The sequence below is a fragment of the Falco rusticolus genome, chromosome 7 (assembly GCF_015220075.1).
Source record: "Falco rusticolus isolate bFalRus1 chromosome 7, bFalRus1.pri, whole genome shotgun sequence".
Taxonomy (NCBI): Eukaryota; Metazoa; Chordata; class Aves; order Falconiformes; family Falconidae; genus Falco; species Falco rusticolus.
This window is the reverse complement of record NC_051193.1, coordinates 55079584-55348057: the sequence shown is the minus strand read 5'-3', so window position 1 is coordinate 55348057 and position 268474 is coordinate 55079584. Positions and strand designations below refer to the sequence as shown.

At 37.6% G+C, this 268474-nt stretch overlaps 3 protein-coding genes across 3 annotated transcripts; 2 read left to right on the top strand and 1 right to left on the bottom strand.

Annotated features, from left to right (window-relative positions):
* The first annotated feature begins 32361 nt into the window (after positions 1 to 32361).
* LOC119150895 (rho GTPase-activating protein 11A) lies at positions 32362 to 80155 on the top strand. Its single transcript, XM_037394006.1, is given in 17 exon segments — positions 32362 to 32634; positions 35103 to 35173; positions 35498 to 35594; positions 36163 to 36417; positions 36953 to 37043; positions 37046 to 37111; positions 37211 to 37237; positions 37240 to 37361; positions 39082 to 39126; positions 39128 to 39158; positions 39818 to 39990; positions 41228 to 41364; positions 49577 to 49809; positions 64655 to 64804; positions 67735 to 67847; positions 73368 to 73421; positions 77137 to 80155. Coding segments are annotated over 17 exon segments (1893 nt in total). The 5' UTR covers positions 32362 to 32502; the 3' UTR covers positions 77233 to 80155.
* A 14306-nt stretch (positions 80156 to 94461) lies between these two features.
* GREM1 (gremlin 1, DAN family BMP antagonist) lies at positions 94462 to 102056 on the top strand. The gene is made up of 2 exons (XM_037395585.1): positions 94462 to 94634; positions 101361 to 102056. Exon 2 carries the CDS (start codon positions 101362 to 101364, stop codon positions 101914 to 101916), a length of 555 nt encoding a protein of 184 aa, XP_037251482.1. The 5' UTR covers positions 94462 to 94634; position 101361; the 3' UTR covers positions 101917 to 102056.
* Positions 102057 to 118014: 15958 nt separating this feature from the next.
* Positions 118015 to 266320, bottom strand: LOC119151193 (formin-like). Its single transcript, XM_037394815.1, has 17 exons — positions 264134 to 266320; positions 262010 to 262127; positions 239963 to 240024; positions 217283 to 218043; positions 213004 to 213154; positions 202051 to 202138; positions 192151 to 192212; positions 191308 to 191396; positions 186476 to 186605; positions 184871 to 185017; positions 181280 to 181339; positions 178995 to 179115; positions 164899 to 164991; positions 145206 to 145257; positions 141885 to 142034; positions 128789 to 128873; positions 118015 to 127707 (listed from the first exon to the last, which is right to left on the bottom strand). The coding sequence occupies exons 1-17, from the start codon at positions 265523 to 265525 to the stop codon at positions 127663 to 127665; spliced, it is 3606 nt and encodes a 1201-aa protein (XP_037250712.1). The 5' UTR covers positions 265526 to 266320; the 3' UTR covers positions 118015 to 127662.
* Between the last annotated feature and the right edge of the window lie 2154 nt (positions 266321 to 268474).

The following is a 268474-nucleotide window of genomic DNA, read 5'->3' as shown; positions in this document are numbered from 1 at the left end:
CAATGCACTGGTCAGTCTTCATAGTTCTTAGAGTTATTAAGAATGAATGCAGAAAATACCTTCAAAAGATGGGTGACCAAAGCACCAGCAAAACTACGCTCAGACTCTATAGGAGAATACGTAATACTCCTGTGTTGATACCATCGGGCTTCTACTTAGATGAAGGGAATGTAAAACCCGCTCCTCAGTCTGGTGGATTTGATAGACACTATGCAATAAATTGTGTTGGGAACAGGATCAGGCAGATGAATGCAATCAAGAAAATTTTAAGTGAGACAATGGGCCATCTTCATCTGTGGTTCATTGTGACTAGGTGTCAGATGAATACAGGGAAGTGTCAATTACTCAGACCTAAAATGACGCAAGTTTTCCTGAACTTCTAAGATCTTTTCCTTCTCCTAGTTTTATACCTCCTTATCTTCCCAGCTTTAAAACAATGTCTATTGTTTCCTGTTTTAAACGACCACTCAGAATAGCAATATTGTCAAGCATTACCATCCCTTTTCTGGATTAGAAGCATTATCTAATGCCAGCTTCAGTTTTAATCAGGGACAGTAGCTATAGCAGTACTGAACAGAATGTAATTGCTAATATATACATACCAAAACCAATATTCAGTACCATATCAGCCATGACATCATTTGAAGGTATTTACGCACCAATTCAGCATCATTTAAACCCACTCTTATTTTAAAATGCCAAACAGGGACAGGCTGAAGATTGATGTGCTGAAAATTAATATGGTTTAAATTAGGAGCTCCTCAAGGGGCAATGTTAAAGGGTTCTTGCAAAGCCCTAGCCCAAGTTCATTCAGTTAGGTTCAGTTACTTATTATAGGTGTCTCTGTGAACATCTAATTTAGAAAACAATGCACAGTTGTCAAGATATGCCGAGAGCCTTTAGTGCTAAGATTTCTTGTAGTCAGGCTACAAGAGGGTTAGGTAAAGTATCCAGACTTTTTGTAGCCTCAATGGGAAGGTTCTTTTTCAATATTTTTAGTTTGCAGCTTTTTATTTTGCCCCTTCAATCATCTGTAAAAAAAAAAAAGAGTTACAGTACTTTTCTTTAACACTTCTAAAAGCCTCTAAAATCCTGTGGTATAAACATGAACAGTGAAGTCTTATGGCAACCTGAAAATAATGCAGTAGTGAAAGTCAGAAATTCTATTTCTGTCTGAAAAGTGGTTGTTTAGGTGTGTTTTCTCTCTCCTATCTACCTGTCCTATTTTATCACACCCATGGAATTTTGAAAGGAAGGGTAGTCAATGTTTGTTCAGGGTGACTCACAGGTTAAAAACCCCCAAACTGTTGAGTGCTATTTTTTTGTCAAATACAAACACATTTTAAAATTTGGGTTTAATCTTAGTGGATCTATCTTGAAAAGGTCAGAAAGCGAAGAGGAGGAGGGAAAAATATTGTCAATGAATTGTGTGATTAATGAGTCAGAGTAACGTAACTAGTATTCTTAATGCAGATTGTTTTACATCACTTTTAATAACATGCCAAATGCTATTATTCTCACCATCAGTTACAGAATATTATTTAATATCTGTTTTATTATTGTTTTATTATGTATTAATCTGTTGTATTATGACAAAAAAGTTTAATGCTTGTTTCCATAGTAGAGAGAAATGACAATAAAGAAGGAAAACTGTGCTTAAATGGACATGTCAGATTCCACCAATATTCAATCACTATTTTAACAAGGTGCGAACTGTTTGTGTTCAAACAGGCAAGTTGTTAAAAGTGCTTTTGTCCAGTCTGTAGTTGCAGCAATGAAAAAATAATTCAAACTCTTACACAAAATAGGTTTGTAGATCCCTCAGCTTTTTGGCAGGATAGATGGCAAAAAACAGACAGTAGCACCCTGTAGAAGTAATTGCTGGTTGAGATTCAGAACCTTAAACCTCTTTTACTTAGCTTTTATGATTTCTCCAACAGCCAGTGTATTTATGCACTAGTTACTGAAGATTCAGTTTAACCCACCAGTGGGAAGCATTCCTGTGCTATGCTGACTACAACATTGTTCATTATCATTAGAAGCTGGGCAAGCATGTAGATGTGCTACGCTAATAGTTGTGGTGACAATGCTGTGATAAACAGATACAATTTTAATGTTTAACATGCCTCTGTAGGAAGTTGTTCCCTTGGAGCTGTGTATATTACAAAACATGCTTAGGTATACTGCACAGGACTGAAAGAGTTATTTCATTTATTTTTAATTCTGTTTTTCTCTGTTATTTTCACTGCCTGTATTTACATAGATACAGTTCAAGTTAATAGGTAACCACCTTTTCAAGCATTGTTTGCCTCCCTCATCACTACTTCCATCATTTACCTCATTCTCCTGTTCCTTGAACTGTAATCTCAGTGGTTTTGGAAACATCAGGCGTAAGAGGAAATTCAGTAGGTCACCCCAGCTATTTAACAAGCCTCTCTCAATCACATGCCTTCTCTGTTTCTTTTTTCTGCCATTTATGTATAGACCAAAACATGCCGGTTTTGTAAAAAACTTCATTCTATCTGTTGTGTAGGTATCTACTTTTCCTTCTTTATTTCTTTGTATCTCATCTGTCTCTTTACTCCCACAAGACAAATTATTTAACAAGACAATTATTTAAAGTGTTCTGCAATTAGTTTATGGAAAATGTTTTGAAAAGCAACAAAACTTTCCCACTATAAGAAGTCTTTGTGCTCTCTTTTAAAGGCTTAAATACTATGCTTTTGAAAGCTTAATTCTTTTAATCTTTTTGATACTTTGAAAAATTGCTTAAAGGAATCTTTTAATTTGAAGCTGTTTAACTTTGTTAAATATTTGTCTGTTGTATTTTTTTCTTCTATAACCATATGGTGGTTATTTCTGATTTTCTCACAGTTTTGATGTAGTTAATCACACAGAACCTGGGGCACGTAGGGAACTACCAACATTGACGTTTCACTAATGGACAGCTGTTCAGCAAGACTGATATCTCAGTCCATAGAGTATTTCGTATTCCAAATTCTTTAGATACAAGTTAAAATTCTTAATACCTCAACACAGCTGCTTCCTCAATCTGGTGGCATCTAAAGCTCTTTTTCAGGACAGGCTAGTAAGCCCCCAGCAATCAAAATCCGTAGGCTGTTTGCTCCTCTGTCTGTGTTGCTTGAAAAGCTTGATCCAAGGACTACTTAGTATTAAATATAACAGAAACTGAACCTGATTTCTTCCCTTCCCAAGAAAGTGTTCTGGTAGTTGGCTGTGTTATTGTTTCTTGTGTGCATTCCCTGTATACATAAGGTTCTTTCATTATTGAATGGGAGAGAGTGAGAGCACCCTTCCCTTTTAAATGTCCTACAGCCTGGCATTTAAGACATTTTTCCACTGAGATGTGGGGGGTAAGATGTTAATTTCCAGACAGTGGAAGGAATTGAACCGAGGTGTCTCATATAATGATATAACGAGTGAGAGCATGTCTATGAGGGCTCCTAGCATCTGAGCCATTGAATTTAAATACAATACAAAACCAGAGTGTTGACTTCCTTGCCCTTTGAAGGGAATATATCTTGAGGAGAGATTCCAGAACCTCAAGTAGAATAAGTGCCTCCTCTCAGCAAAGACCACTTATGCACCTCAGATGATGTAATATAAGATATGATCTCTCAGAAGCAATTACTGTTAACTGTGTTCAGCTACTCACAGTTCAGAATGCAGCCTGTTGTCAGTCCGAGTAACTTAAGGTTCTGGATTCTGCTCCATGGCCAAGAACCTAAAATTGCTTGTTACTGCTCGTAACTTTTAGTTAACACTGTGTTTCACTGGATCTGAACTGCATGACATGGTCAAGGTCACAAAAGCAAGCTGTGGAAGAGCAAAATACTGAATTGAAATGTCAAAGATCTGATGCTAGCATCTTAACCAAGAGTCAACCTTCCTCTCTCAAATAGGTCATCATAATCCAATAAACATGTCATAAGCATGCTGTTGACTTATGCTTCCTTCTTTCCTTGATAGCATCACTTTCTCGCATTGCAGTTGTATAGCTACCATTTGAAAGTACCAACCTCTTTATATGTGTGATTGCAGCGATTGCGCAATCAGCTGTATTCATTACTATAGCAACCAGAATAAAAACATTCTGTAGCACATCCCATGTAAAAAGATCTTAGAGTTTCAGCTGCTTTCCTTCCATTTTATGCTTACGCTGAGTAAGGTGTATGACGCAGTGGAAATTGTGTGCTTTGGTTTGGTTGAAGGCTGCTCACACTAGTGAGGGTGGAAAATTGAATGATACTGGAACCCTTGTTTTAAAAAGGGAAATAAAATTTCTGACCTGCTCAGCAGTACTCAAATGAAACATATATACCCTTTCTCCAGCTTCCTTTGCACACTCTTGGCAGGGCGTCTCACCAGCTAGGAAGAAGAAGAACAGTTCTTGTAAAGGAGTAAATAACTTCCAACATGAGGCAGATACTCAAACTGCATATCCTAATGTTCGAAGTTGAATCATTGCCTTCTCTGAGCCTCGATGAGGCCTTGCCAACACTGATATTTTTTAATAGACCTTGCCTAATTATAATGTCTGAAATCAATAACATAAATAGTCTCAATCTTGAACATAACTTCACCCCACTTTTCATCTCTGTTTCCTACTTCTTCCTTTAAATCCAGCAGCAGGGCTTTCTGCTACTACCAGTTTTACCCTCTGAAGCACAGAGGAAATCTGGATGTGGCTCAAAAAGACATGATACCCGCAGGCTGAAATGAGAGATCCACGCGCCATCCATGCTTGAGCAGTTGTTCTAGTTCATTATTTTATTATGAATAGTACAGTATTTGGCTTTCACCCTTTAAGCTCCAGTTCCTAATATTGCATTGTTTCAGGAAATTGCATTTGTTGTTGGGTTTTTAATTAATAAATTTCCTAATATGGAGGGAAACTCTGAAACCTAAGTAAAGAGGTCAGTGAGTGGTTCTGTTAACACCAAAACTAAAGTAGTATGATTTCTATCACATTAGTTTTCTTGCCGCCAGGCTACAGTCTGGTATCTACAGTTGTCCCCCTATTTTCACAACATCTGTGTTACGTTACCTTTGGGACCAATACCTTTGAATTACATTACCAGTACTTTGTGTCCAAGTTTGCTACAATTTGCCAGGAGGTTCAAAAGTGGCATGTGAACACGCGGGCCAGGCGCCCCTACACACCCACCATGATTGCACAAGTTTCATTTCCTTAGGAAACCAGGCTGAAAATGAGAGGCAAACCCAGGGAACTCAAAACTTTGTCTCCTAATCCAATACGGTATCCACATTCTAGCAAGAGAAAAAGTGCAGTGTTTAGTTTTCCCTGTAAGTTTTACAGGGCAAAAAGCAGCCTGATCCACTGCTTACTGGGCTTAAATGCAGGAAATCTTGTTTCTTTTGTTTGCTATTAGTCAGTTGCATAATTTTGGTCAAATTCTCTCTCATTTCCCTTTTTGCCTGTTTAGACACAGTTCAGTCAGGCAGGAGCAAGCACTTTGTCCCTGTCTTTACAGTGCTTAGCATGCTGATGCCCATGAAAGACTCTAAAAATCAATTAATACATAATGCAGCATTCCTCTTGTTGATTACGGTATAATTAATCAGAATAGGAACAACATCTGAGGACTTCAGTCACCAATACACCAGAAATAGAGCTGTTCACAGATAACTTTTTGAAAACTTCCTGCAGATTAGAGGGGATTTGTTTATTGACTCTAAACAATTTTAATCTGGTACATCTTTTTTCTGAATCCTTTAAAAGCATAAAAAAAATAAAATCAATTACTCATTATGAAGAATTAATCCAACTTACTAGTTTCTTTTCTCTTAAGCAATCTTCTGAAGGATTCTTCTCTAAAGTACTTGTTTCTTTGGCTATTCAGAAAATGCAAGGATCCCGAGAGTGAATAATGGTCTTTCTTACTGTCTCCTTTTTCTAAATTGACAATGAAAGCTACATTGAGAAATTCTGTCTAGTTTTGATGTTGCTGGTGGTGCAAGTGCTGATAACTGTAGCAGATTTTTTTAAGTGAGTTCAAAAGGCTATGAAAGCCTGGCTTGCTCAGTACCTTACTGTAAACAGACCAAGGGATGGGTTCTATGATAAGATAGTAAGTGTGCACCACACCCTAGATTCAGTTACATCAGAAAAAGTGCCAGATTTTCATTCACATCACCTCTCTTGCTGTTAACTTCTGCTTTTCCTTCAGCACAGACTAAAATAATGGATTTGTGCCTCAAGTTTAATATTATAAATAAGGGTTCTGAACTATAAAAAAGCTATCCTTGGCTTAATTGTAACTGACATAAGTCTCATTTTGAATGAACAAATGAGTGCTGTGCTTTGGGCTAATGCAAGTGATCCCACAAAGCCTGTGCAAATCATATGAAACACTGAGTGAAACTTGAGTTTAGTTTGGATTAGATGTCCATCATTATCAGTTTATGTTAAATCAGTAACAAGTTTTATATTGACAAAGCCACCTCCTTCCTCCAATTACTTTCAGGTTTCCTTCTTATGTACAGTGTGTTTACAAAGGCCTATTTCTCTTTCATGAACTTACAATGTTTAGAAACTTTGGATTAATTTTCCTACCTGATTGATAACTAGCCAGAATGTGTTCCTGATTCATCAAAGGAATTTGAACATAAAAAACTTTGACAAGATATGACTAGTATACACATCATCAATTAACGGCCGATTACTAAAAAAAACCTCTAAGCTGCCATTAACTGATGCTCTATGCAAATTAGCATGAAACAGTAGCAATGAGTACAGTTAAGCTGATGAGTAGAGGTCAGAATAGTAAGGAGAAGCAAATATATTGTCTGTGGTAGGAATGTAAGAATTATCATTCTAAAATACATCAATGCTCTTTCCTTTCAGCCTCAAACCTTGCATTTATATAATACATCGGGTACTTCAAGCAAGACTTAAAAAAAAAAAAAGTGTGGTTTTACTTTTTACTTAAGCAAACATTTCCATCATGTGTTGCTGAAGACTATAATAGATTATTTTGTACTTAGACTGCTGCTTAGGAAAGAATCCCAAGTAGCTGGGATTCAACCTTGTAATGAATGCAACAGTACTGTCATGAAATAGGACCTTTTCTGATCCCCCTAGGTGGAAAGAAATTTTACTTTCGGGCTTAATTCTATTTCCAGGGGGGGGGTCCCCAAATGCCTTGTGATGATCTTTGAAGCAGCACGTTGTGCAAACTGTGCTACAGAACACATCTTTTAAAAAAACGGTAATGCCTCTGTATATGGAAGGCCAGAGCTGAAGCATCAGGAAACTAGTGTCAGGGAAGGTGTATAAAATATACTGCCTGGATCTTTTCTGTGACTTAGACGTGACACTTGAACCCACACAGCTGTATGTGGAGCAGAGAAGACTCTTTTTGTTTTGGGCAGGGTGAGAGAGATAGAATGTATGCTTTTAGAACAAATCCTTACAACTGAGGTAAGTGAATTTCCCGTGTAAAAAGCTTCAGATTATAAATATGGGAAATAACTTGAGAACAAAGAAAATGTTAATGTTGTTTAAAAAAAAATTGCACCGATATTCATCCTTTCAGCATCTTTATGAACAAAATTAACTTACCAATCTTTGCACATCTATAAAACGTAGCTCATAGCTTACTGATTCTACCATTCATTAAACATCCATTATTAGACTTACTACATCTCTTAAAATGACTCATGCACTTGTATGTAGAATTTCAATAACATCCTGGTTGCTAGGGTACATGGGATCACTCTGACATATAAAGTATCTGTTAGAAACAGATTTTTTTTAAGTATATAATGAACAAATCTGTATGGTTTTTTGTTCAATAGATGTTTCTGCCAGCAGTTAATCATGCAAAACAACATGACATCTTATGCCTTCAAATAAATATTGATCTATATTGTACACAATCCGTAACTGATACATACAACATTTATTTTTCCATTTCATTGAACAACTTTTTATTCCTGACATATGTATGTGTTAGAATAGTTTCTGGGGTAATTTTCCTTGACTTATTTTTTTCCCCACTGGCCCACTCTGTCAGCATTGTTCCTTGCCTATAATTGGGTTTTATCTTTGTTTCAAGCTTCTCCCAGCTTTCTCTGGGGGTCAGTACAAAAGCATTAGCCATGGTATGGCTTTTGACATATGCTTCTGTGTCCTCATCTTAGAACTACAGGCTTGTTTATGCACATGGGACTGTGTTTGTTTCTACATCAAATGCATTCTTGCAGAGACTGGGGACATTTTAGGCATTATCACTCCTCCATTAGTCCAAGCTTTTCCAGAATTTATGCTTGTGCATAGTGTGACACAATCTGAACTTTAAGACCAGAGTTTTCTCTGCCACACCGGTATTTAATTTTAAATTGTGTCCCGAAAAAACTGTGTTAAGAGAACAATAAACCTGCAAAGTGATGGGGCTGGCATATGAGGAGACCAGAATTCATGCTGCCTAAAAACTAGAGGTGGATTAAATAAATTATTTTTTTCAGTTCCATTGCAAAATCAAAACAATCAGAAAGTACATTAATTTTATGTCAATCCAAAAGACCTTTTCTTTTTTTTTTTTTTTTTTTTTTTACTCAAGATATGTTTTTCTTGGTTTGGATTCACCAAAAATCATTCATTGTGAGTCACTAAGAATTTTATTCATTATTCTAGGTAACATTTGGGTCTTTTCAATTGTTTTTAATTTAGCTCAGTAACGAAACAGGGTATGATTTTTCAAAATGAAACATCAAAAATATTCCACCATGTATGAAACAAAACCTTTTGCCTTAATAATAGCAAAAATCTTGATTTTAATACTCCATACCTCTTAGTATTATGTATCAGATTCAACTAGTGTTTGCAAATAGTGTCAGTACAGCAGAAAAGGACATTTTTGATTATTAAAAAAAATCCCTAGATTTATATAAATCCTCACTTTAGTCTGTAGGTAAATATGCATCATTAGACAGTCCTTACCTAAATATGAACATATTATTTCTGCAGGACTCCTGCCTAATGACTGTGCATTCAGTGCACATGATAATCAATGCTTACTAATTACTGAAAGCACTATTTTGCAAGAGAGGAAGATAACAAGTGTCATTGAAAGGGAAAGTGCTGTTGTAAGAGTATGAATAGTGGAGCTTATCAAGGGTCAGTCTTTAAACAGTTCTTACTTAATAACTTCATTAATAAGCTTATATGGAGATACGAGAGTGTGATGATTGAGTTTGCCAACATCAAAAAATACATCTACCATTAACGCAGAAGGCGGCTGCAATATCCAGGAAGACCCAGATGACTGTAAGGACTAGAATAATATACAAGGGATGAAATTTAATAGTATGAAGTACAAGACCTCTTTGGGACTAATACTGAGAGTTTCTGTTAATTTGTGAGCTCACTGACTGGAAACGGCTGTGGTGGGGACAACTGCAGTGAGTGGCTGATCACAGAATGATTTATGAGTCACCAGTGTGATATGGCTGTGAAAGAGGCAAGCGCACTAGATGACATCGGTTACAATAGTGTTGGAAAGCTGTTGTGTTAATCTGATGTGCAGGAGCTATTTCATCTATGAAAGTTCTTGGCATCCAAGCTCAAGAAAGATTAATTCAGCATGAAACAAATGTTACGGAAGGAGATGCTCCATTTCTCTGCTGTGTTTCAATCCGTCATAAAATCTCTGTTCATTTAGCTGACTATATGAAACTTCATTCTAAAGGAAAACATAAGCACAAGTACAGATAGAAACTTTGATGAATAAATTCAGATTGAGCATTAGAAGTTTCTGGCAAAATGGTCAGTAAAATCCAGAGGTGGCTGGGTTATGGCTTCTCCTATTATGGGCAAGTAATTCAATAATCCTTGAAACCAGTTTGGAACATTCAGGAAAAGGATTAGATTATGTGGTTGCCTGCAATTGCAGGAAATTAGATTTAGTGATCCGTAGCATATAGTTGTATAGTCCTATGAAAAGTTTGCTATTTTCTGCAGTATACCTCTCCATGAATAAGTTTATTGCAGTCTGCACTGAATACAGAATATTTAGCTTCCATTTTACAATTTCTGTTGCTATTACTTCATTAATTTTTCTAGATTGAAAGAAAAACTGTTCATGTTGTATATATGGAATACCAAAGTACTAAGAGTAAAATCCAAACAATTACATCAAGTAATGTTTGGTGTCCCATCTAAGATACCTATAATCTGGTTTTCCAAGTATTTAGAAATTCGTATTGAAATCATACTTAGCACTCTAACTTCTGCTGAGGAGACTCAGCTCTGCTGCGAGTCAGACCACCAGACCACAGGTGCCTTTTTTTTTTTTAGTCCTGAGTGATACTTAGATTGAGGAACTGTATGGAAAAGACAATTCAATATAAAATCCTCCATCATGTTCTATAACACTAAGTTAAGATGTAGCAAAAGACTATTTCTTTTCACCTGATCTGTCCCTAACAAGTAGAGATGTTCATCCAAGCAATGTTTTATCTGAAGGTGACTTAACGTTTCAAACTGAAATGGTGCCAATACGCAACTTTGGCAAAGGACTTAACTAGACAACTTGGTTGAATTAGTATCATTTGTTAGCTGGTCCACCAGTCACTGTTATTAACCCCCTGAGTTTTGGTTTAGAGGATAGCCCCCACAGGCTCTAATTCCACTATACAGTGGTAATGCCAGCCTAAGGCATTGCCATCTTTCCCATGCCTGGACGTTCGTTACCCCAGCGCTGCAGTTCATGTCCCCTGCCTACCTTGTACCTGTGCAGCTGACTGTGGGACTATGTTGTGAACTGTCAGCCAACTGATCTGCCTTATGTGTGCGTGTTTTCTTTCTCACTTAAATCAGTTAAGCCCTCCAGTTCACAGGATGACTCACAAGCTGTTGCTCTGGCTTAACCTAGAAGGAGGACATGTACTACCACATGAGCCCAGGAACAATCAGCCTGAACAGCTCCTCAAGCCACAGTATCATAGAACAATGACTCTGGGTATGTCTGTGCTGGACACTAGGTGTGTGACCATTGCTTGGATAGACAAAAGAGTTCACCTGTGAATTGCTGTTTGCTAGAAGTGGCTGTAGTCATTACACAATTATCGGACGCAACAATTTTTAATCAGGGCAGGCAAATCCACATCATCATCTTGGTGAATTTAACAAAGCATGAAAAGATTTATTATATCCAGTGGTACTGTGCATAGGTTGATCCTATTACTTGATCTCTTGTCTACTGAAATCTAGAAGGTAATTTAACACAGACAATACAATGTTTTTTCTCTTGATTTTACTCTCAGAGCTGGTTCCATTGTGGTAGCTGAAACTTACAGAAATACCCAGCTAGTGGCAGTGGCATGAAGAATTTCAGCCCACATAGTTACAGTTTGCTAGTTAGAAACAAGAAAAACTAAGTTCTTATTATGGAAAATTATAGGCCTTATAACACTTAAAAAATGCTAATCCTGTAAGCCTTGCACTTTATTGCCCTACTTAAAAATGAAAGGCAGGAACATTGTTTTTAAGCTGTGGTTTTACTCCGTCCTTACGTGCTCTGCTTTGATTTTGACACTGCCTGTATAAGCGCTTCTAAAAACTGTGATATGATAGGTGTTTAATTTAAAGTGTGCTTCTGGGAAATCTTTGTGCCTGTCAGGCAGTGATTTTTTAAAATCTGACAAAAAAAGAGAGCATTAATCTCATGACCAGATACCAGTTTCTTCTTTAACTTTCTTTCTCAGTCTTAATGCGAGTACTTTCTCTTTAGTCAGAATTCCTGAACAGTCAGACCTAAACTTTTCTCACACTATAAGGTGCTGCAGGTTGCACAGGTGCATTTGAGAAGTGTTTTCTCTCAGATGGTTATTGAAGTCTCAGATTTAAGATAGAATCTGTATGTTCATGAACTTCCTATTACAGTGTTCTATCAAGCTCACCTGCCATAATGCTTTAACCAAGGGGGTCATTCTGCTTTTGGTACCATTTATTTCAAAGAGAAGCTAAACCCTGGAAATTTTAACAGATGAGTTAATTATAGTAAAGCAGTTATCTTCTTTTTTGCATATGCTTCTCATAGGTATCATGTAAGGCAAGTGTCCATGTTTTCATTTTACCTAGTGTTGAGCTGTGAGTGGTAAGTTGAAGGATAGCCCTTCAAGTTACTTTAATTATGGAAACTAGGAAAGACAGCTTAACAATGAATCTGTGTTGCAAAATTTTTGTATTTTGTCTATTCAAATTTTGCTTACCGACTAACTTGCTACCTCAGCTGTGGTGTTACACTGAGTCTGAGAAAGGCACATGACAGATTTCAAATGAGTTAATTAACTAAACTAACATAATTTGAATTTTGATCTCCTAACTTTGAACTTTGATCTACTTTCAGCCTCACAAGAAAAATGTAATGTATACATATGTCACAGAAAAAAATCATTTTAGTGAGAGCCTAAGTTGCCTTGCATTCCATATGTAATTACATATTCAAGAGATAATCTCCATTACATACCTTTCAGCAGCAGTGCAAAGGAGCAATGACTTGGAAGAAACAGTTTTCAGAGATTACTGTAGATACGTATGTCAAGTTTCAGAGGTTATCAGCAGTTTTTCTGAGTTTTGTAATTGTTGATTAAAGAAGCTGCTATGTCAGTCAGCACTGACCCAAAGAAGAATACATATCCTAATACATACCCTTAGGCTCTGAAGAGATCTTATATACATGTTCCCTTTACAGCCTGAGTATGTGTTGGAACTAGAATGGAAAAAGAGGAAAAGAACAAAAGCTCTGTAAGGAAATATCAAAGGCCATTAGAGAAAGAGCTTTTAAAAGGAGACAACGTAGCAAAATTATCAGGCACTGCTATATAGAGAAGAAGAATATTCAGCTGTTAAATGGAACTGACTGGCTATATTGTGAAAGCAAATACAACATTCAAAATATGTAAAACTTGCCTGTGAGGGGTTCTTTCCCTAGTTAAAAGTTGGTTTTAATTTTTTTAAAAGGTTTACCAACGGTTAAACATTTATTACTTCTCTGAATTAATTTATTATTTTTAATGGAAATTAATATTTATTGTTTATATATTTCATATAGGTAATGTCTGGTTGTCCTAGGCTGAAAAAATATATAGATAAAAAGAGTTTAGCAGGTCTACCATTTTAATGCATTTGAATAAAGCCACCAGAAACTCTACATGGCTTAGAACATTTTAATTAAATGAAAACACTGGTCGACAAAAGAATGACCACTTCTAGTCATATCACTTTAATATGGTCATTTTACATTTCATAACTCAGACCATTTGACACTGAGATTGATAATTTTTTTTGTAAAGTTATTGCTAAACAATATTCTTCTCCATTGAACCTACTTAAATCTTTCAATACATATTATTGTAGCTCTATGCTAAAAATGGCCTCTCTGCGAACATACTGACTATGTGGCAAATTTTTAAGTATTGAAAACTTAAAACTGGCCTAAAATGCAAAGTGTGATTCTGAACCTAGATTCAAACTCTTTAAAATTGTAACGTTATTTGAAATCTGGACTCACTTTGAGATGCACATCCATTTTAGAAATGCTTTCTCTAGTAAGCAGGCAAGAGCACAATGTTATCCCGTCATCCAGTATTGCAATACAGTAAGAGAGAATTTGGCGTGCCAGTTCCTCTTAACTGAAATAATCTTAGCACTGCAAAAGGTAAACAGTGGGGCACATTTCAAAAGGAAGTAAAGGGCCCATTAGGCTGTTCATTCCTGTAGGGTGTTCAGAAAATTTAGTAACAAAGAATATCTAATTAGGCATATGATGTTTTATATATAACATACCATAATTTGTTGGGTTTTGATCTAGTTCTTAATTTCCTATATCATGAGCCTGATGTGTTAAAATTAGGCTAACGTATAGCTACAATTAATTGCATTAGTAATTAAGGAATAAACTCAAATGTTGGACTTGGGAAGTGTGTAATCCAGAGTAGGCCTGGTTGTAAATCAGGAGATTAATAACTCAAATGTTGGTAGATACATTATCAATTAACTGCTAGGAAAACAAAAACAAAAAACCACCCACAACCCAGCCTAAATGTCTAAGGAATACATTTGGGGAAATGAAAGGAAAATCAATTGAGGAAAAAAATCAAGAAAAGAGATCTTTCCTAGCCTAGCTCAAAAGCCCAAGTACAGCTACATGAGTTAGGAAATAATGGTAATGCCAACACTGAAGCTTTGTAGAAGCAACCCACCCTTTATCCTTAGTGCAATGCACGAGGGGTGAAGAAATGCTTAAAAACTTTCCAAGCTTTTGCCTGTGAGGAGTGACACACCCACAGCAGAATGATCCCTTGGCTAGAACAGAGGTTGCACTGTGCCGACACAGAATGATTAACTTTCAACTCAAAAAACAGGTAAGCTTTCTGGGTTAAGAGTTTGCAGAACAAGAACTCTCATACTGTAAATTTCTCAGATGTGACCTGAAATGAACATATTTCTGAGAGTAGGCTGGTTTACTTTGACAATGCTGGGTGGCATTGTGCAATATGTAACAATATAAAGTAATAGAATATGTATGCAGAGTTTTTTTAAAGTTTATCATCTTCTACCCTTCCAGCCCTCAGACTGTAAAAATACTAGCAGGAACTCACAGCTACCTTGGATACACATACTTGTGCTGCAGTTTTAGCTCCTGAACACACAGAGGGACATGATGTCTTTATTGCTGCCTCTCCAAGGAAGTATTCATGCCTTTGTATAATAGTTACACTGTGAAGTCCTGAGAAGAAAGAGGCTTGGTTATCTTGTTAGACATGTGGTCTAACTAGACAGTGGGAGGGGGTGGGGGAGGCGGTGAGGTAGAGGAGAGGGTTTCACGCTTAGTCATGAGCGGTGCTGGAGGCAACTCAAATCATTAGTATAGACTGGCTGTGTGTGGGATTCCATTACCAGCACAGAAAGAGAGATTCACAACCCGAGAGTGGTTTCAGAAAAATGCTGCAGAGTGGAAATTCCATTCCCTCCTGAGCTCCAGACCTAGGGGCTCATTTCCCATTAGGGAACAGGAAAGAAGAAGAAAAATAAAATTCCTGCTCAGAGAAAAACCACCCATGCATCAGGCGACACAACTAGACACAGATGTGAATGACATTTCTGGTGATGAGTGAAATTTGTTTTCATTTCAGTTATTTGGTATTTTGTAGTACCTAGCATGTAAACTTTGGCATGAAATGCTACTGAAGAGGCACATAAGCAAATTCAGCATAAACACTTACCTATATTTAAAGAAATAGTTGAGTTAGTATCTAGATAGATTGAAAAACAAATTAGAAACAAAATTAGATTACTTACCTATCTTTTACTGTTATCTCTGTGGGTTTACCTCATGTATTTTTAAAGTTTGTTTCTCCTTTGTTGTCATGTAAAGTACAACATAATTTGTAAGACCCATGTGACTAAATTGAATCCAATCAGACTAGATACATCTGAATTTTCAGCAAGTAATAAACAGCAAAACAAAGAAAACCTTTTCACCTTACTGTTTCAGTGGTAGCTGGCTAAAAATAAAGACAAGCAGCTATTTTTAATAGCATGCTATTTCTTAGGAAATGGAGCTTAAAAATCTTTTTTGAGTAAAGAATATTAATAAACTAGAGTTCTGGCCCTGTAACAGTAATGTGCATTAGTTGCTTTATTTGCATTATTTGACTACACACAGAATCGGCAATTGTAAGAGCACATAAAACTACATCTCCACCTCAAAAATAGATGAGACTACATCTTCACTCCATCACAAGTATGCATGTAATGATGATACAAAGATACTTGCACAAAAGTATTTTATTTTAATACTGTACAGGTTTAATTGATTTGAAAAGGTGTAATGTGAGCCATGCTGGAAATGGCTAACTTCCCATAAAGTAGCAAAATGTTTGAAATGCTCTGCCTTGTCATAAGATCCTCAGGGCAGGGGCTTTCCTTATTCTTTCTTGTTTGTACTTATTTTATTTAGGAAAATGAAGCAGAATTATTTCCACTCTCAATTTTAAGCCCCCAGTTTGAAGACTAAACTAGTGTCCTACAGCCAATGACAGAAGGAAGGCACTTCTATGACCATCTGTGTCAGAAGTCAAACTGCAGCCCCATTTTCTGTGGTCTGAATCACCTTACAGAAAATTACTATCTTTGCCCATTAATACACAAAATTTAGGAAGCCTGCTCACCGGTACAGAAACTTAATGTGGCTGTATATATATTGGACAGTACTATCAAAATTTCTTTTTACAAGACCAGTATAGGTATTGCTGTGGTTTAACCCCAGCCGGCAACTAAGCCCCATGCAGCCACTCGCTCACTCCCACTGGGGGATGGGGGGAGAATAGGCAGCTTAAAAGTGAGAAAACTTGTGGGTTGAGATAAAGACAGTTCAATAGGTAAAGAAAAAGCCGCATATGTGAGCAAAGCAAAACAAGGAATTCATTCCCCACTTCCCATCAGCAGGCTCAGCCATCTCCAGGAAGGCCGGGCTCCAGCACATGTAACGGTTACTTGGCCAGACAAACACCATCACTCCGAATGTCACCCACTTCTTCCCCCAGTTTATATACTCAGCATGATGTTCTGTGGTATGGAGCATCCCTTTGGCTAGTTTGAGTCAGCTGTCCTGGCTGTGTCCCATCCCAATTTCTTGTGCCCCTCCAGCCTTCTTGCTGGCAGGGCCCAAGAAACTGAGAAGTCCTTGACTTGGTATAAACATCACTCAGCAACAACTAACATCATCAGTGTGTTATCAACATGATTCTCACACGAAATCCAAAACAGAGCACTGCACCAGCTACTAAGAAGAAAATTAACTCCACCTCAGCTGAAACCAGGACAAGTATGCACTTCACAGGCATGAAATAATAAAGGCCACTGTATCATTTTTACTCTACTATATTTATTTGCAATTTAAACTAGTCTTGTACATTCTCTTACTGTTCTCCTCTGTATTTATGTTTAGATGGATGAGAATATAGACACATCACCTTATTTCTCCTTTTAACAACTGACATGACATTAATGATGCACTTTTTCACATAAACCCTTCTCTGTCCCAACCCCCACCCAAACAAAGAAGTGGAATTTGGAACCATAGGATTAGAAGTTACTTTTTGAGTCACTCAGTCTAGTTCCCTTTTATAGGAAACCATGAAATCTCTTTTGTAAAGTAACAAGGTACCATCCTAAAGCCAGTGAGTTACTTACCCCATTACTCCTATTGTAGGGCTATTTTGGAACCTTACATTCATGATGGGTGGAAATTTTTGTATAATTTACAATCTAAATGTGTTCACACTACATATACCTACTTGTGTCTTTACTATCATTAGCCTTTATCTAAATAATATCTTACTTTACCTCTGAAGGGTTTCTCTAGCTAATGACTTTCCAGACAATTGAATTTGTTGGTTTTTTCCACACAAGCCTCTGTGCGTCTTTCAGCCTCCCCTTGCATACATGCTCTTTATTCCTTTCATCATCCTAGGAGCTCTTTGGATTGTCCTGTCAGCAAAGTATAAATAATTGCCAATGGTAGCAAGATTCAAAGGGTAAGAAGGGAAGCCAGGCTTTTTTAATGTCTAAAAAAAACCCAACAAAATATTTACAGCAGTCAGGCTGCCAACCCTTAGTTTTGTAGAAGGATGGATTTTCACGAGAGTGGCACATGTCATCTGTGTGTTATTTTAAACTTTTAGAAGAAAAGCTGCTATGCAAACAGTATATTAAGGGATTTACTTATTATAGTGAAACGTCCATGATGAGAAAACATTTGCAATAGAACGGATTGAAGAACCTAATTTATCTCTGCTTATTTACAATGTCCAGATTGTACATCACTTGACAGAGAACTTCATCCAAAAGCTCTATTTTTCCAGGCCAATAAGGACTATAGTGAAGTTTTGCTCCTAGCTGGTTAATATAAACCAGCTTCCTTGATTTTACTGATAACAGGTGTCTGTTGCAGATGCATGTGAACAAGCACATTAGTTCCATAGCAGAAGCTGTATAGGTATCAATAGTTATGTTAAAACTCCTATAAAATTATGGTTGTACAATATTAATGTCTACAGTTATTTCATGAAGATTTTATGAGTTCTGTTCAGCTTAAATTGAAATGCTTATATGTGTGTATGCATATAAATATATATTTATATAAAATTAAAGAAATACATTTATACAGTATTTTGTTTTATCTTAGACCACTTAGAATGCTACAAAGCCAGAAGGATTTTAATGGAGTTGCTGTTGATTTAAAATTAGGCTCATAATCAATAAGAACCAGGAAAAACGAGAGTGCTGATAATAAGGGATGAGAAGCGGTTTCATATCCATACCCACCAGTCCCGAAAATCTTTAAATGGATGAAATCAGAGCATTTAAAACCTTAACTCTACATCTGGAATTTGTTTTCAAAAGTGCAGTCACTCTGGATATTTCAGTTTTCTCTGCACTTGATTGGCAAATCCAGGTCTTTGGGGTGACTACCCCAGTTATTCTTAGTGCTGACTATTGCTGTGCATCAGGTCCTAGATATTTTAAGATAATCAGTCAAAATTGCATTTAAATTCAAACAGCTCCTAAAACTCTATGGCCCTTTAATTATTATTTACTATTCCAGCCAACTTTATGAAATCCATTTAACTCAGGGGCCCAGATCTTGGTGGTAGAGGTTAAACTGTAACATGCTGACGACGCTAACTGTTGGTGAGATGATTTTCAGCCCCTGAAGCCCCTGTAAACCCTTTTCTTCTCTCCTGCGTGCACCTTGTCTTTCTACCCTGCCCCTCGCCTGGCCGTGTAATACTGATACAGCTGCCCCATGAAGCAGTCATGTCCCTCCATCACGGAACTGTATTTCAGAGGTGCAGCCAGCGAAGCACAGATGGATGGGAAGCCAGGACAGCAAGCCACGGAGTTGCTTCTACTTGGCTTCCTGTGCTCAAGCCCTTCACAGAGACAGGATTCAAACACCTCATGGGGAGGAGAGAGGGGCAGCTTGGCAGAGCCACATGACTGCCTTCAGGCCCTGGAATGAAGCAAAATTCCTGGGGATTAGATTAAGAGATCTTTAATGTGGATGGTTAGAAGGTCTGGGTTTAAGTGCATCCTATCGTATTTCAGAAATTAAACTCATCAATGTCACACAGGCCTAGCAGCACTCATTGTAGTATTGCCTGAATAGTTTTAGAAGCTGAATACCTGAGACAATGAAACTGTTTTCTGAAAATGTAGTTTTTAAGATGTTAAAATCTAGAGCTATTTTCATTAATTAATCATAATAGTTTTAATTATGGTAAAACTTGAGTTTAAATTGGACATTAAATGCACCAAACATTTGGCTTTGAAAAATGAGTAGAAAAGTAGGTGCCATCATCACCAGGCAATAAATAAATAATAAATATTGATGAATATATTTTAATTAAAAAACCCACCACCTCACACAAAACCAGTCTTCTAAGTACCACAGGTGACCTGTTGCTCTCTTCCTGTTGTTCTTTTTATTGTCAGTCATGTAACAGACATTATCCTGGCACCATGGGTTTGAATCTTGGTAACTGACTTGAAGAGAGTGGGAAGGATTTTAATTTTTCAAAAAAGCAGCAGGTGGAAAGTGACTTGGTAAAGATGACAGTTGACTGAAAAAAACACAGCTGCCTACTCTTTACCCAAATACATGCTCTTTGGAGCAGCTGAAACTGAAAATTTTGAGACTAAAGGATGCAGCTTGCTTGGCTTCATGCTATAGCATCACATCCAGCAGTATTAACAGTGTACATCAACAAGAATGTCTTCTTCATAGAACATGGAAAACATCTACAAGCTATTCCACATCAGACACACTTTAACACAGTAACTGCTGAAAGTGGAGAAGCTCTCAAAATGTACCTTTTGTTCTGCAATTAGCTTATGGTTTCTTAAGCAGGAAATCGGCTTCAGCGGTGGTGGTTTTTCTGCAGCTAACATAACCAGCATAGGAATTGTTTGATCTTTGCAGGTTTTTAAATAGATAGTTTTGTGCAGAGTCAATAGAGAGAATTAAGTATCTCTGTAGCTACCTGAAAATATCTCATAAAGCTATAAATAAATGGATGCAGAAATTACTGAAATGAGAATTTCTTCACATTAAGATTTTTTTTAGTTCTACATTTAGCTGTCTTGAGAGCTTGTATATTTATGAAAAATTGAAACCAAATGGAAGAAATAATAATGCTTATGCAGTAGTATACTAATTACTTTGTTTCCTCTAAAACATGAACAAAGGAAGTTTTGCTTGTTTGAGGATTACATGATGCAGATCTGACTGGTGAAAGGAAAACTAACTGATTTGGAAAGGGGAAGAGCAGTCCTGCAGCTCTGACACTGGAACCGGTGGATACCACCAGTCTTCCACTCCTAGCAAAATTTCCTCCAAGAGCATGTGCAATTCATAGTCTGTTTCTGTTGGAAATGTCTCATTTTCACTTTTCCTTCTGCCAAAACCAGTTACAAATACCACAATCTGAAAAGTGCAGTATTTCTTTATTTTGCTGTATTTCTGTATTTTTTTTAGTTTTGAAAGAAACATGGATTATAAACATTCACTTGTTAGAATACAGTACTCACAAGACACTGTGGCAATTTAAGAGTAAATTAAAATTGGATGTAGCGTGGGAAGCTAGGATGACATGTAGCGTTTTCACCTTGACAGCCTTTCACTGGAAGTGGCACAGCAAAAGATCTTGACAGATCTTGATGCCAGTGTAAATGCCTTCAGCTGGAAGGCAGGTAATTTTTTTCAGATGCAATAAGAATCTAAACTTAAAGGTAGTCACAAGACAAAAAAAAAAAAAGACGAACTTCTGCATTTCCTAGATGAGTGCTGATCTTACATCTATTTTTGGGAGCAAAAGTAACTAAAAACAAAATAAATTTTTAAATAACATACAAATAACATACATGTAAAAAACAGCTATATATGCATAGTTAGAACTAGTTTGCCTAGTAGAGTAAAGCTATAGGAAAAGTCCAATATGGCAATTTAGAAAGTGGAGATGTTTGGAAATGTCATGTTAAAAACAATGCAAAATTCCAGAGATCACAAAGAACGGAGGAAATTTAAGTATACAGCGGTAGGTTCTTATTTGCCTCTTTTGTTTGCTGTCTCAAGAAACCTTCCTGTTTTTTCTTCCTAGTTGCTGCCTTCTTTAAGTTCTCATTCTTGATGTATTTAGTGTCTTTCTATCATCTTTTTTCTTCTAAAATAATTGAAAATAATAGATGAGCAGACATTTAATTCTAATCCTGTAAAATAAACAGTTGTACTACATGAAATTGAAGTTTGTTTTAATAGGATTGCTGATTATGTTAGCATTAAATAAGGTCAGTTTTTGTTTATCTAAGGTGATGAGGAATGAGATAACACAGTAAAACCACACATAATACAACACTTAGGTAATAAGGCTAGAAAAATACACAATGAGATGTAATAAAGACATTAACCATTGAACAACGGTTCAAAAGCTGCAAAAAAAAACTGGTTCGAAAGCTTGCAAGCTCACACAATGAGGCAAGCCACACACATGTGTATCAGTGAGGGAAGCTGCGGCGCTCTGATCATGTGGTGCCACTCCCAAGTGACAAACCCCATCCCTCGAGGCTGGGTCACTGCACCAGATATACCTACACTGCAGAGATCCAGTTCCCAGTCATACACAGAAAGCTGACCTGAGCTTCTCTGCACTCACAACATGCCGAGTCTCTGAAATGGGTTAAGATCCACCCACAAATAATAGAAAGGTATCTATATGTGTAAGAGGTTTCAGGATTGTGGCTTTGTAGGTAACAAGGCTGTTTCTAACTACATTCACATATAAACCTTATAGCAGTGAGATGTCAGTGCTGTTTGTATAAGTAACTGTAATGAAAATAGTAATAAATTTGACCTTACTACTGCCACCTACAATAACGCTGCATGTTTGCATGTTTGTGTCTGGATTTCTCTATAATTTGTCAGTAGACTATTCAGATCTGAAAAAGGGTAATAAAGAAGTTATACTGTGGGCTCTTGAAACAGTCATCATTGTCTAAATCAAGGTCTGTTTGATTTTCCTCCATCATATTTACTAACCAGTCCCAACTTGTGAAAATGTAGTCAGTGCATTGGCTGAACTGTTTGCATAAGCCTATTTGAAGGCATGTTCCGTTCACTGAGTTGCTCTTCAATATGAGCTGGACTCAATAGCCATTAGAAGTATTTATATTTAATACAAACAGCAGCAGGCTGTATAGGAGAAGTGTATAAGTCACACAGTACCACTGTTTCTACCCAGTTAGAATTATGCTTTATGAAAGAAGTTGAGTAGGTCAGTTGGTGGTTACTTGGACTGAACTTCAAGAGACCTGGACTCTGTATTTGGCTTAGCCATTGACCTTCCTAGACTAGCTGTATCATCGATCTGTTCCTCTCCTACCTAATAATACGTGCTGCCATGTTTATTTTTATTCCAAGCTTTTCCTAATAGGTCCTGTCTCTTACTGGACTTACGCAGCATCTAGCATAGGGAGACTAAAATGCTAGCTAAGTCCAGCAAGCACATCTGTAATATAAATGTGTAAAAAGAAAGGGAAGGGGGGGAAAAGAAGTAATAAAAGTAACAGTGAATATTCTTGTTCATATACAATTATCTTTTCTACCGGAGGAAAAAAAAAGTGAATTTGTATAAAGAAATTAGATTAAAGCAACTTCAAAGATTAAAAGAATGGAAGAAGAATTGAGGGAATATATTAAACAAACCCACAAAATAATTATCTACTCTCCTTTAAACGTTCAGTAGACAGAGAGCCTTTTACAGATGGAGGTTCAAGAGGAGTCTGGGACTGCACAGCAGGAGAAAGACGGAGTTAGAAACAGGGGCGAGATTTCCCATCCCACGCACTGGGGTATCATAACAACTTCTCAACCTACAACTGTGTAACTGATGAGTATAGAGTGACTAGTGGGAAAACTGAGGAAAGAAAGCCTGTGTGTGCTCTTCAAAATAAGTTTGCTTAAAACCACACATCAGGTTGTTGTTCCTAGGCCAAAGTGTGCTTTGATTACAGATATGCACAGCAGAGCCCTCCAGTGACGTGTACGTCCCTATGTAGTCTATGAAACTAAACAACACCACCATCATGAATATTATCTACAGATTATATTTCTTCAAACACTCTCACTGTTCATGTGTTAAAACATCTTTTTTTTTTTTTTTTTTTTTTTTTTTTTGCCTCACTACACACAGGAAAAGCCCATTCTATAAAAGAAACAGAGAATGGAGTTAAAAAGGGGAATCTGTGGCTTCTGTTCTCTACTGAATTCCAGTAAAGTTCTCCTTTGAATTGGCAGATGAAATTGAGTTACTGCTTGTTTTTGTCCAGCCCCAACTCTAGCCCTAGAGCTAGACAACTCTCTACAGCAGCACAACTCTCAAGCCTGCACTGAGCTCCTAAAAGTACATACATTCCATTGCAAAATGATCTAGTGATCATCGTATCTAACAATACATCACATTCATAAATTGTTTAAATTATAAGGCTATTGTGAAAGTAGTTTGAGACAGCTTATCTGTAGAAACGAAAATTACTTCTATAACATTCAAATCCTTTAGCACGCTTCAAACATTCCAAAAACCAAAGGACACTAATTGTGTTGGCATAGCTTTAAGCCTAAAAGCCTTTTTATGCAAGAAATTAAGTCTTCATCAAGAAAATAACTCTTGAAATCTTAATATCTTTCAATGACAGCCACATTTGAAGAGCAATTTTTATATCATAATGATCCTTGTTGCATAATTTGGACAGGCTTTTATTCTCATTTTGATTTCCCAAACACAGCTTGCTTTTCCAGCTCTCCTTCCCACACTGATTGAAAAGGAGAGATCAAAAGTCAAGAGAGAAAACATCAAGATTTGGGTCTGGGGTTAAACTTCTAAAGATTTCAGAACAGCTCCTACTTCAGACATGCTATGGCATATCTGACTAAAGCCTTGGATGCCTCATATAAGACTTGGACAGGTGCATTCCACCCGAGATCCCACTGTAGGCACAAGTCCAAAACAGCAACTTTAAAACCCCCACTCTTGTGACCACTTGTGATATACAAGAGGTCAGACTAGACAACCTAAGAGTAATTACTGGCTTTAAATTCTATTATAATCTCTGAAAATTAATGTGCTGCCATAAATAAATAAGGCATTTTGCCTTTGAGTCATTACTTTCACAACATGGGAACAATATGCTAAAGCAACAAAGAAAAATTAAAACCCAGAATATTTGTGACAAGTTCTGTGCCGCAAGACATGATGCTTAGTGTCCCATCTAACTTTTGCCTTGGGGTCTGCCCAGCCTTTGCACTTCCAACGGACTGAGAGTTTCAGCCCGTGAGCTGAGTCCTATATATAGTTTGTGAAACTATTCTGTAAATGAGGAATAATATAAGAGGAATCTTAATTTCCTTTCCATGTGCAGAATTATACCAGTCTGAAGCTTCTACTTCCTTCCAAGGAAGTTTTATTAACCCTTACATCCTAGAAACACAGGTCTTCAGAATGAAGGCATTGTCTCAGTAATGGGTTCTCAGCATGATTTCTTCAGTGGATCAAAACTGTATCTCTTCAGAGAAGAAACCTGTACTGGGCTGGTGTGGCAAAGTTTTGGTAGCGGGGGGGAGAAGGGGTGGCTTCTGTGAGAAGCTTCCCCTGTGTCTGATGGAGCTGATGCCAGCCGGCCCCAAGATGGACCTGCTGATGGCCAAGGCCGAGCCCGTCTGCAACGGTGGTGGTGCTGCTGTCATAAGGGGGAAAAAAGTGCTGCAGAGCAGCAGCTGGGGGGAGGGTGAGACTGTGCGAGAGCAGCAGCCCTGGCGGCACCCAGGGCAGGAGGAGGCCGGGGGGCTCCAGGCGCCGGAGCAGAGACCCCCCCGGCAGCCCGAGGTGCAGCCCCCGGTGCGGCAGGCTGTGCCCCCAGCCCACGGAGCCCCCGGGGGAGCAGACACCCCCCCGCAGCCCGCGGAGGGCCCCACGCCGGGGCAGGGGGTGCCCGAGGGAGGCTGTGACCCGTGGGCAGCCCACGCTGGGGCAGCTCCTGGCAGGGCCCGTGGCCCCGCGGGGAGAGGAGCCCGGGCTGGGGCCGGGCTGCGGGCAGGGCTGGGGACCCCGCGGGGACCCCCGGGGAGCAGCCTGGGCCTGAGGGGCTGCAAGCCGTGGGAGGGAGCCATGCTGACGCAGTATGTGAAGAAGTGTAGCCCGTGGGAAGGACTCACCCTGGAGAAGTTCATGGAGGACTTTCTCCTGTGGGGGGGACCCCACGCTGGAGCAGGGGAAGCGTGTGAGGAGGAAGGAGCGGCAGAGACAACGTGATGAACTGACCACAACCCCCATTGCCTGTCTGCCTGCACCGCTCAGGGGGAGGAGATAGACAAAATCAGGCCTGACTTTGAGCCTGCGAAGAAGGGAGAGTGGGGGAAGGTGTTATAAGATTTGGTTTCATTTCTCATTACCCTACTCTTATTTGATTGGTAATAATTTAAATTAATTTTCCTGAGTTGAGCCTGTTTTGCCCATGACAGTGATCACAGAGTGATCTCCCTGTCCTTATCTCAACCCACGAGCCTTTTGTTATATTTTCTCTCCCCTGTCTGGTTGAGGAGGGGAGTGACAGAGTGGCTTTCGTGGGCACCCGGCATCCAGCCAGGGTCACCCACCGCAAAACTGTACTGCCCTTTCAAGCTAACTAGGCAACGCGTCCATATCTTTCCAACTGAAGTAGGAACCGGGAAGATAAATCTCTTGTATTATGGTTACATACAAAAGAGATGTGAGACACTTGAAAGTCTTAGACAAGAGCAGAAAAATACACAACCCATCACTCGTTCCTGAGAGTGGTTGGGAAATCATTTCTCCACATAGCAGATACCAACAATATTGTTCAGTGTCTTGACTCCATTGATAACCTCACAAAGCCTAGCATCTTCCTCCCTTACACCTTGGGTCAGTGTCACACAATTGTATTCTAAAATAGTGGTTGCCCAAATAAACTGTATCCTTGACACAGAGAATTTTTAAAAACTTAGATTTTGCCTTGGATATAAAATTTCCAATCCTTTAATGAATTTAACTATTTATTATTTCAAAATTAAAATGTCCTACCAGAAACATTTAATAATCCTCTAAATGCAGTCTCTACTTACATGGAGTTGAGAAAAGGAAATTGAAATTCCTATTACCTGAGTATTATCTCTAAGCTGTAGGATACGCAAGATATTCAGAGGAGCCAGTTGATGAAAAAAATCAGTTTCTCCTTTACCCATCAGGGAGTTTATGAAAGGGATGTGCTGAAAAAAGAGCTCATATTAAGTAGAATTTTAAAAGAATATAGAGGGTGAGAAGTGAGAGGAAGAGATTTTTTTTGCTTCTAAGTGCCACTATAGATCCTTGATTCAAACTTGGTTAGAGGAAACTGTTACGGTTTGAGGGAGTTGTCTGATAGCAGCATCAAATCTATGGTACTGCAACTTTCTTCCACTTTTTCTTTTTTATTATTTTTTCTCTCTGAAAGAGAAATAATTATCATTTTGCTCTGCCCTGAAGACCTTGCTTGAGACTGAATAAGCTATTGCTGTCCCTGAATTCAGAGAACAAGCAGATTTGCAAGAGATGCCTTCAGAACTTGCTGGGGAAGTCTGCAATCTTTGCTGATGCGGGAAGAGGTGCAGCAGCAGCTAAGACCCAGATTTCCAAATAAGCTTGTATCTCTGCAATATATGAACAAACAAAAGCATTTTTCTACACTAGTGGCAGGGTAACTGTCATTATTCTATCTATATTCTTAGGTCAGGTTTGTAAATAATAGCTCTTTTAACACCAACTGGTATAGGTGGCAAAAAAACAGATAAGCCTTTAGGTATGCAGGATCTTTTTCAAGCCTAAAATAAAAATACTGGGTATAAAATCTACACCACCCCCACCTCCAAAAAATAAAACAAAACAACAAAGAAACAAAAAAACCCAACCCAACAAACCACAATCAAACCCAAATCAAAACCCCAATTCAAAACAAAAGTTAGAAACTACCTTAAGTTATTATTAATCTATCACACCAGAATTTTAAACTGCTTTTGCTTTGTATATCTTGAAAGTAAAAATCTAAACATAGACTTGCTATCCTGAATAGAAATGAAAGACTGCTTTGAGTATCTTCTCCGAGAAATGAAGCGCTCTAGGAAAACTGAATGGGTGTAAAAGATTATTCACCCAGAGGCTACTTATCCTGAATTATCAATATTGCCTAGGACATCAACAAAGCACTGACTGTTTTTTCCATCTACTGTAGGCTACTATTCATGGAACTACTAAAACTTTTAAGTTTCTTTTCTAGTATTGTTAAACAAAAGCATGCTTTCCGGGATAGTGGCTTGAATTCTGGGAAGTCTTTCCTGGGTTTTTAGATGTACTTAGCTACTTGGGTTCTCCTCCAGATTCCCAGTTGTCACACACGTATGTTAAGGTGGAAATATAAATCAACTAATGTGTTAGCTTTAGCCTCCTTTTACCTTTCAGGTTTATTGAATAAACCTTATTTAAACTGAAGAATGCAACTTTCCATTTTTACTCTTTTCTTTCTGGGTACCTCTGTTCTTTTTCATGTTACTACTAAGGTAGGATGCAAACCAATTGCTTCTTGTATCTTTAACTTCTAATGCAATATTTGCAAGCTGCTGAGGTGAATGTTAGTCTTCATTTATTATTTCCATCTTGAGCAGACCATCAGTTGCTTAAGACCATCAGCCTTGCTTACATGTTGCTTAAACTGTCCCAGTCTATGATGTCAATAAAATATAAGTCTATAACTATGCTAAGTATGATATGGTTATATCAATCTGTATTTTAACTATGAAGTCAGCTGTGGTTTAAGCAGCAGATGTGAAAGTCTGTGTCTGTTAGATGGCTTGTTCAGCTCTGCTTTCATTTTAAAGGTACATCCTGCAGCACGATGCACAGATCGATGTGTTGATTTTACCAGAGAGCATTCTGCATTGAGGAACATCTTAAAACATTTTCCTTGTTAGAAGTATCTTAACACCTTTTATTTTAAATTCTGTGCTTTAGGGTTAAAACATTGGGTGAAGATTGCACATCTAGCTGTTAAATCATTCTTTCTCAGGTAAATTGCCAGACCATTTCAGACCATTTAACCACTCAAGCACAAGAACTAAAAGTGAGAGAAAAACAGACAAGAGAGAACTGTCTTCCTACCAGTGTTGATAAAATGAAGTGTATTATAAGTGCAAAATGTCATGCACAGTGTCAAGTATAAACTCTTAGCTTCAGCCATGCTTGCAAGCATCAAGCACTTACAACAGAAAGTGTCTGCAAACTCAAACATTGAGTTGAGTTGACCAGTGTGGTATTATCAGTAGCTACACTGCTTTAAGTCAGAATCACTCTAAATTTCACAGGCTGATTTCCAAGATAGTATGTGGCATCAAAAAAATTGACATTCTTAGTGCGGTAAAAGGAATTTTTCACATTTCTCAATGTACTCAACAAATCCTGTTACTTTCAGTCATTTCCTGATTCTTTATTTTCTAGCAGAGTTCCAGATGGTATGGTGAACTTGAAGCCGGCTCAGTCGATTGATTTATTCTAATTAGTATTTGAAGGTATCAGAAGTACATTATCCAGCCCAAACAACAATCGGTAAAATGCTTCCTCAGTGCAATAAGTATGGCAGTTTAGTCACTGATTGAAGATCCTAGCATTACATTTGTTAGAATGTGCCTATGAAATCTTTAGGCCTTTCCAAAGTTTCACCTACATAAATTAGAGATGCAGGTATCTTTTCCCTCACATGGTGATTCCTTTGTTCCTTCAAACGTGGTCTTGCAGAGTAAATGAAGGAAGGTACATTGTATACTGCTGTTCTCTGAGAGCTATCCTAAAACTTCATTAGACAAATTTATTTGACTACAGCACTAGTGAATGTAAAAAACAAATTCAATTTCTACTTTTCACAAAATCACGTTTTAGAATATTTCATACAAAATACTGATGGTGTTTAGTGTGGAACATTCAGACTTGAATGAGTTAGCTTTGATAATCTGTCCTCAAGAAATCTGTATGGGGAGGAAGCTCAGACACAGAGTTAACAATTTATACAACTGATACTAAGGTTTTAAGATTGTTGTATCTAATTTTCTGCAATAGTGTCCTCAAAAACCTGAAGTGATAAGATGGTAAATTGAAACCAAACTCATAATCCAAATGAAAATTATTCTGTCCTCAAACCATGGTTCAGAGGAAATTAATGTTGAATGTCAGTTTGGAAGACACTTTCTAACCTTATTTTCTTACTTCAAATACACTTTAAATCCTCTTGCATATCATTTTCTTGATCTGGAGTTAGTTTTCATCAAGCTTATCACAGAGGTAGGGGATATATTTAACCTTAAATGTTGAAGGTATTCAGAGTATCCAGATTGTTTTGCTTCTGACATAATTCTGAATGGTTGCAAGTAGGAATAACATTGCATGAGACTGATCCTCCACATCACTTTCAGCCCTGGGCAAAATTGTTTATTGAAGACAAGACAAAGCAGCAGAGGGAGTGGGAGATGGAAAAGGGGCATAACTAACATAAATGCAGGCTGAACAGCACAGAGAGATGACAACTGGCAACTGGAGTAAATAATTCCTTGCTGAGAGAAAGCCAGAAACAGACATGAATGAGTAAGGATGTTCAAAATAAACTGCACTACTAGTCAGACTTTAAGGACATCAATGGGTAAACATCCCTCATGCAGCTGCTTTTCCCAGTGGTCTGGCTTTGTGCCCTCATGATCTTTCTTTTTTATGATCTATTCTTATGGTCTTTCTGTCTCCAGCTTGTTTGGTTGAAGAAGTAAGGCAAAACCAGCCCTTGCATTGCTAGAACGAGGAATGCTTACACTCTTTCCCAACAACTTCTGAGTTTGTTCAGGGAGGGGTACTTTGGAGTAAGGTCTGTTTTCCATATTCCTCGTGATGTTACTCTGCTTGTTGAAGTAGCTTGTTTCTTCCTCTGGCTGAGTTTCTGGTGGGTTTGACCACTGACTGTTCTGAGTGGTTACTGAAATGAGACTGTTGGTAAACATTTGACTTGTTTTTTAAAGCTCTCATTTCTGTAATAGCTTCCAAAATTCACAAAATGCCATGGTAGATGGAGGTGCTCATGGTTGGTTTTTTCTCCCTAAATGTCATACCTATATAGGGATAGTGCAAAAGAGCATCTGTGTGTGTGTGTGTACAAATAAATACATTTGTGTATTACATGCTGGATGCAAAAGGAGTGTAAGCCTGGCCTTCCTGATGACAAAAGTTATGCCCTTTACTTCATTCAGGACAGGATAGCTCTCTGAAACTTAGAATTATTTAAAATGCCAGAAGCTTGGGATGTCAATTCTTAAGACTATTCTGTGGGGGAAAAAAAGGTAGCCAAATAGCTGTTTATTTTTTCTAACTCAGTTTTGAAAGAGCGTAATAGATTTGAGATGTGATGCTACAACTGTTTCCAAAATTAGATGCCTAGTTCTTATTTGCCAAGTAATTTTCCTGCTCCAGTCTCTACTATAAATAAAACAAAAAAATGTTAAAATAGTCACCTAAAGGATATTAAAGTATTTGACAAATGGTTTTGACAAAATTACAAGACACTACTGTGGCTTTAAATATCTTTTGTAAAATGTAAAGATTACTTCCATCACTTTTTTTGGAAAAAAACACAGCACATACTACATCGTCTGTTTTTTCTTATGTGACTACTGAAGGGAAAATCCTAGACACGAAAAGTTGCAATACATTTATCAGATCACAGCTCCCTCTTCTGTAATTCATCATTACTACAGAAAACCAAGTTGGACAGAGATTGCTTAAACTAAATTCTATGATACCTATTCATTTTATTCCTTTATTTTCTCATCAGTGATACTTCAGGGTTTGAAATTTCACATTTTTCCTGCAATTTTCAATGCCAGGACAGATAATAAAACCTACAGTACAGCTGCATTAAAGCTACTTTTAGAGGAATATTACTTTTGCTCAGTGACATGATTTTGATGTCCATAATCGAAATCCTGGGGTTTTACTGAAGAAAATTCATGTCTAATCTGCTATTTATTATTGCTGCTAGGTCTTCCTTCCACACAACTTTCTAGGGTTGGTTTTTTTTCTGTTTTTATTTTGGTGACTTTTGAAAAAACTTCAGCTGTTCTCCTTTTGTTTTATTCTCTAATTTTTGTGTTCATGGGTGTTCAGAGCACCGCAACATGGTTATCACCATTCTGTGTCTAAACTTTGTGGCCTTCTCTTTCTCTCAGTGAAGTAAGACTCACTTTAGAACTAGTACCAGCGTATGTACAGGGGAAAGGCTGGAAAGTTCATTTTTTCTACAGCACTTGTTTCCTGTGTTTCATTAATGTGGTGGTTAACACTTGAAGAGTTACCTTTGGAACAGAAATTTTGGAAGAATAAAAAAATTACAGTTTTTCCTGTAACAGCATAGTGCAAAGCCCCGAAGGAGCCTCCTGGAGGTCTGGAGCACAGCACGGGGCAGGTAAGCAAACCCAGAGTACACCCAACGCGGTGCTGATGGATTAACGGCCACTAAAACTGGGAAATTTGGTCCACAGAAAACGATGTATCATCTTGGACGGACCCGCACAGCCCAAAGCTAAGGCAGGTGAAGGCAGCATCACTGACTGAGGTAGATGCGAAGGGCCTTAACTTTTTCCCCACCCCAGCACACACCGCCATTACCACCAGGTAAGGCTGACGGCCTGTGCCCCATTCCTCTGTTTAGTTCACAAAACCGCGGCGGGTTACTTCTTTAAATCGAAACTTCTTTCCAAAGAAACAAGCAAGCATTTATTCTCAGGTAAACAACCAACCAAACCAACCCCAAGCTTGGCAGCACTGCCCTGAAACTTGCTGGTGCGGGGAAGGAGAGGTGGCGGCTCACAGCGGGCGAGAACCCCCCCTGCCGGCTGCCCCGGCGCTACGCCGGCCCCGGGCCGCGGACAGCCCCGGCGACTCGCGGTGCACCCCAGCCCTTGGCGCTGCCGGGGCCGCTGCCGGGGCCGCTGCCGGGGCCGCTGCCGGGGCCGCTGCCGGGGCCGCTGCCGGGGCCGCTGCCCGCCCCGCGGCGAGGCCGGCGAGGCCCCCGAGGCACCCAGCGTGCTGCCCGCAGGCGGCGCGGCGAGCAGGCGGCGCCGGGCAGCCCCGGCCGGCCGTTGGGCGGCGGGGGCCTCATTTCGAACGGCGAGCGGGCCAATCAGCGGCGCGGGCGGGGTAGGGCGCTGGGTTTGAGCCAGGCGGTAACTGGCGGCGTGGGAGCAGGGGTCTGGCCAGGTGGCAGCAGCAATGGTGCAGAGCAGGGTCTGAGGGGCGGCGGGGGAGGCGGCGGGCGCTGGGATGGCGGAGCAGAGGCGAAGGCTGGTGCGGCTGGCCGTGCTGGAGGAGCTCCGGGCTTCTTACGGGATTAAGGTGAAGAGTGGGAGCTGTCTGGCAGCGGCCAAGCAGCCGGGAGCGGCGGCCGTGGCGGAGGTAAGCGGGGCGGTGACGCTGCGGCGCTCAGGGAGGGTGCCCGGCGCTCCGCCGCGGCGGGTGGGCGAGCGCGGCGGCTGCTGTTGCTGCCGGACCGCAACTCGCGCAGGCCTGGGGGCTGCTCTGTCCCCGCTGCGGCCGCCGGGCCTGGCAGCAGCGATGCTGTTGCTCCTGCTGGCCCCTGGCCGGGCATAACCTCCTCCCGTGGGGAAACGGCTTCATCCCTGCAGGGGGAAAGTCTTCCTCGTTTTCCTTCCCTCTCCCCTTTCCTCAGCAAGTGCCCCCGGCCATCGTCAGGTGTGGTAGGGTAATGGTCTGGCGATGCCGAGCTCTCCCTGCCCGGTTAGGACGCGGACTGCGGGGCAGACCGGGCGGTGAGCGAGCCGTGGCCCTCTCGGCAACGCCGCTGATGGTCTCAAGCACACACGCGCGCCTCTCGTCTGTGCTACATCTTTTTACGCTTTACTGTGCTTAATGTCGCTCACTATGGATCCTAAGTCTTAGTCACTGTATTATTTCTTGGAATACGTAGCTACTGTGTAGCTTCTGGAAGCTTTATATCTTCTTATTTTGTTTGAATACTTAGACTTTTTGTTTGAACGGCTTTATTTGCTTGGTTTCTTAGTATAACACGTGACTATAGGTGTTTTGGTACAGACAGATCTGGCCTTGATTTGCCTGTGTTCTGCGGAATGAAATCCGCCCTCTTGCCGTAAAATACCTACTTTGAATCTGCTGAAGGAAAAAAAGTGTTTTCTGTCTCGGGACTCCTACTTTAGTTTTAAATATCAGAACAGATGCCAGTTTAGACAGCACTGAAGTCCATTTAAGAATACCGATCTTCTGGTAGATTGTAATTTATAAAGCATGGACCACTCTCATGTCCTAAATAAGACTGCCACACAACTGATACAGGGCAGACCTGATAGTTCTCAGAATGAGCTTTCTGTAAGGCTGAGAGGGTATTACAAAATGCAGCATCATTAACCCTTGCTCAACATAAGGCCAAAGAAGTTGTGAAAACACATGCTTGAGTTGGGTTGTTTGGAAAGGGAGAGGGCAACAGTAAAATTTCAATTAGTTTCCTTCCCCCTTGTTGATATCAATGTTATGGTTGTACTTTTTTTCCCTGTTTGAAGGGAGAGTAATGGAAACCGTGAATAACATGTATGTTGTAATAAAAGCTGTCTATGTAGCTGTCTGTAGTGCTTAAATTTTATATGAGGAAGAAAATGTGTATTTAAATAACAACTGGGCAATGTAGGAAAAGGAAAAATAGAAGAACGTTTGTTTTGCCAGAGGCATTCTATTTCTATTATATGGGAACCGACATAACTTTAAGAACTTTAATCACAACTTGTGATATTTCAAACAAGATCTAATAAAGTGGAGGATATCAGTTATTAATTTTAAATGTTGAATTACAAGCCACTGGAATTCTCTACTACATGATCTTGTAAACACAGAAAAACATCGTCTATTGGAGTTGGTTTTCTTTATGTACCTTTTGGAACCTGGAATACAATGACAAATGCTTCTTTCCTTATCATGTTATGCTTGTTTTCTGTAGTACAGATAGGCCCAGGGTGGCCTAATGGGTTAGTTATTGATTAACTATTTTCTCAACATAGTCAGCACTTTGAATTTCGGGTGTAAACGACCAAGAGTTTGCATTCATCCCTGATAGTAGGTTGGGCATGATCCCGCTCTTCTGATTGAGGGAGGGGCTGGCTTGCATGCTCTGTAAATATAAATAGCACAGGTGGAGCAAAGCAATAAAAGTACAATTGTTACATTGAAATGCAGGTTTTCTATACCTGGAACAACTGTGTAGTGACCTTGGATAAACAATTTAAAAAAATGCTGTAGGTGAGCATCAGTAGTAATGGCTGAGGAAATTGCTTGTTTTCTGAAATGCAACAGGTACTCTGATGCCTTGCTATAAGGCAGTAGAGTTGTAAGAGGTTTTTAAATACAAATACTAAACAAAGGAGTTCAGAACAGTTTTCTAGACTATTCTGTTGAGTTTAATCCTTCCTAGGACAGCAATCTTGAGTACCTCAAATGCAGAAAAAATTACTTGAAAGTTTCTTAAAAATCAACAAAACACATTTGAAATAAAATAGGATTTAGTCAATTTGAGATTGTCAAGGTGAGACTCCAGAACAGTCTGTTTAATATCCTTACTGATTTGGAGGCCTTATAGAAAAACTGACTCCTTGTAAAATAAAAAGTGCAAAACATAGTGTGGAAAACCTTTCTATTCTTTCACAGTAATCTAGGGCGTTACCTGTAACTAGAGTCAGCATAGGCTCAGATATCAGGAGATGATAGTGTTTTTTCCTGACAATCCCTCTTATCTGAAAACCTCGGGGTTTTGTTTTAACTGCCCTTCTGTTTGTACCCTGTGGAATACGTAGTTAATCCCATCAACTTTTGAATAACGTTAATTTAATTTTGTATTTTAGGGTAAAATCTTTGGAGTATCTTTTCATGCGTTACCGCAATCACTTGTGCCAGAATATGGTTATATTCCAAGGTAAATTAATACTATATTTAGATTTATGCTTACTTTGCTCTCTTATAGTATTGAACTTTTGTCAGAGGGAACAAATGTTTATTCCAGACCTGCTAAGCTTATGGGGAATATGAGAATAGTTTCAGTTTGGGAAGGGGAAGGATGCAGGAGTTAGATGGGTAATTCTGAGCCACAGCTATCATCAAGTTTTATTTCTTTATGCTGCTTTTCATTGAGAAAAACTAGCTTATGTATTAAGTTTTATCTATTTATCTTTAAATGTTTTTTTCTGGGAAAAAAACAAGCTTTATTCTGAGTGACAGAAGTATGTTACTTTTTCCTCAGCTTTCTTGTTGATACTTGTGAATATTTGGAAGAACACGTTCACACTGAGGGACTCTTCAGAAAGTCTGGCTCTCTTGTTCGTTTAAAAGCTTTAAAGGTATTCTCTAAAGCCTTGGTTGGTTTGAGTTTTTTTGTTTGAAGTGTTTGGGTTTTTTTTTTTTAAATAAGCTGCATTTCACTTGATCATCCTCATGTTTCAGGTTTTGGACTCTTTCAGTAGTATTCAAGTTTTAACATTTGAAGTAGACTGGTAACACTACTCACTTTAGGAATGAGAGGCAATCTAGTCCAGAAACTGACAAACCTCATTTCCCACCCACCCCCTGCACCCCCTGGAATTTTCTGGCTTTCCAGATGGCAAGAATACAGTCATGACTGAACAAACTTGTTAGTAGTTATGCACACTGGATGCTGTGAGGATATTTCTTTAGCAGTGTTTTCCCAGAAGGATGCATACATGGTGTAAAGCTATGAATTAACGCACGTGGTCTGACAATATCATCAGTGCCTTTGTAGATAATGTAGTTGGGTAAAATGTGACAAAGCTGAAACTAAAAATGGGGAAGATGTAACTTTTCTGATATGGGCTAGAGCATAATGCCTAAACTTAGAAATCTGACAGTATGTTGAAGACTTCAAACTGTGTTTCTGATGAACAATTTCAGAGTAAACTGGATCAAGGTGAAAACTGCCTCTCAGCTGCACTGCCATGTGATGTTGCAGGGCTTCTTAAACAGTTCTTTAGAGAGTTGCCAGAACCCATCCTTCCACCTCACCTGCAGGAAGGGCTTTTCAAAGCTCAGCAGCTAGGAAATGAGAAGAAAACTGCGACTGTGTTGCTGTCATGTTTGATGGCTGATGGAACAATTGAAGCTTTGAGATACTTTTTCAACTTTCTGAGAACTGTGTCCCTAAGGTCAGTGTAAAGTCAGTGCTTTTAAACAGCTCCCAGTTCCTTTAAGGAATTCCCTTTCCAGCAACGGCTGTAACTTTCTGCGAGTGGTTTGTGACTTTAAACTTTCTTACCTGCAGTCATTCACTAGAATTCAGTCATGGTCTCTTCTCTCATAAATCCAAAGTGTTTTCTTTATGAAACTTTATTTTGCTGGAGACTTGACTTTATTCCATTCTTTCATAGTTGTATTCCTTATTCTTTGGAAAGCAAAGGAGAGACTGATAAAGTTAACTAATCTAACTGATACCTTGCATTCCTCAAAACTAGCTGGGGTCTAACACCTCTTGATTTCAGTAGCATAGTCCACACAGCCTGAGGTGCATAAGTCTATGCATTAATCTTAGTATGTAAGGACTCAGGTGAATGACTGTGTATTTATTTTTTTTCATCTATGTTTGTGTTATTTGTCTTTTCTCTCTCTGCTGTTTATGTCCTGATAATGGTGCAAAACAAACAAACAAAGCAAAAACAAAAAACCAAAAACCCTTTTTCTTTTTAAGATCCAATGAAACAGAATGGATAGCAGTAATCTGGCAGTGATTTTTGCTCCCAATCTCTTGCACTCAAATGAAAATGAGGAAGAGTCTGCCAGTACAGAAAAAAAATTCGCTTGCAAGCAGCTGTTGTGCAAACATTTATTGACCATGCAGCAGAAATTGGTAAGATGATAAATGTTTATTGAAATGTACATACTGGTATACAGTTTTTCTCTTAATTTTTTAAATAACTAAAATATATATATTTGTCAACTATTTCAGGACAAGTACCAGATTTTATCTTGGAAAAATTCCTGCAATGTTAGGTGTTGATGCCTTTCAGTCTACTCCCTCACTGTGGGGCCACGAAGACAGTGAGAATGAATCTCTCGGTGAATCTAAGAAGAGGAGGCACCGCAAGTGTTGGGGGTAGGTATATTGTGTGAAAGTTTTCGCAACTAAAATAGAATACTTTGAGACTTCAAGTATGTTGACCCTAAGCACTTCCTTCTTCCACAAGCAGAATAGATGCGGTGAAATTTGTTGGATTTGACTTGCAAAATCTGTATAAGACTTCAGTAATCACATCACTTTATTGTATATTTACTCTGAGTTTATTCTAGTGTCTGTTGACTATACCATATATGTGTTTGGATTTGTGAAGCCAGATTAATGTTCCACTTTTTGTTGAGTTAACTTCAGATCCTGTTGCAGAAGCTGATAAAGATTTTTTTTTTGTTTGGTTGGTTTTTGTTTGCTAGTTTTGAAGTTATACTTCAACACTCAAAGGTAGTACATAATTTAAATCGGGTCATCAGAAAGCAAGGATATAAATAGCATGTGTGTTTTGAATTATTCACTAATACTTGTTTTGAAGTGTAACTCTGAATTGGACTGTGTGCTCTGATATCGTGGTTTGTTTTCTCTTTTTTTTTTTTTCTTTCTGCATTTTAGCTATTCAGTAGGGTTTGGTTTTTCTTGTTTGTGGTGTTTTGTTTTGCAAGTATAGATAATCAATGGTATCTTCTCTGTTCTGCATTCTCTTGAGGAAATACCGTGGAATACATATGCTTGACTTGAGTCAAATCCACTATAACACTGATTGCTATAAAACTATCGTATGTCTTTAGCATATGTACCTGGAATATTAAACCAGACAGCAATTAAATTAAGGTTTTATTGTTGTGTATCTTCAGCCAAGGCATGGGTTTTTTGGGTTTTTTTGTTGGGTTTTTTTTTTGAGTAATATGCTTTTTCCACTCTGAAGGATAGAGCTCATCCTGTGCTTGTAAAGTGATAAAGTTTTGGAATGTTAAATTTTGAGAAGTAGTTAGCTAGAATTTGTTAATTCTGAGGAATAGGTTCTGGTAGTAGGCAGCTCCTACTCTTTCTCCAGATGTAGTAAAACATAGTATTACTAAACTTCATCTATTTTCAAGATTTATATTTTTTAAAAAACTGCTGATCTACCAAACACCATAAAAGTATTACCACAGGTGTGTAGTTTGCTCTAAACTTTGCTGTGAGCACATGGACATACAACTGTAGGTTGCAACAGCATTTAAACACACTTCCATTTTACACATTTTAAAAGCAGGAAACCAGTAAAATTTCATGCATATATTCTTCTGGGTTTAATTTTGTATTTAAGAAAAACAGTACACAGTACCCCAAAACAAACAAACAAAAAAACATAGCTCACAGAAAAGTTGTACATTATTTCTTTGCAAGACCAAAAATTTCATGTTTCTGTTCGGGCCTGACTTCAAAGCTCTAAGAGCTTTCTCAGCTTTGCGATGACTTCCAGTAAGTGAGAAAATCTGTGAGAAAGACTTCAATGGATGCCTTCTAGGTTTGCTACAAGAAATTAGAAGGCATATGATTTTACAATGACCAGTAGAATTTTCTACAAGAAACTTCTGTTGTCTGTGCATGATTTTTATTTTTTATTTTCCCTCAAGGAAAGTAGAACTTTTCACCTGTTGTGGAAGCAACAAAAACTATGTTGGACGGTAGTTTTCTTTACATAAAGCAAATCAGTTTAAACAATTGTTTTATTTCTGTGTGAAAGAATCCAAGTTAAACTTGAGTTGAAAATAGAGCAAGACAAACTTCATATTTAAATTTGATTGCTCGGTGTGTCTTGCATTCAGATATTTGTTAGTGGAGCATTGAATAAATTTAAATCTAACAGAACACCCCTCCACTACACCTCAGCAAGACAGAAGCGGTAGGTATTGGTGTATTTGTACCTACATAAAGCCCATGCAGTATCTTCTGGATTTGTCAACTATATCCACAAACTTTTTTAACTGAAGAACTAAACTTAGTTGAAGATAACGTGACTATGTTTAAATTGTTTAAAACTTTGAATATAGCTACATATTTACTGAAGATACTGCATTTACATTAGTTCTTTGAGCAGCTACGATCACTGCAGCAGTGGGCTGTGTGGTTCTAGGATTACACAACTGAACTTGTGCTTTTTTATCTAATGCACACTAAGGCTTCAGTGCAGTAGGTGCAGCATTTTATCATCTTGGGAATGAATTTCCAGGACTGAAATTCTTTTAATCTCATTCTGTCTCTTAAACCTCCAGAATATGACTATAGCTCTTTTGTTTTCTCTTCTAATACCTATATTTTATTAATGTGTGGTTTTGGATTTTCCTTTCTGGTACTCAAAATAAAGAAAACAAACCTTAAGCTGTACAAATTGCTTTGCCTGTTCAAAATGCATGCACTTTAGCTAAACTTTTACAACAATTTTCTTTTGGAGTTTAAAAAACCAAACTACTGTTTATATTCCAATAAACTCTTGATCTTTTAGGCTGTTTATTTCAAATTTGTGTTTGGTTGTTTTTTTTTTGTTTTTTTTTTAAATTTCAGTCCTTTCATCGATGACTCCAATTGTTCTTACTCCAAGTACCAAGCGTAAACTTCCAACTGATTGCTCTCAGGGCTTGTCCAGCAAGAAAAGACGATCTTTTAAGCATAGTTTTGCTTTTGAGTTGTTACCAAGCGCCATTTTTAACAGCAGCTCAACGCCAGCTTCAGGTACAGTGCCTTCATTTTTTTCCTTGCTGCTTGAAGTCGTTGTTTATGGCTTTTCATTTATATGTGCAGTCTTCTGTTCTTGTTAGACAGTCATTGATAATCTTCACTTTAACAGTGTGTCTTGCACTACTTGCCCATCTTAGTAAATAGTCTATGGTCATCAGTGACGATAATGTTACATGGATTGAGCAAAGGCAAAATTGGCAAAATTTTCTTGTTTTCTGTTATATTAATCTCTCAAATCTGCAGTCCTGATGTCCTTTTATCTTTTCAGACCCTCTATATCACCTAGGTATACTCACATTCGTCTTAGCACACAAATCCATGAAAACTACCTGTGCTTCCAATGTTTTGAAAGTTGTAGCCTCCTTCAGTCTCCTAAATACTTGAATGACTGGTCTTAACTCTGTGAAATGTAATTGTTGCTATTATAAAGGCTCTTTCTTGAGAAAACAAGAGGTGATTGGATTCTAGATGCTAAATAATCTCAAAATTCTATAGAAAAAGTTCTACTGTAGTTTGACAATACTTTAATACCACTTCATTCTGTTAGTGCTTCCAACTGTCAGGCTCATCTGGAAATCCTGCTTGAGTTTTGTTTGGTTCCTTAATGTGCTGTCAACTGAAGTTAGAGTAAAAAGAAATTTCTAGATTGGCTATGTTTGTTTTGCCTGAAGATCAATTTTTTTTTTTTCCCCCTCAAAACTGAGTGGTGTAAAACTTCATGGATTTTTTTCTTAAATCATTTCATGCACACCATGAAATTCTTGTTCTACAGATAAGCAAACCAAAGCAATGGCATTTTCTGAAGACGGTAGTAATGCATCTATTTTATAAAAAAATTTAGTAGAGTAGCAGCTCTTCATTTATTGTTTTTAACTGTTCTGGCTAGGTATGTAAAAAAGCACACTGCTAAAAATACTAAGATTGAATCTAATTTTTCTTGTTCTGAAATCTGAAGAACTGATCTGATGATAGCAGTGTGGAAACTTAATTGAGGTAGTGATACTGGTAGCATGCAATTAATTGCAATCCAGCCACTTCAATGTGTGCTACAAGCAATAGCTTCATATACTATTAAATAAAAGTGGAAGTCAAAGTGATTTCAAGCCAGCACTCCACAAAAAGAGCAAACAAACCTGTGCTGTTTAAAAAACTATTTTTATTGAATTAACTGTGAACTCTTCATCTGAAAAAATGTGACTGTTTTAAGGTCATGTAAATGTTACGTTGTTCCTGTAGTTCAGTTTGAAGCAAGTCCTTGTGCGGTCTCTCGAGTCATCACAGACTTCACTGTCTCCTTCAACTGGTGGTGAAAATCTTCTGTCTAGTACAGGGAACAGAAGAAGTAAAAGACATACAAGGAAAAAATTACACAGGTAATTTGCCTTAACTCTCAGAAACTACCTTTCCAATTTATCTTTAGGTCTCGACCCCTTGACTAACGATGTGTAAAATCTCAGTCTGTCTTTTAAAATCACCTTTTTTGGTGTTCAAAACATACCGTATTTTTATAGTAATCTTCCAATGTGGAAAAAATGGAGCTCAAAATAAAATAAGATCTGGTATAGTAGCCTCCTGTGCCTATTAAAAAAGCTTGGCAAGAAGGCAATAGAAGAAGTAACCATGAATATCAGTATGTTCTCATTTCCCTCCTAAATAGTTTTTTGTGTGGCACTTCTTCCCCTCTTTTCTCCCAGGGCTGAATCAGGAAAGACAGGTTGTTTTTCTCCAAAGATTAGCCGAAAAGAAATGGTTCGTAGATCATTACGCTTGAAGTTTGGTTTGGGGAAAAGCAACAGAGAAATGGTAAGTATTCTGCTTCCAGTCTCCTTGTTACTGTGCAAAGTTTTGGGCACCACTTTTCAGTCGCAGGAGGGACTTCCTTGGTTATAGAGGGATCACAGCATAACTGGACCTGCTATCAAGTACAAGAAGCCCTAGGTTTATTTTCATAACAGTAACTGATCAGCTTGTACTGGGTTCAGCTGAGATTGGGCCAAGAGGCTGGAGGAGGGGACAGCTGACTGAATTGACCAAGGAATTATTCCATGCCATTATATGGCATGCTCACCAGTAAAACTGTGTTGGGAGGACTTTTTATAAAGTAGACACTGTTCAGGGGCTGGCTGGGCCTCTGCCCACTTGTCATGAGTGATTGCTTTGGCTTGCAGGTGATTCTTATGTCATCAGTCCTCATCCCCTCCCTGTTCCTTTTGCCTTTCCCATTTTCTCCTTCATCCTGCTGGGGACTTGGGGGGAGTGAGCAAGCAGCTGGAGGGGAGCTTACCTGCCAGCTGGGGTCAACCCATGACACTTGTGATCTGTAGGTCTCTCAGCTCCTGAAATTTTGATATTACCAAGTCTATGCACAGAAGCCTTATGTTCAGTGTGGTTAAACTACCTTATTGCAGGTGGGTTGTTCCCTACCTAGATCTACAGAGAATCAAGGGAAAATAATGTATGGTCAAGAAAAGGCTGCTATGGCTGATTTGCATAGCCTTTTCTGGAGGTTCCTTTGTAAATGAGATTCCATATCACAGGTCTAAATGAAAGTAACCTCTTTTGTTTGTTCAAGAATGTTGTATCAGGATGTACGGTTGGTAATAGATCTGAAAATATTGGAAGGCGTCTTGCAAGTCAACAAGGTTTGGAAAGCAGAACTGAATGTGCAAATAGAGATGTATCTTCAGCCAATTTGTCAATGAAAAACTCAGCAAGAAAGGTAGGTATCTAACAGAATATATTAGATGGGGAAAAACTTGCTTTTGTAAAGCAAAAGTAACTTTACGGATAAAGGTATAAAAGCAATCGGATTAAAAGTGCTCCTAGCTAGTAGGACAAAAGTTACTTGGACGTTGTGACTTCTGGGGAAAAAAAATTTAGGACAGGCTTGTGTTTCTAGTGTATTTAGTCATTCTGTTAGTTACACATGATGAGATACGTGAATTCAGTTCTTAATATTACAACCTTTCCTCACATCTCTGAAACTTAAGGGAATAATGGCATCTTTAAATTCAGTGCTGCTTTGATAATTAGGGTTTTTTTAGCAAGAATTTGCCTAAATGATCATGAAAATTGCAAGACATTATTTCTAAACACTGTGTGGTATTTATTTTAAGGTTCAAAAAAAGTGAGCAAGTCAGAAGAAAACTTGCTAACACCAAAGTATCACAATAAAGTAGTTCACCGAATGTCATGGAATAGTCCTACTGTTAGAGATTCTCAGGTGATCAGCGGGAACGAGGGAATTCTGCCAGGACATCCTGAAACAGGAATAGCTTCTTCAGAGTCTGTTCTGGTATTTGGAAAGCCACCGAATTACAGATGAATTCAAATCCACAACTGTAAGCAAACAAGACAACAGCTTAGAACTTTTGCTTTGTGAAGAGGAAAATAATTCAACTGCAGAAACATTACTGAAAGTTAAGCAAGCCTTCTCTGCATCTGGAAGTAATCTTCACAATTTGATAGGTGATACGGTATCTTCCTTCTCAGGCATAGCAGGTAGAACATTAAATGAAACTCTGTGTCTCACAGGGCTTAGTCCAGAGAAAGAATTGTTAGCTGAAGAAGTTTCTGAAGATCTAGCAAATACAAAATCCAGAGAGCTGCTGTACCAATGTAATCAATCTTACGCTATTGATAAACAGCAATCAAAAAAAGATGAAATTAAAGTTTTAGAGAAAAACTTCAAAACTTCTATTGAGATTGAACTTCAGGTCTCAAAACCAGATATAAAAAATGTAACTGAACTTCATGTGCCTGAAGTACTGGCCAGGGAAGACAAGCTGACTGTTCAGAATGGTTCATCAACAGATGACTTCAACAAATTAGATTCCTTTGGAAGAAAAGAGGAAGTAGAATTAACACACTCACAAACAGCTGAAAACTGTATGGTAAAATGCTGTAATTTGGAAGAAGATGCGGCTAAACTTTCTGTGGCAGGACAGCTTTCTATTTTGCAGTTGCCTAAATCACAAAACGAAGGTGGCAACCAATACTTGCAAAGTGAAAATTCTCATGAAACTTTAACTAAAACATCAACTGTTTCAGACCATGGAAAGGTTTCTGACCACATACAGTGGTTCAACAAGCTTTCATTAAATGATCCAAGTTGTTCTGCAAGCAAAACTAAACCACCTCTTAAGTTTCAACGTACTCCTGTTAGACAGTCTGTAAAAAGAATGAATTCCTTACTGGAGGCTAACAGACGGTGTGTAAAATCTCAGCTGCTTAAAGCAAGTGATGGTTCATCACTTGTTAAATCTTTGAGCTATGATTCTGCACTATTCTCCTGCACAGAAAAGCCCTCGAATAATTCTGTGGCTTTACTGCTAAGGAGTGAAAGTATGTATGACCAAGTTTCTGTATCTCATAAGCAGCTAGACATAACATCCAAATCATGCTGCAGGCCGTTAAGTCCATCAGACAAGCCTGATGCTTCTGTCGGAACCGCTGGAATTCATGAGCAGAAAGTGACTGTTCATCCATCAAAATCTGTTCTAGAAGATCTAACCAATCATGAAATGGTGAAATCCAGTTTAAAAGTTAATGCAAACATAAATATTTTAGGGGCTGGCCTAGAAAAATCTACAATCACAAGAAATGCTCTGGGAAAGAAAGATTCGTTATAGAGGCTCTCCAAAGAATCCAATATCTAAAGTGAAACTGCTACCAGCTGCAAAAACCAGTAGACTTGTAAGATTAATATGATTGCTAAATGGGCTTATTGTAACTTGGTTAATATTTGGAAAATCTAAATTTGTATGATTATTTTTTTAGCTCTAATTTGGTATTTTTGATTTATTTTTGTAACTGAGTCATGGACTTGTACGAATAACACTTTGTTTTATGTCGGTTTTCTTCATTTACTCTGAAACTCTTATAAACGATAGTCAGTTCACCCAAATTAATTTGACTTCTAAAACAAAAAAAACCCCTGTCTTTACAAATGTTTGTGTTAGAGCTCATATTTAGTTATCTCAGCTTCTAAAAACATGCTGAATCGCCCAAATTTTTGCAGTATTGGACTAAGTACCAAGTTTTTTAAAAAAAATTCTCAGACGCTTAAAACAATTGTGAAAGAAATTTGTTTGGTTTTTTTCTTTCACATTTGTGAAAGAAATGTGTGATGTGGAGTACTGGTAGTTAAATTTATTTACTTGTTAGTTTTAAGTGTATTGTAGCACTACTTTGATATTTAAATTGGACCTTACACCAGCTCTACTTCTGAGACAATTTTTTTTTATTTCTGTTGAAGTAAGTTGGGAGCATATTTTTCTTGTTGAATAGGTAAATTTTGACATATGTACACTGGAGAATTATTGGAACACATGGAAAATAAAATACGCAGTTCATTCAAGAAGTGAAAAGTCTTAAAAATTCATCCAGCAATGTGTTCTGCAATAGGTACCAAGTAATTTGTTGTAAGCAGTAAATTGTTTTATCTTAATATGTAAGGAAGGTTTTAACTTATTTTAAAGCAATAGCATAGTGTTAACTAGGTGGTGCAGAAGCAGGTTTTAGATGTTGATAGTGTTGCAAGAGACAAATGTAAGAAGCCATAGTATGTTTAAAAGTTGATTTGCACAAGCAAATGTTTACATCTCTCGGAATTAAAACTGTCTGTCATCAGTTGTAAATTTATTTAAGAGTAAACACTTGAAACTGTTCATTAGCTTTCTGTATGTGCAAATTGCTTGTTGGCAAAATGTAAAAGCTGAAAGCACTGGATACTTTTGGTTTTAATAAAACCATTGGTTTTCTTCTTTTTCTGAGCCTGTTCTTAGAAATTTAGATTATGTTGTTATGTGCAGACTATGCACATCAAAATGAGTAAGTGTGAAAATACTTAAGTCAGAAGAGATTCTATTCTGGCTCTCTTTTTTGTTCATCTTAGGTAAGTGTTGGTGATGCTCATAACTAGCAAAAGGCAAGGTGCAACCTAATTTAGCAGAAGTAGGCTTCTGATTTTCTTGAATGATATGTTAACAAAAGAAGTAGTTCTGCTTGCTTTCTGTTCCCTGCCTCCTTCTCCACCTATAGAACAGTTTGGCTTGGAAAAGACCTTTAAAGACCTGGTCCAGTGCCTCACCACTCTCATAGTGAAGAATTTCTCCCTAATACCAAATCTACCCTCTTTCAGTTTAAAGCCATTCGCCCTTGTCCTGTCACTACATGCCCTTGTAAAAAGTCCCTCTCCAGCTTTCTTGTAGGCCCCTATAGGTACAGGAAGGCTGCTCTAAGGTCTTCCCAGAGCCTTCTCTTCTTCAGGCTGAACAATCCCAACTCTCAGCCTGTCTTCATAGGAGAGATCCTCCAGCCCTCTGATCATCCTTCCCTTTCATGGTCCTCCTCTGGAGTTGGTCTAACATGTCCATGTCCTTCTTGGGTTGGGGGCTCTGGAAATGAACACAGTGCTGCAGGTGGTGTCTTGCAAAAGCAGCGTAGATGGGAGAGTTGCCTCCCTTGGCCTGCTGGCCATGCTTCTTTTGATGCAGCCCAGGATTTGGTTGGCCTTCTGGGCTACAAATGCACATCGCCGGGTCCTGTTGAGCTTCTCATCAACCAACACCCTCAAGTCTTTCTTGTCAGGGTTGCTCTCAACCCATTCTCTGTCCAGCCTTTATTTGTGCTTGGGATTGCCCAAACTCATGTGCAGGGCCTTGCACTTGGCGTTGTTGAACTTCATGAGGTTTGCGCAGGCCTGCCTCCTAAGGTTGTCCAGGTTCCTAGTCCAGGACCACTGAACTAGTTCCACTCAGTGATTTGGCGGAAACCTCCCACCTGGGTCAGCCCAGCTGAGCTGCTTCACTGTTGCTACGTTATTAAGATCTAGCACTAGGGACACAGCCAGGAGAGGGTCTTAACAGGATTGTTTGGTGTTGTGGTTAAATATGGGAAGCCTTGGTTCCATGAAATAAGGGAGCCAATGTGATGGTTCACTTCCATCTGAAGAGGAAGCTGCTTCTCCCTGCTCAGCAACATGTTCCTACCCTCTGCCTTCAGCTGGTGCTGGCAGATGGCTGGATGTGGGCACCACAGCACCACGATTTGCATCATTTCACTGAGGTAAACAAGGCTCAGCAAAGTGCCAGCTGCTGCAGCTGGTACAAGGAGGTGGGAGATGGAAATAGGGCAGAAGACAATAAAGGCAACGTCATGAGGAAGAAAAAGGGATCTGACTCCGTCTGTAATAGTGAGCTGTCACATCAGTTCCTCCTTGAAAGAGCAAGACTTGAGATTTTTTCTGTTAATGTGTACCTAGGTTTTGAACTCTAATGTAGCTTTGGTGATGTGTCACGGATATTTTTGATCGTCATTGTAAATTGCTCTTGAACCAGTGGGCTTCATCATCAGAAAGGGAGATTTTGGTAGAGGCCAGACAAACCAACCCTTAAACACTAGGAAAGGTGGTCAAAGAAAGCTGTAGGCTGTTGGTGGAGGTTTTACAGAACATTTAGGCACACATCTGTTTACATAAAGTCGATCGTATTTTGGAGAAAGATTAGAAGCACCAGATTCTCGATGGAGATCCCAACTGCTTAATCCTGCAAGGTACAGATGTGTAAAATGTACTAGAGGCCAGAAACATGAGGGACTACTCTAGACGTGAGAGCGTAGCTCAGGGATCTGTTGTAGTTTATGGGGTATAATCTCAAGAGCTTTTCTGGTGGTAGTTCTCCTAAAATGGAACATGTCACGTTCACCTCAGTAGCAGTGAAGATGTGTTACATAAAACAGCCTTTAGAAATTAGCGTTTTGCCAAGCACTATTAAATGACAGGCTTCATTTGGCAAGATCCTTTTATGGTTGTCTTTTTGTTAACCTCTGCTACGGGTGATGTAGATAGATCTGCTTAACCTGCAGACCTTTACCTCCGAGCACTTGGAGATGGTTGCCATGTTGTTACCCTGTAAACCTGCAGTTAGGTAACACAATCATACCGTAAGTAAATCATTGATGATGTTATTCTGGGGAGAGAAACTGCAGTGGGAAGCCGGACACAATCCTAGGGATACCTAATATTTCTGTAACCGTTAATCCATCAACGACGTTCCGTTTGTTTTTCAGCTGTTGTGTTCAGCTGAAAAGGGAGATCCTGACTATCCCCCCCCTCCCCGCACCACGCCACACACACCCCCCGCGCCCCCCACCTCCCCCCCGGCACCCAGCGCAGGGAGCCGTGGCAGGTGCCCGGGCAGCGGGCGGGGCGCGGGGCCGTGGCTGCGCACGGCGGATGCGCACGGAGGATGCGCGGGCGCGGAGGGCCGCACCCGCAGAGCCGCGCCGGGAGCGGGAGGTGAGTGCGGCGCGGCGCGGGGGAGGCCCGGCCCGGCCCGGCCCGGCCCGGCGCTGGGGGGCTCCGTGCCGCCGCTGGGCTGCCCCGGGGGGAGGCGAGGGGTTACGGTCCGGCTTCCCACGGGCGCGGTGCAGGGGCAGCCCTGCGCGCCTGCACGTTAAGGGGGACTATTCTGTGGGAAGCGGGCTTGCGTGCCCCGCAGGCAGCGGGAGGCGGCTGCCCCCCCTGCAGCCCCCCTGCAGGCGGCCGGCGGCGGGACCGGGGTGATTGCGGCGCGGAGGCAAAAATGGCTGAAGAACGCGGAGGGGCACGCACGTGCCTTGCGGGGGGCGGCCGGAGCTGGGGGGGGGCGGCCTTGAACGTCTGGCGTGGAGAAACCGGGCGGCTGCGTGTGCAAGGGCGACAACAGGGACTCGAGGGCTTTGTGTTTGGTTTTTTGTTTTGTTTTGTTTTGTGGTTTTTTTTTGTTTGTTTTTGTTTTCCCAAGGGATTGGAAGCATTGTAATTATTCTCGGATGTGAGGGGAGAAGGAGCTTTAAGGCACAAGCATTCTGATTAACATTCATCCTCTCAAAGAGGGCAGTAAGTGGTGCTTGGTTGGTTTGATACCGGTTGGGTGGCTTTTTTATTTGTTGGTTTGGGGTGGTTGTTTTGTGTGTGTGTGTGTGTATGTGTGTGCCCCTAAACCATACTGTGCAGCCATTTAGTGAAAAAGATTTAAGGAAACACATTAAACTTACTTGCTTCAGGTGGGGAAGATGGTGCATGTGAAGTGGGGAGCCTCTTGTCTTAATGTACAAATAAAATATAGTCCAGGACGTTCAGCAATTTCTGGTGATTCATTTTTCAGGCAATATAAGAACAGGGCTTGGAAAACATGTTTCCTGGCTTAAGACTTCTTTGCCTTGAGCCCAGAGGTCTATAAAACAGCATAATAAATGGCGGCGGGGGGGTGGGGGGGCGGGATATTGCCGTTAAGTGAAACAGCAGACCCATTTTGTTTGCAGTGACCGTTAATGAATGTTATGGGCAAATGCAAATCGGAGAATTGACTTCTGCAGTTTGCTACTTAATGTTATGTTATAGGAGAAGAACCTATCCACACTCTTTGCCCCACTCCTTCCTCCCGCCCCCTAGTTTCCAGCTGGCTAGATTCCTAGCTGCCCCTAGAAGCCGTAGTAGTAACCTGTGGTGTGCAGGAGTAAGATAGGAGTTACTTCCAGCATGTGTTAACTGGACTTTTTTCCTCACTGTCATTTATAATCAAATTCCTTTCTTTTTCACAGGATAAAAGTGGCTTCCACCATGACAACTGCTTTGCTTTGTAACATGATGTTTCTGCTGGTGTTTGGGTTGGCTTCACCTTTTAGCCATAGCCCCAGGACCCCGGACAGGGTGTCTGAAGCAGATATACAGAGACTCCTCCATGGGGTTATGGAGCAACTGGGCATTGCCAGACCGCGGGTAGAATATCCAGCACACCAGGCTATGAATCTAGTTGGTCCACAGAGCATTGAAGGTAGCTAGTTTCTACTTTGAATTATGATTAATTTATTTATTAGTATCCTTTGGTAATAATCATTGTTTTGCGTGTAGATGCAGAATATTCTGAGTTTAAAATCATGGATGACTTCACCATGTTGTTTCCTGATCTTTGTTTTAATATCATCATTCATCTTTTTACCTTCATTAATGTAATGATTTTGGCAGAAGAAGTAGTGGGTTTTTTTAATGTACAGGCTTTGTGGAAAAAGTCATGTTGTTTTAGAAGTCCCTGGTCTGTAGTACCTCAGAACAATGGGTTTACTAAATTCTTCCTCAATAGTGCATATAAATACATCGCATACATGTTTCATGTGAAACAAATGTGAGCTGTAGAGCCCAAATCTCATGGATTTTTAGAAACATTTGCAGACCAGAAGAGATCAAATGTTTGTGGTGTCATGTGAGGTAAAGGGAGAAACCTTATACAGGGGGTTCTTCCTACATGCTGCAGAATGTTGTGCAGCCCTCTGCGGGACAGGACCCGTGCTGGAGCGCGCAGGGCTGCAGCTGCAAGAGGTGCAAGGACACAGGTGCTCCTCTCCCTGTGTCCACAAGTAGCACCTCCATACTGTGTCGCTGTGATGAATACTCTGGGCTCAGGTTCGTGGTTTTTTGGCCAGTGCTTCTGGTCGTTGGAATCAATCTCGGAACTATGCAAACAATCTGAAATATCTGGCTCAAATGTTAGGGGATTAGGATAATGCTGCAAGAATTGTAATAAACTGGCTTTTGTTTTGGGATTACAGCAAAAGGTTGAAGGTGTGCAACTTCAAATACTATAGTTTGTGTGCGCATAAAACAAAGCGGAAACTCTCAACCCTTCTCTCAGAATTAAACTGATTTGACACAGCATAGAACGTCTCCACAGCTGTTAAGTCTGTGCCCTTTATTTTGTCTCCATTCAGATCAAGACTGTCCTAGCTAAAGAGACACAATTGCCTTAATGGAGGCTAAGGAGAGGATTAAAGCTGAATAGGCATTTCTATGAAATAAGTGCAGGCCTAAGTTTATGTATTTTCTAAAGAAACTTCGATGGACATATGCTTTTCTGCAAACTTAGATGGCAGAGATTAGTTTTAAGGAGTAAAACTTGGTCTGTGCCCTTTTCTTCTCCTTCATGAGTGTCTGTGTGTAACGAAGTTGGGACAGACTGGCAGAAGCGAGTAATTTTACTCTCCACCTCCTCCCTTTTTCCCCCCAGACTTTTTTTTTTTTAACTATAGAAAAGATAAGCAAATCTGGATCTCTGACAAATAGTTTTTCAGCTGTTTGCCATTACTTTCCAATTACAGCGTTAGCAAAACCAGATTAAGGATCTGTTCTTTTAAGTGTCAAAACTTTCTGGTGCTTGTGAGACTTGAAGAATACTCGTTTTCTAGTCATCCATGCAGTCTTCCACAAAAAGCAGGTTGGACGAACCTCTTTTTAATTATTTTATTCTGCCCCCCTTCCCCTTCTTTTTTTTTTCTCCCTTTTTAAAAATAAAAATACCTTCTGTGTATGTAAGAGAGTAAAACTGAAAGGTGATAAATCTAGTTTATTTATCATATTTAACATTCTCTTCTTGATCAGATGAGGACTTTTCTGTATTTTCAAGTCTATCTAGATTTTTAACAGCCTACTGAGAAATTTCTTCAAAAGCAAAAAAGCCTTGTGAGGTGAATGCTGTCAATCAGTGTAGAAATAGACATGCAAATCACAGCTTTACGTCAAACATTTAAGAAAGTGTTTGGAAAGTGTTGGTTCCAGTTACAAGATGAATATGGTGTGACATCATTCTACACAATATTTTCCTCATACTGCTTTTTAAAAAAGTACAGATAATTCAGTAAATTTTCACCATGAGTTCATCTTTAAGTATAGACCATGAATTACAGGATAGCTAATCCAAAAAATTTTGCATTTCACACTGTACCAATGATTTTAGTTATTACATTCTGAAAGACTTCAGAATTTAAAATATGAATTACTAATCAGTTAACAATGCTCTGTTTTATCCTCTTTGGATATCTATTTGTGTGTGATTTGGGGAAAAAAACCTGCATAATGGGTTTGATTTTCTATTAGATGTCTACTTTGGAAACCGAACTGCTAAAATGGCATAGTAAGATATTTATTAAAAACCATCTAATTCTGTAAGAGGTTTCCATACATAATGCTTCCACAGATGGCATCCGCCTGAAAAACTGCAGGTTTTACCATTTTCCCCACAGTCTGCCCACTACTCGCTTATTGCCAGGGGACTGACACACTGACACTCCTGACCTCCCAGTGGCTCTAGTCAAACTGTTTTCTGAACAAAACATAGTAGAAACTGGATTCAGGCAAGGACCATGTCCTCTGGTGAGGAATGAGGACAGGAGGCATTTGCACGAGGCCCGTGAGGCTTTGACCCATTACAGGCAGATGAAGTGTCATGCTCAGTGTAGTAAAAACACTGTGACCTTTCCATACTGGTGTTTTTTTGGTTTTTTTTGTGGTTTGGGGGAGGGGGCAGGCTGGCTCTTACACACATATTTTGTGAAATTCTGTCACGTGATGTAGAAAGAGAATTTCCTCAGAGGAGAAAGCTCCAGTCTCTGCTCTGCTAAACAGACCTGCAGGACTTTCTGGAAGAATGTTTCTGGTGGTGGTGAGCTCTTACAGCTTGCTGGTGTCTCGGATACTTCTTGGCCAATGCTCAAGGAGGTGAACCGAGCAGCACAAGAAATGGTGTTGTGGGTTGTGATGTTTAAGCAAAAAACCCAGTGCCTGTAGTACAGATGGCTGACAGGACTGTTGAGAGGGATTGAGAGAGGACTTGTGACTGGTGTTCCCAGTGGTATCCATGTGGATTGTAAGTAATTTATGGTTGAGCTATAGAAAAACCAACTGCATGTGTTTTTAGAGTACATCAGTACAAGGTTTCAGATTCTGAAGGATTCAGCAATAGGTTTTCCATCACACAGCTACACTGTTATCACTGGCTAACAATTTTGTGTGCCAGTGCTTAAAAAGAATCTACAAGATAACAGAAGGGAAAACTAAGGGGGAAAGGAAGAAAGAGGTTTAATGATAATTAGAATATGTCACAGCAAAATAGGGTTTTCATCCTAAATACCATCACAGCAAAGTGGTAATTCACTAAGTACTCTCCTGAGGAGCTGTTTTTGCTGGGAAATTTCACCTGACAATAGCACAGGGTAGAATTGGGTATGGAACTTTTATTATTTATGAGAAGTTCTGAGCAGCCAGAGTGTTGACTTCCAGCCATTTTTCAGACTGTAGGTTGCAGTGACCAGTGCAGACAGTTGAAAGCCTGGTTCATCCCATGCCACCATCTTCATCATCAACCCCCTGACGGTTCTGGAGTGCGTCTGTTTCTCATTCTGACCAGATACTGCATCTCAGCAGAAAAAGCTTTATCAATTGGAGCTTAGTAACTTTAATATTTTCCTGCAGAAAATTGTCTGTCTTAACGAAATGTTTTTGTCAGAACTGCCCTAGCGGTGCAGACCTGCAGCAGTGTTGATAGCTGTGGATGCCATCAGCTTCAGCTGAGCCAGGATTGCAGAAGTACCCATGATTTTCAAAAGGCCAAGTGTTCACCCATTATATGTGTACACTTGCAAATGAGGTGTTGTCAGGAAAAATTAATTTCTGTGGTTTTGGAATTTGGAAAAAAAATTAGGCTGCCATAATATAGACAAGTTTATACTAGCAGTGTGATTGTAATGAAGTGTTTGCGAATTTGAGTGATTATTATAATAAACTTTTCCAGCTGAATTAAGATCTCAATAATGTTATGTGTAACTGAAAGACTATTGAGGCTAGTTCATAAGTAGATTTCCTAATTATGCCCATTTTCCATCTCTGCTATCTACATTTTTTCTGGTGTTAATTGTCATATTTTGACTTAAAAATGCTAAAAACCAGAAGGTGGATGTGTCGCAAGGAACTATACGTGGTCTCTCCCCACCTGCTCCCCACCCCCCCCCCCCCGGCCAAAAAAAGCAGCATGAAGCTGCCTTGGCTGTAGTACATGAACTCATAAACTTGCTCTGTACCAAAGACAACTAAAAGGTGGACACTTCAGAAAATACATTTAGCAACATGTTTTCTCTCTCCTAAGTGACCCAATGGTTTTCTTGTTGGTGGACAGAAAAAAAAGTATAGTTTGTTAATTCGAAGAAGTTAATGCCTTTTCTTATGTTGAAATCTATAAATGCATGGGTTGATTTTTTTGCTTTTCTTTCCCTTTGCATTTGTCAATTTACCTGTTACCTCAGATCAAGCTGCTAAAATAGGAGGGGTCTGGAAAATGCCTGATAAAGAATTTAGTCTACCAAGAAATTACAATGATGTTCATGCTGTGTGTAATCCAAGGACAGCTCAGGGATCCAGAGGACTGTGGGAGCTGTGGCTTTTCTCTCTCAGTGGCAGAGCTGCCTGGAGGGATGGCTTCCCTGCCCCAAGCCCGCAGGGAGGTGCAGAGGCAGCGTGAGTATGCTAGGGTTCTGTTAGCGGGGTGGAAGCAGTTCACAGGATAAATACGTCACAAAAATGGGAATTTGCTGGCTGATTCCCTGTACTTGTGTACCGCAGCTGGCAGATGGTGCATGGCGTGTCACCAAGGCAGAAGCCAAACATCCTACGTGATGAGTGTCAAGCAAAGATGTTTTTAACACCCAAGGTAGTATCTTAGGAGCAGCTGGTTTTTGCTGACCACTTAATAGATTTTCTTTCTGCACCCCCCACCCCGATTCCTAAAAGTAATAAACCCATATTAACTACTTTAATTCCTCTAATAATATTCACACTCCTTGTTAATTTATCATTTTGGAAAACTATATTGGAGTCACTTAGCAGTAGCTACAAAAAGAGGGGAAAAAACATATAAAAGCAAAAGGAATTTTTAATGAGTGGCTGTGTCTCAGTAGTTACTATTTAGGTTTATCACTAAAATACTGTACAAACACAACTGGGTTTTGTTCAGGTTTTCTTCAGACAAGAAGGAGGCTGTAGCTATGTTAATATAAAACAAAAGAATAAAATAAATAAATACCTTTAACATTTCAAAAACATAGAAGTTATTTTTCCTGCCTGGCAGGGAATTTACAAAGTAAGAGACCACATGTGGGATTTGGGTTGGTTTTTTTTTTCTTTCCTTGCATGTTTATAGGTTTGTTCCAGTATTTAAGTTTTTTTGGGGGGGAGGGGAAGGCAATATGTGTATAATGCAGATTTCAGGACTATTGTACCATGCATCAGAGAACAGTAAAATCTTACTTAAACACACGGGGGCACCAGTAGCTCAGCTCGGGCCGTTTATAGCAATTCGTAATGGGAAGTGTGAAGTCCTTTTTTCGTTTTGCAAATACAATCTCCTTACATTTTCATTGCCTCCTGTGCAATTCAATATGAAAGAAAGCCTCGAGTGGTTGGTTTGTTTGTGTTTGATTTGGTTGGGATTTTTTAATTTCTTAAAAACACTTCAGAAAAGATGATGGTTGATAAAGGTGCTGGCATGACAGCCCAGAGTCTGAAGTTTTCAAATTGCAAAAAAGCTGTAATGCTGTCAGCCTCAGTGACAGCATTAAATGATGTCTCTTAAATCCTGATCGTTTGTAGGAATAAGAAAATACAATGCCTCTTTGGGAGGCTTTTGACTCTCCTGCAAGAGACTGCTTATAGCTACTGAGAAAAGGCTGGGTTTTTTTTTATTATTTTGAAAGGAAATAAATACCTAGTTATTGTTTTGGAAAAAGGTATTTACTGTTTTCCTGATTGAGATGATGAAAGTCAGAAGTCTTGAACATTATGCTAATATTTCTATCAACAACTGGTAGTTAATAACTTGTCAGACCAGACTGTACAAATAGCATTTTGCATGAAACCTGCTGTCTGTAAAATTATGCAGGTTACTCATGCATATTAATGATGTCTATTTTGTTCAAATTTTCCTGATAAGAAAACCAAGACAGGCAGTGCTGGATTACCTTGCTGTCTGGCTTGTAACATACCTGCAAGACTACTACTTGTTTCCTACAAGGACAGTGAGATCTTCTTATTAGAAAGTTGCCAAAACTTTTGCTTCTGAACGCACTCAGTGAAACCAGGAATGACCTTTGCACTCGTTTGCTTTTGGGCTGGTGTGTGCTATGCTTATAGCTGAATATATTTGGACTTCCTTGGGTGATTAGAAGTAATAACCATTGACACGTTGGGGTATGGTATCTGGGGGTCAGCAAATGTGGCGATGTGATGGCTGTGTCTCTGCTCTAGTTTCCATCCTCTGTGGCTGCATCCCGGGGGGCAGCAGTGCAGGAGTCCCTGGGCTGGCAGTGTGATGCTGGGCGGGGGCAGACCTCCCGCGGCCAATTCTGGCGCTCTGTGGTGTCAATTTACTGTAAAGAGACCCCACAGTCACCTGGGATTATTGTACCTGTTCCATTGAGAAAGTCCCGCTGCAGTTAAGGCATGAAGTTGTATTCACATTAGGACTGCCTTTGCTGAAGCACACGTGACTTTAATCAAACACTGTGTTATGGGCCTGACATTTAACAAACCAAATCAAACCCCAGCATCACTGTACTAGTTTCTGCTTTCAGGGTGGGTTTTTTTTGCAAATTACTGAAATAGCCCAGGAATTAAGATTTCAAAATTTAATATAGACATCTCAAATTTGTAACATAAAATGAAAATGGTAAAGCTACGGGGTTTTTATGTATTAATATGGTAGGTATCTGGATTTGTAGGGATCGGACTAAAAATACCTGTCATTTTCTTTGTATTTTATTCCCCAAATTTTAATGCCAAACGTAACTAGAACTTGAGTATCAGGCAGTGGTGCATGTCATAAGAGAGGCAATTTAGGATGTTAATTTCTGAACTTAAAAGGTAATGACACTGCCAAATGACAGCAGTGGTTTACAGCAGATTTTCTGTATCTAAGTGATACGGCATAGTTCTGTGAAGAAATGTCATGTAAAATGACTATAATGAGGTGGTATGACTTTATTTGTTCTTTAATGAAGACAAGTGTTTGAAAATTTGGCCCATACTATCCTTGCTTCCACATGAATTCATAGGCCATGACAAGCAGTGAATAATAAGAAAGCAAAGTTGTTGTTTGCATTGCGATGTGGAGGTACTACCGTATTACCTCAATGTGTTTGACAACTTTCCCTCTTGAGAAGGAACAGCAGGATCCAGCGAGGCTGTGGGTGTTGTCACTGTAGGCTCTGCGACTTTGGAATTTCGGGAGCTGCCCTTCCTGGATGCCCCAGTGCAGCGGGAGGTGTGCAGGCACCATCCCTGTCTCCTCAGCGTGTCTGGGGAGAGGGGGGGAAAGTTCTCAAGAGTGTGCTCCTCAAGAGAAGTCAGTCATTGGGGAACACAAGAAGAAAAGTGTATTAATCACTGTTTCTCTCTAAGATCTGTGTTATTTGCATGTTGGTCTGACTATGGGACCTATTTAGATTTGCGGCTTTGAACCTTTTCTTGAAACAGCGGGCATATAGCAGTTGTCTTGTGGCTGTGGGAGGGAGTGCAGGTGGCACTTCTGTCTTCTGAGGAACCAAGAAGATAAAGTGACTGGTTCTTAAGACCTCCCAGTCACCACTGTTACATGGTATAGACTACTACCGCTGTTCACAAAGTCATCTTTAAAAGATGCCACCAAAGGAGAAAGCAGTTAGAGATGGGACTCTTCCAGGGAAGAAGGGTGGCAGGCCTGTGGAGATCAAGAATTAAGTTGATTCTTACGTACCTAAAGGTAGGTAATTAATTAGAATAGGACTGATAACTACAACTATTTTTTTTTTACATGTTATTAGAAGGGAGTAATTCAATAAGAGAAGTAAGAAACCTGAGGAGGAGAGGGAATATGATAGCTTCTGTATTTCTGGTGCTTTGTAGTACTTCTGTTTTATAGTGTTGGCAGATGGTATATAGTAATTTAATATGAAACTGTAGAATTTTATCTAGCAATGGAATATGGTCCATAAGTATTTAAAAATCTGTCAGTGAAGATCAGCCAAATTATGATGAGCTCTTGTTTTCAAAGATTTTTTTTCCCCTGCTTATCTTTCACATGCATAAAATAAATCCTTGGCCACATTAGTTAGGTTTTATACCTTTTTGTAATTGTTCTCAAAATCACGTGCATTTCTCCTGCTCCCATCTGAATTTTAAATTAACTGCAGTAAGAAAAGCTTTTTTAATTTATTTGGTTCTATGAAAAGATATTTTTGAAGTCTAGACAAAGAGATTCTTGCTTCTCTTGATTGTGGTGTTGCGTGCAGGAGATGGGATCTCTGGCATGCTCCAGAGGTTTCCAGAGCTATGCTCTTCGTGCTTTCCTTTGTGCATGCTCTCAACAGTGCCCTCACAACTGCTGCAGGGACGAATGAGAAGAGCAATGTTCTCAGCTGCTGAACATGAGGGAAGAAGCGGCTGGTTTCTCCCCTGGAGATGCTTTAGTACATCAGGTTAGCTGGCCCGAGTCCCTCTTGCAGTGCCAGAGAGCAGCACCAGGCCTGGTCTTACCTGGTAGGCTCTTCATCTCACTGCTGTCTTGCATCTTCATTATGTGCCAGCACTTTCATTCAAGTGTAGAAGAAACCTTGTCTTGAATTGGGCCATGGCTGGCAAAAGTTTTGAATAGGAAGACCTCTGCTGTTGGACTTGTGAGGTTTTACCAGCTCACCAAAGCAGAGACTTGGGAGCCTTGTGGCCCCACGCTGGGATTGTTCACCAGGTCATTTGCGGAGTTAGAAAATCTGCCCTGGTGGCAGCTGTCAGACGGGCATGCATCTGTTGAAGGACCAGATGGGACTTTGAGCCATCTGAGGGGGAAAATGGAGTTGAATGAATACAAACGGGGAAAGGAACATCAAAACTTTGTGAAGTTCAGTGAAGCAGTAGGCAGAAAACATGGTCCCATTCTGCACAATTCTGGTGCCTCCATGGTTTGCATTACAGGAGTATTTTACTATGAGTGTGTTGACACTGGTGGAGCACCTTGGCTCCTCATGCAGCTGGTGTCGCTGCCAGTAAATAAAGTGCTCCAGTCTTTCATTGGCACGTTTACATTTATAGGATTTATATAATGTCCCATCCCTTGTGGGATGAAGTAGGTCACTGTCAAAGGAGAAGACAAGTTGACTCTGGAATATAGGATGCTTGAGTATGTATTGATGTAGTTTTCTTGGGTTTCCTGAGGTATGCTCTTGAATGGTTAAGGACGCTGGCTAGGTTTCAGGTTTTCTGTTTGTGGTTCTCCTATGCTCCTTCTCCTTCTCTGTTCTCTTATTTAGCAGCTTCTGTGGAATAGAAGCTCTTCTCCTGGTACTAGCCAGTCTCAGCAACCAGGATAAGACTCTCTAGGATGAAGCTAGCTGTAGATGCATGGGGGGAAATGGCATTGGGACTATGAAGCTTTTAGTGATCTGGGAGAAGGGGCAAGCAAAATGAAAATGCATTGTTTGCATTCTGGATTTTTCAGACAGTTTGAATTAATTGGATTACATGGTGAGGAGTCTTGCAGATAATAAAGGAAAGTAAAAAGGAAGTTAGTGGATGGTGTCCCATTTTAAGATACAAGAACACCAGAAAGCATTCTGCCAAACTTGCCTTTGATTAGTGATGAGACATCACTTTTGATTATGACAATGACACAGCAAAGGTAGGTACGGCGAGATGACTGGGGATGGAAGTGCAGCATAGTGTGGAGAGCTGTCATGGTGAAAGGAAAAAGAGCTATGTCTGTATCAGAGAGGGCACACTGGAAATGATTTTGAGGATTTTTCCCAGTGATAAAAACTAATAGTCTAGATTAACGAAAGATTTTACAAAAAAGCAAAGATGGTGTTGCTTCTCTGCATAATATCTAATTACTCCCTTGGGAATCTTTCCACAAATGGGATAAGGTGTACCAGGCTTCTCTTGCAACTGATATTTGCTTGGAGTTTGTACAGATCCAAGATGGTAAGTAGTGCAATTCTTACCTAGGTGGAGTATTCCTCTGTGTGTCTGGGAAGGGCTGGGACACTTTAAGAATCTGCTTCCTGATGTTAAGAATCTGCTTCATGTTGTTTAAGAGTAAAAATATGAAAGCTAGGGCATCTGGCATGACTCTCAAATAAAGGACTTTAATTTGGGATCTGGGATTTATTTACTCACAGCAGATACTCATGTTCAGTTCTATTTTGTATCTCCTTGCTAAGATTGGCCAAACCACCTCTTTTTCTGGAAGTGGGGTAACCCTACCTGCACTGTGATGTGGGAAACTGTTCCAATGAGACTGAAAAGCAAATTTGTCCCTTTTTTTGTCTTTAAATGATCTGCAATCATTTTATACCTTTGAAAATCCATTCTCGCTGACTTTTCTTGAAATGAATCTTCCATGGGGTAGCGTTGCCTCTTTGTAGTTGATGTGGAAGATTGCTTCTGAGAGCAGATTTGTTTCAGTTGTGCGTTACACTGCCAATAGCTGGGTAGCAGTGACTAGAACTTCAGTGGGCTAATAGCATTTCCATTGGATGTGTTTGACCAGGGGAATATTCAATACTGGCAAGAAACTAGTTGCTCTTTGTGTTGTCCTTTCCTTTTTTTTTTTTGTTTTCCCTTCTCCAAGAATGGAGTCATCGTGTTGTTCCCCCTCCCGCAGAGATATTATTACTCGTACAAAGAAATGAGCTAAAATGTGTGTACTTAAAATTTTTAGTCATTCCAGGTGTCTCTAATTGAGATGATTAAAGGACAGGCTGGACCCATGGGCTGAGGGCTGGTTGTACCAGGTTCAACAAGGCTCAGTGCTGGGTCCTGCACGTGGGTCACACCAGCCCCACACAGCGCTACGGGCTGGGGGCAGAGCGGCTGGAAAGTGCCTGGGGGAAAAGGGCCTGGGGGTGCTGGCTGACAGCTGGATGAACATGGGCCAGCAGTGTGCCCAGGTGGCCCAGAAGGCCCAGAACATCCTGGCTTGTGTCCAAAACAGTGTGGCCAGCAGGACCAGGGCAGTGATCGTCCCCCTGTACTGGGCACTGGTGAGGCCGCGCCTCGAATCCTGGGTTCAGCTTTGGGCCCCTCACTTCAGGAGGGACATTGAGGGGCTGGAGCTTGTCTGGAGGTAAGCAACGGAGCTGGTGAAGAGTCTGGAGTACAAGTCTGATGAGGAGCAACTAAGGGTTGTTTAGCCTGGAGAGGAGGGTCAGGGGGGACCTTACTGCTCTCTACAACTGCCTGACAGGAGGCCATAGGCAGCTGGGTGTCAGTCTCTTCTCCCAGATAACAAGCAACAGGACAAGAGGAAATGGCCTCAAGTTTAGTTTGGATAATAGGAAAAAATTCTTCGCTGAAAAGGTGGTCAGGCAATGGAACAGGCTGCCCAGGGAGGTGGTGGAATCACCATCCCTGGAGGTGTTTAAAAAAGGCGTAGATGTAGTGCTTAGGGACATGGTTTAGTGATGGACTTGGCAGTGCTGGGTTCATGGTTAGATCTGGTGTTCTTAAAGGTCTTTTCCAACCTAAATGATTCAGTGACTTTTCCAGAATTATAGGAAGGGTGAAAGGCATTGTTCCATTTTTGTTTTCCATCATGCAACAGTTCAAGACCAGTGCCAGAAGATGGTTACATATATGCGTACTTTTAAAATGAAATCCAAAGCTTACTTATGACAATACTGACCTCAGTCCAAAAGACCTAAATTTCTGTTTATCCTGTAGGGATGTAAAATAACTATATGCTTACACAGAAATTATGCATGTGAAAAGGAGGTGATTGTTCTAGAGGTGGGTTTTTTTGCTAGTATGTGGCCCACAAACACCAGTTTATACAACAAATAAGGAGAGATGGGAAAAACATAGATTTGTGTAGTCCATCCTTTCTCAGTAAAAAGGTGTTCTCTGTACTATTCTTCTGGATTTTTGCTAGTCCAGTTGCAAATACTTTTAACAGTGTTTCTCATGCTTCCCTTGGCTAGGAAATTACAAAAAATTTCTTGATATTTAGTAGTCTCATCTTTTTTTTTTTCTTTCCATCTCTACCTCAAGGTTCAGGAGACCCATATTGTGCTATTTTTGTAGCTGACTGTATATGTTTGTATCAATATCCTGACTTGGTAGCTGCAGTTTATTTAATCCTAATAAGTTTCTTCAAATCAGTAACGTTACAATAACAAAACTAACACAGCTTGTGAGTTACTGTACATAATACCTCTATCTGGTATATTCATAGCATTTCATTTTTATTATTGCAGTCTTTACTGAGTGCACTATTTATCAGAGTTTATAAGGAATGAGCTTTGCTGACATTATTAAATCACTCAAGTGTGCTAAATTATGGCACCAGAGCAGGTGCTATTGTCTCCAGCTATTTTGGAAAGACAGGAAAAACCCTTAAATGATCCTGGACATTTATAGTTAAAGGAAACAACCCTTTATATTAATATAAAAAGATGGTACTCAGTCAAGCAAATTCTTGGCAGTCAGTTTAAACTTACATGTATATATAGCACACTGGAGCCTGCTAAGTACCTCTGTTTTCTTTATGGATGGAGCTTTGGTGCCAAGTGGTCTGCACCACGTACAGGCGTAGATATGCTTCTATCTGATGGATTGTTCCATAGTGAACCACACTGTATACAGGATGTTCAAACACGTATTGATTATATGGTTCTGTAGTTTACAGCAGCATCATAACCTGATGCTTTATAATACATATATGCAATCAATCTTCATGTGATGGAGATCAGTACAAAAGTATTTTATGCTATACATTAGATGTTAGATTAAGTGACATTAGATTAAATGTATGTTACATGTTTTTTAACCTCATCACCATAGCATTGTTGTGAATCTGTACAGTTCTTACAAGCATTGTCCTTGCATTGGCTATGGACTGTAAACGTATAATAGTGTATATAACACTATTCTGGTTTTAGTACCAGGTTTCGTGCTCAGCTGCAAGGGAAAACCTCATATAGCCCAGATGCAAATTTTGTTATAGGGCTACTTTTATGTTTGTTACATATCTGTAAAATTTTCCTTCAACATTGTATTACAGGATAAGAAACTTGTACTTAAGAGAGGAAATTGTCATGTTGATTAGATTTTAGTCCATTGTGCAAATAAAATTGAAATATTTGTGCTTATAGACTACTTGTTTCTGGTACTATAATGCCAGCTTCCAACTGATTATTTGCAAAATATAGACATTTGACTCAACTACCACTTCTAAATGTAGAAATGTATACAAAATTTGTCAAGACTGTCTTATGTTAGTAATTTTTGAAAGTGATTGTGTTAGCTTACAATGCCTAGCTGTATAAAAGATTATTTAGGCTGGTAGTATTTATTGTAAGGTGGGACAGGAGTACTTGAATGATTCTTCTGGAGCAACATTCATGTTCAGAAGCTTTATTCCAATCTTTCGGATCTATGAAAATGATAGAAATGGAAAATAAGACCATTTGGTGATAATATGGTGCTATTTACCTGAACAGTCATATCTGCATTCGCTTTTTAACCGGCATTTTCCAATCATTCAAATTCCTTTTCCTCTCATTCATTGTAAGTGGAATTCATACACTGACTATATGTTGTTATCCCTTATTATATAGTTTTTTTAAAAAATATTGCTCTGCTGTTGCACAACCATCTTGGTACTCAATAACTACATAAGCTGCTGCTGCAGTGTGTGTGGTGGCTGTCTTATGGCAGTGAAAAAGAGCATGCTTGAAATTAGGATTTTAGTTGTCTGAAATTCAGAAGTGTGCTGTACAATAGTATTTACAAAACTCCACAAGCAGCAGGATTTTATCCTGTAGATGCATTTGGCCAGTAACAGATGCAGAAAAGATCAGGAGCAGATAAATATTTGTAGAGAGGCATACAGAGAATGGCCTGAGCTTCATTCCCAAACCTTTAGCAGAAGACCCGACTTGTCAAAGGCAAGGCACACAAGCTGAGATGCTGTGGCACACCACTTCTCTGTGCGTTTGCCCAAGAAGAGGAAGCCCATCATGGTGTCCTCCGCCACTGAGTTATAAAACCTGCTGCACACTGCTGTTGTAACCCTGTGGTGGTGGTGCTGCAGCCCACAGGGCAATATGAAAGCCTGCATCTAGAACTGATCTATTAAGTAAAAAGTCACTGAATGTGATGTTTCATACTCTGATGACTGCTGTGTAGGTGTACACGCACAGGAATCCCCATCAACAATATGGACTCGTCATCACTTTTCACCATTACCGCAGGAAACTCAAATTTGCATTTAATAAATGGTTTGATTTTAAAATAATTTTCCTAGCTGTATACAACAAAATTTTCTATATCTTGGGTCCCCTCACATGATTTGATTTATTAATGTATTTCTGGGCTGTGCAGATAGTATTATTTCTTTCTATAGTGTCATTAACTTTGTCTTATTGCCATGATGCTGTCTTGGCATATCTTCTTCAATTATTAGTTGCTACAATGAACAGTAATAGTATCAGTGACTGAAGGCGATTGTGCAGTAAATGTGTTAAGTTCCATTACTGTATCATGTTTCTTTTTCTTTGCATTTTCTTACCTATAATGTACATAGTTAAGGAAAAAAACAACCCTGAGATTAATAATAAGTGGCTGATTTTGTTTCCTTTTTCGTTACCCAAGTTACCTGATTTAGGTCACAGGGTTATGTTCCTAAAGGAAATGTTTGGAATCTAAACTTGGATCTGTCTCTATAGCAATTATATATTTTTTTAAATCTGAGTCTGGATTACTTGAAGCAACAAAAGGACTTACACTTTTAGTCTTGTAAATAGACAGTGTGTGTAAATCGTCTTTGCTAGGTGGTGCGCATGAGGGTCTCCAGCACTTGGGTCCTTATGGCAATATCCCAAACATCGTGGCTGAGCTGACAGGAGATAACGTGCCAAAGGATTTCAGTGAAGATCAAGGATATCCTGACCCTCCAAATCCCTGCCCGATTGGAAAAACAGGTAATTCTGCTGTAGCCTTTGCACCTCTGTCTTCACTGTACGTCTTTCAGTGCTGCAACGGGTGTGTTCTTCCATTCTGTACTCCAAGAGCAGAACTGTTGAGCGATCAGGTGGTTTAGATGAGCTTTTTTATTTTTAATATGTGTACCTTCTGTATTGCTGTATGACTGCTAGAGAAGGTCAGGTGGAAGAAATCATCCTGACCTCGGAGTAGAAGACAGTGAGATTTATGATAGCCTCTTGTTCCTGAGGGAGTTCATTTTTAGGCTGGCCCCTGAAAAAAGTTATCATTCTGTGCAGATGAGATTTACCCTTATTTTAGAGACTTTCATTGTGCCAAGAGGAATGAAACTGTCTGCCCTGATCTCCAACCCAGACCATGAGTCAATATTTAAGATACCTTGGCTCCAATCCATGTGGCTTTATAGCTCACTGAGGGTGCATCTGTGCCAAGAAATGGAGAGCGATGTGGACGTACCCCAGCGCGCTGCATGCAGGCTCACGCCGGCTGAGGCACGGAGCAGCCGGAGTGGTGCAGCCCCCAGACAGCGGGTGCCCCCTCGGCTCGTGGCTGCCCGTGTACCAAGCTGGGGGGGGACGGACGGGGACATGACTGGTGCTGAGGGATCTCTAAAGCAGCGCTGCGTGCGGATGATGTATACGTATCCCAAGAGAATTGATCTTTTTCCTGTTACTTGAGCCAAGGAATGGCTTCCAGTACTGAAAGTAGTAGTAAAACCCCCATTGGCTGCCTTGGGAGCTGGAACTAGGAATGAGCACTCTATTTTTCTCTCATTTTTCATTTGTGAGCTAAGAGATCTTTTCAAAAATCTTTTCTGTTTAGTCTTCTTTTATGTTATTTGGATAATGCAAAACAGTTGTCTGTATTCTTATTAAAAAATGTTCTAACTAGCTTAGAATTGATCAAAAAATAAATATTTGTCATGAGAAGTTTTGCAAACAGTGTTTTTACATTTCATTCAAGAATATGACAAAATTTCAAATAGTCCTCCCTTACTGTTTTCTATTATAGCTCATTTGGTGTTGATGCCTGCATCTCTTCTGAAATAATTTCTAATTTTCCATTTTGTTCAATATAGCTGTTGCCTGACAGGTTGCAAATCATGGATTTAGGTTTTCTCACACACACAGACTTCCTATCTTCTGTGCTTCCCCATTAGACTTCTGTTAGTGATTAGATTAATACATTCAAAACCTGGCATCCAGAGAAATGCCTTTGAAAATCTCTTCAATTTTTCTTTCTCAGGTGAAATAGAAGTTGTTAGCTAAGCTAATACAGTCAGATCTGAACACAGGGGGAATTCTTTGGGAAGCGCTGCCCGCTCAGATAAATGGCTCTTGTCGTAGGTACGCTGTGAGTGAAGATAGTATCTACTAGGATTAAAGTAAAATGTTTTTCAGAGCCTTAAATGGAAATTCAAGTGGTGACTGTATTATGCATACAAATTACCAGAGGCCTTCCTCAATCAGGTCTCTGGATTTGCTTAATGGAAAACAATTTTTCCAGTCACTGTCTACATATGCACATTCCACAGCAGGAATACATAAGCCTGGAGCACTTGAGCTTGAAGACTTCTGGATTAGCGGTTGCAGAGGGTACTCCTGTGTCCCAGCTGCCTTTTGTGTTTTCTGCCAAAAGCAGAGACATTTGGAGATGGTCTACCCCATTTCTGTTGTCACCTGCTTCTCTCTTGAGATGACCCGGTCCCTGCTGAGACTAAAATAATTTTTAAGTGCTTGTAGTTAACTTCAGTGGTTTCTGAGTTAGCCAGTATGGTTAGTTTTCCCCTGTTCCTTATTGGTAACTTTATTTTTTCCCTCGTTTGAAGGAGAAAAGCGAGAAAGCAGCATCTTTTCAACTTAGAATAACCTCTTCAGGTCACTGAATCTACTCATTTAAAGTCAAGTCTTTACTGTTTCCTGCATGTTAGGGAAAAATATAATCCATCTGCAAATCTTTTTACATGATGATCAAACAAGGACAGGAGGGAGGGTCTACAGGTGTGTCCTCTGGAGTTGCCTGTGTTGTGGCTGTTTGGATGCCCAGCATCACGTCCAGGGTGGTAGGGTCTCCTTGGGTATGTCTGAGAAGAACTTGCAAGCTCCCCATGCTGACAGAGCAGAGGGAGCTCCAGGAGCAGACTATCGAAAGAGCTACTCTGGCCTCAAGCTGCTGAATCTTTGTTTAATGTAAAGATGTCTTATTTTGGTAAAAAATCCATAACCTGATTTTTTAAAAGGGTATTATCCTTGATAACGACGCTGTCTGCAAAACCATCCATTGTGATTAGATGATGTTTCGGGACCTATCAGGACCCATCAGATTAGTTACCAATCTGCAGAAATGTCTTCAGCATAAAACTTCCGCCACATTGCATTTTTATGAGATCTGATGTGTAAATGATTTTTAGCCATTTTGAACAAAGTAGCAAACCAGAAATGGAGTTCCATGAATAGCTACTCAGTGAAGGAAATCCTGTCCTTGCTCACAGCATCATTTTACCATGAGCTTCAAAAGTATTGCCTAAACAACTTCTGCACTTTCCTGGGGGCATTTAAAAATGAAAGAGGATCCTTCTGAAACAGAATAACATGCAGTTCTATGTAAACCCAAGCTCAATCACTAATCTAAAAGGAAAACGAAAAAGAGGGGGAGAGCTTGGAAAATAATTCTGTTTTGAAGTTTCATTAAGTTGTGTTTTGTTTTTTTTTTTAAATTTAAATATATCCTGACACACTCCTTTCAAACAAAAAAATACCTGATATTTTCCAGTCAGCCAGTTCTTTAAATGTCTTTTGGTTTTTTTTAAATGGCATAATTGCATTTAAGAAGTTTGCTGATTAATGTGGCACTGACTGTGTGTTTAAAAGCTACTAAGCACTCAGGACTTTCTGACATACTTTTGCAGTTGATGATGGGTGTCTAGAAAACACCCCAGACACAGCAGAATTCAGCAGGGAATACCAGCTGCACCAACACCTTTTTGATCCAGAGCATGACTATCCCAACACAGGCAAGTGGGTGAGTACATGCTTCTTGCTTATTTTTGTTGCACGTGAAACTGGCTATTTGCTGTGTGGGGTACTGTGAAACCACAAGGAGAATGTTGTGCTTGTTGCCAGAATAATTATCACCCTAAGGAAGCTTCTCAAAAAGGTGAAATTGCTCTTGAAAACATGGAAATAATGCCTGTGATTGATAAAAAGCACATAAAAACAGAAATTAGAAATCCTTGTCTTATTATCTGTCCCAAAGCATGACGACTGTGTGCGCACTTGATAAATGCACACACCACATTTCAAACCACAATGAACATGTAACCACATATTAGTGCAGATCTTAGCACGACAGTTCAAAACGTAACAAGGCCCTAATCTGAAAGTTTATCCAGGTTCAGTGACTACTCATCTATATAGATGTTGAAAAAAAAAAAAAAATAATGGAGTGCAGCAGTGCCTAAATACCTTAAAAATCTGGGTACAGATAGCTTGCTCGAAGGAATTTTCTCTGGTTTAAGGATTTTGGAGGACTTGATGCTACTTCTTCCTCTGTTCAGGTTGTGCACTATATTACGTTGAAAACCTGTTTCAGACGTTGCATATAATAAACACAGTGAGCTACATTACGGGCAAAAATCTTGCTCTGAGTGTACAAGGACTTTAGTAACTCCAGCTAGACTATTTCTGCAAGTTAGAGGCTCCAAAAAGAGCTCTGCTGCTTAATCTTAGATTACATCAGTTAAATGTCCAATCCCAAATCCATCTTCAGGCGCCAGGAAAACAATAACAATGATCGTAATTTATGCTTCTAGAGCAAATCATGAAATCTCCTTTTACATTGTTTTAACACTACTTAAGATTGCCCTAAGCCAGTGATCTGTAAGTATATATCGATAAATGGACATGTCTGGCAGCCTCTTCTCCTGCTGTAATTGTGAGACAATGATTCATCGTTCATAATCAAACCAGTGTAAGATTTATAGTCTTAATTACTTATGTGAGTGCTAAATTTCTAGAGAGCGTCATGCCAAAAATCCAAATTTTGGGAACTCTTGTTGCATTCTAAGTAATTACCATCAAAGGTTTTAATTTTAAAACCACCAGATGGTGAACTTTCTTATTTATGCCAGATAATGCTGTTAGTTTTCTTATTATTCATAAGTAATTTAGTCCCATAATACCATTCTGAAGTCTATAAAAGCACTTCTGTAAATCTTTGGCCTATAGCAATATTTCAGAATCAAGCGTACATACTGCATTGTCATCAGCAACATACGTACTTAACAAATGGTAGGTAATCATTAGTGAATACTGGCCTTTTTTCATTTCTCCATCCATCACCACTAATTCAGGGGAAAAAACTGCTCACACATGGATTAAAACAGACTGTTAGGTACTAAACAGTAATCATATCTAGCTGCAGCATAGCCAACTCCTGATCTTTTTAATGAGAGATGAAACAGCTGGTAATGTGCATGAGCAAATGTTCTGCCGAGATCCAGGAGAAATGCCCCGATTGCCTCCTCATTGTCTATTACTACACATTAAAAAGATAAATACAATAGTATCTGATTTTATGGCTGGTTTTGTTATTTTTATCTCTCTGGAAAAATAAAGGCAGGAAAGCGCTCTAAAAATTAGCTATTTGAGATCTTGTAAAGCAGAGATAAAAGTAGAGCAGCTCTTTTAGGTCACTTGCTGTCATCTGGATTAGGTTGTAAATGACCAACGCAGCCAACTGTGGACTGCCCAGTGGGTGACTGTGCATCCTTATCCTGCCACTGCCCCCAGCTGCCAAAATCCCCGTTGCCCGCCAGCAGCCCATTCCTGCTTCTCCCGTGGAAGAGCCTAGGACCAAATGCCCCAGGAGCTGTAACGGCTGTCTATTTACAGACGGCGTTTCCACAGGCTCCTGCGTGCTGTGAAGACGCTAGGCTGTCACCACCGTCTGAAGCCCTCGGAGCCAGTGTGTCTCCTGGACCCGCGCAAGCTGGCGTGTGCTTGCAGCTCTCGGGGGAGCTTCTCCCCTGCCTTTTCCTGCCATGGAGCAGTTGAGGCGGTGTTACAGTTCCCACTGACTTGTCCTTCCAGGGAGCCAGCATGCATTCCTCAGCGTAACCACAGTAAAACCCAAATTGCATTAGCAGGTCAGGAAAAAAAAAAAAAAAGAGACCTGCTTGTTCATGAACAGTGGGAAAGAAACAGGTTGGTTGGTTGGTTTGGTGGCAGATCCTCGTGCTTGCAAAGCTGTGGAGCCTCTGCAGTACCCTGTGAGTATCAGACACATTCTATACGGGTAGAACAAGTCTAGAAGCTGTCTCACACAGCAAAGTGTGTGATTCCATGTAGATGCTCAATATTATGTGTAAATACTGCTAATACATATGAATATACAAATAGATAAATTATGATAAATGTATACTGGGTTACAGGAGAGGGAAGAAAGAGGAAAAATTTTCCTGTCTTTGGGACAGCTCTTCCTTATATCAGTACACTGAGCTGTGGGAGATCTCGGGAACAGACCCTGTTTATAGGGTGAGATGCCAGCAGCTTATACTCCACTCCCCAGCCCCAAAGACTCTCTTTCTCCTCATATGTGTAAAACATAGAGGGGACAGTGGAAGTGTAAGACGAGGGACTTTCGGAAGTTTCTACCCTGGTGTGCAACTGTAGTTTCTAAAATGTCTGGGGGCTTTTTTCCCCTGTCAGTTTGGACTTTTCCTTGCAGGAGACTGGTACTTTCCATTTCAGTCTGCCTTTTCCACATCTTGCAACTTGACTCTAGATGGTCTGAAGAAGTGTTGTTGGCATCCAGAAAGACTTGCAAGAAGATGGTTTACAATACACAATTTTCAATACAAATCTGAAAACCACTTACATAGAAGTTATTTATTGAAACCCAAAGTGTTAACCACTACCATGTGTAGGGGTTAAAAGGAGGAGGGAAGTTCAGCTGTGTTTTCTGACACCAGTATCAATAAAAATAGAAAATTAAAAGCAACTATGTTTTTCAGCAACGCTTACTTTTACTGAGGCAATGGATAACATTTCACTCTAAGGGTAGAAGTAATGCCAGTTTTGCTTATCAGGTAGTGTGTGGATCCAAGACAGTACAAAGAAAGGATAGGAAGCAGGGGTAAAAAAAGTATTTGATGAAATTGAAGTTTGTTAAAGAAGTTGCCATCTCTGCCTTCCTAATTTTAATGGAAATCTGAAACTAGTCACTCTGATTTGATTTTATTCCAACTCTAGTTATAGTGAGCCACATGAAGCGAATCTTTCTTTACCAGCTGATGTTGTTAACTACTGGAATGGCACTGGTGATTATTAGGATGGGTTATGGTAGGTCTGGTCCCCCTCTTCAATTTCAGACAGTGCAGATTGTTTAATTTAGTATAGTATGCTTGGTGTAATAGAAATTGTCATGCTTTGTAGTCCTGATAAGGCTGTAAATTGACTGGGGGAAAAAAGCCCTCCCGTGAAAGGGTGCAGCCTTGCTAATGTATATCCTTTTCAGTTTTGCTTAGTAATTGTGCAGGTCCAGATTACAGAGCTGCTGATTATTACTGACTTAAAGAAGTTTTAGTGAAGACTTGAAAGGTCTAAGGGTAAATCTCTCTGGCATTAGTTAGTTGGTTGTAAGCATTCTAACTTCTGTGTTTTTCCCACCCAAATCCCAACCTGTAGTACCCTAATCCAGGTAGCCGAGAGGGTGCAAAGGAAGCTCCTGGAGTGGGAGGGAAATCGCAATTTATGTGCAGCACACCTCTATATGGGTGTATCTTTAATTGGAGAAACTCTGTGCCTTCATTCCTAACAACTCCTAGGTGAGGGATGAGAATGGTAAGCACTTAACGGGCAAATTTTGGTGGCTGATGAGCTCAGGCCCTTACACAGTAGAACATATTTTCAGGATTGCTGTTACCATGCAAGAACACTCTTGGCTCATGCTCCATAACGTCACTTGCTTTGTACTCCACATAATGCTGAAGTAGTAGTTACAGTCTTAAAACATTCCCAAACAAACTAAATAAAATATGATCTTCCTGAGCAGGAACAGTTCAATTGTGAGGAATTTTCCCGAGTGACAGAAATGTTAGCTTCAGTAGTCGTGAAATTCTTTTTATTTCAGAAATACCATTTTTCCTGTCATGAAAAGTATAAGGTCAAATAGTTCACCAATAGAGGCTTTGGTGATGCTTTGTTTCCTAAAGAGAGTAATTTATGCATCTGTGGGTTTCTTTAAAATGTTAAATTTAAGTTTTCCCAAAGTGAGTTTGCATAAATGACTAGCCAAGAATGTCTCCCCTGGCCAACTTCATCTCTGTTCCTTTTTGGCACAGCTCACACAAAATAACTGAGGTTGGGCAAGAGATAGGCCTTGTGAATTTGGGGTTTAATGAACATGAGAAGTGAAAAACAGACAATTTTGGCAGATTTCAGTGTAACACTTGAAAATGTTTGTTTTTTCTCATATCAAGGCTGCAGAGAGGGTAGAAGTGTTTGGTGAATTTGTCTTGCACTAGGATCACACTTTCTATTTATATAATCAATGTTAGGTCAGTTGTTTATAGCAGAATTAATGGCCTTGTTTATACAGTGTTCTGCTTTTTATACATGTAATTCTTCTCTCCTTCCATTTTCAGGTTAGGGTTTGGTTTTGTTTTTCTTCATAATACACAATTGAAACAAAATGTGTTGAGCATGTGTGTGTTATTCCAGACTTTATTAGAATTCACTACTTGTATGAAATACAACAATATGTGGATGCACTTATGTAAACTATGGTCAGAGGGTTTTTTTTGTGTTGGTTTTTTTTTCTTTTCTCATCATCATAACTTTCTCTTCTGCCAAGATGTTTTTGGCAGTTTTTAAAAGGTTCGCCATTAAAAAAATGTTATAGACCAAATGGTTTTTAGAAACTTTATTGAGGGCACTACTTAAACAAAGGAAGAGTTGGCGCTGAACTCCTTTCAACAGAACTTTGCACTGGGAAGTGTTGATATCTGGAAGGGAATAAGCAAAGACAACAAAACAGCAGGAATGACGCTGATTGCAGTTTTTAAAAGGAATTAGAAAATCCCTCATAAAGCAAGTATATTTTGCTCCTGTTCTTGTGTCACCTCAGACATATAGAAAGATGTACCAGGGGCAGGGTTTCTGTTCCTCTCCCTTCCACTCATTTTTCTTTTTTTCCTTCTCTTTTTTTTTAATATATATTTATTTATACTATGTATCACACGATGGGGAACATCCAGTCTACATCATTACACCAATGTACCTGAAGTGCTTATTGCCTGAACAGGGATGATAACATGGTGCAACATAGTGGAAAATTACTGGCTTTTTAATTGCTGGTAAGACTGTGGCTGCTCATGAAGAACTGCAAAATGTTAGCAGGAATATCCAAATACATGTTTGTGGTTTATCCTTCCCGTAAATCTACACACCCCTTTAAACTTGCTAATATTTAACAGCAAAAATAACATTTTAAAAGAAGAGTATAATTAATTTGATGGCTGCATTTTTTTTCCCCTTCCAGAGCAAGAATTTACTCTTTGAGAAGATTAATGGTGGTCCAAAAAGAAGGAAGAGGGTAACTATCAAAATACTTTATAGCCCGTGTATCATCTAGAGGGCTAAGAAGAATTAAAATCATAGTGTTGAAATGAACAGTTAGTCTAACACATCTGCATTGTACCTTAGATAATGTGTCAAGTCAGGGAACCTCTGTGATAAACTACTACAGCAGGCTTCAGGACTCTCCGCCGAGTACAAGACCTATTTCCCTAAATAGCCTGTTTCTTTCAGAAGATGCACTTCAATGTAGAGCATTAATTAAAAACCCCTTTATATTATCTGCCTTTTAAAATTGATCCTATTTGCATAAACCCATTTAAAATTATTGAAATGTCTTTAAAACACAATTTTAAAGTTTCCTACTAAAATACTGGTTACATTAATTACCACTATCCATGCATGTGAATATGTTTTTGAGTGTAAATGACAGAACTGTTTCTTTAGCTGATGTAATTTGATTCACTTACTTAGATTTACATCAGATTGCACTCCTATCTCTGTGTCCCGCCTGCTTGAAAGGCAAAGATGAACATTTTTCTGCCCCTGAAACAAGGCAGGCAGTCCACATATCACAGAGAACCTCTGCATAGCCCATCTCACTATTGCCTCTCTCTTTTTCAGTCATGTCAGCCTTTCTTTTACCAGAAAATCACTTTCTGGCAGTTCAAAGTCTTTAGCTTTGGTGCTGGTGTATTTTTTTAGAAGAAGAAAAAGTCTAGCTGTCTGTCAGAAAGTAGATTTTCAAAATATGACAGGAGAGTTTATATTGAAAATGTGAAGTACATTTCGTTTAAAGTAACTGACGCGTAAGTGAAGATGATTATTTATTTACTTGACTCTCAAACCAGAAGTCTTTGCTGGAAGCAGAGGAGGTGAGTTAATTTCTTACGGATTCACACATCACTGGTAATAAACACTGTTCAACCATAAGTTAATAATCCGTCTTGAGCTTAGTATCTGCCTCCCCACTTATGTTTGATTTTCGAGTTTGTTAGCAAAAGAGGAAAGAGGTTAGACACTTGATTTTAACTGTAAAATAAGTAGAACTTACTCTGGAAATAGTTATGTGGAATATTTATTAAGAGCTAGAACAGCATGTTAAAATAGGATTAGTGTAATATATACAGGAGGGAAAAAAAAAGAAAAAATAAATTAATTTTCTGTCCACGTGCTGATTGACTTAATTGGATACAAAAGGAGTGATGGCTGGAGAGATGTGACAGCCACGTGGCCAGCAGTAGCTCAGAATTTTGGAGATGAAGCTTCAGTTTTTTGGTTTGCAGCGGATCTATTTTTCTTAGCACAGACATGTCACTTAATGATAAATTCATTATCATTTAAATTATTTTATTGTTTTGAGAGTAAGACTAATGATTACTATTCCTTTAACGAACAATTCAGGATTTTCACTTTATGAGCAGAAGGGTAACCTAGAGCTGTCAACAGCCGAGTGCATTTTTCCAGAAACCGAAAAGCCCGCTGGATTCCCCTCCTGCCTTCTGCGGTCCCTGCCACTCCTCCATGCCCTTCTGCACAGACAGCGTGTTTAGGGAGGACAGCTTCTGGCAACAGATTCATCCTTTGGGTCAGAATGTCCCGATTTGAGTTTAAAGCAAGTCCTGCGTAACTGTGTGCATAGCAACTGTGTGGTGTCTATATGATGTTACAGTCACAGAGGCACTTACTGGAGTCTACCAAACTACATTTTAAGTATGTGTGTATATTAATATATTTTTATATATATATGTATATAAACACACATATAAACATATATGCATATAATCAGTTTACATAGCGAAGGTGTGTATTTGCTATTTACTACTGTATTATTCTTTTGCAGCATTTGCAGTGCAGGACAAGGAAGCCTAATTTAACTAGCAGTTCTCCCCTTTTTAAAATTTCTATGCACGAGCAAAGCCCTGTCCAGAATCTAATAAGCTGAACGTGACAGGAGTGCATCTGTAATCACTGAGTCATGTTGCTGTGGGCTCAGAGCTGTGCACAAAGGTACTCGGGAACCGCATTACTTTGAATTCAGCACAGCTGTATAGGATTAAACATGTTTCAGTCAAATCAGCCAAAAATGTTGCATTATATTTTGTGTTTTCTTTTGTCAGTTGAGAAGGACTCAAATTTTTATGTATTCTCATTCTCTTCTACTTTATTTCAAAAAGTAGCAAGCAAGTACCATTCCAAAAAAAAGACCAATTAATCTTCCTAAGAATCTTCAAATAGTTCCTAGAAGTTTATGCAACAGCTGAATTTCACTAAATTAACATTAAACAGAACTTCTTTAAACAAACACAAACAAATCATTTACATTTGTCTTATTTTTAACAATTTAAAGCATTAAAATAGTTTAGTTTTATTTTCAAATATTTTTCCACATTCATTTCTGGTTCTTAATATTTTTATGGTTTCACTTGCAGCAAGCAAAGCACTCAAAAAACAGAAGTAAGCAAAAGGGCTGCTCTGTACTATGATTAAATATTAATGATAGCCTCTACAAATCTGGGGAAACCCAAGGGCTTAAACTTGAAGACAGACAAACCCCAAATCTTTTCCAGAGATTTGAAAAATACTTGAGTTATGTGAAAATAAGTATTTCAAGTCTGTTTTAAAAGCTGGGGGTTTTTTTGCGTAGCTTTGAATTCCTACATTTTGGTGAAAGAAGGACATAAATATCTCCAGAAAACTAATTTCTGTGATACAGCCAGCCTGACAAGAATCAGGAGATAGCAGCAAATTTGCATTCCTCCAAAGTTTGTTCTTTAGGCAAACAATTTTTATTGGCATAAGAAACTGCCACACTAAAACTTTTGTCTATATCTGTGAAGGAGAAAGTATATATTTGAATTTTGTTTACACTGACACCGTAACAGGTCAGAAAGTGGGTGTAAAAAATATTCAAGTTAATTCCAAAGCTCCACTTAACTGCTTGATACTTGCAAATACAGTAAATAGGGTTTATTCCATTGGTATAGGAAAAATTCAAGCATAGGCTTTCTGCATTACTGTGATCTCTAGTTCTGAGACAGGATCTGTTCATCTTCAGTCTCACTTTGTGCTGCTCGCATGGCGCAAAGTGAAGTTAAACCCTCTCCAGAGATCTCCTCTCCAGCATTCCCTTGTTCTGGCAGTGGTATGAGAACCATTCCCTATGCCAAAACCTTGCTTGGCTCTGCTTCTGTGCCAGCAGTTTTTTATCTCAGCATCAGGAGAGGAAGCAAGGAGGGGTTTCCTGGAGAGGAGCTGGGCTGAAGAAGAGACTTTGGTCAAAAATGGTATTGTGATACCTAACTTGTCTCACAGCATAAGGTCCATCAAAGCCTACTGATTTAAGCTAAAGCTTACCTGTCTGTACTTCTCTGACAAGTTCTGTCCTGCCTCAGAAATTAGGGAGTTAGGTCTGCTGCTGCCTCTTTGTTGAACTGAGGAAAGGAGGAGTGGAGCAAAAAGACAAGTGTTTAATTCAGACTATCCTATATTCTTGATAGCCCTCCTTCACTTGTATTCTTTTTAGTGGATTGGATTAAACTCTTGCACATAAAAAAATACTAGAAAACAAAACGCTGATTGACTTGTAGATTTACTCCCTAGGAGCATTTTCTTTTTTCTTCAGTCTGCAAATATTTGATAAATAAGAAATCATAAATATATATACTTATTCTAGTTACCTTTTATATGTTTCCCTGTTTCTAGTAGGTATAAATAATTTAAAACTTTTTCAGAGTGTGAACCCGTATCTGCAAGGACAGCGACTGGACAACGTTGTAGCAAAGAAGTCTGTTCCACAGTTCTCAGATGAAGACAAGGGTCCTGAATAAGTACAGTAAAAATTAATGATGAAAACTCATGCCATCCTCTGCTAGATCGTAATATTGCTTATGTATGATCATCTATTAAAATCCTTGTGAATGACAGCATGTTTATTATTTATATAATTGTAGATGAAAAACATCTGTATTTATAAACAGTATGTTCTCCTAGATAACAAAAATATGGTTCTGCTTTTTGTTAAGTTATGGTAAAAGGACATTTCTGTTGTTTTTATTTTAGTAATGGAGAAAACTTTAAAAATGTTAGTCATTTTAATAGCTAATATAAAGTAAATGGTCTTAATGAGCAGCTTGTAAATAGGAAGATGTTAAAAAAATGGCCAGTTTGAATCCAACATTTAATCTTAAATGTTACTATGTTTGACACATGAAAATTACAGTTTTATGTTTTGTTCACAAATACCGTTACTTAGCAAAGACAAAGTATTTATTTTACCCAGAGAATTTTGGCTTTTAGTCCATTTTAATAAACATTTAAGCAATCTAAAAGGTTTGCAAAATTATATTTTCCAAAATATTTCAGAGACTTATTTGTCTCTGTTATTGCTGTGCAAATTTTAAAATTAAAGACCTGCTTTTTGACTCTATCCACTGGAATATTTTTTGTTAGTTTTAATCATTCCATGTCCACAGCTTTCCTGAACACTTGCACATCTTTCTTCTTTATCAGCGGTACTGTTGTGTGGAAATTAAATCTCCCCTGCTGCTCTTTGCTTTAGTAACAGCAGCATTTGTGCATTATTATAACGTTCTTCAATTATGTGTCCCTGGGATGTTGTAAGTGAAGATGGAGACATTTGTCTGTGTTAATAAGGTTGTGTCAACATCCTCTGAATCTAAATCCAGGATGTGAAGGTCATTACAGTTGATGATCTGAAAAACTATGATTCTGTAGTAACACTGGTAGCTGTCACTGCTCTTGAAGTTGCTTTGGGAAGCTTAAATTGCCTTTTTGTCCCCTAGGAGACTGAAGAACTTTTTATTCCAGAAAACAGAGTTCTCCCTTTCTGAAAGATGAGAATATGAAATTACATAAAATTTTGTAATTGTCAGGGTGCATCTGAAATATTTCAAGCTATGTGCATGGGCTGTTGGAATTCCAGAAAACAGCATTAGCTTACAGCTCTGAACTTCAAATCTGTGGGAGAAAAATGTTGCTTCCTTCCCCGCCCTATAGAAAGACACAGTAAAATAACGATGACCCCTTAGAAAAAGCAGAAACTAAAGGTTCTAGCTACTAGCTACGTAAGATTAAAGTTAACAGCATGGCACAAATACTGCTGCGTATGGCATTTGCTAGTTCTATCCCAGCACTTAGTGATTTGTAATAAATTACGTATGCAGAGAGTCAGTCCTCTCACGTCATTCATCCGTAGGTTGCAAAACTCGGTAACATTCTAGGCTGAACTATCATGTCTTTCATCCTGTTTCCTCTTTAAAAAAATTCTGGAAGAGAAAACTAAATAGTGTGTAATGCAGTGGGGTTTATACTCACACATGACATGAAATTGAGTTTGTGTGAATTGCAGAGCTTCTTTCACTTCTGGCGCCTGGAATGGGATGGGAGTGATCCAGCTGTTCATGTGAGACAACTCTTATTCTCTGCTTATTAAGCTTACTCTTTTTATCTGCACTCCTGCTTAGCCTTCACACGGGTACTGAGAGTTGGAGAGGTTGTCTCTAAAAGCAGGAAAAACTGCGTATCACAGCATGAATCTGAGATCGGAACCCACTGATGCTCAGCAGCCCAGAGGATGTGAAATGGTTGTTCGTTCCACCTAACCCCACCGCCAGCCGCTGGCGCTGCCACAAGGCTTCCAGTTGGTCAGAGGCTAATTTCCATTCCTCAGAAACTGGTGTTTCTTCAGATTCTCAACTGTCTTATTGATGCTTTTGAAGTCATCTGAGATACATTCTGTCCTTGCTAGCTCCAGTAAAATCCATTTTAATCACAAAAATGAAGCAACCACGAAGGCAATTTATTTCATTTTTTAAGCTCTTAGTAAGAACCAGCACATAATAAAAAGTGGTGTGTACAGTAAATGGGGGGGCTTAAAAAGGGATGGGCAAAGAAGTATTGCTTGCTTAATGGTATCAGAAATGCCACATCTGATTTCTTGAGGCATGTTAGGTTACTACCCCCCCTGAGTGGAGATACAATAATCTGGCACTGCAAACTGACCAGAAGAGGGATCTGGACAGAGCAGGCAAAGGAAAAATTACACAATTTAGAGATGTTTTGTCTTTAAATGCAAGCAAAAAATCCCCTTTACACTGCACAATACCATGATGTGTCTTACAGGAACTGTCTGCTGGAAGGAATCAAACGCGTGGTGGTGAGCAGCCATCTGCTGAGTCCATCAGGCAGCTTGAGTGTTTCACCAGGAAGACTCGAAAGCACTGTTGTGAAATATTAATAAAATATAGTTATTATGCTGTAATAATGACATTAATTATTCTAATTTCAATTCCATAGTAGGGCTGCCTTTCTGTACTGGGACTGGTAGCCCATATAAAAAAAAACCCAAAGGCCAAGCAAGAAAAAGTTGTCCCTCCTACTGCTCCGACAACAGTCCTAACATGGATATCTAGGAAGAGTCATCACAGTGCTGGTCTTTCAGAATCGATGAACAAAGATACCAGCTGCCCCCCTCACTAAGAGCTCATTCCACCAAAACAGTATTTAGAAGAATGTCAATAGCTGCTCAGCTCTTACAGGTGTAGTCACCCTTTTACATTTACAGCGCATGTGAATTAAGGAGCATGTATATTACTATTGTTTAGAATTTTCATTATATTAAAACCTTTTTAGATTATTTTAAAATCTGCAAGTGTGTTAATTGCCTCTAACGTATCTGAGACACAATGTGCTTAAAAGAAGCTATACAGAATAAAGTATATTGCCATGCAACATTGGTTTTGTCTGGTAAAGAAATATTTATGACCCTAGTTCAAAAAAGCCCTGTGTAACCGAACAGATTATAGTATTTCATTTGCGATACAAAACTTCCTCTGGGATTCCATCTGTGTGTGCACGCGCATGCATACACTAACATACACTTTTAAAAAGATGATTCAGTCATATAATAAGCTCGGTAGTAAAGAATATAAAGATGTCAACCCACAGAAAAAAGTAATATAAAAGTGCTTAGTGAATTATTTAGAAGGGGAAATAGTGATACGCTTCTTTTTATTGGCACATTTGCATTCACCTAACAAAACCATGCTGCTAATCTATTCAGCAAGTCACGAGCAAACCAAAGAAACCTGGAACTAGTTCTGGGAACCTGATGTCAAGAGTCCTGAGAGTCACCTACAGGACTGTAAGTAAAGCTGATCTGAAGCTTATTTTATCAAAATACGATGAAGCATATCTTCATCTGTTAAACTGATGAAGGACACAGGCAGAAAGATGACTACCAAGTCAAGTTTTTGGCTTCGTTAAGGGCAAAGTAACACTCAAGGCCCTTTGTTTCCAAATGTAAGGAGTTGGGGATGAAGACAAGTATTTTTTTGATGATGAAGACGAGACTTGAGTCCATGCCCTCAAATCAGGCTTCTAAGCAGTAGCTGTGTGCAAGTGTTGAAAAGTCTTTATTTTCATTTTCATGCTGTACAATAACTATTTTTTGAACACTTAAATTTGTTGGGAGAAGCCTACAAGAACACCAACCCAAAACAAACTTGGAATCTTCTGGCCTTTTTGCTGGTAAGCTCACTAAACCAATTCTAACCTCAGCTATAATGCTGTAATGCTTCTTCTGTGAAATAATTTTTACGCAAGTGCTTCTTTTTTTACATGCAAGTCTGGAATGCTGGATCATTAGGATAGAGAGTTCAAAGATACCTTTTCAGTCAAGGTCGTAAGACTTAGATTTATGGAAAGAGAAGGGGAAGGCAGGCAGATTCAGAAGATGGTACCATGACCGCAGAAAAACTTACAATATACAAGGAAAGTACAGTTTCACATGACCCATGTGGGAGAAGAGTGTGTTCACTGTTTTATTAGCCAAGTACACTATGATTTGACGTACCTGTCCGTGCAAGTCAGAAGCTATCAAGGCTATCAGGGAATCAGAAGACATTATCTTCCAATTTTGAAACACCTGAATCCAAGGTTTCAGGCTACTGGAGCTGACAATTAAGATTGGTTTACATTTCTTCCGTGCTTGATACAAATAGATTGGCAATCTGGTATGCCTTAAAGAAAAGACAGATGCAAAAAAACCAGAACATATCAAATCCATTGCCACATGTACACTTAAAAATTTAGGTTTGTCTGAAGTCATGCAATTACCTTCAATGCTCTTAAATAAGTATAATGTTCAAGAATTAACTCAAATAAGAAGTCTTCTTTTTAAATAAAGAATGACTGTGTCCCTTAAAAGGTTTACTTATTTGTGGTACCTAGAGCCAAAGGCAGACTCCAACCAGGAGCAAAGACTACAAGCTCCCTTAAAGTGGGCAGCCACTGACAATAAGATACTTACATGCAAACTAAATAAAAGCTAAAAGGAAATGTAGAAGAAGAAAGAGGAATTGCCATCATGAAGAGCCCCATGAATCACAAATACGGCTGACTGGCACAGGATAGGGTCCCAAGACAAGATTTTCAAATATGAGACAACAATAGGGTCAAAGGAATCGTTTTCCAAGTACCTGCATGTCCAAGTCTACCACGCTCAAGCCTTTTGCTGTTAGGTGAAGAATGGCATTGAACTCCAGTTCATCATCTTAATTCACCATGAGAAGGAAGTATGTAGTACCAGTTCGTATTTGCTTTATTTATGATGCTAACTGCTTTGCTGTGATTACAGGGATCCTGACGGCTGGAAGAGCTGCTAGCCATGTGTGCAACACATGGGCGCATAACAAACTTTAAATGATGTGAGTGTCATGACAGCAGCATTTCCAATTGGAACTAAAAGAGCTTAAAAAAATTTCCTGTTTGACTAACAAGGTCTCTTTTTCTGTGTGGGGCAGAGGTGGAGAAGGGATCAGAAACGGTAGGAATTGAGAATGTCTTCAGACTTCAAAGATTAGGTAGACCTGAGTCACCTCTTTTTATTTTTTCCTATGGTTCTTGTTACCAAAACACGTGGAATCCAGCTCCTATTGCAATGCATGGGTGTCTTTTACATTTAATCACTGTGTTTCTTCATCCTGCTCTGCTCTCCAAGAAAAACAGTGGTGGGAGTTGGTGGCTAAATTTCATTGTAAACTGAGTGAGGCAAAGGAGAAAGCACAAAGAAAAATAATGTGCTATTTGCCACTAGCCTCAAACTCTCCCTCGTTCCCTAACCGGTGTCACTCATTTACAGACCATTAAACCCTGATTTTAAATGTATAAACACTGACTACTTTTATTGCAGATATTTGTTTTGAACCTAACCACAATATGACAGTTTAACTTTCCTGGGAGCCACCAAAGATCTCCGTTATAGATGATAGGGGGTTTTAGGTCTGGGCATATGACTTTCGTAGACCACAGAATATGCATACAGCTTTGATGCTGAATTGAGTTTTAGCCTCTTTTAATTAATTCTTTATCCTGAGAAACAAAACAATATAACCCTAGCAGTTCTTCAGTGCATTATCTACATATGAATGCCCCAAAGTCCTTTAAAAGTGGCTGAAATTCAAGTGGGATAGCCCCTATGGGGAAATATGGGCCTGACTCCTCATCCTAACATAGAACACCTTTCTACATTGGGAAATAAAATACCACGCTGTGGCATTTTATATTTCAAAATGGAGAAAACAGATTCATGAAAGAACAAGTCAGGTCATCCAGAGAAACAGTCATAATTCACCATGGGTTAATTTTTTTTTAACAATGCTGCAAACACTGACTAACTCAATTGCAAAACTTTAAGTGACTCCGATCGGCAGTGCAATGGCTGTAAGATTTATGGGCTTTAAAGCTGTGTTACTGCAATCCAAGTAAGAAACTTATTTTTAATGCTGCATAAACCATTTATCACTTTAAAAAATAGTCATAACTGATTTAAGTAAGTTTTTAAAAAGATGTTGTTGTAACAGATAAGTTCTGCTGTCATAGTTTATGCGCAGACCTGGCTATTGGTTGAATTCCCAAACAACCCTAGGACTCGGGTGCCTCAGGGGTCTGCGCATGCACAGGTTACATTGTGTGCACACAGTTAAAAAAAGCAAGTTTTTTTATCAGTTATCTTCTGCTTTAGTAGTTTAGTAATTTCTAACTATATCAGCTATTTCCTGCTGTGCTTTCATGTTCCCGGAAGCAACCTATGAGCTGTTAAAAGGACAAGCATCATCCACATATTTGAAGATCAGGCCTTCGTAGTCTGCCCCTAAAATACCGGTTGCTTGTTAAAAATGCTTCGTGTCTGTTTTGTTGTATGTCTGGACCAGGTTTTTAATCTGGCGGTTTACAAAGCTGGGACTTATTTCCAATTAATAGATGGGCGAACAGTTGCAAACAGGTCGAGGACCAGCTCCGCTATGGCTTCAGTGCCCACAGCTGGATTTGTGTGCAATACAAACACCAAAGTCCAAGCACGTGATCCTCAAACCCTGCCTCCCTTGCCTGATCCTTAGGTAGCTCAACTCTATGCACAGCTCCATTTTCTTATCAATGACATACCTCAGGCACCGAAACTTCTACTCCTGTGCACACCTAGGACTGTTTGAAACTTGGTGAATGCACGGCTCTGTATCTATCTCAGTCCTGAACACAACCTGAATCCACAAACTTGCCAATTCCTCCCCTATATTCCCTGGGGGAACGAGCCTGGTAAAGGACCGACCTCACAGATGCCTACAGGACCAGGCATTGCTCAAAATAGCACCACAGGAGTAGACGGTTTAAATAAAAAAAAAAAAAAAAGAAAAAGAAAAAAAAAAAAAAGAGTCTGGATGAGGTATGGCAAAAGAATCAAGGCTCTAATGGCACCAGCGAAGGGGATCGAGAACAAACACAGATTTGTCATCTAGTGCTTAGTAGGGCAGGGTGAACATGAGGAATGTCAGGGTTACACCTGGGCTCTAGCTAGCCCTCAAGGAGTGCCTGGGTAGCTAGCCAGCACTGAATCAAAACACAGAGTAGACTTAGAGCATGGCGAAAACAATCCAAGCACCCTCCCCCATCCTCCCTAGCAGATGGCTTGATTTGGCTGTGTGTGGATGCAATCGGTTCCGAGCTGTCACAGCCTCGGCGGGGAGGTGCAGAGTCCTCTCACACCGTCAGGCTCCTGCCTCGTGGCGGAGTGGCTGCACCTCTGGAGGTGCAGGAGACACAGGTTTGAACATCCCCAGTGAACAGACAGGCACCACAACCTTTTCTTTTATGATTCCTGAAACAATGCAAGCTGCCTTTCACTCATTGTTAATGTATTATTCTTTCAAGAAAATTACATGCATCTGGCTGCTACCGAAATAATCGGAAGTATGTTGCATTTAGCAAGACTCGTAAATGAGCAATTCATTTATGTGACTGTACATTCTTTCTTCTAATAATGTAAAGAATACCTTTAGATCATTTTGCATCAGTTGAAAAAGAAGCATTTAAAGCCCCCGCTTTCTTAGCACTTCGCTATTAGCACTACAGTGACAAATTTGATCTTGCAGTCATTGTCATGTGTAAGTTTGCTGACCAAGAGCTCCAGCGATCCTGAGGGATGCTGTCAGTGTTGCTAACACAGCATCTCCTTATAGCAAGACATGTCTCGTTATAAGCATTTTCAGCACTGAAGCCAAGACAGAGTCTTTGTCTCCACACCAGCAGGAATAATTCTCAAGGTGATTTCAGGTGGAGTTCTCCCTAGTAAAAAATGCAGTGGCAAATACTGAAGGGGTTTTCAAGGCTTTTCGAGAACCTGGTGGTAGTATATGGAAAGCAAGAGGGATCTGGACCCCAGATAAAACAAACAATTTGATTTGAGATACTAAAACCTCAAAGTACTTGGTCTTACAAAGTACTTCTTTACATTAGAGACAAAGAAGTCACATTTGGTTATGGCGGTTTTCCTATATCTAGGAAGGTTTTGGGTTTTTTATATATATATATATATACACACAAACAAATATATATATATTGTTTTTTTTATATATATACACACACACACACAAATATATATATATATATTGTTTTTTATATATATATATATACACACACACAAACAAATATAGTATAACACCTGGTTATAGCAGTCACCTCCCCCTTAATGTGCAGAGGTTTCTAAACAAATTGTCCTGCCTCTGGTGGATAAAAAAGTGCCTTCTGCCTCCAGATAACTCATGCCCTTGTTTGGATTTCTCTCAACTAATTATATCAAGGTAAAACCACTGTAACTTGTCGCTAGTACATTTTTACATCACAATAACTGTCTCAATGTAAAAAATTCAGCCTGAAGGAGAGGCATAGCCAAAAGAAGTCATAAACTCTGAATCCAAGAATTTACTACGTTAATAAGGAGAATTTCTTCTTTGCCTCACATTGCAGGAAAATATCCTGTTAATTTCTTCTTGGTCAGAAATAGCTACAATGATTTTTTTTTTTTTTTAATCTGTCTGATAGCTTTTGGTGATGCCAGCTCCCAAGGATTCTTTGCTCTAAGTGCTCTATGATATTTATCAAGAGGAAAAATAGGTATTTTTTTACTGTGAATTCACTTTGAAACCCTGACAAGAAATAATAATACCTCCTTTACAAGGAGTCTAGTTCCATCTGGTTGAGAACCAAAAAGCCCTGCCACAGCCTGATCTGAAGTGTAATTGACTTGATCACTTGCAATTTAACTTCTTCGCTTATGTCTTTAGTGCATTAAGACTTCCTGGGGAGGGAAAAGAAAACTGTTTACATTTTTAGAGTTTTTAAAAGTGCATCCAAATGCTCCAAGTGTTTGGTGCCTGATTAATTACAAACACCTAGAGGATTGCTCCGGAACCTATTTACAGAACCTCTCCTAACATCAAGTGATTTTACACTTTTCCAGGCACTTTGAATTACATGTTATTTGTGTGGGTGGGTGGGAAATATATATAAAAGATTATTTTATCAAACTGTCAATGAAAGCGGCTAATGGAGAATTGCTGGGCAGTGTGGTTAGTCCCAGAACATACGATGACAGCTCTCCCATGACTCTGAACAGCTCTGCTGAGGGAAAGGGTGATGTCTGTTGTAGCTATGTTTGGAGAATAAAGTAAAAGGACTTGAGAAACACTAATTAGAATTCAAGATACTGTAAGAAAGGGAAAGATCAATGAATAAATATCCAACTACCCTTAGCCAAACAGGCTAAACAGGATACTTTTGACAAGGAAACAGGAGAAGCAAAACAGAGCAGTTGGAAATATCAAGACAAGAGATTTGGCCCTAGGCTTGCCTGTGTAGTTTCCCAGAAGTGATTTTCTTTGGCAATTTTTGAAAGAGTAAATTTTTGGTAACCATACAGATAAAAAAATAGACTATTCTTGTATTTTATTATTATTGTATTGTACTTTTAATTCTTAAGTTCGTAGAGTTTAACATTCTAATATGCACGTCAACTAGAATGCCCTTCAACAGGGGAAAGATGTATATATAAATTATTTTTGGGTCTTTTAGAAAGGGTCGCCTGACTCAAGCCTCTTGGATTGTTGTGCGTGCCTCATTTTATACACTCCAACAGCCCCACTGAAAACAAAGTCAAGCATCTGGCAAGTCCCTGCAGGATTCCGGACCGAATCAAAGTTTAGCAAAAAACTGAAGTATGAGCCCACCTCTCTTACCAAAGTACTTAACTGTCTGTTTGCACTTCTGTATATAGTTAAAATGCTATGCAAATGAACAGACTGCTAAATTGGAGCCTTATTTTAGCAGTTCTTTTAGATAACCACAACTGGTCAAACACGTCTTCGTCTGCCTTTAGATTTTTTTTGTCCACAACAGTGAAAACTTGGCGTATTCACTGGAAACACCTTTTTTTCTTTTTTTATTGGGGAGAATTACAGAAATTGAAAGGCCTTCTTCCCCATTAAAACCATTTAGACATTTCAAAACTGATGCATTCAAGCACACAGACATAAAACAGGTGAAAATTAAAAAAAATATTACTTATTTTCCCAGATTAAGTCAAACTCTCACCTCCTCTTATAAATAACTTACTTTGTGGGAAGTCTGATACCAAGCCAGCTTTAAGGATTTAGGCCAAAATTATTCTGTCTCCTTTGAACAGCCTGTTCCCTATGGCAGTTTTATAGGTGGGGAAATGGCCTCAAGAGAAAATCAGTGGGAATGAAAAGGGTAAAGGATGAAGGAGGGTGTACGGGGTGCACTCATGGCTCTTACACCTCTTCTTCTTGACATGGAGACCACCTAAATAAAAAATGGCAGTGAGGAGGAGTTCTGTTTCTTCCCACCTGCATTAGTATGAACTCTGAGGAGCACTAACCAGTGCTGGAGCAGTACAACTTCACAGAGCAACTTCCTTCCTGTAACACAGCAGCTGCTTTTGGGACACTGGATTTCAGATACAAAACGCAGAAGTTCTGCACAATCTAAATAAGTTGTTGTCTAGGCAAAAAAAAAGGGCTTCAGCTCTTTCATTCCTGCAAAGCTACTTTTTTAATCTGATATTCCATTTTCACCTGGATATTGCCAGGAAAAACAAACAGAACAGATAAGATTTCAATTTTGAAAAAAGGGCAATGGAATAAAAAACCCCCAAACAAACCAAAACAAAAGCCTTGCACATCTCCTTTCATAATAAAATAGTCACCCTGCCTCTCTTACTCCTTTTGCTACAAGCAGTCAGGAAACAAGCCTAGACTTCTTAGCTTCCAGCTACCTACCCGACCTGCTAGGCTGCCATGGTACGCCCTAGAGGTGCTGTGCAGAAGCCCCCACAGTGCAAGGAGGAGAAAGCACTCCTCTTCCAGGGAGCATATCTATACATGCCTTAAAAGTGTATGTAATCTGCCTAAGATGTTGGGAAGCAGTAAGGTGTGGGAAGGGAGTATTTTAGTTTTGCAGCATAACTGGAAACAGTATTTCACAGCTGTCATATCCCTGGAGTGAAATATGTAAGCAAATAACACACTGAGCCCCTAAGATGCCTCCTTTCATAATTCCCGGTTAAGACTTCAGACTGTAAGGGCTTCTTATACTCACACAAACTCAGTTTGCTTAGCTGAGTCACTTCTTGTATCACATTGCTTCAGAGCTGCCCTGAAAGCAAAGCATGTCAGCGAACACCTCCGACAGCTTCACGAGACAGAAGAAAAAGAAAAGCAAATGCATGAGGGCAGCGGAATTTTTCATGGGTATTCTGTGGCTTTCATTTTCTTGGCAAATTCTTCTATAGTCATCAAATGCATAGAATGCATCAAAAAAAATTGTGAAAAGAGTTTTAAAAAGGTTAGCTTGACAAATGATATTTCCTCATTTGGCATGAAAGTTTGTATTTGTCCAGCAAACTTCATCCTATAAAATAAGCTTCTCTAAATCACTTTTGAAAAATAGTCACATATGGATTGTATTATATGTGTAGGTGTTTTGAGGCCAGAAAACATATTTTTTGTTCTATATCTGCAGCACATAGCAGAGTGGAATGCTGGTGGGTGACCACGGCTCCTAGGTGTGGAGATCATTACAAGTCCACAACCTGACTCTGCATGTAATATATGCTAAACAAGAAAGCTTTTCAGACATAGCAGGACCCCATACTTTTCAGAGAGGGATCCCAGTCTTTTAAAGTATTAGATGCTTAAAGCTTTTATCTCAAACACATTTATTCTTTTGATTTCCAATGTCCTGTTTCTGAATGTTCGCAAATTATTCCTAGATGAAGCAATATTTTTAAATTAAAAAAATAAATATATTCAATTTTCCAAAACACCCTGAACCCCCAAATAAACATTTTTCCTTACATAATTTCCTCTCATTCAGCTAATGGAAATCTATATATTAAAATGTTGACATTCTGTCAACTTAAATCTAAAATACTGCTTTTCAATATGTACCACATTATCCAAATCTTCCTTTTCAGTCTGTGGGGTGGACCCTCCACCACGTGGACGTTAATTCTACAATTCAAATAAAAGAAATATTTATATTCTTTAATTAAACCAAATTTTGGTAAAGTGAAGCACAGTCTTAAGCTTGATTTTCTAGTAGATTTTATGAGAAATTTAACTCAATTCAGACTAACCTCAGCCTTTTCTGGTATTACTTTATACAGCTTGATATGAAGTACAGTGCTATTTAAATGAGGGTGGGTTTTTTTTCCATACAATCATCTGTAATAGAATAAGCTGTGGAGTACCTGAACAAGAACCTTAGGACTGGTGTATTAATAGAGTATCTCGAAACTAAAGCCCATAGTATCTCTTTCCCTCATCTTATCACATTTATTACTGTGTACTTACTTAGGTTTGAAATAAAAAGTGAAAAATCCTTTTCCTTGTTCATTTATCATAAGGCTTTTTGTCCATTAGTTTTGGATATATCTAAAACCCACAGGGAACTGGATTCTTTGAGTATCACTTCTTCTCTGTGAGAAAACATGGGGTTTTTTTCCCTGTAAAGCAAAGAAGCTCCCACATCTGGGCAAGAATGTAGCAATGGATCATTTCCACGCACAGCCCATCCAACACACACTACATATGATCTTGCTTATGCTCCAAGTCGTGGATTACTTCTGTGACACTGCCCATCTTGCCCATCAAGTCAGGACGATCACCAGTGTGCACCACCTGAAGCTCAACAATCCCCGTAGCATGAAGACAGCCCTCATTTCTAAGAGCATGTCCTACAAAAGTCACTTCTGAGAGCAGACATCTCTGCAACACACACATCTTCTGTCACATCAGATAACAACCGTGCCAAACTTCATCGCCTCACGGCTCCACTGGACAGCTTCAAATCCCCCCTAGGATGGCAGGTGGCAAGCAGCAGACTGCAGTGAAGCCAGCACTTGCTTCCAGCCTTGTTACAAACTCAGTAAGAAAAATTACGGTTGCGTTGGTGAGACAAATTCTTAACACTTCACTCCCTTATTTTCCCAAGTTTTTCATGAGTACCGCTAGAATTTTAAAAGGCAAAAAGCACAACAAAGCATCAGTACCTCTGTATTAACAAGACGTTGAGGCACGCTGGTAGGTAGGTACGTAGGTGTGTACATTCGTATTTTCTGCTTTAAAATACATGAATGAAGTGCTTTGGCATTACGCTTCTTGAATGTTACCAACAGAAAGGCAACATCTCAAGCTGCTGCCATACAAAAAGCACTGAAAACATTAGAGATTTTGTCATCAATGGCTGAATTTTATGTACCCTTTCAGTTTTTCCTCTGTAAATTAGTGCCAGATTCATAGCCCTGTAAACCAAGCTCCTTTCTCTCCTTAGCAGAACAGTTCAAAATACCAAGTAAAGCAGTTCAGATGTGCCCTGTCTCTCCTGGCCAGCTTGCCTTACTTCTGATCTGGAGGAACATGTCCGGGAGTGAGAGATGTGGGGTTTCTAGGTATATCAGGGCCAGATTCTCAGCTGGCATAAATCAGTTACATCTCCCTGAAGTTATTATAAGCTATTTCAATTTACTCAAGAAGAGGATCTGGCCCCTGTGAGTCTTTGGCTTCTCTGCAAAGGCTTTTAACGAGGCGCCAACTGTCCTGGCAGTGAGGATATATTGAGTAGCGCTCAAAGTTAGCAGTAGCAGACAGGAGCTCAGCCCAATAATATTTTTCTCTGCAAGAATTAAGTACAGCACTTCTTTTAAGCTTAAAACAATTCTTACTGTTCCACTAAAACAAAGAACAACTCACACAGTGAATACCCGCAAGAAATGGGAGAGGAAATTTAAAAAAAAAAACAAACCCAAAATAAGAAAGCCGAACAACACAATAGCGAGTGGGTAGTTGAATCCAGCCAGGTTCATAGTACATGCCACTACCGCCCCATGACACTGAAGTTCTTCATCTCAAACCTATATGCCACAAAAACGTGCAGATTGCCATAGGCCTCTTTTATACTAAATTACACAAAATTTCCCCATCAGTATTCCATATACAATTTGCAGCATTAGTGAGCATCAACAGAATTTCAAGTCTGGGTAAGGTGGGAGGAAGGGGAGTATTTTTCAAGTAGTAGGAAGGTTTTTTTTAAGTCAGAAGATAGCACAACCTTGTCTTTGGTTGGAATCTGACCAGCACAGCTGAATCTTTGGAGTAAACTTGGGGAACGTCCTGTTAAAGAATCCAGCAGTAAAAGAAATACAAACTTCCAAGCTAGAAATCATCTGGATACCTAATATTAAAAGAACAAAGAGGGAAAAGACATCTTTTCCCCACCTCCCTCACCCACAAATAAATAAAAATAGACATGTTTCTTCCTTTTTGCCAAGCCTTTTTTATATACCTTTTTTTTTATTTATTTCTACCTTCATTCAGTCCAAGGAAGCAGATACAGCTACAATTATTTACCCTGTTGGTATCTGACTAGTTTATTTTTCTGAATGAACAGGCAAATGCTTGCAGGAATAATTCTACTTTCCAACCATCAGAGAAATCTGAAAAATTGTCTTGCTGCACCCAAGATTCTAGTGCCTACTTGAAACACTCTGTGAATTGAAGTGAGTGAAAGAAAACAGATGGGAAAATATGGTGCAAAACATTCAACTGCAAGAAATGAAGACAGATCTTGAAAGGGGAACATACCTTCCACACCAGGAAATGCTTCCTAAAGGGTTTCTTAGTTTGCTTTAAGTCAGAGTGAGATCTACTCCAGATTAGCCACTCTGGCTAGAGCGCAGCAAGGCATTAAGTGGAGATACCTGCTCTGCAATAGATGCCCAAAAGTATCATCATCTAGGAGAGTCAGTGCCAGAGTGGCATGTAAGCTACATTCTAAAAAAATACAGCAGAGCAGCAGCTTGCCTGCAGCAATGCCTGGAAGAGCATGCGGTGCCAATGCCAGCACCAGGCACCACCAGGAAGGCGCTCAGAGCCACCACAGAAAACGCTTCCCCCAGCACCAGTGAGATGGCTGGCCATGGCCCTGGGGAAGGGGCCGCGTGAGGCAGCGCCCAGCCCCCCAGCCCAGCTCTAGGGCAGGTAATCGGAGAGAGAGACAGAGAGCAGAAGAGAAGTGAACAGACCCCCTCCTCACACATCAGTACAACTATTTAAGAAAAAGGAACATAGAAGTCTGTCAACATACTGATGGGTGGGAATTGTGACTTTTTCTTTGGATTCACAAAGGAAGGACCCCAATTAATGAAAAACTATTGATTTTAATAGCACTTTTAAAAATAAAATAACAAAAAATCCTAAAAATTCCCTAGGCCGCTCCTTCCATCCATCTAGATGTCATTTGCTGTGATTCTTTGCCAGTAATCCTTCCCCTTTTCATTGTATTCGAATTTCAGTGGCCCCTGAGCACCAACACATTTTCTCTCTCATGCTGCCACCTACCACTACAGTACAGTTGCTTGCCCTGTGATTGAAGTGATTATTTTTTAACAAGTTATTGCTAAATGTGTGCTTGAATTACAGCAACCAGCCTAATTTACTACCTTGCTGAGCACTCACCTATGTCACCGGCGCCAAGTGGAGCTGTGCTTTGACCTTAGCAAAGAGCAAGCTGCTGCCAAGTGATTGTGAAAAGTCAGCAGCCTGGCATCCTGCACGGCCCCTGGCATCCCTAATGCAGCAGGGATTTCGTTTTAATTCTTCTTGCCCATCTGCAAAACCAGGGACGATAAAAATCTCTGGTTTTCAGACGAGACGTGGGCCTCCCTGAGGCCCAGAGTGGGTGCTGACTGCCAGGGCTGGGCCACCGAGGTGCAGGGCTGGTTTGGTCCCCAGGCACTAATTCACACCGGACAGTGAGGAGAAAACAAGGCAGTGCTGGCAGCACCACCTGCACGGCCCGGGTCCCGTGCGGGGCGCTTCACTGTGCTTCGTGCTGGGTGATGCCCACTGCAGCTGACAAACACCTCGGTGTAATTAGCAAGCCCAAAGGTCAACGCTTACTGCAGAGCCTGCTCCCGCTCCCTGCGACTGCCGGTAGCGCTGCAGCCCTCCGCGGTGAAGAGCCCGTGGGAGGCGAGCGCCGGGAGGTCGGGGCGGCCGGGTGGCACCGAGGGAGGGGCGGGCTGCGGCCCCTCGATGCCCCCGGCCCCACGCTGGCTGCAGACTCGGGGTAAGCTTCGGGCAGCCCCCGCGCGGAGCGGCGCCCCGCTTACGGCTGCGAAGGGCTCGCTCCACAGAGACGCTCAGCCCCCGCTGGTTTTTGCCTAATTCCGAGCGACTCCTGGGACCCCGCGGGGGCCGCCCCGAGCATCGCGGCCCCCTCGCCGAGGGGCTCCGGCGCGGCAGCCTGCGGGGCGGCCGCGGGTGCGGAGCGGCGCTGCCCCGGCAGCCGCCCCGACGGTCGGGCGGCCCCGGCCGCCCCCGCACTCAGCCCAGCGGGGCGCGCCGCTCCTTCGCCGCCCCAGCCCTTCGCGGGATGCCTGAGGAGCCCGCAGCCCCCTGAGAGCCGCTGTGACAGGAGGGGAGAAGCCACCCGAGGGGTCCCGCCTCTTGAGAGACAAATAAATAAATAAATACTAATTTAAAAAAAATCTCATTCCTAAAGAGCTATGAGCGCAGCTGCGGACCGTAAGCCACGGTTTAATGCCCCCCTGCCCGCCCCCGCACGACTTACACACAGGGTGGGGTTGTTTTTTGCCAAAGCTGCCCAATTCCCGGCGTATTTGCAGAAGGCAAATCTCAGCGAAGGTAATTTGTAACGGGGAGGGCGGGGAAGGTGACTGCCGCCCTCCTGGCCGGGGCCGGCCGGGAAGGGGCTCCCCGCGGCGGCTGCGCTGGCCCGCCGGCCCTCGGGCAGCGGAGCGCCCCGGCAGCCCAGACCGCGGCCCCGGGCAGCGTGCACGGAAGGGCAGGGGGGGCGGGGGGGTTAACTCTTCTTAAATGTCGTACTTTAATGGGGATGGAAAATGTGAATTTTCCGTGCATTCCAGGAACAATTCCTTGGGGTGGTGACCTTTAGCACCGATTCTCTTAAGAGAGGAAAGTAGTCGAGTGTTTATCTGGATGACTGAAAGCTTTCCCTGGTGGAAGTTTATGGAAGTGTTAAAGGGGGCGGATAACACGGGCTTTGGAGGCGCTTGTCCAATGATCTGGAGGGGCTTGGAGAGCAGATCTCAGCTGGCAGACATTTAAATGGGAGACAGCTCGGCGCTGCTGCAATTTGTAGGCAGGATCCGAGACTCACTCTCTATGGCCTCCCGGGCAGCTCCGGGCTCCCACGCCACCCGCTCCGCCGAGTGACCCGCCGGGCAGCACCCCGCCGAGCCCCGCGCCCCGCCGAGGAGCCGCCGCCGCCGAGCCGGGTCCCGCCAGGAGCCGCCGCCGCCGCCGCCGCGCAGGTGAGCCGGGCCGCGCTGCGCGCACTCACGACAGGGGCGCAAACGGGTCCGGCAGGTCCCTGTGGGAGGCAAAATTTTAATCGCTCTATCCTACCTTCGGGGAGGGGGAAGGGGAGGAGTCGTTCATCGGTGTCTAGCAAAACTCCGGGGCGCCTCGGTTTTGCGGAGGGTGACACGCGTCCCTCCCGTCGGCGGGAGCGAGGGGGACACCGACATTTCCGCTGCAGCGCTGCGGCTCAGGGCACCGTTACATCTCTCTCCCCTGACAAGCGCGGAGACTGCAAAACCACCGTTAGCTCTGCCTCTCATCTCCGCCTACAGCATCACTCCCGACAAATTGGATTCGGCGCCCATCCGACACCCGGCAAAATCCCGGCCCGGCCTCTGCGCGGAGCGGGGCGGGGGCAGATCCCCAGGTGCCGGCTCCGTCCCCTCCCGTCCCGCTGAGCTGCCCTTTACGAGACCACTCAGCCCCCGGCTCTGCCCCGGCCCGCCTTTGCGAACCTCTGCTCCCCCGTCGAACATGCGCCTCCTCCGCCCCCCCCCCCCCCGGGGCGGGCACCGTCCTGCCCGGGACACCCGGTGTGTGCCGCCGGGGCCGAGGGTCTGCACCGGCAGCGCGCCCGGGGGCAGCGCCGCGCGTCCTCGGGCTCCCTCGGGGTGACGGGCCGCGGCTCCACCACTGCGCCCGGCGCCCCTCCGCCTTCCCCTGCGCCGCCTCCCCGCTCTGCCCTCCCACCTGATTCGGAGCCAGGGGCGTTTTGCCGGCCCGACGGCTCCGTGCATCCGTCGGCAAGCGCGGCCCCTCCCCGCGCCGCCAGCCCCCAGGCGCCCCGCGGCCCGGCCGGACTCCCCCAACCCCCCCGGTTGCGCGGCGGCGCGGGGCGACCCCGCGGGCGCGGCCTGTCCGCGCTCCTCTCGGCCCCGGGCGCGACCTGGCGCCGGGCTCTTCCCTCCGGGAGGGCGCTTGTTTGCTCGCCCCGTCCGTTTTAATGCTGTCTCCCGGGCGCTCGGGAGTCACTTCTAGGGAGCTCGTCTTCCGCGGGGTAAGCCTAGACGGCGGCCGCCCCCCGCAGGGGAGGCCCGGGCGGTGTCGCCAGTCGCCGCGAGGAGCGTCCGCGCCCACGGGGAGCCGGGCCGGGCCGCGCCGCTCCCGGCCGAGCCAAGCCGGCGGCCTCTCCGCCCCGACGGCCGCCGGCCATCCCCGCGGCGCGCCCAGGCCGCGCTCGGCCGCAGCCCCGTCTTACCTCGGCGGGCTGGGCGGTGCGGCGGCAGCTCCTGGCCCGGGCGGGGCCGGCCTGGCCGGTGCGGGACCCCCGCATACCGCCGGCCTGCGCTGCGCGGCCCGCTGCTCTGAGCCGCAGCTTCCCTCCCCGAGCGCTCCTGGTGTCCCGCCCGTGGCTCCGCTCGGCGGCAGGATCGCGGGTGAAGCCCGTTTCTCTCTTCGGGGCCGAGACCCAGCGCTGGGGAAACCTCTTTTTGCGCAGACGGGGGCTGTGACACACCAGCCCGCCTTTGCCTCGCGCTGCCCGCTGGAACGACGCGGGGTTTGGTCACGCGTTGTGTGAGATGCGCACGGAGCCCTGGGCGCAGCGACAGTCACGTCCGAGCCACCGCCGCCTCTGAGCCAGGCCCGGTGGCTCCGGGCGGGGACAGCCCTGCGCCCCAGCGCCCCAGCCCCCTGCGCCTCCCTGCGCCGGAAGAGCCTGGGGGTAACGCGCCGGCGTGCGGCGGGGCTGTGCGTGACAGCGGGGGCAGTGCCCGCAGCTTTCCGCTCCTCTGTAGGTTTCAGCCCCAATCGGAGCTGCACCATTTATTTTTCCCTCTCGGCGATGTCGCGCAGCAGTGCGCGGCTGCTCCCGCGGACGCTGCTCCCCGCTGTGCGCGGCTGCGCGCCAGAGCCGAGCCGTGCGGGTGGGCTGGGGGCTGCGGGGGCAAACCGGGTGCGGGGCTGCGGAGCTGTCCGGCTGCAGGGGCGGCTCCGGGCAAGGCCAGTTCGGGCTTGGACCAGCCGTGCCCACCATGATGTTCAGCTTCCCTGTCGTCCCGCAGGATGCCCCATGCTTTCTTACAGGGGGAATTCTCCAAGTGTCAAAAGTTCGGGGTTGTTTTTTTTTTCCTGGTTTTTTTTTTTTTTTCCCCCGTCATTATGTGTCTCAAAGCCATCTCCGTGACGTGCAAAAAGAAATTACCTGAAATGTAAACCGTATCCAAATTCTACCACCCAGAGATGTTAGTTTTGCTGTCTTCGTCTCAGAAAAAAAATTAAAAAATAAAAAATTGTGGTTCTCTGGGAGCTGCCATTGCTATGTCTTTTTGTATATTTAAAAATACAGACCTATGGACTATGAAAACATTACATAAGACTGTTTCTGTAATTCATATATAATAAGCCAGGCATAAAATTATTCCGATCCTTTGGGACATAAACCACTTCAGTTTTCTCAGTAGTCAAAGGCTGTGTTTTGCCTCTTCCTTTGGCTGGTATTTGAAGCCCACCAAATGCATGTATTTTTTTGTGTAGGTCTTCATCAGATTATTTTTCATGTTTTCTGTGAAGCACATGAGTTCATGGCTCATCATAATATTTTCCTAGTAAATATGGTTCACAGATGAAATTATGGGCCTGCTGAGGTCTGTGAGGATTCTGCTGTATGTTTCAACAGAATCAGGATCCCATCCAGTTCTTTTAAACAAGTTGCTTTGTGCTGAAAATTTCAGTAATAACTTTCTGACTGCCTGGGAACACATAGGGAAATTCTGTTTATGAACTGACATGTGGAGATCCTTAGTTTATAGCAGAAAATATATACACGAAAAAATTACAGCTTAATTGTATGAAATAATAAACCTGAAAGCATTTACAGTTCTCTGTGAATGGTTGCTAGTGTTAATCCACAAGATTTCTAATCTGTTTTAGATGATGAGATCCCGGGCTCTAGATAAACCACATATGAGGTGATATGAATGTTAGGGCCCAATTCTGCTCCTGTTTGAAGTCAGCAATAAAACTCTTGGCTTTAGGACTAAGAGCTTACAGATGATGAAAAGAAGAACTCAGCAATGAAATATGGAAAGAACAGATTTTTGAAGTATTTTATCACTTTAAAAAAGAAATTATTAATTCCATCAGATCTCTCTAGATCTGAACGAAGTAAGTGGGAGATGACCATTTTTGTTATAGTAATCTGTTCAAAGGATTCTTGAAGGGATCTCAAAAGGATTTCCGGTTATGCCAGTGTAAGAGCCAATATCAACTACTGAAAATTTTTTAGAAATTTGGAATTTAAACTTTTAGACTCTGATTCCTCACAGCTCCTACCCAAGATTTGGAGTTACTACTTCTGCAGAGTTATGCCTGTGACAAAGAAAACCACATTTACTTCAGGAGAGATTTCTGTTTGGTAAAACTTGGGTATGGTAACACTGATTTAGCTACTTGTACTCTTTTGTGTTCTGGGTTTTTTTCAGTAATACCCCCCCCCCCCTCCCCCCACCTGTTAAGGAAACATTCATGAAGAGTAATTCATAGACGGATGAACCACCCTAGTTCCTAAAGTAAGCAAACAGAGGTGTCCTCTGCTCTCATAAGCAGATGTGTTGCATTGAGACCAGAGGTGGTGCAGAGCGCCCGGACTGCGTTTTGGCTGCAGAACTTCTGTACTGAGCCATACCGCTTAATTTTCCTTTGTGTTTTGCATTTTTTAAAGATAATTTATTTTTTTTATAAATGTTTAATGAGTTGCTATTAAAAGAAGGTCCTGCTAGAGCTGTTGCGGGGGTCATGAAGTTCACACAGCCTCTTCTGTGGGTCTGTGTTTAAATTGTATTTATGCCTAAATGATTGGATTGCTTTTACTTTTAGACGTGTGTTTTGGAAGTGACCGTAAAAATGTTTTTGCCGAGTTGCTGATTTTCATTTGAATCACAGTTTCTTTTATGAGCATGTAATATAGCTTCCACTTTCAAGGCTGGAAACAAACTCAGTGAAAAATTACCTTTCCTCCCCCAGTTTAGGATTATATTGAGACACGTGCTTACATTTCCTTAGGGTTAAACACATACTTAACAAAGATGCATGAATCTGGGACACAGACCTTACAATAGTAAACATTACCATCAAATTTTCCCCAAATTCCCATCCCAAAGTACACCTCGTTTTTACATGACTATACCTTACTGTGTCATCAATCGCACATTTCTGGGAGGGGAAAAAAAAAAAGAAAAGGTGAAGTAATGTGGAGGTCATCAATTTTAGAAATAAAAGTAGTCCAGGAATATGGTGGTGGAACTTCAACTCGGTTATGGGACACTAAACAAACACCTGAAGTTTCCTGGCACTGCTTATAAACTATCAATTTATTTTCAATTGCATGCAATGACTTTTTTTTTTCCCCCCCTTTTTTTTTTTTTAATTTCTTTTAAGGCTCTGGCACCATGTTGAGTAAATAAAGTGCATATTAAAGTACTGTCTAAATACAGCATGGGTATACAGTTGCGGGAGAAATAGAAATAGTTTTGGAAGAAGTCATTCTGGTCTCTTGAGGAAATAATCAGTGGTTTGTAACTCTTGTAAAAAAGATATTTTAAAAAAAATTTTAAAAGAAACATGTTTAAATAACATTCAGGTTGGAATAGAAATGGGGAAAAAACAGCAAATGTCCAAGCTGACACCTGAAATTATGCTGCTGTAGTCTCCAATTAGAATTCCCAACTTTTTTTGTTTGTTCTGTGTCAGAGCCTTAAGTGATTAAAATTGCATGTTCTGTACTATGTTTCATTGAGATATTAAAAGCAGCCCTTCCAAGCTGTGCACTGGAGTTGGCAATAGCGTCATTCTTAACACCCCTTGCTTGAAGCCTGAAGCTTCTGCCAAACATAAGACATACTGGTACATAAACATAAATGAATAAAGCGAATGCATATATTTATCATGCATATTATAAACTCTAGGTGTTCTAACTATCTGTAGACAAACCCTTAAAACATTGGATCGGCAAAGCAAATCCCTGAACTTTCCCACTCCAGTAATTTGTTTCCCAGTCTGTTCGGTGAGAAACACTTTTTGAACAGCATAACGTAACTTTTATTTCCTTTGTGTGACTGAAAAGACCTAGTAACTGAGAAATTAACAGTTATCTTTTATAGCAAGTGGTACTTACCCTGAGCCTCTGCTGAGTCTCTAGGTGGCCCTTAAAGTGTTGGTGTTTGGCTGCTTTCCTCCTAGCTGTGTGGTCCCAGGCAGAAGGATTGAGCCGTCCAGGATTGTGCCCTTGGTTTCACATGTTTCTTGGGTAGTAACACAAGCAGGACTCTTCAGTTGAAACACAAATTTGTCCCTTACTGATGAAATGAGTCAAATAAGGGATACAACCGCAACCCTTCAAACAAGCAGAAGATGCTGGCTTCCTCAGGTGTTTAATGCGCGTGCCTCTTCACAGTTCTCTTGTTTCACAGTTTTTTTGCAAGCAGTTGCTCATTTCTGGTGGCTTCTTCCAAGCTGCCACAGGGAGGGTCCCCTGAGAGCCTTGTTGCTGATCTGTCTGTCTTGCTGCCACTGCTACATCACTGGCTTTCCAGAACAGCATGGAGACCACAGTACTTCAGGGAGGGGGGAAAAGTGTAACAGCTGAGTTTCTTCCTGGCTGGTTGGTGTATTGATCTGACTGAGCAGCCAAAAGAACTCAGAGATTTGGGAAGCAGCAGAGATGGTGGAAAAAGGGAGGCAGCAAAGGCTGTTCCTACACTATGAATTAGGTTTGGAGCAGGGATGCAGTTCTGAAGAACCTGATGGTCTCCACTTACTGCACTTCTTGAAGTGGTTATTTTTTTTTGTGTGTGCACAAACTACATGATACTTAATGTCGTATATGAAACTCTGCTGTCCTCATATGTCCTTTCAATATCATGCTGTATATAATGAATAAAATTCAGGGATCTGGAAAGTTCTGACCACTGTGACTGCATTTGTATAACCTCTGTCAAGGATTCAGAGTAATGTGTAAGAAAGTGTAATTTGAAATTACAGACGCATCTCTTTTAATGTATACCTAAATATTCTTTTATGTTAGTTGCCTGTCTTTTGCGTCTCTTACCTTAAGCATCATTACATTGAGATGGGTTGGACCACTTTAGAGGTGCAGTGTGACAGAGCTTGGGATGCTGTAATTCAGACAACAGGTGGATATAGCATGCACATTATATTCTGGATGTATATTATGCAAGAAGCTGTACAGAGCTTCTGAATCTGAATAAGGAACACATAGCTAGACTGCGTCTCCTGAGTCAAAATGTTTAGTGCTCTGGTATTGTAGGTAGCTATATCGTATAAATCCTTGTGCAGCATAAAATCTGTTCTTCCATAAGTGTAAGTCAGTAGCAACCTTCCTAATGTCAGTAAGCTATAAGAAAGGAATAAGAACTCTTAACTAGGGTAATATACATGGGGAAAGGAGCTGGGAAAAGATGTGTGCTACACAAAATAAAATTCTGTTTGGACTTACTTTAGCCTCTGATTTTCAGTCACTGTATGTGAAAGCTTTTATCACCTGCTAATTTGGAAATGGCTTTCCAGCTGGTAAAGGCTAAATGCTTATCTTTTGTAAGTGTGTGCGTGCACACACACACACATTTGTTTCATGGAACTGAATGTTTACTGCATACCTGGCTTCTGTTGAGATTTGAAATCCACAACTGTGCTTTATTCCCTCAACTTTCTCCATATAGGATGGTCCGCACACTGTATGCCATTGGTGCTGTGTGTCTGCTGATGGGATTTCTGCTACCAACAGCAGAAGGGAGAAAGAGGAATCGTGGATCTCAAGGTGCTATCCCTCCTCCTGACAAAGATCAGCCCAATGATTCAGAGCAAATGCAAACACAGCAGCAGTCAGGCTCTAGGCATCGAGAACGGGGAAAAGGCACTTCAATGCCTGCTGAGGAGGTGCTGGAGTCTAGTCAGGAGGCATTGCACATCACTGAGCGCAAATACCTAAAGCGGGATTGGTGTAAAACTCAACCGCTCAAACAAACTATCCACGAAGAAGGCTGCAACAGTCGTACCATTATCAACAGGTTCTGCTATGGCCAGTGCAATTCCTTCTACATCCCCAGGCATGTCCGTAAAGAAGAAGGCTCCTTCCAGTCTTGTTCCTTCTGCAAGCCCAAGAAGTTCACCACCATGACTGTTACACTCAATTGCCCTGAGCTTCAGCCCCCAAGAAAGAAGAAAAGGATCACCCGGGTTAAGGAATGCCGGTGTATATCTATTGACTTGGACTAAACGGAGACAAACATAGTGATTGCACTCTGACTGTATGCAGCCATTGCCAGCATGAGAGTGAGTGGCATGAACTAGCATACCTTGGGGGCTGGACAGAACTGAAAGGAACCTAGTGAATTACCTAAAACAAGCACCACCCCCCCCCACCCCCCCAACACCCCCCCACCCCCCCCCCCCGGCCACCCAAGAAAAAAATCGATGTAAGGGAAGGGAGAAAACAGAAGTGTACAAGCAAATATATGAATGTTCACTACGACAAAAAAATTTAACAGGTATGAAATAAGAAAAAACTCTATTTACCTGCAGTCATGAATTAGGTTTCCTAGTGCATATTCACATTTTTGCTGCTTGCTGGGAAACTGGAGCTGTGGCTTTTGCTAATGTTCACCTGCTATGCTATTAGCTTTTACTGTATTAAGAGGAACATCAAAGTGAGAGGACAATATATTTGGAAGCATGAATGTATTCTTAAATATGAAGTAGGCAAAAAGCAGTTTAAAGCATAGCAAAACCATCACTGAAATAGCAGCTGTATCAAGAGTTTGTAACATGCTTCGTCAAAAAAACCCAACCATAACTGCAATCCAAAAGCCATGTCTGGAGAACAATGCGGGGACATGGGAGTGCTGAAAAGCCACTATAGGTGGATGGAAAGCAGAGCTACAGCGAGTTAGAAAGCAAAAGGCTAAAGTACGTAGATGGAGAGTACAAAAGGAAGTAGAAAAAGGAAAGATACATAAATAGGAAGACACAGAGGAAGAGATACTGTCTTCTGTTTACGTTTTGCTTTAATTTATATACCTAGTCATATATTACATAAATTAAAGAGAAACTATATACAAGGCTATAAATATACTTCTGAATTCTAATGGCTCTCTCAGTCAGTCAAAACCCATACTTGTGCCACTAGAACATTTCATGTCTTGTATTTCTGCTATCAGTTATTCTTCATATCCACATATATATGTATATGCAGTACCTTATAGTCATTGGTATCTATATGTACATACAATGAGTATGCATACTTCATTGTGTGTATCTGAACTCTTTCCTCTTTTTCACACACATACATAAAAACCATACATAACCACAGCACAAAAATCTTGCTAACCAAGATCAAGTACAGAATGGCAGTAATTTAGTACATAAAGAGCAAAGCAAAAATTAAAACAAGCATCATGTGACTGCAAATGCAATAACCACACAAGAGACAAAAGACACGACATTCATGACTAGTAAACATTGCATTGTTATTGTTATTTTAGCTTTGCCACAGGCATGCAGTTTGTTGAAAAAGAGATGCAGAACTTTGCCAGCAATAATCCTCTTTTTATATCTTTTACCACAGACTTGCATTTAAAATGGATTTGGACTAAGTAAAGAGAATTTCCTGAAAATTAAGGGCTAACTGCCCCTCTCATCTGGGGGGAAAAAACATAAAAGGGGACATGCTACTTCCAACAGGTCGATGAATCTCACCTGTGAGGTTATCCTGCCTTCAGGATTAGGAGCTTAAACTTGGTCAGGGCTGTAGGGTTTGGCAGGAGCACGAGAGGTCCTGCCAAGGATTTGGTCTGTGGAGGGGGACCCTGGGCTGTGGGAGGCAGCCCTTCCATGCGTGTTGCCCGTGCTTTCCTGGGTTCTGGATGTTGTCTGGCTGGCAGCACCTTGTACCACATGGTGTGCAGCCTGCTCGTGCCGGTGCTGAAGAGCTCACCAGGTGCTGCCGGACCTTCCCGCCTGTGCCTGCGGGACCCCAGCCCGCCCTGTTTGGGGGGTGTGTGTGCCAAAGGAAAGGCGTGTTCCTGTGCCAGAGTCAGTACCGGGCCTGAAAGCAACCCTGACATCACTGGTGTGAGTGAAATGGGAGTTAGGTCTGCATTAATTGTATGATGAGGCTTGGATAGTCCAGGACTCAGTTTCCCCATTCAGCAGCAATACCCTCTAGTACCCGCTCTCGGTGTAACTGTTCTCTCTCACACCAGATGCCTCTCTCAGCCACAAAGTGATTATCTTGACAGCACTTCTGCCCACTGAACGCCGAGAAAGACAATTGTGCTCTTACTAACACATCCAAAGAGAAAAATATACAGTGAGTGGCATGTCACAGATGCATCCTGCATGTCTTCATTATAGGAGATGCCCCAGCTGTTGCACAATGCACCACATAGTTATTGGTGATATCCTGCATCTCTGCAATTAATATATTTTTGCTGTAAAATCCACTGCTGTGAGGTCTGCATTTGTAAGATTAAGAGATTGCAACTCGTTGGTTGATATTATTAAAATGCGTTTCATCTGGTGTAGTCTGACTCAGCAGGTTTGACACATTTCTTCATGGATTTTAAAATCCAGTTTTAAAATCTGGAATTACAGGAGGTAGATTTCCACTGTGTGGAACATGAATAGTTAAACAGAAAGATAAGGATATTTAATGTTATTATTAATACAAATACACTTTCACTGGTCATAGGCAGGGGTTGTTTTCCTTTAAATTACTTTTTTGAGTTGGTTTGCAGGGGAAAGGGCCAATCTCAGCCATTGCTGAAAGTTTTGTACTAGCTAGGGTTTCTGCTCAAGAAATGGGAACACCTTAAGAATGATTTTTTTTTTTCTTCATGTGAAGTTGACAGCAAAACTCCCTTTGTTTTTTACAGCGACTGCTATGTCCCTGAACCCTTAGCCATTAAGCAAAGCTTCAGACATTACTGACTGCTTTATTTGAGATTAGGCTAGCATTCTGAAGGAAAATTGATAAAAGTTTTACAAATCTTTATGTTCCAAACCAGCCTGTGCACAGATCATGATGGAACTCCCCTTGAGGCAGATTCCCCCCCAATATGTAAATTTTATACAAAGAACTTTTATGAATTGCTAGTTATTGCCTGAGAGTAAGAAAGTTCTGCTAACTTACAATTATACGAGATATTTAATATCAACCACAATATGTATTTAAATGTCTGCTTTATTCTAAAAACAATAGACTATATAACCTAAGGCTGCAGTATTTTCATGCTCGGTCTCACAAAGCAAAACTTGGTTTAAAATGAAGTTTTAATTATTTTGTAGCTGAATAGAATTGGAGTTTCTTCTTCCCAGCATTTTGTACGTCATTTTAACTACTAGTAACAAATAAATAAAATATTTTCTCCAGCCCATGTCTATTGTTGGATTTTTTTTTAATTTCTTCCTTAAGTTTCCAGCTCTTTCTGGATCTGTTGTACTTTACTCTGACTTCTGTGGTTTCTTCTAATTATAAAAGGGCTTACATTATGACAGTGAGACACAGAGACAAGCAATGGCACCATCATTCAACACGGCTACTTCAATAAGGTTTTTAAATGAGATCTGTCACTTCCCCCTCACCCTTCCACAATTTATAGAAAGAAAAATCTCAATCTTTACTCACACTTTTCCCCTTGTAAACCATATAGTGACAGTTCAAAATATAAATCAGCCTTGAATTGTTGTACAGTTAAAGCTGGAGCCAGCGTGCCTGCCTTACACCTTCTCTCAGTTTTGTGTCTAGTCGGCAGTTCGCTCCCACTTTTAGGAAAAAAGAGTAAGGAACACCTTTACAATACAGCATGTCACAAGCTGTAAATAGGGGCAGAGGAGGTGACAAATAATTAGAAAAGAGGACAGGAGGATTTGACCCTGCTGGCAGCACTTGGGCATGGCCAGGGTTGAGGAAGGATGGCAACCACGTTGAGAACGGGTTCCCTCAGACTTCCCTCCCTGCCAGTGGGAGATAGGCAAGGGGTGATGTAAATTTTACCTTTCCAACCTGCCACCTTGTCCCATGTGTGAGGGAGTGGGTCAGTCATTACAGACCCCTGTACAGCCCTGCTGTCCGCAGCAGCGGTGGCATTGCCGGCCTTGGTGCAGAAAGCTGCTAGGCCAGGGACCGCCACCTCACTGAGCCGCTCCGAGAACAGCCTCTGATCCACGTAAACCTCTCGGCAATGGCAGAAGCCCAGCAATTTCCAGATGTACACCTCTTAGTTCCAAGGACTGAATGACACACGTCAGATATACAGTCGTATGAGGGACCACCATGTGGTGTTTTCCTCTGGCACACACAGATAACCAGAGAAAAGGGTCAGGTGTCCCGCTTCCAGCCCTGAGAAGCTGGGTGCAGGTTAGATCTGGTGTGTTTTTCCTTCACAGAATCATAGAACAGTTTAGGATGGAAAAGATCTCTAAGGTCATCAAGTCCAGCACAGTAATGGAGCTGAACAGTCTAGTAGCCCTGGTTGTTTGAGGTCTTTTAAAGCTGTTTTGGTTTAGTTTTCTTTCTCTTCTAGCTTTTTTGTGCTTCTAAAACCTACTGAAAGGCTAACAACATTAAAATCACTGTCTTTAGAAGGCAGTTGACTTTTTCTGGTCTGAGATATGGGCACAGCTGGATGGAATAAATTTCCTTGAAAAGATGTGCATATATATCTTCATTTGAATATTTAAAACAGAAAGAAAAAACTCCTGGGCTTACCTTTCTAGTACTCTGTAGTACCATGGTCTTACTATTTATATGCTAAGAAGCTCAGACATTCATTATAATTTGCATTTGGCCTACATACCAGCTTTGAACTGGAGATACGTTCACTGCAAAGTCCTGTGTACTTTATAGAGAATTACACTGATCAAAAGAAGATAACAGGGAGGGAATTCACACACCTTAATCAGCTTTTGGTCGGGGCCACAGAGATAAGACTTCTTTTTTCTCTCTCCCCAGTGATGCAGGCTAGATTTCTGTTTGGGGTTTCTCTGTGTGCTCTGCCACCCATGTGCTGCGCAGTTGATTCACACACACGTTATAGGACCGAGGCATCAAGAGCATGTCAGATTTGCCGAGCATGTGCTAAGACATCTGAGCAACACATGCGCACAGTAGGTACGGTGCGCCTTGGATGGGTCAGTGGAACAGACAGTGCCATGGCTCCGCTCCAGCTGCCTGTCAGCGGCGGTGCCTGGCTGGGAAAGGGGACCCACCAAAAGGGTCCCAAAGGGACTGCGTCAAAAATGAGGCGGTGGTTTAACCTTGTAGTTTACCTTCTCCTGAGGGGGGGGGGGGGGGGGGGGGGGGCCGGGACAGGACAAAAAAAACCAAACCAAAACAAAAAAAAAAAGGAGCAGTAGACAACTGTACTGTAGGGGACTGGTGTTTCTTTGTGCTATCCAGTGTACAGGAATAAACCTAAAACTGTTAGTTCCAAAAGGTTTCTTAAAGGAGAAGCACTGAGACACTAGTAGAAGACTGAGACAAGAATGCTGATTTGCTTAACCCAATGATCCCCTTACACACTCTGCCTTTGCTTTTTAAAAAGCATGCATCTTATTTGCTCCAAATAACTCAAACCTGCCTTAGAAACCACTTTCTTAATTAGTGAAATACAACAGTCAATATCAGCAGAAGAAGGTCCAAAATTTTTTTCTGAGTCATTCTGCTTGGTTGGATGATTGCACTAAACAGCAGCTTCTGAAGGGAAGAGCTGCATAATTTAAAATTTCAGGGAGAAAAAAAATCTGTATTTGGATTTAGTCAAAACACTGGAGGTATCACTGGTACATATTTTTAATAATCATCAGATCTTGGCCTTAAGGTATCAAAAAGATTAACTGTAATAAGATTCAGACACCTTGCTTTATTTTTTTCTTTTTTTTATCAGCTGAGACTGAAACCAGAAATACACAGCAATGCACAGGTATCATAACGAATCCCAGTGCAGATTTTTGGTGCTACCTTGTAATGCAGCTTCGTAAAAACATCTGAAGCCTGTCTGCACTGCCTGCCTGGGAATGTAGCTGATGACTTTAAGGTGCCCTTTGACAATGTGTGGCTTCTGGCTGCCTGAATTTCTCCTCTAGCTTTTATGGGTCTGGGGGAAGAAATTTTAACTGTCACTTTCTCCCTTTCTTATTATTTTCTAAAAATATTGAAAATAAAATTCACGATCTGCCTTTTTTGAATGATCAAGGAGCAAGATATGAGGATCAAATTATATACTGACATAAAAGAAGAACGTTTGGGTTTGCATTAAAAAAACCCCCAACTTCTAAGTTGTGATAAGCAATAACTCCTACTTGCTGTGATACAGATGTAAATCACATAGCTTGGGCATGAATCAAATGGAGGAGTTACATTGACTCCCAGTAAAAGTTCTGCAAATAAAATTTGAAATCGCCATGTTTGCCTTTCTTTTTTAAAGAATGCCTTACGGAAACAGCCATATTCCAATTCATATTACAAGAGATCAAAAGAAAAAAGGTTAAAATAACATCTCCATCTCTCTCTAGAATAATTGAGAGCTATATCTTATCCTTCTGTCTAGTATATCAGTATGGATTCCGGCAAGAAAGCAATTGGAAAGAATTAATGTGTGTCAGTTACAGCTCATCTGGGACAGCAACACTCAAATTCATTCATCATAATTTTATAGTTATTGCATGGCACCACTACAGAGCACTGTTAAGTTTGTTTGATTTATTTAATGATGAATTTGCAGACCTTAATATTGTTTTTCCTTTAAATTAAACTTTACTGTTTCTCTATGTTTTGTAATTAGTTTCTTGAGATATAAAGGCACAGTCTTTTCTGTAGGTAAGAAAAGAGACTTATTGTCAATCCCAGTTCTGTATTAGGGTATTCTTTTATTCCGATAATTAAAAAATTATGCTCTATAGATGTAACATACATGTATTTATTTCTCTAAACAAAGGTACCAAAAGCCTAGGAATGCATCAGTATATTTAGACATCTGAAAAATGTACATTTGATATGTTTACCCATAAAAGTTTAGGCCAGTGTGCCAAGCTTCTTAACAACACACTTTATGAGTGATTAGTATAGAATAAAGCCAACAATGACAATAATTGCAACAGTAGGCATGAAGAACTTATTTTTTGGGGACACACACACACCCGGTTGTGTGTACTCAGTAAAGTTTGTTTCTAGACAATTACACTTCATGGCAAAGTTGAAGGCTAGCTGAACCTCTCTCCTTAGGATCTGAAGGACCTTGAATGCTCCTTAGGAAACAGATGTTCATGAGGAACATAGATTTGTATTTTTGTTGTTAATTTATTTCAACTCCAAATGAGTGAAGAGGCTAGCATTTGGGCGTTAAGTTAGATCTAGCAAATAAAAAGGAGAAGAAAACTATGTGTACAATGGAAAGAACTTACTGAATGGATCTAAATCCTATGGTAGGTAATTTGATCTAATTTTTGCAGAAAGGCAAATGCCAGATGTTTGCTCCACTTTGATCTTAATAACACTTTAGGCTGCAGACAATAAGATTGGTTTAAAATTTATTGTCTCTTTGATTTCTCCATTCTAATGCTTTTTAAATTCTTTACACAAGACAGATCTATATATAGGCAACCGGGGTGGCATCAGAAGCGTTGTATACTTAAGACATTCTTGAAAACCTCAGTGTGGAACAGTGTTTGCTGTTTTATGCATCAAAACAAAGCCAGATTTTATACAAGCAACATTCAATTTTCTTTTTATTATAATGTCTCTTTTTATTTTGCATATGAAGTTCTGACTGTCGCATCTGTGGCACAGCTCCTTATATGCTTTTATCTTTCAATAACCTTATTAAAAGTCAAGACAATATATTAAATCAAAATTAAGCAGCAGGAGTTGAAAGTTAAGTTAATCCATTCCCTTGCATTGAGAGTGTAATATACGTAGATCTTCGATTTCACCATTAAGTTGCTTTTAGGATACTTTTTGTGCAGAATATGCCTTAAAAGGAGAGCTGCCACTGAACGGACACCAGTGATAGCCTCTGAGAAACCGTAACATCCAAGAGGCATCCAGCTTGCCTGCAGTTTCAGTCTTCACATTCAAGGAGGCTATTGCTCTGCAAATGTGTGTTGAACTCAGCTTATGGCTGCTTATTAAGCGGCCTCAGGTTTTTAGCAGAATATCTCATATATTCACTGTTACTGAGAAACAATGAAAAGCAAGTGAAACTGAGAACAGTAGAGCAAGATCAACGATTAAAAAGAAACAAACAGAAAAAAATCCTGGTATGCAGCCTGAATGTCTTATCATAATTCTTTGGCATAGTTCACAGCCATCTGTCCCTTAGATCCATGCATGATGTCTCTCAACAATTGTTTTCACTCTGCTCAGCCCAGTAGTCTGAAAGTTAAAAAAGTCGGAGTCAGCTTTCCTTGGAAAGACATTTGCAACTTTGCTGATGAAACTGCCACTGCTCAGCCAGCTGAGACAACTGCCACCCTGCCAGGTCTTCTTAAACTGGCAGTGTCCATGGGCTATCAGGAGTCGGCCGCCTCCCTACTCCCCTACCACCCAGTTTAATCCTTGCAAGAAACTCCTTTGTAAAGCAAAACAAAAATTCTTCCTTCAGAACCAAATATTTCGGTTCATTACGGAGAACAAAATGTTATACACAGATACATGGTAACAAATACTCTTCCTGCCACATAACCATGACTAGTGAGAAGAATTCCCATGACCTCACCCCAAGACAGGAGCTGGGTAAAGCAAAAAACTCTTCCAATGAGAATTGCCTTAAGTTCAAATGCATCTTTGTGTCTTTTCTTCCTTATCTTTGCTACATTTCCAGAGCTAAAACATCTTTAATGTAGTCTACTATATTTATCACATTGACATTGAAATACTGTTTGCATCATTCCAGGGCATGTTTTGCCAGTCCTCTCCTTGACATAATATACCACCTGTACCATTAGAGAAAGGTCTGATTGAAAAGACAGGACAACCAAGTCACAAAACATAGGGAGGTTTAAATGCCATTTGATTTCAATTAAAAGGTGTGCAGAAGCACTGGTTTCCTAAAAAGGCATGGTGTTATGAGACTCCAAAAACCTTTTGCAACACTAGCCCTTGTGCATCGTGGTTAAAAGGTGTGCAAATGCTACCCAATGAAATTTAATGGAAGCCACACAAGGAAAGATTTTAGCCTCGACATTTATCTTTACCAACACATGGAACCACCTTGATCTGTTTTACTGTTGGTGAAAAAAGAAGGTAGTGTCTATTTCACAGGAGAGGATAGGAAGTAAGAGTCAGTGTGATGGATGGTGGAAAGAAACAGAGGGCAAGAGGGAAGAAATACGAGCGTCAGGTACTGCTCTCAAAGATGAGGTCTAGGCTGCTGTCAGAAAGTGTATAAATAGCTTATTAATAACAGGAGAGATGTATTGGCGTTAGTGTGAAAGGAGGAGCATACTCAGTTTGTATTGTGTTGTCAGAAATAAGCCGTCTAGGTAGAGTACAGTTATATTTGTTAGGTATGAATAGACTACGCCAGTACAAGTCAAGTACTGATCAATTTCTGTGAAAATATTCACTCACCTCAAGGCATTTATCCAGCAGATTACACTGCAGTAACCTCTGCCACCTCTATCAAATCTGTCACATTCACTTGCTGGGGGCATAGCTGCACTTCAGGGTAGCACAGAAATCCCAGGTAAGTTTTAACCTCATGAACATGGTTACCAGCAATAATTTAATTGCAAAAGCATGAGGTTTATTTAATTAGCATCATTCAATGGGCGAGACAAACCCTGCTTTCTGTCCCAGCATAGGGAAAAAAAAAAGGGTTATCAGGGAAATGTTCTTTTAATCTTCTATAACGATTACATCAGATCGTTGCTGAGCACACTGACATTTAAGAATGACACCCTGGTTCTCTTCCCACTTAACCCGCCTGTCCCAAACGCAGCTCGGCTTCCACCTGGGGCTGACACATGGGGAAAAGAAAGACCAGAATCACCTGGTGAGGTGACGCTGAGGAGGGGGTTCATGCTGAGGGGAACCCCTGCAAAGTGGGGTTTGGTGCTATTTCCATCTTGTCCTTGCTGGTAAAGGAATGAATTCAGGGAGGAGTGCACTATACACCTGCAGGGCACCCTTGACACAAGCTCAGCAGCTTGCTGCTGCAGTTTCACTGGCAGTGCTGGTACAACTAACATCTCCTGGGAAGCAATCTGGTTTATTGCTCTACGCCCAGATTTTTTTGAGATATTTAGGAAATGCTCCATTTGGTGTTGTTGCAGGTCTTGCTTGATTTAGGCACCTAAGTCTCATTTCCAGTGACCTGCAATACGGTAAGTTGTTCTTTGATCTATTATTTCTTTTCCAAATAAAATTACTATTGGGCAATATGTTTTGGTTCTGGATTTTTAAGATTTCAGAGGCTTAATTAATTCAGTTTGCTGCTGAACAATGTACTGCCTGATAGCTGTGGAAATAGGTTCTCCAGACTCTGGATTGTGCCTCTAAGCATAAACTAAGCGTAGAGGCTATTCACGTGAAACATTACAAAGGAGCTACAGACTGTAGCCTTTCCTCAGGGCTCATTGTTGGTACAACAACGTGAAATATATACATAGTTTTCATTCGGGTCAAAAGAAGCTGGAAGCTGGGGTGGCAGCTCCGTTTTTTCCAGCTTCAGCCTCAGTCTGTTTGGCTTTGCATAAAAACCTAACCTTACACACAGCCTTGGACAGGACTTGTTTTAGGCAGATGGTGCAAGCTGCCAAAGCTTCTATGTAGGGCTGTGTTTGGGGAAGGACCTCGGCAATGTAAGGCCTGGAGTGCTTATTACCCTCTGAGCTGGAATCGGATGTTGCTCCCTGAGGCACAGGTCAGCACGGCTGTCATGCATAGATGAGACCGTCTGCTCCTCTCAGTCGGAGAGGGATGTTATTTTCTTAAGGAGCAGGATGTTATTCCTAGAGGTCTGCCCCTTGGTAGGGTCAAGAGTAATATTTTATGGTTAATGTTTATGATTAATTTTGGCTGTGGCCTTTCCTTTCAGAATTTGTATGGTGTCGGTTCAAGCTGGTAAGGGGGAAGCTTGACAAGGTTGAGGCGTGAACCGTATGCTCACTTTTCCTTCCTAAGTAAATACTACAACAACAATGCACATGGGAACCAAGCAGCACATTCCTAAATCAAACCAGAAGATTCACACAAGGAACTTAAACAGTAGGGTCCAAGAGGGTGGGTTTTGCCTTTTTTTTTTTCCCCTCTTCCAAAGGATATATTTTCAGAAGGATGCCTTGGGAATAGGCTCAACACAATCCCAGGAGCAAAAAAGGGCAGTTGGGCATCAGATTTCTTGTGCTCACATCGCTTAAAAATTAGTATCGCCTTTGCCCCTTTTCTCTCAGAAAATGTCTGTTTAAAGTAAGGTGAATGATTCTCAGCTGTTCAGTGCTGCTCAAAGGATAGGACATGCTAACATCACAGTGTGCAGTGAGTTTATATTGAATCTCGCTTTTGGAACATATCCAGATTTTTTGCCTGGCTTTGAATAGGATCTTTAGATTCATATGCAAGTTATTCTCTTTGTAAGAATCTTAACTCTTCTCTCAGCTTCTGGAAACTGTGATTTCCCTTCACATTTTTTATTAATGTAATAGTTTCACAATAGGCTTGCAGATGGATTTGGTTTGATATTCTAGAAGACACTTAAGACTGAAAGAGGTGAGAAACTTATTTTAAAATCACAAGGCATTCTTTTTGTTGTCAGGACATGGTGTACGGTCCTGTAACTTGCTTTCTGTGGCAGTATCACCAGAGAGCAACAAGTAGAAAGAAGACATATTCTTGTGGTATTGTGAAAATTTCAAAAATATGCTATTGTCTGCAAGCAATAAAGATGGCAGCTTCAGAAGTGGGTGCATGAAGCAGTCTCAGAAACCCATCTTGGATCTACATTGTCATTTTGGAGTTTTGGAATGCATCATCCGATGGGGGTGGGGGAGACCATTATATAAGGGCTTCTGATGATTTTAAATCAGGAAAAAAAGAGAGCAAAATTCACATGGTGAAACACCTTCTCTCTCTCTTTCTTTCGACTCTTGTCTCTCATTCATCCTCTAAGAACTAATTTCTGTAGTCAGAGAATACACCTCACATTGTGCTTTCCTTTCGAATTCTCAGATCTTTAAAAATCTTTCAAATCTTTAAAATTGCTGAACTTCAGACCCTAAGGGTAACAAAGTTTTGGTAATGCATACACCTCAAACATCTGAAAGCATTTTGTGATCTATAATTAAATCCCTATTATCCCACATCATGAAGGCACAGCCTCCTCGGGACATTTGCATCGTACCTTACGCGTCTCAAAGACAGGGTCATTACGACTGCTCTGAATCACATATAAAACTAGCACAGTCAGTCCTCATCAATACTTCAGTCGAAATCAAAGTTGCTCAAGGTTAAAAAAAAATAAAATGGGCACAGCACACTTCTGTCTGATTCATAACCAGTCACCAGCCCAACATACTGCTACAGATGCTGCAAGTGAGATTGGCAAAGAGCACTTTCAAACATCATTGTTGCCATTTTTTGAGGTTAGTAAGAGAAGGGAAAGATAAAAAATATAGACTTCAAAACTTAAAAATGTTTCCCTGAACTATCATATGTGGTCCTTTGGAGATCACTTTATGTGGCCATTTGTGGGGTCAAGCTTTTCATAACAAGTTGATTTAAAATTTTACTGCTCAGCTAATTACATAATTGTAAAATTCTCAATGGTTGATTGGCACTATCTTGATTAGCTATGAATTGTGTGATAGGTTTTTATGCCTGGCTGCAACTAATAGAGTCTGAAATAAAAATTTTGTAAGTATTAGTACAAATACTTACAAGTATGACCAATAATCTGGCTGAGAAATTTGGAGATCAATTAATGGAGCCATTTCAAACGGCTTAATCATTGCAGTCCTGGAATTTACAGTTTGAATAAATTTCATTATTAGCAATGAACAAATGTTGGAGCTGGATAAATGCACATGAAACTAGCAATGGTTTCTTAAATGGAGGGAGAAAGAGGAGGACAGAAAAATTTACAAAGAGGAAACAATGCAGAAGAAAAAAAAAGCAAGAAGTCTTATAACACACTGTGACTGAAAAAATTATTCCTCACTCACCCCTCACATTCTTTTTCAGAAGCTGCAGAGGGTTTTCATGAAGGCCCAGCATGCCTAAACAAGTTTCACTCAGAAAGAATAAGTTGTAAAAGTTAAATCACCACTCATTTCTTTTGAGTCTGTCTTCAGCTGTGATCTGTGGAGCTTCGGTTTCTCTTGTCAAGGATAGATAAAACAGTACTGTAAGCCCCAATTAAAAAAACCCCAACTTTTCTTAAGTGTCTGGGAATTACCTGTATAAGAGCAGTACTTCTTCCAGCAGTAGCCAATACAGTAGATTGCCTATATGGAAGCCAGAAACTTCTGAAGCCCATACACCTGTTCATCTACCATCTTACAGAAGGTATTTGGTACATACATGAATGTGTCAATGTCAAAGATTGTAAGATGCCAAACCCCTACAGCAAATAGACACAACGAAATGCAATGATTATGTAGAAGGCAAAACCAAGGCTTGCAAACTCTTTTGAACATTTTTTCATCCTTCCTAAAAAGACAGCACGGAATGAAAGGCAGATACTCTATTTGGCTGGCTTTGTGGCTTATGCTATTTTTTGCACCTGGAATCCCTTGGTTTGTTGACTTATGGTAGTGGCACTCTCAAGACCAAGGACTGCTTTGTTTGACCTAGTGTGTTCATCAATATATGCATTGTTAATTTAATTATTTTGCAAGGCACCTTGGGATGTGCCTTTATGAAAGAGGTTACACATAGAAATCCCCTGTCTGCTTTGATTAAAGTTTTGTGACAAGCACATCTCAAATGCTAGTCATAAGCTCATTAGCTTTTAAATTATTTTAATAACTACAGTATTCCAGCTTTTAATATTGATTTTGTGCTAACTATATTTTCCTGAACTAATGGATGTATGAAAATTTAATTATATAATACTGAAATATAGATATTAGATCTATGAATGGATCAATTTCTTTTGCCTTATAAGTAGCATAGCCTGTATTAGAGATGTGTGTATAATATAATATAAATATATATATTAAACCCATTATACATATGCATATAAATGTATCTGCATATTAACTGGTATTTCCTGCTTTTATCTCCAACTTTAACCCTTGTAATATTTACAGATATGAAACAATGCATCTCTGAAATTATTGAATTGTATGAATCTAATCTATTAATTAGAAGCAATTTGTATTCTAGTACTTAACAGCAATCTATCATAGATCAACTTTGTGCTTATGAAGTAACACTTTTAAATAACCCTAGAGCTGAAATACACTAACAATTAAATAATGAATTCTACAGCATAGAAAACATGGTTTATGTCTGATGAGAGCTTTGTACTTTCAGAAAAGTAGCATTTATTTTAGAACTTTAGGATTGGTCTCACTAATTTGGATTTCTGTTCATCTTTGGTTCAACTTTTATTATGTAGGTTTATTCTTGAAAATAAATTCACTTTATCTGATGTATTTGCTTCCCTGCATGTGGCATTTCTCCCCCGGAATAACTGGCACAGCACTATGGCAAATACTGCGCCTTGGCTAGAGCTTGGGAGTTGCTGAAAAAATCCTGTGTTCCAAGAAGCACAAAGACAGCTCAAGAACTTCAGGACTCCAACACTTCTTTCCGACCCAAGGGTCAAATTTAGGTTTTTAATGAACACTAAATCAGTTGTTCATGTGGATAAAGAAAAAAATGTCATCTGACATCTTGGCATGTCAGCAGGATTCCAAGCAAAAAAGCTTATAACATCCATCTCTTCAGCAGTACACCATCTTATTGTCTTAAAGGATCAAGAAACTAGGCAAGACATAGTAAGAGGAGGAAAAGACAGCAACTGTCTCTAACTTGGATTGCTTTGGCTTAGCTAATTGTAATTAGGATGACCTAACCCGTCACATACTTAACTGTTCAGTACCTATATTGATATTTCTTACATGCTCATCATGTGGTATGTAAGCATCTAGCATGGTCTTCCCAGTACCTGTGTCCCCCCTTCTCTTCTATAGAAAATCGATTGCAAACAGTTCTTCATATTTGGTTAATGTCTACACCTTGGTGATTATTTCTAATCTGGCTTCTCAAATTCATTTATGCAGCTGAAATCCTTGCTCAGGTTCTTGTCTTCTCCAGTCTCAGTGTGGTAGTCTCTTCTGTGATGAGAAATGCAACTTTTCAAACCAAAACCCATTGGTTTGACCCTGCTGCTGTAGATCTGCTGAGTATCTCCACTGGCTCTGTCTTTTAACCCGAGTAGTTTGATAGGATTTTCAAGGTCCTTCGTAGCATATCTCTGCTCTTACTCTCTGTTGACACGATCACTCCAACCTCTGATAGGCTAAGGATAATGATTTTCAAACAAACACAGTAAGCTATTCTCAGAAACATCCAAAACCAAATCACATTTTTTCTATTTTAAACTTGTGTGATGTGTGCTGCGAAAAAAAAAACCCTCAACACTGGCTAAAATAACCAGTCTTTGGAGAATTGCTGAGCATCCTGGTGAAGATGCTTCCAATTTCTGTAATCCCTCAATGGTCAGCTGCTGGATGAAATTACTGCATCATTTTATACTTAAATTGTAATTGTTTTCTATTCTGTCTGTTGAGAAACTGGAAAACATATCTCTGATGATCTATAGTAAGGTTTCCTATGCTAACAGTCTAGAGAAATACAAGTAACAGTAAAATATAGATAAAACTGTAATTTATACTTTTTTCCCTTTAGATAATGGATCTCAAATATTAGTGTCTGGAGACATGAATGATACATACCTTTGAGACACTATTTTAATATAATTTTGTGAGCAGTGTGCTCTGAGTTACTGAAAAGCATTAAAGAGCTTTTCAATATTATATATTTGGAAATGTGACAAGTTGTCAGAAGTGGCATGAGAACTAAAGGAAATCCACATCCCCAGACGTGTGTGCAACCCTTCCCAACATTTATTAAAATACCTTCACGAAATTTATATCAGTAAGCTACATATTTGAATTCTTTGGAGATCCCCAAAATATTGTGTATCTTTTTAACAAGCACACTGATCCTGGAATATTAACTGGATCAGTAAAGCAGTGTAAACAATAGCAAGTTATTTAGACTTAGAATTATTCAAACAGAGAAACCTACAGTATCTCAACAATATATTTTGCATACAAAAATACAATTGATAAAATGAACAAAAATACTGAGAAGGAAAATACAGTCTTTTATTTACAGTCAAGGGTTCCTTAAGAATTTAGTTTAAAAATAAATACTCCATTCCACTACAATAACTTTTACAAAGTTAATCATGTGCACATCTTTTTTTTTGAGAAAATTAAACTTTCAGATACATAGTAGAAACACACACACACATATAATCGCAATGCAAAGGAGAAGCACCTGAATCTATTTAGCTTTTTTTTAAAAGATGTTTATAACATATTTAGTTAAGAACTACCCAAAAGAGTTTGATTCCTGAAAAATAAAAAAACCCTAAACTGTACTAATATTCCATTATTTTTGCTGTATATTTTGTGGGATGAAAAATACAAAGTTGAGATCAACTCAAATGACAACAAATATATGACTGCTGAGTTTATGTGTGAACATGCAAGCAAAACTATGATTTTACTAAAGAAAATCCCATATGGACATGAGAGACTTAAACCCTGTTACATCTGTGAAGCTTGCTAGGTACACAGAGAACATTAATAACATTGCGAGAGAACTTGCCCTTTTGCTACATCTTCAGAGAGAAGTTAACCTGCCAAAGAGACCTGTATTTTGATGGCTTTGAGTCATATGGAGAGAAGAGGGGGAAGAGTACCAACAACAACATTCAGAAGTGCAAGTATTCAACTCAAAATCATTGCAAAAGAAACCAAAAAAATTTTCAAAATAATTAAAGTTGAAAATCATACTATAATCCTACTAAAAACAGTTTCCAGAAGCCAGCTCTGATTCTTCCCCAGATTTTGCCTCCTATAACTTCTGAATATGGCAAAGCTTTCAGCTTGTACAGAGAGTTTAGCTTGTACAGCTGAGTGCAATGACAGGGGCAGCTTTTCTTTTTGAGGGTGATATACCCAAAAAATTAAAGTGTCATTAAAATAAATACATTTTTTTTTTTTTTTTAAATCTGTTTCTCCTGGGCAACCTATTGTCAGTCATCAGATGGGGATTCAGAACTTTGCTGAGAGCTCCTACAAGTATATTTACCAACTCTCCATAATGTCTTTATGCAATCCCATCTGACATGGAACATGAGTTTTCTCTTCCTTTGCAACAGGTATCATTGATATTTCAAAACCAGTGCAATATGACAAGAACGCGTTTCATTTGATGTAGCTTTTCTGAACTTGGCACCTAAAAATCCATTAAATTTCCCTCTCAGGTCTCTCCCTTTTCTGAGCTATATGCAGGTGAAACAGTGTTGTTCAGGCTACAGTAGTGGTAAGTGGAGCTGTTTGTGCATGCACAGATTATTTGACTAATGCTCCAGCCCCCACAGAAGGTTGCCCAAAACAAGCTGAATTGATCATCTAATATAATATAATATTTTAATTAAAACCAACAAACAAACCCAAACACATTGATAGAAAGTTACATGAGGATGGACTTAATCAAATGAAAATCCACTAGAAAGAAACAGTGAACTTTGTATTTCAATGGCACTTTTAACCAACATCTTCATTTTAGGTACATTACTGAGTCTTTTTACTTGGCCTCTGGATAAGTGATGGAAAAGATGTATAAAACATAATGCCAGAACACTCGGATACATCTCCCATATCACACATAATTCTGGTCTGGAATAGAGCAGAAGTTGATTATGGAACTAAATGCTCAAGTTCTGCCTCCTACTCAGAGACACAGGTTTTCTTGACATAAAATAAGAGAAATGCATGAAAGCACTGTATTGATTGTCTAACTCTTTGAAAGGGAGTTGTGTTCAGCTTAGGTGAATTGTGAAGGTTCAACTCGCGTGCAGTAAAGCCATGTAAGTCTCTATTGTGGTTTAGAAGTTAATTGACCTCTCCGCACCTGATAGTTGAGTTTTCCTTGGATCTTTAGCAGCCAGTTTGGTAACTACATGACCACTTTTAATAAAAGAAGGAGAGTGGGGAATTATATGAATTGCTGAGGAAAACCGGTGATAGAGAAGTTCCCCATGCCAGTTTGCTAAATTTGAACACTACAGGGAAACTTTAAGGAGTGAGATTCATATGTCTGAACCTTCTAATTTCTTCACAGCCCTTCTGAAACACACTGGACTGTAACACAAAATGAATAACTGAATGAAAAAGAATCAGAAAAAAAGTATCATTTTTATGTGAAATTTAAAGACATCAGTTTTATTCCTTCAACTTTCTGTCAGATATGAAAGAAGTCTAGACTAGAACTGTGACCTTGTTTCATTTTGATTCGTTACAGAATGGTATCTTCCCCCCTAAAATCTAGAAGATACCCACACCACAAAAACCCATTCTAATAAAGGAAAGAAACAAGAATTATAAGACGATGACCATGGCTTTTATCCAGGTTATAGTCATTAGCTGCTAATGGCAATATATTCCTTAAACTACTTTACAACTAAGAAATCAGCACCAGGTGCTATACTATATATATATATATATATATATGTTAATTTCCTGACTATTGATGCTCCAAGCAGTAGGAAATAGTGCTGTATTCTTTAATCTCTACACAGTTTCTGCAGTTTCTGTAACATACTGTCTGTGGATAGCTGCTCAGGATGAGCATTTGCCCAGCTACAATGGGATGTATTTACAGCATGCCACATGAGAAAGTAAAAATACTGAACTACAAGCTCGGTCCCTCTGGGAGAAGCCAGAGAGAAAATGTACCATTTAAAGTTTTTGAATGCATAATTCACAGACTGACAAAAATCAGGTTGTTGAAGATTCAGAAAAAGATTAACCAGTGAACAGATAGTACAGCTCCCCTTTCTAAAGCCACTTGAGCGTAACCTATGAGGATGCTGTGTGTTAGAGTCAATATAGTGCATGTATCTCAGACTGTGTCAGTACTCTTTAGAACCTGGAGCTTATCAGATGCATTACAGTTGAATAAGTATCACAAGAACATCCCACCTGCCATCTTGAGGATTATTTTATGCCCCAGTTAACTTCTAATTGTGGTGAAGACAATAGTTATCAGTGATGACAGAATTTGGCCCCATTATTTGGCCCCAGGCTACAACTGCTAGTTTCTGATTAGGAAAGCCTGAGAACTCGGATGGCACGGCAGCTAAACTCTTCTTACCTCTGGGAAAACATGAAGGTTCCTGGCAGGACAGCACCAGGAAGCCTGGAATTCAACTGCCTGTTGGGACTCTCTTAATGGATCTCTCGTTCAACAGTGTTTGTAGTCAACATTTTAGTAGTTGCAGCACAATAAAAGAGTAAGAATATATAAGTGATTCTGTTCATATTAAATAAATACAAGAACACAGGCGCAGAATGAAGTTCACATATGAATGCAGAATCTCTGAAATCTGTAGAACCTAATTAAAGAATACATAAAACTATATAAATTTTCTGCTATTTTGGAAGAGTCTACCAGCTTTTACTTTAATCTGGAAATATAAAGATGATCTCTTTCCCTTTTGAAAATGTATGGCCGTTGCCAGTATTTTCCAGTCTCCCTTCCAGGAGTCCCTGGGGCAATGGTGGCTCAGGCAACTCAACTGCAGTGTAACTCCAGAGAATCCGTACTTTTAGGAATTGATGGCTAAAGCAAAGGTGCTGTGCCAACAGCCTCATTCTCCATTCTCCAAAAGCTCCCAGAGTTCCAAAACCTTTTGAGGCTGCTCCTACCACAGAAAAGAAATCTATGTCCCATACTGGGATATTTCAGGAGAATTTTCATAACAGGATTCTAAAAGAGATTTTATTCAGTCCCATGACCTCATAATGTCCTCTACAGGTATTTTTTACTGTGTGATCCAGAGGAATACTTATCTAAATAAAACTACTTGCATATATAAGCACTATTAGCCTCTATAAAAAAGCTTTGTATTACCTCAAGACTGTTGAAGACAAAATTGAGGTGACAAAGTATGAAATGAAATTAACAAGAAATGTCTAACGAAAATAAAATAAAATTGGTGCCTTTAATTTACTCTAAGATGACAACTGGCAAAAACAAACCACAGGAAACACAATGCTGTTCTACATTATGGGAAAACTTAACGCTACTTGATAACGTACTACCAGGAAGGTGGTGCATTCTGGGTTTAAGTTATCGGTTCAGCTTTTTCACTTCATTGCTTCTTAAAACAAATGTTCTCTTTTACCCAGTGCTTACAGTTTACACAGAGGCCCTAATTTAAAGCTTGAATTCTATGAGGTATCGCATTAAGGTCATTTAAAGCCAGTTGAAGCTTGCCAAATTTACTGAAAACATAGAGTTTAGGTGTACATTTTCAAGTGGAAAAAAACTAACATCCATTTTAGTAATGTTTCTAAGAATATTTTTTGAATTGAAAATAATTGTAAAAAAACCCAAACCAACAAACCAAGAAAGGAAAGTTCTTGCAGGCATTTTGAAAAAAAAAATTTGCAAACCCAACTATTATTGAAAAGTTACACCAATTTTGCTTGCACAACTTTTGAACTTTAGATCTCTAAAAAAATTGCATAAAATTGTTATGGTTCAAACACCAAAACATCAAAAGCAGTGGAAATATTTGGTAATAATATTAACAGGTCATATCTAATATTTCACTAAAAGGAGAGACCATTATTTAAATTTTGCATCACATCACCTGGACCCAAGAGAAATTCCCTTGCATATGCTCAAACCTTTGACAAATACTAAGGAACTTGGATTTCTGTGATTCTGTGACTTCACATTGTGCAATCTAAAATGCCAATTTTCTCAGACCTAGCTTGGGAATCTCTAAAACAATGTTGAATTTCACAGCATATAAATTTGCTACCTTTTAAATACCACAAGATGCATCAGACAGATACTAATTACTTAATCATTTGTAATACAAGCGTTTATAATTTGACAATGGTTTCCTGCATTATGTTGTTCTACACCACACTGTTTGTGATATTTTAAATTTAAAACCACAACAAAGAGCTCTTTTAGCTTGGATAAGAATATTCCAATAGAGCTGAGAAAAAAATACTTTATTAGGTCTTTTGACATTCTTACATTTTTCTGTCTAGAGGAACTATTTGAACTGGTGAGCCAATGGATACAGGACACCACTTAGGTACATCTGAACTGAATCCAATAAGCTGTATTAGACTACACAAACCTTCCAGAAAGATGTTCCATCCTGACTTGAATGTGTCAGAAAATGAAGAAACCACAACTATCTTTGCTAACATCTTCCAGTGGTTAACTAACCTCATTACTAACAGTTTGGAATTTATTGCTAATTTTAATTTATCTGGTTCTAATTTTTATACTGTATTTATTATATTTTCTTATGCTGGCTCAAGGAATCATTTAGTTCCTAGTATTTTCTCTCTTTGGAAGAACTTACTGAATATAATCAAGTTACCTCTTAACTTTCTTTTTTATTTTCTTTACATTTATATGCAAACACATAGGCTTATCTTCAAAAGAAGAATGCCAAAGAGAACTCTCCAGACTGCAAATCCTGAAATTCACTAACTGGCATTGATAAATTCTAAAGGTGTTGAAAAAGGAAAAGGGAAAAGGGAAAGGAGTGAGATCCATAACAATATTGAACAAGATTAGACAAGGCCAAGAATGAGCAAAACCTGGGTGGATATGATTTTCTGAAGTGATAAACTTAGACTGGTGCCTAAACACATATTAAGGAGGTAGATTTTCAAATCTATGTCAATGCTGTAATGAGATGAATATTTCTAACTTGTCTGGGTCTTTCTGAAATTCCACATCCACACAAGATTAAGGCATCCATTCTTAAGATATTGACCTGAAGCAATGAAGAAATAGTATTACTAAATAAATAAAGACAGTCTTCCACTGTGCCATATTCATATGCTAAGAAAGAAATTGTTAACAATTAACAGGAAAATAAGGGCAATAAGTACCCTGTACATCATATGGAAAATGAAATATTTTATCATGTGTCATGTAGTAAAAAATTAGACTGGTCAGAGATAACCTGGCTGTTTGTATCTGGTTGGAGGAAATATCCTCAGTAATTCAGAAAGGTTGAAATCCTGTGTAAACTTTATCCTTCCTAGAACCGCTTAAGATATTAAATTATTTTTTTCTTTGCTTTCTGAATATTCCATCCATTCTACTTTGATTTTCTATATGTACAGAAACTGAATATCATACAGTTTCTATTTTGCTACAAAAAAATTCCTAAGTTAAATATGAAAGAATAATATTAAATCATACATTTACAATCCTATAATAAAACACATAATAAAACATTTACATGGGTTAGTCATGGCAAAACACCTGGGTAGTTTTCATAGATTAATAAAAACACAATGAAAATATAATTTATATTGTCAAAATATCTCAAAGACACTAAAAGGTCTTCCATTTTAAAATCATTAAGTGGTAACATAAATAAGGTAAAGAGCACTTCACAAATTATTGATATTTACTAATCTAAACTGAATTTTTCCTAATAATTTGATTTATAAATCAGTAATGTATATTATTTTCCTGGGTAATAAGCACCTACTGAGTAATACACATTTTAATAGTGCTTTACTTTACAGACTTTGAGAAGCTTGGCAATAAAATTGTTGAAAACAAAATGAAAGCCATGAAAAAAACCTCTTACGCCACATCTACTTTGTGGTCACAGAAGTGATTTCTGTGTGGTGTAGAAGCATTTTAAATTATATAGCCCAGAAAGTTTTAACTGTCTAGCTATTGCTGCTTGGCTTAATTTAGTCCAATCTTTACTTTTACTTCCTTGACAGCAATATAGACATGTACCAGAGACTTCTCTCCATTTCATCTTTTTATTTTTTTTCTTTTCTCTTCTCCTATTTTTCCCCCCAAACTAGAAAGCTCAGGGTAAAGTCAGGCACCAAAGTTAACGCAAGCTTAAAAGATAATTTTTGTTGACACTTGGTGACCCCAAGATGAATGCTGGTTGATGCCCACTTGTTAGGTCTGTAGTGTCTAAACACTTCATAACTGAACAGCTTACATAGATATGTTGTATCTGTTAATGTAACATTTTAGTGAAGGTCAGCAGGTGCACAACTGCCACTTCAATTACTGTCTGAAGACACTTCCGGGTATTACTATGGGTGTAAGTGTGATATTTAGCTGGTGAAATCCATCTAAGAGTCTTAAAGTCTTGATTAAGAGAGTGAATCAAATAGTCTGGGTGAATTTTTTTTTTTTTTAAACTTAAAAATAGTTTAACTAGTAGTAGAGGATTTAAGTCACGGGTGAAGCTGGAATCAGAATCTCTGTCTTGAGAGGAAGATCACTACAACTGAAAGTGAGGAAGAAACAATGTCTTTGTGCTATATAAGTTTTTGAATCTTCTGAAAAAATAGCCCAAATTCTTAAAACTTTGGCAAATTGATAATCTGAAAAAAGAATTACAAATCTGATGAAGGAATGGTTTACATTATTAATTTTAATTTTAATCCCTTTTTATATACATTTTTCATCATGTGAAAATGAAAAGTGAACTTGAACTGAAAACTCAAAACTTCACATTTAGAAAATTTGAAACAGGGTATTTCAATAATGGAAAAACTTTTTTCCATAATAGGTTTCTAATGAGAATTTTCAAGACTAATCCTTTTTCACAAACAGTGCTACTCTTGTTGACTAATATTTCAAGTAAAACATTTCATTGAAAAACTCCTGATCAAGTCAAATGGCAATATACACTATCTTCATGAAAATCATATCAAAACTCAACACTTGTTTGCTTAAACACTCATCAGAATTGCCCTGCTTGCTGTTGTTCTTTGGCTTTTATAAACATTATTGCTCCTTTTGTTCATCACTAATAATATTGGAAACAAATGTACTTTACCTATTTGGTGGAAGACAGAAAACTTACATCTTTGGAATTTACTTCTCTGCAATGGGAATAGCCAAACAACAAATCAGATTATTTTTGCTGGTATATTACTGACTGTTTTCATAAGAATTATGCTTACACATCTTCAGTGAATCTGCAGCAGCTAGAAACTAAAACATACAAGGGAGTCTTGATTCCCTTGTTTTTATCTATGAGAGAATGAGAGAGAGATTCATTTAAGAAACCTGCAATATATGAAATCTTCAAGTAAATTCATGAATGGGGGTCTCCACAACCACTGTTTTCCTTAATAAGTGTACATTTCTAGGGGTGACCTTGCCTGAGGTTTCATCGCAATTTCTCTATCTAAGTTGCTGTATGGATGTCTGTCTCACATATTCTTTCCAGCTTCTAAGCAAAGCACTAATACCTTGCCCCTATTACCTTTTCCTACTTTTTTGCTTCACCTAATTTCTATTATTTCTAAATTTCCTGCACCTAATTTCTCTTTTTAACCAACTTCAGACACCGTTGGCAGAAAGAAGGGGATTTCTCTCTTACAGACAGCAAGCAGAAGCGTATTTTCTTGTTTGTTGTTCCTATTTATAGGCTGTTACCTACTTGTATTTAAAAATCACTTTTCTGTTTTACCTTATATTAACTTTTGCTTCAAGATCTCTTCTTCTCAGAATCTAAATCCCTAAAATGCAGCAAGAATCTTCAAGTAACGGTGGGTATTCTGTAGTTTTTTTTCAAGCTCTGCTACTTTACGGGCAATGGTTATAATGTTACAGGAGGACAGTGAGACTCTCTTATTTCTTCCTCAAGTTTTACTTATTAGATTTTATATCTACCTATACCTATATCGATACTGATATAGATATGTAAGTTAGACATTCTTCATACAAATATAGGGGGACAAGAGCAGATTGCATAATGTATTTTAGAGTGAGATATTCACTCTTAAAAGAAAGCTTTCAATAGAATTGAAAGCCAGAGATTTAATGGCAAATGTTTAAGTTCATGGGAACGTATTGTATTTCAGTTCAATGAATAATGACTAATAATACCATCATTTCATGGAATTGATATTTTCAATATATACTGAAATAAAAATATACATTTTTATAATTTTTCTTTTGAAGCTCAAAATTTAGGAAATGTTAGGTTAAAACCATAAAAATAATGAATCAGTTATGCCATCAATCACAAAACTAAAGAATTAGAAGCTATTCATTTTCATGTGCAAAATACTGTTTCCATTTCAATGTATGGCATAAGCTGAAGCTTCTATAAAAATATTTATAGTAAAATACAGCATAAATCTATACTTACATTTAATCAGTTTTAGAAAGATGCATCCAATAGTTAGACACTGTAAAATTATGTAGAATCAGTCAATTTTGCCTCAGTTACTGCTGGAGTAACAAAAATTACGATGTAGTAAGTCTTTTGTGAGCTGAATAGCATATTTGCTCTCATCTACACAAAGCCCTGTAAATAACCTACAGGTTGTTAGTCATTACTTAACTCAGCATCCTAAATGCTCATTTTAGCTCTTCCATATTAATGCATTATGCACAGAGTACTTTGAAGAACCATTAACAACCAGATGCATTTTAAGCAATGTAAGGAAGAGTTACAGAAAATAACTTTGACTTCCCATGTAAAAACCTTCTTAGAATTCCCTCCAATAAATGTACAAACCCCTCTGAAGGAACTCAGAAGTCTTTAGTGGATTGTCTTGGAACAGATCAGCAAAGCAGAATTCAGTATCTAACATAAGGTGCTCCCTGGGCCATGTCTGTAGTAAAGCATCATGCAAGGTACAAAGTCACACTATCATTTTCGGTTTTTTCTTCTTTCAGTTGGTAGTCACATTGGCTTCCTTCTGACGCAGTCGTTCTTTCTGTTAAGGAAAAAGAAAGAGTTTCACTATCATTCTTGTGTATAATTTTCCATCTCCTCTCAAGTTGCTCTAAGCATTTGGTCTAGAAGACTGAGAAGTACTAAACAAGTCACAGTAGAGTTTTCTTTAATTAAAAAAAAAAAAAAATCATGTCTGGAGCCCTCAAGGAAGGCTCAAAACCAGTTCATTACTTACTGTGTAAAAACTGAGCTTGCTTTAGCTATGCACTTGCCAGATACTGTGTATCTTTAAAAATACGCAGCTCTGTGAAGACCAGTACAGCTAGAGAAAACCAGATACATTTCAAATTCATGTGAATCTGATACCTTCTCTTGCCTGGAATGGTTTCTGCTGACTTAAAGGCTCTAATTTAGCATTAGCTAAACTATGTTGTTTAAAGACCTCTTCCCAAGCAAGTGTAGTCATTCATACCTCTGCCGCCTGTCCTGCAACTGATATGCTCTGCTGGGAATGGAAATAATATACTGATTCCTTCATGTACACTTCCTTCCTTAGTCTCTTGCTTCCTGCAGTTTGAGAAATGCTGATCTAACCTACGTGCCTTGCACACAGACAAAAAAGGTTTTATCTATAGTGTAAATTATTAGTCCTCTTTTTGTGTTGTTATCACAATACCTGGGAAACAGCAAGGAACAAAATGGGGATTTAATCCCTTTTACCATTATTCCACAGAGCAAAAAAGATTTTGCAAGGTTTTGAAAAAAACGACACTCAGCCGTTGGACAAATATATATGCAGTAAGCCTCAATGCACTATGGAGCATGGAAGAAAATACAAGAAACTTCAGTGGAAGGGGGAAGAAACCAGAAAAGCAGCTCTTATCACATTTTGTTATCTAAAATAGTGCTTAGGTACAAGTAAACAAAGTTTTAAACTTAACTGTTGGACTACCATAGGGCACAAGATTAAAGATTTCTCCTTGGGAAGAAAATCGCTCCACTACATTCAAACAAGGCATATACTATGTCACCCTTCAACAGCAGCACAAACCCACCATCATTCTGAGCAAAAACTGTGTCACAGAAACTCTTCTGAATGTCACACTGAGAAATACTCATACCAGGCTAGCTGTAGGATTGATTTTCTTTGTTTCAACTTTCTTCTCTGCTGTTAACTTGCTTACTGATTGCTGAGCCACTTTAATTCTGAAACAAAATACACAGAAAATACATTGTTAAATTCAAAGAAATTAAACATGTTCTGATCCTGCTTGGTATATACTCTATCTTTGAGAACCATCACCACTAACTCTTTAGGCATATTAGCCCAACAAACTGCTATTACTATTCAAAGACACTTAATAAAATATCAAAAGCAGATCAAAGTACATTTTATATAGAGAAAATCAAAAGCAAAAGGACAGACTGCTTGTATTGTTCACTGAAATTGTCACCAGGCAAACAATTTCTCTGCTCTTGCAGGATCTGGGTTTTATGGAGTATCAGGGTTTTAGGGTGTCTTCTTCCCACCAAAAAAGCTGCAGTATCAAGGCAAGAAGATACTCCTCTGAAAAAAACAAAAGCTAGCTGGCTCACTCTGTTGTATATACAGAACGTGCTATTTTATTAGGCCATCTGCCAGTCTACACTTGATATTTCCTCAGAAAACCTTGAGATGAAAGCACCTGCCAGTTATTCCTTAATGTTTTCCCTGTTGCTTTACATGGAATTGACTGACCAACCTGACTGATGTGGTAATAGCTGGAGAGGCAAACTAGAAGGGGTTCTTGTCTAGGGGTAGTTAAACCTGTCTTGTCTGCAGCTACAGACCAGTCTACTGAAAGCACTATTGAGATAAGGAGAAAGAAGAACACAGATCTGATTCCCCTGTTTCTTGCCTTTTGCTCTTAGGATTGTGCATAGGGAACCCCAGTTTCTGAGGGAGGAGTTCAACACAAAGAACCCAATCAAGAAGTTTAATCAGGAGAAAAATCAGAAACAGAATTTAATGAAAAGGACTTGACTCTCCTCTTCCAGAGAGAGGAAAGGGCAGGGGAAATTATGTGCTAAACAGCGATGAAAAGGAAAGAATTTTTTTGGCACTCCTAAGAAAGGATCTGCCCAGCTATCAGTGCCTTTAAAATGCTGATGCTATAAACACCTACTTTACAATACTATATGAAAAATGCAGAGGGAAAGAAGTTGCGAGTGAATTTTTACAAGCAAGGAGAACTCAGCAAACCAATTTTCACTAATGCACACCAAATCAGTCTTTTACTAGAAACAACACATTTCTTGGCACTCTTGAACTGAAAAATTCTATTTTGTTCTCTTATTTAATTTTTTCAGCTGCCAGATATAAGTGCTATGGCTAGTCAAGAAGTATTTAAAATACTATGTCCAGTTCAAACCACTTTAGACACACTCAATTTTTGAGGAATTTTGGAAGAAAAGCAAAAAGGAAAGTGGATTATAGCTGCACTTACTGATGTGTACTTCCTTACTCAACACTATCAGCAAAATAGATTCTTTTAAAAATATAGAACACGTTATTGTGTTTATCAACGCTCAGTGTTGGAAACTAAAATTCCTTCTGTGAGCTATGTATTTTAGAAGCATCTACTGGGTAGTTATTGGCGGTGTCTCACTTTCCAGTGCTTAAGAACAGGAGGAAACTGTTACAGTACTTTCAACTGAACTTATTTTCAACACAGTTTAGCTACAACATTGATGGAAAGTGTAAGTACACCCTCAAATACATAAATATAGAATTATTATTCTGTACATTTTAAAATATATCTGAAGTCTTTTAAAAACTTAATTAGTATTCTACATTTCTGCAGGTAAACTAAGAGGCAACGTACTATTCTATCTTTTTACAATTTTGTTAATCAGTACTTTAATACTTAATGATGGATGATAGCATGCACTGGACAGCAAGCTATTCCTCACAGCTACAAAGTTCATGCAAAGATGATGATATATTTCAACTGATGGTATTCAGGTTCAGCAGAAACACACCAAGGTATCAGCTTCTAAATTCTTCCCTATTTTGAGCACATTTTCATCCCACTCACATTCTCTTTGGCCTTAGGAGTATTTCCCAAACACTTGAAAAATGTTTTTATTATTAAAAATCATGGCATGTAAATATATATATATATATATAAATAGTTATAAATATAAATAATTGTAAATTATGGGATTATAAATGTTTAGACTTAAAAAGAAAATTATGCCTATAACTGGTTTAGGCCTAGTTCTGTGTATTTTATTCTATATTTGCACAATTTCCAGGAAACCTGGATTTTTAAAAATAGAATGCATAATTTGGAATACAAAATAAAAATAAACCAGCTCACTAACATTATTTGAATTGTGATATCTGGCTCATAAAAATGACAGACTAATTACATGTCACACTTTGGTCTCCTAGGGAAAAAAAATCATCACTCTGCTAACGTATGAGTGGTGAGATTAGCAGACATTACCAGAAAATCAAGTGCATAATTTAAAAGGAATGTAATTCTTGGGGATTTTTAAAAATCAGATGGCTCAATTTTAAGAAAGCAGTTAGCTCAATAATTACATCAGTAAAGCACCCATGCTGTAAAGGTGCCTTACAAACAAAAATAATTAGTTGTTAAACATGGTCAGGATACGAGAACTGGCTATTGCGTTTGGAAGCACTATCCTTGAAATTGAGAAAAATGGAAGAGTATGAAAGCTATCATATTCAAAATAATAAAATTGGCTAACAGCAGAAGTCTAATCCTCATATTTCCATTATTTTACTCTCACTAAAAAAACCCTAGATATGAACACATAACTTTAACTGTCCATTAAAAGCTATAACAACCTTCCATCAAAAGCTGCAAACACACACAATATTCTTTATTCATGTCCAGCTCTGGAGTCATCAGCACAGGAAAGCCATGGACCTGTTGGAGCAAGTCCAGAGGAAACCACAAAAATGATCAGAGGGCTGCAGCACCTCTCCTGTGGGGACAGGCTGATAGAGTTGGGGTTGTCCAGCCTGGAGAAGACTCCAGGGAAGACCTTATTGCGGTCCTCCAATACTTAGGGGAGGCTTATAAGAAAGAAGGGGACAACATTTTAGTAGGGCCTGTTGTGATAGGACAAAGGGTAATGGTTTTAAACTAAAAGAAGATAGATTCAGACTAGATATAAGGAAGAAATTTTTTACAATGACTGGAACAGGCTGCCCAGAGAGGTGGTAGATGCCCCATTCCTGGAAACATTCAAGGTCAGGCTGGATGGGGTTCTGAGCAACCTGATCTAGTGAAGATGTCCCTGCTCACTGCAAGGTTGGAACAGATGACCTTTAAAGGTCCATTCCAACCCAAACTATTCTATGATTGTATGTTCTAAAGTTGAATGTATGCACAACATTTGACCAAGTCTGTAATTGAAATGGTAAGTAAAAACAAACACAATACATACTCAAAGAATGATTAGCTAGTGACTAGACAAACTCAGTTAACTCAACTTAGTTGAGTTCTCTGTTCACTCTATTTTTTTCTACCACCCTTCCTTAGCACAAATAGAAATAATTTCTCATTTGTATAAACCACATAATAGCATAACTTCATTTGAAAAGGTTTTCATTAAAATACCAAATATTAGAAGTAAAATTAGACATGAATAAGGTACAGAAAGAACAAAATTACGAAGTATATTCAAAAGGACAGAACTAAACGAATAATTTTCTGATCTTTTCTTAGACCCATATGCTACGTTATTAATCAATTTGCAGATATACCACACAACATCCTATTATTTTTAGTTAACTTAAACTATCAAACATATTATAAAGTTGTTTAAGGCATTACTTGTAGTTTATGATAATTTATATAGATATAAATTGTTTAACTTTTTGTAAAAGTATAAACTTGCTTAACTATCAATTGTTCGGCAATTATGTGTTCAAAATCTATTTGAAGTAAAACAAAAGCTATGTCAAAATGCACGGGAAATAAATATTCTCTTAAATCTCCCTTCTTCCTTGTGAGTAACAGCACTCTATTAAATGGTAACAAAGGTGGCCAATTTTAACATTTATACCTTACAGAAACCAGGTGGAATAGAAAATAAGTTGAGGGAATATGGGAAATCCACTGAAGTCTTGTGTGGGTCAACAAAACTCTGAAGAGGACTTTGAAATACATTGCTAAAACATATACTGTAGATGTGCTAGAGTAAGTAGTGTCTTAGTGACACTGATTAGGGGGCAAGATTTAAAAAGTAGGAGCTTAAAATACTTACTCACTTCATCTTGTTATGTAAACTTGTTCATTCCTTAAGTGTTACACGAGACACCAAACAGAAGTCTACGTGTCTTTTAAACACCTCCAGGGATGGTGACAACCACTTCCCTGGGCAGCCTGTTCCAATGCTTGACCACCCTTGCAGTGAACAATTTTTCTCAATATCTAACCTAAACCTCCCCTGGGACAACTTGATGCCATTTCCTCTCATCCTAACACTGGTTCCTTTGGAAAAGAGACTAACACCCACGTGCCTACAACCCCCTTTCAGGCAGCTGTAGAGTGATAAGGTCTCCCCTCAGCCTCCTTTTCTCCAGGCTAAACAACGCCAGTTCCCAGCTGGAAAGATAATAGGGACTGATAAGTTCAGTTTCGGGAAGTTCAATTAATATGTATTCTGAAAAGAATCTCCTCAGGACCCTTATCCCGGAGAAACAGTGGCAGAAATCCAGCCCTGACGTAGAGCTCCACAATTGCAACTCACAGGCGCAGGCTTAACAACATGAACGAAGCATCCCATCAACCACTCTATACCCCTTCTGAGGTTTTGTCACGTGAATTAATGTACAGGGAAGCAGCTCACATGAACTGGACATTAGAGAGGCATGACCATGAAGGGGAGTTTGGAGATGTGCAAAGGAATGGACTCAGTTAAAAGATTTGGTTTTTTCTTCCTGTATCAGTATAAAATAGCATGGATGGGCACATTAGTCTAGCTATGTTTTAGAGATTTAATGGAAGAGAAATTGGGACTGAATCTAATAGATGTGAAATCAAGGAGAAAGAAAGGGGAATAGAAAAGTCAGCAGAGGTATATCTAAAAAAGAAAAGCAAGAGGGGATAGAAGTGTGTGGTAAAACACGCTAGAAAAATAGTGACAAGAACACTTTTGAACAGAGAGCACTGCAGAGGACAAAGAGATCATAAAGGACGGTGGAACAGGTGGATCAAAACACAGAGACAAAAGGCGTGCAGGTGCTAATTTAGCAAGCAATAACATGAGGCCAAAAAATTAAGGAATGGGATTGCAGGTTGGTTACACCTTGAAACCTGACCAGCTGCAACATAGGTGTGTTCAAAGGAAAAGTTACTCTCCTTCAACAGCGCGAGCAAAAGAGGGTTTTAGTTTTAGTGAATTATTTAGTGAATAAAAGTGTGGTGTCAGCTGTAATAGTGAGCAGTATTGCACATTACCACACAACATGGAAAACAAAATTGAATGAAATTATCAGAACAATGTGTTTTTAAATAGGAGACTCATGACTCTCACATTGCATATGGATCTTTACTATAAGCAACAGGAATACAGCTGGCTTTTTCCTGCCTTTATGTGGCAGGTGTTGTCTTCCCCTGTAAATTGGATGTAAGCCACAACTCTTACATTCGAAGTTATTAGTGAAAAATAAAGACATTATTTTTATTCAAAATTATTATTTTTATTTTGTAACTAGGGGAACTAAATCTAAACATAAGCCTGTATTTATTAAAAGGTTCCTTCATAAGCTTGGGAAAATACTTTTTCTCCTTACAGGAAAAGATACTATCTAGCCAGGGACTAACCAGATAAACTCATAATTTTCACCCCTGCTTCCCATTCAAGTCAGACAAAAGAGGGTGTGAGTTTAGAATCCCTTCTAAACAAGTCAGTTGCTACTCATATATGTTCAGGCTCTGCTACTGTGCAAATACAGAGACCAAATTATCTGGTTCTCTCAACCTCTTGATATTCTGGAATAATCCATTCTCTTTGCTTCTGCAGCTCCTTCTGTGCAGCTGATGGGTTGTGTGGATAGTTGTGGGTTATGAAAATAGCTTGGAACGACAATTCTGTGCCACCTGAGCTTTCCATGACTTGAAGTTCAAACTTCTCCCATAAGACTGTGCTGGCATAGGAATTGTGCAACCCAAATTTTCAGATGTGAGTGGAGATGAACAAGCAGAGGTAGTTACAGTCAGTATCAACTGTTTAACCTAGAGCTATGCTACATACCCAGCCTAGATCCTTAATGACTCCCTTTGAGAGATTAAGAAATATCCCCATAGCTCAAATTCCTTTCATCTGTTACATGCCTTACTGCTCTCAGTCATATGATAATTTCTGTATGCAGCCCATACAGAAATTACTTAATCCTTAAGTAACAGCACCATTTCCTGAAAACACTGTTAGACCACGTAATACAACAGGCTACATTTCAATCTCAAAATTTTAGAAAACAGATGCCTATGTACTACCTGGACTGGCAGATGATTTTACAGAGTTCTTGGTTAGCCTCACAGTTAGAAGCCATATCCATCTGAATAGGAGAATAACTTTACTTTGAGGATGACAGAGCCCTGGGACAAGCTGCTCAGAGAGGCTGTGGGGTCTCCTGCTCTGGGGACATTTAAAACCCGCCTGAATGTGATTCTGTGCAACCTGCTGTAGGTGACCCTGCTTTAGCAGGGGCTTGGACTAGATGCTCTCCAGAGGCCCCTACCACCCCCGACCAGTCTGTGAGTCTGATTCTGTGATAACAAATTACGAAGTTTGAACATTGTCCACTTCTACTACCGTGTTGTACAATACAATAGCCTAACCAAACCTTCAGGCTTAAATCTTCTGGAAATTGCATTTAGAATAAATGTCTGCTAACTAAAGTGGTACAAATACAGTAAAAGTTTTTGTCAGCGGAATTTGTCTCCAAACCTCAAATTGCTAATATGCTTGATATGTTTGTATTTTTTCTGGATCTACTGACAGTGTTTTGATTATAAAGTGGGTGAGAAATTTTAACTCTGTAGTCACAAGAAAAAAACCCCTATTTTTATGTCTTTAGGAACGCTGGTGTTTAAGAAAAAATAGGAAGAAAAAGGCTACACAAATTCAGATTAAAAATATGCTTCAGTATGCCTGAAATGGCTGCTAGCAGATACCTAGGAGCGTATAAGGACGGCCAAAGCATACAGTGATAATCCCCAGAATACTTTCGCAGCTGGAAGCTGTCTTCATGTATCACAGGCCTTCATGTATTTTGCTAATATGAATTTGTACTGTCACCATTTGGAAGCAATGGAAGCTTTTGGCACCTGTGACATCTTGTGGCAGAGCGTTCAACAGATTAAGTATGGCTACTGTAAAGAGGCATTGCTGTGTTTGGCTTGTACCAGCCACTTGCTGACTTCATTTGATGCTCTTCAGCTGCTGTATTAGATGAGGTATGTAATGACTATTTCCCATTTACTCTTCAGGCTTGTAGAGATTCCTACCGTATCCTTTTCAGTAGGGTCCTTTCCAAGCCAAAGAATTCCCCTTTATTTAAATGGTTCCTTATGCAGAAGCTGTTCTGTACCCAATTGTTCTCATTCTTACCTCTCCTAGCTCTACCAGACCCTGCTGGAGAGAAAGGGAGAACCACCGAATCTGGATAACTGTAGATTCATATAATGATTCAGTGATGTTTTCTGTTCTGCTGTATAGTACTTTCCTAATAACACCTAAAAATAAACACTTTTTTTCTTTCCAAGAGCAAGAGCCTTGATGCAGCACTTTGCCAGATCTGTTGTATGCTCTATGGAAAATGCCCATTTCTGATTTGCAGCACAGGCCTGTTATTTATAATTATCTCCTCAATTTGTCCCATAGCTACATCTTAACCTCAGAAACTTATAAAAACCCTCCCCTTTTTCTCTGTCTGCATTGCTCAACAATCTGATACAATTCTTCATTAATTCATGTACCAGCTACTTCAAACCTTTCTGGTATAGATAAAGGCTACACTGGCCATCTAAAATCTACTCAAAATGCATGTGGAGTGTAGAAATGTAGAATGTCACCTTATTCTCTTTCTTCACTCAAGCACAATTAACTTCAACTCACTCCAAAAGCTTTTATATGACAACAAGCCATTAGCCTCCAGCCTGGCAATGCTGTAGGACCCTTTGATCAAATTTCCTCACAAATATGTTGTCTTTTCCTGATGCTGCAACTATGTGTACAAGGAACTTCCAGCATAAATCAATAAAGTTACCTAATGATCCTAATGATCATATCTGAAATATTTTCTTGTTCTTTCCTTATTTCTCTTCCATGAAAACTCATTTACGTTATGATGTCAATTTGCCTTAACAGACCATTAGTTTAATACTAAGTGAAACAAACAACATCTGGGGTTTTTTTCATACAGACAGATTATCTGATACCTGGATGATGTCCTATTTTGGAGTGTTGACTAATGCTCAGGACAGAGTGTTCTACCATAGTACAAATTGATTAAAATGGCTGTGAATCTAGACCCTCACGGACTCTCCTTGTCTTAAGTTACATATACATGACATACATTAGATGAAAGATAAATGAATTTTTAAAATCAAACTATAAAATTAATCTGGTCTTCTAAAATAGATACAATGTCTTGAACCAAAGCATATTTATCTTCATTGCTCACTGTGATATTGCAAATGAAAGTATAATCCACTAGTTCCTCTGTGGCAAGTGTTTCTGTCAAATGTCAGTCATTTGTTAGGTATAAGATAGTGTCATAATTAGCTTAATCAATGGTTAAAAATATTATATATTGTATTGGCCAGCACTGCTGAGAGATTTTGCAATTTACGTGTTATCTCTTACGACCATGTGGTCTTACAAAGACTCCCCAGACTTACTTTTCCTGTGCAGAAATAGAGGGCAATGAATATAATTTATTCTGTATTTAATAAATAGAAGAATTGGGTAGAAAGCTATAGCCAACTCTAATTTACTATAATAAACAAAAATTACATGGGCACTGCTGAGTGCTTTTTATTTTGTTAGGACATTTTCATCTTTACTATTAGCTATTTACACTGGTACATTCAAAGCTTCTGCTTTTGAAAGCTGTTACAGCCTTTGTGGCAAAAAAACCACTGTGGTTTTTTTCACAAGATGAAGCTGAAACCATCAACATGCTTTGGGCTAGAGATGAAATTCAAGAACAAAGAAAGCATTATAAAAGGTACCATTAAAAATAGGACTTTCCCCCCTATTTTTAAGATGAAGTACACAGTTCTGTTCACTAAATAATGATTATCTTCTCCAGCTATTGAAACACACTTAGATTCTCTTTTTCTTTTCTACATTTTGACCTATACAATTTGTATGTAAGCTCAATCTGAAAGAGATGGCTTCATCCAGTATAGTAACAGCTGTAGCAATCTTAACTTTGCAGTTTAAGCAGTGGGTCGAATTAACAGCAATAATTCCTTTCATATCTAATTATTTCATATTTAAAGTGTAACACCCATAATTACATAATGATAATCCTTGTCATATTTCTTTTGCAAAACATACAATCACAGTTTGTGATGAAAACACTCACTAAAAACTATTAGTATTTTTTCTATTTTTACTTTTTCCCCATATTCAGACTTGGCTAGGATATCCTCTTGAAATATACTTTACAGATCCTAAATGCTTTAGTAGACTTAGAGGTAGGCATTCATATATATGTATAATGTATTTCAGTTGTTATAAACCAATATTTGTTTCGATTCTGAATTCATAGACATGCCCATTACAAATAAAATTAGTAGTCTAAGAAAAGGAAGTGAGAGTGGAATTATATGCAATCTACCATGGTGTAAGTGCCTTGTTGCCAAAACCCCCTCACCTTTGTTTTAGTCTTCAATTCAGTTATCATTACAAATTTTATAAACAGAAGAAAGCATAAAAGCATTTGATGTACCTGGATGCACAGACACAGCAAATTAGAAAGCTGTCAGCAACAAAACTAGGTTTTGATGCAAAACAAAACAAAAACAAGTCTCCAACATTTGGTGAGTATTATGGTGCATTCAAATTAAACTGTCAGAGATGAAAAGGTGATCGTCAAAGCAATTTTTATTGTAATTGCATTCTGGTATTGACCCTACTGTCTGAAAGAAAACTGCCATCATATTCCTATCAGAAATATGGTTTTGAAAATTTTCTTCATTTTGTCATTTATTTAACATATCATATCACATCACATCATACTAAATCATAATCTATCTAGGCTCGTTATCTATCTGTAACTCTGTCTTGCATTCCTAAATGCTGTGCAAATTTTGCCCAGGAAAGAGACAATGATTCAACTATATTTTGCAGGCAGCTAATTTGTTTTCACGGTAGGTTAAATGCAGGGCAGCTCAGTCAAAGTGTTTCCTTTACTTTAAGAAAAAGTCTCATAGAAATCTAATTAGATTTCTACAGTTGTGTTACATTTGGGAGCCAAGTAGTTTTTAGACAAAACAGGCTCTTGCAGCTGAGGCTGTCATTTAGTTCAAGGCAGTATTCTTTTTTTTCCTGAAATTCTGAGCTTTTAAGGTTGTCTTGTTATACAACACAAATTAGTTCTGAGTATAAACTTTAATTTTGGAATCTTAGATCTTTTGACCTATTTTTACTACTGTTAATTTTAACCTAATATGTTTTTTGTTATACCTTTGCATAATGATATTTCTGCATATTATAATTAAATTTTGACTTTTCTGAGCTATAGTAATTGAGAGAAAAACTATAATTCAATATTAACATTCCTATATAAATGTAAACAATGAAATCCATTTTTAGGTATCTGTGTGACTACCTAATTCAGACACATTTTACACTGAGTTTTTGCAGCTCCTCCTGAACATTGAAGGGTAATCCAATTGTAAATGTTTTCACATAAAGATATCAATGCCTCAGTTTAAGAACCCAGGTTTGAAAAAATTGACTTACACTGCCAATTCTTCCTCTTTAAAATTTTCTTCAAAACAAAATAATTGGTTTGCGATAAACAGATTTTTTTAAATTAAATTACAATCTCTAAAAATGCAAAACAAATAGTGCATCCAATTAATTAGGCAGTTAAGGAAGACAGCTGTCCATTCCTGTCATACTCAGGATTTTAGTTACCGATATGCACAATGACCCTTAGCTTGCTTGCAAACTTTTTTGGACAGCAGCTCATCAACTGTTAGTCTCATACTTTGTAAAACAGAAACCTTAAATGGTCATGACTTTATGGGACATTTTCAGGTGATGAAAATAGCTTTTCCATCATTCTAATCTACCAATTTCATGACTTCTTCTCAATAGCACATTACAAAACAATTTAGGATGATGAAAAAAGTTCTTCTGTCATTCTAGTTTACTTATTACACAAGGATCATCATTTCATCAACTCATTGTCTTGAAGAATCATCTAAATTTTGAATGTAAAGAACAATGTATTGTCCTTTTTAGATTAATGAAACTGTAAAAACAACTTGAAGTGAACCCTGAAAAACAGTCTGTATAATCCAGAAAGTGTCAGCACTTTTAAGTATTGTAGCAACTGGTGGTCTCCATCCTGCTAGCATTAGTTTACATTTACGAATAGGAATAAAGGTATCCATCAAAGAAGCTGATGACATATTTGCACTGTGGTTCTATTTTTAGATTTTATTTATATAATTATTAAACCCTAACAAATTCTTATCTCATCCCAGTAGGAAAGCACAGAATTTAGCAGTTTACTTACAAACAAAGATTTCTTGAATATTGTGTTAAGAAAGTTAAGAAGTTATGTAGTGTTAAAACATTTACAAGGCATTTTAAATCAATTTCTTTGAAGGGATCATTGTATGCCATCAGCAAGGTGCTAATTACATAAAATGGAATGGATGTATGGTCTGGTGGTTGGTTTTTTTTTTGGTAGTTAATGCCTATTCCTCTGCCTGCTTTTGGAACAAAAACAAGTAATGATTCAGCAGAAAATATATTCCTGAGAAAAGCCTTATCATGATTATAGCAATCTGCTAGCGACTGTTTATTTTACACAGTTTTTAACATGTAAAACAAATTTGCATATTGATTTGGACACAAGGAAATAAAAGATTATTTGTAAATGTTTGCAGTTGTCAGCTTCCAAAATCCACCTAATCATTACGTAGACAATACAAAAAACAACTTTCAAGTGTGTAAAACGTATAGTATCTGTAAAACAATGCTGATAAGGTTGATAACCAGGAACTTATAATTTCTACATCTCGTCCTTTAAAAATCTACGTGAACTGAACCTAAAAGCCCCACTGATTTTGAGCAAATTGGGAAATGTAACTGTAAATGAGTTTACTACTTTTGCTGATACTTTTAAAGACATTTTTCTCTAAATCTGTGTCAGTTTGGAATAAGCACCTGGGTTTATATTTCATGCTGAAAGTGATTAATCCATTCTTTTCCAAAGCATGACCGCATTATCACTTTGTGGGTCTATGTAAATGAATTGAGATATGGTAAGCATGGTGCGCTTGTAGTGGAACTGTTTTTTCTTTGTAAAAGATTATAAGCTTCTTTAAGAAAATCAAGAAAATAATTGAAGGTTTTCTCCTTTTTTTTTTTTTTTTTTTTTTTACTCTAACTAATAAAATCAGGAGACTGCGGTGAGATCTAGCGGCAAGTAGTTTGATGTCCTCAGCAGGACACCAAAAGTCAGAAGTAGTGCTGTAAATTCAGTGTGGGGCTTCGACACTGTGCTAAGTGTGGCCTGAATCTCTGGGGCTTCCCTTTGATGCAAGTGCAGTATATTAACTGGAAAAGCATTCACTTTTATTTGTCTGTACTGTCTGCGACAGCAATATCGCCTCATTTAGGCTAGTTCAACATGAAAATGCACAGAGAAGCAATCTGTTACAAATTAGCACAGCTCCCCTTTCATTTTACTAGCTAGTAATTGGAAGGGGTTACAAAAGTGTAATTTATCAGATTATATGTGTTTATCTTTTTGTGGGGACAGCATGCCTTTGGTGAATTTTCCTACGCACCCTGAGGGAATAATCTTTCCTTGATGTCCATTAGATCTGAAAGAAAACAATGACGCCTGTGAAATATAGGAGTATAATTTGTTGGGTTTGAGAAGGAACAGTTTCCCAGACATCTAAAATGGTATTAATGACTTTATTAGAACCTTACCGTTCCTTGGAAATGCTTTTGCTCTCTCGTTTCCAAATGGTCTTGAAGTCACTGCAGAATTCATACCACACCGTGAAAACGTAGTTTGGTGTAATCTCCTTCTCGCCAGGCTTTGGCTTTATCCCAAAGTATCCCACTGTTTCTTCAAAGCTATGAGGGAGGGGGGAAAATAACTGTCAACACATAAGCCCACTGGGGAAACAGTTTCTCTGAGGGCTAGTTCCAGATTCAGTAGTCAAGGCTGGTAATTACCATAACTTCTCCTTGGAAATCATAGCAGCAATTCATGCCAAGTATATCTAACCTTCCAACACCTACCTCATTCCCAGGAGGATAACTTAGATGCACAAGCCATCATAGAGACATGTCACACAAGCAAATCATGGGCATTCAATTTTAATAAGAAAAACTTAACTTCTTGCTTTTCAGGAAATCTATATTATATCTATTTATTTTATTTTTTTTTCTGCAACACTCCATGAAGATATTTTTTATCTTTATTGAAGGACTGTGGAAGAGTAGTCATCAAAAATCTCCAGGCTTGTTTAAAAATAATCTCAAGTACTCAGTGAGAATTGGGAGTAGCAACAAAAAAGCCACACAAAGTGCCAATAGTCAGTTTGCAAAGTTTTTACTGAAAATAAATAATCTTCCAGATGTGTCAATAAGCCGATAATTTATTTTATGAAAATACATTGCCAATATTTTTTCATTTTATAATGTGGCTACTGAATTCCTGTAGAGCTGATTATTTTCAATGCAGTCTTTTATTACGGATGATATTTGTGATTGCATTTTAACTGATTGTGCATTTTAAACCTTTGTAATATTGCTTTGTATAGATAAAATGGAATGATTCACATGACTAGGTACTTATCTAAACAAAATAAAATAAAACTATATTCACTTTTCTAAAGGTTGAATCAGTTTTCTCTGCAAAGCAGATGTAACAATTCTGAAAGATTTGGTGATACTTACTAAAAAGAATGCTATAATTTAAAAAGAAAGGTAACAACTTATTTCAAAATAACTCATTTTTCTTGGAATACTGGTCTTATTTAAGCAAAAGTTAAATTCTTCTTTACAGTTGCCAATAGGTCCTAAATCTAGAAGACAGGAAGTATAAATCCAGAAAATAACATAAATAAGAGGTATGTTAAAGACTTGCAAGGACTCCCCAACTATTCAACAGATGTTACTTGAGCAACAGATGCAGCTTCAGCAAATATTTCTGTCTTAATTTATACTTGCACTTGTATAGTTTACATTGCAAGTCTTCACATGGAATTGCCAAGGTTAGGGTCTGGGTTTTTTGCCTTATGTTGAGATTCAAGCTTCTAGCTAGGCTTGAAGAATATAAAGTAACCATCAAAAAATACAGAGGTTACCCCCCAAAATAAAGGAACATTGTACTCCAGCTGATTCACAAAGTAAAGAAGTTTGGATTTTAGCCACACAAACCAATATGCGCTGGGTTTTTTTGATACTTTAAAGATGGATACAGCTTTCAGGACATGCTGAAGAGTATCACATATTGCTCAAGGTGAGTTATTAAAGATTTTTAAATCCTTATATATGATAACTGTAAGCTTTTAAATTTCTTACATAGGTTTTGTATGAAACGTAACTATTTCAAGTTAATTGGTGATCCATGGTAAAGGAATCACAATGAAGTAAATATGAATAAGCACATAATACTCAGAGTTGAAGGGTCCTACAGGGACACTACAAGGAGAAAATATTAAATAAAAAAATTAAAAACTAATACAGCTTTAAATATTCGTGTAAAACATTCTGGGATTTAACCCCCTAAAAATACCAATATACCTTAGTCATAATCACGTGGTTAAAACAGTTTACATTTATTGGGCAATGTCATTTCCATTACGTTTGCTTGGGCTGAATCTTCCTCAGCTGCTCATACCCCTTGACGAGGACAGCCAGGCTAAGCCAGGAACAGTAGGACCAGAAACTCTCTGCTCAGATTTGCTTCGTGTAACAGCAGCCCTGGTAAAATCGTGTTCTCTTCCTAACAGGAGCCTTCTCCATCCCAGCTGTAGCTGATAACAGTTGTCTCTGCACACCTCAGGATTCTGAATTCCCGCAAACTCACTCTGCCTCCATCCTGACACTTACTCCTCATCCCCTCTTTGTGCTTCAGCCTCAGCCCTTCCCCCAGCAGCACTGTTTTGCTTTCACCCAGCTTGATCTACCTTCCTGGGCTGCTTTCTGACTTTCAAAAGTAACAGATCTTTTTAGCAGTAATTTAAAATACTGAATGTTTAGTTAGCAATTGAAAAACCCAAATTCTGCATCACACAACTAATTCCTTAAGTCAACTGCAAGGGTACCCCCGTACCCCAGAGAGTCTACCCTGCTCCAGAAAGGCTACAAAACAGGTAGAATATGAAAGAGCCCTGGCCACACGAGGTAGGATTGTAGCCAGGTGGAGAGGAAACAAGCCAGCCAGCCACCCTTGACAAATGAAATGGAGAGGTGAAGCCCCAGCTGATGTCAGCCAACAGTTCAGCTAATTCAGGCACCTTCTGCAAGCGAATGGGAACAGCTCACCTAAGACATGAACCGCATTTGGAAGGTGGCCCTCTCTCTTTTCCTGTCTAGGAAGACTAACCTAGGTGCCTCAGTCAGGTGGAGTGACTCGGGGCTCAGAAAAGTAACATAAAAATGCAAATTACCACAGATCTGCCTTTAGTGACCGCAAAGAAAAAATATTGAAAAAAATGTTAAAGATTAATTCACCCCAGCTGATTTATAGCAGTTCCACAGTTAAACCAAACAAGGTTAAATGCAGATCCTTCACTCTCACCAAACTGTAATTTGCTAAACAAAGTTTATCAGAAATACCCACTTATTAAATGTTTTACTAGCTATAAATCAATTTATCTCCCTTTTCTCCCTGTTTTGCCTTCTTTGGCCTAAGTAAGGCACAGATACTCAGGCAATAAAAACATTAGGATATCACTGGTTTCGTAGCAAACTGCATTCAATAGCCTAAGTGCTGAAAATGTTCAGTGACGATGAAACACATTTTAACTACACTAAGTAGTTAATCAGTTATTACAATATTCTGTACAACTCTTGATTCAGTTCAATGTTGACAGTAGTTAAAACCTCAAACACAGTACACTGTTTGGCTAAAAAAATCAACTGAACTTTTTCCTGGAAGACTACATAAGAATTTTTCAGAAAGCATATTACTACTTTGAAGTACAGATCTTTTTTCCTTTTTAATGTAATTCCTAAGATCAATAACATCTTTGACCAAAGTAAACTGTTAGAAAACACTAGCAAAACCCTTACCATTTTTGTGCATTTTCCAAACTGCTCTCTTCTTTTTTACGTTCTTCTTTAGCTGCCAATTAAAAACATTTCAAAGATATAAATTACTGCCTTACTGTTTTAGGGATCCCACAGATGAAACATCTCTTACATTCAAAATTCGATAGGTTGCATGCTAAAGATAATAAAAGTGATAAACATTTGCTAACTTTCAATTTTTATTTATGTCTGGTACCTAAATGAATGATTCTAATGTACCAATAAAGTGTACTGGGTTTAAAAAGTCATTTAAAATCCTTACTATAAGATAGAGGGGTAGACATTAAGCTGAATAAAAAGCAAATAATTAAACCTGACTTTCAGATTATAAAAAAGAACATTAAGTTGTGTACATTTCTTTATTGTTGCAGACCAGAACTTACAAATTTAAACCTGTTTTTGCAGTAGAAATAATTGGAAGTTCAATTGGATTTGAACAGGTACCAAACATAGTTAACACCAACTGTTCCATATAGCTATCACATTTTGTTCAGGAAGCTGGAAAGTGAAAACATATGTACTAAGTTTTAAATGTATGGTATGTACATGATTTTTTTGAAAAAGCAGCCAAGAGTTTGAAATATGGTTAGTGAATCTGAGCCCCTCTGTTACAGAATGCTCACATGAACTACTTAAAAGGATTTGATTTTCAAAGGATGGGCATTTGCTACTTTTGAAAGTGTTTCCTGAGCTGGATACTCAAGCAAAAGCACTAGCTTTTTCCACAAAATTTTGACCTATGCTTCTTAATACAGTGGAGCAACTTTAGCTGTGCAGAATACCACATATGTAAAACAATATTTATGTGGAAAAGTTATTCCTACTCCACCCTAGAGTAATCGTGTAAGTGCAAATGTTATTATAGACAGAATTCAGGCACTTTATACAAAGATAAAGAACTGTATCTTTTTGCTGCTTGGTCTATAGGAGTGCATTGGATGCCTGAAACACTGTTCCAAACTTGAGTTCACAGACCAGCCCACTGAGAAATTGATCCTAAATGATTCCATTTTATTATAAGCCTAATGAAACACATGTTTGTACTAAGACAGTTAAAACAATTTAACAACCTGATTACTTCAGAACATTTAATGTTAACATAACAAATCAATTTTAACTCATATGTTTACCTATATTGGCCAAGTGTGTGGGAGATACCTACTCAGATTATTTCAGTATGGCAAAAGCCAGAAACAATGTTGTGTGCCCTTTGCAAGGAAAAAATTAATTCTGTACCATCAAATACTCCACCTCAAACCTTGGTGGCAAGACAGCTGCAATTGACAGAGGTAGGGCATCTCTGATTTATTGTGTTCTTCTCAAGCTCCTGAGAAATTCAGCTAAAGTTAACCTACTATACTTAATTCATTATTTCCACAGCTTTTCTGTTTTATATTATTAAAAGCAGAAAACATAGGCTGGAATTCTGATGGCTCATCATGATACAAAATTAACTACATATAGAGAACCAAAGATGGTTAAAAGCTGAACTGTGTATAAAATTGTATGCTTTATGATTACATTAATAATTTTTTTTCTGGTTGTTATAGAGATGAAAAATTGTGAAGTAAGGAAAATTTCCCAACATTGCTACATTCACAGCTACCACAGAAACTGAATGTCCTCAGGTCCGTCCCTGCAGGTGAACAAGAACACGATAATTTAACAAGGACAACACACTTAGATGTTTATAGTTCGGTGGTAAGACTTGATGTAGTGATTTCTAACCTTGTAAGAACATAATAAGGGAAGACAGAGGAAAGAATTTTTAATTTGTTATAGAAAGTAGAAAAAGAGGTGTGACATCTAGGAGGGAACGCACAAAGTTTACATTAATAGAACATTGTGTGTGTTTGTGTACCAATGTAAGGGAAAAGAGGAAGGAAGAAAATAATTGTATTATATGACAAACAGTATTTGTCATATTTTAAACTATAAGCATGTCTATCAAGAAACTATTTAAAAGCATTTATTTGAAATTTAGACGTTTAGGCTTGTTAAGAAAACAAATGAACAATTCCATGCAACAAATTCTAAGTAAACAGGAGTCACAAATACTACATAATGTTAAGACAAGACACCAGATCAATTTGCTAATTTTCCATACAATTTCTAAGTAATCTTCTACTCAGAGTTTGTAATATCCTACTCTTTCACCCCCTCCACAGCCTGCAATAACTAACACTATCAATGCTGTCAGTAAAGGTTTTCACAAAACATTGTATTTTACTCAGCAGGGTCCTCAGAGCCCCATAAGTCAAGATATCAATCCTCATCTTAATTCATGGAATTACTGAAGGCAATGAAAATGAATTATATAAATGAAAGAACTTCTTTCTTTTTATTTATCTGGCAACACCACATTTGCTTGCATGGAATGTCCTTTTTGCTGAAGTGGTATCATGTGATTCTTTCACCCTCAGACCACACGCTTGATTTCAGTTTCCTCAGTTTGCTTCAGTTAAGAATGTAGTAAAAGCCACATCAAACTGGCACAGAGATTCATCCAGCTTAACAGCCTGCCTCTGGCAGGCACTGAAACAGGTGCTCAGAGTTAAGGATCAGGACAAAGACACGATCCTTCCCCTGAGTGCTCTCTGCCTCTGAGGTTCTGTAGCTCCTGCACTGGATGTAATTTCAATGTATTTTCAGATTTCTCAGTGGATTCTCTCCCAAGAACTCGCCCATTCTCTGCTTAAACTTTTAGAAACTTTTTAGCTTCCACAAACTGCTGTGGCAAGTGTTCTACAGTCTAACTACATGTAGCACATTTTGTTTTGAAACGGACTCCTGATGTCACACTCTATTTCTTGTATTGGAGAAAAGCATGGCTGCAGTGAACACTGAAATACAGTGACTATTGGCATTAGCATTTTGATTAGGATGCTTTTGAAGTGAATTTCCTCGCTGTCCCCATTTATTGAGCATGGATTTGGTTTGCAGATAACTTTAGGTGCTTGTGAAGTAATTTCCATTAGGAGGAAACTAATAGGAAGCTCCCCAGCAAATATGCTCCAACATTTAATAGGGACAAAAGGACAAAAATAATGCTTGAGCCTTCAGACACCTTTGAAAAACATGAGGTAGAGATGTTCACCCCAGATGAAATCTAACTCAGAGCTTAAATCTCTGCTGTAAACACACTGGTATTAGCCACTGCTGCTTCAATCTGCTGTTTTCAATCCTACTGCACCAAATTGATCCATAATGTGGCCATAGATGGTTCTACATTACATGTATACAGACTACATAGACGTCCTTCAGAAAGATTTCCCATAAGCTGCATTTGGTATGGAGACATGCTTCTGACTGGTCTTGGAGTCATTACGCTTGACCAGCTTTGAAAATGACAGAGCACTGTCAAATGTAAAGTTTGCTGTCTGGTCTCATATCTAAATGCAAGTTCTTAATATGCTGTACTGTTTGGATTACTCCATATCTTGAATAAAGTATCAGATCCTGTCTTATGACAAGCAGACAAATGTATCTTCTTTGAATATAGATATGAAAGCTAGGATCAATTAAGAATTTCTGTGTTTTTCTACAGACAAGTTATCTTGGAAAGGGAAGCAGGTATTTACAAAACATGCAGTTCCAGTTTGCTGTAAGAACAGTCTTCTGTAACACAGACAGCTACAGACTCTGAAGACCAGCCATCAGTCTTATTCATCTTGCTATCTGTATCTAGCTCAAAAAATGAGAGAATAAATGGACTATGATCTTATTAATTTGCCTTATGAACCTGAGGTATCTCTGGGGACTTCCTTTTACTGAAATGCAGAAGGAAGCAAGCATGAACCTTTAACAGTCCTAAGTTCACTGTAAGAGTCAAACAGTAATAGAGTGAAATGGTACACAACAACATACACAGCTTATTGCTTCTATATATTCTACTTGCTGAGGATGAAACAGCATGCCAAAGACTACTCTGAGAATGAGAAATTACCAGAAAATACATATTTTTTAGATGAGTCTAATACACGCATAGCAGCTTCCAGTTACAACAGAACCAAGAGCTCTTCATGGATCAGGCCACTATGAAATAGTTCCCCAAGGAACAAAGGACAGAAAATATTGCATAATGGCACAGACTGGAAGTTGCTCAGTAACTAACAGAAGCAAGCACAGAATGATGAAACTACTTACTCCAAGAAGGGAGGACAAAGAAAAACGGGCAGACAACTGCACAAAAATCTCAAAGTTACTTCTTCCCCTCTAGTGAAAATTTTTAAGTTACTGAGTCTGACTGGATGAATTTTCTGGTATTTCTCTCTGACCTTAAATATATGAATGCATGTAAGAAAGATAATTCACACAAGTCTACTGATCTAGTTGTACCCATTACAGCTTTTTTATTTTTCAGTATCTTACTATTTTCAGAAATGAAAGGTTTGATGCATAATTTTTAATAACTTTTTTAAGCATTCTGGAGCAATGACAATCTTCAAAATTATGCAAATTCTCAGACAACTAACAGTTAGGATGGTCACATCAGAACTCTTAGTTTTATATTCCAAGGCTGAGTTCATGTGGTTCAAAAATGTATGCTTCATGAACTTTTAGGGACCAGTAAATTATAAGTTTTTCTGCAGAGGAAAAAAACCCCACCCTAAAAAAAGGTATTTGATTTTTTTTCCCTAAGGAAAAAAATATGTCTTTTCTGACTCGTATCTTCCAACCAACCAGTTAAGATTAAGACAGACTCGAGGATAAGACACACACACACACAAACAAACCCTAAAACCAAACCACAAAGCCAACGAACAAACCAAAAACCTAAACTGAAATAAAACATGCAAAACCAGAACAAAACCCCTAATGACATTACTCTGAACTTTTTAGAGCCTGGGCAGAGGCAGTTGACCCCGGCCAGTAGCTGTGCACCACAGAGCCACTCGCTCACTTGTCCCCCTTCCCCCGCAGTGTGATGGGGGAGAGAACAGGAAGAGCATCCTGTAAGTAAGACAATCCTATAGATCAAGATAAAGACAGTTCAGTAAGTGAAGAAAAGAGGAAGCAAATTACGACGTTTCAGAAATTCTAGAGGAGGTGTGTATTGTATCCCGTTCTAGGAAGAGACATACTGAGGAAAAATCTGTCTCTCTAGAGCTGTACATAAACCCTGAATTCTGTGCTATTTTTACAAAATTATATTGAGTTATTTGTAATACAAGTCTATCTTTTGAGAAATACAACTTTTAAGTTAGTTCTATACAAAATGGTTCTTACTACTTAAGAACTGACTTCATAGCAGAGGAGAAGACATAGAGTGTACAATATCTTCCATTTTATTTTGGTTTTTACTGTATTGTATTTAATTTCAAATGTGAAAAATACGTATTTAATATGACTGCAAATTATTTCATGTGGCTACAGTCCACCATTCTCATGCAAGAGATTTTTTTTATCTTATAAAAATGTTATATTTCAGAAATAATAAAAAATCGTGTGTTCTATGCACAGATTCCTAGCAACTAACCCTTCTAATATGTATTACTTGATTACCTTTCTTTAGCTAGTTACTAACTTCTAATTGGTAGGCTTTATGAGCTCATGGAATTCAAGAGAGCCTGGAAATTACATGTAAATATTTCATTATATGCCTAATGTAGTTTTCTATTCCAGTATATTAGAATGCAAAAAGTCCCCAAAACAAATGATCCTGTGCCCACCAAGAGATCTTTCTTCTACGGTATCAGTTAAGCAAGGAGGTCTGGGAGCAATGGAATCAATGAAACCTGGCCTGCTGCGGATAGGTATTTTAGGGGTAGTTCCCAGATGGATTCGTTAATGTTCAATTAAGGGCTGAGTTCATGATACAGCCTTTCTCTCCCTGGAAGGCTAATAAGGTCACTCTTGTCTATTTAGCCACATATTTTTATTGAGATTTTAGGAGCTTATATCTTAGGATCTCTAACTGTCACATTTAGTCAAAATTGGCCAATGCATTAAAAATTATTGGCAGGGGAACAATCAGCAGGCAGTATGATCACATAAGCCTTGTTTCCTTTACCTCTTCTCTAAATTAGAAAATACCACATTTTTAACATGGGATTTGGCTATGCAATTTTTTTTAGATGGTTTAAATACTGGTATAGACATCTTAACTCTTTTCAAAACAATCTTCAGAACACTTGCTGCCATGAGGCCTTAATCATGCTTCCCTGAAACAGTCCTTACAAGTTTATTTTCCTTTGCAGTGGTACAAAAATTGTTTTTAACTAAGAAACCCACATCCAATGATGAGAATGTACAAATGTTTCCATCATACAAAGAGTCTCTGTGAGTCTTGGAAAGCTGCTTAACAAACAAATTTCCCCACAAGTAATCTGGAACATTAGTTACCAACTTGTATGTTAGGTGCTGGGCAAGGACTACTTAATCAACATTTCCCATCCAGAAATAGTTAAAACATTGTAAAAGACTCAGGATTTTTTAATGTTACCAAATCATAACAATTTGTAGACATTTCTACACACACAGAGGCACGCAACACCAGCAGAACACACTCAAACAACACATTCAAGAAAGTGTTTATTATCATAGGTAATAAAAAACCTAGGAAATTATGTTTTCCTTTAAAAGTGATAATGCTGTCTATAAACGTGCCACAAAGTGTTGAAGGTAATTATACCAGAACGTTAGAACTAACTAGGAAGAAAAAAAAATATTTATTTTCACAAAGTCTTGGATGTCTTAAAATGTATGTTTCTTAGTATGATGCTTCTATTGTATTTTCTATTGTATTGTATATTCTTAAATTAAAGCTTCTTTTTCAGTTAGCTTCTACACAAAAAAGTAATTGTTTCATTAAAATTAGCACTAACATTGGTCTTACTTGCCTGTGTTCTTGAATTATTAATTAAAAAACAAGAATGAGAATTACTTTTTTCAGTTTATTCCAATGAAATTATTTGAAACTGCATTCTGTTAAAATGCAATCAAGCCATTAATGTCTCATTCTCCCACACTTGTGGTTCCAGAGAATAAATATTTTTTAAAGCCTATTAGTACTTAAACCCTATAGAAATATATTCTAATCCTAATTTTTTTTTCAATAAACTCTTATAATGTCGTGGTCTAATTCCAAGGTTAATCTTTGAGATGCTAAATGTATCTAAACAGTTTATGGAAATGAGAAATTAGTTCTAATCCTTTCAAACAGAACAAGGTTAAAGCTAATCTGTTCTGTGTTTGGGAAAACTAACTAGCCAGATTATCTGTAACTACAATCTCCTCTTGTAAGCAGAAGTAAAAATTTTAAGGATCAGCACATTTTTATACCAAGGACAATACTTTTAAATAGTTGAATGATTATTAAAACCAGTAAGAAGCAGGAGGTCTTCTCAAAAGCATTAAGATATATTAAAAAAAAAGTCAATTCAATGGTGAACCAACAGCTAATCTGGTGGGTAAAGAATGAATAATTATAAAAATACAATTAAATTCCACTAATTTCAGAAAAGCTTGTGAAATTTGTGGCCTGAAAACTTTTAGGAGGCAAAAGCCATAGTATTGCCTCCTCCTGTGGAATGATAACAATGATTTATGAAGCTACAGTCATTTCTGCTGATTGAGCTCACTCAAGATTGGTTTCACATGATCAGCCCAAGTACAGCAATACGTGACATGTAGTGGCCCCACATGTCTGAACACACTAGGACATGCTCTTCTAGGTGATCCAAAGGATGGGGGTGGGGGCTTAAAAGCTGCTGCTTTGTTTTCCATACGTTTTCCCCTCATTAGGATACACTCCTCCTGCAAAGTAAGCCACTTCTGGTGGTCGGGAGCAAAGTCTCATTGTAAATGCACAGCAGGATAGTGGCAAAGCTGAGATTAATTCTCCATAGATTTATATAGACCTTTCTCACTGTTGATTGCTTGTACTGTTTCAAAGGTGTGTATGTTGCCTTTTTTTATTGCTGGTTACTGACTTTATTCCAGCATATGGTGGTTGGCGCCATGACACAAAGTGAACATTTTATACTAGAATTAAAGTGGATATTTGACAGTTTCTGTCAGAAAGTTCAGAGCAAAGAATTTGTGAGACAAGATTTATTGCATATTTTATATGGGACACATCTGTTTCTTTGCTACGTTTCTGTTTAAATAAAAAAAGCAATGAAGGTTCTTTAAGAAACAAAGACTGTCAATAAAAAGCATGAACAGAAGAACTACATTATTGAGAATGAATTTAATCATTCTGACCTTCTAAAAATGTGCTGCTTGGAAGTATGACAGTCACCTTCCCCTTATTGTTCGCCTGTATAGACAGGATGGGGGAGGAGAATTTCAAGCCCAAACTGATTCTCAAATACACAGCTAACCATATTTAAGTGTAAATCAAATAAAAATAAAATTAAATATAAGTATTGATATAAGATTTTCACATTTAAAAGTAAGGTGAAATATTAAGGTAGCTTTTGCCTACTTTGTTTTTTTAGTATCCATAACTGCATTTTAGTGATGTGAAATGTGCCAGAGGAACAGTCCTTGATCTGAAATTTTCTTATAAAATTACAGTTGAAGTATATCAAGGCATACAGCAAACTTCTCCACATTTATCTATTAACATCACTGAACCTGAATGATCTATTAACATCACTGAACTGAATATAGTTTGGCCTCTAAAGTTCAATGTTTTAGTCTTCATCATAACAGAATCAAACTCAATTTGGAGAACACCTAGCATGGTCTTGTTTAAGAAAAAAAAAAGTATGCCCTATACAAGAGAGAAAAATTCTTTCAATAAAACTCTGAATTTTTAACCACAACCTTCCTGTTTACATAAAGATTCATTTTTAATATGAAAACCTAAGATTCAGCTTGAGAAAAATAGACAGAATTAAACAAGGAACAAGTACAAAATAAAATTATATTGCTCAAAAATCACATATTTACGAAAAAGCCAGTGTGTTATATTTAACTTCTAATTAAAGAACACATCAATAGAAAAATCACCTCTGTTGGACTACATACATTCTACACAAACAGTTACAAAAGGTTGTTAAAAAAAATAAATATGACAATTTCCCAAACAAAAATGCAGCAATTTCCTCTACAAAACCACAAATATTTCTCAAATGATTTCATACTACCAATGTATTTAATTCTCGTTTTTAACTTAAAAGTTCTTCTACAACTTGGCTTTATGCAGGAAAAATCATCTAGCTACTAGTTTGAGAGGTCTGTAATTTGAAACAAAATGTAAACAAGAGGCAAACTTGGACCTGCAATATTTATCCTTCTTGCCACAAATAAAATACAGGACGTTATCTTTAAAAAGGATTTTATTAGGATTCTTTTAATCAATGGTTTTATAAGAAACACCAAACTGCATTCAATTACAAGGCATACATTTTTTTCTAAGCTTGTCATCTTTGTGATAAACTCAGAGAAAAATGTATTTTTAAAAAGCATCTCTCAATTTCTAAATTAAAAACCTACTATTCTTATGGGGAAAGGATGATGCGAAAAGTAAAGCATGTGTGACGCATTAGTCAGGCCATTTAATTCACTCCTAGAAAGCACTCTGTTACTACCATGATGAGAGAAATGAGTGTATTAAAAAAAAAAAAAAAAAGTCTCATCTTAGCTTAATTTAAGACAGGCAAAATAACAAAAATTATTACTGTATCTACCTAATCTATTGTTTTTTACAGCTTGCTTATTTTCTGTTGAACTCTGTGCTGGGAGTATCCAGATAATTTTTTTCCCCCACAGTGAATAGAAACATTTTTACATGTTTATATTTATCCTCATGTAAGAGTATGATTGTTACATAACAGGACCAGGGAAGGTGAGTGCAGCAGCCAAGGCCATGACTGCAGACTTTCTGCTCACTGTACCTCTGTGCCTTAATTATTACTTTTTTTTTTTTTATGAGGTTTATTTATGTTTATGAGGTAACTCCTATCTTTTGGAAATGGTTTTTACTCAGTAGCAACAGCAGGTCCATGCCAAAGGCAGAGAGAAGAATAGAAATACACGATAATGATAATTTAAATGAAATCCTAAAAAACGGAGGCAATTCCAACTGACCTATTTGTAGAAGATTTAAATATAATTATAGTCATAGTGAAAGTTTTGACTACCATTTTGATTTTATCTTATGTATTAAAAACCACAAAACCTATTTCTGACAACGATAATTAACCCAAACCATAGCAATACCATTTGTATCTAAATTCATTCTGCTCTAATGACCCAGTCATAATGAGCTTAATTCCTCTCCATTTTTTTCTCCATTAGAACAAGTAAATCTTGAATAGTCTTAAAAAATCCTATGCAGAGTAAAAGTAGTAATATGCTTCAGAATGTGATGCGCCTGCATCTACAATGGTAGAATATTCTTTAAATAAAATATTTAATAGGACAACTTGCTTTACAGCATTTTTGGAAATGTTATAAAATATTTGGCATTATTTTTTAAAATTTGAAAGGAAATTTTAAATCTTGAGGCAATTTACTTTATTCAGATCAAAACGAAACCACTATCAAATTACACTGAAATGAAAAAAGACTGTCATTTAAAACGCAGGAAAGCCAAAGTTCCCCTACCATTATTTAAAACAGAAATGCAGAGTCATTGCTCCTAATTAAGCTTGGGGATTCTCTGTCCTAGAAACTGCCCAACTACATGGAAGGAAAGAGTCCCTGATGTGGAAACCTTAAATAATCTTAAACATAAATATGCCTTATCCAACTCCCATTCAATTCTAAGTCAATGCTGGGTCATCATGTGCAAAACTTTGTGCAAACTTTTGTCCGTTGTGCAAAACTCAACGTAAGGAAACACATTACAAACATCTACTGACAAAAATGTACCAATAACTCTACAGAGAATCAAACAAAATACATTTTATAGAGCAGCTTTTCTTTTTAGCATTATATTCTTTAATATTCAAAGTTTTCTGCTTGGCCACAGATGCTACACTGTTGTGCCTAGTGAGGTATCCCTGCCTGTTCTAGGGCACCAGGACCCTTTCTGATACCACATGCCATTCCCAAGATGGCAACAGTTTGTGGAGGGAATTTTCAGATTGTAAGACGTTCTCAAGATGCAAGACTTCGTACACATGCTTTGTACAAATAATTACATCCTAAAATACGCTATACAGTAGCTGAAAAGAAGTAGTTTAAGAAATATTTTTATACACTTTGAAAATAGCTGAATTGGGACAAAGTTTTGATGGCTGAAAAATCCTGACACTAAGAAGTTGAATTGATTTACATGCCATGAAAGAAATATTGTTCCAATCAATTCTGTACATAAATCTCTAAAGAGAAATAAACCTACTGATTTCTCCACCTCTGTCAAGGTGCTCACTAAGCAGGACTATAAGGACTCTTCGCAGCCCAAAGGTGCATTTTTAAATATCTTGCTCTGGCATCTGACATATTTAGGGGCAAAGATATCACAGAAGTTGCAGGAGGGGTTGACTGATGACCAGAAATCAGACTTTCCTTACGTTTACAAGTCTGTCCTTTATCACAGCTGTAATCTTACAACACTGTATCATCCATATATTTTTACTCTGTCATTCTCCAATTTTGAGAGCTTAGTAGCAAGCTGGTGATTTGTCTTTTAACTAGCTTCAAATTTCTGAGAATCGCTATATGAACATTGTGATTGTTCTTTTTGTTCTCAGAACAAATGATCCTGCTACGTCCTCTTTGACAAGTCTGGGTGTCAAACTTTTTTTTTTCTTAGAAAGAAGCTTCCTTCTGATGGCTGTTTCCTGCCTGGCCTACAGGTTTTACCTGTTATCATTGCTTAAGGAAAACAATAGCAGAACCCAACCCAGACTGCTCCAATTTCATGCTGAAATTTTCAGCATCTAGTATTTTAATCAATCATGCTCAAAAGCATTAGAAGAGGATATTCATCTGTTTGCACGGGTACAAAATATAATTAAAAATTATGAACATACCAAAATTATGGAAGCCTGCAGAGAAACTCTACATAAATGCCTATCAGATTAAGCATGTTATTGTCATAATCAGTTTGTATTATGGTAGCAGTGAAGAATATTTCCAAGATTAATCTGAAGAGCGTGGTGTGAAATTACAGAGTACAGGGGACAAACATAAGGTCAGAGTGACCACTGTAATGGTAGGTATAAAGTCTTTTGATAAAAAATGCATTTGGGCCTTTCATTATTTATGAAGTGCATTAATCTCTTCTACCCAATCCTTTCCAATCCTTGACTCTGTTCTTTCCTTGCAGTAGTATCTTCCATGTAATGTAACCACTTGCACACAGGATATATCATTTAAAGTAATCAAACAGTGAGCATCCTGATTTCTTGCCAAGGAAAGCTTTGACAGGGATTTAAATTGTATTAGTTCACTGACCCCGAAATATCAGCACAAATAGGGTAAGACAAGGATGCCAACAGCAGAGCAGATCCAGATAAACTGCCCGCTAGTGCAGTTGACTGCAGTACACAGAATAATGACACAAGAAGATAAGTAGGCAAATAGGAAATCATGCAGGAAATTCATGAGGATACAGTAAAGAAGAAAGCAGCTGGACTGAAAGAATAGCCTAACAGGATCCCTGTGAAAAACCAAAACATATAATCTATGGTTCTGCTTACCTATAAGGCTATGATATAGGCACTGGAAGAAATCTAGTGGAATGGAACAGAAAATAAATGTTTCAATGAGAATTTAGAGACTGTTAGACTCCAGACAGCAGATAGTGGTTATACTAAAGGTATCAGTAATTCTATGTATAGATTTTATAACTATTATATATATCAGATGTTTACTTAGTTGTTATTAATAGGAAACCCTTCTCAATCATGCATTGCCAGTGACTTTGCAGCAGCAAATTCAGTATAACACAAATTGAAAAGAAGCTGGAAGGAACTGGTGTCTCTAATAAGATTCTACCCTTGTCTTCTAAGAGAGAACATTGTATTTTTAATTACAAGCCCTTCTAAATTACATTCATATTACACATTCTAATGGAGTGTAACCCTCCAATTTTTTATATTAAGTCACAATACAGTGGAACTGATTACAGTAATTTGATGTATATATGTTTCAAAAATAATAAATGGAAAGTTTCCCAAAAAGTCATAGTTCTAATCAGTATCAATTTTCAGGACTTTGATGCTGGTAATTCTTTTGGTAGTGTAGGAGGAAACATTCATTTCAGAGCAAATTCTTGTTCTTGGAATCAGATCACTGTCAATATTGCATTAGTTAGAGGCATATGGATGCAATCACATTCTAGGACACCTTATTTGGTGTCTTATGGACTTAGGCTATTGTCTAACTACAGAATCTCAGAGTACCACAGCAACAAGGTTCTGTGCTTTGCAGACTCATGCCAATTTATGTAAATCACTCCTTCATCTGTTTAAATACAACAATCTTTGAGTGATGAAAACAGTTATGACTGTCACAAACAGTTTGAAAGATTAAAGTAATTCTGCTGCTGGCATATAAAACAGCGTTCCAGATCTAAACACAAACTTTCCCTGGTCTGTAATGTCATTGCTGGGAAGGATAAAAAGTTTTAAGCAAACATTATCACTGCAAGGAAGTATGACATATTTTTCATGTTTGACACTGGACATAAATATCCTCCCACACTGTTTAATGTGAGAACTGCATATGTGTGGCAGAGATAATAAAACATTTCAGTAGAAACAAATGAAGGGAGGAAAAAAAAAAAATGAGTTATAATAAGTAGACCAGAAAATAAAGCTTTGAAGTTAAAAGTCTTCATATTTGTACAGTTTATTCAGAAAAAGAAGAATCGGTATTTGTTAAGCAGACTGGATAGTCACAGAATCTGTAAGAAAGTCTGGTGCTTTGTAGAACCAGTTATCTTTACAGAGAGATGTTTTTTGGTCGACAGAAGCAGCTTCATAATTGCAGGTAACAAAATCAGGACAACTGCAAGATCCTTGTAAGTGCTATTGCTCTCCTGCTGTTGTTTACACACCATTTTTTAAAGGGCAGCTGGTAGTGAAATTTGATGCACTTAAAAATTATTCTTGATTTTCTTGCTTTACTTATTCAGCAATAAAATGTTCAAGAGCTTTACAAATAAAATGGAATACAAGTACCATAATCTGACATGTAGATTAAGGTAGAGAAGTACTTACTGGGAAGACAAGTATGGGACTTAGTTTCACATACAGTTTTAGAATATTTTTCTTTTTCCTCTTAATATCTTCTTGTGGAGAAAAGCTATATTTTTATTGTAGAGAAGCAAGAATTTTAAATATTTCTCAGGGGTTTCTGGTATTTTGGGAAGTCATTACAGGCAAGCTCTACTGAACTGCTATGAATAAAGACTTAAAACATATTCTCTGTATCTGTTTCAAAAAACCCCAATAGAATATTCTCCAAGTATTAAAGGCAATAAGTGCTGGTGTAAATTTCTTCCTGATCTGTGACTGTATTAAAATTTATAAAGGTATGTCCTGTTGACAGTAAGAGAGAAGTATTGTTGTATTGTGAAAATGGTGCTGATAATAGTGTCTTGGGAGTATGCTTGACATCTGATTCACTACTACTAAATGACATTAGCATTCTGCTTTATACTTCATAGACTGCTTTGACTGAAAAGCAGTACAGTTTTGAGTGGAAAGACTCTTTTTGCTGTAATGTAAGATATACTGTCAGCCTCCTATACTCAAAATGTCTACAGGGCTATAAATTAAGAAAGGAAGGTTATTTTCCCTGGGTTAATACAACAGGTGCTACTAGATGAGGAGAAGAAATCACCAAGTATGAGCACATAGCACAAGAACAACATTTAAGATGGAATACTTATATACCCAGGAACAAGTAGAAAATAACAGGAAATGGAAAGTCTGCCAGCTGAAGTATACTACAGTGGAGTTAAAGAAAAGTTTGTGGCATAAATTTCTTACATGAAAGCTATTATGGTATTTTATGTACTGTCAATGAAGAAAATAGAAACAAAGTTAGGTGCATATAAATTTAAGATAGTAACAAGTAATGTGCTAATAACATTATTTGAATAGGTATATTAGGAATGAAAACCAACAGTAATAAAAATATCTTCCTGGATGCTAGCATGGAATCAAGACCTAAATGATTTATGGTTTCAATTATTTGGTTAAAAGAAGTCAAATAAAATTCAACAAGGTTTCATTTTAAGCTCTGTGACCTAAAAAACAGTGATTCCCAATAAAGAATCAGTATTTAATTTTCTTACTGCTGAACAAATTTGTAAGAAAATACAGAATCGCAGTATTCAATGAGAATTTGTTAAACAGAAGAAAACATTTTTCTGGAAATCAAAGGTGGAACTGATAGAGAAGCATGAAGGCATGCAGACATGCATGAGAAAGGAAGCAATAATTCTCTATGTAGTTACAGTAATCCAGATCAAACAATTCATGTGAAATTGCTTCACACATTTGAAAAGGCCAGGAGCTTGCTCTCTGCTTTTTTAGGCATCCAGGTATGTTACAGAATCACACAAGTCTCCTTGTTTATCCCCTCCGTTCTCATGTTAGAGAGTGCAGCAGTTTGATCACAGTTTCTGGCCAGTACACCTGGATGTTATTTTATCCTGACATTTCTTAGTTTCTTGGTATAGTGTCCCCCCCCCCGAATAATATAATACAGAAAGTAGTTAATTACCAAGTGAAGGGGCCCAGCCTTAATAGAATTTTTTTCTTATTTTCATTCCCACTGGGCTACCTCAATAATCCTCCATGGTGCATTCCAACAGGCAAATGAAGAAATGTGGATCAAAGCTCCTGTTCTGCACCAGAAATACATTAGAAAGGGCAACAGACTGGACACATGCCCAGGTAGCTACTGCAGCTCAGCAAAAATGATTAATCACTCAGCAGTAAAAATCAGATTTACTGACATTTTCCATGTGGTTGCCAACCTTGTCTGAAAAATGCACTACCTCCTGACATAATGCTGTGCTTAGTAGCTTGGTCTAGGACTTTTTCTCTATTGTACAGTCCCATGACTGCACAGTGTTAATCTTTTATGTAGTATAAGACATACAGCAGTTATATCAAGGCAATGACTTAACCAAGTGCTAGGTGAGAATTCTAAACACAGGACAATTTCTTTTACTATGGGATTAATCTGGATTATTCTCAACATATCTACTCTATTTGACAAATCCCTCCCTCTACATTTTGCTTTGTTACCTTGGACACCTCACTGTATCATGGGCTTTTCCCAAATAACGTTGCTTTCCACTATTAATGATTTTCAAAAACCGTTGTGTCTTGACATCAGACTACTTGCTTCCCAGACTCTGCTGTAAACTGAATGAATTTCTTTAATAGCACAATCTTTATCATCAAGATGATTTATTCTTAGAGATGAAAAGGCAGCTATGCTCTTACTATGCTATCTGCTATGGAGCATACAGACTTTTTGATTTGCACATTCCAGTATATGAGGGAGGAAACTGGGCTCAGATTTAAAGTTTTTACATACTTTCTGACCTGGAAGCAATGAAGGGGAATTTGGGACCAGATTTTGCAAGATCCTGCATGAATCTGTGTCATGCATTTCCGTATTTATTAAAATGGACAAACAATAAGAAATAGTCAAGTGGCAAAATAAGAAATGAATTTTAGTAGGCTAGTTGCATACTCTGTCATTTACTATCTGGTTTGTATTATTCTTGAAAGAATGCACAAGGAGAATAAAAAATGTTATGAAAAACTAACACCAATGGCCACTGGCCAGCACCCCTTCCAGTGAGCTTCACAGCTGCAGCAAAAAACTACTTTCTTTTCTCCTTTTCAAAATAGAGTATTTTGCATCTTTCTCATATTCATCTAAGTATTTTGATTTTTTTGTGTGAGATAGTTTCATACTAAAAGAGGAGTTTTCTTCAAAGCAATTCTAAGCGAGAATTTCATAAATTAAGGAGCATTCCAAACCAACCAATAATTTCATGATTTCAAAGTATTTTTTAATATCATGGAAATTTAAATGGAAAATGTTATGAACATATTTCTGAAAAAAACCCCATACAGTAATTCCACTGGAAATACAGTAGGTATATATTAATTTATAGTAATTCTTAGGTCTCCATATTACAATAAAACTACTATAGTTTGTGGCATATAATGTAATTAAATCTACCAAAGATTATTTCCACCTTGAGATTGATCTAAACCCTTTTAAAAAAGCATGGACATATCAAATACAGTGAATGAAGTATTAACACAGTTTATACGTGATGTCTTTCATGTGGCAATCGCAAAGTACTTGACAAAGATTATCTTTCACTACAAAAATAGCAAGAATCATTATTTAACATTCTGTGTATCAGAAAAGTGAAGTGCTCTCTTCGAAAGAGAAAAAGAATAAAAATAAGAAAAAGAGCTTAAGCAACTATTCTAGCATCACATGTCAAGTAGCTAAACTGGGAATAGAAGCTAAAGGTTTTGGCACCTAATTCCCTGTTGAAGGCACTAGGATACATTACATTCAGCTACACAAAACAGCACTGACATCAGCAGAAGTACAGTTTATCCCCTCTAGCATTTTAGAATGTCAGTCTCCACAACACTCTCAGTGTTTTTTGCTACAACAGAGCAAGTATTAGATTTTAATTGGAATTAATTGTAATTAGGAAATGTAAACAGTTCAGTTTAAGCAAATCAGTATGGTTTTTTTCTTACAGTATTTCCAATTTAGCATTGACTAGAAATGATGGGAAATTGTGTGTGTGAGAAAAACCTGAATTTCTATGAGTTCCAGCCCTATTTTCAAGCCAGAAGTTTCAGAAAAGCCTCTCAGCTTTGGATACTTGCTGTGAGCTGGCAGAAAGATAACAGACAAATTTTTCTTACATTTGCTTAAACCAGCCACAACTCTTCTTTCAAACAAACAAAACTGAAAGCACATGCTTAACGGGTGCTCAGTATTATCAGTTAACTCTTAATTTCAGAGAAGCAGCTGAGTTTGCAGACACTTATCTAAAGTGAACCTCTGAGTTTGACATTTGTTCAATGCTTATTCTAGCACCATAAATCAAAATGGGTTTCTGCGTTATTTTTACCAATCTTTGATCTTCAGTGTAGAATTTTGTAAGATTTCCGTTCTAACGCCACAGAAAGTATCACCCACCAATTATAAAGATTCAAATAAATCAGGTGACTGAAAGAGAAATATGGTTAATAATTGTAGGCTCTGACAACCTACTGACATCTCAAAAAAAGGTAGAGGACAGAAGTGTCAAAAGATGAGAAGTTAAATTAGTAAAAATTAAATGTGTATAACTAGATACCATCAAACATAATATTATAAAGCAAAAGGAGCAAAAGCGGACAAGTAATCCATGTGTTTTTTCTCCTTCTAGAATACAAAAAGCCTGAAACACTAAAAAATGTCCAATAAATTTAATAATTTATATGAAGAACTCATTGTCCCAGGACACTGTGCAAAAATGTATTCTCTTTTTTTTTTTTTTTTAAATATATACATTATTTACAGACATAAGGGCAAAATTTTCTGTTAGGCTGACAGATATCTCAATTTCAACATCAATAGGCATAAACAGGTCAAAAATATGGAAGAATATGTTTTTCTATTTGAAATGATAACATGCAATTAAATTGCAATTTCTCTAAAGCAGAACTGATCTTCTTCCAAGATCAACTGGGTATTTTTATCGTATTCTACTCATCAGAAATTAGGTAGCTCAGCTCTGCAGGAGAAACTAGGGTACTGTGTTGCCTTTATTTTTTGGGACTGTGGTGGTACGCATTTGCTACTCCTGCTGCTGCTTTTAGTTGGGGTGGAGTTTTTTCATAGCAGCTTGTATGGTACTGTGTATTGGATTTGTGACCAAAACAGTAAATTGTTAAACTGTTCACAGTTTCTGTGACAAATACTAGTTCTTTGGTAATATTTAATTCTTAACAGTTCTTAATATAGTCATCAGAAATGCAACACTCTACTCTGATTACCCGAGTAGTCTGTACTCCTACAATTTGGCAGAGGGCGGGGAAATAATCTATTCCCTCATTTATTTTTGCACAGCTCCAGAGATACGCTTCTGGCAGAAGCAGGTAACAGGGAACACATAATCTGGGAAACAGGAGGGAGCAGAACTGTCTTTTCAACAGAAACCTGCGTTTACATTGTCTTGAACTGATGATCAAATGGGACCTTGGATCTCACCCCTGTTGTCTCTGTACTCTGTCCTGGTAAATCACTTCCTTATGCCTATTTCTGTTGCACACAAGACAAAAATCTTTAAATCTGAATTAGTTACTTCATAAGACCACACTATGACAAAAGATACCATTACTTCATGTATATATGTGGGCTTTCTCTAGAAGGGTATTTTTCGTTCTAGTCTTTTATAAACCTGTGGGTTTATATTCTCTCTGATAAATTTGGTCTATGATGAATATCTTTTCCATTTTGATTATAAAAAATGATAAAGAAAAAAGCAGAAAATAACAAATAGGAATTGAGTGAGATTAATTATATTTGACAAGTGATGTCCAAGATCTACATAAATATTATTCATATTCTTAGTATATATTAGGCACATCAGGAACATAATCCATAACAGATGATAGATATTTTCAGTGGCAACAGATATTTAATGCAGCTTATGTTATGCACAACCTTCAAACCACTACATTATTTAGCAATATTTTTTTCTTTCAACTGTGATTACCTTTCTGGAAGAATTCCTCTAATTTCTCCTTGAAGGGCTGGAGATGCTCTTCAGAAGACTCTTTGCAAACTAACTTCATCTGCTTTTCAGAGGCTACAAAAAGAAGTTGAAAGAAAGTTTGTGACATAATTTGCCTACCAGAAGTAGATATCAACACTGTAGAAGGCTACACCTAAATTAGTCACCAAGACTTTAAAGGAAATGGAAATAAATAAGCATTAAGGAATCCAGCAATTATGTTAAAATAAAAAATACCACACTAGTCTAGCATACCAAATAGAAAATTCTATACGTGTTTAAAGAGTGGAATTCGTCTTTAGTAATGACTTTGTCCTAAAAGTCCAGGTATTTGCTGAGACTTGCCACTAACACAGACTGCCTCACACACAAACTCTAGCTCAGGGGTCCTCAAACTATGGCCCGCGGGCCGGATACGGCCCCCCAGGGTCCTCAATCCGGCCCCCGGTATTTACAGACCCCCCCCCGCCGGGGGGTGGGGGGGGAAACCAAGCAGCCACAGATGGCTGCCTGCCACTTCATCTGCGTGCCAGCCCCCTGGTTAAAATGTTTGAGGACCCCCTGCTCTAGATGGTATTTAAAAGACTAAACTTTGTTTCTGTGGTGAGTGGAGGATGCCTTCTATCTGGACTGATTTCAGTCAGTCAGTGCCAGGCATCCTATCCTCAACCATGTTTCCTAACACAGATGCAGGAATTCAGCTTTACTTAGGTATTCAAATTCCAGGCCGTGATATGAATAGTAGAAGTCTGTAAAAAAGTTAACTTACATCTAACTGCAATTTGTTTACTATTTAATCTACCTGTTGTTTTAAGACCTGATGCCATGTCACTTTCTAAAACCTCCTGGTTAGTTACCAATGAATTTTGACATTCCTAGAACTTCTAGTAAACTTTGCAGATTCCAGCATTCCACATTAAAGATGAACTGAGACTGTTAGAAATCAAAATGCAATTGCCTTCCATTTAGCAACTGAATTTATGAACTACTGTAAGATTTTTATTTTTCCCATAACTCTTCATTCCCAAGAAGCTAAATTTAGATGGAAATTTAATTTGGAGTTAAACCTGAGAGTTACAGTTTGGCTGCATGAACCATATTTTACATAATATTGCTACCACCACTATATAATTCAATTTATTGCAGCAAAAATTAATGCACAACCATGAAAACAGAAGTTGAGGATTTGTAATTAAAATGTCATGTTAGTTTGCAGCACCATGAAAAAAGTCAATGGGATGCATACAATTTATTGTACGACTAGTAGTGTACCTAAAATATCCTTGGACCACCAGGACTTACTAAAAAAGACAGCTTTTCAATTAATTGAGACCAGAAATATTTTTGGGCAGTTGTTACAGAAAAATGCTGAAAAGATACTTGTTCCCATCTAAGTGTTTATTTTAATTTAGCATCCCTCCACAACTCATGTAGGTTGTGGACCATGACATTATTGTGGAGCTCCAGAGCTCAAGTAAAATGACCCAGGCTACGCTATAAAGTTTATCTTTAATCTCTAGTCTTTCAACCTGTAGCATAAGATGGACCTTTGAAACTGTTCAGAGAAAAGTTAATGGATATTTATTTGTATGCCAGACAGTAGGCAGAATGGAGCATTGACTTGAACGTACCAGATGGGGAAAAGAAGTCTTTTACAAGCTGCTCAGTTCTGTGTCATTAATAAATTAAATAAAGCAAAACAAATCAGCAATCAGGGAGTTCATGCAACTTTTAAAGATTATTTTTTCATGATACATGCCTCTTCACCAGTAAAAATTTGAACTTTCCATGACTGTTATGATACACTGAATGAAATGAATGTATACTTAACATTTATGTTTGTAGAGTTAGAAGATTTCTACAGATATTCAAGCAAATTGTAACACTTTATTTTCGAAGAAGACAGACATATTACAATTGTATAGGGGAAAAAATCTAACAAAATAACCGAGACAGTATTGTCAAGTTTCTGACTGGAAGTTTTAACAAAGCAGAAGCTACAGATTTGTGCATTTTCATTGTGTTTAAACAAATCTACAGAAAATCATATAAGGCAATACCTAGAAATTATTTTAGATAAGTATAAAATGACTAAAGCGCAAAAGTGTTAGTACACATAATGTTCAGGCAATTGGCACACAGTGACTATAGAATGCACATGATTATTACAATCATTTAAGGTTGCAGCAATTGCAAGCCAATAATTATTTTATAATGATTTTATATAACTAGATTTTTATAAATCCATACAAATGTAGATTTCTATGAATATGTATCATAATATGATGAGTTGTAGCTACAGTAGTATCTAAACATACTCTTAACATATTCTAGAAAGGCATTTTCCCAAACATATAGTGTTGCTAATACACTGTCTGGAGTATTGAAATCTTCCTAGATGCTTCCTACAAGCTTTAATAACGCAAGATTTGGAAAGGTTACTCACGTAAGTCCCATGTAAATGTTTAAATGACCAAGATTAAAATGAATTGCTTCTAAATTAAAAAGAAATTTAATAGACTTTTTTATTAATAAAGATGACTAACATTAACCTTAATCAGAAGACAAAAGCTACAGGAAAATATGGACAAGAAGTACCAGTGTATAGAGAAAAAGCTGTTTTGGATAGTGAATTCTTAAGAAGAATCCTAACATCCTTAACAAGAAGATCAACATTTGGCATGAGAGAAGAGGAAGAGCAAGAAGGCAGGTACAGAAGAGCAAATGAGGTAGAAGGAACAGAATAAGTGAATCAAGGGTCCTGATTAAAACTCTAGAAGTTTGAAATGAGATGAGGTAAAATGTGACAGCAGTTTGCATTGCTTAAGTCATCTTGAAACAATGAAACTGAAAGAGACAAAAGAAGTCAAATAAATGCTGGCAGACTCTGGAAAGCCTTAAAAAGAGACCTTTGTACGATTCTGTCTGCTGATGATGTTTATCCAGATGATATTTATCTAAAACTAAAATCTATCCCCTTACTTCCTGAAGTTCTTTCAGGTAAGTGTCAAACTAGACTGAAGAGCTCCGAGAAAGTTTTAGCTTTGAGCTAAAGGAATCAAGGACAAGGGTTATGATGTGAAAATCTGTTAATCACAAAAGCAACATGTTTGCCCTACAGCGCTTAATCCTTTAACTTGTTATACTTCACTCAATAACCTTTACTTTTGGTCTACAAACAAACAAAAAATTATCTGGGCAACTGGAGGTTAACTAATTCCATTTAAAGTTAACTGCAGTGAAATATCTGAATAAAACTTGAATTTATTTACTTGCTAATGTTAAAAATAAGACACATCACATAGGTATGGAGTCACTGGCAGAAGGCAGTCATGAACTTCAGCTTGAACTGCAGTGTCAAAAATTTTGCATTCCTGCTGAAATCTCGCCAGTCTCAGTATTCCCTTCAATAATGAAAAGTCCTATGCAGAATAATGATTCCTTGTCCAATACCTATAAGAAAATGAAGGCTAGGACCACCAACTAAATGTAGCTTTTAGGCTGAAGAACTCTGGAACATCACCACATTTGCCTGGGGATAGATATAGCAAAGAATGCTGGAAGTCTGTTCAAAGGAATCACAAATCAGATACAAATAAAGACACACATGACAGAAGAGAAAGATTTTCATGACAGGGCTAAATCAAAGGTTTTGATTAAAATGGCAGTTGTAATTTGTAATACTGGTGAAAGGCTATCATACAACTGTATGACCTGACTCAGCTCTGCACAACATAATATAGAGGTTTCTGATAACAAACATTCACTGAATTTCCTGTTATGTAAGTTCTTTTTTGTTTGTTTGTTTACTCAGAAATTTACCTGAAAAATTTTCCTTTAAAAAACCATAAAGTTATCAAGTCATGCCAAAAATTACATAAAAAATTACAACTGAGAAGTCCTGTTCCATCAGTTGCCCTGATCATCTTTGCTAAAAATGCTATATAACATGTGTGAGGGACCATTGCATGATTTTCTTATATTTTGTTCTCATATTCACTACAATATAAACCCTTTCTTTTTTAAAAAAGAAAATTATTTTAGCAAGGCTTTTATTAGAAAGATTCTGTGGTAAAGCATCCTATTATGCATTCCTTCTTCGAAATAAATTCTGAAAAACTTTCTGAAAAAAATTCTTTCTGAAGTTCTGAGGAATCTGAAGGAATTCTGAGGAATCTGACAGCACATGCACACTTCTTCTCTCACCATCTCATTCCAAATTAATAATTTGAGAAAACAAACAACCTGAATGTAATAAACTTTTGGTTCATTTTCTTGGTATGCATTTTATATTAGTGAAATTAAATGTAATAAGCTACTTCAAACATTGTTTATTTCTAAATGAGCTATTGCAAAAAAAAAAAAAAAAAGAAAAAAGAAAAAGCAAGTGTGCAATAGTACTTGAAAAGCCCTTAGAAATTGTTGGATGTACATCATGCTTCACCGACGGCAAATCTTGGCCACAGAAATGGAAACCATTAGCAAAACATTAAAACAAAGCTGGAAACTGCTGATTATCAGTTTGCCACTGTCTTCAGATTTAATGCAGTACTTGGCTCAAAAGTTCTTTAAAAATCCCCAATATAAGTGAAAATATTTACAAAATAGAATGTCTCTCACTTAATGCCTATTGGGCAATAGTCTTTTAAAACTCCACAGACACTTGTAAATCTGTCAAAAGAATCACTGCCCATAAACAAACTTCCACGTAAAGGGTATTTCAGTGTCAATCAGACAGGACTTGGAATTTTTTAAGCACCATTTTTAAAGCAAGTGCAAAACCAGAAATAGTTTAACGTTGATAACAGTAAATTACTAACTATTTACTCACCAGAACACACCAGTAGCATTTAAAGGAATCATCCTGACAGTGAAACCAAGTATCAACACCATGAATTCCTATAAACCTGTCACTGACACTATCCCCCATGAGTTATGCCACTGTGCAAGCTGCTGAGCATGCCCCCACCCCTCGCCTGCTCCCAGCCTGGCAGGTTATACTGCCAAACTTGCTATTTCATTTTCTTGTTATAATGCAGGCTTTGACAGGAGGGTTACTATTCGAGCAGGTTTTTTTAGAACCCTTATCTTTTCTGTTTCAAAGAGGATTTGAACCCATACCACAAATGAATTCAATGTAGCATTAAATAACCACAAATTTCTGTACGAGAGGATCCATTTTTTTTACAGTGCAGAAGTCTGCTACACTCCTTGGGCCTATATACCGCAATAAAATCTAATAAACTTCAGATAAAAAGCATAAATTTAAATCACTCAGCAAGTGCTACATAAGTTCCTCATTATTTAGTTTGGTTTTGCTTTATTACATTTTCTTACTCACAAACAACTTGGCAAGTTAAGAAGTTAGAGGAGATGCTTCTGTGTCCCCGTTAGACACTGTTGCAGGACTTGGTTATACTCTCTTGTTATTACATGCAACTTAGTTACGTATTTACTGCAGGTACCTTTACCACCTTCATTATATCAGTGCCATCTACAGCTATTGTGCTTATTACAACCTTGCAAGTAAATGGATCTTTTCAATGACAGCAACACAATAAAGGTTCAAGCCCTAAAACCCTAGACAAAGCTGGGTTGACTCATACAAAAGCCTTTGCATCAAGTAGAGAGGGAAATGCCACGAAATGGGGTGGGAGGCTTTTTGAGACAAAAGTATCTCAGAAAAATGTAGAAGAGGATCAAATTGTGGTGGTACTCTATTCTCCAGCTTTGTTTTTATTGTCTTAAATAAAGGTCAAGAATTTAATGCAAAAGAAGCGCTAGCACATATAAAACTAACTGCAACATTCTAACCTACTAATCACTTGCATAGTTACTGTTCTGTAACGTTTTCAGCTAATTTAGAAAAAGAAATGTGCTTCTATGTACAATTATTCGCTCATTAGTATTTTGTTTTTCTTAAAAAAAACATTTCAGAGGATAGACACCAATAAGTGCAACTTCAAACAGTCTGATCCTTCTCTGTTTGAAATATATTTCCCTCCTACCACAGAGAAACATGTATCTGTTTAGGTGCTCAAGCTCTCACATATAAATGAGACAGAAAAAACATTTCCATAGTAAGTCCTAAGCTGTGTAACGTGAAATAATAGAATTGGTGGCATACAAAACACCCTCTAAAGCTCACCTGTTCTAATGGAGTTTTAACGGAAGTGGGGAGTCAGACATCTTGACAATTTTCCCAAGTTTGATCAGGTATTCTGGCTTTGTCTTTCAGATTTAAGATTTGTGAGGGGTTTTTGCCTGTTTCTTTTAAGTTCGTTTTGAACTTTTCCAGTATGTGATGGCACGCAGAGGAACTGTCAGGCCTCTATTAGTTTCAACTAATCTAAAAGAAAATTTTTTGCTCCTTGTTTTGTCAAAGGGTATCAACATTTTATACAAATAATTTAAAAACCTTTCTGTTAAGATTGTTTCCTAAGAACACATTTAATAAAATGAACAAAGATTGCTAGTAAAACTAAATATTTTTCACACCATAGCAACATATCTGAGTCTCTGGTTAATGTATTCTCTCTGACATAGTAGTTTACATTCAGCGCGCCCTTCAGTGGATAAGCATACTGCAAGGGACTGAACAGCACATATAAATGAATATATGACTAAACCCTCAAAATTTTCTAGTCAAGTCTTTGTAAGATCTCTTAAGTGATTCCAGCACATGTTATGAGTAGAAAGTTTTGGTTAGCATCAAGATCCAAATATACAGACCTCCGCACATCATTAAGATCTGCCGTGAGTGCAGAAATGTGTGCTAGCAGAACCTGCTGAGAAACCCGAACATTTACCTTCTGTGTGAACAGAAGAAACAAATGAGTATTTTGAAATTGAAGAGTCTTGTCTGGCTTATTTAGAGGAAGTAAAAATTTTTAAGCAGCAATAATAATATTTTTAATTGGATGACCCAAGATTTTTACAGTGCTAGGGAAAAAAAAGACCTTTCAAACACACAAACATGTTACTTAGCGTACTGAACAAGGGGTCAGATAGAAAAGAATTGCTGGGCAATGGTTGAAAGACTATGTTTATAAGCTGAAATTGTGGAGGCCAGAGAAGTGATCTCCTGTTTCCCTCTGTACTGCTGGATCTCTGATTTTATGTGCAAGACAGATTATAAGGTTCCACCTAATGAATTCTTCTACTGAGTTTGTGGCTTTGGTTTAGCTAAAGCATGGTGCTTGGATTTAAAATCATGCAAATTCATAAATTAACTCTACCCTAGTCAAAACCAGCACAAATAGTAGCAGGAACACTTCTTGAAGTGCTAATTAGCCTCACTACACTAATTTGTATCCCACTGTCTGAATTAATGTACTTTCAGTGTTTGATCATTGGCAGTAAATATGTGACTGCCTCAATTCTAGCAGAAATCTGCCTTGCCTTTTACTGCATACTCCCTCAAAGAGCAAAAGCTGATGAGGTCCCTAGATATGAAGTCACTGTTCCTCCCAGTGCTAGCATTACCATTCAATACCATTCAGTATCCATCACACACATTGACAGGGGCAATATTCCTTCTGTTCCCAGACGTATGCTACCTGCTCCCAGATGTATAACACATAGTTATATACCTAATGCTCAGCACGTGCACACATTTATTTACATGGAAGGGCACAGAGAAAAGTGCACAGAAACTCATAACTATGGTATTTCCAAGATTTGTTTGAGAATCTTAACATTTGCAGAACGATTTTTAACAAGAAGTTTCCTAGGATTCTTCAGTCAAAGAAAAAAAAATAAAAGAAAAAATTAACAGCATGCCATTGTTTAACCAACAGAGAGCTTTCTCCCTCGCCTTTGTGTACACATGCAGACATCTGCTCCCAGGGATAAACTCTACTTTCCTCTATTATATTTCTAAATCTTATTAAAGCCATTTCATATTATTCTCTATTATCACAAACTAGAAAATCTAATGGAATTTTAAGAAATGGTGTACTTAGGAAAATTTCCACTTAATGTATCCGCATATGAACATCACCACTGGAACACTGGCAAAATGTTAAGTTTCATTGTAAAACAGGATCCAATGTGCACATACAAAAAGTTTTTTTTAATGCCTGTGTTGTATCTTTGCCAAATCAAAACAAACTGAAATATATCTCACCCTGCTGAGGCAAGAGACTATTCAAAAAGTAGTCAGAAAAATCTGAGAAGGAAGAAAGTATAATTTTGTCAACTCTTTTAAACAAAATAACTTTTCCTGTACGAAGCTGTCCTTTGATCTTTTCCTTACATCATTCTGCATTGCCTCAAAATACACCACGTAAATGCTGGACAGTGCAAAAATATAGCGATACTCACCAGGTACAAAACAACAGGCTCCATTTATGCTAATGTCTAAAGACATAACACATGCACCTATTTGGCTCCTCATGTTCCAACACAGTTCAAATTTCTATTTGCTTGCACTTCCAAAATTTTAAGTTTAATTTTAAAATGTGAAAGTATAATTAATATGAAGAAAATTAAAGTGACTAGTTCCTGGAAAGTTATCATACAACTTCTCCGCTCCTGCTGGGAAAATTTTTCTAGAACATTTAATGTGACTCAGATGTCTAAACCCTACTTACAAGTTGACTTAAAACATTTCATTTAAATTAGACTAAGGCTTCAACTCATTGAAAATATTTTAGAAAAAGACCTTTGATACTTTTTTGAATACTGTGCTCCTGTAATGAATAATCAATCACCTTCTACTGGGAAATATCTATTGATTCAACAAATTATTTAGAAAGTTAACACTCAAACAGATAGGATTAAAATTTTCATGATGTGATCCGGTAGCCTTACTGTCTACAAAGCAAATCACACAACGGTCAAAACCTCTCAACATCACAATTGTTGCCCTATTGATAATTATTGTATCATGATTATGCTAAAACTCTATTCCATATAACAGACTTTATCTAAGGCTGTATTATATATGAACTAAGCATAGAATTCCATCTGTATAAATAATAACACATTCAATTGAGTTCTCCATCTGTGCTTACATAGAAATCCAACAAAAGCTGAAAATGAGTCCATTAATTGACAACATCAATTAATCTCTGTAACAAAAATGGTTTACAGTTAATTAGTGGGCATTTTGTTGCAAAAACCTTTAACTCCGTTTGAGAACTCTGATAGGAACACACATTTAAGAAATTTAAATTAACTTCTTTAATCAATAATATTGATTAAACTTTTTCTGATGTTGTATATTTTCCTATTGGTAAATATATTACCTTAAAATCCTTGTTAAAAACAAATGTTGTTCAGTATTTTAAATCTGGAAAATCAGACAGTTTTAGTCTTAAATGAGCGTGAACCGATTATTTCTTCTTTTTGCAGCTTCCTCCTTGTCTCTATTTACAGTGATAGTGGTTGCAAGAATAGCGAATGAGTGACGCTTTTCAATTGCCACCCATTTATCATTTCTAAAATCTCTTCCATTCTTGTCTAAATTTTGTAACACACATCCACTTTGCAATATAACATGGTACCGAGCTCCCTGAAGAGGCACTCAATGAAAGCAATGTCTGGTCTAGTCAGCAATGCAAAGAGACAGGGTTAATTAGCTATGATGCTGGTATTGGTACGGCAACACCATGCTAGTCACATCCAGCGCACTGGATCTGTTTCTATGAAAAAGAATATATATATACACACACAGACACACAAACATATTCATATCTGAAAAAGAATATACATATTGTCATGCCATTTGAGAATGAAAATAAAATGAAACACTTGAAGAAGAGGCAGAGGAAGCCAGGCATTTTCAGCCTGGTGAAGAGAAAGCTAACTGGGGATCTAGTTTTTCATTTCAACTATATAGCGAATAGCTATAGAGAAAATGAAGCCAGACTTTTCTCAGAAATGCACATCTAAAGAAAAAGGAGCCATAGTCACCAGTTGCAGCACAGGAAATTCTCACACAGGATAAGGAAAAAACAGTGATTCAGCACTGGAACAGGTGGCCAGAGAGGTGTTGGAATGTCTATCCTTAGATTCAAAATTGAGCTGGCTAAGGCCCTGCACAACCCAATCTAAATATGAAATTAGTCCTGCTCAAAGGCTTTGGACCACAGGACCTCCAGAGGCTCCTTCCAACCAACCAGCCTGCATTTGTGTATGATTTTAAAATACTTGTAATGCTTCTGTATGAAAACAGCCAATGTAACATTGTCATTGCTCAGCTTTTCACACATAGCTTTTACCTGCTTCCCTTTAAATATTTTTATAAGGATTACACAACTTTATAAGATGGGGTTGCCATAAGCTAAAGTTTTGATGAAGTTCTACTACTTAAATGTGGGAAAGTTGGGGGTAACATTTATGTGAGATACAGATCTGTCAACAACTAGGTTAAGAGGCCCTCAGTTTGAGAACGTGTCTCCTGTAATACTGAAATCCAGCTGACTATTACAGGTAGCTGATCCATGAAGTCTTGTTTCTATTTTAGATTAAATTATTTCCTTTCAGTCGTGTGTGTGTAAACACTTACATATACAGTCACTCATACTCAGTTAGTAAAAATTTAAAACATATACAGTACTGAAAAAATACCAGTAAGCAAATGGCAACTAGTATTTCTACTGGTAGCCATGGAAAAAGGTGAAAGCAAAAGGATCTGGATTTTCAATGGAATTTGAACATTACAGTCTCATAGGAAATGTAATTTATTATGAGAAATAAAGGTGTGACTCTTCAAAGTATTCAGAGTGGACCTACCTTGGTTTCCATCTTTAACCATTCAATAAATATCTTTGCTCTTTCAGTTGTTAAGGTCAAGAATACTAAAAAGTTATAATGAACATTACAGTAAATGATACAATGAATCTAATATTGCTTTCTTTTGACCAATGGAACAGCATTTTAAAATTTCACAAATTTGCTCTTGTATTGCAATAAAGAACAATGTGTATTTTGTATGTACAGAAACAATCTATAGTGCAACTGATTTTGAATAATTAAGATGGTTCAACTTTGGAGAGAGATGAATAAAAGGTTCACAGTAAAACTCATACAAGTCTATCATACTTTGGTAAAGTGGCTTTCTTTCTAAAGATCTTCTTATGATTACACACTTCAAGTGTTATATACTTACTGCACAAGAACAGCAATCAAGTGGTATTGTCCAGACTAAAAAGGAGATCATTTTTCATCATAGGGAAAGGAAAAAGTGGAAATCATTGCTCTAGACAAGGAATAAGATATCTTACAATCTTAAAATACTGATGCAAAGCAAACCCTTTTTTTTTTTTTAAAAAAAAAATATTAACTGGAAAGCTAACACTTGTTAAATGAATCAATGTATCTGCTTATGCTACTATGTAGAATTTGAAAACCTTGGAAATATACAGGCTATACAGACCTGGAATGAAAAAATGAGTTTACAGAAAAAAAAAATTCTTTTTCCTGTGACTTCAAAGTGGAACCAGCTTTCACTCTAAAATTTTTATCTAGCTATTTAATATTACACTCATTTGCATGTCTTTTCCCTTAAAAGCCTATATTAAATGCAAGCATTATTTTTAATGTAAGAATGCTCATTATTATAAAGTTTGTTCAGGAATATGTTTTAAAAAAATGTTGAATTAAGGTTGTCCAGAAATTTGCTTGAATTTTTTGAGCAAAACTTTAGCTTAATCCCTTTTGACTGAAGTTAGCCTGTCCCTTCAAAGTCTAATCTAAAAGACTTCAAAATACCAAGTTGTATGGAACTCAATCTGTTTATCTGAAAAGGATGAAAGGGTTTGTGCTCCATCTAGATTTGAACTTTTGGTTCCACAGCGTCTAGGTATTTAAAACCAGAGGTTTACACCATTAAGACATGCCATTCATGATAACTCAATCTTTCCTATGTTAATAACCATGACAGAAAGATAATTAATGCCTTGGTAAACTAGTAAAAAATTTTTTTAAATACTAATGACAGCTATTATGAAAAGTGTCTATGAAAATTGCCATTTCGGGTGCAAGAGGTGAATTTTTTTTTTTTAATTATTCTGTACAAATCTCAGAAAAAAAGTAAATCACTAACAGAAACATTAGTTCGCTCCCTAATGACACAGAAGAAACCCCCTCTTTGGTTTATTATCTTTGTCTCATCCAACTTCCAAGGTAATCTGCTTAAGACTACCTTAGCCAACCAAACTGTGAAATAAATCCAATGTACCCTATAACACTGGCAGCCCCAGTTAATATTGTTCAAATTATTTACATCTGAAGGGCCGCGCCTGTCTGGATAGCTGGGCCCGACGCTTCTCTGGACTTGGTTTCTGCTACTCACATCTGTTTCAGCTTTAGACTTTCACTGGTATTCTGCCAGCACCCACAACTTTTTAATGGCTACAATAAACTACAGAGACTCATCAAATCTTTGTTGTACGTGTTAAAATTATAACCTCTTCAATTAAAATTTTGATTTAAAAATAAACTTCAGCATTATCTGAAGAAAAAAAAAATTGAAAGGGAATGTTTGAAAGAGATACAATATTTTTATATGAGTTATTATTTCTTTGTTTAAACATAAGAGAATAATCACAGGAATGCTTGTTAGAATTCTGCTGCATATTTCTGAGTGATAAAGTACCAACACTGGAAAACATTTCCACAACCTTCTTTGTTTCAAATCTTTGCTGTCATTAACTTTATATGTTAATTGGCTCGGCTGGGTTTCAAATACATCTTTACAAAGAAGAATTATGAAAAAAACCTCAACATAACGATTTTTCAGATTTCCTATAAATAAACAAGAAAATTTGTTTTAGAAACTAGAAGTCAGTGATTACAAGAAAGCTGAAGTTTTTATTTTAAGAGTTAAAGTGTTTAGCTTTTCCTGCTTGCTGTCTGTGCCTTTGCAATGTAGAACAAATATGATGTGAATGTCACAGCCTCAATGCAGATCCTGCAAGCCCAAGACGCATGACAGCAGGACTACATGCCGAAAAAGTACACGATCAAACACAGATCAAGTTTCTGCACAAATGAGCCCAAAAGAGGGCAGGGCAAGGGGTTTACAGGGCCAAGCGATGAGAGGAGATAGAGCACTCACTTATGCCCGGGTCGAACAAACAACAACTGATACTTTCCTACCACTGTTAACCTTTGAAACTATCCTAAAGATGGCAGTGACCTAATCCAGCAATTTCTAACTGTAAGGATAAATTATTTTGCAATGGTTTTCATTGCCTTATATTGAAAAAAATCTAAAACAATCATCTTGTCCAACTCTGATTCTAAAACAACTCGTCCATTTTGATGCAGCTATATAAATGTAAACAGAAGTTTTTATAGAAAGGGTTTTATGCAGACTCTTTCCCTGAACTCCATTTTCTACACCAAACTGCTTCAGCAAAAGTAGCAACTTTTCCTTAAGAAACAAGACAGGCTTAAAATATTCAGTCATCATTTGCTGGACTTATTTTAGAAAGTTAAATGAAGCACAAAATAAAAATGAAACTGCTTGGAATATTTAGAGAGCAACCCTTCCTACTTTATTTCCACTCAGTACCTTGATTGATAGATGAGTTGGGTTTCCGAGCCCCTCTTTATAATAAACATTTTAAAATGTTTATTTTATGTCCCAGGGTGAAAATATTTTGAACTGGAGCTTTCCATTTCCCTTTGCTGTGCCTTGGCAAGCTGTGTTTTATTTCTACATTAATAGTATTCAACTCTTTCTTGTAGCTGTTAAATTGTTGTTAGACAAGTACTGAAGAAAGTATTTATGTTATGGAACTAACAGATATCTACAGTTAAACACACAGTTCTGGAGAAGCCAGAGGAAAATTCACACATAACTAAAGAAAATTTCAGAAAAATTTCTTTAGGGACCTCTTGATTGTAAAAGGGAAAATTACTTTTCAGTATCTTTACTTTCATTTTTATTAAGTCATGAGTTTGATTTTTTCTTTCTAATTTATGTGAGTAATTTGTGCCACAGTGTAAAAACTCTTAAATGAATCAACACTATAAACCTAATTAGCAATAAGAAAACCTCATAAAGGTCACATTTTAAATGGCACTTTGTTGTTAGCAGAAAAAATGTGAAAGTTCCCAGTTACCTTCTAGATCTCTCTTCAGTTTCCTTAAGTCTTTTATTAGGTCTTCAAACTTAACTTGGGAGGCCTGGAAAAAATCCTGTGGTTCTGGTAAAGGAAAAATACTCTTGTCTGTTCCTGCTTCCTAAACAAACAAACAAACAAACAGGCCACTATGAAAGCTGAATGCATTTGCAGTGATATAAATTACTTTTTTTGAAACGTCATCTATGAAACGCTACTATAGAAATGCAAAAAGAATATATTTTTAATCATTCTTGCTAAAACAACATATATATCATTCATGATGAAATCCTGACCATTCTGAGTGTTGAAACTTCCTTTTCGATTTTGTTAAGCAAACTGTGCTCACTTTAAATTACAAAACAACACTTAGCTCAAGAAATTTCAGTTCATTTTATATCAATAAAGGTTTAGATAAAGGATTAGAAATTTCTTAAAAACAGACAACATGCCAAAAGTTTGTGATTTCATTCTCTCTTAACTCATTAAATGACACACGCTGTGTAAGAATAAATTGAAAACAGTATTTATATATTGCCTGAAGTATTTTGTACTGATTAAAAATACACAGTTGAAGGTTTATGTGGCTAAATACATTACATGGGTTAATGTCTGTATGGAATTCCTAAGTATGTACCTTATTTTTAGCATAGTAAGAAAAAAAAAATCAGAAGTAAACCAAACCAACCAAAAAAACCCTTACAATGTTTAAAGCAGTACCTCCAGTGAAAATTTAACCAGTATATAAATGGTATTAATATGACATCGCTGTGCATAACCATATCCTAGTGAGTTTAAAATATTACCTGTGCACAAAATTCAATGTATAATAAAGGAAAACTCATAGGTTAGAGAACTAATTGTTTTGTGAGCAGGGAAAAAATATTTTTATAAAGATATGAACATTCAGGGGAAAAAAGTACAATGGATGACATTTGTACTGTGTCCATTTCCTCCCAAGGAAGATAAACTGTTTTGTTTTACAAAACTCCCTGAAGTAAAATTACAGTGTAGTAGAAAGTTTGCAGAAAAATTTAAATATTTAAATAAATTAATCAGAAAGCATTAGCTTCAGCAGTATTAAAAAAGGAGAGAAGAATACATATGCCAATACCCAGAGAATTGAGACACACTACAGGTAAGACAAAGTTGCTTTCATTATAAGGCTTTTTACAAGACGGATACTTAGGTTAAAGTAATAACACTTTATTTACTTCCCTGCCCTCCCCATCCCCCTAGCACCAGCCCCCACCCCCATTAAAAAAAAAAAAAAAAAAAAAAAAAGGAAAAAGAATACAAGCACAGATCTATGTATTTGCTACTGCTTTTTATCCTCTGCAGCTCAGCCCCAGGAGCTGTTCCACAGGCTCTTGACACACAGACCCTCCAGCATCAGAGATCATTAAATCATTGAATTGCTTGTATTGGAAAGGGACCTTTAAAAATCACCTAGTCCAACCCCCCTTCCATGGGCAGGGAAATGTCTTCACTTACTTTAGTCCTACTCTTGGAAAAAATACTTATGATTACTAACTCATCAGTTCAACATCCTTATGTAAGAGTTAAAAAGAAAAAGACAAAAATGAAAAAGAAAAAAATATTTGTATTCAACCAGACATAGGGCCATGAAAAATTACACTAGTCTTAGATTCAAAGATTAGATAAAGCCATCTCCTTAATCTCAAAAATAAGCAACTACATACTTTAAATCAATTAAAAGTGACATTTTCATTTGAAAGACAATAATTCAAATTTTCCACTCAAAAACTCTGGGCACTGCTGATACCTATCAAAAAGCCTCATAAATGTAACTCACTTAAAGCAGCAGCCACACCTCTTCCCACAGTAACTTCATCCCCATCAACTGACTCACCCATATTAAAATACCAACCTGTCCTTGCTTTCTGTCATGAGAGAGAGAAATCATGCTCCTGTCTTCCATTATTACCACATCAGAACAAGATTTACAACACCACAGTAACCAGGATGTAAGAAAACAGGAGCGGAACGACCACCTGCCCAGTCCCCAACAGTCGCAGGCAACTGCCTGCAGTGGTTAGTTCAACTGTTAATGTGTAAAATTTTCTAAAGCCTTATCTTAAAACCTATAGCAAATTTCAGACCTATTGAGGTCCACAACTATTATAGGAGAGCAAAAGAAATGGATTTTATTTTTCTGTCAAAGCTACTGTGTTCAGATTTTTAAAAGGCTAATACCAACCCTTTGTCAGGCTCTTACAGAAACTAACTTTTGGAGAGGCTGATAGAGCAAATAAATCTTTTACCTTATCACAGTGGCGTAGGTAATATATGACGACATAATCCACGAGATTAATACCACTATCCTAGGAAAAATAAACACATTATTAAAAATGTGTGAGATTAAGACTGTTTCAGGTGACGGAAAACTTACTCTATTTCAAAATAAATGTATTATTATTTCATATAGCTGTGAGAAATAGGACTCACAATATCTTCAGTCCTAGTATTATTGATGAAAAAAATCAATCTTTTGTAACATAGGCTTGAATGTACCACCACACGACCTAGAGCTGCCTTTGGTTCTAAATACCAGGTAAGAAACCATGCATTGGGAGAAGCTGTCCCCGTATATTTTTTTAGTAATACAAGGAATTACTGAATAACAATATTAATTTAAATAATAATATTAAGAAATAATATTATTCTTGACTATAACATTAACTAAATATTACAGTCACCTAAGATATATTAAGGTGAATTGAATTAATTTCTTGATTCCTCTAGTCTCAATTCATCTGTAATGAAGATCTGAAAGAGCCATGGATATTTTTCATATTTGACTCCAAATATAAAACCAGACAGCATTTACCTAACAATTAGTGTATTTCATGCCCTTTTGCCTTATAAATATGAATTTTAATACACTCTTTGTGGAATCACCATTTCCACGGTCCTCCATACAACTGTACACAACATCATTCTATGTTGTTACATGTTATTGGGTTAGCATAGGCCAGACAAACTAAAGGAAAAGTGTAAAACTGCGCCTTATACATTAGAGGGTATCGTTTAACAACATAAAGAATCATAACATAGGGAATTAGATCTGGAATGTCTTTGAAGGTTTTCTGGATGTGTTTTCATATTGTATATTGACAGGTATCAGGACTAATATTTGTATGTGAACAATGTCTGACTTCCTGTACAGAGCTGCCTCGCTTGTATTAGCAGCACATTATATTTTATTAAGATCATATACCAGCAAAATTCTTAACTAAGCAAGTCACTGCTGTCATGCAGACAAAGCCACTCTACTGGTATAATGGTTTTAGAAGACATTGCTGGCAGGTCATGTGACAAAAAAAACCCTGAAGTGACTCATGAACATTTGATTGCCCTTTTAGAATAAAATATACCCGTTACTTTATTTTCTACATGTTAAATTATCAAACCTATTAATTTGGTTTAAAGAGCATTTGCAGATGACAAAACACAGATTTTGAAGTAGTGAGCTACATTTAAAAAAAAAATCTCTATACCAAGTAACATACTAGGCTCATGTAACAAAAAATAACTTTTATGTGAAATAAGAGATATTTAACATTGACACTTTACCTTTGCTCCTGGAATACAGCTTACCTAGATGTAATAGTGCTTGCTGACAATTCCCAAGAACGGAAAAATGGGACACAGGAAGGATACCTCAGTGTTCAAAAATACAAGACCCTGCATTCATCTTCCTTGCAGATACGGTCTACCAATTATCTCTGGGGTTCCACGTCTGCCTGTAGTGGTTGGTCCCTTTGAGTTTTTCTGCATTTTGGAGACTAGTCCGAACTAATAATATATTTATTTTGGCTACCAGGAAACTGTAAATAATGTAATTTTTTAGCTTGTTTTGCTGAGGAACAAGTCTTATGCAATTACACTGTGCAACTGCCACTCCTTTTCATAACCTGTTATTTTGGAACGTGCTGGCTAAATTCGGCCAAATTATTCCAGGGATTATTACATTCTTACAAGTTTATGGTTAGATAGAAGAGTGAGGCTAAAATTAGTGCTTCTGCTGAGAAAAGTCAGGCAAAGCTGAGCTGGTTTACATTTTTCTCCATGGCAGCTGGCCAACCAATGAACACCTGGGTACTGGGAAACTTGGCCTAGTTCTAGTTTAGCTGCAGTTTGTACCGTGCTTTGTCCATAGAGTAGGATTGGAAGAAAAGTGGTCATAGGGAACAGCTGAACTCATTGCAGTGAAGAGGAAAGTAAGAACTAGAATCATAGAATCATTTAGGTTGGGAAAGACCTTTAAGACCATAGAGTCTGACTGTAAACCTAACACTGTCAAGTCCACCACCAAACCATGTCCTTAAGTACCACATCTACACCTCTTCTAAATACCTCCAGGGATGGTGACTCAACCACCTCCCTAGGCAGCCTGTTCCAATGCTTGGCCACCCTTTCAGTGAAGAATTTTTCTTAATATTCAATCTAAACCTCCCCTGGCACAACCTGAGCCTGTTTCCTCTCATCCTAACACTGGTTCCTTGGGAGAAGAGACTGACACCTCCCTCGCTACAGCCTCCTTTCAGGTAGTTGTAGAGAGTGACAAGGTCCCCCCTGAGCCTCCTTTTCTCCAGGCTAGACAACCCCAGTTCCCCCAGCTGTTCCTCATACAACTTGTTCTCTAGACCCTCCACTATCCTTGTTGCTCTTTGGACACACTCCAGCATCTTAATGTCTTTAGGAGACAAAGGACTCAAATCCATCGGAAAAAGTCTATTAATAGAGTTGCTCACTGAACAATTCAACAAACATGTTTTTACATTTCATTAATGATGGTATTCACAAGTAAAATAAAAAGCTCCCTAGACATACTGCTTCCCTGACATTGCCTGTCTCACAAGCACATCCCTACATACATGAAGCATAAACAGGAACAAAAGCTTTAAATCTACCATTCTAGTTCAAGACAGTACTTCATGCAGGAAAAGAGGAAGAACATGAAAGAGCAGTTTTTTTTCTCACCCTTCAAATCTGTACCAGCATCAGCAGAAAATACCTCCTATTCCTTGCTGCTTCATATATCCATGTGATGTCTAGGTATGTTCTTTGGCAAAGAATAACTCTGAGCAGTGTTTCCATTGCCTACATTATTTAGCACCTCCTCCTCCACCCTACTGAAATAAGGAACAAAGTAACCTCATCTCAAAAGGTGCCAAGAGTTTGTTTGAGCCTGACTTTGATCCCAGCATGACTAACCAAAAACGTGCTAGTGGTTCTCAGTTTTTGACAAAATAATTTACTGCCATCTATGAGCATTTTCTTGTCCATGCTGTTCATAACTCATGCCTCACATCCGTTACACTGCCAATTCAAAAAGACTGAAAATATCTTGTTGGATCTGACAAACCTCTTTGAAGAGGATTAAAACCTGTATATTATATATTTATATCCATTACATATAATTCCTTAGTGTATATGGTACACTGAACCATTAGTGATACTTTGGTCCTAAACCTGATTTTTAAAATGTTTTTACTCACACAGAACTACCTTAAGTTAAGAGCAAGAAAAAAGAATGGGGACATTTGCTGGAGAAGACTTCATCTGTGCTCTCTCACTTCTCTGTCCCCTACTGTAATTAAGTCCCTTCTAGCAGAGACACACAGAAGTTCTCACATAAGACAACTAATTTAGTAGTACTGAATGAGAAATTGGAGATTAAGGAAATATGCACGTGTATAGGAGGAGGTGAAAAGTTGGGAGAAAATAAGCAAGAAAATGGTACAAAGTGCCTTGCTAATAGCAAGAAGAAAATACTCATTTTTGACAAATGATAGAACAAAAAAAGAACACTTAAGAAAAATTATCTTTAATTAAAGATGAGTACTTACCCTGCTTTTGACATCCTTTAGTTTGGGGAGTATTTCCAAACCAAATCCATCAGCTTGACCTCGTGTCCTATTCCCGCCATTCATGTAATTTCCAAAAGCCAGAATCAAACCTAAAATTTCCTTTACACTTGTCATGTTCAGCAAAGCCTGGAAAATGGATACTAGTCTGTAACTTCTATTGCACAAAAATTATGATAGCTAAAAAGTTTTTTTTTAGATTCTATTTTTGCTAGGGTTTTTGTTTCTTGTATGTTTTTACCGCTGTAGGGAAAGGAAGCTGAAATTGGTACAACAATCAAATATTTAGGAGAAGCATTTATTAAGACTGCATCTGCCTAAGATACTATGTTTAACTCAATCCATATGAAGCAAATTATGTGGCATCATATACTATGTACATGAAAAAAAGTTTAATGGAAGATTACTAAACATTCTTAATAGGCTTTAAAAGTCTTACAGATGAGGCGATTATCATGAGTTTGCATAATGCACAGCCAAATGGAGATGTGGGGGTTTTGCTGCCACTAAGTTCAACTGGGACTGTCACCTTCAGTCTGCTTCTCGTTGGTCCTGGACTCTGGAAATTCACATTTCTGGATCTATACTTAACACAGATATACCAGGGCTAAGGACTAAAGTACTATGCCTCAAAACAGAAATCTGGAAACAGTGGAGAATTAATAAATTATTTTAATTTACCTATAAAGATATCTATATTGTCAATCAAGAATCTGAGGCCACAGGCCTAATTCTTAACTGTGTAGCCTTATACTACACATTAGGTAAATCAATTGTAGTGTGAGCTCCTCATGAGTAAACAGAGGGAAATACCACTTTCCCTATCTTATACAAAACTGATTTCCTTTGGAAAGGAAACATTAAGTAACTATTTTTGTTGTTAGAACATGCAAAGAAATCCAAGGGGTAGAGTATGGGTACTTTGTGGCAGTAAAGCTAATCAAAAGCTAATCTTCAAATCGGAAAAAAAAATTAAATACCCTTAGGTCACTATTTAATTTCTCTTTTAATTCTCACCTCATTCTACTTTTCATGTTTTATTTATTATAATTTAGAAAAACTTGTCTTTAGTCACTCATAATATAGAAGTCTTAGGTAAAGCTTTGTCAGGTACTAAAAAATCTGCTGTATTAGTATAGATACCAGAGGAAAGTAATAAGTTAATGAACATGATAGGCATCTATTGCTGATGGCATGAACAATGATATGCCAAAAAAAGTAAGTTTGCAAGGCCCTGTACTAAGCTACTCTGATATTTCTATTTTATGGAGATTATTACTCTACTTACTGTGCAAAGTAATAAAAATCTGCCATTCAAATAAAAATACATTTTCTATGTAGAGCATAGGCCATGATGCACAACTCGCCTTCCCTCTTTCGTCCTCTTTTCGTTCTTAAAAAGCAGCTAAAAAAATAAATATATTTATTTTCTTGAAAAGCCAATAACCAGGCTTATCTTTCATCACTTATGGTTAAAAAACAAACAAACAAAAAACCAAAAACAAACAAAAAAAAACCCACAAAAGAAAGAAGCATGAATACTCTAAAATAAATTTATGTTTTTATTTAGCTTTCATTATCACTTACCTTGGAAACACGAGTTATGATGTCAACTTTCCGGTGCACTGATGTTATCCCTTCAGAAAAAACTGACTGGAAGATAATACACTGAGCTCGTTCTGTGAAGTTTGGGATCTGAGATAACTCATATAAAAATCTGAGGAAAATAAAGAGTATTAATGAATCTTTGTATTTCTTACCTGTGGGATACATAATGGATCAAAGCTGTAGTATCATGAAATATACATGCAGTCTTTCCTATTCTAATCAAATCTGACAGAATCTATAATTGTTATATTCTTTATTTTCAATGTGTTAAGAAATCGTATTGGTATCAAGAAAAAGGCAAGGCATTAATCGGTATCACATTAATCCATTAACCCCCTATCACAGCTGCATACTAGTAAACAGAAGAATCATAAACCTAGACCATAGGTTAAAAAAAAAAAAGCAAGAAAAAGAAATGGCAAGAGCTAGAGAAACACTATCTATTTACTGTTTTCACTCATGTGTTTTTGCTTCCCTTAAAAATGTGCCCTGCAATACAGAACTCAACATATTCCTACAGGGTTATTTCATAATATAAAACGTCTGTCAAGAAATTTCTTCTGATGTTTAGCCTCAGTTTTCTTTTACTAATTTGCATCACACTTCCAATTATACAGCAGCATGGTTTATGGTAATGCACCTAGCCATGTATTTAGTTCTAAAATACTTGCAGATTATATCCCTCTTCAGTCACTGGTCAGCAAAGTTACTAATTCTTTATCTGCCCTTGTATATACACTTCCCTCATGAGTCTATTAAAGCTTTCTTCCTTTAACTCTTTGGTAAATAAAAATAAATAGAAGCATATTCAACAACTCCAGTTTGGATATCACAAAATGAAAGCATCCCAAAGGCATGAGTAATTCCTCGCTTTTCTTCAATTTAAAATTTAAGAGCTTGGCTGAATAATACAAGAAGCTTTTACATTTCTTCTAATAACAGGGTTTGCATAATTTGCTTTGTGCATTTTGAGTCTAGGATTTCAGTGATACAAATGCTTTCTTAAAAACCAGAAACAAGCTGTCTTCTGCTCCAATATCACTCAGAAACATTCTTCTTCTAATCTCCTGTCTACAGAATCCTTAGAGCCCCCTTAACGCAACACCATAAAGATATTTCTACCTCACTGAATTATGGGAAATTCTGTGAACCATTATTAGCTGGAATTCTTATTAAATTTATTTTAATTATTTAATGCCAATACATGGGATTTATCCAAATTATTTTTTTCATAATAAATTTCAGCATCTTCAAATTAGCTTTATAAATTTCTCATGCATGCAATGCTTTGCTGAATACGTAGTGACTGTCTAAAAAATCAGCTAAATCCACCTGTGGCTGGTGTGAAATACTACATTTTAATTGGAATATCATTTTTTTCCTTCTTTTGCTTTCTTTCCTGATGAAAAAAACTTATTGTGAGAGAAAGATTGGGAAGGCCCAGTTTGGCTCTTACACTTAAGCAGTGGGAAAAAAAGAAATGCCAAGCTGGTATTAATAAAAATGCTTCCTATTGGGAATGAATGGTATTGCCAGGAAAAAAAGAGGATACTTTGCACTTTGTGTGAGAGAAACAAAAGAAAGAAAATCCCAAACCGCTTCACTACAGTTCTAACATACATGTGTTTTAAAAGTTTAAATTTACAAAGTCAAATAATACATATTCTTGCTCTCTGAGAAGGGAACTATCTCCTACACTGCTGGTCATTGTAATACAGTATAATTGTGCGAGAGTTAAAAAAGCATCAGCATAAAAAGAAAATGTCTCTCCAAATTTTTTAATTCAAAGTATTCAATGTAGACAGAACATTTATAACTGAAATCTGTCACAAAAAGGATTCTTAGTGACTACAAATGTAGTTACTAAACACAATGTCATGACATGAATCTGTAGCTATCAAAGATAAACCACCAATTGAAGTGGACAAAACTTATGCAGACAACACAATATTCCTACTTCCATCATTTTTGCAATTTTAGTCTGAGAAAAGTATGATTTTGACTTAAAGTAATAATGACATGACTGTGACATAGCTTTTTGATGGGTTTCTCACTACTACACTTCTTATGGCCTAAAGTAAACATAGAAAATTTCATCTCTGTGAGGTCCATTTTACTTCTCTCCTGCAGAAACTGTAAATAAAAAAAATGCTTTTACTTGAGAACTCCTTTATCATACCAGAATTTTGTAGTAAAGGGCTTGAAAGTACTTTCAAGGCATATCACCATGTTAGCGTAACAGAACATTCTTCTAGAAGATAGGCAAAGAAGGCTGGTTCTGTGGAGATAAACTATTTAACATTTCACCTCTATCCACACTTGAGGAATATAAAATTTAGAAATAATTTTTTGCGGAAAAAGGTGTATCCAATCCTGCAACCTTCTGAGTAAACCAGCAAGATTTAAGTTGGAGTCAAAGGAAAGCAGTCTTCAAAGAAAAGCAAATGGCATTACTTGGACAGCAATTATCAATAGCTTACTACTTCCTGAATTCAAACTACATACAAACCAGGAAGGCTCGGTACCATATTTTGCTACTATTTCCTTCGTTAGTATTTCTTTCACAGTAGAGAGGGCTTCACAGAGATTATATTCCAGCTAAAAGGGTCTTCTTGGAGACCAGCTAAAGCACCTGTATCCTGCTAGCAAAGCCCCAAATTGTGGCCAATTGTGCATATAAATCCTTATCATGTTAATTAATATTAGCATTTTAACACCTATTATCATGAAGCATAATTTAGGGGAGTACTGTCATGTTGGTGTCATACTTACAGTTTGTGCCAGCAATAGCAAATTTAACATGCTAAATCAAAATCACATGTGCAGGAGAGCATCAGTGATACCACTTAAAGCCTTCTATTTGTCTGGCAAAAGTTTTAAAAGGTTTTAAAGGTTTTAAAGATGGCAAAGGTTTCCTTTAGACTTTAGTGAATTCATGCCAGTGATTTCATTATATGAATGCCTACTGCTAGTATCTGCAACCACTTGATAAATGGTTTGGTTTGCACTTTTGTTCTGATCTCCACTGAAGAAAATACATAAGGCTTATGCCCTGTAACAAATACTTTCATTTGCACATACAAATTTAGTACTTTTCTGTCTTTAACCTTTTATGGAATTAATATGCATGGTACAGTACCAGCAAATCTCCAGTTCTGCATTCAGGTTGACTTAGAGGCTGACAGACAACAAAACCAGCAGCACCTGATCTACTGAGTTTTCAGTAAGTATGTTATTTTGAAGGTCCCATAAAATTTACATAACTGCATCATCAGCAAATTGTTTCCCCCTAGAGGCAACATTTTAAAAAGCTAGTTTTCTTAACCTATATAGTTTAATAATAGGGAAAAATTAGGATTATTAAGACTTGCAGAGAGAACACAAAGAGTAATAATTGATAAAAAGTAGCTTATGCCTTTGCCACTACTATTCCACTCTGAATGATCAGGCGTGACTGCTTAATTCACAGTTCTTTACTTATAATTATGGAACAATGATAGCATGAATCCAACTTCGTGTTTAATTTAGATCAACCTCTCTCCATTATAATTTACAAAAACAGACAACCTTTCATAACTCCAGTGGCTCTACAAGATTCATATTCCCCAGAACACAAAACACATTAATATTTATTTCACTCAGACATACAGCAAGCAGATTGCCAAAGATTCAAGCTCTGGAAAACATCAACTACTCACAATGTATTCTTATGCCCCAAGCCAATGCAATGAAAGCCATGGATATGGGATGCAAGAACAGACTAGTATATACACTTTACAGATATTTGTCTTCTTAATCTTATTGAAGAATGATAGCCACTCTTAATCAAGAACAAGCATGATAGTCTCATCTCCCAACACTAACCTATTCCCCAGTGGACAGTCAGAAATGAGTATTTTGCTGCCTTGTGTTAGAAGAAAGAGAAAAAAAATAATTCTGCCCTTCACCAATAACATTTTAATGGAAAAAAAAAGGCAAGAAAAATTTAATACTTCTGACATCAATCAATTACATATTATCTCTGGTGTTTCAGCTCTCCCTCACCATACCCTTTCTTACGTGAAAGAGAGCAGAAAAAAAACAAAAATAGAGAAGACTGAAAAGGAAGCAAGATGGCAGAGAGGCCTCAGGGCAGGAAACTATGCTATGATTAGAAGAGGATGGAAGTACAAAGGGAAAAGTAGCATAAGACAAACACCACTGGTAGGCTAAAATCTGAAATCAAATGTATACACTAAAATGAATTTCAGAATTTCAGGATCAGACTAAGAAATCTGATCTTGTGATTTTCACATTGGTCTAAGGTTCTTCTGCAGCAGAAGGAGCAACACTTTTTAATCCTTATATTTGTCACTGCCCACAACAGTTGCAGGATATGAACTGTGGAATCAGCCTTGTAGGGCTTCAAACAGCATGACCAGAGTGTGCAGGTCACAGGACTCACCAAAAGCCTCTGTGCAGCTCTTTCAAATAATCAACAACCAAAATCAGTCTGGCCCTGCTTTATGTCACATTAATTTAGCCCTAAAAGCTCCAAGGGAAGGGTAAGTGTTTTACAAATGTGAGAATGGAAACAGAAATTTTTATTGATTCAAGGCTATGTATTTTACCAGTTCTGGTGGTCCAAGTTGATGCAGTAAAATCTGTCATGTCTGAAAAAAGTTATGTGATAAAGGCAAACTACATCATCCCTTGAAATACACAGAAACTCTAAAAATTAGCTACCAAAAATTATGTCTCAAGATACCTTTAATATATCAGCAAAGGACCATACCATATAATGATAAAATATTACAAAAACATAATCTTACTGTTCTGGTTTATCCAGAAGCTTCAGTTCCTCTTCTTTTGAAGTCTGATAATATTGCTTGATTTTCTCCAGTTCATCCTGTTGTGCTCTCTAAGTGAATTATGAAGTAATTAATAACAAATTAATAAATTACAAATTTACCTGTTTGTCTGCAAGTAACAATTATATTTTTTATTGAGAAACATTTAGACTATGCAAAAGACTAAGGCTTAAAAATCCAGGATAAATTTCTTCAGTACCTTGCAGTGCGATTTACTGCCAATGGCCACAAAGCAGAGCATCCTTGTAGAACACAGCACTGCAAAACTTGATATAGGATCCTTCACAGTTTAGGTCCGAGAGGTAGCTCTGATATCTCTACAGCCAAGTGTAAATGTATTCTTTCATGCAACTTCAGAGTTACACAGTTCATGAATGCTACATACTTAGGCTGCAGAACAATTTGGGTAATGACAGCAAAGCACTAGCCTTACTTAACTGTTTCAGCCACATACAACTTTAATGAGAAAAATTCAGCATGTTAGCACAAACCAGGCCTTAAGTAAGGACAGTATTTTTTAGGTAGTTCAGGAGAGAACACTGCTAGATGTTATGCTTTTTGTTACACTTTAACCTGATTCCAAAGGCACTCCACTGATTTATAATTTCTGACATTTAAGCCAGTAAGAGAAATAAGCATGTCAGAAGATGTTTTTTTGTTACCTGTTTTATTATATTTACATTCCCTAAAGACTTTTTCTATATAATGTCTCTTGTATAAAATGACAACAGAAAATAAAACTTCACTTATTCTGTGTCTGAAATACTACAGTGATTAACTACAGCTTTGCCCCAGCCTACTTACGTTTTCATATAGTGCTTCCAGTGTCTCCAGATCTACTACGGAGTCATCAACACACAGGATAGCTGTATAGAATACAATCACAAATTAGATGCTAAAAAACATACTTGAGAATTCAATTCTGTTTCCTGAGAAATGTACTAAAGAGAGCTGACCTAGCTAAAGAACATATTTGTACACAGTTAGTATTTTCTTATTGTCAGCATCTTATTTTTGTTCTGACTTCAAGTCACAGCACTCACACAAGAATTTACTATAAATGCAGAAGAACAGAGCTTTACTTTTCCCCTTCACTATATTCAGCAGACAAAGCTATGACCTGCCAGGTACCCAGCTGATTGCGTAGCTGGCCAGGCAGGAGAATGTGACAATTGATAAAAGGCAATGAGCAGCACAGATTTCATGGTAGTTCATAAGGCTGGATAGGAAGGAATTCAGAGCTAGGGTGTTCAGGTCTCCCTATGTGCATGGGAGATCAGGGAGATCTGCTTGTCTTGGGGCTAGCAATCTTGGGAAGTAGACAGATAGACACACTTGTAAGATTTGCAAGTTGCAAATTTGCAAGCACAAAAGACTGTGCTATAGATTTTTAAGGTATTTTCACAGAGCACTCACGTTTGAGTTATCTTTATCCACTAGAAGACTACTCACATGACAATTTCCAGGTAAATACTTTTAACGTCACACAGAGACGCCTAAAGTATACTCTTCAATGATTAATTATGCCTCATTACCAAAAATGAAAAGTCTCAAAATGTTTCCTACCTTAGTTCCAAATGTTACTACATATGGAATATATGGCATTAGGTGTTTCCAACATTTGCAAATCTGTTAAAATTTAGGCAATTACAATTACAATTTAGGCAATGTATTTTTCTTTTGAAAACTAAATAGGATTGGTCCACAGCCCGCTCTAATTGCTCTCTAACGTTAAATTCCAATAAGCTGAGATGCACAATGGAATATAAATAACTTTGGATGCCTAATTTTTCTGAAACTACTTTTTCATCAAGATTCATAATAGGACTGAGCACAATTTCTGAAATCTTGACTTCTGTTTAAATGTTACTGGGAACATTAAACCCAAAAATGTTACTGGGAACATTAAACCCAAAAGAATCAAGCTTAAGGTCTGTACCAATTTTCCACATAATCAGTGACTCATCATTACTTCATACCTGATAACTTTTGATTTCAACTGTATTATATTTCTTCAAAGGAAACTTGACTGCTTGTGAATTTAGAAGATTGTAAAAGCTCTTGCTGCATTTTCGATCCATGTTTGAAAGGGGCAAGGTACACATCTTTAAATAATTATTTAAAAGTAATAAGCTTTCGCCTGCTCTTCCACCTACCCCATGATTTTACATTGTGAAACTAACCAGCAGGCTAGTAAATTTTCTCTGTGGCAAGCTAATTAATTTTATTAAAAGGTCCAATGACATCTAGAAAGCTTTAACATTTTTCCTGTCAATTATGATTCCATCTGTTGACATTACCTTGGTTAGAAGTAAAGAATTATACAGAAGAAGACAGTATCAGTGAAAAAAGGCAGTTTCTCCAACTATTAATCTTTACAGTAGGACAAAAATAAAAAGCTCAAGAGTGTAACCAAATATAAAGCCCCAACAACAGAGCTTGAAAAAAATCTTTGTTTAAGGAAAAATCATCAGGGATGGAACCTATGAGATCATCTGGTGGATCTTACAAGATGGTTCCATGAGTTGCATTATAGTCTGTATTACGCAATGAAATTTCAAAAGAACCTAAGAGATTGGAAAATCTTTTGGAAAATTGGTTTTACAGTCCAATAGATATAACTGTTAAGATTTTAAAGTATGCATATTGAGGTAAAAAGCTTCCTTTTGTGGTTTCATTTTCATCCTATTTTGAAATATTCCAAAATCTGCTTAGAAGGAGAAATCTTTTTTCAGAGTTGTCTAGAAAAGCAACTTATTTGAGGTAATTTGAAGTTGTAATAGAAATGTAAAACATGTAAATAATTGTACATTTTTAAAGATACAGAACTATTACAATGAGAGGAAACAGTTTGCAAAAAAGAACACTTTAATAAGAATATCAAGATTTGTACATCTAACTAATTATCAGGCAGAGATTCGTCACAAAACCTGCTCCAAAATCACAAAGTGGATTTTAATGCTTTATTTCCTTATCCATGTTTCTGTACTCAACACCAGCTCTAAGTAGTCAGCATTGTTTTGAAGTGACACGATAAAGGAAAAAAAAATCGAGTTTAAACTAATAAAATACAATCTGATAAATGAACACATTTTTAAGAGAATAAATAATAACCAGTGTTAGAAGACATTAACATGGATTAGTTTCTCTTTCGGACAAGTACGTGATTGTATAAAAGTACCAAGAAAATATTTTCTGATTTAGTTGTTATACAACCTGTCCTGCTGTCATTGGCAATGTCCATGCAGACAGGCTGCAGTTAAAAATCCAGCCATACTACTCAATTCAATGATAGCTGGACATCTTAGGATGTAGAGACACACTCTGAAAAAGCCAGAAGTACGGCCAAAATCCACACAGGCTCTTTTACATGTAATTTAATATATTTATCTTTGCCCTTATATCTTTTTTTGATTCAAACTGATAAAACTTAATGCCATACACATTTGGTACAGAAGACAAAAACCCCAAACATGTAAAAATATGAAGATCGGTCCATTTCATGAAAAAAAGAAGCATTGATTTTGAAAAGCTGGAAGAAATCGCCAAATTCACAGGTGTCTTAGTATTCTTCATATTCTTAAAATACAGCATGTGCAATACCTTCACAGTATGTTGTGTAAATGGAATTGGGGCAGCTGAAAAAACCCATTACACTAGATCAAAGAAACTAATTATTTTCCTTTTCACTTAAGAGTTACAAAGAACTAAAGCTTCTTAATTTTTCTGTGAAAAACAAACTCCAGTTTTAAATGTATGTATATTAATGTTATTAAAATGAATAAAACCTTGGCATGTTTTTCAAAATGCTCTTCCTGATACAGTGAATCTACATGTTTTTCAAAATGCTCTTCCTGATACAGTGAATCTAACCATGACACTTTACTGCATTAAATCTTACTATATTAAGACTCACATAAGTGTAAGTAATAATGGTGAAGTATCATAAATCTACAAAAGAGGCTCCAAAACAATTAATAGCTATTACAATATCAATCATCATTGGTGGTTTTTACTTTTATCTTGCTTTCTGGTTAGCTGTCTTCCTTACACTGTCAGTTCAGTTAGAATATTTCACCTACACCTCACAATATGTCGAAAGGAAGTAGACTCATGCTGTGAAAAGCTGGTAATTTTATTGGGTTCCTCTACCTTTAAAAAAATCTGTTACTTGGCCAAGTCTGGTTTCTGAGATCCTTTTTTGCAGGGAAATTGAGGCAAACATTTTTATGTGGCCTATGGTGTCTGCTCACAACAAGAAGAATTTATATACACAAGGATCATTAGTGCAGGGTTGCACCCATTAGGATATAATAACCGTCAGCTAGGACAAAAAACAGATCAGCATCATGCATTCAAACTAACAGGCACACATAAAAATACTTGCCAACTACATTTCACATAGTAAGGGGATTTCTTGGAATATAAACTTGTACCAAAGGTTTTTAACAGACTCACTTTTTAAAAATTAATCTAACTGTAAAAAACAGATTCCCTACTGCACAGATTTTTCACATATTCTGTTTTATCACTTCAAAAAAAACCCCAAACAACCCAAAGAAAAGCTGAGAATTTAAAGCATACTGTGTGCAGTCTACATATGACTATAGAACTTAGATGTTAAATACGAAAAAGATACTTCTCTTGTCTTGACCAGCTTAAATACCAACAGTCTTAAGGCTGACTGATATACAGCCTCCCTCCTACTAAACACATTTTGGTTAAATCAGGATTTAAGTCCTGCTGACAGAGCTTACATATACTCAGCGTATCAAACCACTTAATGTGACAATTAAACTATGAAATATGAAGAAATCACCTTAACTGCTCCCTAATGATAAAACAGAAATTTGTTATTTAAATAAAAAGAGCTTGCCAAAGGTACATTTATTTGACCTGGAAGTACTTCATTGTTTTATGTAGTACATTCTGCTGAGTAAGGCTTGATTTCATGGGAACATGAAGCCCGTCACTGGGAAGTTTAAATTAAATTGTGACCGATCTAGTCAATTAGAAGCAATTGTTAAATACAAATCCCTACTTGACAAAACTGCCTAAATTATCCAAATCACTCTGGTTTACTTCTGACAAATTGATACGTAAACTTATTTAAAGGTTTTCTCCAGTATTTAACTATCACACAACATAAAAACCATTAAAAAATACATTACAAATAAGCACCACAGGCAAAATGTATGTTTAGAAGACTAAGCTCGCTCAACTCCTGCAAGAAGTCATGAGCAAAAGACTCTGGCACTAATGTTAACCTACCCACATCAGGCTGGATGCCCAAGACAGATTCATAAAAACATATGTTGTGAATTTTCCAGAACAAAGAAAGTATTTTTTTTAAGAAAATTGTTTCCCAACTTCTGAGATGGGTATGCAGCTATCTCTACAATTCATGCATAGCATACAGTATATATAGAATGCATACATGTAATAGTCTGTGTAGGTGGAAAAGTCACACAGCTTTGGAATGACAGTTTTTAAACCTTTATGATATACACATATATCCTGCAAAATAGTTTAGTTGAAACCCCAATAAACATCTTTTCACAGAGTGCAAGTAAGAAATATTCCAAAGCATCTATCTTTATCCAGAAGTATTTCCAAATTATAACAGAGAAAGGAACTGTGAAACTATTTGTGCTGCATGATATGGTTAAAACCCAAACTGGGATTCAGAAATTCTGAGCACACTAAGGTCTGCAGCTTAGAGTTGCTTTAGAAGAGTTTGCCTTCTACATATAAAACTTAATCTGTCAGATGCTAAGGAAAAGTGCCTGGTTAACAACGATATGTTCTCTAAAGTTTAGATGTGCCATAAACCACAACCTGCACTAAGAGAATGCAACCTATTTATAGAACTTCTATGGCCTCTCATTAGAGGAAGACCACACAGAAATCCCAGGATGATTAGAAACATAATACAGAATTAGAATGATTATTGGACTGATCATCAGTCTGGGGTGAGTTGACCTGCTGTTCACATTTTTCCATTTACTCCAAGGTGCTGATAATGGAGGGTATATCACAAAGTTGGAGAAGACTGGGCAAGCACTTTCCAACTGGTTGACTGACATCGTACAATAGTATAACTGTGTTCTTTCTAGAAAGTTGGTTGGTCTGCTCCTACAATGTCACGCAAAAAAATTGATGCAGAGCGGCATGATAGTTATTTGCGTTGCTCACCATCAGAATATCATTATTGTGACATTATAATAAAAATATATTCCACATTTGAGGAACAACCAAAAGAACTCCCCAGTAATGATGGCGAATCTACAAAAGCAGATAGCATGACCTAGGCTTTTTAACAAAATCCGTTCTAACTCAGCCCCGTCTAAGTGTGATCAAATACATTTCTCTAATATTTTCAAAGCTTAATGTGCCTCTGCATAGATAATTTACATTGTTGGTGAACACAAGAATGTTCAAAATGCATAACATACCAGGTCCCCGTATGTGCTATTACGGGTTGGCCAGTGCTACTCTGATTTAATAAATGGAGTCTCAGACATTATATTTAATTGCTTAAAATCTAGGAAAGAAAAAAACCACCAAATTAGCATTAGAAATAGTCTCAATGCCAAGGATCAGCATTAAATTCTCCCCTTTGCCATATAGGCTAAGCTCTGTCAGCATTGCAGCGTTACAGCATTAAAACTCTTGCCAGGGTAAATGTACTAGAAAAGCCTGCAGCTGTTCTGCATGGAGTAATACGGTACTTTATTGACATAAAGAGGGCAATAAGCTATACAGTGTGCAGCTAGTGTGATCTACCATGCCTCATAGACTGGGACCCATCAGCATGTGGGACCATCTAGTTAATACGTCCTGATGGAAACTGGGGTATTAATACAGTGAACTGTTTCAGCAGCAGAGCATCTGATGCCCCACAATTTTAAGTGAGAAAATGCACATACTATGGAGGTAGGGAAGGATTTGGAAGACTCACTCTTTTGGGCACAGGCACCTACATTTTATCTACATCCCTTTTTCTGTATTTCATCTGGGCTGCCCCATAGTTTTGCCAGTTTACTCTTGAACAAAGATCTCTGTAGCTCATGGGAAGCCAGCACGGAAGACATATGGTGCAGGAAAGAGTATTACTATGTGTTTTCCAGTATACTGTTATTGCTAGCTACTATATTGGGAGCTGCCTGAGTGACTGGAATGTAGCCCTGTAAAAAGCTGGGACCACTGCCCACAGAGGGTCTTCACATATAGTTATAATCAGCATTTCCCACTAGAAACAGAACTGATACACCTCATTGTGGAGAGTTGTAATATTTCAACAGCAAAGCCGCACAAGTAGTCTTGAGCCACAAGTTTTTCTCTGGAGCTGTAATATTTCAGCTGAGAAATGATAGGAAAAGTAAGACAGAAGTGCGCTGAGAAGAAATAGAGATTACTTCTCTAAGTGTGTAGTGTTAAAGCATGTTCCTTACCTAACAGCTGATCTCCACTATTCCTCATCTCTACTTTATAAAGGCTTTAAAAAAATGCAGAGAGGCAGCTTTGAACATAATCTCAAACCTATGTACAATTTGATTATTGCTATTTGATTTTTAAATATAAATAAAGATCCTATATAACACACTGTGACAGTTTTTCTGGCTGCTTCTTCTGCTTAGGAAGTGAGTATTATTAATAGTGGTCTAATCAGAAACTATAATACTCTCTTCAGTACCAGATTCACCATAAAACTTGTTAGTGTTCTCAGAACATTACAGCACCAAGGATTTCCTCCTCGCTCACCTATCACAAATCTGACTCTTAGGACAGGTGCAGCATGACAACGTTAACTCTCCCTCTGCCAACATTAGCCAAAATAATTATTCAATTTTACATTGTCTTCTTCCTAGACTGTACTCAGATATAACAAGAATTTAAACTTATCTGTGAAGGATGAACTTCATTCTCTCAAACAAACATGTGTGGGAGATTCCCTTCCTGAAGTGTGGCAGCTGACTCATTATCAAATGTAAACTGAAACATCTGGGTGCCAGATATGGTCACTTGCTTGTTTTGCACTGCTGAGCTATCTACAGAATATGTTATGAAGCTCTTTATTTTGAGAAAGTAATCCTATAGATGCAGAAATCTCATAGTATTTTGAAGGATGATTTATTTTTTCTTGTGATAACTCTTGCTTTGTCTTCTTTACAATTTTGCATGCATTTGGATGCATAGGGAAGTTCATCTGAGGACAGTTTTTGTTTATATGTATTTCCATAACTGCTACTTATGGCAGAGTAACCAGTACGCTATACATAGACAGTGAATTCATTTGTACATTGCTTTTCAACAAGCCTGGCCAGAAAAACTTGAAATAAAATTAGATAGCCTTTTTTTTATTATTTCAACTTTATTTTGCTTCAAGTTTCTTCATTCTCTGTTGCAAGCTCCAAAGACTGTTAACTTTTCTCTTCCCTGTCTTTTACATACTGAATTATGCAATGGAAATTGGCTTGAAAAATGGATGAGTGCTTAATTTTCATGTTTCTTACAGGTAACTTTGTAACTTCACTGTGTAAAAAGAAGAACTTTTGACATTCATCACCCAATGATCCTATGCGCTTTTGATTAGGTGTTGTCATGAGCTACTTAGCCTATTATGGTCTCTTTTCATCTAGTACGTTGACTACAGCAGTCTTCAAAGAATTTGTCTGCTGATAGGCAGGACTGCACACAGGTTTCAATTAAACAAAATACTAGGGGATAAACACACACTAGAAGAGAAACAAGCATAATTCTACTTGTATCTTCATTGTAGTATGTATTACTAAAGGTCCTCTCTACAGAAGTTTTCTCCGAATCTGATGAACTGTTTTTTTTCCCCTCCCCTAGATAGCCTTTGCACATAGACCTTGATTACAGTCACTCATCCTGCTTTGTTAATATATTTTTTTTTAAAAGTTCCACTAACAGTATTCCTAAATCCCATTGGTATCTCCTAGCTGTTTCCATAAGCAAGAGGCAGCACACCCCACTGCTGCCTTGAGCAACGCATGTGGTGACAGGCCAACTATTTGCTACCTCAGAATAGAGAGGGTGATGAGTTATAAACTTCCCTTCAGTGACACCACTTGTTTTGGTGTCTCTCTTCTACCAACCCTTAAATTTTCATTAAATTTGTAGGACTACATTAGCTTTGTCTACAACTGCAAATAGTGTAGTCTTTAAAAATGGACTTGTGGACAGCAACAGCTGGCACTGAGGATCCAGTGTTCACACTACACACGTTTCAGGGAGTTTTAACTCTCTCTCATGTGTTCCTGTGGAATTTAAAGCCTGCCATAGGTGGAGACTGCTGGCGTACTCCTAGAGCACATCTCATTTAATTCTGAAGGATGTTTCTGCACTTTGAGACTGCTCTGCCTTGCTCTGCAATGCAAACCCTGCAAAAGGGACAACTGGTAGATTTGATGCAAAAGTGCACAGCCCATTCAAGCTCAAATGCTAGTGTATAAATACCTAAATGTTTGACTTACTCTTTTCTCTTAAATTTGGTATAAACAGGCCAGAGGGTTTCAAAAGCTAGAGAAGTACAGCAAATGACTGATAGATAGAGAGATGGGTAGACAGACAGAGAGATGTTCTATTTTAGTAGAACATCATGGCAAGGAAAATAAGAAGTCATGAAAACGTCTCTGAAGATACTTAAGAATACTACCCAGTTCTTTTAACACAGCTGCTATCCTATCCTACGCTGCTGCAATTTCTGCCAGCAAATTATTCAGACTTTTAGTAACAGCAGTTTTTTCCATCTCATTCTGATACCTTTCACACAATACTGGCAGGCACAAAGTTATTCCCTCTTCTCGTTGTTCCCTCCATCCCAAGAGACATGTGTAAGCCCTTGTGCTTTTAAAGTGCTAGATGCTCAAAGGCTCTTCTGAAATTAATAATAATCAATGCCAGCAGCATCTCAACACCCTACCCAGTATTTGCATGTGATGGAATGGAAAACAATAGCAAAAAGGAGACATCAACTTAAATTCTTCCAGCAGTTGTTTTAAATGGTGAATATTTTCCTTTTTCTAATGTGAAAAAGAAATAAACAATATTCTTAAACAATATCTTTTCAAATCCGGAACATAAGCAGAATCTGAATTACCCCAGAAAAATCTGTATTTCTCTACAGTTGTATTGGCAAACTCAGAGAATTTCTACCAGTACTGGAATTTATACACTGAGTAGCCTTATGCTTTGAAAAATGCCATCCAGTGATCATCTTTGTGATTGCTAAGTGGTAGCTGTATCAGTTTGGGATGTGCTTTTTATACTGCTAATGAAGCAAAATTTAAACATTCAACAAATACTGACTGCATGTTTCAAGCTCAAAAGATGTCTATATAAGCTCTCCATTTATTTTTTTTCAGTGGAGGACTTGCTTAAAAAAAAAGAAGGAGGGAACTGTAGGGGAGGAATATGAAGCGGTTTTGAGAAAACACTGTACTGAAAGTGATAATACACTGAAACAGTACAGAAGGAGTTGTACCTAAACTGATTTCTGATTATTTAGGTGAAACTTTTACATATACTGGAATATAGTGGAAGAATGATTCTTCTGGCATCTTAAAGATGACTATATTCAAGGCACATTCTGTAATCTAAGACATTATCTGAAGGCTGAAGGGGGCTATGAGAAAACATCCATGAAAATATGATTGATTAAGTGTAAGATACACTTACCTTGTTGAATGTCCTTCATCTCCAGGTGCAAACTGGATATTAGAATTCCTACAGTTTGAGACCGTTTTCCATCCAACAATTTGATAATCTAGAAAGATGATACACAATCATCTGAGATCAAATAACCACTCTACAAGGGATTAATTCACATTAATGACAAGCTAATTAGTGAATTGAATTCAGCGTCTCTCTAAACATCAAACATTTTTATAAACTACATGCAGTATTAAGACCTTCATCTTATCTCTGTGCCCTGCACCTTAACAAATAGCTGATAAATATCAGCTTGAATTCTCACCAGGTCTAATAAAGAACATCACCTCTTACTTGTAGGATGCTATTAAGAAGCAAAAAAAGGCACATCAAATATTCTGCAACATACATTTCTTCCCTTCTCCTTAAGGTGATCAGGGCAGAACTATTTAGGGCACTCTGAGGACATCACAAGTCCCTTAGTTTGTCTGCTAGTTTATATTTCAGTGTGAACACATTTAAGTCTCTTTTGACAAAGTATCAATTCCTACCAAGAGGAACTGGAGAATAGTCTTATTATGCCCTGTCAAAGCTACTTCTGGAACACTAGGGGCTACTGAATGGATTCTTTCACTCTTGTCTGAATGTGCTTCTCCCACACTCTTGACACTTCACAAGGATTTGAGGATTTTGTTCACATTTTGGGTAACAGACACTTGTTGGTAAAATATACTGACATTCAGACTGCAGTCTTTTAAGATGTCATGTCGAGGTGGGGTATAAGAAAAAGGGGGAAGGAAGAAAACCTTGGGGAAGCTGTTCTGGCTGGTTGAGTCTAGTGATATTGATGTGGATAAATAAGTAAATTAAGTAACTAAAAGTAAGCAATCACAACTATAGAAGCGTAGTTCAGATGTTAGAAATGTCAAATCCAAACTTCCCACAATGTTTGGACTGTTTGTATTTGTGATTTTGATCTATGTCATAAGGAAGATATGACAGCAGCACATCTCAAAATGCAATACAGACATAAGTTCTTCAAAATAAGAAATATTCAGATCCAAGCAGCTGGCTTACTTCATAGTGTTGATGAAAAAATACTATTACTAATACCAACTCATATGTAAAATTAAAACTACTAGCTAAATTTCCCCTACATTTATATTCCTAGTATCCGAACAATGTTTAAATGGGTGATATTATTATTTGGATTTTTAATACTATTAAAAACTTCAAGTAATTGTTATTCCTTATCCCTGTAATATTCTCAATCTCATCTGTAAGAGATGCTCAAACTAGAGACAGTTACCTGACAAAATTTATACAAACTCATACAAATGTTTCTTACCTAAGTTTTATGGGATTTAGGAATATTTAACCATGCAACTACTTAGTCATTCATCTATATATCAAGGATATTTGAAGTTGAAAAATACACGAAAAGGAGAAATGATAGTGACATTTTCACCTGAAAATGCAAAGTTAGTTGTTACTTGTAGAGTACTGAAAATGGACAATAGATGAACAAGTTGGAATACAAGCTGCCTTCAAAAAAGATCTGACACATTTTATGTCCCGGTTGTAGGGACTCAGCATTTAATAAACTTATGTTAAAGTAGATGTTGCATATTTTCTGCCAAAATTGGAAATGAAACCTATCCTGAGAGTTTTTTTCAGCCTGTATGTACAGTACGTATGCTCAAAAGTAAGAAAGTAATACTACTGAAAGTGGTTTCTTTAAATGAGAAGGAATTCAGGCTCTTTATCTCCTGATTACATAAGCAGACAAGATGATTTGGCTCCAGGTTACCATAAATGAATACTCCGTAAGCATCACATCCTGTTGACTTTGATTTTTTAGAGCAAATGTAAATAACTGCCCAGTTTATCCTGGTCATTTCTAAAGCTTTACGTGAAATTTGCTGAACTCCGCAGCACATTAACTTCTTACAGGGATAATTACAGGTTGAGTAGTATGCAATTTGTATAGCATTCACTGACCTCCAAGTTGACCTTGTTCAGGGGCAAATTCATAGGTTGTCATAAACCCCATTAGACATGCCTAGTTTGAGGCAAAACCTTTCCAGACTATAGCCGTTGTAGAGAATATAACATTTGAAATCATTCTAATTTTAAGTGCTAATATATTCTCTAGATATGACCAGACTAGCTCCCATTGCTAAGCAAGACTTCCTCCTTAAAAGATTAATGAAAAGAAAAATTAAAGACGACCCTCTATAATTTTAACAGCTAAAACAGAGATTCATGTTTTAAAATGGCCAACTAACTGTATGTTCACATGCATTCTAGACAAATGTACACATGGTCACAATTACCAGGCATCAAACTAGACCCAGACTACCTGAAATAGCTTCAACCAACTGAAATCTGTAACTGAAGGCTAATATTTTATTCATTAGGGAGCAAACACAGAGCAACAAGACAATGGAATAGCTTAAATTGGGCATAAAACTATTCCAAAAACAAAGTCGTAATGCTAAGATTTTTGTCGTAGATTTTTAGAACCAATGTGTAACTTGAAAGATTTTGCAACAAAAACATATAATCAGTAGTAAAACAGAGAACATATTTTGCCCCAAAGTACGGTTATTCTGGGGAAGTCACTGTCAGGGAATTAAATATGTGTGTGAATTCCAAAGGAGTTGAATGAAAGGAGACACGAAAAAATCAGCACTTTTCCAGGTCACAAAAACCATAAGGCAAATAAAATGAAAGTTTGTAAAGACTGCACTGAACTATTTAGTCTATGCTTTTAAAAGACAAATCGCTGATCGCCTCTCAGCGTGTTGAGACTTGCTTGTAGCTGGCAGTGACAGGTAAGCAGCTAAAACCCAGTGCCGCCAGCTGACATTGCTATGCCAGCTGCCAGGGCTGGCCAGCTGCCTGCCACCCCTCCAGACTGTGAGCGTATCGTAATTGCAGCATCTCCTGGCTCACTGACAAAACTGCGACTGGTGGTGCCAATTCATTTAATTCACTGATCCATAACTTTATTTGCTCTATGTGGTGTTCCCCGACTATTTTTTAATGTTGTTAGTTGACTTGCTGTACACAAGTGCCCCTTCTACATCTTTCAAATATTTATCATCCAATTTAAAAGTGGAGACATACTGAATCTTGAGTACATCCATCAATTATTCTGCCCTTCCTATTAAAAGGTGTTTCTCTAACGTAGCCAGAAATATATTTCACTAAATATTATATGACAGACTTCACTGTTTTGTCTAACTGTAATGTCTACATTTCATCCAGGACACTTACTGGTGCTGAAATCTGAACAGATTCAGTTTACTTTAGCGATTAAAAGCTAAATCCTTCCTCCTGCTGGTGCATGGATTATTTCCATAATATTTAAATTTATTGAGAGAAACCATAAGCTAAAAAAGCTGTCCTGCATATCACAGTGTTTCCCTCCATTCCCACTCATTAACTTTTATGGTGAAGTCGACAGCCTGGACCCATAAGTAGTCTGCTGAAACCCTGTTCAAACAGAGGAAGAATATCCTGCACAAGACATCAGTAGTGGATGCCCCTGAAGCCACTCCACATAAACACCCCAAGAAGTTACCAATGACATTTCAGAAGCTTAACACTAGACATTATCTCTTCTATTTCTACTCAAAGGAAAGAAAAGTTGAACTATTTTTTGTTTAACATGGATGAACCATAGACTGATATTTTTTTAATATTTAAAAAATATTTTAGGAGGCATGTAATTCTATTGGATGAAAAAACCCCCACTATTTGTAGCCTTTTGCTAAAGGACAAGCAAATGGCAACTACTCAGGATAAAGCAGGAGGTAAGAAACTTATGTTAATATCTTTATTCCTATCCAAACTCTAAAAACAAGACAAAGCCACAAAATATTTACCCTTTATAGATATTTCCAAATCCTACATGACTGCAGAGCTTTGTGATAAACAAGCAAATGCCATATTCATTCTTCCTAGTACAGCACAAAAAATAAAAAGAAAGTGAGAGTGCCTCGGAAGAACACGCACTAGCATTTTACTACTTCTACTCAAGTTTGAACACTGTTTATTATCTTATGCAGACAGCTGAAGACAGTCATTGTGTTTCAACCCTGCAAAGCTTCCAACATTTTTTGCAAAATCTGCCCTTCTTGCGGAAACACAAAATTCATTAATTGTAATTCCTCATTTAGTTAGATGGACAAAAAACTTGCTGACAGACATATCCCTTTCAGTTAAAAAAATGCCATTCACTCAAAATATTGACACTCTTCTTAAATGAGAACACATGTTAATAATTATGTGAAGTCTGTTAGAGATAATAGACAACAGAAAAGCCATTATCTTTAATGTCCTCCTGTGTCTTTGAAATGATAATCATTGCACTAAAGGGCCAAAAATGATTGATGGACTTTCATTTGGAGCATACACCTGACACAAATTACTTGACATTTACTCTTTTTTTTTTTCCAAGATGAAGACAGAGTGGCATCACAAACATTCAACTATCCTGTTTCTTGAAAAAGTATAGAAATTTCTTGAGTTTTTGAGGGTAAGTTACTAACAAGTGCTCAAATATATTGGAAAAACTAATGCAACTTCAAAATATGTGCAAGTCCAGCAATAAGCTACAGAATGCACACAGAATAAATCCCAGCAAAGGAATGTTCTTTTCTAAACTTTTTCAGGATTACAGGGTATCATAGCTTAATACATAATGAATCATGTTTTTGATTTCATTCCAAAATATACGTCCTAATTTTGCCTTTCTTCTACTTGGTACTAAAAGAACAATTTTCGTTCTTGAAATTTAACAGGAAAGGGAGAACTTATGGCTTGAAAACATATTACGTGTGCCTACCAGCTATAAAATCTGCATGAATATGTACAGAAAAGAAATGTTAACAGTTTAGAATAAATGAAAGCAAAACTGTTTGCATGTAAAACTTCAGTCCTTCATCTGACATGAAAACTTCTATGGAAGACTTTCAGGGTCTGAGAAAGATGTTAGATCCTTCAAATTATATTCAAATCTATTCAAAGCCGAGTTCTTTCAAAAACAACCAATGGTGAGGGTTTATTTTGTTGGGGGTTTTTTTTTGTTTGTTTCGTTGGTTGGTTTGGTGGTTGTTTTTTTTTCCAGAAAAAAAAGTTAAGAGTTTTAATATGCTAATTGTTTTCAATTTTCGTTGTTTTCATAAATAGCTATGGCCCTTACGGTACGGTACTGAATCTACTTACAGTTGAACATTTTTTAGTTGAAGTCCATTTATGATTTCAAAAATTTTTTTACATAAATCATACATTCATAAAGAAATGCTTTAACGTGAATGTTAGTGGATAATACAGTAGGTGCAGAAATCATATGTCCACAATGCTACAACTGAAATCTAAGCATAAGAAAACAGTCTAGATTAACAGTTCACAAGCGTATCAATGATACTTCAAATGTAGGAGTTAAAAACAGGAGTCATATTCCAAAGGCGTTTAAAGTCTAAATGTCCATTACAATCAATACCTAAATTGACATTATGTACTAAAATAACCTGGTGGATCTAGCCCCTTCACTTCTCGATTTTAAGAAGCTGTAACTTCTAAGTAATTTTGAAAGTGGGACCAACTATGTACATTTGAAAAAGCTTAATTAAAGACCACAACACCTCACCTGGTGTAAATACATTTAGATCCAATATATATCGCAGAGCTGCATCATACCAGTAACTTATGTATTTAGATTAAACTGAATCAAGCAAAACCAGAGAGAAATTTGATTCATATTCAAGTGCAAATAAACTTATTTTTCTCCAGTAACTTCAACTTCGCTGCTGCAATTAAACTACTTCAGGACTATTCTAGGAAATAAATCCCACTCCTGTACATTGCTTACCCATCTACAGTTTCTGGGAAAGTCAGGATACAAGCAATAGTCTTTTTCCCATTTCATAGATAACACATCCAAAAAATGTCATTAGCTACATAATACTGTAGAACTTTTATTTACAAGATTGCACATATGCAGAGCAGATAAGTGCAGATGAGTAAGGGTTTCCTAAAATATTTCAGAGGTTGTAGAGTTGGAAAAAAGAAGAGATTCCTCCAAAGCTGCTAGATTTTCCAAAGGAGTGCATGATTGAAGAAGCATGAGCAGCCACACACTTTGCAGTTTCTAAGTCCAGATAAGCACTACCATAACAAACATCAAGAATACATAAGTGTACCAAAAAGGTACATCTGACCTTCATTTAAACTATATTATTTTTACATTGTATTACTATCAAGTGAATGTAGTACATTTTTCCAAACTAAGTTAATATATGCCTAAAAATCAATAAAATCACCCTCTATGTAGTCCTTTAAGAAGTTGTATTGCCATTGTTGCTGGAAGGTTAACTTCCCTTCCTTTTTTCCCCCACATACCTGTTAGGATACCTTATTTCTCAATGACCGCATTTTAAATTCTGTTAATTTCATCCTCACGTCAGGATGACAGCCTCCAGAAACTAGTGTAAATTAATAAGCCATTTTATGACAGGCACGAAAGCAACGCATTTGGGAATCATTAAAGTGGTTCCACTCTGGAAAAAAGGGATAGCCAGCTGTTTCCATCCATAGGACAACGGACAGAAAGTGGACTTTATGCCTTTTAAGTAACAGAATCATCATGTTGGAAAGGTACTCAAAATGTCATCCAAAGCATTTCTGCACTTCAAAGAAGCATCAACTGTATGTGTATTATACAAAACAAATTTTCTTAAAGATCTCCCAATACAGAAACACAATTTTCCAACACAAAATTTTCTCGATTCCTTTGTTATCCTTCCTCTTAGAAAGCTTTTCATATTTTTAATTTGCAGCAGCTGCATGCACTTGACACTTACTGTGTGTCCCAATCAACCTTCTCTTTCCTAGACTACACAGTCATAATAATTCAATTCTTTCTCAGAAACTGCTTTTACACTTTTCATCATTCTCACTCTTCTTGACTCTTTGCAGTTAGTAAACATTTTTAATGACGGGTTATAGTGCCTAAATCTAGATGCAGTTCTTAACTGTGACATGGTTGAGTAGGTTGTCTTGCAAGTAATACTTCTATTGATCTATCAGAATTCTGTTTTCCCTTTTTAGTAGTACCACAATTTGTCAGTTCATGTTCTTCTGAGTTGTTATAACCCCAATATCCTGTCTGCTAAACAATTACCTAGGTCAGCCAGTTGTACCCCATCTTATTTTTAGATAGCTGAATATCCTTAACTGTATTAACCTTGTGGTTAACTGTACTAGCTTTTTGTTTATCCCTGTCTTTCAGACCATCTCTCTTGACACATGAAAGCTTTCTAAAGTGTCTACTCCAGTACATTTGGAGCCTCTCACAACTAGGCTGAAGAGTAATATTTCATTATCAAGCTCGTAAGTGAAAATACCAAGCTAGCCACACCCAGCATAGATGTCCACAGAATCCTCAGTGTAGTCTCCTTTTACAACACTGAGTGTATGTATGAGTATAAACATAGTCTATATTACAAATATTTTATAATCGACATATTCTATTGTAAGTACATTATATATATGAGTATAAATATATATATATAAAAATAAATATATACTCAGAAATTTCCCTTCTGAGCATAACTTGCCAAATGGTACTGGAAAACAGACCATCCATTCCATTTATGTATGAAAAGATTTAGATATTTCTGGCTGAAAATGGTAGACGTCTATCAGCTGTAAGCAACAGAAGGACAGCATACAGTGAATATTTTAATTTGCGTTGCCATAATGCATCTACTATGTGGACAAATGGGTAAGAACAGAACAAAATGAAATTTCTAGAGGCTTAATGTGATGCTTTCCACAGCAGTCATTTCACAGACTAAGCATACAGACTATTCTGACTAGTTTCACAAAAATAAAAATTCTGAGAATAAATTGAATAACATTATTTTATTTGGAACTGCAAAAGAAATGTAAATAGATGGTAAAGAAATCATAATTCAACAGACCACTAATTGTTAAAGTCTCCTTCGTTTCATAAAGAAGATCCAGTTAAATAAGAAATAATTCCCCTCTTATTTGAAAGATAGAATCTTACTTCCAGCTGCATAAGGAACTTGATTGTGAGGCACTGATGTGATTCTCATTCGAGGAGAAAAGTATTAAGCAATCATGTTTTAATAAGCAATCCTGCACCACCTATTGGTCTGTCATTTCTCTAAATACTAAGAAGGGTGAACTTAGTTTGTGTAAGATGGTAAGAAATAGGATAAAGTTTGTGCAGAGGAGAAGAGATTTAATGCAGTAAGTCAGCACTAACATGTATTATTAAATAAAATAGCTTACCTATTCCAAACACAAACTACTACTCCAGATTCTATCACTGTACCTATATCTTGCCTTGGAAGGCTTTTCTACAGAACATGAGAAAGGAATTTACAAAGAAATACAAAATGACACAGCATCAGCTAAAAAACATAAGATGAACCTCATAAAATTTGTATGTGTTTCTTAAAGTTTGGAGAAAGCATCTTTAACCAGACTATACAATTCCATACACCATGACACTTGCAGCATTCTTAAGACCAGACCAAGCACACATTTCTGTACTAAAGCAAAGAAAAAGATTGTTAAAACCCTAGTAGATAGCTGTAATTGATAGAAAAAAGGCATGAAAAGTTGAGTGCCAAGAAGAAGCATGAGAAAGCACAAATGAAGTCAGCAGAACTGATAGTTTTACATTGACCTGCAAGAGCTTTCTGTTACTATCTACTAATAAACCCTCCTGTAACTTAATAAAATGCCTCTCTACCACTGTATCACTTGCATCCCACCAAGGCTGATCCATTTGAGCCAGCCTGCAGACATCTGGGCTTTCAGAGAGATGAAGAAAAACACAGGATCATCTAAGAGGACCAACTGTCTGTAAAAATATTCAGCTGCTACTATGAGTCATTTTAGAAAAAGGTGGAAAGACAGGATATACAATAAGAAAATGTTTCTATATTCAGTTAAATTCAAATTTCATTTGAATTCTAAAAGCTGATTAATCTTTAATTCTTAAATTGACCAAATGAGGGAAAGTTTAATATAGTTGACCAAAAATTTTTGAAATTTTCACAGAAAGTGCTACAGTTCCTATGGTTTGTAACACCATGATCAAAATCCCATGAGTTTTACCAAAGTAAAGACATAGAAATAGATATGACTCTTAATTTATCTCTTAGGGGATTTATTTTGGTATTTTCCCACAGTACTTTAACGGTACTTTATTGATTTCATTAATTTCATTAAATATAAATTTTTTTGTCTAGGGATATATTTACTAACAAAACAAATTAATTCAAACAATGGTATAAATAAAGAAGATATCTTTGTAAGAACATACATTCATTTCTCACAAGAAATAGTACTTGTTATTATACCATTATTTCCTATATTGTACAGAACAACCATTATCCAATTTGATTTTGGGTCAAGAGAGATTACTTGTGCTGCTGTAGCACAAAGCAGCAAGGAAAGAGAATAATGCAATTTCATCTTTCAGAATAGTGGCATAATTCTCTGCCTGGTTTGCTGTCATACACCTGGAGAAATAGGTACATTCACTGAATTGCTGAGATTTTGAAATACAAAGGTAACTATTTGCACGTATTATTTTTTCATTCAAGTTACACTGGTTACATTCTCCTTCAAAGTTCTTTAGAAACCTATACTTCCTATTAAATAATTATTTCTGAAAGAGTAAATTAGTGAAACATAAAAATAAATTGTAGAAAGAGGGCATCAGAAATAAATTTACAGATACAGCTGAGTACTGCATGCCATATGCACTTGAAGCATTTCTCAAGTAAAATATGTCAAAATGTTTTTCACAGAGATATTAATCTCCAACTTTAATCTAACATTTGAAGGACTATAACAATTAATAATTTCTTTAGGGTGTATTTACAAAAGCCAGCATGCCCCCATCCTGGACCCCTTTTTCATTTTTAACATTTTGCATCACATGAGTTTGAATTTTATAAATTCTCTAGCCTTATTTACACTTCTCATTAACTACTGTGCTAAGAGACAATACAGGAAGTTTACGATCAAAGCTGTTTTGAAAGATCTGACTGCACTGATATGTATCTATATAGGTATAGTTCACATTATATGTATTATAAAACTGCATGTAGATAACACAGCTTACATGCAAAGTGCCCTCTTGTGGTTCCAAGCAGGTAAGTTTAAAGGGATTTACGATATAGTATACATTTAAGTGGCTTTCTAATATATAACCACATTGTTTTAGGAAAAGAGTATCCATTATTATCCAGCCTAGAACTTTTCCAGCAACAAATACTACTAATTTAATTTCTTTGTCCTACCTGTGCACAGTAATTGACAAGTACAAGCTCTCTCTGTAACGGATCACGTCTGAGGCAGACAATATCTGCACTATGGTAATGACATAGCTACTGCATTAACTTTTGGCCATTAAAGACATGATTGTCCTCTCCCTTCCTGACACAGCTCTTTAGCTGTACTGAAAAAAGCTTTTTGGCATTCCGTATTTAAAATGTCTAACAGTCTTACCTTGCTTTATGCTTTATTTTTCCAACAAAATGAGTATTAATGGAAGAGAGGTTTGCTATAGTAACTTAATGACAGTCTAATTATAAATCAGTTCAAGAGCAGACATGGCCTGAAATATTGGCACTTTTAGATATGCATTAGAACTTTCATTCAGTTCTTCTACACAGTATTTTTTCTACCTCACTGGGATGCGGAACTTTAATTTTCAAAGGCAAGAAATCTTCCAAGGTAAAGAATAAACCTGCATTCTCAAGCAAGAGTTGAATCGGCAATCCATCTATTTTGCTTTAAAATCAGATTTACAAACCCATCCATTATCTGTTCATTCAAAAATAAATAAAAAGTGAGTTATCTTATAATGTAAAACTAAGTGGTGACACAAAAAAAAAGCAAATAAAAAGAAACAATAAATACCTTTTTGGCCTTGGTTTTTTTTTCATAAGTCTCTGATAATGGTTTTCTTTTTTCCTGAGCAGTGTCTTTGGAGAATAAATATTCAAACTCAGTAGTATCAAGTATATCAGGTTCTTCTAGTGATTCCCATAATGTTGGTATAGCAGTTTTCCTATAAAGGGAAAGGTAATAATAAAATTTACGATAAACATTTATGAAAAACCATAACAGACCAAGTCATAATAGATGAAAATGCATATTGGATTTAAAACTCAAAGCAACATGCACTGCTGCTATACAAACAGCATTACTTCCCTAAACCTTGCTCTTGTAAGGAGTCAAAATGTTTCGCAGAAGGCTGTACCAAAAGTTTAGCTATTTTCTGTTCATGCCTGCTAGATTGTCAAAATGCATTATCTGTATTGTACAACCACCAAATACTACAATACTACATCTCGAGAGATTTCTGGCACTTTAACTAGGATAGGGAGTATTTCAGCAGCAGCTTTTTTGAGAAAGGCCCTGTAATTTATTTAGACCTATAAAAATAAAAAATATCAACGAAGAGTGATTCAAACACATTTTAAGAACATTTGGGGTCATTTGTATAGTACTTGATTCGCTTCATGTTAGCTGCAGATGTTGTGTGCTCATATTTTTTGTTGCAGTTCTCAGGAAGTAATTATGTGGCCTGTATTTTGGGAGACTAACCAGTATTCTGCTCCATTCAACCAACTGTAAATTTTAAATGTGGATTATCTTTCCTTGGGTTTTTTGTCTTCTAAGACCAGATTTAGTTTTGGAACACTTTGGAACCTGTTTACACGATGCTCTAGTTTTATCTGGATTTGGGGAAAATACTATGTAGTGCTACTAACACACCACTGCAATCCTAGAAGAGCTTTGCTTCAATATTTCAGTACTTCAGCAAAGTATGTGGGACACGACTTTTAAGGGCTCTTCTTGTCTGTTCATCACAAGTTGGCTCACTCCTTCCAGCAGATGTCACTAAAAGGCAGTGAAATTATTTCCAATTAAAAAAAAAAAAGTGATGAAACCCCCTATAAAATACAAATGGCCAATGTCACTAAATAGACTTTTATTAGATGTAATATACAATAAAATGCAATACCTAACAATTTAAGTGGATCTAAAATTATTATTTTTTTAATTTGGGGTTTTTTTCTAATTTATATTCAACTGTGCATCTGCTATCATGAACGTTTAAGGAACTCTAAATTTTCCATTAGCATCCACTGATGTAGCTTATTCTGTGTCATAGGACATGCTTACAGTTCCACAGCTTCACTCTCCCTGATATTAGCCATAGTATTGGCCACACTGAAGTATGAAGGATTCTTTCTGGCTCTGTAACAAGAACTTTGAAGTCCTGGAGAACTGCTGATTTGAACAGCAGACCCTTAGAGAAATTTCCAGTTCTAGTGCATGCCATGAAAATGCTGGACCACTACAGCTGGTGACCAGAAAGCTATGACTTAGACCTAGTCTTGCATTCAGGAAAAGGAACAAGCAGTATTTCAGAACAAACATTTTGATTTCAGTGAATCAACAGGAATAATTACAATAACGTTTATTTATAGACCAACTATTTATTCACTATGAAACAATTTTTCACTAGTAATTTTGGGAAAGTAAAACCAAAATGCTCAAACTTCCTGCTTCGAAATACTTCAAAGCCTTTAATTCTGAATACTTGAAAGAACAGAACTGAGATTTCATTAACTGTTTGTTCCTGTCAAACATTTTATATAAAAGATTTTTCACAATACTTTATAATACCAAAATATTTTTTTTCATCAAAATAAATTCAGACAAAAGATTCTAAAATAAAAATCCTATCTAAATACATTTAAATGCAGATATTTAAGTGTTTAAATATAACTCTAAAAATAACTTAAAGATTAAGAATAATTGTAATTGTAAATAACTTATATTAATTTATAGTGTCTTATTATAACATAATAACTAATATATAATAATCTTTAATATAATTCATAATATATATAATATAGTCACAGTATATAATATATAGTGTGCAATATATAGTATACTATATTACGTTATGGCTATAGGTCATATATATAGAATCACAGAATCATTTAGGTTGGAAAAGACCTTTGAGATCATCAAGTCCAACTTATATAATGTAATTTATTACAATTTTTAAAATTAACTCAGCATCTTTGTAACTGTACTTAACGCTAAAATAATTCTGAACACGGATAATAATGATGTGAATGTTAAGACCTGAATAATCATGTCATTTCATTACTTGGATAACACAGGACCTGAATTTTATTTCATGATTCTAGGAACTTCGTTAAACTAGAAATAGTCTGTGTTGCTTAAGCATCCCGAAGAAACACTTTCTCATATTAATAAACAGCTGAAGCAAAATTAGAATCAGCCAAAGTCCAAAAGAGTAGCTGAGCGGCACTGAAACCACGTACTGCTGTGTCAGTAAGTTACAAGCTGGCCCAGAAAGTGTAAAAGGGAGTACTTTCGTTCAGCCAGCTGAATAAATGGATTGCATAAACAAAAGCCATGTTATCATTTCAAAAAGGCTGTCCAAAAATTGTTTATTTATGCCTGTTCAGAAAATGATCCCTTACAAGCAAATCAATAAAACAATATGTTTAACAGTAACTTTAGATTCACAATGGTATATACTATTAGATTACTTTCATAGAAGCACAGAATGGTTTGGGTCAGAAGGGACATTTGAAGATCATCTAGTCCTGCCCGCCCCCCCCGCCCCCCCCCCCCCCGCCATAAGCAGGGACATCTTTCACTTGATCAGGTTGCTCAAAATCCCATCCAACCTGATCTTGAAGACTTTCAATGATGAGCCATCCACAGCTTCTCTGGGTAACGTGTTCCAGTGTCTCACCAGCCTTGCTTGAAAAGTTTCTTCCATATACGCAATCTAAAGCTACCTCCTTTCAGTTTAAATCCAATGCCCTTTGTCCTTTCACTACAGGCGTCAATAAAATGTTTCTCCATCTGTCTGATAAGCCCCCTTTATACGCTGAAAGGCCACAATAAGGTGTTCCCCCTAAGCCTCCTCTTCTCCAAGCTGAATAACCCCAACTCTCAGTCTTTCTTCATAGAAGAGGTGCTCCAGCCCTCTGATCATTTTCATGGCCCTCCTCTGGACCCACTCTACGAGTCCATGTCTGTCTTGTACTGGGAGCCCCAGAAGTGGATGCAGTATTCCAAGTGAGGTCTCACAAGAGCAGAGTAGAAGGGCAGAATCACCTCCCTCAACCTGCTGGCCATGCTTCTTTTAGCGCAGGCCAAGATATGCTTGCCATTTTGGTCTTCAAGCTCACTTTGCCAGCTCATGTTCAATTTTTCATCCACAGGTATCCCCGAGTTCTTCTCTGCAGGGCTGCTCTAAATCCATTCATACCTTAGTCTGCCTCAACTCAGGTGCTTGACCTGGCACTTGGCCTTGTTGAACTTCATGAGATTTGCACTCCACATGAGGGCCCACTCCTCAAGCCTGTCAGGGTCCCTCTGGATGGCATATCCTCTCTCAAGTGTATTTAGCGGTTTATCCCAGCACTAAATCACAGTAAGATTAGTAATTTTAAGGTTTTTTTATATTTATTTTATTACACCATAGAGGTCTCTATCAGTACTGAAACTCCTCCATAACGGATGCTTCATGCTACAGGTTCCTTAGCTGCATATATTTTTATATATGCTTTACTTTTCCTGCTCTGACAGAATTATACAGAGAGGTTAGGTTCCAGTTTAACTGTTTCTAGAGCTGGAATCACAGAGGATGACAGAACATAGTACTCTGAAGATGGTATCACCTGAAGTGACAGGAAAGCAAAAATGAAACTCTACATTCTCACCTGAACAAATTTTAACAATTCAATTCTAATTGAGATTTTTTTAAAATAAATCTTTCTAATCTCTTGGCTACCTTTTTACTCTTTAGGGCTACACCTAGGAACCACCATGTTGCTATAGTTGTCTATGGAGTACTTGGATTTTTGGGAAAAAAACAACATTTCTTTTTGTTATAATGCAAAATAATATTCATTTATAATGCATATAGTTGTAATTTATATTTAATATTTTAAAATAATTTCTTATGATCTTTTTTAGATTTTTTTAGATTTTTTTCTTAAAACTTGTAAATTCCATGCATCTACACTCATTTTCCTAGACCATTAACTTTTTGTTATTAAGTCTTAAATAGTATACATACCCATGTATCACGGTCTATGAATAACAACACTAAGTTCAATTAAATATATTTTACCTGCTACCTTGTAATTGTATCCGTGTCCAATACAAAGGCTTCATAGGACGACTAGGTTCAATGGCAGGTTTTCGAGGACCTTGGTTTGAAGATAAAGTGCTATTAAAAAAGAACCCAGGCCCAGGAGGTGGAGGGGGTGGAGGTAACCCAGGTCCAGGCAGTGGAGGAGCAACAGGAGGTCCCAACCCTGGAAGCGGCGGTGGTGGTGGTAGCGCTTGAAAATTCCGACAGCCTTCAGAAAGTGGAGGTGGCAATGGTGGACCAGATCCAAACTGAGGTGTCAGTGAGGTCAGACCCATTGGCAAAGGTGGTGGTGGAGGAACTACACCCAGTAATGAAGATTCAGGAAGGGGAGGAGGAGGAGGTGGTGGTGGCGGAGGCAGCATTTGTTTTGGTTGACAACATAAGACACTTTCTGAAGACTGCACATTGTAATTGTCCTTATTTTCACTTTGGGCAGAAATACTATGTGACAAAGAAGAAATATTAAGCTTTTTGGGTATTATTTGGTTATTTTTGACAGCTCTGTTTTCTTCTTCACTAGGCTTTATGAAAGTTTCTCTGTCAGTCTGTATACATACATTTCGGTATGTCTTTGGTGGGTTATCTTCAGTAGAAACACCAATATCCTTTGCTTTTTCATTTCTCCTGTTTAATTTATTATCAAGTTCATTCTTCAGATGTGCAATGGTTTCCTCAAGCTGAGCAGTTGATACAGCATGTTCTCCACGAATATGGAATACCCTGAGTTCAAACTGAGACTGCAGAACAACAACAAAAAATCCCTTAGTGCAAATATTTTCTGAAGAGTTTATTTTCACGTTTTAACTTTAAACAAGGACAGAAATACTTCACTTTCCCAGTTCTAAATGGCTTTATTGTAAGCTATTATGTAACTGGACAATTACTAATCTTTAAAGTCATGTAAGCAGCATGTGTTTCAAGAAAACATATTTCATGAGTAAATATACAGAACATCAATTTAGCACATTCTAATTTGTACCTTGTCTTTAAGCAGACTTACTGTTTTTTAAATGCTGAACACAATAATTAATAGTTCATTATGGAAAAAAGGTACCTCTTTGGAATGGCGTTGTACTTAATGACATGATTTTACTGACTATTCCATTTCATAAATATGCCATGTATATAGCTAATACGTTAGGAACTAAAATATAGATTAAACACAACAGTAGCTGAGATTCCTCCCAGCTAAAACATTAAATAGACAAATTAAAAGACCTTATCAATCTATTAAAAGTGTTGTCATCAATCAAATTCACAGAGGTACACATAAATTCTTCTTCAAATTTATCTTTACTATTAGATAAAAATGACATTTCTACCAGATCTATTTTAAACTACGATTCAGGAAAATAAATCTTAGAACAAAGATAATCAAAAGGCTTTAACTGAGGTGGAAGGAAATAACAATCTCTCAAGAATATATGTAATTATGGAAAAAACCCCAACATTTTTCTTACCATATATCAGAGACATACAAAACATTTGACACTGAAATATCTCCTTTAAATAATCCAGTCCAATACTGCTATTCCAGATGATTCAAGTCCCTACAAGCTATTTTCTGTCACGCCATGATCCTATCAGGCAGCTGACCAGTGTTACCTTGTTTCTTTGCAAGGCAATGCTTCCTGAAAGAGCATTTTCCATGATTCTTTCAGGATCTCTGTACGAAGGAAAGCCAACATTTCAACAGAAGCAGCTAATGAGCTGTGATTTTCCCAAATTCCTGCAAGCACAGCAATTTACACTTAAAATATTCCCACACAGTGCTGGTACACAGTGTTGGTCAGAAGTGGCAACATAGCACACCCTACCTATCATTACAACTTGAGTATTAGGTCAGAGTTAATAGCTTATGGCATTAATTAATATGCATCCAAGTCATGCATGTGTAGCTTAGTATGGCAAATACAGTAGTGTAATATACTGTAATTTTATATTGTGCAAAGAAGCTTGAATAGATATGAAAACAATACATGTTATTCCTTACAGCAGTATGATCAGCTTGCGTTCTAATCAATTTGTTAAGATAAAGTCCAAAGTAAACAGTCTGAAAATATTGCACACAAAATGCTCCTTTTCTTAACTTGCAAGTGAAGGTGGGAAATCAAGTTTAAAGCCTTGCAAAGATAAATAAACTGAGATTTGAACAGGAAACCACCCAATTTCTATTGGTTTTATAGAAGAACTAGGACTAATACATACAACAAATAGAAGATTTTTACTTAGAGTTTATTTTCCTACCGTTACTCTATCAAAGTTTGTTGTTGCTCAGCCTAATTATTAGTTCAGTTCAACTATCACAAGATTTTCTGCCATCTGAATTGCTCCAGAGCAACCACCTTTCTTTTTAAACTCTGCATACTGATCCATAAATGAAGTAATGAAGTAAGTTTGCCTTAGGGAATTTAGCTATTTTGTTTATCATAGTATTTTGCCCCTACTGGACATCAAAAACTCCCTGATAGAACAATTTACTTTGAATGCTAAAGATTTTCCCAGCAGTAAATCTGAAGTCACCTTAAAAACACACTGTAAAACAAGCACAGTATTTAACAGAACTACTTATTACATTTAACTGGGCATGAAAGCAACGGTGTTAGCACCATGTACCTTTTCAACTACAGATCTTCAGTCCTTAATTTACAATATAAAAATTGGTGGTTTAAACTCAAGATTATATTTGAGGTGATTGTTTTGTTCTTTGTTTTCTTTTTTACTTTTTCACATTTTCAAAATTATTTTCTGTTAATAAAACTAATAAAATTTTGAATATAAACAAGAATTAAAGCTAAAATTACTAAGCACATAAAAGGAAAGCAGGCTTAGCAAAAATGACACATTGGGAATAACCTGTGTTGAACATGTCAACAATGGCAAAGACCATGTTTAATTGGATAAGATGCAAGCTTATCCCACTGACTGCAATACAAAAGAGCAGTAAGTAATAAAACAAGTTTTTTAATCACTTTACATCTCAAGTTAAAACACTGTTTTCAACTAAATGGGAACCAAATCTTTTTTTAGTACAGTATGTATCTCTCTAAGCTTACAGTTTTATTTTCAGGCATCTGTCAACACTGATCCAAAATATTTATGATGGCTAGCTAAATTCAGATCTACAGGGATTTGAACAGATACTGTTCAAATTATTCAGCTGGATAGCTAGAGTTCAAATTATTCAGTATGTCAGTATGTTGTTACTGAACCATGTCAGCAATTATTACTATCAATATTGGCAATATACTGAGTCTGTTTTCATAGCACATCATGCACCAGGCTCCTAGAGTCTCTGGGAACTGCTGTTAAGATGAACAATGACCAAAGGCCATCATCGGAATATAATAGTTTGGTCAGAGCTATTTTATGCAAAATGAGACAAAAAATTTCAGCATGATACAAGATGTCCGAGGCAGGGAATGTGTGGGAAGAATGCTGGAGGGACAGAAGATACGGGAAGAAGGCTGGAAACTAAAGCTTAGAAAGCCACCTTATGCAGCGTGAATTAACATGATTTATTCCTGAAGAAGGTTAGATGACTTAGAAACCTATTAGAGTAAAATGTCTGTATAAATTACTGTGTAAAAGGAAAGCAATACATTATGAATAACAATTTGGGAGATTTCATCAGCATGTTTTAGCTATAACAATATATAATAAATATATTATATGATTATATAACTATATTTATATATCTATATAAGCTTTTTTTCCACTTGAAAAATGCATTTGCAACTCTGCTGACTTGTTTAGAAGCCTGGTTGCCTGTTTCTCAACAACATTCATATAAGAAATCGGGATTGCATATGTAGATTTAACGCCCAACAAACTAGCACAAGGAACACATTTTTCTGCTCCCTTTACCTTTTCGCGTTCTTGCAGCATTAATCGACTCTTTCAGGAATTAAGCCCTCAGGCCTTGGCATGTAGGGGATTTCTGGCTTCTCACTACAGCAATGGCTCTTGCCAGTCAGTGAGTGACATTATCCAGTTTTTGTTACCTATTCTTCCCCCCTGCCCCTCCCCCCCTCAAAAAAACCCCCCAAACCCACCAAAAAAACCAACAAACACATGGATACTTGTGGCTGCCTAGGTTTCCATGAAAGCAGGGGTATATTTTCCCCAGATTACTTTTACAAATGCCAGATTAGAGACAAGTACACTTCAACAAAACCTTACTGCTATTTCCTCTTCATATTGCCAGCTCAAAAGAAAATGTAAGCATATAAACAAATGTACTCTAAAAGCCTTAATATCTAAAATATCTAAAAGCCCGAAATCAGATTTCAATCATAAATTAGGAAGCATATCCTCAGTATCTTAAGCCTAATCCACACAGCAATATGCTACTGAAAAACTGCCTTAGCTTGGTACAGTCTTTCTTGCATTCAATGTCAATATTAAATATACAAACAATGCTGTGCTAGTATGCTGGAGAGCCTGTTAAGAATTCAGAAATTCAGAATCCTTAATAGCTTTATCAGATATGGAAGCGGTCTGAAAATACATGCTACAATTCAAAAAAGAGAACCACTGAACGGACCCATCAGTAGTACAGCAACTCTAGGGGAAAAGGACCTGTGAAGGACATAGATCACAAACTGATCGCAAGTCAACAACTCTGTATTACAGTATATAAATAGAAACGTCACATGCAAAAAAGATCCAGCTACAAAAAGCCATCTGTACATTCAGTTTAAGAAAAATGCCACCCCTGTGTTCATGATCACTGCTGTTGAAATCTGGGGCAGCTCATTTGATATTAATTTTCTAGGTTCAATTTGCATTGCCTTGTATCTCCACCTCACCTTTACTGGATAATGCCCCCCCCTTGATTCCTTAGTTCTTTCCGTTTCTGAAGAATACTTCTACTGTACCCTTAAAATTGCTTTGGAAGATGTAATTCAGCTTGAGTGTTGTCAACTGTCTTTTTAAGCCTATGCTTTTCTGACTTCTAAAACTAGCCTTCCTGGCTGATGTACATGTTCTTCCATTCTCCTATAGGCTCTCTGCTTCCACATAATATCCATTTTGAGGAGGCTGAAGAGATGGTTTGGTCTATCCCTCTCCTTGAGAAGTCTTTTTTTGCTTCCAAAAGTATTTTTTTTTCAGAGTTTCTGCACCTCTGATTCTGACTAAATAAGGTCCATGCCTATTTGCAATTCAAGCTCACCAGTACAGCTGTAAACAGAAAATAGTTTCTTTCATTTCTCAGTGTTTGTCTGATACCTGCCACTGGAATGGGCTGAGTCCTTGAACAGGACATATTCCTTGAGCAAAATCACCTCACAGGAGCAAATGATCCCAGCTGATTCTCAGTTCCTTTAAACACAAATATTTATATGTAAGCTTAGAAGACCTGTACTACCTGCTTTGTAAAAACACTGAAACACTACTCTTACTGGGTGAAATAAAAAACACTTATTAAAAAAAAGAAAGAAAGAAAGAAAGAAAGAAAAATCACCCCTGTTACTAAAATGCATGATATTGCCACGATACAAAGATGACTATGCAAATATCCCAAATACTGATGCACAGTAACCCGGAAAACAAGAAGCTTTTGGTATGGCTTTCCAATGTCTTCCTCTTTTTCCCTCTTACACCCAGCCCTCTGCCATATGACTACACTGCCTTTTTGTGCCTGCTAGGTGACTTGACACAACACAGAGAAAAAAGGCAAGGTATATTTTCTGAAATAATGCAGACAGCTCAGCCTTGGTCCCGTGGCACTCAGGAACATAGGAAGCATATGGTCAAATGAAGAAAAAGCCCCAAAATTGAATCAGGGTACCACACTTCCATTAACCGTCACAGTCTCAGATGGTAAAACATGTAATTAATCAGAAAAGAAAAAGACTAATTCCTCTCGTTCAGAATGTAACCTAAAGGTTGTCTAAATGTCTTTGAAAAAACAACGTGGATGGACACAGACACATCTCAATACCAACGCGGCAGCTTTCCCCTCTGCTCTGACAGGATTACAGTCTCATTTAATACAGTCAATTACAGTCTGTATAGTCAATGAAATGCAATGAACAAGTATAGTTGTTGTGTTAGTGATTTATATAATTTGATTTTATAGGGACAAAGACTTTCTAACCATCACTTCGAATTTCTCTGATATGAAATTTCTAGAACAATTTGTATGTATGAATATGAGGAAATCATAAATCTCTACAGCAATCTACCTGTAAAAATTAGTTGTTAGCTTATTAGTCAAGACTTATTTGCACTATAAATGTTTTAAAAACTTCTGAGAACTGTGAGACATAAAAAAAGTTCTCTAAAACACTCTAAAGCAAGAAATATGCAGAACTTTTGCTTTGAAACTAGCAAGTTAATGCTTCACTGTTAATGCAAAAATATTTTTTCACTAGCGTTTACAGTGCAATTCTACTCTGAAAAGCAACTGTGTAAAAATGGCACGTCTTTAATGAACAAAGCTCTTCTATGTATGTCAGAGACAGACCTCTTCTTTAACTGAGAAACACACACTTTTAATAGTTTTTAGTCTAATTAGCCTAGAAAAACAACATAGTAGAAAGTGAGCTCCATTTTATTCCTTTCTCTAACTTCATATACTGATTGTTACATCTAATTAGTTACTTATGCCAAGCCATGAAAATTAAAAAAAAAAAAAGTGAACAAAGGCGACACAAAGTATCTAAGGAGTTTAAAAGAAAAGGAGAAAGGAAAAAAAATTTAAACAAATTATAGATGTTACAGCTTTTTTTTTTTTTTTTTCTCCTCTGTAACAGTATTTTGGCCATCAAAGTCCTGTGCATAGAAAAGAGAGGAAACCTAAATTTTTCACAGCTTCTGACTTCTTGGTTTTGTTCATTCTAAGTAATTTCATCTTCAGTTTTTGGAAGAGCTCACTTTTTATTCTTGTATTGTGTTGACAAGAAAAAAAAAGAAGTCCTTTTTTGTTAAACCTCCGTCTTTGAAAAAACATACATTTGTTTTAAATTTTAACAACAAATGAGATTTGAGAAAGGATTTCTCAATGAAAAAAGTATTAAGCCTGTGCCAGTTTGAATAAAAATGAGAACTCCTCTCTAACATATATAGTAAGTTGCATAGGGTACACCACCATTTTCAAGAGCACAAAGTAAGAATTATTCTTACACCTCATAGTAAAAAAGTAAGCTAAATGATTGACCATTATAAAACATTCCCAGAACTCTAAACATTTGCATAGGCTATGTATACAGGGCCCAATTATCTTTCTAATCTATAGAGTAAATGTAGCAGAAATATTTAGGAGGAAATCTGACAATAGGGGGTATACAGGTCATTGTTTTTCTATCTATTTTTGGATATTTAGTTATTTAACAATTAGTAGCACAGCACATCATTAAAACATATCCAGTAACGCTGCAACATACAGTTGTTTTTTTTTTCTAAATATCACATGCATGGTTAGTTGCATATAGGACCACAGACGGCTTAAAATTCACATAACATTTTAAGCACTAATTCACTTCAAGTTTGATAATTTAAATATTTACTGTGAAAATATATATCATGTATGATGTGTTAGGAGATACAACTTCTGATTTAACAACACCTACAATTACTTGTAAGGATTGATTTGTGATTCTTTGAACAATTATCATTTCTACAAGGACATATATAAAGAGGTCCTCAATCTCAGGTTACTACACTTAAGTAAAAGCTACAAATAGGAACCAAGCACGTAGCTAGTTGATTACACATTTAAAAAAAATAAGATATTATTCTTCCAATAGCTAAGTTGCACTGTAATTAAATTGAATTTTGAGATGTGAAATATCATGAAACATCCAAAAACCAAAGCAGATCTTTAATAGCTTTACTATTTCAAATAGAGTAGTAAAACCCTTTACTTATGAAAATGAAACCTAGATGATCAAGTTGTATATCCTATATGAAGGCTTTTAATATTTAAGTATTTTAGTATATCAGTTGCACATTTAGAATGGCTCAGAATGCATCTTCCATAACTTCTTCCTTACTTACTTAGTATTTTATCGCCATATGTAACAGATGGATTACTATATTTAAACAATGCATACTCACACAAGAAATGAGGTTGTTAAAAGCTCTGTTTCATTATAAAAAGCGTATTTCTGTGAGCTTAAGGGAGTTGTTACAGAAAGTATAACAGAATACAGAAAGCTTGACACAGTTAACATGTCTAGCCTTTATAAGACTTGTATTTATACTGTCTGAAGGTCTGACTAATGTAAAAAAGAACGGTCAGTACAACTTCACAAGTTGTGTGTATTACCTAACAGAAAGTAAAAAGCAATGACATTAACCTGGAATTTTGAATTCACTCATTAATTTATCCTTCCTATGCCACCAATCTAGATGAGTACAAATAAAATAGATGGTAAAGAATTTTTACTACTACTTCCTTCTCTTTTTCCTTGTCCTGTCTGGATGAAACAGAATCTAACCAAGATCAGCTTCAAAAAACCAAGGAGGTAAACAAACAGCTGAACAAATACATGAGAAAGTAATACAGGCAATGCAAGTAGGTATTTAAAGGCAACCTAAGGAAAAATATTTTGAGAAATTAATTATGTTTTGAACTCCATCTGTTGTTATTTCTGGTAGTTTATTATTCTTTGTTAGAAATACTTCAAAACAAACAATCTGCACTTCTCAGAATACAGAAAATCAATGAGAAACTGAAGGTATTAACATAATATCTACTCTCTCTACTGCAGAAACACTCAAATCAAGCATGCCATTTTTATAGTATTTAAATTAACATATTCTTCCATTTTCTTGTATGCTTGTGTTTCTAATAGCCTTCCAATTCATTGTCCCAGTTTCAGTCAGAACTATTCTTGATGTAGCCAGTAACATGTTCTTCATGACACTTCAGAATTAGTTTGCATTTATAGCACATTTTGAATCTTTATTTTCTATAGATTTAGTTATGCATACAAAATTAAGGAACATTTATTAACATCTATACTTACTCTTCGCTCTCCTCCCTCTATATAGTATGTCAGCTGTATTACTCCTTTGCTTTCCTCCCTGAACTAATTTCCTAGCAATTCCCACTGCTGGTTTTCTCTGTTTTTCCTATTTCACCTTCTATGCATATTCAACTGTATACTACATCGGAAATGTGTCACTGAAATTACTGTAATCATTATAGGCTTATTGTCACCCTTCACTTTTATTATATCACTGTAAAAAGATTCTTATAAGTTAAATTTCATTCTTCAGCAATTTGATTCTTTATAGATGCTTTCTGTCTTCTCTTCCTCCCCTTTACCATTTTCCAGGACCCAGAATCACTGACAGCCAGGCTACCACCCTTCCAATTGCAAAGCCTGTGTGCCTGTTTCCAACAACAAAGGTCCGGCAAAAGACGCGCATGCTTTTGGCCAGTGCGTTTGTGCACACTGAGTCTAGTGGCTCTACAAAGACAATAAATAAGAAATAGCTGGTTTTTTAAAAAAAATATATACATACTATAAGTTTTAAAAATAGACATACTGTAAGTAAAAAAAAAAAAAAATAAAAAAAAAATCCTGAACTGGAACTTACTAAGTCTGCTGACAATGGAATATAGTGGGAGTGGGAAGCTTTCACTGACCCTGTAAGTTTAAGGTAACAAACGCACCTCCATTTTTGTCACTGTAGAAAGGGTATGAACAGCCATGCAAAACAGATCTACACACAAGGACCCTGTAGCTCTTTGCTGACCAGGACCACATATTTCAAGGGACTATTTCATACAAGGTACAAACCACCCCTGGCATTATGGACTGCATGCAGTCCTGGTTTCTTCTACACTTCATCGTTTCCTCTTCCAGCTGTTTGTGGACCTTTCATTCTGTCTTAATATTTTGTTCTCTTTTCCATGCTCTTCACAGAGTGATTTCCAGGTTGCCTTAAAGTCTGCTTTCCTCATCCCAATTGCCTTGTGTCTGCTCTGTAAATGTTTCTGTAAAATTACATTCATCTAGGTTTTGTTTTCTGCACATATACATATGCTCCCCTCAGCCCTTTCCCTGTTAATAACTACCATCCAACCATTTTACAGTACACAAATTAACTTGCTTGGAGAACTTTGCTTATACAAGACATAGCTCACAACAGCTCATCTCCAGTCCTTGCTTTTCTATGTGAAACTTTACTCAGATGAACCTTCTTCTTAAGGGTAAATCCCTTGCCCTTCTCCATAACTTCTAATCAAACACCCAGATAGAACCCCTTGATGTGTGTCCTTGAAATTTTTTGGTAATCATCAAAATCCTGCAAACGTTATGAATTCACTATATAGAAAAACATCTCTGATAATGTTCATTGTACTCCACAGCATACTCCACATTTATGGATCCTATTATGTCAACTTTAGCACCTGGGAAGCTATGTACTCTACTGTGGCATTTCTGTGCCCACAGAGAAATCCCACGGGAATCTAAATCCTTCTTGAATCTGATATATATGAGGAGCAGAAAACTATTCATGCCTTGGATTCATGAACTTCCTGCCACAGGCACATTTGTTAAACAATGTCATCCCTTGAGATAAATGATAGCACCTCTAAAAAACTAGACTAAATATCACTTAATAATGCCAACTGTTAATAACGTGCTTAAAGGGGTAAATTTCAGGTTATTAACAGAGAAATATTAACAGTAGATAATGTAGCATTTTATGAAATTTTATATGTTTTATAACATAAAATTAATGTTACTAGATGTAATACTAAAGTTTCTGTTCATTTGAATGTTTGTTTTTAAAAAGAATAAAACCATAAAAGTATCCAAATGACCAAACCCAATATAAGTCTGCATGTATCTCAGGTAGCAGTGAGAAGGAATACCACACCCACTAGAATTCTGCAAATTAATTGTGTACAGCAGCTACAAGAGGCCATGTAACATCCAATACATGTAAAGCCATGCAGAAAGGGAGTCATTCTTGCAGAAAGTGACCATATGTTGATTTTTCCTAAATATGTTGGCTTATGCTAGGAAAGATAAATCTTACATATTTTCTAAAAAAGGGGTAGCCAGCTAAATTGAGACCGACCTTTAAATTTCAAGGAAAACTGGTATTTTCTTGGATGATTTCATTGGTAATACCTCTACATAATGTTAAACTCTTAAAGATTTAAATTCTACAGAATGGAATGAGGCAATTCAGCATGCAACACATTAATAAATGTAAATGATACATTGCACGCAACTTCTCTGAGACCAAGGTAATTAAAGAATGAAACCACACTTACACGTTAAAATTTCATTTCAAAGTTTCATTGAACTAAGACCATGAACAATTAACATGCAGATACCAACAGCCCTTCCTATCACAAAAAACATGGTTACTTCCCTATTTGTTACTCACTTGCAGCTACTACCTTAGTTTTAGGACAGCCTAGGTTACTACATCTGTATTGATACAAAAAATACGAATAACTATGCTTTGCGGTAGTGTTCAAAAGATTATATCCAAGGAGAAAAAAATATTATTGCTATTCAAATATTTTAAAATGCAATAGATAAAAATATAGACCTGTATTCAAAAATCTATTTTAGTTAATCACTTGTTTTGATGACAATTTACTTTAAAGAAGTTTTTCTCATTTGCCAGGGAAATTACATGAATCATTACTTTTACTGATACATATAATGATTTGGCATGTAAAATGTGAAAATAGTGCAAAAAATGGTTGAAAACCAGTTGGAAGGTGAAGTTTCAGTGACAAAAACTACAGAGGCAGTATGGATCCAATAAGAAAACTGATTGTAGTAGAGAGCAAGTTGTCTCTGATCTTGGGAGAATGTTTTTGGACACCTAACAGCTTTTTTATTACTGTGGCTGATTAAAATGAAAAGCCTTACTACTAAAATGTTCTTTTTGATGAGTTTTTTTGCCATGAACTATAGACCTTGCAGTCCAGTGGGATACAAATCCTTTGATCCTGTGCAGTCACATAAATTCAAAGTCGTAAAACAACATTGAATTTGATTTTATTAGTGTGGCTGATGTTGCCAGAATTGTAATGCAACCTTGTTTTTCTTCTCTTTTCTTCCTTTTCTTTTGGGGAGGGGGTGGAGAGGAAAGGAGCGTTTACTGTCAACATTGCTTCACAGTATAAAGAACTAATTTCTTTGGCAACCAGACTCCAAGATTAAGCCATTATAACAGAGCTTTGTAACTACATAGGAAAGTAATGATATATATCACATTCCAATCACAACCAACGATCTGGTTGAAGAAAAAGTCAAAGCAAAAAGCAGTGTAAGTATAGCACATAGAAAACAGTAACCAAGGATAAAATTAGAGATCTGTAGAAGGATAATGGGCAGTAACGAATACTACTTTTCAGAAGGAAATATTCAACCAAATAGTGCTATGAGTTTGCTATGACAAAAAAATAAAGTAACTACACTTTCAGAAATTGAAGATGTTCATTGTGTATTAACATATTTTTTTGTCTAGAAATTCTAAGAATATCTACACTGAGGAGGTGACTAGCCTCTCCACCAATATATAGAGAGTTCACATGTGCAATGAAAACAACTAGAAGATTTTGAGGTGTAGCAAGCCATTGAGTTCCTAGCTATGGAGGGAAATTAATTTTCTAGGGCTTTTTTGACACCAGATATCAAAGTAACACCAGAGGTTCAATTTTTCTTTCAGGAACTTAGTCACCTAAAAGAGTAATTTTCTGATGCTTACAATTAACGCATTTCTCACATGTTAGAGGGACCTCAATAAGTCAAAACAAACGGATTGCTTGGTGAAACAGCCTACCTCTTTCTCTATAGCAAAGGAAATGAATGCAGAGGTTCATTTCACATTCAGCTTCACATTCAGAAAACAACAGTTTTCATTAAATTACACACTTTCTATAAGAAAAAAATATATCTCCTTTCCTCACAACTTCATTATAGAAAAGATCTTTTCATGTTGACAGTACAATACTCGCCTCAATTACAATGATTAACGAGGAAATTCAAGCTGCAGATATCCTTGTCAAGACAAAAGTATATGAGATCCTACACACTCAAGGTTAATCTCTCATGACTTCTATCTTAGTTTAACTATGAAGCTTCCAATTCTGCAGATACTATCATAAACTTTAGCGGTAAAACCAGAAGACAGTCTTTAAATATTCACCAATTATGTAACATTTACAAGAAAACCCAACAGTGTGTTTGAAATTGGTCTTTTTTAACATTGGAGAGATGTTTACACTACACTTAGCAGATAAAGGTGCCAGTACTCTTAGCTAAGATACAGCTTATGTACTTCTGAGATTCTACCTGGATAAGCAGAAGTATAACATCAGTTACAACAGTTACTCTGTAAATGTGTAAAAGGCATATCTACTTTGAAGTAATGTATCCTACATGCTAATTATGCATCATCACATTATTCTAGATGTTCCCATTACGGACAAGCGTGGTTGCCAGAGCAACCCTCATTTTCTCCCTCTCCTTCCATGTTTCCATGTAGCACAGCTATGCAGAAACAACTTCTCTGACAGAGCCAGTATCTCATTCAGTGAACACGATGGGAGTTATTCCAGACAATAATTGAAAACTGTATTATCAAAAAGCTGCAAGCTTTTAAGACTTCTGCATTATGTGTGCTGAAGTTGAAAAGTATATAATGAACAAAGAATGGAACCTCACGAAGAGGCACAGCAATATTACAGTACAGGCATGATAATGTTGACCTGGAAAAGCAGATTCTATACTCGCTCAAACTGAAAGTCCCTGCAAGATGAGCCACAAGTCACTTGGGTCAGTGTTTCTCAAGTGGTACCCAATGATACAACTTATTTTCTAAGCAACTATCTTGAGATTCTGGGATCCAATGTATAGTTGCAAGGTAAGTTAAAATTGAACTGTAATGTGTCTCTGTGCATAAAATACAAATAATAATACATGTCTATCTGAATACATATTGTGAAATGCAACTTATAAGCATGAAACATCCTGAAAATCAAAACTTGTAACACCAGAAAGTCCATAATGAAACTATATTTGGATCACATTTTGATTAACAAACAAGGGAGGGTATTACGCACAGACCAACAAAAATAAAAGCAAACACTGAATAGACTGCATTCATTCTAGGATACATATTCTGGGAGAAACTGTCCACTTACAAGCAAAGGCTTTATCGTAATGCCCAGATCCAATTCTCTTATCTATCACCTACGATTTTCTGTCTTAACTTCCAGGCAGCTTCTTTACCCTTCCAGCTTGTCAGTCTCATCCTAGCATCTCTAGTCACCATTTTCTGCCTAAAGCTCCACCTCTCATATCTCTGTATATGCTTCCAGATCTTTCACGTTGCCTCATCATCAAAACAGGTGTCAGGAGACAGACTCCTAGCTTTCAGTTTCAAAGCATCCTTGGAAGGGTGATCCCCACCTAACCAACAGTAACTTGAGGCACCCATCAATCAGTGTAACTTAGTTTTGCCACAGTGTTATAACAACTTTGGTGGCTTCGTTATCTTTGGCAGCTTTGTGGAAAAGGCGTATTAAAAATTTGGTGAGCACCAGAAGATGCAATAAGCACAATGGAGATTGGATTTGCAAAGTCAGAAGCTGCTAAAATCTGACGTCCTTACTAAATATGAGAAAGATTTTTTTTTCCAAAAGTTTTAACATGTTTTCACTTTAGCAGCAAAATGCCCATCCTTGCCAAATTTGACCCTGTTCTAAAACCCAGGAATATTAGAGCCAGAATTTTTAAACAACATAAAATTGCATATTCCATTCAGAGAAATGGCTTACAATTATTAAATTCAAACAAAATCTGGTGTAGTAAATTTCAAAAAGCAGGTGATTTCGACAATGAGACATGGGGTACATGTTTTCAAAATCAAAATGGTAAGATAACATTGTTACTACTTAATTTTTAGTGGGTTTTACACTCCTATGATCACATTTCACTTCATTTCTCTTGTTGACAATTGTTTCCTATGTTACAGGGGTCTTCCAAATCTGTCAAAATAAAACGTCATCACGTTCATAGTATGTGTTCTACTTTATTCTCCTGAGTCTGTGGTAACTTCTTAAATAAACAGGAGAATTCTTGGATCAACATGTGGAATTAACAGCATTCTGCAGCTGACATGAAGTTTAAACAATCCAAGTTCCTACAGTGAAATTGTATCGATGAAAATAATAGAGTGGCAATATAAGACATAGCAAGTTGCAGTGAAAAAACCAACACAATAAGAGAAGTCTTCCTGGATATTCAAGCTATCTAATAAGAAAACGATCGCAACATAAACATATGATTAAAGGAACATAAAGATGCAAAACACCCATTGCATCAAAAATATGGAAAATATGAAGTCAATGGAGGAGAAGAAGGGGGGGGGGGGAGATTTTGTTCAATGTAAGTATCAGAGCATAGCAGAGATACTTAAAATTTCATCAAGATTTTTATTATAGAGTTGCATTATACAGTGCAAGTTTTTAAAACTTCATTAAGCACCGAACTGGGGAATATCTACATATACCATGGAGAACTGTTCCAAGCTTCCGTTCTTGAATGAAGATGCAATTGTCAACAAGTAGTTCCAAAGAGATTCAAGTACTTCTTGCTAGCTTTTTTTATGTGCTTCTATGCACCCTGTAGGAAGTTATTGTTTTATTTCTCATGTCCTTTGCTATCATTCCCCAGTCTGCTATGCCACCTTCTCTAGCACTGGCCGTGCAAATTTTTCATTACAGGGTGATTTTCTCCTGCTGGGATTTTTCTATTTCAGGACATACATACTTAGAAGATAATCTTGCTCCTGTTGTCTGGGAATCTTAGGAGACTGAAATTGATAGTTTAATACTATTTTCATAGGATTTCAGTCTCTTTCTCATAGTATCTATGCTTTTCATAATCTTTATATTTTCACTGTCTTGCACTGCAGAGACGTTCCATGCTGAACAGGGAGAACTCCTTCATAGGACAGAGTATCCTAGAAGAAGATTTATAAAGACACACAGTACACACACAGTGGTGAAACCATAAATTCAGCAGCTCAGCACAAAAGAGTGAAACATTTCAAGTTAGGCAAGAGTTGTATCAATAATTAACCACAAGCTGGGAGACCTTCATCAGTAACACCACATGGAAATGCTGAAAAACCTGAACAGCTCATTAGGAAAGATTGACTAATAAACCCTTGCTGACCTTGGCTGCTCCTTTGAGCTGCAATTCCACTTCCCCAGACAAAAGCATACATGACATAGATTTTCTTCTATTTGTGTAAGCTGGGACGTGAAAATCCAGTGAAGAACACCAAAGCAGCTAGCCACCTTACAGATGCATTTCATCTTGTAAAGGTTAAAAACAATCTCAGCATCCTGAAGACAAATTTTATTACCAGAAGTCTGCATATTATCCAGTTCTTAAATGTTGTTTTGTTAAGTACTATGGCATATCAAAGCTTTCAACACTATTTGTCATTAGCTCCCGTATTTTAATAGTAGTTTTCAAAACGTTGAGACTTCTGACAAATTGTGAAATCCCTATCCTATGCAAAAATTCACATATACACACACAAAACTGAAGGAAAACAAAAATTAAAATTTCTTTTTTCCAGAATGGAATGATAAAGATCCCTACCTAAAAGCAGACAGGTCAATTGAATCTGTTAAACAAAACTCCACTTTGTTGTAGCAGACTATCTATAAAAGAGGAGATTTAGACAAATTGAAATATTTAAAAATGTTTTGATTTGGTGTTAAAGCATATAATTTCTAATGTTCTTTCTGAAGCTGAAATGAAATTTCACTTTTACACATAAATAAAAGGCATTTTGAATTGTTAAAACAGAAATGAAATCTCCCACTTCTATAAAAGAGTTTTTTTGATAAGTATTCTGGCATACAGCAGCTTTCAACACTATCCACCATTGCCTCTCACAGTCAAATTAAAAATTTCAAAATGTAGCACAGAGAAGCCATACCTTTTGCTATCCACATTATAATTAAAGAGCAATGGATGCATTCATAAATGGAAGCACACTGACCATGATGGAAAATGAATGGAAGGAAAGTGAAAAGGCAAAGGTCCAGGGAAGGACTTGTGAAGCACAAGAGATGTAAACACAGATTTGTAAAAGAATGAAAAGGTCATCACATAGGTAAAGTTTTATTAATTCACTCAGTAACTCAGAAAATTTTGATATGCCTTTCTGGTCTTAGTACAAAATAAAAATGAATCATTTTGAAATTATCAGACAATTCCGACTTTCCCTTTCATGTTCTTTTTTCTCCCACATCTTTCAACCTTTTTCTGTGGCACTTTGGGGCACTGGTCTTTAATCTCAGCTTATGATATAAAATTGTTTCAAAAGTTAAGCAAGTTCTTCTGTCAAAAGGAAATTACTTTCTACCCACTTCTACATTTCAGGTCTTGAAACCTTCATGAAAATGCAAAAGTGCAAACATTACTAAGGAGACCACAAAGGTCACTATGAACACCCCATGATACATTCTTCTCTAAATGAGGCCAGCCTGTTCTTTAATAATATCATACAAACTGCATTACCACTTATTATTTCTTAAGTTTCAATAATATGTTCATAACTGTGTTAGATGCAACTGCAGGTATTTCCTTCTAAAATTTGCAATTAAATACTTTGAGAGATGTAGAAATATTATTTTATCATATAATAATTATTGTGTCATTTACAACCGATCCATAGTTTATATTTTATTGTTACCAAAATCTGTTATTATTTCTTACAGAGTATATTATATAATGTGCATCATATAATATATATTAATATGATTAGAAAAACCTGTGATTAATGGTTAAAGACATTATTATTCTCAATTTGGGAAAAGATGTAGTGAGTTGGTGGAAGCCTAATAACCCATATTAGAGAGAAAGATCCATGCATAGGGTAGAGTCATTGAACAGCTTAGGACTTTGATTCCATCTTCCAAAAGCAATATTAAACTTCCACGTAACTGAAGATGTAGGAATATTTGGTACCCTTGTGTTAAAGGAAAGAAGGAGAAATTAGGGTAAAAGCTTAACTTTTTTACTCATTTTGTCAAACGAACTTACAGAAAAAAGAAGAAAAAAAAAAAGTATATTGCACCCCTGTGCAGCTGTGTGTTGGATTAGCCATTAAGCACTGCAATCAGAATATTCCCTTCAAGTTAATTCCTTCCTTTTGGAAGTCACTAGTCTATTTACAATATTTTGATTCAATGTTAAGTCGTTGTCATCTACTTAGTTGGTTATTAGATACTGTAGACTTGGTTATATAGGGAAAATACTACTACTACTACGGTGATGACAGCAATTACTTATCTATTGAGCAACTTCAATTCTACTCCCACGATGTGCAAGCTAATTTCTGACCTAAAACTAAGACTATGCCAAATCCACAAATAGTAGGCAGGATGTCACCACCACACACATTCTCACAGTTCAGAGGGAACCATGAAATTTGCACCCACACCGAGCTGTGACAGGCCTTGGGAACTTATTCTGAAAGACTTCGCTGACATCTAGTGGTAGGAGCAGGGAAAGCAAAAAATTCAACGGAGAATAGAAACAAGTTTAATGTCTTAAAAATATGTAATTCAATTGTCGGTAAATAACAGGTGCAAAATTCAAGAAATGCTTTGAACGCAGCAACTAGTAAATGTACCCTAAAGGTGAATGGGTAAAAAAAAAGTATTTCTCTACTATATTATCCTTTCTAAAGATTATATTCATGTGGATGGTTCAGTTGAATTATGTACGTTAATGAGCACATTAAGAGATGTTATGAGTTACTCTAATGGTTATGCAATATAATATGGTACAGATTTATCAATAGTTGGTGTAATAGATGTTGTAATCTTAATTAATATGCATGCTACATGACTGGAATTAATTTCAAGTGACATCAAAAAACAGAACAAAGCTTCAAGTTACTGTGATTGCATAAAGCTGGCAATATCAAAACACAAAATACCAGCATTTACCCTCCCTACGCAGTGACTGCTTTACATCCTTCAAGACTGCTACATCTGCTGCAACTTCAACTGTTCGCTGCTGAATCAGCACCAACCCTTTTAAATTGGTGTTAAGGGTAAAGCTCTGGTGGTACTCAGGGTATTCCATATGAAGTTTATAGGAAATGAACACAGTAATAACAAATCTTGAAGAATAAAAATCCATTAGGAATTTCATTCACATAGTCAAGGAAAAAAATAACTTCCAAAAGTAAAAGTACACAAGTATAGGACACTTTCTGTTGCTAAAGAGTAAAAAATCTCTCACTTATAAGCCATGATATACCAGTTTCAAAGGACAGACTGTGGATAACTTACTTTATTTCACCTTCAGAGAACAGTTTAATAATTTTTTGAGAACTTTCCCCTACACATACCTTTAAGGGCTCCCTAAGATTTTTCTAGGCATCTTAGGAATAACAAAAAGGATCTCCTAATCTTTTACAGAGAAGATATGATGATCAACCTTCTCCATAAATATAAGATATGGGATTTGGATCAGTTTGAAAAAGAGCTGGTTCAGAGAAATTTCTGTCTGTAGGTGCCTTCAGTGCATAGTACAAAATCACATTTAACCCAAGCATTTCCAATAGTCAAGATACCTACCACCATATTTTTCTGTTATATCCTTAAAGAATAAAATGCAAAAAAAAAATAAGATGCAAAATTGTATCATGACACAATTTTACTCCTCTGTATTTTCCAATATGGAATTTTATAACAAAGTTCCATACATACAGCAGTATGTAGTAATTAATTTTTTTTACATCTTAAAATATATCTTTCCCTTTCTTCAAATACTGAAAAGCCACAAGAAAGATAGAAAGTATACGAAGTGTGGCCTTCTCTAATGCATTCCATTTAGATGCTCTTTATATTCCATATAGATGATCTTTAAGGTCCCTTCTCTGAAACCATTCTATGATTTTATGATTCTATGATATAGAAATTTTCACATGGCATTCTACACATTCCAGAGAAATAAAAAGCTCCAAAACAACTGTACAAACAAAAAGCATTCATCTATGATGGGTCACATTCTAGTACAAGGAACTAACCGCCAAGGACACACAGAAAAAGAATGGGAACACTACTCAGATGGTGTAGCATTCAGAAGTCACGGAAGTATGTGATACTATAATTTATTCATCAGTACTGTATACCATAACCTGTGTGCAGACTCTGTTTCAGGAAACCCTTAAAACACTAATTGCTGGGAATGGTACACTAAGGCAACATTTCTCAGTAATTTAGTCACTATGCATCTTTTATGAACCTGATACTTCATACCAGGCTGGGCTGAGGTCCAAAAATCAAGGAGCACACTGTTAAGGAAGGGGCACAGAGGCAGTGGTAGTAGAAGCAACAAGAAAGAGATAATGAAGACACTCAGACTTGCAAAAAAAAAAAAACCAACAAAACCCAGATCAAAACAAAAAGCACCACACAGGAAGAAGGCATCGCTCTTACACTCTATTTACGTGTTTTCTAAGCACCCACTGCTGGTCACTGCTGCAGACAGGATACTTGTTTCAACTGGCCTTTGGTATAGTAAGTTTTTATGTCCTTCAGTATCACAAAATGAAAAATCACATTATATCTCAGGAATCATCAGTCTTACAAACGGAACTGCAAGGTCTCCAGTGACTTAACTCCAAAATGGAAAGCCAAAAATCTTGTGTGAATTATGCCTTGCATACAATAAACACAGGTGTTATTTTTCTGAATCACCATGATGCAGACATTACACTTCACTGCCATTACCTGAAAGGCCTACAAAATATTCATATCACCTTTTGTGGTTTGCCTTTGGAACTACAGGGTGTAAGATAAAACAGTAACAAACATGAAAATAATCACCAAATGCATGCAATATAAGAAAACATGATCTTTAGGACATTGCTGCTAAGAGTGCAAAAGTCTACTAATCACGGACAACAAATATTTGCATTTTAGCTCATTCTCATTATATTTACATACATATATAAAATGGTGAGATTTTATGATGCTGAAAGTTACATCACAATGTCACTTTTCTGGAAATAAACAAATTCACAATTTCCTTACAACTAAACAAGATAACATACAAACACAACTAATCATTAAGAAGTGATGATATTTGAGGAAAACCCAAATAATCCATACAAAAGCACTAAGCTGATTTAAAACAGAATGTTTCTATTATTCAAAGTTATGAGCAGCAAATAAATTAATCTCAGATGTACTCTTATGGGAAAAAAATGTGCAAGACGAACATTCTTTTAATGAAAAATTAGATCGGAGAGATGCGTGATTTTTCATGGATGCTTGCCAGTACCTGTGTGTCCTCTGCCTCTACTGTTTCCAGGGTTGCTAGAGATGCACACACACATTGTTCTCTCTCACTGAGACTATGTATTCTCTGAAATACCCTCTCAATATTAATAGATCCCCCTTGCATCCATCTACTGTTCTTGTGTGGGAGAGTTATGCTATTCTTCGTAAGAGTAATGTACATTACTGTTGTATTTAGTGCTAGCTTGCATTTCCCTGTGCTGAATTTTAAGAGATGCTGCACACACCAGACACTCTGCCCATCCTGTCCACTCCACAAGCTGCTAACATCATTCCAACCCGTCTACTCAAAGACCTCGCTAAGTTTTTTCAAATACATAGGTTTTATGTCCATTATGTCCATGCATTTGTGCAGACACAAATACATAAATACTCTTGTGTAATACAAATACTGTACTTGTACTAGTCTGATGATTGCTGTACGTGATCTGCCTAATCACATGGGCAATGTATTAATATACTGGATTATCAGAATCCCTTTGTTAGTAGGTTTGTTTTTTCCATTCTATTTGCTTTAATGATGACAAAGAAAATACGGAACATTTTGTACTTGATGACTTTTATACTAAAGACTTAGCATACGGATCTGTATTACAACACAGTGCAGCTATGGTTAAGAATGTATCACAACTGGTGAGAAAATGAAGATGCTGTTAATTTTTCCTTAAACTAGGACTGCTCAACAAATTAAAAGTTATGCTACCATTTAAGTTCCTGCTTTCATGATAAAAACACTTCCTTGTAATATTCCACTGTGCTTAGCAGTCTATCATGCCAAGGGAAAGTGAGTTCTAATATTAAACTTTGTTATTTCTGATTTTGATGATTAGACGGTTGGTCAAGTTTACACTTACAAAACCAGACATCAATAAAGAGTGTTCAATATAAAATTTCACTCTCACAAATGGAATTTCCACACTTATTTTTCCATTTAAAATTACAGAAAACTTCTGTAAAAAGCTACAGAAAAACTATAGAAGTATATTTCACTGAGAAAGAGTGAGTAGTTAAAAGCCAGTGCCTTAATATAATAAGCAAATTTAAAAGTACTGCACTGCTGAGTTAAAGGGAAGAATTTAAAAGTACAACAATAAGCAAAACTACAAAGAGGAAACATGCAAAACTGCTTTTTGCCATCATATATGACTACATGTATATGGGTTTTAACTAGATTAATTTTAACTGAGTTGGCAGTGAATGGAAAACTACTTTTAGGAAAAAAATTCTTAACATTTGATGGAAAGTATATGCTTGCACTTCTTTAATCTGTAAAACGCACTAGAGTCAGGGAAAGAAAGAACATTACAAAAGTATACCTTTAATGTTTCAATTTCTTCTTTATGTTCCCTCTTTAAATGCAAAATGGCAGCTTGGTACTCTGTAAAAATAAAAAAAGTACATTCCATTAGAGTCAGAAAACAACGTGCCATCTTCAGCATAGTATATTTCATACAATACCAATGGGTCCAGGATACAGACGTAGGCTCTCAAATAACACCTTTTACATTGCAATGGAAAAGAAAATCTGAACACACTAATTAGCATTATTTTCTAAGACCACATGATCAGGTTTTCTGTGATGTTTCTGAGAGCAGAGGATAAAGCAAAGAGGTCTTCCATGCTGAGAGGGGAAAACAGAAGGAAGATACATCAGACTGAAATAACAAAAGGAAACCAGTTTTGCAGATAAATGTAGAGCTGACAGGATGTTATGACATGCACACACACCCACCTGAATTCTAAAAAAACCATGCATTAAATGCAACGATTTAAACTGAACTGTAAACATACAATCACTATACATAGGCAAATTGGATAAAAGAGCAATCACAAGTATAAATGAAGACCTGGAGAAGTACCCACCAGGATGAAGTAGAAAGAATTCATTCTTTGTCTTAATTCTATCAGATAAAGATTAATTACAGGGTTTAAATACCTTCACAGGGTACTATATAGTTCTGCTGTTTAGCAGGAACACAACAAAATCCAAAGGTATAACAAAATTGAAAGCATGAGACTTAAAGCCAGAGAAATTTAAAATAGCAATGAAAAAATGAGGAGGTTGGGCATCGATTACGCAGGTTTAGTGATGGCTGTAATGTCAAGGTATAGATTTACCAAATAGACCTCAAAAACCTGGGTCTCATACTATGGTTTCTCTCAATCCACACCATGGCTACATTTGGCCAGATGAAAAAAGAGAAGACCTTTCATTACAGCTGTGTAATGATTTAAGAGAATCCTGTCTTCTGTAAGACATTGGCCCAGAAGCTACAGCCCTCCTCAACAAGCAACAGGAATTCATTCCTAGACCATCAAAGCCCCACTTCTATCTGTTTCCAAACCAAAAGTCATCCAAAAGCACTTAGTTCCTTGGTTTGGCTTCTGCTTCCTTGACTAAAAGAAGGAATCAAATCCTAATTTAAACAAGGACTGAAAATAGTCTAAAGACTTCAAATTTTACTATCAATGTTCTCTAACACTAAGGGATTTCTATGGTCCCTGAAACAGTATAATCAATAAAACAGCACCAGAACGCCAAAGCATGAACCAAAGCACCAGATCAGTAAAATATTCCAGTCCTTAGGTGCTTTTTTCTTTTTTTTTTAATTCTTTTTTTCTTTTTTCTCTTGAGAGCACGTGGAAGAAAGAGGAAAGGAAAAATAACCTGGTCATCACCCTGAAACGTCTGTATGACATGGAAGCTTTTAATGCAATGTTATTTTCTTCAAAGGCAGGTGAAGCTATACGCAAGCAGCTGAACAGATATACAAAATCCAAAGGAAAAGGGATTGATACTTTACAAGCCACAAATAAAAAACTCCAGTGATTCCAACTAGTAACAGTATCTACCTAAACTCTTCCTTCCTGTCTAATGGGCCTCTACTTAGACCATTCCAGTACAGGAAAATTGCCTGACTGCTCTGCTGGAATCACAACCAGTTTGTTCTATGGACTTTTAAATTTTCTGCTGTTAATTCCTTTGACTCGTTGATATTCCCCCTGGACACAGGCTCTGCTTACTCATTCACCTAAACAGGACTTAACAAAACAGCTGCCTCAGGTCCCCAGAAAAAATTGTGACCCTTCTGTCACCTCAGCTGGTTAAGCACTGGCTGTTTGCAGGGCATGAACTTTATGAACATCTTGACTTGAAGTTTAGCTATTTAAGGTCACACAACAACTGAAGCAAACAACAGGCTTTGAAAATGCTGCTAACAATCAGTTCTTAGTTTGGCTAAAAGAAGGATACAGATCTACCTTAACAAAAGATTTACTTTCTACGTGGGATTATTCAATGCTTAACATTCTTTGGGGTTTGGGTAAGACAGTCATAGTTCTCATATGCTGACATAGTTCACATACGCACTGGCACCAAAGCCAAATTTTTCACTTTGTCTACCCATTCCCAACCTTCTGTTGCAAAATTTGTGCAGAGAATAATGAAAGAACACCCATGGATGAAACCTAACACAACATAATAAGTTAAAATTTTTTTTCAAGACACCATCTTTTTAAGTTATTTAAGTTGGCACATTTTTCATTAGTTCTCCTAGCTGAAAGCTCCAAAGTTTTAGAGATTCTTTGTTTAATCTCTGTTCTAAAGCAGAGGTAAAATAGAGAGTAACAATTTTATGGTTTACTTATTCCTTAAGAATATGCTTAGAAAGTACTAGGTTTTAAGAAATAATAAACCTAATTATTTACTTAAAACACTGCTACTGCATAAAAGCAAGTTTATTATAAATTGATATTTTGTCTACTATACAATAAACTGATGTTCTACAGCATAAGCTTCTTCCTACCATTATATTTCTTTTTTAACTAGAAGAAACTTATCTATTGGATAGAAGCTGATACCTGGCAAAGTACCTTTTAAATTCTTAAGCAAAATAAAAAAAAATAAATCACATCACAATTACAGTTTTGTATAATATAAAGTAACTCGTGTTCATTCCTTTCATGTTTTTTGTGAAGTCACAATAATTTAGTATAATTCTACATGGATAGTTAACATCCCAAGAAAATACCCTGCACACAGATACAGTAATCTGAATCATTAAAACAATGAAGAATTTGACTAGAAAGAATAATCACATCCATGTAATTCCAAAAATCAGTTTCTGAACACATTGGCAACAGAATAATAAAGTTTAATTATGCAGTGATGTTGGGATGCTGCTTAGAATGGTAAAATCACAACAGCAAAGTAAACAATAATGACATGTTAATGGAAGGAACTGGTATTGCAAACAAAATATAGGTCAGGCTTTATAAACTACTGAGTTCTTAAATTCCATTTAACTTAAAAATAGATTCACCTAGACTACAGAAACAAACCAGAAATACTATAAACCCTAAACTATCAATGAGTGATTTGTCTAGGTTACAAATTAACTATGCTAGAATTCAAGAAACCTGATACAGCTCTGTGTGTAGCCATCCTGATTATCACATAATCACTGTAACTCACCCAGCCTTATTAATTAAGGCACACAAACATATGTGTATAGTCCTCAGAACCAGCTAAGATATAAGGTTGCAATTGAACTGTATGACCTCCAGCTTCTTAGGGCTGCAATACCTTAAGGACCTTTGAGACCCACCCGGAAACAAAGCTCCTAATCACAGAACCACAGAACAGCTGAGGTTGGGAGGGATCTCTGGAGGTCATCTGGTCCAACCCCAGCCACAGCTGGTTACTTAGGGCCATGTCCAGGCAGCTTTTGGATGCTTCCTCAAATCTCCATCCTCCTCCTCGTCCTCTCTGGGCAACCTGTGCCAGTGCTCAGTCACCCTGGCAGTGAGAAAGTGTTTCCTGACACTTAGCTGGACCCTTCTGCATTTCAATGTGTGCTCACACTGGTCCTGTCACTGGCCACCACTGAAAAGTGCCTGGCTCCCTCTTCGTTACACCCTAATTTATATATGCAACCTGATCTTGTGTCACAAGGTGACTGTATTCCATGCCAGCACATCCTCTAGTTTATGCGATGTCACGGGGGCTGTCTTTTTGGTGGTTTTAAGTCTTTCATTACACTGGATAGCAGAAGGCTGACTGTGTGAACATCCTGTTGTACTTGCCTGGTCTCCAAACAGCCTGGGAAGACGATGGCTGAAGAGCATGAATAAGTTAGCTAACCCTAATGCAGATACTACTCTGAAGGGCTTTTGAAACAAACAAAAAAATCAGAAACAAATTAGATAGCAAATGCTCCTATCCTGAAAAATGACCGCAAGCAAATTAGGATTTCATTACTGAGAAAATTAAAAATGTTAGTCCTTTACACAAGGCAAAGAAGCAAAAAAAGTAAACAGTCTCACTGCATAGATTCAGCTCCAGCCAGCTCTAATTCTTAATTTGCATTTACTACTACTAATTTACTACTTTTCCCTTTGTTTTGAGAGGACTCCCTCCCAAGAAAAATTTCAGAAATGATGGAATTTGTTGCCCATTCGGGCATACTCTTTTACTTCGGCAACTTGATGCTTTCTTCAGTCAATAATTATAATCCACTGCAGCTAAAGCTTTCATAAAACTCGATGTTTTTTCTAAGACACTGAGATAAAGCAGATATACATTATAAAGTCTTAAATAAATACAAATATTTGTTACATCTGCTGGCAGTCAGCAATGTATTTTAAAATACTAGTTTAATGAAATACGTTTAATTGAAATACTTTTTTTAAAGTAACACGAAAGTTGGCAAAGTAAATGGGAAGCTGGATAGAGGCCTTGATAAAACCTAAAGAGATAAAGTGACATGACAGTGCAAGTTTTCCCTTTCTATGGTGTTGTTGGAAAAATAAATCAGTAACTGTAAAAAAAAAAATCCTTACTGTGAAACTTAAATTTCCATTTACTCCCATGTTTTGCCATACTTGGTAGATAAGAGTGGTATCTAACGCAGTCTTGCTAATCATATAGGTTTATCAGCTAGAGCAAAACTCTACTTGGACCTCATTATCATGACAAAATGAACCTTCCCTTCACCACCACTATCACTTTTCTGCACTTTCATCCTCTAGGACTTGCCATACATATTTTGTATCCAACGTGCAACTTATGCCAACATTAAACTGCAAGGATCCTCTCTTCACATAGAAACAGCACAAAGAGGTGCCTGTCATCTAGATCAAATCACTTTTACACGTTTTGAGTTCTAGCCAGACCTTTTGAGGGGAATAGTTTTTACCCAATGAAGGTACCTGGGGGTAATTAATTCGATCAGATTTTACAGTGAAGCTGCACTAATCCATAATAGGGGGAAAAAACAGCTACGTAAGTAAAGGAAAATATCTAGTTTTGGAAGATAAGCTCATTGTAGACCATTAAAGCAGCAGAATGATGGAAAAATGCTTGGAAAGAGTAGCTGGAAAGCTAGCTGGTGGAAAAGGGAATGGGGGTGCTAGTTGACAGCCAGCTGAACATGAGCCAGCAGTGTGCCCAGGTGGTCTTTTTGGCTTCCTGGCTTTTATTGAAAACAATGTGGCCAGCAGGACAAGAGCAGTGATTGTCCTCCTGTACTGGGCACTGGTGAGGCTGCACCTTGAATCCTGGGTATAGTTTTGGACCCCTCACTGCAGGAGACATTGAGGTGTTGGACACTGTCCAGCAAAGGGCAGTGAGGCTGGTAAAGGGTCTGGAGAAGTCATCTTATGAGGAGCAGCTGAGGGAACTGGGGTTGTTTAGCCTGAAGAAAAGGAGGCTGAGGGGAGACCTTATCACTCTACAGCTACCTGAAATGAGGTGGTAGTGAGGTGGGGGTCGGTCTCTTTTCCCAGGTAACAAGCAATGAGAAGAAATGGCCTCAAATTGCACCAGGGAAGGTTTAGTGTAGATATTAGGAAAAATTTCTTCACCAAAAGTGTTGCCAAGCATTGGAACAGGCTGCCCAGGGAAGTGGTTGAGTCAATGTGTTTAAGAGATGTGTAGATGTGGTACTTAGTGATGGACTTGTCAGTAATAGGTTAACAGTTGGACTTGATGACCCTAAAGGTCTTTTCCAACTAAACAATTCCACCATTTCATGATTCTAAAAATTTTTGAAAACTGAAAAGATTCAGTTTCCAGAAGATACTCTGAATTACAGTTAATTAAGGAAAAACATCTTATTTGGGGATTACTCATGTCATATATTCCCATTTTACAAAGGTTTGGGGGCACAAGTCAAAGGCTATTTTTTTTTAGTATTTCTATAGGCCCCTGAAGAGGTAAACTGAGAACTGCCACAACACAGAAAATAAAAATCATTCAGTTTCATAGTAAACAAAATTGTATCTGTATTGAGACAAGCAAAAAGTCTATTTTGCCTAGTATCCTGTCTGAGTGGCTAAAAAACAAGTGATGTAAAAAACTTAAAAACTGGCAAAAAGGTAGTAGTACTTTTCCAGTACACTCTTCCAGCAACCTGATTTGCAATTCAGGAACTTTCTAAACAAGAGCTGTTTGCATATTTAATAATTTGCAAATGGATTTCTCTTCAATGAATGTGCATTGCTGATTTTAAAGCTCCTGCAAGCAGACAAGAATTAATTGCACATGAGGTAAAGACCCTTTTGTTTATTTTGAATCTGCACCTGTTAAGTTGATTTGATGCCTGCAGTCCCTGTGCTGGAAGAAACAGTGCACAACTGTTCACCATTTAGCCGTTTGCTGTTTCTTATGATTTTAGAGATCTCCATCATATGTCCCCTGGACTGATTTTTCTTCAGTTGAAAGAATATTAGACTACATAGGCTTTCCTCATAAGGAACATGTTCCATACCATTGATCAGAGTTGCCATCTTTCCCTGAACCTTTTACAGTTGTACTGTACTCTCTCTGAGCTGACAAAACTACAGTTTCCCATGAAAATCAAAATGTGGACATTCATATAGTGGCATTATGATGATCTAGAAGATTTTATCTTCTATTTCTTTCCTACTTCCTAAAACTTCAGCTGCTTTTTGATCACTAATGAGCACTGAACTGACATTTCCAAAGACCTACTTTAACATCAAGGTCTCATTTTCAAAGAGTAATGATCAGATCAGAGTTAATTATTCTCTGTATGGATTTAGGAATTTTTTTCCTCAAGCATACCTCTTAATAGTTCTGTATTTTGGACTTCCTTTGCCGTTTTACTGCATAGTCCCTCAATCTTAGATATTTATTTTTTTTTACTTTTTTTTCATCTTTTTTTTCCCCTAATTCTCATGAAAAAAATTTGCATACTGATGAGAGAATGCTAAATTTGCATTCAGGTCTTACCTTCACTATTCTTACAAACTTCATATCAGCTGCAAGCTTCCCCTTCTCATGTCTCACTTTTCCAGTTCATTAATGAATATGTGCAGAGTGGCAGAGCGTCTGCACCTGCAGCAAGCTTGCTGACAACACGAAACTGGGAGGAGTGGCTCATAAGCTGGAGTGTTGCTGCCCTCCAGAAGGACCTCAACAGGCTGGAGAAATGGGCTGACAGGAACTTCATGTTCAACAAGGGGAAGTGCAAAGTCCTGCACCTGAGGAGGAACAACCCCAGGCACAAGTACGTGCTGGGGGCCAACCGGCTGGAGAGCAGCTTTTCAGGAAAGGACCTGGGGGACACCTAGCTGAATATGAGCCAGCAATTTGTCCTTGCAGCAAGGGTGGCCAACAGCATCCTGGGTTGTTAGGAGTCTTGCCAGCAGCTTGAAGGAGGTGATCCTTCCCCTCTACCCAGCACTGGTAAGGTAACACCTGGAGTGCTGTGTTCAGTGCTGGGCTCTCCAGTACAAGAAAGACAAGGACCTTTTAAAATCTATCTGCATATATGCATTCCAATATTCCCTGTGCACTGTAAAACTGTGCTCTTGTAAAATCATAATTTTCCTATTTTGTATTGTTTGTTTGAAACATTATTCTCTACTGTAGATAAATATAATTATGATCAAAAAAATGGGAATAATTTCCATAAGTTAATGTATTATTCGTTCCAGTGACACAAAAATAGATCTCTGATTTCTTGAAAATCTGAAGGAGATTGAGAAAATGTAAAATTAGCAACTTCCACTGGGTGGCAGTTTTGTACTCCATTAATAACCTTTTCAGGTTTTTTTCTGATGTCAGACTATAAATTCACCAATTTATGGATATAGATATACTGTTCTTTTATTCTGGGTGTGACCTTGTTATATCATTAGTTTTTCATCTAGTTTTTTATTTTAATACAGGAGGGGGTTTTTGTCTTATTTTTTCCCTAATGATTAGCTTGTTAAATCTTATTTGATAGTAACATATACATTTGAAATTTCCTTGTTCAACTGTATATTTTCAGAAGGTGCTTGGGAAAAAACCCACCATGATTTCTGGAGCGATCAACTAGCCTAATGTCATGATCCCGTTCTGCCATTCATAGTCAATATTAGAAAGCATCATAACTTTATTTCCAGTTATACTATATTTGGTTCTGCCTACACACAACTGCAGGAAAAATGAATTATAATTAGTGTTTTATCTGATTTTAAACAAATATTTTAGCAGTGAACACTGCAAGGACAGAACCAGTGCAAATCTGATAACATTCTTCCTCAGCTAATTTCCAGTTTTGCTTCATGGTTTTAAAGTATGTTGGCAATATGGATCATATAAAGATAACATTGACAAAAAAAGCTATCAGTGTATCAGGAAAAGAAATCTAGATCTAAAAGCAAAGATTTTTCAATAACATTTTCTTTATCATAAGGTACTACAGTATTTTAAATGCTTCAATTAAAAGCATGGAATAAAAACCTACAACAAAGTAAAGGGTTGCAAAAAGGGTAGGAGATTGTGTTTTAACTGAATACCCACTGCAAGGAGGAAGCAACCCTGTCCTGTAATTGCATCAAACATAGTATATAAACAGATTAGAGAATTATTGTGGAAGCATGATGGAAAAGCTGAAGCAGCAAAGCCAAACAATTAAAAAAGAGTGAATAATTAAGATGGACAAGAGGTCAACAAAGGGCTTTAAAATACTCTAAAGGCAGCAGAAACTGAACTTGTTATAGAATCACAGACATTAATTGTGTGAAAACAACAGAGTATCACATATTGTGAAACAGTAGAAAAATGCCTACAAGCATTTATACATCACATCTGCCAGAGCAAAGAGTTTAAAATACATTAAAGGATGTTAGGGGTGTACAGGTGTGACAGCAGAAGATTTTATTTGTGTTCTTTTGAGCAGCAGTTCAAAAAAGGAAGTATCTGGAACCCAAGAAGTTGACAGATTCAAAAACTTACAGATGGGGAAAAAAGGTAAGGCAATAAAGGCTACTTATCCTGATGTAAGTTATATAAAAACTATATACTTTTTAATAGTTTTTGCATTTTATAACCACAGATTTTAAACTTAATACAGAATAATCTGAAACGAAGACATATTCAATATATTAGACTGATTTTTACAGCACTGTGTTTTCTAAAATTTGTCCCTCAAAGCTAATCTTGCAAATAAAATGTGCAACACAGACTGCTCAAATCAACCATTAAGATTCAGAAAACCCAAGTATCTAAAATAGGAGCATATTCTAGTATTACTAGGCCTTTATCTGAATATGAATGAGTCCATCCATATTTACTGCCCCAACTGTTCAGCTTTAGCATTTATCTGCACCTTCTAGGATCAACATGATCTCCAGGCAATAGACCCATAACTTCTGTGGGACTGACTGGGTCTATGGTTTCTACAGAGAAAGTTGAGCTTTGATATCAAGGTGTTATAGGTACTGAATGGAAGGTTCAGTTTGAGCTGGCTTCTTTAAAACACACAGAATTCCCAAATAATTACACCCCTAGTCTTTTTAGTTACAAATTCAGAAGACCTTCAAAATCTGAACTGCGTATCTATATGACCAGTAAATATTGTTTAGTGTGTCCAAGAAGATGCGTAGGCCAGAATTCCTTCACCTCAGAACCCCAGCTTTTAGGGTAGAGATGAGTGGTAGGATTTTCTTTTTCTGTTCCACAAACAATTCTAAGATGTTTTTACACTGTTCGTTACATTGGAAAGGAAGGAAAAAGTAAGAGATTTTTATGGGATCAGTAAACATAGGATGTTGCTCGTTTGCCCAGTCTCCAAGCAAGCAGTAAACCATGAGTGGCCTGTAATTCTTAATACCTAAGTGTTTCTAGGACCTCCACACCACCACCACTCTTGTAAGGTCAGGCCTGCTTTGAGTGAGGGAAATGGGAAATGCTAAGGAATTGTCAGGGAGAGATGAGTGTGTCAGACCAGACTTTTCAGAAGTCCACTTAATGACCATTTATATAGACAACATAACTTCCCTACCCTAAGATCATTTGCAGGAAAGTTCTAACAAATTCCAAAATAAGCTACTTTGATTAATGCAAATATCTGAACACTGTCTTTATTTCCTAAGTAGTATTCAGCAGCTGTAACAAGCGTGAATGAACTTCTATTATGAAACCTCAAAGGGAATAGGACAGGCCTTCAAAGTCTTTTGGAGGTATTTCTTCTAATATGGTGTCCACTTGCATCATCATCTAAATGGTGTTTCATGGTAGAATTAAGGACCTTGTTCTTCAGTGATATAATACATTAAGAGTTTATCCTGGTCATCAGGGTTGTTTTCAAGTCTTGTAAAATAATCAGGATTGAATATTCAACAACAACTAGTATTCCGAACTCAACTACAAAAAAAGATTTTAATAAAAGTTTAAACTCAGCAGATTGCTATACTGTAATTGCTTGAAAAGCATGAGAACTTTTCAAAAAAATCTTGAAAAGCAGGAAACTGCTTAATGAATAAACAAATAATGATCATCCATACACAGTATAATGAAAGTTTCGTAACTTAAGAAATAAAGAAGACAGGCTAGAGATACTGAGGCAAAACATTACACTAAAAGCAAGACTCAGAAACAACATCTTCCTCTTCAGAAAGGGTGTTTTAATCACTAGAGAGTTGGTATTTCATAATTTGAGAATGTCTTTAGGAAGCTTTTATTCAAATATTTATTTTAGAAAAAAAGGCAGACCAAAATTTCAGAGTACTTTATGTTATGGATTATACAAATTCAATATCAACAGAAGTAGCACCTTTATAAAAAGTACACAGGTTCATCACCTTCATGACACCGGAATGAAACTAGTGTTCACCTAAAATACTAAAAAAAACCCCTGCAATCTCAGTTGCCACAGAAGGATCCTCCAAAAGATGTTGTTTTCTCTCATTTCCACATTCATGGAAAAATATAAATGCATTGAAACATGCCTTATTCAGTTATGTCAGTTACTTCAACAAGCAACTGCAGAAGTGACATCTCATTGTAGAAAAAAGAACAATACTATCAGAAAATCCTCTTTTAAAATAAAATTAATTCCAGCTCAGCGTCAGCTGGTTATCACAAAATCAATAATAATTCAATAATTGGAAAGAGCTGCTTAAAAGGAGTTTCCAGGCCACAAGAGTTTGTACTATGTAAGTTCCTTAAACTCCATTTGAAATCAAACAACGGCTAGGGCTGTGCGTGTCCTGCTCTTGGTGAGATAGAAAGCTTAGCTAGAAAATGCAGAAAGACACAGCAGGGGCTATATCTGAAATAAACTTCTATAAATCAGGTTAATATCATTCACTCCCTTTCTCAAAGCACAATTAAAGCTCCTTTTCCTTCAAAAGACATCCCTACTGATTCACTGCTAATGGTGTTATCAGTTAGTATCTAATTAGCCCTCACACAGTTTCAGTGGGATTTTATTGTATTTCTTTGGCAGTGTTAAAAATGCTCGTTTTAAATAAAGACCAGGGTGTGTCCAAATACACCAAGGTTAGGGAAAAATAAAAAGCTATCATCCCTTTAAACCTTTCAAACTGACTAGTACTAAATGAGTAAACAGGGTAAACTTAGTTCTTGTACAAAAAGCTTCAGTTCCCATTTTTAATAGGCAATATTTATCCAAATCAGTAAAAGTATGCTGCTACAATATTTCTGATCATTTATTAATACAATGCACCTTGTCTTTTTGCTTAAATTCAGCTGTTACCTCAGTTTTAGGTAAGATACACCTCACGATGGTGGACCGTAGCCCACCAACTCAGAAAGCATTTTCACTATACTGAAGTCTTTGCTTCAAAGATTTTTAAAACAAGCACTACCATATTATAACAAGCACAATTATTAGGTGTATTAGATTGTCTCTAAAATGGGTTACATTCACCTGGAGTTTGCTCACAGACAAAAGAAATGGGGGGGGGGGGGGGGGGGGGAGAAGAAGGAGAAGAGAAGGAAATACACCAGTTCTCAATTGTGACGTTATTCCAATCAGATTTCAAATCTTTGCAAGATTTCACACTCTACATTGTGGGATGGATCTGAAAGTCAAAGAAATCAACCTAAGTTCCACTCAGTGGGATGGTGGCCACTGAAACCGAAGTATCACGGGCTTGAATTCTGGAAACAGTGCCTCATCTGTATTAAAGAACTTTTGTAGTCTTTTTCAAGTTTTTAGTGCTAAATAGTGGTAGGTACTGCAGGCTCTGCCCTTACCATTTTTATTCCATCAGGGAAAGGTAAATACTGCCTTTACAGTAGTAGAAGAGACCAAAGACTAGACACAGACGGACAACATTACAACTGTTCCACCCACCTGGTGGTCCCTCCTTGCAAAGCTTTAGGTGAGCTAGAGACAAAAGCATAAGTAAGATTGTATTTAAGCGTCACACAGGGAATTTATGTTTTTACACGCATTAAATACACATCCTAGCAGGGAGTCTGCCAGACACCCTGCTTTTTATTCATTACTGCAAACATATACCTCAATCGGTGTTTTCAGCTTCCATTTATGTAATTTTGTCTTGCAAAAAATTATCAAGTGTTATGCATTGCTTAATTTTTAAGTGTTCCTAGATATTAGCACTGTCCATCGAATCAAATCAAAATCAAATAGTAAGCATTTAAATCTCTACCATGTAAAAAAATCCCACGGACATTCCTTAGTTAACCATAGGTCACATATAATAACACTTACATGAAAACAAACTTGCAAATATCTCTATAAAGCTCTTGGCTCAATACATACACAGAATTGTGTACCACACACTGTAGAATGATTAAATTGCTTATTTTATTCATGCCTTAAGACTTTAAATTCAAAATAACAGTGGTGCTCACTCATACTGTCTTTTCGCGTTGCTTGGTAAGGCAAGGAAAGTAATGCAGGTGAGAAAGCTGAGCCTTCTCTGACAGATTCATTCCACACAATCCAATTAGAAGACAGAAGTCTGGCATGGGAACACTTTCAAGAATTCCTTCGCTTGCTTTTTAAGTTATTTCTAAAACATGCACTTAAAAAAAAAAAAAAAAAATTATAGACTGTGCAATGACAGCGGCCAATGTATGACATATGCTAACGGGTGGTAGAAATAGAAATGTAAGATATTACTAAAGTATAAGGCATGCTTCATTGTTTTGCAAAGAAAATACACACTATAGCATGCATGTTTTTCTTCAATGCATAGAAAACCAAACATCAAATAAAATCTGGATGTTTTGGCCAACCTATGTAATTTATGCAAATGCTTAATGTATGTCCAGTTGTATAATCACACAGAAATTAATCTGAATACAGAGCAGCAATACACAATACATCCTCATGTAAATCTTTGCAAATCTGAGCAAGCTTCACTGTTCAAACACCATTTCTTAAAGAAAAGATATAAGCTCTCACTGGTAAACCTGGTGACCCGAAAATTTAACCTACAACTTTGGGAATACTGGATATGGTGGGTCACAGTGTTTCAAATGGCAACTTTGATTCTCCAAAACTGTTGCAAAAAGCAACTATACATACTCAAATATTATTCAGTATTATGCTAATTGTGTTCAAAACTGTACTGTGCAAAAACTACCTTTTCTTCTTTGATAATAAAACAAATTACCTACTTGAATAATTCTAAATAAAATCTTATATGAAAACCTTTCCCACAGAAATCTCCATAACTTGCATTTCAAACAGATGTGTTACTCCTCAAACTTTACATAAGCAATTTAGGAATCTTCTCTGCCATGATCTCAAAATTTAAGTAGAAGGTAGAAGCTTTGAAGATAAATGAACTATATAGTCACTTCTGATCAGAACATTCATTTTTTAAAAAAAATCTTACATATTAAACTCAGTATGTGGAAATAATGTTAATACAATTTAAAAGCAATTAAAGAACAAAAGCTGGGAAACTTGAGTGCAATCTCCTTCTCTTGAGATGTACCACACCGTGTAGCATAGAGGAAATAATTAACTTTTAATTGAGCCGTTTCATTAAATTTCAGAATAGTGAAGGTTTCTTAATCTTTCCTCCCTCCCTAGTAACCTTGGTCCCACAATTTTCAGTATTCCCTTTTACTACATAGTTCCTCCTCCATTACTTCCCCGTGTAGTTTCCCCTCTAACCACCAGGCGTCAGAAGGGAAGGCATTCACCACAGTTCCACCTTTTCTATTATTTGTTTATGTATTTTTACAGAAGCATTGATGCAACCTTCCAGGCTTTTTCCAGGCTACAGTCCTAAAAAGCAGCAAATGTTCAGGCTTTTCTTCCAATAAACATAGTCATGAACAACTTCCAAAATATGTTGTTTGTTCAGTCTTGGAATAGTACTTACAAAGCATAATTTTCACACTTGTATGGGTATTACACCAGATGTAATACTGGGAGAAATACAGACATTTATTTGAAACACTACATGAATGCAACATTTTAAGAGGGAAAATTGCATTTTTTACACGATGACTGGTCAGTTGAAGCCCAAAGCTTAGGTTTATAAAAAGTTGACAGACAGACTTCCCCAAACTTTCTGAACACCAATTTGAACAAGTTTTGTACTTACGCATCCTTTCAGAACCAGGAAGTTAAAATTGATTGTACTTAAAGAAATTCTTAGAATTGCCTCTTTTTTAGGGATAGGGGATTTGCTAAAACAATACTGAATGTGGTTTTGACACATAATTATAATCCTCCTTCCCTCACCCCATTCCACCTACTCCTATCTGTCCTCCTTTCTTTACTTCCCATGGAATCTGAACTCTTTTACAGCCCTGTAATTCAATACATATAAGGATGTCAGTTCCCCAGTCTGCAAAATGAAGAGACATCCTTCACTGCAACTTAATTTTTATTATTTAAGACTTTTAAGGGAAGGAAAAATCCCCCAGGCCTAAAGTTTTAGCACCTTAAAGATTCTGGTACAATGAAAATACGGAAGATGTGAGGAAAGGAAACAGATGGACAAGGACATGTGGAAAATAAACAGTCCTAAACAAGCCATCAGTGCAGTATCTAAATACTGTCTGAGATAACACCGAAGATATGAGTTAACTTACTACAGAAAATTAAATAACATCACAATACTCATTGGATTCCCTGAGAACAACATAACAAGGCCCACAGAAAAGCAGCCTCCTGAAGGAAAAAACAGCAACCCCTTGATTGTCTGATACAGAAATGAAGAAAATAGTTCTTACTCTTTCCGACTGCAAAGCAGTATAAAGCACTATTCAGAAGCAGTCACCTGAGTACCTTACCTACTTGATTGTTCGTTCGCTGTGAGAGGTTACAGCTACAGTTCATTTACCTGATAGAAATGAATAGTTTTGCTTGTCATTTTCACTCACCCAGGCAGGCAATGTTAGATGTACTGCTGCTGGGGACATTAAACATGACTTCTTTCTCAATAAATGTCCTACTTCAGACTTACAAAGCCAATCTATTACAGAATCACATTCACCAACGCAACACGGTAAACAAATAACACCTTTTTAGCAAACATGAGGAAGAAATTTATTACAGAATTTCTTTGATGAGTTACAGACTACCTACTTCATCTAGCACAAATTTAAAATACAAAGGACTTATTCTAAATCTATAACACCTTCGCAATCACCGTATACTATATATAGTAAGCATACGTTGAGAATGCATGTATACTATACATGCAGTCTAAGCACACAATTATTCAAAAGTGGGCGGATATGTGGTTGAGTGTTGGCTTACTACATATCCATACGCACAGGCACACCACCTCCCCCAATATATTCTCAGCAATTCTCAATAGAACTGTTGACAAACTTAAAACTTGGATTATACAAACCTAAGAAATGTACAATCAGTAGGGTTGGGTTTTTTACAGGTAAGAGTATGTGTCTGTGCTGTAGCAGAGGGGGCAAACTTGGCAGAGATGATATCAAATTTAACTAAAAAGAAACACAAAAAGCAGTTCTAAATCTAGGTGCAAATTTTCAGAAAGTGTCAGGGTTTCATTTAGACTATTATCTAAATATCTCATGTTCAAATGCTGGGCCAAACAGAACTTTACATCACATGAACAGTGCGGCTGGAGAACAGGAAAGTGAACTCAATGAAACTCAGAAGCACTCCTGTAGTATAAAGGGCCTTATGTATTTTGAAATAGAACCATGGAAATAAAATACAAAATCATTCTTCTTGTGCTGTACACAATTGCCTTTTCACTGTGTTTCAACTATGTAACAAGAATCATCTCACAAAACCCTGTGACTGTTTTGGGCCTCTGCAACATCACTTTGGTAGGACCCATAGTGGTGCCGATATTTCAAACTAAAAACTACAGTAAAAGAAATAATTCACAGAACTTGCCTTCATTATATTTGGATAATAGATTAACCTTCTCACTAGGAAAAATGTAGTTTAAAAATCAAGTTTCTACTTTGAGTTGACCAAAGCTGTTCTGTATGTGAATTGTTCAGCACAGCGGTATCTATGGCTACACAGATGCATGCATCCAGATATGGCTTTGTATACTGCAAAACATTCAGGCATCTACTGCAACAGATTTATCCAAACTAAAAAACAATAGGTCTCCTAAAATGACTACATTTCTATAGAGTTATGGACAATGGAAATAAAGCAGGGATTCTTCAAGAAGTGGAGCACAACTCTTCTGCCCCCTTATTTTATAATAATATAATCCTCAGTGTATAGGAAGGCATGAACATGTTATGACATGACCTTAGGCACAGTTACCATACTCTAAATGCTATTTTTTTTTTTTTTCAGATTTAAGTTTAGGAAGTCAGTATTCTTTTCCATTCTGCATCTCTAGCTAATGCTAATGGCCTACAAACAGAAAAGGAATTGAAATACGCTTGACAAATACGTCAGGATTCTTATTCCAATTTTACGGATGGGTAAACTAAAGCTTGGAAAAGTCTCACAACTTTCCTGAAGTCATTCCAGGAGGTAGCAGAAGGGCTGGAAACAGAACACAAGTATCACAACAAATTTTCAGCATTAACATGTGCTTATCTTTTTCCTCCTGTCTCAAGAGTCACAGTATGAATGACAGTATCAGCTGAGGTGGGGAGAGAAAAGCAAAGGAAATGTTTGTTACTTGGTTTGAGTTGTTGTTGTTTGGGTTTTTTTTTTAATATTTTCAAAGTAAATCTTAGCAGACAGGGCTGCAAGATATCTGGAAAAGTGGCTGCTGCATTGATCAGCACATGCACAACCCATTTGTCTGAGAAAGCAGAGATTTCCAAGCAGCACTATGTCCAATACTTTAAAAATCCATAAAATTATAGCTTTAGTTGCCACAAGTAAGGGGAGAAAATGTCATTGTTACTCTAGAGGAATATAATATGGTTACAACAATCTGGCTTGTAGTAAGAAACTCAGTTTCTCAATAATGAGCTAGTGTATTTGTCAGAATATGAAACGCTGACATAACATGGCCAAATATGCTTGTCATGCTGCAAAATACGTAATAAAATAATTTAAAAAACCTTCATGCAGCCCACCTGAACTCTGAGGTCAAATTAAATTGATCAGTGACCATTAAATCACAGAAACACTACCTTCAACCAGTGAGCAATATCCTGTTTGCTGTAGTCCTGCTTTATCTAATTCATTACAATAACATTTATAATAGAATCCCAGAACTAAACCCCAAATACCACATTGAAATCAAATGAATTGAAATTATGGGAAAAAAAAAAAGTCAACTTTTTTATTTTAACATGAAACCAACTGTTAGCAGCCACTGTTACAACAGCTTCCTTCAGGGTACTAACAACATGAAGCATTATGTCTTTTTTTGGAGACAAACACAAATTGTTCAAGGCCACAAAGGAAGTTTATGTTAAAGAAAGATAAGAAATCATGTTCTTATCCCTCATCTCTTTGTTCAGACCATTATGCTTCTCTTTCTCTCACATAAGCTGGTTGTTCTCTGCATTTACATCATGACCATAAACCCATTTTCTTGCTGGGAACGCAGAGGATAGGGGACTAAGGCTTTAATATATTTGAGACTTTGCAATAAATATCTGCCATTATTTTGTGTTTCATTCACCACTTACATAGACACTCTTTAATAAGAGCTTTCTCAGTCACCTTCTGATTTTCTTATTTACCCTGAACGTTGTGCTTACAGCATCACAGTCTGTTGTTATAGAAATTGTGGCACCATAGAGACAGCATTACCTCACTGCAGATTTAAGGATGATGAATAGACAGGCTATATGAGAACAGGATTTTTCATGTTGAATACAGAAATTTGAATTACCAAGAAAACATATGATGAAAAAAAGCCCTAAATTTATTTATGTTAGAACTTGGGTTTTGGTTTTGTTTTTTTGTTTTTTGTTTTTTTTTTTTATTTTCTCTAGCAGGAATTTCAAATACTTCTCTCTCATATCTTTTTTTATTTGTTTTGCTTTAGCAAAAGACTAAACTCTGTTTTAATACAAGAGAACTACTTTAATCCTAAAGGCTAAAAATTAATTTTTAATAGGAAACACAGGATCTGTGTATGTATACCACCTTAATGTGGAAACTGTTCTTCAAACGTAAGTAGGTTTATGAGCAGCAAAAAGCATGTTTAAACTCTCATGTCTTCTTGGACATGAGAGGCTGCAGGTGCTGATCTAGTCACATGCAGCAGCTGAGACATTCATTATATGTGGATTCTATGTGATCTAGTATCACAGATGAGTTCACTCAGTACAGACATGGATTTGTCTCCTCTAGCTGGTTAGATACTTTCACCATATGTAACAGCTGGCACATCTACCTTTCCATCAGATTTCATGTTTAAAAAATGGGAGAAATCTCTCCAAGATCTATGCAGGAAACAAAACTTTATAATGAAAACAGAATAGAACTTTAGGACCAGAGAAATATGCACAGAAATGTCTTTGATTACACAGGAAAGATTTCCATGGAATAAATCTATAACTATAAATTAATATACCCTTTTTCTAGTCTTCCACGATATAAATTGTGTAATGTACTACAGACTTTCTGGACTTCAGACTTTAGACTGACACACTTCAAAGAAGTTCCAGTTTCTCTAGACAACCGTGTAAGCAGCTTGTGCTAATTATAGAGCACTAGTTGACAACACAGTCACTTGCTCTATGGAAACAGAAGAATTAAAGGATTAAGAAAACGTATGATATTTTGGCATATTTTATATCATCCTTTTAATTCAAAATTTACAACTCAAGATTCAGGTGCTGGGGGTGACCACACTATGACTATGCAAGACATTATCAAAGGCATGAAAAAAACCCCATTGCAGAGTTATACTTGTTCACTAACTTCTTTCACTTCTAATATCCTAACAGGCCTAGTCAGCCCCACACACGTGTTCCTTGTTATGTCCATTTGCTTTGCAGTTGGTTTCCCACACATCAAGCCAGACTACAAGCCTCAGGAGGGAGTTAGCTACTCCTCCAAGCTGCTATGAGTCACTGTGATGTCTGCTGCGTAGGCCAAATTAAGCCTGAATTTCTTGCTTCCACTAAGCAACACGAACAATGAGAAAAAACATGGCAAGGAGGTGAGAAAAGATCAAAAAGCCAGGAATCCTCTCCCTCAATATCCCTACCTTCCTGTCATAGTTGCCATTGTGCATAGTAATGAAGGAAGTAAATCAAAGACTTGGTGCAGAATTGTAAGAAAGATTACAGTATTCCAACTTCCAAATTTGCAGTGTTACTTTAAATACTGATTTCTCATGACAAATGAAAAGAAATATCTATGCTACTTCATAAAATAAATACATATACTTCTACCCTGTTAGAAGTACAAAGACATGTCCACATATTTATCCTTAGATGTAACCAATTTGTGACAGATGTATTTTGTTTAAACCTAAAATAAAGCTCTGCTAAATGGATATTTACCTAATTATTCAGCCTGTTATTATTGTTTTGTATATAGCTTCCTATTGTTTTGGTAGATAAAACTCAATCACAGAAATTAAAATACTAACATAATCACTTCAGCATTTTTTATGTTACAGATAATCACCTATTCAGGAACATCACTGAGGAAGACTGGACTCACAGGCATCCCCACCACATAATTTTTGAACTCTATTCTGAAATCAAGGATTTTTCATTCATCCTGACTTAGCTGTCAGGGCAAGACACTGGGGTAAGAAATAGGGTTTCAGGCTGAGACCAGTCAGTCTAGTGGTGATCATTAACCTGTTCTACATCATAATTTTAAGAAGTCCAATTTGTGGACACTAAGTTCCTATGGTACAGGTGGCTGGGAGTGAATTTTGGATGGGAAGGGGCACGAAGGCAAATGCCAGTATACACATGCATTTTGAAGGTACCAATCACTGTCAGCAACAAGATACTGAGTTTAGAAGTAATGCTGTATTGCCACTTCCATGTTCATTTAAAAAACCACAAACCTGCCCCCCCAGCAATAAGACCGGCATTGAATTTTTAAAAATTCTATTAGCACTACACATGAAAGGTACCTTCCTTCACTTGCAGAAGACTGCATAACTTCATTCCTGTATATAGTGCTTTAAAACAGTCACCCCAGTACTCAGAAAAGCAGATGTAACTAATCCATCCCCGGCAACTTACAATGCTCACAGTGTCATTGCTGCCACAACTGCTTTCTGGGTATCCGTGACCAGCTGAAAGAAACACAAACCTGCTAATCACTGAGGCACACCTGCAACTCTACTGCAGTCTCAACATATGTTGCAAGTACATCCTTTGCCTACTTCCTTTAAAAGCGCCGCTTCCGTCTCATCCTAGCTAAATCACCAGCAGTTTGCTTTCATTCAAATCCCTCCCTCTGCCAGACACTGGAGTGACTAATGAACTGCAGAATCTGGTCCGTATAAAAATTTGACTTAGTAAACTAACCATCAGCATGTTGATGACACTGCCACACAAAATATCACAGTAACAAAAGAGCAACAATTTACATGGGCTCTAAGCCAGTCTGTCCTTCTTATTGACATTTCAGGAAAACATGACCTAATTTCTTCACAAGTAGTAGAATCTGGAGCTTTTTTAATTCAGTTTCCTTTCCTTTATTTCAGCATATGCTTTTGCCACAGATGATTACAGTCATAAGGAAAAAAAATATTTATTTGAGTAAAATTAAACACTGCAAGCATATAGCCTATAATAACAATCTAAGAGTAACAGAAAGAGCCTGTAGCACTCCCTTTCAACAACTGAATACCTGTCCTGGTCAACTAGTAATAGACTCCACACCTCAGACTGATCAGATGCGCTGTAAATTCAATTCTGTCTGTACTGGAAACATGTTGTTCCTGTCAAAACCAAGTTTTCTGAATCCTCCAGCAGCTTTTACACTTCCAGTATCATGCCCACTTTAAAAAAAAAAAAGATTAAGGCAGAGAAAACTAAGGAAAGAAGGAGAAAGGAGTAATACACTAAGCAATACAAAGCTGTAGACCTGCCTATTTATCCTTTCTTATATACAAAGCCAAACAGATATCCACTGGAGTTTGAAAGAACCGTACAGCACTACCCTCTACAATTTCTCACAGCAAGGTAGTATAAAAGCTTGGTTTGTAATTCCACCACACATAGCTACCTATAAAAGTGATCTCAGCAGGTATGAGTATTCCTCTGTTTATACACAAGTTGTAATAATGGTATTTGTTACTTTTATTCTGGACACCACCTGAAGAACATCTGCAGCCAGACTATAGAGTCCAGCAGGTCACTGCCCCCCCCCCCCCCCCCCGCGTTCTAAGGCAATTGAAAAGGCATTCAGGTTTCCATTTGTTCACTATTCTGTTGCTCATTTGAACAGAATCCCATTGGAAATGAATAACCTAATTTAGCAAAAAAACACTCCTTTCCTCATGAATTTGTACAGGCAAACATTTAGACTTCCACACAGACTTAGCCATTTACATTTAAAAATCAGATGCTTAACAGGTAGCAGGTATCCAAAATATAAGATCTATTTTTCCAGAAAAGAAAATACTGTGACTTATCACCATTTCTGTATTAAACAAGATTAAAAATGTCAGAAACTAATTTCTGCAAATGCTTCACCTCTTTGTTTTACCTGCTTCTGTGTACTTTAATCCTACTTTTACTTCTTCGTGCTTTGCTTTTGGTGGTGGCCAGACAGTCTGGAGTCTCCCTGGAGTCTTGTCATCTTGCTCTGAGGGACTCAGGTCAGGCTGTTAAAATTACGCAAGAAAAAATTAAAGTCTGCATTATCAACTGATTCCAAAACAGCAACTACCATGCCTCATTCTACTGATTGAGACATTGCTTGGCTGGCTGAAAGGGATAGAAAGAAATCAGTGTAAAAAAATAATTTTGAGGAGGAAGATGACATAATGCATGCAACATAACAATGATTTGTAGAAACTGTTCACATCAACGTGGAAAGCTGTCTATCCTTTGGTGAACCACAGTGGTCAAGAACACTAGGGTTTTTTCCCCTGTATCTTTTCTCCAGAGTGCAAAGACCCATCTGTGCTCCTCTTACAAGTAAACATTAGTGCAATTCACCGAAGACATCATTTGACAATATAATTTTGTGGAAGCAGAGCTAGTTTATGAAATTCCTGCCCCACCTCCAGCAGCTTGCTCAGTCCACACACCACATAATACTGCCACATCAAAGTGGCTGTTAATGGAACTGCACTGTCAACTGGAATGCTAAAATAACCCTTTAAATGTGGGGAAAAAACCCCACTAAACAAGCATTCTTTTAGAGGGTTACATTTTGTTTTTTTTTTATATCTCTAACATTTCTGTAATCTGATTGACAACTTGCTACTACGAGTAACTGCATAGACAGAACTGCAGCAACAGCAAAACCCTATATGAAAGTGGCCCCATAAATGGCCCAGATGAGCAAGGAAAAAGGAAAGTCCAGACCTTCTTACTCTGCCTTTGCCCTGAGAAAATGCACATTTGCACTAGACCGGACGTTAAGCAGACATTTATAAAGCCACTCCTGCTGACCCGTGTGCTTCTTCCTCCCTCGCTGCTGTGATGACAGCTTCCCAGATAGGTTTGCTGTGAGCCACACAAATGCTTATGCCAGCACAGCGCAGGGAATGGTGTAACCAGGAAGAATCAAGCCAGGAATGGGAAGGGCACACGCAGACTGCAATTGTCATACATGCCATGGCCAACGAGTATCTCTTCTCTCCTCCCCACAGGTAATTTGCTACAAACCGGTATTATCGGTCTGCCCAGGTGTCAGTCAAGACTTTTTTAAAAAGTTTAAATTTTATGTAAGAATAAGAATTCGAAACAGAGTACAACTGACACAGCAAATTAACTTAAGTAGCTTCACGTTTAGGGTCTAGTCTTGCAAATTTCATCATTCAGATAATTCCCCCTTCATAAGAACAATCTTCCGGACTGATTATATCTGCCGTAGACGTAGCTGTAAGAATTTCGGGTTGGGGTTTCCCCAACCCAAGGGCTGCTCATTTAATTAGAGTTCATTTGTCATTATGGTTCTATGAAAACAGCGTAGATTTTAATTTCTTAAAAATATACTAAGTAAATCTCCATATGCCTAAGAATATTAACCTTGCAAATGGTTAATTAATCCATAACTTGTCTAATTGGAATCACTAAGGTATACTCGGATAAGGTTAAATGCTTATCAATATTTCCAAAGCCAGACTTACACACATAAATAGGAGAAAAAATTACTTTAAATTATATGTCTTGGACAAATCAAGATGAAAATAATCCATAAATTCATATATCAGTTTTATCATTGAATTATTCCTAAGGGTAAAATGAAATTTTACTTTTAAACATAAAAAACTAAATGAAAGAAAAAGAGTGAGATTGAGAAACTATTAAATAATACAACAGTAAATATTTGCACCACCAAACTGATTTAAAGCCATATGTAACACATGGGCAACTGTTTTGTAGTGGTCTTTTAAAATCAGAAACTGATTTTTTAGTTCTTACTTGTAACAGTAAGGCTGTGACCATCATCAGTTCTCACTGAATTCTGCAGATGATCAAGAATTTTGACAAATTAGCCTCACGATTTCTTCAGTTGGGAATCCAAACTGGAGATTGCCAAAAGAAGAGGACAATGCTGACATTTCGACCTAAAGTCCCCACCAATAATATTTAAACAAGAAATTATTTTTTCTCCACCTATTTCCAGATATTAGGAATAAAAAGTAATTCAACCTACAGATTTGTCTGATGATCCATCCCCAGGTTTTGATTTTGACCTTTCAAATACAGCTTTTAAGAACTCTTTTTCAGTTCTCATTTTGCGCTTTATGGCTTCCAGCTCTGAAGGATCTGCAGTTGTTTCTTTTTTGGGAGGCCGTGTGAATAAAGCTTTAAAGACATCGAGTGCAGATTCCGCAGGGCTTGATTTTATTTCCTCAGAGGAAAATCGTGGTTCTGTTTTGCTGGAGGCCTTGTTCTCTTGAGCTTCATCACTGTCCTCGGTCTCCCCAGATCCGTCACCAGAGTCCTCAGCTCTATCTTCATTCTTGGAGACATCTATGTTTAACAAGTGCGAGAGCTGTTCCAGGAAAGTAGGGCTTGCTTTAGGTTCAGCTGATTTTTTTTTAGTGGTCAAACCTGACGTAATGCTGGATTTCTTAACAGGCTGTCGTAATTTAAGCAGAGCTAAATCATTCTCCCTCGGTTTAATTTCTGTAACAGTTTCCCCATCCTCTGTGGTTAGTCCCTTTTTCCTCACACGTAGTCCACTAAAGAAAGCAGGCAGCTGGAAAGTCTTTTCAGCCAGTGTTGTTTTTTGGAGCGATATATTATCAGTTGAAGGTCTTTGTTCTTCATCTGGAAGTTCTTGAGGGCATTCCCCTGTAGCAAGCAAGCCACTGAACTGCTCATCCATTAAGATTTTGTCTTTTCCATTGGAGTCGTGCTCCAGAAAACCACCCAGCTTTTTGGGGAGCCGCTTGGAAATTGGTGGGTGTAACTCAATGTCATCTGTATCCACAGTGTCATCACTGTTGCTGTGCCCTTCTGATTCTGACTCTTCCTTACTTTGATTGTTATTGTCCAAAGCCTCAGCAGACAAAGCAGCATTATTTAGCCCAGATTCCCTTGTATTGTTTTCATTGGCATCTAGGTCCTTACTCTCTGTGTCCGACTCTGTATCACTTGTTGTATGAACCAAAGTGCCTTGCACGAGAATAGCATCCTTGTCATCATTGTCAGATTCAGACAAAGAAGTCTGTACAAACCTTAAACGGTGAAGTAGTAATTTGTTTTGTTCTGCTAACGCCAGATCCAGGTCAGTTTCCCTGCCAGACATTGGGTCAGCTTGGCCACTGGTACTATTCATGCCGTGCTGATTTTCTGAGTCGTCATTACAATCATTATCATTCCTCTCATGCCGGGTGTTAGCATGAGTATTTATATTGGTGTGCAAAGGTTGAAATGTTTTAAGCCCTGTTGCTTCTTTGGAAGCCGTAGATTCAAGTTTAGTTGTAAATCCCAGAAGTGTTTTCGCAGAAGACGCAGTGAAAAGATCAGGTTCGCTTTCTGCTGCGTTCTCCAGGTCTGAAAGCTCACTACAATCAGGCACTGCATTTCCTTCTTCCATGTCGCGTGAAGTACAGAACAGGTTTGCTTCCAGCGGCGCTACTCACCGCCGGACGAGTAGTTACTACGTGCAGCAGGCAGGCGGGAGGCGCCCCGGCCCCGCAGCAGGCAGCGCTCCTGCCCCGCCGCGGCGGCCAGCCCGAGCCTGGCTCCCCGGCCCCGCCCGCCGCCCCGGGGCCGCCCGGCCCCCGAACTACCTCGGGAGCAGCAAAAACACCCACCGTCAAAAATTGTGAAGAAATGAAAAAGTTGGCAGCAGCGCCGGTAACTTTCTCCGGTGCACAAAGCGCTGTTTGTCACGGCCGATCTGCCCGCGCACTAATCTCGGTCGGAACTTCGGGCAACGGCCGGGGCCGGGGCGGCCGCGACCCAGCGGCTACGGGGCCCTGGCGCCGGGCCGGGGCCACTTCCTCGTCCCCGCGCGCCGCGGGGCTGGGCACAGCGTTCCCGACGGGCCCTTCCGCACAGTCCTTCCACTTCGGTAAAGGCCGTTTCTAAATCCATAACCACCAAAACGTATCAGCTCCCTAAGTGACGAATCCGAAGCTTCCCGTGCCACCGCCCGCAGCCTGGGACGCGCCCCCAGCTCCCGGCCGGCCCGAGCCGACTCGGGTGAGCGCCCTTGAAAGTTGGTGGAGGGGGGTGGAACGGCGAAAAAAAGTAACGAGGCTCTCTTCCGATTTGCTGCAGGTTTCATCTGGAATGCAGATTTCAGCCTGCGGGGCCACGCACAAAACCCAACAGGCCTGGTTTCGCATTACCAGTGCCCTAACCCCGCACAACTGCTCCTGCGGGCGGCGCCCAGGTACTTACCGCAGCCCCCGGGCGCGGCCGGCGCTGGGGAGCGCAGCCCGTCCCCCCTCCCCCCCGAGACCCCCCCTAGACCCCCCCTCCCCGCGACCCCCCCACCGGGACACCCCCCCGCCCCACACACACACCCCGCCGCTGGCCGTCTGGGCTGCACCAAGCCTGGGTTGTTTCAAACCAGAACAATCTCTGCTGAGTGTATCCTTTGATAATTATCATCAATAGGTATTGCCACGGTAATGCTGTATGTGCAAGATTTGTTTTAGTTAATGCTGGCAAAAGCCCGTGGAGAAAATCTTCAAGACTGTATGACTCAGTATTAACAGAAGCTGTCAGGGATGATTGGTTTTTTTCGTAACATATAAAGGAAGTACAAAATACTCAAGCACCTTTGATATTCAGAAAGTCAGCAACATTTAGGTCAGGTTCCTATCAAAAGTCTTCACTTTTATTCCTTTTCTTATTTTTGGAACTACAGAGACTGTGCATCTGCAGGAATTTATATCCTTCTTATTGCCTGGCCTATAAGAAGTCTGTTTAGTCAAATTTCCACATTGGTACCTTTGAAAGTCAAAGATACTGGGGTTTTTTTGCACCTGAGTTCGAGGGTCATTCTACAGTCAGCCATTTACCTGCGGTGAGTAATCTTAAACAAGCATACATGGGGAAAGCCGACCTTCACAGGGAATTCGGCGGCACACCACACCATGTGTCAAATTACTGAAAAGCTGGGTATTACCGACAACGAGCAGCAACAAAGTATCCCAACACATTTAACTTCCGGCTTAACCTTTAAAAATGTAGGGTACAAAAAGCATATGTTTACCTTTTCAGTACATCATAAAAGATTGTGAAGTCTACAACAGAAGTCATTGGTATCTACTGTAGGAAGAAAGTTTCCTGAAAATCAGATGGCAATACCAAGGGCTTAGATGAAGTTTACAGACACCTTTTGAATTACAGGGCTGCATGTATGCCCATAGACAAGGGAACTGGAACCTGGAATCATTCCCATCTTTATCTGTGATCTAACATCGAGCAATGTCTCCTGCCTTACTGCCTTGCTGTTTCCTGTAGCAAACTCCGGTCTTGCTTGTCCACTATGCTTAATCACCAGGTGCTAAGGGCAGAAACGACTGACAGGTCCCCTGATTTTCTAGGTTTAATACAGATTATTATCACAAAAGGAAGCTCTAAATAAGGAAAGCGATACAGAGCCTTTATTACTCCCTGGGCCAACACACTCTTATAATCCCAGTGTTAATAAACCAAGTGGAAGGCAGCGACCTTAGCACTAGCGATTTCCACTATGATAAGATTTCTTGAAGGCAAACCTACAGCAATTCTAAATTTCATTCTATGACAAAAAAACTGGGGCAAAGTGACCACACTGAATTGACCACACTGAATCAGTTTTCTATATTTAAATTTACAACTGTTTTCATGTTTGACCACAGGACTAATTGTTCATTGTCCTTATAATTTATACAGTTATGCTTTTCTTATTTGTTTATGCACGTATTTATCTGGGGTTTAGTTAACTTCTGATGGATAAATATTAAATCGTACTTTTCAAGAACAGTTTTGTTGGTCAGTAACAAAAAATATACCTATATGAACAACTTCATGGTACCTTTTAAACTAAACACACTTACGTAAAAATATTTATTTATCTGTTTATATCAATGACAACCCACTCTTGGAATAAAACTTCTCTGTAATAATCCAGGGTCACCAAGCTGTAACAGTCCTATGAATACTGTACATAGGCAGGTTACTGAAAATAGCCGCTATCTAGTTCAGATTTTATTAGTATGTAGGAAAAGTTTAGTTTATAAGTGGACTTAAAAGCAGGAAAACTGTATTTTACATCTAAACAACATCCCCCCAAAAACTTACGAGACAATGAAGAAATTAGTAGTGAGAAGGATGGCACTTTTGAGTGTCAGGCCATAGTTATGCCATGTATTGAGATGCTAGAAAACCCAGAGTTGAAATATACCTTCTAAACTCCAGAAGCAGAAATATACCTTCTAAAACCAGAGGTAATCTCACAAGCCTGCAGAAACTGATGCTGTCTTATATATACCTCTAGAGTAACAAACTCTAGGAAGCGAGACGATACTTTCAGGCTTTTTGAGCA

What these genes read in the sequence shown, in the direction of transcription:
- LOC119151193 (XM_037394815.1), bottom strand. Translation starts at nt 265,525, where the DNA reads ATGGAAGAAGGAAATGCAGTGCCTGATTGTAGTGAGCTTTCAGACCTG. An exon ending in AAAAGCATTTCCAAGGAACG is followed by an intron (nt 128,874 to 141,884) that starts GTAAGGTTCTAA and finishes ATTTTGTTTCAG; the next exon opens with AATTAAAGTGGCTCAGCAAT. An exon ending in TCAATCCTACAGCTAGCCTG is followed by an intron (nt 127,708 to 128,788) that starts GTATGAGTATTT and finishes TTTCCTTAACAG; the next exon opens with AAAGAACGACTGCGTCAGAA.
- GREM1 (XM_037395585.1), top strand. Translation starts at nt 101,362, where the DNA reads ATGGTCCGCACACTGTATGCCATTGGTGCTGTGTGTCTGCTGATGGGA.